Source organism: Eumetopias jubatus, unplaced genomic scaffold, assembly GCF_037043125.1.
Source record: "Eumetopias jubatus isolate StellerSeaLion01/CBP00866 unplaced genomic scaffold, mEumJub1_p1.0 scaffold_7, whole genome shotgun sequence".
In the NCBI taxonomy this organism is placed as follows: Eukaryota; Metazoa; Chordata; class Mammalia; order Carnivora; family Otariidae; genus Eumetopias; species Eumetopias jubatus.
Window position 1 is genome coordinate 102,243,713 of NW_028274813.1, and position 288,358 is coordinate 102,532,070.

Here is a 288,358-nt window from a genome sequence, read left to right on the forward strand (position 1 = left end):
AATAAAATACCTGGCCCACTCCTTGTCTCGGGGGTCTGTTTCCGGGGAAGCCTACTAAGGCAACGCCCTACTTCAGTTCTCTTCCCCGAGCCAAATATTCCCGGTGCCCTTCTCCTATTCCTCCTGCAGCACTGTTTCCAGACCTGTCACCAGGCCTGGCCATGTTCTCACTGGTCATCTCGCTTGCAAAGGTCTCTCCCACGGGTGGTGCCCGGGCCAGGACACAATGCTCCCAGCAACACGCTTCCTGTCCCGGGTTTCTCTTGACCTGGGCACCACACGTCTCTTCTTAGCCTTAAAACGGCATTTGCTTTTTTCCTGCTATTGTATCTTGAAATCTCCTTGTTAATGCAAAATTCCTAGTCTTCTGACTTCAACTGCTAATGCACCAGACTTCTTTTACTCTGGACTGGGCAAACATGCTCTCTGTGTCTTCATCCAAATACTTAATGTAATCGTGAGATAGGGCAGGCTCCGAGACATGGCCCCGCCGCATATTATATATTACCAGGGGCCTTAGATTGGCCGCAAGTCATTAATCCCATCCTGTGGGAACAGTTGACCAGCCCATGACACATGCATCTAATTGATACCATCAGACTCACATTTTCTGTATTAGATCCATGACTATCACAAGACACTTTGCAAAGCCTCTACTGAGAGCTGGGCCTATTGTCTAAAAGACTAGACTAGATCCCAGAATCTTTCATCCTGCCTCCTTGTCCTGTCGCCTTCCCGTGCCACATGGTGTCATCTCACTCAAGCTGGGCCAACATGAAAAACATTTCTCATCTTTTGGGTTCCCAGGTTCTGATGTTTCCATAGATGCTCTCTGGCAGGACAGTTGCTGCTAACACAGGAGCTACCCCAGAGGCTGGAGAGCAGGGCTCAGCAAACTTTTTCAGCAAAGGGACAGAGAGGAAATATTTCAGCCACTGCAGGTCACACAATCTCTGTCACAACTATTTGACTCTGCTGTTCTCATACAAAAGCAGTCATAGAGGATAGACCAAGGGCATGGCTGTGTCCCAATACAACTTTATCTTTGGGCACTGAAATTTGAATTTCATATCATGCTCACATGTTGAAAAATATAATCCCATTTTTGTTGGGTTTTTCTCCCCCCCAACCATTTAAAAAATCCATTTTTAGCTCGCAGAACATACAAAAAGAGCTGGAGGGCCAGATTCAGCCTGTGACCATAGTTTGCTGCCCTGCTATAGAGAAGGAGAAAAGGCACGAACTCCACTAATGCTCAGAGTCCCATACTCGCACCTGTGGGATCTGGGGCAAGCCCCTTAGCCTCTGACTCTGCTCAGCTTCCAGAAGGGATACTGTAGGGACTGAGTGAAGGCAAGCCTGTGCTCAGGAGTGCAGATGCACAGGTGCGAAGCACATCTCCAACCTGCTACCCCAGGCTGGCTCTCCCCCTGCAAACCCTTCATTTCTAAATGCTCAGACCAGAGGCTTGTAATTTATTTTAGAAATTGGCTGGCAATTTATATCCAGTATGCTCCCTGTCTGAAAAGCTGAACCCTGGCTTGCAACCCTCCGATTCCCTCTGGCTCCCCGTGAGCGCTCTTAAAATCCTGACAGGAGTCCAGCGTCTCCAGGAAGTTCCAGCACCCTGAGCTGAACTGGTCTCCACTTCCAGTCTTGTCCACTGAAAGGTGCTTGGGTCTCTTCTTGTCTCCAGTCTCTTATACACTCAAGTTTTATCTACTGCAAGTTGGAGAGATTTCTCCTTGGTAAAGAAACAAGACAAGTGTGAGCTCTGCTCTACTCACTCTGTGCCCCTTCTGCCTGCTGCACACTAGTTGTCACTCTGTCCCCACCATGGTCTTTAGATGGCTCTACAGCCATTGCCCACCTTAGCGTTCCTGGGATTCATCCTACAGCATAGCGTGGCAGTGCAGTGTGCTCAGATTTGCCCTTGGCCATATGCTCCCTGGATGGTTACTTATATTTCAACTTGGCTAAGCTACGGGGGCCCAGTTGTTTGGTCAAATACCAGTCGTGATGTCACCAGGAAGGTGGGTTTTTTTTTTTTTTTTTAGATGAAATTAACATTTAGGTCAGTAGACTTTGAGTAAAGCAGGTTTGCTTCTGTAATGTATATGGGCCTCGTCTAATCAGTTGAAGGCCTTAAGGACAAAGACTGAGCTTCCCCAAAGTAGAAGGAATTCTCAAGACTGCAGCCTAAGAACCCAGCCTGAGTTTCCAACCTGCAGCCCTGCAGGATTTGGACTCAAGACAGCAAAATCAACTCTTACCTGAACCTCTAATCTGCTAGCTTGCTTTTGGATTTCAGGACTTTCATGTGAGCCGATTCCTTAAAAAAAAAAAAAAGTGTATGTGTGTGTGTCCATCCCATTGGTTCTGTTTCTTTGGAGAAAGCTGACTAACACACTCCTCCCCTCTTTGGTATGGTTGGAGTAGTTTCTTTATGAGCCTTTTCCACCTTTTTCTTTTGGGCCACTTCTAATCACATAGACAGAATGGCATTGGGAGCCTCCTGTCCCTGTAACAAATGTTATCTTTCAAGGCCTTCAGGGGCTAAAAATCAGCCCTCCACTCTCTGACCCTTTTGGGGTCATGTGGAGATGATGTTACCCATTCCACTCTCAGCTTCTCTTCTCTTGTAGACAGATTCCAGATTCCACGACAAGGGCCACACCCTTTGGGGGACTTGTCCTCTCCTACCCCGGATAGATTTCCTTTCCCAATTAACCAGTTTTCCTCTTTGCTTTCTCTCCCTTTGGAGATGAAATTGTCAGCAAGGCAAGACAAGACGTTATCTGTTTTTAGCTGCCTGAGACTCAGGCTGATGGCCAGATGGTTGAAGTCTTCCTTCACTCCTGGATCCTGCGTTCATGCCAGCTTTGTGTTAGGTCTGTAAAAAGTACTCTCCATACACTCCTAAAATAGGACTCCTGTTGCCCTCTCTACCAGCACCCTCCCTCCCTGTTGGGATTTGCACTCCAGTGAAAACTTGCTATACTCCCATTCCCCTTCTATGATTTCTAGTTCTACTACTATCAAACATATTATATGATATTCCTTCCCATTAAGATGTTCCATTGCTAAATCCCAGAATCAGAGAATCTCAGGGTGAGAAGTGGGCTTACAGGTCACTAGAACCTAGGACCACATTTTCTCTCTAAAAACTCCATCAAGAGGTTTAAACACCTTCAGTGGCTAGAAACTCACTTTCTGTCACCATGGATGGCCCTGTCCATCTTTTTCTTTCTTTCTTTCTTTCTTTTTTTTTTTTTACAGCTTTATCTGGCCAGGGCATGGCAGTGATAGAACAGCTACAGAAGCCTGTGGGAGGGCAAGCAGGGTGCTCAAAACTAGAACCATTAAGCCAGGTTTTCCAAAATGAGTGTTTTCAAACCCAAAAATGAATAGAGAAGGGGAGAAAAGAATGGAGGGTTTTCTTATGTATGCTTCCCCCATAGCAAAATCTGGCCAGGTTTCTACCTGGCAACATCTATGAAATTTATGTTCCATCTTTGTGACATATTTTTCCACTCTGTCACTCAGTCCCTATTTACTGATATCTCTGAGGTCCTACAGATTTTTCCTGGCCCTTTGCACCATTTATTTAAAAGTAAGAATATGGGAGAAGAATTTAGCAAGGATGGTACCATCACATAAAGTCTAACGAAGGGAGAGAAAACTGCAATGAATGAACAGATTTTATCAAATCAAAATTAAAACGTTGTTTGAAAAACGAAAACTATAATAAGATAAGATATAGTGCTCAAAGTGTTTGTATGTCTTACACAAAAAGATCTGTAATACATTTATAAGAAAAACATAAGCACTTTAGAGGATATGAACAGAAGAGGAAATTTTAAATGGCCAATGAACAAATGAGGAGATGCTTAGATTCCGATCAAAAAGATGATCAGCGAAATGCATGTTCAGGAAAATATCACTTCCCACTCATAGATCTGGCAAATGGTTTTTTGAAAATGATAACATCCAGTAATGGTATGGTTGTAGAGAAGTGGAGCTGGAAATATAAACTGGTAATTTTGGATTTTTTTCAGATGTTAATTTTGTAATACTTATGAAGATCAGAATGTAGATGAATTCTGATCCAGACACCACCCCCCACTCAGAAGACTGTATTCAACAGAAAGATTTGTACACATATGTAAAAAGATGTAAAAATGCTTAATTGTGGCATTGTAACTGTAATGATTATATTAGTGATACCTGAAAAAATTAAATTACCAGGAAGGGAGAGGTAGAAAAATTATGCCATATTCATACACTGGATGCTATGCAGAAGTAAAAAGAACAAAGAAGATCAATATCCAATGATCTGGAAAGAAGGTTGTCTATATATACTAAAAACAAAACAAAAACAGCTGCAGACTAAATGTTTCAGACCAGCTGATTCCACTTGTAAAGATATGCCTGCCCAGACACAGACATAGATAGATATATGTGTTCAAAGAGAGTTAGCTATTATTTTGATAATTATTATGTACTGTGCCTAGTACAGTGTCATTCTTCTGTACCATTCGTGTAGCCAAAGGTTGTTTTCCAGACATCCCTCTCTTCTCAGAAGCAGGGGTAAGTATCCCATCTGTCTCTGAAGACTCTCAGCCTCTGACTTAAGCTGTTGTTTCCCCTTCTCCCTCCCCCATCACCCATATAGTTGGAATAATTTCTTTTCCAGCGTGAGAAGAAATGGGAAGTGATGGGTGGGATCAGTGACCTTGGCAGGGTCTTCATGCCAGGCCAGAGACATCATTTAGGAAGACAGCTACCCCCCAGACAGGGTATGCCAACACTATCTAAGACAGCTTTGAAGCCTTAGGACAGCCAACCACTCACCAGTTTGGAGTCTTGCTTCTGAGGTGTCACTGGCACTAAGGTGATCAACACGCTCCAGCTTGCCAAGACTCTCTCCATTTTAGCACGAGAAGTTCCACATTCTGGGCATCCCTTTAGTCTCCTGCAAACTGGGGTAGTGGGTCCCATCCTTTTGGACACCTATTATGTCTGGCTCTGTGTTAAGCACTGGGGTTGGGTACAAAGGTGAACAAGATCCCCTCTCAAACTGCCAGGCAGCCTTACGGTGTTAATGAGGACACACTGGGGAACAACCAGCCCTATCCTGATGGGATTCAACTAGTGGAGGCATGGGCAGCGTGCCCTGGGAGAGAAGCCACAGGGAGACGAACTGCCTTCTGAGATCTGGACCCAATGTTCTCCACGCTATGGGAGGATTCTCAGGCTGGTGGCACAGTTCCAAAAGTTCTGATTCTCTTTCCCTGGTCTGCCCTATGCCATCGTCTTGCCCCCTTCCAGGGCCCTCCTCAGTGGCACCTCCGGACTTTTGGAGAATGGCTCCTCCAGTCAAGCCAGCCACTGCCAGGGGGTGAAGAAAAACAAAGGTCAGGCCCTGAGGGCTACTGGAATAGTCCCACATTTCTGGGTCTCTCTCTGAACTAGATACCTTTGAGGGCTACCCTAATGATACTGCCTTAGTAAATTGGTTCCTGAGCTCCGGAATCTCAGCTGGTCCAGCCACCCCGTACCCTTTCTTCCCTGGGAGCACAGTTAATTCATTTGCTCTACTTCCCAGGACTTAGGATTGTATTTCTCTCAGTAAGCACGGTCATAGCCTTCACCCAGTCCTTGGAGAAACTCTTGCCCTGTGTTTGTTGCCCCTCTCTCTGGCCTTCCAGATTAGCAGGGCTTCTCAGTTCTGCTTTCTCATTGCAGTCACATGGAGAGTGTTTTAAATTCACCAATGCTGCTTCCCCCCCCCCGACCAGACCAATTAAATTTGAATCTCAGGAGAGGGGCCCAGTCATTGGTATGGTTTAAAAGACCCTCCCCACCAAATGACTCTGATATTCAGCCAGGGCTGAGCCTACTGAGCCTAAACAGTAAGCCATCCCACTTGTGGTACATTTAATGCCATAGGGTAATGGTTAGGCACCTTAGCCCTTCCTACCTATTAACTAGATATCTTTGAATCAATTAAATAGAGCTCGTCTCTCAGTTAATTTAGCCATACCATCTGGAGGTAGAAAATATCACACATTTACAACATATATAGAGAGAGAAACATACATAAACCTACAGACAGACACAAACAGAGATGTTACAGATTCCATTCTAAAATTCTAGTGATGAATCAGGTAAAATAATACAAAGAACACTGATTATAAAAGAAGTTAGATCCAAATTGTGCTTCTGGCAGATGGAATAAGTTAAGGTGGCCTGGTCAGTGGCTACAGGTTTTTAGTAGTATTTGTGGAGAAGACAGTTAAGTTTTTGCATTCACCAAAGTTCCAAATCACATTTTCCCCTTTTGTTTTCCTTCCCATAAGAATTTCCTCCGTGAAATTCACATTTCAAAGAGGTGACCCAGATAGGAGTTACCAGAGAAGACCAGCTGGAGGACTTACATCTCAAAGGCATGGGGAAAGAATGCAAGTTGCTGGGGCGCCTGGGTGGCTCAGTCATTCAGTGTCTGCCTTCGGCTCAGGTCATGATCCCAGGGTCCTGGGATTGAGCCCTGCATCGGGCTCCCTGCTCGGCAGGAAGCCTGCTTCTCCCTCTCCCACTCCCCCAGCTTGCGTTCCCTCTCTCGCTGTCTCTCTCTCTGTCAAATAAATAAATAAAATCTTAAAAAAATAATAATGAAAGAATGCAAGTTGCTTCAGGAAGGAATTTTGTTTCTTAAGGCCAGAATTCTTACAATACTTACAAGCCTTTTGAGATAAATAGGGGAATTTTTGCAATTGGCACAAAAGGTAGGTGGACTTCACATTGTTCTAGAGCTGCATTTCTGGTTTTGCCAAGATTTGTAAGATAAGGACAGTTGCTCAAAGAATTGGGTTGAAGCTTAAATTATGTCAAGGAGCTGATCAGCCTATCAAACCACATTATTTCTATGTTCTGGATTTAGAGCTGTGTGTCTTTGGAATGTCTTAGTAAATCCTTTCAAAAAGGCTTCAGAGGTGTCCTCCCTCACCCCCTGGATACATTTAGCTTAGGGGAGAAAAATATTTCTACCAGGCTCTGAATATCAGCTTCCCATTTGGTTGACTTCTGACCACAGAGGTACTTAAAAAAATCCTTTCTCAGGCGGAAACCCGAGACAAAGAGTAAATGTTCCCGGAAATATTAAATAACCTGCCCTGGATATAAGAGGCAAAGCCCAAAGAGGGTATAGACATTACCCTCCCAAGATCCAGAGCCATTCCCAAAGATAACCAGAAGAAAGCAAGACTTTGACAATTCCCCTGAGGTCTGGCAACAGTTTGGTAGGACCCCAGCCACAAACGGAGCTCTGTCCACACATAGATTGTCACAAATGGGGTGCAAACCACATTTCTGTCTGGTCATATTTTGGGGCCCCCAACCTCACCAAAGCCAAATTATCAGTACACAAAACAAGACGAACAAGAAGGTAATGGCTGTCCCTATAGCCAATGGGTCTGGATTTGAAAAGGAAGGAATCACTTGAAAATTTTATTTTCCTCTGTTGACTGGGCACTACAGGTAGAAATTCTGGTAAGACCTCGCACCCTTCACTGGCAAAGGATCCCATCTGTAGGCTCTATTAGCAGCCAGAACTTGGTAAGTTTGCCCATTAATTTTAATTTTAGCTTCCCTTAGCTGTTTAAGGGAACAACATAGAAGTTTACCAGAAAACCCCTCAGAGTCCCCTCCATCCTAGATGGGTCCATATGGGAGTACTCCTTCAAAGGTGAATATGGCGGGCATCTCTAAGGTCATTAACTTGGTAGATTTTTGTTTATGGTTGTGTAGTCTCTTCAGAATGGAAAGACAATTTAGACAGAGGATAACTGGAATGAGTATGCAGGTAAAAGAGGCCAGAGAGGAACGGCAAGAGTCATGACAGCCTTATAGTTTTTTGTTTTAGATACCTCTTGTGTCTTTAATTTTTCATTAGTTTTTGCAATGAATCTTTCAAAAAAAGCTATTTTGAAATCTTAAAACCTTTGGGAAGCTTATGAATACCAATTAAAATAGGTATCCTATTCTGTCTGTTTAACTCAGGAACCCTTGCTTTCAAGTGCATGTCTTAAATGAATGATCTTGTCTAATTGGAACATTCCCCATGATGGTCATTGTATTTTAGGTTGTTTTAAGATTTTGTCTTTTTGCAGAAGCTTTCAGTTTCCAGGACCACAGTTCTTAGACATAAAATAAGCAGGTATGACAGAAAAAGGCATACTCAACTCTTTAGGTTTCAAGGATGACATTTCTTTCACCAAGCCTTGGGTAACTTGGAACCAAATAATACCTAAGAGGGCTGTACCATGGGGTTGGGGATTGTGTGTTGTTTTACAGTTTACCTTGTACCATGGACATTTTCATGAGGTTGGTGGGTGACCTAGAGTCATTCTAACCCAACCCATGACCAAATTTTATAGGCAGAAGAGAGTGGGACAAGGAAGTTTTACCAGCAGAGAGTAGATTGGTTGTGGCAAGGTTACTTTCCTTTGGGGAGCTTCAGGAGACTCTCAGGAAGAATACCTCACAAGTGCAGACCAGGTAATTCTAGACTGACTGGTTTCAGATTCCATCCCTCCATTTGGGGCCTATCATCTCTTTTTAAACATTCTTTAGTTGGAATGAGAATGTAATCATTTCCTGGCAGGTGGTCTTGAGGAGGGCAAGGGAGAATGAGGAGCCCACCTGTCTTAGGGAGGGAGCATCCAAACCAGGGGAAAGGGGAGGGAAGGACTGAAGCCCAGCTTCGCTGATGTCATAGATTTGGCTCAAAGATGTTGTTCACACTGATTAGCTTTGCTACATTTTTGGGTCACCTTCCCTCCCTGGATCTTTCATTCTTGAAGGTAACCATATCACTGTCCCCTCTTTAACCTAAGGCAGGGAAAATGATGAGAATTAATGCCCTTTTTAAGGAGAATTATCAGCAGGGCTATGTTGGTGGGGGCTTCTCTTTCCTGACTTGTTGAGGTCATTCCTGTGGACAAGTAGAAGACGCCAGAACTTGGCCTGCCAGACCCGGAGGCACCAGGCCAGTTCTGAGCTCAGTTTAATTTTACCCACCATGAATCTTTTTCAGTGTCATCCAGCACATTGCAGGCCTTTGATGAATATAAAACAATAACAATAACAAATCATTGTCTTCAACCTGCAAAACCTTCTTTCAGCACCAAAGTCACAGCTGGGCCGGGCATTTTTGGAAGGAAGTCCCACTTAGCTCCTTGTCCTCCAAGCGCCCCACCCTGGGTTAGAGAGACCCCAGACCATAGTGAGTAGGGACCATAGCCTCAGCCCACACTGAATGGGATTTATGCCCCTGCCAAACGGAGTTGGGGGTCCAGGGAGGAGTCAGGAGAAAAAGGCACAGCCGTGGCCCGAGGGGCTACTGTTCATGATTGGAGCCTCTTATTCCCGCACTCAGTCTGCGAAACCCACCACCATCAGCCAGGATGCCTCCTTCTGCCCAGCTGCCATTTTGCCCCGGTTCCCCTGCCATCCAGGAATACCTTGTTCTATTAGCAAAATCAGCCACCACTGGGGATGGGGGGTGGAGGGGGTGGGGGTGGAGCATGAGTACAGGTATTTGCTGGCTTTTATTTTCTTCTTAAAGGTTAACCTGAAAAAAGTCCTGTTTGGCTACTGATGGCAACACATTTTACCTTAGATTCCATTCCCCTGTGTGTCAATTTTCAAATCAAGAAAAACCATCACCCATCGCCAATGAAAGTACCCCACCACTGTGCTGTGTTTCTGTTTCTTCCTCTGTGCTCTGGAGGATAAAGGATAGAAGAAATAATCCAAGAAGGGAGATTAAAAAATAAAAGTTTCAGAAGAGGCAGTGAGAGAAACCAATGTTCAGAAGATGAAAAATGGAAGAACATGTCACAAAAAGCAGACAGAAAAAAAAAAAAGCCCAGTGCCCTAAGGCATCCATGGTATGTAGTGGATTTGCTTCTCTCCTCTGCATCCAGAGTGGTCCTGGTTACAAACGATCCTTGGCAGAGTTGAGAAAATTGTCACTCAGATCATTTTTCTGTGTTCTGGGGTTCCCATGAGGACCGCTGGTGGAGAAGGGCTGCACGAACACATCGAAATAAGCAAATGGGGCTCATGAACAGAAGACAAACCCAGAACTTCCCACAAAGTAGCAGCACCCTTGCATGCCACAGGACAGAAGCGAGGATAACAATTATGTAATTATTGCCCCTTTAATACATATAATAATTTATGTAGTTTTAGGCTTCCTCTGTTTCTCCACTAGACCAGAAGCTCCACGGAGAAAACAGCCTTGTTCACTGCAAATCCCCCCAGCACCCAGGCCAGTACTGGGAATGTAGGAAGTGCTCAGCAGATGCTTGTCAATGGGGACACATGACGGCCTGGCATCAGTGGATCTGAGGAACACCCAGGATGGTTGGGTGTTGCTCAACTGAGGGACCCAGCTAAACCCATTTTACAGATGCAAGAATGAGGCCAGATCTAAAGCCTGTCTGTCGCCCCCAACCAGCCTACGAGCCCCTTGTCAATGGTGACATAGCTTAGTCATGCTGCGAACCCCAAACCCTACCAGACCTGGGAGCAGGAACCTGTCCACGTCCCTTGTCCCCCTGACCTGCAAGGGGACAAGCAGTATGGGTGCCGAGGGCATGGGGGTGTGGGGAGGAGTCCAGAGAGAGGGGGTGCTGTAGGTGTCCTCACCACAAGCTCAAATGGGGGTGAAGGAGGGGAAAGCACAACAGCAAAGCCGACACCAGGGCAAAGCCTCCCGAATGGTTTGAAGGGTAAGAGGAATTTCTGGCCCCTTTGGCCCTGTCATGAGACCCTAATAGTTTTCTTTATGCAAACCTTAAGTTTGAGGCACTGCCGAGACAGTGCTGTGGGTAGGCGTGGGAGCTGCGGGGGGAGAGGGGGGTGTTACGGTGTTACCACCATGATGCCCATATTGCCCAGTCCTCTGGACAGCCAGTCCTAGAAACTGAGAAACCTGGGGTTTGGTTGAAGGAAAGGGTGTTGGCAAAGGTGAGGTGTCCCACAGACACCCCAGTGCGAGGGAGCACAACACGGGTGGGAGAGACAGTGAGGGAGGGAGAAGTTCGGTGAGGTCAGAGCCTCATGACTTCAAAACTAACCTGGCCCTGGCCCTGGAAAGGGCGTGTGTTAGCCCTGTGCTGAGGACGGATGGGCTGTGGACACTGGCACGCACCTCACCTGAGAGGCAGAGCTAGAGACAGGGGACACCTCACGAATGCCAGTCCCCAAGGAGAAGCCCCTCTTCGAGGACCACAGCTGCCTGCACCCACCAGCCGGACTCACTGACATTGGTCCAGCCCAGTGAGGGAGGCAACAGCATCTCTTCTTCCCTGTTCTACAGATTTGAAAACTGAGGCCCCACAGGGTGAAAGAGTCTACTCAAGGTCACCAGGCTAACAAAGAATCTCAGATCTCTAGTGTCACCCCCCCACACGGTATCTCTTTGCCCCACTGGGGCCTGGTGTGGGGCCCTGGTGCTCACTCTTGCGCTCTCTCCATCTCCCTCCCAGCAAACACTTACAGAGCCCCCGCCCCCTTTCTGGCACCAAGCTACCGCAAGACCAACCCCTGGCCCATTAGCCGCCACAGTCCTGGGGTGAGGGCAGCATGAGGTCCCTAGTGGATCTCAGCTCACAGTCTTTTGGAGCCTTCCTGACAGGAGCTGGTCCAACGTCCTCTGAGAGCTTGGGGTCGGTCACTCATTCTCAACCCAGGGAACTCAAGGCTTGGGGAATGAAGCAGATGGTTCCTCTCCACACACTTTCAGCGTGAAGTTGGAAGAACTTGGGTGAGGCATGGCTCTGGGTGTAAAATGTGCAGACACTAACTTGTCAGGGGCATCTTGTCTCAGGGGCACCAGCATGACTTGACCACCGAGTCCTAAAAGGTGACACAGGGGCTCCATGACCTGGGGATCCCTCAGAAACCAGACCTTAGACTGACTCTAAAGGCGATTCCCTGATGCCCTAGACTCCTCCTGACTGAAGAAGAGTCCTTCTTTGTTTCTGAGGAGCTTATTCTCCTTAAGGAATTGCAGTTGCTGAAAAGCCTTGGAAGTGATGCCTCAGGAGGATGGTGGCTCCCAGGCAGGCAACCTGCTCAGAGTCAGGGGCCACAGCAGCTGTCCCTCGTCTTCACCCCATGCCCAACTGGCCAGAACGATGGGCTCATTTCTGAGGTCATCGTGTCACAACCTACCCCTTCCCCGGTGGCCACGATGACATGCCTCCCCAGCTGTCCCCAGCTTCCGGAACAGAAACAGCTGTGTCCAGTTCACCTTCGGTCTTCATGTTAGCTGGTCCATAAGAACAGGCGAGATCTCTGTTAAAAGAGGACCGTGGGAAGCTTTAGTTCACAAAGAAAAAGGAAGAAGAGTAATGGCTCTGTATGTATCGGGTTCTTCCCACGTGCATGGTGCAAAGCCCTCCGTATTCATTCATTTGCCCCTGATAGCAATGCAGTGACGTGGGTGCTACTATTACCCACATATTTGGATGAGGAACGTAAGTGAATGATGCACAGAGAGGAAGAGCCCGGGCCAGGATGCCCACCCAGGCATCAGCCCCAAGCCCACATCCTCAGCCACAGGGCTCCGGCACCGCTTTTTCCCTACCCAATAAAGGATAGATTCCCTGGGGTCCGCCTTTTTCCAAAAATAAGCATGACTCTGATTCATTTTAATTTGCCTGGCACACAGTAGGTGTTCTTTGACGATCTATAAAATATTAATAAATGAATGGCATAACTGTTGATGCGAAAGTGCACCCAGAAGGAGGAAAGAAGCTGTTACATCCAGCCTCTGTCTTGAAACGTGAGCAGCAACGCCTCCCCGCACCGTGGCGCGTGCGTGTTACGTGTGCGTGTGTCTGATCCATAAACACAGGCAAGCACGCGTGCACACACGACCACAGCCTCAAATGTGAGAAAATGAATATTAATCACTGCTACGGAAAAACGTTGCAGGCTGCTCCATCCCTCAAGATGTGCGTGGAAACTGGTCCCACATTGAAATTCAACATTGCTTCTGCTAATCTTGCTAAGAAGACTAGAGCTAATGACACTGAACCTCTGCTGTCTTTAGACAGCGGCATCCGGAGCCTGGCAGGGCTGCAGGAGGTGAAAGCCCAGAGTCTCCGTGTGGGCAGCAGTGGGATCCGTGGGGCTCCTGCCCGCTCGCCCTGCTGCGGGAGCCTACTAAGGCGCTCAGCGTCCCGACAGCGGCTCACACCGCAGCACATGCGCTGAGTAGGCACGCAGTAAACGCTCCTTCAAGTCTAGATGCATCTATGCTCCCGCCGTGCGTGTGTGTGCACGCGGTGCCTGTAAACCCAGAGTCCAAATCAGTCCCTCATTTAAATATTTCCTCCCCTTCCCCAAACTATAGCCACTCATGTCAGATATATATGTCTAAATTTGAGGTTCAGAAATGGATTGGTAGCCCGTTGGACTGTGCATTATCTCTCTCCCCCCGTTTTTCTACAGCACTTAAACCATCCCTTTAAGAAAGAATAAGTAAAAACTGGGGACAAGACATCTCTAAAAGCAGAGCCCCAGGAAAGAAAGTTCAGAGAGAGAAGGGGGGAAGGCAGTAGTTTGGGAATGCCCAAAGTTGGCTTCTGCAGGACGGAGCCCACGCAACACCTGCCAGGGAACAGGGCCCCGGGTGCCTTTGGCCCCTCCACCCCGAGAGACCTCAGAAGCCAGCATCCCCTCTCCTCACTACCTCCCATCACTGACATTCTGGAAACAGAGCTCTTTCCGCTCCCTTTTTAAGAGGTTATAAACGTGAAGTCCATGCCACTCTGAACACGCTCCTAGTTGCTCCATTTTGCTCATTTTCACTAGAGCTTTGCTTTCTGTCCTCAGACTGAAAGGCTAGAAAGAAGCTTAAGGTCACTCCGCCACCCTGTGGCCATGGGGAGAACTGCATTCTTCACGCGGGACAGCCGCCCAGCTCCCGAACAATGAGGTCTTGGGCCAAATAGAATTTTTTAATCTATTACCGAGATGAGCACTTCCTAAAAGACTCCACGGTAGTTATTAATTAGCCTGGAAATAGCTTGTTTTCATACAATTATCCACAGATGTTCTTGTGGTAAAAGGGACCGATTTGTCTATTTCTGGGGGCTTTGTTCTACAGAACAGAATGGTTAGAAGCCACCTCCAGGGCTCGTCCAGTTCATCCTCCTGCCTTAAGGAAGGATGCCCTTCAACCAGTCCAGGAAAAATACATGCTGCCATTTTCTGAAGAGTGTCCGGAGGGGATGTCATAATGTCCCGGTAACACACACCCATGTGAAGTTCAAGGAGTCCTAAGGTTTTCCCTGGAGTCAAACCCAAATAAATTCTTACTGCTGCCAACACCTGAAAAAAAAAAAAAAAATACAAGCACTCCCTGTTGAATCAGATTATGTGAGTTCAAGTCCTGGGGCCAGCACTTACTCGTTAATGGGCCTTGTTTTTCTCATCTGTGAGGTGGGAAGGGTAAGAGTCATGCCTTATGGTTGTGGAAGTAGCCAAAGGCATAATATGTGCAAAAGTACGTTGTAAGACACAGAATGCAGTGGAAATGTGGCTCCCGGTTATTCTCAGTAAATGCTACCAAGTGGCAGAAGTAATTTATACAGGGGCAGGTCGCTCAAAATTAGGTCCTCAAACACAGAACCAGCAGAAACAAAGAATGGGGCAAGCGGGGCAGGATTGGGAGACATTCATCATATCCTGCGGCTTACGGAGCATGCGGAGAGGGAGCCCACTTAGGGCACCATGAACCACTGACCTGTTCCTGAGAATGTGAAGTCAGGAGTAATCCCCCTCACTCATAACAGTGCCAACGCAGGAGCAACACTGGCCGGGGGCAGGGAGGCCCAGGGGCTCTGGGACGCAGAGCCTGCCTTTTTCAGGGAAAACATCTGTTCTGGATTTTCTGGAGTTCTGGTTTCAAATATTCCAGTCTGGTGCTCCCAGAAGGACATATGTATTTGGAGGGGTCTGGCGACTGGGGTTCAGGAAATATAGTCCCCAGAGCCCTGGGATCCAACAGAATTCATCCCTGCAGTGCCCTTTTGAAACAAAGGGAGATCAAAAATCAAAAAACCCTCACTGGGGTTTCTGAAATCTCAGTCCTGAAGTGTAGGGCTCTCACAGTCCCTACCCTCTCCAGGGAGTCAAAGGGTCACCTCTTGAGGGAACCCTGAACCCCAGACTGGACCCAGACTCCTCCGGAGTCTCTGCAGCAGGCCCCAACTGTCTCCTGGGACCAGGATCAGTAAAGACCCGGACGTGGAGCGCCGGCACAGCTGGTAGCTGGCTCCCTCTAGTGGAAATCGGGGGAAAGACAGTCTGGAGAGATGCAAAGTGAGACTAGGCGAGCCAAGTGAGTTTTTCTTCCAGATTTTCTTTCCTCCGCTTCGGGATCGCCAGCACACATCTGCTTCCACGTTGACTGGCGGGCAGACTCTGGTGCCTCCTACGAATCCAGTCCAGGGAACGACCTTCAATTCATAACAACTCCCAGAAACCTTGCAAAGTTTTCTGAACAGCCGCTCTCTCCACCTCCAAGAAAAACAATGAAGTTGGATTTTTGGGAAGGCTTACTCCCTTGATGGGTTTCGCACATGGTTCTCCTGGTTCAGGGAACCTTCAAGTCTGGGCATCCAAGCCGGGCACAGCCCTTTCAAACAGAAGGTCTGAAAACCGAGACAAATAGTGGCTGTTCTTTTTAAATCGCATCACTTCATTTGCAAAACATTTTGGTCTTTTCTTAGTCCCTTTAAAGTATAAAGTCCATTCTGCAGTGCCCACGCATTCGCAGGAACTCAACTCCAGTAATACTTCAAGCAGATGCATTCTGCCCTACTTTGTGGGCATGTACGGAGGTGGGCCTACATTCTCACCTGAATTAAAAACTGTCATCAAAACAGAATTACTTAAGCACTAAATAAGGGTCATTAATATCTGCTTATCAATATAGTTTTGCACAGTTAATTTTTGTGTGGTTTCGGATACTGATGCAACCTACCGAATGTGATAACAGGGTGCGAATGTAGATATTTAACAGGAATATTGGGTCAAAACGACAAAATGAAAGACCACTCGGATTTAATTATTAGCTATCTTTTACTCGGTTCCTCTGAGCAGCGAGCATCCTGCCAGATGGTTTAAATATATGATCTTGTGCAATCTCCCCAACACCTCCACGAGACAAGTATTATTATTTCCATGTTATTGCTGAGGAACCTAACAGAGCCTCTCGGCCACTGTGCAGAGGTTCACACCATCTGCTGGAAAAGCCCCTGCTCTCTCCTTTGGCTTTCCTGCCTCCCCTATACGCGCTGTACACACTGGCAGCCGTAACCCGCTTCTCCAGCACCCGCGCCCACAGGATGCTGACTGGGTGGAAAAAAGAGAATTTAAAACACTAGAATTTCAAATCAGAAAGGTCAAATTAAAGGAAATGCTTAAAAGGAAGAGAATGTGGGACATCCAGCGAAAGGTTTTCATGCCAAGAGGTCTTTAGAAAAGTGGTCCGAAATAGTGTATCCGATCCAATGACACGAATCCACTCAGAACCACGAAAATCAGAATCAAACTGCGCACAAAATGGTGGTAAGTACTCCTGGAAAGGCATAATATCCAAATTTACCAAAAACACGGCTTTTGAATAACAGATTTGAAAACATAAAAAGATGCTCCCTGCAAAAAGACGACTTTGGTTGTTCTTTGGAGCACTTAACTAAAACATTATAAATAATAGAAAAAAATAACTTAAAATGATTAATTAATCTTAAACTTCACCTTTCCTAAATTAAATGCCTCCAAGTCTAAGGGACCTGGCGGCTGCTTGGTCTGAAAGGAATTTAGTTAGCATTTATAACCTGTCAGTGTAAATATCTTTTCAAGAGACACATATGATTATTTTAATTCAAGAAGCCAATTCAGCGTTTATAAAAGGTAACTAAATCCGTCAGCATGCCCATCCATTTTCTTTCTGCATTAATAAGACTGTGCTTCATAATTTAATTCTGAAGTGTACCATTCAAGTGTGCTTAGATTAATAATAATTATGCACATATTAATATATAAGTTTACTTTATCACAAGAGAATTAACAGAAGGAAATTTTATTCTCAAATTTCAAGAACAATGAAAATTATAAAGCTGTGTTAGACCCAGTTGTTTCTTCCTTACCTCAATGCCTCCCTAGGCCAAATGGCCCCGATAAGCAGAGACCTAAATGTCTGTGCCCCCAGCTAGTGCAGTGCTTGGCACATGGTAGGTGCTCACTAAATGTTTCTTTAATTGACCTGTGCTAACAACTGGGTTGCAGGTTGGATTCCGAGAAAGGTTTCTAAATTTCACCAAGGACAAACGTACCTGCCATTCTTTAAAAGAATGTCAAGCCCATTACAACCAGAGCTTTTTACTCATGGTTCAAACTACTCGGCCCACTAAAGGACTAGAAGGGCTTTCAGAACCAGCGTGTTCCATTCCCATCAAGGAGACAGGTGAGAGGTGAGGGCATCCCTGAGACCCCTGCCTAGGCCTTCCCACTACAGACTAGTGCTCCTCTCTTATCCTGTGCAGCTGGGGCCCAGGGGTTGCCTACATCACAGAAAAGCAGCATCGTCAAGATAAATAAGAGTATCTCTTCTCTGCCCACGATGGCCACCCCAGCTGTCACAGTCTCAGAGTTGGGCAGTCCAGGAACATGACAAGCCGCACAATGGGCTCTGCCTGATACCAACAGAGGTGAGGTCAGAGTCTCTCCTCCGCAGCAGCTGAGAACTAGGAAAGGGGGCAGATTTAAAAAAAAAAAAAAAAAAAAAGGAATTTGGGGAAAAGAAGGAAAAATCATAAAGTGGAATCAAATGCAGACATCCCGGATTTGTCTGAGTCACTCCTTAACTTGTACACTCCATCCCCGCCCTGTGCTCTATGGGACCTCCTGCTTAGATTATCAGCCCCCTGAAGACAAGAGCCATTCTGGAAGTAGATACAGTGTTTCTTTATGAAAAGGCACTCCATAGGTTTCTGACACAAGGAGAAAAGATTCGGCAAGCTTCCTTAGAGAGCAAATGAGTGGAACATTATCTTTCTCTAGGAGGCCACCTTGTCCCTGTCTGTTTTGACAAAGATGTTGATTCAAAATCAAATGTTTCTAGAAGCAACGAACTGCCCAGAGCTCTGGTCTTCAAATTAATTAATCAAATCAGCCCTAAAATATGTTTAAGTATGTGTGTTGTGCTTTATAAGAGGGAGATTTCTGATGGAAGTGTTTAGTGTGTGTTCAACAAGGTACATGTAGGGCTGGGCTGCCATATGGAAATGTAAAGCAAGTGCCATCCAAGGTCAAGAGCTTCCTAAACCCGAATCAGATTCCTGTCAGGCCAGACTAGATCCAGAAACATTTCTTTACCCAGAAAACCTCATTACTTTGGATTGCTGAAGTAATTCAAGCCAGGCCTCTGCTCTGTCAATGAAATAAAAAAGTTAGGTAGAGCTAATTAATAGTGTAAAGTGTCACTTAAATTACTCTCAAGCATTCTCAATTACCTTAGAAGCAGCAATTGACAATCATTTAGTATATGAGATATGAATCAACTTTATCTAATTCATTAAAGTGGGTCCCCCAGAGCCCTGGCCAGACCATACTTTGATAGCCTAGTTTAACTTAGAAAACCATTTGTACCTGAAAATAATAAAATTGACTCTCCTTAGAAATTCCCTTCCACCGAGTCTGACTTTGTATCTTTTTACTATACTTTATTGCATTTCTATCTTTAAGGAAAAGACGCCTGCATTGTATAAAGTAGCGTGGAGTCTGACTTGCTTTCACTGCGCAGGCCCCTGCCCTCCCTAACACTCAGTTCACGGTTCTCTAAAACAAGGGCCTTGTCTCCCGGCTTCCTTCTCGCTCTGAGAGCCCATGCTTCGCCTTGTTGCAGCCGCCATCATGTGGCACAATCAAACCCAGCTATTTTGTTGGGAGACCATCAAACGTCAGAAATCTCTAATGTCAAAATCTCAAAATGTCAAAAATCTCCTGGGCAAATTAGCTCTCTAGAGGGGAGAATAGATCCATTTTCCCGCCTTGGAGTCTGAGCCTGCGTGCTCAGTGTTTTGGGAGTGTGAGGGGAGAAGGGGAGGCTGGGGCTGGGGGAGGGGGTGGTCTGCTTCATCAAAATATTAATTTTTCCTTAACTGCTCCCCATTTTCACTGTAGCACCCCAAACTGCCCCCACCGGGTCTGGTACCTCAGAATGGCAGAAGCTCTGTCAATTTCCCCAGGGTACTAACCGCCCCACCCGTCACACCCCTGCACACGTCTCCTTCCTCCCACCTGCGTCCTTCAAAGTTCAGAAAAGGGATGTTAGCTGGTTGTGGGAGACTGGAGAGATGTGCGGATCTAATTACTCATTTAGGACTTTCAGTGAATCCTCCTCTTTTCAATTCCACACCCAAAACATGGCCTCCTTTACTTTTAAGTCTCCCCCAGAGTTCTTCAGCAAGATTCCTACCCCCACCCCGTCCCCACCAAACCTTGGGTCAGCTGTATCGTTTGTTCAGTCAGATACAGTCAAATTTGTGGACATCTCTTATAGGCTGTCCTCCCCTTGGAGGTCCGTGTCCGTCTCACTGCTGGCATCTGGAGGGAGTGTGGGGAGAAAGCAGATGCATGCGCGGGTTCGGCTTTGTTTACGCGGACATCCTCAGAGCCGGATTCGTTCTGTATTTGACCTGGCCCCCTCTCTCCTGTTTTCCCTCCTTGCCTTTTGCCTAGACCCTGAATTATTCAACATCTGCCTCCTTCCCCGCAGCAGGAGGCCCCCTTGTTTGGGAAGTGTCCATAGAGAATGCTCTGTAGCTCTGGTCTGAAAGCCCTTGTGCATTCTGGGTGCAACTCATCCAGGGGCGGGGGCGGGGGTGCGTGGGGGAGTCCAACGTGCCTAGCTGTGCTAACGTACTTCTTCAGTTCAGATATTACCATGAGCACAAGGCCGTGATCTTTCTTTTTGTTTTTCTTTCAATTATGAAATGTTTTGTATATATACAGTGTGAAAAATAATCTTATATAAACACTCAAGCACTTACCACCTGGATTTAACAGATGTCAACATTTTGCCATTTTTGCTCTCCATCCCTTTCACTGTTCACAAGTCGCTGTAGACATACCGGAAGCCACCCTTCTCCCATCCCATTCCTTTTCTCACCCACCCTTCCTAGAAAAATAATCAGTGTCCTGGAGTTGGCATGTGTGATTTTCATGTGCCTGAAATGTCTAACTTGTTCTTTTCACTCCACGTTTTTTTAGCTTATGTATGCATGTGTGCGTGCACGCACACACGAGTTCATTTCTTACAACTGCCATTTTAGTATTCTTTTTATGTTTTTTTTTATCCACTACTGATAGACAGTTGTTTCCATATTTTTGTTTTTACTTAAAGTGTTGCAGTAAACATCCTTGTATATTTACTTATTTCCTCTTTGCTTGTTTGAGAGTTTCTCTAGGTTGGATGTTGAGAGTGGAACTGTTTTGTACGTCTGTTCAGCTGTGTGGGTAATGCCAAATTGCTCTCTAAAGCGATTTTATATCCCATCAGCAATGTTTTACTGGGCCCACATTTCCGCATCCCATGAAACATCAGCTGTGCTCAAAGTTGGATTTTCTGTCAATCTGACAGATGCAAAAGGGCATGTCATTTCAATTTGCATGTTCCTGATTACTTTTCAGATTTCCTTTTCAGCAAATTGTCTGTTCATTGCCTTGGCCCATTTTTCTATTGGGTTGTCTTTTTTCTTACTGCGGTGAGGGAGTTCATCATATATTCTCAATTAATAACCCTTTGTCAGGTATCCTGGCTGCAAATATTCCTTCCTAGTTCGTGGTTTGTCCCTTCGCTTTCTAATGGTCCTTTCTCTTGCAGAAAATCCTAGCTTTTCAAGACCATATTCTCTTAATATCAAGTATATGTGTTGTGCTTTATAAGAGGGAGATTTCTGATGGAAGTGTTTAGTGTGTGTTCAACAAGGTACGTGTAAGTTTTAAAGTATTACTTGAATCTGGGGCTTTAATATAACTGGTATTTATCTTAGTGTATCGTACAAAAAAGAAATCTTTATAATTTTCCATATGAAGAAATCAATTTCCCAAGCATCCTTTATTGAATAGTCTATTCTTGATGACGGAAATTTTTTTGAGGTGAAATTCACATTAACAATGAACCATTTTAAAGTGTACAATTCAATGGCTTCTAGTGCACTCACAATGTTGTGTGGCCATGATCACTCTCTTGTTAGACAACTTTTTCATCACCCCTAGAAGAACATCCCATATTCTTCAAGTAATCACTCTCCATTTCTCCTTTCCCCAGCCCCCAGCAACCACTACTTTGCTTCCTGTCTCTGTGGATTTGCCTATTCTGGATAGTTAATATAAAAGGAATCATACAAAATGGGACCTTCTGTGTCTGGCTTCTTTGACCTATCAGAGTGCTATGGGGGCACATCTATTTTGTAGCATGTTTCAATACTTCATTCCTTTTCGTGGCTGTTCATTGTATATGTATACCATGATTTGTTTATCCATCCATTCATGACTATTATGAGCAATGTTGCTGTGCTTGACTGAAATTTAATGCACCTCTGAGGATAAAGGAGTCTGAATATGTAAAGCGCTGGGGCTCCTGTCTGGTCACTTGGTTGAATTTGGCTCAGGTCATGATCTCAGGTCATGATCTCACCCCACGTGGGGCTCCATGATCAATGTGGAATCTGCTTGAGATTCTCTCTTCCTGACCCTCCCCCTGCTCGCTCGCTCTCCCTAAAATAAATCAGTAAATCTTTTTAAAAAAAGACTACATAAAGCACTTACAATTGTGCCTGAAACTTATACAGTAAAAATGTTTTATTTACTATCATTATTCTTATTATATTACATATTTCCATATATATGTATTAGTCTATTTTGTTACATATACCTATTTCTCCAAAAATATTACATCATTTTCATTAAAACTACAGGTTGTGTAGTAAGCTTTGAAATATGAGAGAAAAAAAACACACCTTCCACTTGATCTTGTTCCTCAAATTGATTTGACAGTTCTTGGCCTTCCAATTTCCATGGGAATGTTTGGAACAATCTTTCAAGCTCCACAAAAAAAAAATACTTCATGGAGGGGCGCCTGGGTGGCTCAGATGGTTAAGCGTCTGCCTTCAGCTCAGGTCATGATCCCAGGGTCCTGGAATCCAGCCCCATGTCCAGCTCCTGGCTCAGCAGGGAACCTGCTTCTCCCTCTCCCTCTGCCTCTCTCCCAGCTCATGCTCTGTGTGTGTGTTTGTGTGTGTGTGTGTGTGTGTGTGTGTGTGTGTGTGTACCTCTGTGTCTCAAATGAATAAATAAAATCTTTAAAAAAAAATACTTCATGGAATGTTGATTAGAATTGCATGGGACTTATACATGAGTTTGAACATGATTACTCTTTAATGAGTCTTACCCCTCATGAACATTGTATAACTTCCCATCTAAGAAAATGGAACCTTTATTTCAATACGATTTTATAATTTTCTCCATGTCTTGCAAAGTTCTGATAAACTTCTTATGCACCTTTGTTGCTATTTAAAGCAGTATTTTAAAGTTTATCTATTCTTTGTTACCATTACTTTATATTTTATTCCTTCCTTCTGAGTTAAACTTCCTCTTTCCTAAAGGTCATCCTTTAGTAATTTTTTTAAAAAAAAGATCTGAAAGTAGAAATACTTTTTTCTTTTCTGAAAAGGGTTATTTAACCCATACTCTTCAGTGATAATTTTGCTGGTTAAACACAACTCGGCAGACAGTTGGTTTTCTCTCAAAAATGTGCAAATATTCCATTGTCTCCTAGGTGCTATTATGTTGAGAATTCTGTTGTCAGTCTAATTGTTGATTCTTTGTCACTAATCTGTTTTTTTCGCTTTTCTCTTTGTGTTTGTACTGCTACCGTTTCAAACCAATGTAAGTTACATCTGGATTTTTTTTTTAATACTACTCTGGGCTCACTTCGTTTCCTGTATCTATCATATATTTCATAAATTCTGGAATATATCAACAATTTCTTTATTCTCTCCTTCTAGGACTTGGATTAGAAGTATGTTGGATTTCTCTTTGTATTCTCTATGTCGCTTATTTATATTTTCCATCTCTTGATTTCTACTGTGTTCCAGGATATGTGCTGAGTCAATTCAATTTTCCAGTTCACTAATTCTTACCTCAGCTATGTTTAATTTACTGTTGTGGTTGTTCATTAACTTTTTATTTCAATGATATTTTCCATCTCTAGAAGATCCACTTAGTTCTTATTCAAATTTGCCTCTTCTGTTTGTATAGTATCTCATTTTAAATACTTTTTAAGTATATCTAACATTTTTTATTGGATATTTCTTAATTTTTTGGCAGTCTAATCCTAGCAGTGACCTACCCTCTTTCTGATTTGGCAAATTAACCCACAGGGCTAACCTTTATAATCCTCTATCTAAAGCAAGGTCTCCAACAATATTTCAGGTGGTAGGGCTAGCCAGCAGGAGAATCTTCCTAGGGGAAGATTGTCTTAGTCTATTTTGGCCAGCTATAACAAAAATTCCATAAATTGGGTGGCTTATAAGCAACAAACATTTCTCACATTTCTGGAGTCTGGGAAGTCCAAGATCATGATGCTAGATTTGGTGTCTGGTGAGAACCTATTTCTTTTTCTTTTTTAAATTTTTTTATTGTTATGTTAATCACCATACATCATTAGTTTTTGATGTAGTGTTCCATGATTCATTGTTTGTGCATAACACCTAGTGCTCCATGCAGAACGTGCCCTCTTTAATACCCATCACCAGGCTAACCCATCCCCCCACCCTCCTCCCCTCTAGAACCCTCAGTTTGTTTTTCAGAGTCCATCATCTCTCATGGTTCGTCTCCCCCTCCGACTTACTCCCCTTCATTCTTCCCCTCCTGCTAACTTCTTCTTTTCCTTTTTTCTTAACATATGTTGCACTATTTGTTTCAGAAGTACAGATCTGTGATTCAACAGTCTTGCACAATTCACAGCGCTCACCATAGCACATACCCTCCCCAATGTCTATCACCCAGCCACCCCATCCCTCCCACCCCCCACCACTCCAGCAACCCTCAGTTTGTTTCCTGAGATTAAGAATTCCTCATATCAGTGAGGTCATATGATACGTCTTTCTCTGATTGACTTATTTCACTCAGGATAACACCCTCCAGTTCCATCCACGTCGTTGCAAATGGCAAGATCTCATTCCTTTTGATGGCTGCATAATAGTCCATTGTGTATATATACCACATCTTCTTTATCTATTCATCTGTCGATGGACATCTTGGCTCTTTCCACGGTTTGGCTATTGTGGACATTGCTGCTATAAACACTGGGGTGCACATACCCCTTCGGATCCCTATATTTGTATCTTTGGGGTAAATACCCAGTAGTGTAATTGCTGGATCGTATGGTAGCTCTATTTTCAACTGTTTGAGGAACCTCCATACTGTTTTTCAGAGGGGTTGCACCAGCTTGCATTCCCACCAACAGTGTAGGAGGGTTCCCCTTTCTCCGCATCCCTGCCAACATCTGTCATTTCCTGACTTGTTAATTTTAGCCATTCTGACTGGCGTGAGGTGGTATCTCATGGAGGTTTTGATTTGGATTTCCCTGATGCCGAGCGATGTGGAGCACTTTTTCATGTGTCTGTTGGGCCATTTGGATGTCTTCTTTGGAAAAATGTCTGTTCGTGTCTTCTGCCCATTTCTTGATTGGATTATTTGTTCTTTGGGTGTTGAGTTTGATAAGTTCTTTATAGATTTTGGATACTAGCCCTTTATCTGATATATCATTTGCAAATATTTTCTCCCATTCTGTCGGTTGTCTTTTGGTTTTGTGGACTGTTTCTTTAGCTGTGCAAAAGCTTTTTATCTTGATGAAATCCCAATAGGAGAACCTATTTCTTCATAGACAAAATGGTGCCTACTCTGTCCTTAAATGGTGGATGGGTATGAGGGCTCTCTCAGGTTGTCTTTTTTTTAAATCAACTCTTTAAAAAAAAAATATTTAAGCAATCTCTACAGCCAACGTGGGGATTGAACTCACAACCCTGAGATCAAGAGTCACATCTTCTTCCAACTGAGCCAGCCAGGCATTTCAGGGTCTCTTTTATAAAGGCATCAATTTCCTTCATGAGGGCCCCATCCTCATAACTTAATCACTTCCTAAAGGCCCCACCCCCTAATGATCACCTTGGGGGTTACAATGTTGACATATGAATTTTGGGGGAACATAAACACTCAGTCCACTGTAGTGATATCTTACAGAGAGCCTAGGTTGGTCTGGTGTGGCATGATGTGAGCTATGACTCCATCAAATATTGCCTGGATCCTCGGACAACTAAAGGGCTCTGCTGAGGGTGTGTCTCTGAGGAAGAAAAGCAGGATTCTATCTTCAGAGCAATAGCCTGGCTCCAGACGTGGTCATTCCTCCTCACAGGTCAAATAAAGGCCCTCTTTTGGCACCGAGTTACCCGCACTCTCCACCCATCCAGACTATGCTCACATGCAAGGACTAGCAACAGTATCTCAAACTTCTTCTTTTTCTGTTAAAGCCTTTGTGGTTTAAAACAAAACAAAACAAAACAAACACCTTACTGATCATTCAAAATATATATTTAATATCTATGGGGATTTTGTGAGAAAGAGGGAATAAAAACTTTAACACAACGCACACTTCAAAATAACAATTATAAACTTACTGTTTTATCAATAACTAAAATTTGTAACAGTCACAAAAAGGTAGATGTGGTCCAAAGATCTTGTTTTCAAATGAAGAAACTGAGGCTGAGGGAGGCAAAAGGATTTTTGGGGGGGGGTCTTTTGATTTCTAAATTTATAGTACCACACAAATTCACTCTTGCTTTTAGTAAGTGATCAAAGGGATAATTCAACCATTTTTTTGTGTAAGTAAAAGTTATAAGTTGAATAAAGTAGAATAATGGGGACAAGTATTACAACAATGGGGTAATTTTATTTAAGTAGTTAATAGGTTGGGATACTTATTACTAGCAGGAAAGGAGAAGAAAATATGGAATTGTCCAAGTTTCACTCTGCCTTATTTGGTTCCTGCAGTGTACCATATCTGGTTCAGCTCAGAGTTACCGACTGAGCAGGACATGGGTAAACTGTTTGTTGATGACTTGAAGTTATGTCTAATCAGGGATCGTAGACAGAAAAAGATGAGAACTTGAAGACTTACATGCTTTATTGAATGAACGGTAGGACATGAGACCAACCCTAATACCATTATGCAAAGCTCCCATATATAGGCTTCCATATATAGAAAAAGCCATTCTTACTCTGATGGACCCAAGTATTTGGGACTGAGTTCAATAGGTGGAAGCCACAGGAAAACAGCTTCATGCTGAATATAAGGACCTTCCAACCAGGGACTATTATAATTCTATAATTCTATAACTACTATAGAATTCTATGAATTCTATAATTCTATGAATTACTAGCAAAGCTATCTTTGCTAGTAAACTGCTACAATAATTTAAGTACAATTAAAACAAAGGCCTCTGAATGTTTTCTCCTAAAAAAATGATATTAAAATTAATCAATTTGACATAAAAATAAGCACTATTGGTGCTTCTAAAAGAGCTGCATTATAATTCAACACCGATTGAGTCATTAATTTTAGGTAGAATGGGCAATATATTCTTATTCGCCAGTATAAGTCATGGGTAATCGCTCTTTATGGCCCTTACAAAACAGTGTTTTCAATAGTATCCATTCACCATCTGGATTGTAATAATAGTCATGCAAGATTTCCACTCTATTCATTTGGGGTCAACTCAAAAGAAGCATTTTCTAGATCTCTAAACTTTAACCATAGGAATCTTTAACATGGGCAAGCAACTGTTTCCTGCAATGTATTTGTGGTCAATAATTCCACATGTATTAAAATGTCACAAAGATCTTACAACTATTTCAGAATCTCTCAGAAGTATGACTCTCTTATCTTAAAGAAAAAAAAATCTACTACTGACATAACAGTTACTAATATTCAAATGACTTCAGAGTCTAGGAAATCTTTAAAAAAATTAAGAATTCTGCTAATCCTCTATTCATGACACACACACCCTTTTTCTTAAACTATTTTTGAAAGTGTAAATCAACCTGAATTGAATGAAATAGGGAATATTTGATCAGAAGTGTCACAGTAGGTTAAGAATCTTTAACAGCACTCCATAGGGAAGGGAAGTGGGCCCTGTTCAAATGTGGCTTAATTTAAACCATCAATAAGTGCTTGCTTAACTGATTTGCAGCAGAATCCTCTGATGAAGCTAAAATGTTGTAGCTTCCATTCAAATCGCAATCTTCAAACACCTGCTCATTTGTTACATTACTACTCTATCATACGATGTACTGTGCTTAAAAATATCATTTCTTCCTTGGTAAGCCCCTATCTAGTTGTGATAAAGTATGTATCTTGGGCATTTTTCTTTGCTTCTGATATCAGTAGAACTCTCTAATGGTTTGAATATGGCCGAACACCCTGCATTTGATTCTTCGTTCCAGCTGTATGTTAGAAAAGAGGCACGTTTTATGTCTTATACCCAAAGTTTTTATTTCCTAATTTTTATACCTCAAAAGCTATCTTTGCTAGTAAACTGCTACAATAATATTAGACCACACATAACAAGTCTCTAGGAAAAAATAAATTTAGACAAAGGGCCAGTTTAGATTTTGAATGTTACTATGGGAAATAGTTGTGTCACTGTTAGACCTAAAACACAGATGAGGAGAAAATACATAAATAATTTTGGGATAAGGCTATGAGGTTCTAAAAGAAACCCAAGAAGCTAACATTGGCCATGTTCATTCAAAAGTGACCCAAGTATCCTTGTTTCTAGGAAGAGGTGGAGATAAAAAAGGGAGGTTGGTAGGTGTTAGATCCTAATTTTAGCTCCTATCTCACCATAAGATCTTGGGTAAATCATCTAGTGTCTTGTTTCTGTTCTATCTGTAAGATTCATTATATAGTATAATATCAAGATCGTTGGACTTGTTCTGTAAAGGGTCAGATAGTAACTATTTTAGGATATGTCAGCCATATTTGTTCCGTCACAGCTATCCAACTCTGCCACTGTAGAGTGGGAACTACCACAACCAGGACAAATGAATGGGTGTTGTGTTTATTTACAAAAACAGATTTTTTTGACCCCTGAGTTATAGGATGCCAAATGCCAGTATAAAATCTACTTAAGAGAATTTAATAATGGAAATGTACTGTAAAAAGAAATAAAATGATATATAAGAAAGGAAAAAAAGATGTATAAAGCTTAAATGATGACAAAGGAGGAAAGTGGTTTGAGAAAAAAAAATGGAAGTATAAGATAAATATTTTTTTAAAAGATTTTATTTATTAGAAAGGGAGAGAGAGAGATTGCACACAAGTGCGGGGGGGGGGGGGCAGGGGAAGAGGGGCAGAAGAAGAGGAAGAAACCGACTCCCTTGTGAACAGGGAGCCGGACATGGGATGAAGGCAGACACTTAACTGACTGATCCATCCAGGCACCCAAGGTAAATGTTTTCTACAAAAACAAACAAATCCAAAGACCAAGATCTGAAATCTATTTTTAATGAAAATTATTTGTCATGGAATTTAAACTACCCCTGGGAAACTTTAAGCACTACAGTCAATCTCTGGGGAAACCATTTGGTTCTTCAAGTTAAAAAAAAATACTGAGAGCTGAATCCTCTTTGTGAAGTGTTCACTATTATCCTAGTGGATACTATCAATGCAGAGGATCATGTTAGCTTATTTCATTACTATTCAAATTATTTTCCCACTAGAGGTCAATTCTAAAAACTTTTCATCCACCAGATAATTAATATACAAGGGGGGCAGAAATCATGACTTTGTTCTAATTTGTATTTTTTTCTCCAGAGTTTTCACAAATCTTTATGATGCATCATCCTATGGTAATATTTCAGTCTCCTGTATGTCAACATCAGTGACTCTGAATATTTTATCAGAACAATTTTCCAGTATAACTGTAAAATGGAACATTGGCATGGTCCGAAGTAGAAGAAAATTCAGTTGCTCCTCCTGTAGTTTACGTTTTTTTCTAAAATTTGGGAAGCAACTTTAATAAATTGATAATTTTGAGGGTGTACAGATCTACAATCTCTTATCTGAAACCCTTTGACCAGATGTGATTCAGAATACAAAGCTTTTTAAATTTTAGAAAGGCAATATGCTTCATACACCACATAGCTTCTACACCTCCAAAGAAGTCTGGAGCAGTACCCCATAACTGAACATATTAATTTTGCTACAGCCCAACTCATTTATATCAAAAATAATAAATGCCAAAATTAGCCAAATGTCATTTCAGGTTTTTCCATCAAATGTGTTTACTTCAAATTTATGAAAAACTTTTTAGTTTTCAGGGCTTTTTTGAATTTGGTAAGCGATGGTGGGTCTGTTGTATGTAAAAACAAAACAAAACAAACCCAAAAGGCCTTTCTAAAGGCTTTTTCAGATCTAAGAGACCCATTATGTTGACTATTTGAATGATACAGCCTTGTAACTCAAGATACTTTCAAGCATGAATTCAAGAATAAGCCTAAATTCTTCCACTGTAGGCACAATTACCAAGAGAAATGTGCTCCCCCCTCTGCTCCGGTGAGTTTCCCTTTCTTTTCAGAACCAACACATAGCGCAGTGAACCCACTTTCATCAGTATTAGTGGACCTTCTGGCAGTAATTCTCAACCAAAAGGACTTGTGCCTCGAAGAAGACAGTTTTCTCCCCAGTAAAAAGATGGTTCTTGTAGCTCTGGTACTAATTGCATCTCTATATTTTAACTGGCATAGATATTTGTAGAACTCTTCTTTAATTATTTTAAGACCAGAGCATTAATCTTTAGTCCTGGCTGTGTGCCTTAGAAATGCAGGTTGAACACTTAAAAATACAGGTAGAGGTAACACCAGATCAACACACTTAGAGGCCTTAAAGCACAAAACAAAACAAACCAAACAAACAAAAACCCCAAAAAATAAATAAAACAAAAAACTGAAAAGATAGTGTCCTCCCTCAAACATAATTCAAAATCATGAAACACACGTAAGTAAATCCATCTCAGATCAGATTTTTCATATGAAACTTTGGTCTATGCATCTTCCAATATTTTGTTTGTTCTTATTTCGATGCCCCCGCTTTGCTACAGTCCACATCATGCACCTTTTCTTCTTATTGCATAATCCAGTACTGGGAGCGCCTTCAGATCTGTAGTCTGATCTCCCAGCAAAGGGACTGGGGGAAGAAAGGGAGAGAAACAGACTTGGTGGAAGCCTCCCAGACTACCATGCAGTCTAAGAAAGGTTCTGCAAGGCCACTGAAGAGTCTTCAAGCCAGTCAGCTATCAGAGGAATTCCTGTCTCCAGGAATGGGCCTGCCCTAGTATCCTTGCCATACACCCACCATCAATGAGAGAGAGAAACCATGGAAAACATAACCCAGTGCAAAAGCAGCCAAGGATTTCAAAGTGTGGGAGCAGGGCCCTTGTCAAATACATCCCCTTGCACTGGAGACCTCAGTACCCTCCAGCAAAGCCTTTCCCTAACTAGCATTTTTTAAGCGCTCCATTACTATTAATTTAAGTCCCCACTATTACAGGATTAGGAAAGGAAAAGGGAAAGACATAGAAAGGAAAGGTAAGTGTTATATGAATATTTAACACAAACTCACAAAGTCTTCACACTTGTAAACAATGCACCAAATATTTTATTTCTCTCAGTAGTTCATAAGCAAGTAGTTAACTCTCAAAGCATTTTTAAAAACACAAAAGACATTATACTTTACCAATGAATTATTTCTGTCCCAGGGGATTAAATCAAATTAAAATGTTACAAACATTTGAAAGTTTATTTTTAAGCCAACTGAGATGATGAAATTTATATATTTCTATAAAAAATTTTTAGTTCAATGTTTTGTACATGCCATCAGTACAATATGGTTTCCTAAATATTTAGAACATCATCAATAGCTGTGATTCCTATGAAATATATAACCAGATACCTCAAATTCCTGATTAAGTCAGCTTTAAAGACACAAAAAACTAACACATTTGCTATGAAATTCTGTTTATGATACTCCCTGTAATAAGTTGCGATTAATGAATGATACAGAAATTCTGTTTAAGGCTAGAAGTTTTATATATGACATGTCCCTTCACAGAAAAATAAATGATGTTGAAAAGGCAAAGCCCACCATAACTATATCATAGATCAAATATCAGTTATTAAGTTTTATATCCTCCTTTTGGAGTCTACAGTAATTATTAACTAGGAAAAATTTAAAAAGTTTTAAGGCTGGTCTTAAAAAACATCAATAAACATAGTAGAAGCCTGACCACCTATCAACAAAAACAGAGCAAACCAGGTATGTCCACATCTTCATTTCATCATTAATTCAGTGATTTGAAATAAATGTCATGTTAAAATCATGAGTGAATGTAAAGATTCGTTCAAGGTATATACTTCTGAGCATTTTACAAATCTCTGATCAGCATAAGTGAGATGTGGAAAGGACAAAAATAATGCTGCATTGAACTGATTCTCATAAGTTTGTTCCCTCAAAGGACATGCTTACCAGGTATTTTCCACAGTGTTGTTATATATGCCTTATTTTATTTATACATAAAATAACTAGAGATTTTTCATTCTTCCTAATAAGTATTTAAAATATATTTCTAGGTATGCAATAGGATTAAGTATTAGTTTATGATGCGCTTAAAAATCTTTCAACTTACAAAAAAACAATTTCTAGAAATATAAAAATATTGAGCTTTTCATATCTCTGAGTCTTGAAAAACATAAAGTACAATATTTCCATGTATCAGCAAGTTAAAATTGTGCCACTTAAGTTCATCTCAAAGGAGCATGTAAATAATTTCAGAAGTTTTATGAAGGCTACATTACAGAGCACAGACCACAGATACTTTCAGATTTGATTCTCCATATGTTTTTATATTCTAATGCAAGGAAGAAAAATAAGCAGCAAAGTAAAACATGTTTTTATTAGGAGAAAAATAATGTTTTCATGAAAAGAAAATAGAAAACATGTCATCTCTCCCTTTAGTGGCTTTTCTTCAGTTATCTGATTTACCAAAAATAGGATCTCAGTTCAGTTACCGAACAAATTACCTTTAAATAAAATATCCAACACCTGTCCAAAGGTTTGTCCAAACCTTCTATAGCTCTTTTCTTATTCTTCAGCAAAAACTTTAATTAAAAACAGGTCCATTGCCCTTTGTTTCATAACTTTAACATTAATGGAAACTTCACTCTGAGTTTCAAGTGATATTTCTTTGAGGGCCTGACCCATTTAGGTGGCAGTGTAGAAGTGAGTTGCTGACATACAGATGGTTACAAAATTAGAGTCAAGCCTAAAGGGGAAAACATGGAAAATCCAATACCTGCAATCCTAGAAAAAAAATTCTAAAACTAAAGGAGTGCTTGAAAAATTCTCTTTAACAAGATAAAGAAGAGTGATTTATAGACAAGACTGATTGGTTGGTTTTTCTCCCAGTAGCAGCCCCCTGGGATCTGTGATTAAAATGGTATTTGGGGCCTGAGAAGTTTCAGTGAAGATTGCTTCATCAATTTTTGCTGGTGTCTCATTGACTGTGCGTCATCAATGGCATTATATACTTTCTGTAAAATAAAATATTTACTATGAATGGTAAAGACAAGTACAGGCTCATGTGGAGGAGAAAGGCATGAAAATAAGAGCTGAATGAAGCTCTCAACACAGGTCCAACAGCGAAGGACAAGAATACACGGTCTATACGGGTTGTGCAAAATAAGACCCTTCCACCCGTAAGCCCACAGTATATTATTTTAAGCTCACCTATCCATCCAGAGTTAAAACTGGAAAATCTTTCAGGAGAAATAATGGGTATTACTATAATAGATTTTTAAAAAAATCTTGCAGCTCAAAAAAACTAAAGGGGCATTCTTTAAATTGTTTACCTCTGCTGTGGTGGTGTCCCGAAAGTAAATGTTCCGACAGCCATGACTGACACTGTCTTTTTTGTGGAACAGACCCTGCTCCTGTTTCAGAAGAAACAAAGACAGAAAAGAAATTATTCTGGGGAAGGAAAAAAAAAAACATATCCTTTAATTGGATGCTTAAATGTCAATTCTATTTTATAACCTACAGACTAACCAAATATCCATATTCAGGTATGATAAGAACTAAATCATTTTGGTACAAGGATAGTGGTTCCATATGTGAGCTGTTAGAATTTATGAAATTGGATGAGTACATATCTATCTGGATAAAATAATGGCTTTCTACAGGCTATGATAAATAGCCTACAGAAACACCACTTGATAACTCACCACATCTGACAAATCAAAAAACCCTTCCTTCATTTCCTTGGCTGATAGATAAAATTCTTATATAATGTAAAACACATTGAGTCAGTTCTCACCACTGATGTGAAAGAAAAGTGATAACTGAATATATATGCAGAGTGACAGAATCTTCTCTGTTTTGAAAACCAGGTTTCATATATCAAGGGGCTCTTTCAATTTTGACGTTCTACACAATGAGATAAGGCTGAAATGCAAAAATGGTATTGTTTCACAGTTTCTTTTATTTGTAAACTTCTATGAAAAGAAAACATAAATTAAAGGGTAATAGTACCTGCATCTCTATTAAATTTTATGATAAATGTTTTTCAGATAGTTTCAGTAATAGAGATAATATCATTATTGTTTAGGAGAAAATACATACTCCAGGAATTACCATCCTCAGAATGACAATTTGTAGTTTTTTTAAAGGGGTGAAAATAAATTTATAATATATATGAGAAAAATGATACATTTCAGAGTAAAGTGGGCCTGAGAACTAAGCAAAGGGTTGGGGTATCATTTCTGCTAATTACTTGCTATGTAATTAAAAGTTCTTCTTTAGAAAATGATGGGAAGGAAGAGTATTATCATATACTTAAATTGTATTAGTATCCTGTAAGTGCCAAATATGATAAAACATGAGTGTTTTAGATATAATATTTATAATAATCTCCTAAAAGCCTAAAAAAGGGCATGTTCCAAAAAGCATCTAAGATTACAGCAAAATATTCCTATGAAGTAAAAAAACAAACAAAAAAACTGTATTTACTAATGCTTTATTCTACCAAAAAAGAAAGCATCAACATCCTAATTTTTTCACTGGACACTCAACACAATCAAGGACTGTAAAAAAAATACAGTACAGAAATAAATTGATTATACATCTTTCCTTACATTTCACCATATTATAGTAACAGTAATATAATCATCATCATAGTGATGATCCTTCAAACACTCTGTGTAATTAACTGTAAGGCAGCCAGAAAGCACTGGTTTCCACTCGTTTAACAAAGTCTTGGCTCTAAACATGTGATTCATGTTTTCTTACCTTGACTGAAATTTTTAGCAGGTTTCCATGGACACTGGGAGGAAGTACAAAATCTTCAAATGGACACTGCCAGTCTATGGACATATGGCCGAGGATTTCAACTTCATTTATACACAACACTCGCCTATTTTGCAAAAGAAAACAAAAACACTCAGGTAGTCATAAAGATATTAATTATTCTAATATTTCACTCTGTGGATGTCATAGGCAGTACTCACTCAGTAAACAATATAACCTGGCACTAAAAAAAAAAAAAATCAGTATGCTTCACAATTTTAACACTTCACATTAAAAAATAAAAAATCTAGGTAACTGTCAAAAAGCAAATACAGTACCTACCAACTAACACGGCAGACTTTCAAAAATTCCCCTTCTGCAAATCTTGCAAAATTCAGAAAAGTGTCCTTTTTTTTAACTGACCGAAAAACTGAAATCATCTTCGAAACATGTAAGGAACAGGCTGTACTCTCATCTGGGAAGCAATAAAGGCAGAAGCCCCTGAAAATGTTTTACTTGGAAAATTATTAATTGCTCTTTACTGTCAATCATTTATGCCTCCCAGTCAAGAAAGAACGTGCAGGAAATGTCACAAACCTCAAATGTCAGCAAAGATTCATTTTAGGCCTACTAATAAATATCAGGTTTGAACACTTTAATAGTGACGTACTGTATCACAGAGTAGGTATCCCATTTTACTCAATAGCAAAAAAACATGGAGGAGGAGGGGAAGAAGAAGAAGAAAGAAAAGGAAAGAAAAGAAAAATCGTCCTTAAAAAAAGGAAAAAGAATCCTTAAAAGACAACCACATTGATTTCCCAGTGTGTGATTCAGATTAATTACTGATATAACCATACTTGATTCTGAAGTTTCTATTACAGAAAGCATAACTAGGAAAGTAGAGGAACTGATAATTCTACAAATATCCAGGGTGCTGGAGAAACAAAGAAGGTAGGATTTCTGCTTGAGAGGCACTCCTAGGTTAGAAGGGAAATAAACATGTGAATATATCCGACAGCACAGTGAGATGAGTGCAGAAGCACAGTGTGAGAAAAATTCTTCAGGAGCACCAGAAAGAGGGACTGATTATGTGGGTAAAGTATGTGGTATAAGAGTGGACTCTTGAAAGAAAGTTCTCCAGGTGGGAAAGGGCAGAGACAGTCCAGACAAAGGGAGCAGAGCATTGACATAAAGAGGAGTATAAGGGAAGGTTTATTTGATGAATGTAGAGGTCTGTAGTTGGAATACTAGATCTACACAGAGGTGAGAAAATTAGCTTAGTGTCAGATCGTGAAGTTTTTTTGTGGGTATTTTTGTTGTTGTTGTTGTTGTTGTTGCAATTTTAGCAAATTTTGACTTAAATCTATAGGCAATGGGAAATTTCATGATCAAGTTTCCTATTTTAGAGTCATGGCCCTAGGAAGGAGAGGTGGGATAGACAATCAAGGTAGAAAGTTACTATGATAGTCCAACCAGGAAACAGTGAGAACCTCAGTTAAGGCAGCAGCTCTGACAAGGGGGGAGAGCAAGCTAGGTTCTAGACGCTTAGAAGTAGAGCTGAATGAACTTGGTGACTGATGGAGGGTGGGGATGGAAATAAACCCCCGGCACTGTATTTCTCAACAGAGGAACAACAGGAATTTAGGGCTGACTTGGGACTGCTGTGTACTGTAGGAAGTTCAGCATCCCTAGCCCCAGCCTACAAATACCAGTAGTGCCCTCTCATCCTTGTGACATCCTTCAACACCACACCATATTCCGAACAGTCTCAAGGAAGCAGATTCCATTCCCTCTGCCTCCTGTTCCAGAAGAGAAAGAATCCCAAGAGCTAAGAGTTACAGATAACTATTACAAATCACTGTGTCAAATGCAAATTCACCATTCCCACTGTCGTTAAATTCTCTCTTCTCCTGACCATGCCAATAATAATATTGTTCTCCTACCACCCTAAATCTCTGTCATTCTCTTCCTCCTGTTCCATGTTTACCATCTTGGTCTTCTATTTGACACACTCTCTCAGAAAATCTCCAAGATCTCAACTCCAATCCTTATCCGAACTCCAATGACCTACACCTACATTTATAATCTACATCTGTATCTGTCCCCTGACTACTGAGACACCTCTACTTTGACACCTCAAATCTATGTCAAACTCACTAAATTCAAAAACAAATAAAAATAATCTTTTTCTTTAAATTACTGTAAATAGTAATACCAATCCTCTTGGTACTTGAGCCCCAAACCAGAAAGTCATCTCATATTCCCTTCTCTTCCACATTCAATCAGTTGCCAGGCCCTGGTCTCTCAAGGCTGCCCCCTTATTATCTGTCTTCATTATTTTAGTGTAAGCCTCACTGCTTCCTATTGGGATAATTGCCACAGTCCGTGTGGCAGACAGACTTCTATGATGGTCCCAAAGATTCTCCATCCTCTGGTATATAGGCCTATATAATCCCCATGACTATGAATATAATGGATTTCTCCCCCAAGATTAGATTTTATTATAAGGCACAGGTGATTTTTTATTTAATTTTATTATGTTATGTCACCATACATCATTAATTTTTGATGTAGTGATCCATGATTCATTGTTTTTGTGTAACACCCAGTGTTCCATGCAGTACGTGCCCTCCTTAATACCCATCACCAGGCTAACCCATCCCCCCACCCCTTTCCCCTCTCAAACCCTCAGTTTGTTTCTGAGTCCATAGTCTCTCATGGTTTGTCTCCCCCTCTGATCCCCACCCTCCGCTTCAATTTTCCCTTCCTTCTCCTAATGTCCTCCGTGCTATTCCTTATGTTCTACAAATAAGTGAAACCATATGATAATTGACTTTCTCTGCTTGACTTATTTCCCTTAGCATAATCTCCTCCAGTCCCATCCATGTTGATGTAAAAGTTGGGTATTCATCCTTTCTAATGGCTGAGTAATATTCCATTGTATATATGGATCACATCTTCCTTATTCATTCATCTGTTGAAGGGCATCTCGGCTCTTTCCACAGTTTGCTATTGCGGACATTGCTGCTATGAACATTGGGATGCATATGGCCCTTCTTTTCACCACATCTGTGTCTTTGGGGTAAATACCCAGTAGTGCAATTGCTCGGTCATAGGATAGCTGTTTTTAATGTGAAGAACTTCCACACTGTTTTCCAAAGTGGCTGTACCAACTGGCATTTCTACCAGCAGCGTAAGAGGGTTCCCCTTTCTCCACAACCTCTCGGTGGTGGTTTCTTTGTTTCTTGCCTTGTCAATTTTTGCCATTCTAACTGGTGTAAGATGATATCTCTGGTTTTGATTTGAATTTCCCTGATGGCTAATGATGATGAACATTTTTTCATGTGTTTGTTAGCCATTTGTATGTCATCTTTGGAGAAGTGTCTGTTCATGTTTTCTGCTCGTTTTTTGACTTGTTTTTTGGGCGTTGAGTCTAAGAAGTTCTCTACAGATCTTGGAAATCAGTGCTTTGCCTATAGTGTCATTTGCAAATATCTTCTCCCTTTCTGTGGGGTGCCTCTTTGTTTTGTTGACTGTTTCCTTTGCTGTGCAGAAGCTTTTTATCTTGATGAAGTCCCAAAAGTTCATTTTTGCTTTTATTTCACTAGCCTTTGGAGATGTATCTTGAAAAGAAGTTGCTGTGGTCGATGTCAAAGAGGTTACTGCCTATGTTCTCCTCTAGGATTTTGATGGATTCCTGTCTCACATTGAGGTCTTTCATCCATTTTCAGTTTATCTTTGTGTATGGTGTTAGACAATGGTTGAGTTTCGTTCTTCTGTCTATAGCTCTCCAATTTTCCCAGCACCATTTATTGAAGAGACTGTCTTTTTTCCACTGCATATTTTTTCCTGCTTTGTCAAAGATTATTTGACCACAGAGTTGAGGGTCCATATCTGGGCTCTCTATTCTGTTTCATTGGTCTATATGTCTGTTTTTGAAGGCACAGGTGATTTTAAGAAAAAGTTTATCTGCATGGGGGTCACATAACTACAGGGGCCCTTTAAGTCTGGGCTGGAGACTGAGAATCCAGAGTGTGGTTGCTGGGATGAAGATGCAGAAAGCCACATGGCAAAAATGAGGGTAGGTTCCAGATGCTGAGAGCAGGTGCCCAGCTGACAGAGATCCAGGAAACTAGGATATCAGTCTTACAACTGCAAGGAACTGAATTCTGCCAACAACATTTAAATGAGCTTAGAAGTGAATTCTTTCCCAGAGCCTTCAGAAAGGAAGTTTACACCTTGATTTAAGCCTCTGAAAGACCCTGAGCAGAGTGCCCCGCCATGCCATAGCCTACTCCAGAACCAGGGAAACTGTGAGACAGTAAGTCTGTGTTGTTTTAAGCTGCTAATTTTATGTTAATTTTCTGTGCAACAATAGAAAACTAACCTGGTCTCTAACTGGTTCCCGACTCCATTGTGATCCTCCTCCAATCCAGCAGCCAAACTGCTGCCAGAGATCTTTCTAAACTGCAAACCTCATCATATTAGTCCTTGTGTATAAGCCTTCAGTGGGAGTGAGAAAAAGAGGGACTTATGTGTGAACTATATGTACATACATCTATGTGAAAGGCTGCAATCATGAGCAATAAACTGTTTATACTTTTAAAGAAATTAGTGATCTTCCATCACATTAATGATAAAATCTATACCCTTCAGATGTCATGAGCAGACACCTATAACTTATTTCACCTCCCAATGCTTCCCCACCAATACTCTGTCCAGCCATTTCAAATGATCTTGCCGTTCAAAGTGCCATACTGTTTTATCCCTGTCTGCCATTTACATGTATGAAGACCCAGCTCAAGTACCTCCTCCCTAACACCTTAACCCTGACACCTTGGTTCCCACCTTACTGGACCAAGAGATTTTCCCGTCTTCAGAGTCTCTGTATATCACTTTATCTTAGCACCCAGCACACTGTGATGTCACTAATAATGTACAGGTCCCCCTTTAGATGAGGAGGGAACAGAAGATATCACTATTATCTGTGTCCCTATTTCTGTCAGACATTGATAGTGCAATGGTTGGAATGTTTATATCTTCCCCCAAGTCATACATCAAATCCCAACCCTGATGTGATGGTATCAGAGGTGGAGACTTTGGGGGTGATTAGATCATGAGGTTGGAGCCCTCAGGAATGGGAACAGTGCCCTTATAAAAGACAGCTGAGAACACTCCCTCACCACTTTTGCCATGTGAGGATAGAGCAAGAAGACAGCCGTCTATGAACCGGGAAGTGAGCCCTCACCAGACACAGAAACTGCTGGCACACTGATCTTGGACTTCCCAGCCTCCAGAACTGTGTGAAATAAATGTTTGTTGTTTAAGATGCCTGTCCATAGAATTTTTGTTACAGTAGCCCATACAGACTAACACAGATGGTTAAAAAAAAAAATGTCTATTCAGAGAACAATTTCCTAATGAAGATTACTAAAATAAAATACTAAGCAGGAGTTAGGACCAACTAGGGGAGATATGGCCAAATAAATTGGGTCATGAGAACGCGTATTTTCTTTCTAAAAACTGATAAGAAAAAAAAATTCAGACCAAATTTTGGATGAATTTCAATATGGAAAAATTAAAAGCCCTATATATATTGGAAAACTCAAAAAGTAATCATAATATTAATAATACATTGGGTAAAAAGGGCTAATATTAATTTATAAAATGTTACTTAAATTCAGTAAGAAAAAGACCAACATAATAAAAAATGAACAAAGGATATGAAAAAACAATTCATGGAACAGAAAATATACATCGATGATGAATGTATAAAATGCTCATATTCATTAGCAATCAAATAAATGCTAATTAAAACAAAGAACTATTTTCTGCCCATTAAGTTAGCAAAAACAAAGTTTAAATAACACTAGTCTTAGCAAAACTCACAGGATAAAGGGCATTCCCTTACACTGTTAGTTGTATGTAAAAAAAAAATCAATATAATTGTTCTGATAAAACAAGTTGGCAATATATAAAAGGGTCTCAAAAATCTTCAGTTTCTAAATCAGCAATCTCACTGATAAGAACTCATCCTAAGGAAATAATTATAGAAAAAAAGACTTAGCTGCAAAGACGTGTTTATAATATTGGGAAGAAAACACTAAGTATCAAATAGGAAGGCAGCATCTGAATAAGTCAGAATATATCCATAAATACAACAGTACAGTCATTAAAAACCATGTTGTCTAAGAACATCTAATGGTCTGGGAAGATGATCATAATACATTGTTTGGTGAAAAACCTAGGTTAGTTAAATATACATAATATATTTTTTGTAGTTTTTACAAAATACATATACTGCAGCTGGCTGAAGAAATACATAGTTTTTACAAAATACATATATAGCCAACTGGTAGGATTGCTGGTAAAGGCTATTTTTAGGGGTTATCATAATTTATGATTCAAATGAGGACATTTTTAAGAATGAAAGGGGTGGCTACTAATAATTTCACTGGGACAAAAAGTGCAAACCAGCTCTGTCCTAGACAAACCACAATGTATGGTTACTTTATTTTCATCCTTTAAATTATTGTCTTTATCAGGGGTGGGCAAACTACAGCCTGTGAGCCAAATCCAGCCCATGGCCTGTGTTAGTAAATAAGATCTTACAGGAACACAGCCATCCCCCATTCATTTACAAATTGTCCATGAGTGTTTTCCCACCACAAGGACAGAGCTGAATAGCTGGGAAACACAGTATGGCCGTCGAAGCCTAAATATTTACAATCTGGCCCTTTAAAGAAATTTTGTTGACTCTTGATCTGTATTATCTACAATGCAAATAAGCATAAGTCTAGCAATGAAAGAGTCATTTTTTTTAAACACCAAAAAGCTGTGTGATTAGATTTAAAATTACTATGATTTTTCATTTTACTTGAGGAAAAACCAGATATATAATGTATACAGTAATATTCCCACAAAATACCTAAATCAAACAAGTTCTAAAGTATTATTACCAGAAACAACCCCCCACCAAAAAACCCCTGATTTCCATTACCTAGTGTTGAATTATATAAAAGGTATACAATTTTAAAATGAATTAACACATTGTCATTCCAGCTAAGTACAACATATAATACAAATAAACATTGTTTTTGGCCTAATCTAATGGATAAAATACAAAATTATGGGGATAAAAAAATAAATGATTACTTGTCCAATCAGTAAAAAACACTTTTTAGATTGTTTGGTGAATATTTTTACTTAATGGACAAATCATATGACTGGTTGGTTAACTCCTTGAAAAAGCTCATGGTTTAAATCAGAATCCTGTCATTTTAGTTCTCCTTTTTCTTCTTCCCATCCGAATGTATTTCAATGCAGTAGTAAGGAATCTAACACAGATTTCTGTCTACTGTAAGTACTCTTAGTCCTATGAAATACATAACTTAGAAGGTTTTGAAAATTATTAACATATAATAGTCATTTTGAAATACGTGATATAGGAAAAATCTCAGGAAAATAAAACTTAGTAGTTTAAGTTCTTTTATTTGGAAAAATTACCTACCACTCCCAAAACACTTAGAAAAAAATTAGAAAAACACACAGAAGTAATACCATCCTTAAAAAAGGTAGGCTAATCATCTAAAATAAAACCTAGTAAGAAAAGGTGACTCATGAATTCAGTCTCCATAGCTGGATTTACAATTCACACGTAACAGTATGACTATTACACCTACAAAGTCCATTCTAGACTCCACTCAGTAGCTGTGTAACTGGGATAACACTCTAAGTCATACTAAGTCTCAGTTTCAGCATCTCCAAAACGAGAGGGTTGGAACGGGTAACCTTAAAGGACCCATCTAGACTGTATTTTTTTGATTTAATGACAATGAACATTTTATAATTTAAGTGTAGTTCTCCAAATCCTCTGCCATTTTAGTTTTCAAAAGTCTTATCATCTATGTAGTTTGCATTTGAAAAAATGTCACTTGAAGTTAATACCTATTTGTAACCATAAGGATTGTCTTCTTTCTTCCAGAAATAGCACAGTGGTATCGATAAGTCTCTCCTTCTAACTTTTTGATATGATTCTGAAAAGAAAACAAGACTCAAGATTTGCATAGTACAAGCATCCAAATAGTATTTCCAATACTATGTATTAGTTAATTATAGTAACAGTGCTAGTTAGGGAAAAAATTATTAGAAACAAAGGCACAATATTGGCATGTGAAGCTAGAAAAATATTCACAGCATGTTTATAAATTAACTTCCACTGTGCCTTAAACGACAAATCTGTATTAAATGCTTACTAAGTGATCTTCTGATAAAATATATCCTCATTCTGTGATAACTCAGAGGTTTAAAAATATTTAGCAGAAATAATCACACATTTTCATTAATGGGTGTGACATTAACATTACAGGGGTTCTTAATCTCGGGTCCATGGAAGAACTCTGGGAGGTCTATGAACCACCTAAAATAGCATGTATCATTTTGAAAATGTGGTTCTGCAACTTTTTTCAGAGGATGGTTCGTATTTTTCATCAGATTTTTTAAGTGGTCTGTGATCCTTCTCAGAGGTTAAGAACCACTGATTTACACAGAGATAGATATACACATAATAAAATTCCAAGATAACCGATATTTACTGTTTTTGAGAATTTGGTCTTATAGATTAAACATGCATGAAAAGTACATGTATGTAACAAATTATATTCTTGATAGAAAAGAAAATATAATGTCAATATTAACACAAAGAATTTCTAAGATTTCAAATAGCTGGCACAATTTATTGCTAAAGTCAATAAACAAGCATTAAGTAATTCAAGTATAAATGGTAGCACATTAAAATACATTTATTTTCATTTCAACTATCTCCAAACTATTGTGATTTAAATTAGCACACATTAAAAAATGAAGTTATTTTTTATAATCAGTGCTAGTGAAACATTATTGACATTATCTATAATGCATGATTAAAGATCAGATGATATAATGTATATGAAACTACAGAACAAAAACATACCTAATAAGACTGTGACATTTGTAACCCAGAATACAACATCAATATTATCAAAAGGAAAACATAATCAATAATAATCACAAGCAAACACATCTGTTGTTATTTTAATGCTTACATACACATTTTTTCAAAAATCCTCAGTTCAGTCATTCCTTGACAATTATGAAAAGCCAGGAACACAGAAGATGAATCCCCAAAGAAGTGGGATCTCATCTTCAGAATGAGTCTCAGAAACAAGTGGGATTTAAAGTCACTTGTTTCACATCTTGCCTGTGTGAATTAGCTAAAATCTTTTAACATTTATACCTTAAGTTCTTTAATAAAGAGAAAATGGGAAATGAATAGAACAATTCAGTACATTTATTTTCAGCTTTGAAATTTAAGTGTTAAAATATTTAGATCTGAGATGCAATGTGAAAGAAGTACTACCCACTCTCCATCTTGTATGCATTTTCATTAGTTATCAGGCTGTTGTGCTTTGAACCACTGAAAGCTTTTAAAGTATAATTTATCGTCACACTACACTTATAGAAATTGTTTTCAGCTCAACTAAAATCCACTACACTCTGAGATCAGATTAAGATATTCAGTCACTGATGGCAGCAGGAAACCAGATTAGCTGATAAAATACTCACTCTCCCTTCCCAAAATGCAACTTGAAGAATTTACAATATTTTAGCAAAAGCACTCAATATTTTCAAGTAAATTCTAAGGAAATAACACACGAAAAAGCAATATGCGTAATGATGTTTATCACAGAATTATTACTATTAGTAAAATAACAGAAGCATCTTCAATGCCAACAACTTGGAACGGTCAAATACACACTGTAAGGTTACTTCAAGAGACGGTAATGCAAGAATTAAGAATGAAGCATTTCTATGAACATGGAAAAACATAATTAAAATAAAAAAGCAACAAACACCATTTTAAATATTATATAGTCGTAAGTATGTGAGCCAAAAGAATATTAAATAAAAACTGTCTATATATATGTGTATGTGTATGTGTGTGTGTATGTGTGTATATATGTGTGTGTATGTGTACATGTATGTGTGTGTATATGTGTATGTGTGTATGTATGGGTGTGTGTGTGTATGTGTGTGTGTGTGTGTGTGCGCGCATGTGTGCGTGCATATATGCATGTGTAAACAGTAATTATCTTAGGAGAATAAAGGATAAGCAGGAAAGCATATCCTATGAAAACAAAGTATATGATTTAGTAACTTTCAAAGCTAAGTAAAGAATACAGAGCAATACTCAAGGGAAAAAGAAAATGGGGTAAATGAAAAGATTCCCAAATAAATTATTTAGAATGTACCCATGTTACAGTAAGGGCTGGGAGGACAGAGTTTTACACTATAGTGCTCTTTACTATTTACACATTTTGTTATATTTGGTCCCTTAAGGACTGAAGTCTTATTTTTTTTGTATATCCAGCACAGTTCAGATAATCAATAAATACTTCATACCAAAGTGATTACAGCAAGATAGGCAAGGAATGAAATAACCTGAATTTAACTATCCATGCCTATCCTTGTCATCCATGGAAAAAAATTACCACGTCCTCTCATTAATGTACAACCATTCTATTTCTTCTGGTAACTATAATAATATATTAAAGTTTAAAAGGCTGTCTGATATCACAACAAAAACTAATAAATCAGACAAGATATATTTAGCTAAAATAATAAAAAGTTACTTGAATTTTGTGTTTATAGACATGCAATTGTAAAAAGGGAAATCACAAGGTTAATAACATAGAGCTAAACAAACAAAAAGTAAACAATAAGAAAAAAATTTAAACAGTTATACAATTTCCCAAAAGTCAAGTCTCATTAAAATTTCAATATATCCAGGAAAATTAAAAACCGTTACTTTTACCTAAGAAGGAAGGCTAATTATTAGTGATGATTTAAGACAGCATCTTGAATTAGTTATGTGCTTGGTTCTCAGAGAAACTGTACATGCGGTGACATTTTTGCCAACCCTCAATTATCTAGGCACAAGAAAAGTTTGTCAGCTATGGTTTCCGGCTGATCTTTGGCTGTCATTCTTTCTTCTTTAAAGTGCTTGTTTTAAATAAGAAGCATTCAACTTATTCTTTCGGTAACTGCAGTTTAAACAGTATAGAGTCCAACTGAACAGTTATATGTCAGCAGTTTCACTCTCTTTAAATGGATGGCACATTAAATATAAGTGTACACTTTGGTTTCAATTTTGGGGAGAAGAATGAAAGCTGCCAGATAAGATGCTGCTAAATCAAATCAAACATCTCTATCATTTATAATAAGGAGAGAAATCAAAACACAATTTATTTTCAGAACTAACTACAAGGGTACTAATTTCAAAATAATAGTTTAGAATTATTTTTGTTCTAAGATAACAAATCCTCTTTAAGAACTTAAAAGCTAAAAGGGTTGGTTTTTTAAAAATACAGATATCTATACAAAATAAAGATATTTATAAATTCAGGGGACACTTAAATAATTTGCCAAATTATATGTTCAACTTCTTTTTATGTTAATTAAAAACACTAATTGTGAAATAAGCATAACTAACAAGGAGATTCAAGTTCTGAAAAGCAAAAATGCTAAAGGCTGAGAATGTATATAACATAATTATAAAATGATTGGCATTTGACTAGCAAGAGTACTGAGAGGTAAAAAAAGAAAAAAGAGATTAAGGAAAATCTCAAAATTCATGTCTCAACTCTTATCTGAGGTCTAAGGACGGATCAATAGCAACTTATATTTCAATTATTAAAACATATGCCCCAGTTAACAGCCCCATAATTTGAGTCAATCTTGGGTGAAGGGTGACACATAGTTATGTAATTCCATCATCAGGACTCACAAATGTAAAGAACACATAATAGATTGGACACGAGAATTGTCCTTGTTTTTCGACTTTACCTGAAAGTACATGAATACCATAAGAAAAGATAAAATTTTCCAAATGATAGTAAAATTGTCTGCTTCTGGACACAAGAAAGTCTTTCACCAACTAAAAAAAGAGGAGAGTTAATTTCCTACACCCTTTAATCTTTTATACTGATCCCTTATTCCTGTGCAGTATTACCAGGAATACCACCACCTTTGTGTGTAGTCAAGCCACTACCATAAAAAGTTGAGAGAGAGGGGAGAGTTGTAAAGAAGACTTCACTGAAATGAACACTCAATCTAAATAAATCAAAGACAGTCAATTAATACCACAGTTTGTTTTGATTTTTAAGGATGAAATCAAGTAGTAGGATAGGAAACATTTACTCCTGTATTTCCGGTTCTTGCTGTGTAGGCAGAAAAAGAAAGAAAATAAAGTTAGAAGCATGCAGAAAGATAAAATGTAATCACATACAATAAAAACCAAAGACTAAGAACAATGAAGAGTTGTATTATTTTGAAGTCAAAGTAGGAAAATATTAATAAATTTTGGGGGAGAGGGGATTCCAGTCAAGGGAGAAAAGGAATTTACGTATGTATATATTATTTAAATGTAGTAAAGTTTAAACTAAAATAAAAGCCAAAAAAATGCACCTTAAAATATTTTTAAGGTTTAAAAAGACTGTAATTGTGCATAATCTTTTTTTTCTCTCCTCCAGCTTCTGTTTACCTGAATAAATCTAGATTTACAGAGTAATCCAAATAAATTAATTTGGCTGGGAGCAAAGGAAGCAGTGGAATTCCTATAATTGGCTATAAAGTAGGAGACCAAAGTTAACCGTTAACTAAATGAGCTACCACACCAACAGTAATAAAGCCTATGACTTCTTTTAACATTATCTTTTCTGCACAAAAAAGGCTTTGTTCCTGTGCAGAGAAAAATTACCATTCTCATTTAACACATTATGCAAAAATAAAAAATAGATAATAAATTCTACTCTACAAATGACGTTCCCTGTGTAATCCTTAAAGTTCATGAATCAGAACTTTAAGAACCGCCCATGAAATCCTCGTCCTAGAAATCTTTAATATTAAATTTTACCCGTGACCATGAAGAAGAAAATTTATACCTCAAATAAATCATAGCCCTCGGATTCCTGTCTTTCATATGGGCGAATGATGCCATCCTCATGGATGAAACGAGGGGGACGGAGCCTGGACACTTCCTCGGTTGATTCTGCTGCTCTGTATAAGGCAACAGAGTCAATATAAGAAAATACATAAGAATCTTTCAAAATAATACATACAAATATATGTGTGGATTAAATACTGTACTACATTCCATATTATATCAATATTTGATAAAAACAGAGTAATTTTAAATAATATGCCCATTATAATGCACCAAGTATTAAAACAAAGTCTACTGGACTCCAGGTTCCCCCCACCTTTCCTTAAAGAAAAGAAAATAACAAAATAACAAAGGCACAGATGAGGCTGTCTACTCCCTGTGCAAGCAGCTAGCACAGGGCCTGGCATACAGTAGGTACCAATCAACATTTGTTGAAAAAAAGAGAAAGTGAACCGTAGAAACTGTCTCTTCTTACTCCTCTCTGGTGGCACCCCACCTTGTGAACCTGTCATAGCTTTCACTTAGACGTCAACATCCTGAAGAGCAGGCCAAGTGTTTAACCTGTTGATGTATGTCTAGGAGCCATTAGCACACAGACCCAAACCTTGCACACAGTACGTGTACCTAATTACCTCTGAATTCCTTGGAAGGTGCTGCTGGCCATATCTATGATTCCACCGGTTGGACGAGCCACAGCGCCCACAAGCCCCTTTCCAATTCCTTTAAAGAATCCAGCAGCTCCTTCCTTTTTGGCACCTTCATAGAACCAAGGACAGTGAATGTATAAGATATTTTAAAATAAACAAGTTTGAACTCAACAAAAGCCTGAGCCAAATACAGAAATGTTTTACCCAGGAGGCTTCTAGATTTTGTTTTCTAAAGAAGTTAAATTTAATACTAACACGTAAAAAACACTGGTTTTCAAAGTGTGTTAAAAACACAAATTATTAGGCCCTGCCCCAGACCTACCGAATCTGAAACTCTGGAAGTAGGGCCCAGCAACCTGTGTTTGAACATGTCCTCCAGGTCATCTTGAATCATGTGCAAGTTTTACCACCACCACTGATTCTTAGGCCTAAGAGTCTAAGGTTTCAGAAATGACCAGAAATTTTTCTCTTTATGTCTACCATCAGATTTTTCAAGCTGTGTACTTTTTTTTTTAAGTATAAGCACTTTATTGAATTATAATTCACATACCATATAATTCACCCACTGAAATGTACAAATTAAATGTTTTTGGTACATTAACGTGTGCCACCATCACAATCAATTTTAGAAAATTTGTATCATCTCAAAAAGAAACCGCATGACTGTTAGCATCATTCTCCACTTCCCCCAACCCATCTTCACCTGATCCTGAGCAATTTAGCTCCTTCCTCCCTCTAGAAAGTAGAAAGAAATCTACTTTCTATCTCTGTGGATTGGCCTATTCTGGATATTTCCTACAAAAGGAATCAAACAATATGTGGTCTTCGTGACTGGCTGTTTTCACCTAGCAACGTGTTTTCAAGGTTCATTCGTCTTGTACTTGTATCAGCACTTGATTTCTTTTCAGAGCTGGATACTATCCCATTGTAAGGTATACCACCTTTTGTTTAATTATGCATTAGTTGATAGTCCTTTAGGTTGCTACCACATTCTGGCTACTATGTTCTGTGAACATTTATATGTAAGTCTTTGAGGGAACTATATGTTCTCCATTCTCTTGGGTATATACCTAGAAGTGGAGTTGTTGCCAGACACATAAATTCTATGTTTACATCCAGGTGTCCCAGCACCATTTGTTGAAAAGGCTATTCTTCATGGAATTACCTTGGCACCCTTGCTGAAGATCAACTGACCACAAATGTAAGGGTTTATTTCTGGAATCTCAAGTCTATTCCATTGATCTGTATGTCTATCCATATGCCAGTAACACACTGTCTTGGCTACTATACCTTCATGGTAAGTTTTTAAATTGGATAGTGTAAGTCCTCCAACGTGGTTCTTTTTCAAGATTGGTGTAGCTATTTGGGGCCACTTGAATCCCCATATACATTTTAGAATCAGCTCGTCAATCTCTACAAAGAAGCCAACTGGGGTTTTGATCGAATAAAGTACTTTTTTAACAGGATAAAAAAAAAGTGAATCAATTGCTATTGAGGACCTAAAGGAACCTAGTTTAACTATTATCCTGCTGAAAATAACATTCAAAGTCTGGGTGAGAGTCTATTACTTAATAGATTCTTTCAACTTTCTGAAGAAAGTACATTGATTAAAAAACGACTTAAGACTATGAACATGAAATCAGAAATTCTCTCAAATAACTCGTAGCAATAACATCTATTATGTTTATTATATATCATCTCTTCAGACTTTACACTGGAAGGAAACATTCTCAGCTTACCTTCCACAGGTTTTGTTATTATCCCAGTCACTCCTCCAACAACTCCCTGAAAGAGAGATCAATCATAAACCTGAATGGAAGGTGCTTAATTTTAAGCCAACCACTAGAGGTCTCTACATACATACTAGAAATAACTTTTTTTAAAGAATGAGAACTTAACCTGATAATGTGAACATGTACCTAAGTGAGCACTATGATTTTTAAAATATTATACAATAGCAAATTTTAAACAAAAGCACTTTGTAGAAGTAACATTTTATAACAGAAAGAAACAGAAAGCAGATGAAAATATTCTACATCTGGCTCTGGCACCAATTAGCTATGCAACCATGGGCAATTGATGTAATCTCTTTAAGCCTCAGTTTCTGTACCAGTAAAATGAATGAGTTGACCCAAATAATCCCTAAGATCTAATTATAAATTTTAATGAAATTTCTTCGTAATTTAGTGGAAGTGTGGAAAACTGAAAATGAAGGGAACTGTGAAGGATCACAAATAGCCTGACAAGTAAGGCACTTTCAATTAGACAACATACAACACTGGTACAAACACAGAAGTTACAGTTCCTGAAATTATTTCCAAAATTAAAACAGTAATACGCTTATACATTCTTAACACTTGCCAAATAATGGTAGTAAATTAAGACTACCTGTACATTATACAAATGCACAGAAAGAGAACTGAAGTATGTACACTGTTGAGAAGATTAGGTATTTCTGGGAAGAGGCGAGGGTGATCAAATAGTACTGTATAGCTTTACCTCTAATATTTCCATTACTTATTAAAAGGAGAACTTACATCTTATAATTACTTATACAGACACTATTCATGTATTACCTGTATAATTAAACAATATTCATATATTACCTGTATAATTTTTAAAGTACTGAAAAACAGTGAAAGGCAGTTCCTGGTTTACAAACACTTTGCTTGTACACCTCCCCTCCACAGAAATGGTCAACTGATAACGACCCGAACAACTCCTCCTCCCTCTAGTTACCATAATGTACCACATTTCTCTCTGCTTTGTTTCTTTGCCTTCCAGAAGAGTGCTCTCACTCCAGCCCAAGTGCCAAACTAAGTCTGGGATTTGGGGATAGATGTGATAGTGATATCGGGGAAGGAGAGCCCAGAGGGAAACAGAAAAGTCCACAATTTATCACTACTGCCATTGTGACAGACCTTGACCCACAAGTAATATTCCAAGTTTCAAAAAAACCAGCTAAAGTACATTTGTAAAGTGTATATCAAAGTTCAGGGCTTCTTGAAGATTCAGTAAGAGACTTACACGCAGGAAGCCCTTTCCTCCTCTGGCCAGGCTGTCTCCAAAATCTTTAGGCTGTCGACCCATCTCTTCTCTTCTTTTTTGCTGATATTCCTTGTCCATTGTAATTGCTGCCAAACCTTTTCCAACAGAACCGGTGATGCGAGATACAACTCCTGCTGCACCACCTATCGGAAGACCCAGAGAAGTTAGTCACATTGTTTTCTTTAAAGACCATTACCATTGCTTTAAACAGGTGCTTCAGCTTCTGTCTCAAAGACAAACATACAGAAATGTATTTTTATCATTTCCCATTTATCAAGAAGAAGAATAAAACTATTTAAAGTACACTGATTCTCCAAAATTTTTCTGTAAACCTAAAACTGTTCTAAAAAGTATTGTATAAAAAAAAAGCACATTGATACAACACTACAAAGACATATAAACAAACCCAGCAAGTCAGTGTCATTTTCCATTTAAGAACAAGGGAACACATCTTTTAAAAGGGATTATTAGAAAACTGATCCTCTTTATTTTTTATAAACAATGCATTTTAGAATAATTATAATAAAAAATACATATATTTATATACACAAATAGGTGATACATACCTACAGTGTGTCCAAAGAGACTTCTTACTCCAATCACTAACCCCTCAGCAAATTCTTCAGGGCCTTGAACAGCACCCTGACCAAAAAAAAAGAGAAAAGTTTGCTATTTAAAATTTAAATAAGCTTAAGACTTTTGATCTAGTATCAGGGTTTCCATGAAGATAGAGAATCTGTAAAGATCCACAAACACTGTGATATCAATTTTCACCCTCTAACTCAAATACTGACGGCACACCTATTGTGTCTGAAGATACCTTCAACCCACATGGTCTCGGCAAACTCTTCTGAGATGACAAAATCTGGATAGGAATAAATCATGGTTTCAGTCACAATCTGAAGCCGGCCTCCCAGTGCCAATCCCATCAGACTGCTGCAGCAAGCTGCACTGATAACGAGACTAAGCCCCCACATGGTCTTCTGCGCCCATGTGTTCTCTCTGGGTTGTCCTGCTAAAACCCTCACTACTTTGGGTTCCTGGATTCCTCCACCCAATGGAGGTGAACTGGTCAGAGGAAAGCTTGAATACAAAACAAAGTCAGCTTTTCTTACCCCCTGAGTCCTTTCCATAGTGGTGAAACAGGTGTGAAATGGTGTTAACCTACCTAGCATTCTTCTTTACAACCACGTGAAATCCTGGAAAATGTGGGCACGTTTTATCGCCCAGACACTGGAAGTGCTCAATTAATTCTACAACAATCTTTTAATGTCATCTCACACAATTTTAGACAGAACATGACGGTGATGTACTTTTGTTATCTGAACATTATTCAATTCCCAGATACAATTAAAATATGAATTATTTGTCATTAAAAAAACAGAGTTAACATTTTCTGTACCTATACTTAAATAAAAGAGCGATACCTGGAAGGGTTCGTAGAACAAAGCTTCAACTCCTTCAGACAGACCTCTAATTAATCCAAATGGGTTTCCAAGCACATCTAGGCCCAACACAAGGACATACATCTGTTTCAAGAACTAAAGGGGCAAAAAGGATAGGAAGTCCTTTAGTCTGTTGTAAGCAGCAGTACCATGATGCCTTCGGAAGAAGGGAGGATGCTGAGTACATGGGGTTGTTAAAGGGAAAAAATGCAGAATAACCAGGACTACAGCCACTAACTGATCTTTCACTATGTGCCAGGCATTATGCTCGTACAGGTCCGGGGCAGCTCACTCTCTCTCTCTGACAAATAAATAAAATAAAAATCTTTAAAAAAAAAAAAAAAGCGAGAGGTGGATCACACTTACCTTGCCAGGCTGAGTATACATATTAAATGAATCTATAACTCAACAATACTTACTTTTATTATTTTTTAAATTTTTTTACTTATTATTATGTTACTATTGTTATTACTACGAAACTAGATGGGGAAATAATTAATAACCAAAACAAAACACAAAGGAAAATATATCTTTATTTAAACACAATGTAATAGCCATAATGTCTATATACACCATAGGAGAAAAGACCCTGCAGCAGAGGAGGGAAAGGGCAATGTCGCCCTGGAGTTCCACGGTGCAGGGATGCGCCCCGACTACCCTGAAACAACTACTACGCCTCTGCATCCAATTCAAGCCATGGAGTAACCGAGGCGTGGGAAGGGCCTGGCTTAGAACTCCTCTCCTGACTCTACTAGACTGTGCTTAGAAACTGGAGACATTTATGAAGTAAGTGTGATGCCTCCTACATCAGTGTTCTTTGCCAAAGTGGTAAATGTATAAAACTCAAAAACTTTTATACAGAAGGGAAGAAACGAAAGACATAGAAATTAATCACTCAAGAAAACCACGAAGTAATGAGACTGCAAACTGAGGTAAATTAGATAAACAATTTCTGCACAGTGCGCCATCACATACAAATGTTTTGTTGGATACCTTACGATGTATATTCCTTGTGAGCTACTATGATAGGAAATTACCTGTTCACTGTAATGTCTAACAACACTCCACATGAGCTGATCTCTCTTGTAAAACTGATACCGAAGTTCATAATAAGCAAGTCTGGGAGGAGAAAGAAAGATTCAAAGGCACGATGATTACATTCTGAAAGAAAGGGACTTAAAATTTCAATGATAAATTTATCATCATTAATTCCTTCACAGTTTGATTTGTACATCTGCCACATATAATTTATGTTTGAGATCTTCATACAACGGTAACAAAATTACTGTAAAAATAGCGCATTCTCATACAAGTCTTTCATAAATAAAGAGTAAAAAGGTTGAAAAACTCAACCATAATCCCATCATACAGTGGATTTTTTAGGTTTTTTTTCTTGTCATTTCCCGCTTTGAATTCTTTCTTTTCTATCCATATTCAAAAATATTTAAAACATTTTGTATGCATTTTTACACTCAGTATTGTGAATAAGGATTTCTCTAGGTTATTCAAAATTCTATACAACTATTTTTAACGGAGGCAGAGCCTTCCATCATGTGTGTCATAAGAAAACAATTCTCCCACCGTCAGACATTTCCAAATCTTGACAATAATAATTAGGATTGCCATATGTAAATTTTGAATATAACTCTTTGATTGCATTTCACGATTATTTTTTGGAATGAATTCCCAAGAAAAGATTTACTGAGTGAAAAACTACGAAAAAACATTTGAGGCTTTGATATATATATATATATATATATATATATATATATATCTTTCCACTCATACAAATAGTTAAAAAAAAAAGTTCCCATTTGTTAGACCCAACCCTCTCTAGTACTAGGATTATTCATGTTTTGAAATCTTTGATAATTTGCTTTAATTTGCATATATTATATGAGAAATGATATTATATGAGAAATGATAAAGCTGAGCATTTCAAATATCTATCAGCCGCTGTATCTTCCCTTTTGCAAATTATCTCTTATTGTCCACTGGCAATTACGGCACAGGAATCTTTAGGTTTGTCTTATCTGTGTTTAATATTAAGACTATCGATCTTCTGTCATACTCATCATTATATTTTCCCAGTTCATTTTCTAATTGTTTCCATTGATTTTGTTTTGTAAAGTGTTTAATTGTTAGGTAGTCAAATCTATCTAGTATTTTCCACTGCAGGTTTTCCCATTGCTTTTAAACTGAGAAGACTGCCTTTACTCAGAGATTTGACAACAATTAACCCTGATATTTTCTTCAGTCTTTTTCATTTGAATTTTATATTTAATCCTTCCATTCCTATGAAATTTGATGTATACAAGTAAGGTGGAAATAATACAAATGGTTTTTCTTTTCTCCAAGGTAACTACTTGTTCCAATATCATTGCTGAATATTCAATTCAATAAACATTCATTGAATTTATTTATGTCCAGCACATGTAAGTATTCTCAGATTAAATGTTACAAAGAGTTATTGCCTATGCTTTTCCATATGATTACACTGAAATCTCACCATACCGCTACATATTTCTGAATATAAGTCTGTTTTAAAACATGGTCAATTTATAAGCTACTACTAAATAATTCCATTTTTATTCTACATTCATGTATTAACATATGAATAACTGAATAAAATATAAAACTCTTTAAGAGTAAAATAAGCATATCTAAAAAGAATAATTAGAAAGGGGCCAAACTTCAAGTATAGCGAGAATTATCATTTTCTAAGCTAACATTCTAGCCCAAGTGGGAAGAATTAATATCCAGAAACATAACCTTGGTACAAAACCCTCCCCATCTACTTTAACATAAATCTTACTTGAATATTAGGTCATCCACATCAGTCAGAGTAGCACCTATGCTTTTCAACAGCAGATTGACAGAATGAATTGCAATCATTTCCTGTTTTTCTTTGTCTGACTCTTCACCTCCACTACCCAAGGAGAGACTCAAATGCAACTAAAAGAAAAATAAATAAAAACTAAAAACAAAACCAAAAAAATTACATACATAGGAATCAGATCTTCCAGATACAAACAGATGTTGTATCTTTCAGAATCCTAAACAAAGTTGTTATTTGTTACTCTACTCACCACACAGGATAACTCACTAATACCTGATTCTCATATTTGCTTTTTGATAAAATACAAATCAGTCTGTTCCAAAGAGCTGAAATTTTATCTAAAGTGTATAAATACCATTGTGTTTACATGTAGGGGCTCAAAATACTTTATAAAAACAGTATGATCATTTAAGAAGAAAAATATGTCAACTGGCACACAAAACATGTCTACCAGTCAAAATAATAAATCATCATTTATTTTCATCCAACTGAGGTAAATAATTTATGGCAATAATTAACAATTACAATTATATATTATATATAATATGTATATTTTTATACAATATAATCAACAATAACAATTATAATTATACCATAATAATAACAACAACATGACAATTATGGCAACAATTAGCAAGTTGCTAAATAAATTTTTAAAAGAGTAATAAAGTTTTCAGCCTTCACAGACTCCTTCAACTCAGTTATTTAAACATGAGATTTTCATATTCCCATTTAGCTTCTTCTACTTTGTGCTGTTATCATCAATGGTGCAATAGTGGCAAAAGGCACAGGCAAAAGGTAATTCTATCTGGGCAAATAAAGCAGATGACTCCTTTCTTATTCTCCATTTTACCTAACCAATGTAGAGCTCAATAAAAGAGAGTTGGGATAAAATCAGGAAAGCCTGGTTTTGGGTTTGGTTTTGTTTGTTTGTTTGTTTGTTGATTTGATGTGGACATCTGCAGAGTCAGAGAGTATCCAGATCCAGGAAATGTAAGCTTAGGTGGACAGATGTCTAGCCTTTCCCTAAGGCAAAGTCATCATGGAATAAGAAAACAACTTATTATGATCTTAATTATTCAACTTCATAATTCCTAATGTGCATAAAATCATGAATCAATAAATTAACAATCTTTGGCACTCCCCTAAGATTGTAAGCTCCATGAAGTCATTTTATAACTTTCAGAGCAACTTTGATAGTAGGCATTCAGCAAATATTTGTTGAAGGTATTGTTCAATCTCATAAGTGATTTTCACTTAATAATGAAAAAGAAATTTGTGTATAACCTACACCTAAAATGATATAAATTTCAAACCTAACACTATAAATATGTCTAATATTACCAAACTAGTACATCAATTTAAAATAGTAACTCAAGTCCATTTTATAAATTAATTTACTTAGCTGAAAGGAATGGTGTATGCAATGGAAAATAATGTGCTGTAAACAGTTTTTGAGAATGTAAAGGATCATCAGTATTTTAGAGTTACTTAATTGTAAATCCGGCCCATTACACAAGTTTAGAGAGTTATGGTTGGTGGCATTTGTGAATTTACTAAGCAGTCACCTCTTCCTATAAAACCTAAAAAGAACAAAAGGAGAAAAGGAAATGGGTTCATAAAGTACAAAATCAGGCAAGTGAAAGGTATCCAATTTTCTACTCCCTTAGTTACAATCAAATTTTGGAAGGGTGAAAAACACCACATCAACAGTATAATACCTACTTCAGCGTTTTCACATTCTGGTTAGGGCACACATTATAGCTCTCTGTTTAGACAGTGATAGTAGTTACAAAGTACAACTAAAACATTAAATGTTGGTGAGCACTTCTTCGCTTAATTAAGAAATGCTTTTGTCAGCTCCTTCCTTGAATAAAAGGGTTATTAATTCAAGACTCGAGAACATGCTCTGATGGTTTCTCTGTGGGAATTATGGTTGTACATATGTTACAGAGAATTATCTTAATTATTTCAATTAATCAAACAAAATTCCCACCAAATATTTGATACAAATTAAAACACATTTATACACAGAGCTTTTAAAAATCCTACAACAATTCTGCACAATTTTCAAAATAATAATTGCAACAAACCTTAACAGGGGAAATATGGAAATGTTCAAAGAAACTAAGAACTGACATATCAGTCATCGAAGTCTCCATTAATTCTGTATTTAGAGCATCAATATCTTGTTGGATTAACTTTGTCTGAAAAAAATGAAATGAAGAATTAGTACTTTAATTTTTTTTCTCTAATTAGTTCAAAGAATGGCTGATTTATTTTTTTTGGTTTATAATTTTCCCAAGAAATAAAAATTGTTACCCGTTTTCTTTCAGCTTCAGGGTCAGTTGTTGGGGTAAACAGTGCAATAATAGCTCCTAGAAACCCCTGATCAACTTTCAAGGCCATTTCCTGAATGAGGACCATAAAATACCTGAGGAAAAAAATTTTTTAAAAGACAGAAAAGGGTTTCTATCAAACCTTGTAATTTTCAACGTTAAACTTTGATTTTGGCCAGAAGTCACAATAAGATTTTACTCCTTCATCTCTTAAAAAAAAGTGTTACGTTAACAAGATCAAAGTATCCTTAACTGAGCTGTTTTTTTTTTTCCCCTACGTAAGTTAAGGTTTCACTGAGGTAATATTGCTGTATTGATACTTATCATTTAAAGTCCCAAATCCCATATTTATCATGTTACAGAAGAGACAAATACAATTAGATGATATAGCATGTATTATTCCATTTTTAAGGGCCATAGCAATTGCTTCCAAGAGCACATTTCACAAATACATACATCATTCATATTTCACTGGCTATTTTATATTCTAATTGGAATTACAAAGAGGAAAAGTGGTTAAGGAATTTTACACTTTAAAATATAGAGGGACAATTATTAAGTTTCAACACAGAAAATTACTTGACTAAAAGTGGATTCGTATGTTCAGGCGGAAAATAAGTTTTATATGGAAGTCAGCCTCACAAGAGTGAAATTTATTTTCAAAGTAGATTCTCATTTTAAATTCCTTTAGATAAATAGGGGAATCTTTACTTACTTGAACTGTAATACTTTACTGTATTCATTAAATCTTGTGATGACACTCACATCAATGAAAGGTTTGGGCTCTTAGAGGAAGAAAGAAAAAAAAAACACAGGAAAATACAATCAAGCTTTATACTAGATCAAAATAATGTCTACTTAATTTTTAAAATAGGATGTCTCAATTTTTTTGTTTCTTTCTTTTTTTTTTTTTTTTACCTGAATCCAAAGCAATAGATTTTGGAGGGGCCACAGGATGAAATACAACAGGAAACACTGTACCTGGTAACTGACTATCAACCTTAAAAAAAAAAAAAAAAGGAAGAAAGAAAAGAAAATATATCAGCAGGATTTGAAATAATGTAATAACTTTTAGTTTTAGAGACAAGAGGTTGCTAATTTTATCAGAATTAAATATCTGCATTGTATATGTGGTGCCTAATATTAGAAGTTTCACTTTAAATCTAAAATTCGTATATATGCCAGCAAGGGCAACCTTTTACATAAAGGAATATTTAATATCCTCATCAGTGCATTAACACTGTGCAACGTACACACTATTAATCAAAATATTTGTGCCTATGGATCATGGCAGATTTTGACAGCTTATAATTTAGGTAAACTGTAAGTGGAGACTGGGTATAAAATTAGAAAGAAGAAAAAGAATAAAAATGTCCTAAGTAGTATTTTAGTAGTTAAAAGGAAGAGAGGAAGGGAAGCAAGAAGGGAGCAAGCAAGCAGACAAAAACATTCTCTGATGTTCACTCCTGTGTAGAATGACGAAAGAAAATCTTATTTGGGGATCCCATGAGAAATTCAAAGGAATATGTAAAAATAACAATTTCAGTGCAGGAAAATGGTCTTGCAGGCTAACTGGTCAAATTAAATAGTTTCAACAGTCACAAGGTCTTTGGACTTGGTTGCTAAGTATAAAGAATCCACAGGATACATGGGAGAAGGGGAATAAATATAGAAACGAGAAGAAAAATACTGTTTACAACGTATGCTAGAGTCTTGTAGAAAAAATTTCATACCCAAGTTTCCCAAAGTGATTAGATATACTTACTGAACTGAAAACGACAATGTTACCTGAAGCCAGTACAATCTGGCTCTTAAACTTCTCTGGTGAGGAGACTGCTTAAATTCAATCTGAATCCCTGATAAAAAATCTCGCTTTATCGGGCAATGAACAGGGAGGCGCATTTCCATGGGAACTTTATCAAAATTGACCTGGGAAAAAAATACATATGTTTTTGATGACTTGGTATTAGCAGGATAGCTCATTTTAAATATCCATTTACTCACAAATTGAAAGGAGAAAACGTTTTAATCTCTAAGTCTCACCAAAATATCTGCCTTAAGGTGATCTACAGTTGAGATCTTTGAAGCAGAATCATCACTTTTCCACCCAAATTATGAGGAAAATAAGAAAACAACTGAGGAAATTTTCAATTATATAAACTACAGTGAAAGAAAATAAACCATGCTTTATATTTTTTAAAAACCTCAATAGTAATGAGTAATTTTGGTAACTCTTAAATTTTGTCTTAACAAAGTTAAACAATGAATAGTTAATAGCTTATTTATGTCTGACGTTTGTTTTCATTTGAGCATGGCCAACATTTATAGGGATGAGGGTCGGGGTGGGGAGCATATCTGGTGACCAAGGCAAACCCTACCATTAGATATCAAAGACAAACAATAACTAAAGCTGTGTGACTGAACCAGAGCAAATGAGAAACTGCAGTCAAGTTTCTGGGGTCTTCTTAGGGCAAAAGTGACCTTCAGCTGCAACACTGTAAGGGCCTGAAGAGAGTACACCTGTATTTGTGACATCTACCCAAGTCCAACAATCATTCACATTTAATGAACTTAATTGAACAGGTTTTCTACAGGTTTTTCATTACTGCCCAATACATAATTTTGCACAGACTTTATTTACCAAAATATATTGGTATCAATTCAAAACAGAACAAAAGTTTCAATAAGCAATATTAATTTCTGCATAATCTTACTGAAAACAAGTTCCATGAAACTGTCTTGTAAACAGAAGAAATTACAAAAATGCAAAAGAGAAACATATTTAAATCATGTTTTATAGTATGATTTAATAACATATTTTAATTTAAAATGTACTAATGAGTATCAGTAATGTCAATCCTACTAACAAACAAAAGTTTATTTGCTAATAAATAAATTAGTTTCTGCACACACGTTTTTACTTGGACAGTAAATTTTCCTTACTTATTATCCACCAACAAAATAAATATATAAAAACCAAAACAAAAAAAATTTGGTATACCTCAAAATTATTATCTAGTTTAATCCATCCGTGGTCTTTTGATACTTGGTATTTTTTATAGGACTGCTCCAGCAACATTATCTGCTTTTGACTAAAAGGCTTCCATTTCTGTTTTGGTTTCATCTCCCAAACAACACCAGAACTAAAACAATCCATAAAGAAAATTAAATTAGGAGTATATATTAGGCTTGCTGGAATTGTCATTCAACTTCAAATTATTACAACTATAAATCTCTTATGAAAATTATACAAGATTTTTTTTTAAACAGCAAAATTATAAATGTACATAAGGAAAAGGGACAGGGGAAATGTTCTTCTATCACACATTGACATCAATCAATCAAGGAACTCGCAAACTTTTTATAAAAAGCCATATAGTAAATATTTTAGGTTTTGTGGCTGAGACAAAACTGAGGTTATTACATAAGTGCTATTTAAATAACAAGAGAGGGGTGCCTGGGTGGCTCAGTCGTTAAGTGTCTGCCTTCGGCTCAGGTCATGATCCCAGGGTCCTGGGATCAAGCCCTGCATCCAGCTCCCTGCTCCGCGGGAGGCCTGCTTCTCCCTCTCCCACTCCCCCTGCTTATGTTCCCTCTCTCGCTGTGTCTCTCTCTGTTAAATAAATAAATAAAATCTTTAAAAATAAATAAATAACAAGAGGAAAAAACTGCACAAATTTTTCTAATTGATGAAATTCAAAATATAAAAACAATTGAGTATGAATTTTAAAAATGCAAGTCTATTAATGAAAAAATATATTTTTTATTTTTTATTTAGGTATAATATGTAACATTAATTTCAGGTATAGAAAATAATGATTTAATATTTGGATATATTGTGAAATGATCATCACAATAAATCTAGTTAACATCTGTCACCATACATACTTACAAAAAAATATTTTCAACAAATTAGGAAGAGAGGGGAACTTCCTCAACCTGAAAAAGTACATCTACAAAAAACCTACAGTTAACATCATACTTAATGGTGAGAAACTAGATGTTTTCTTACTAAGATCAGGAACAAAGCAAGGATGTCTACTCTGACCACTCCTATTCAACAGCGGGAAATCCTAGATAATGCATTAAGTCAAGAAGATAAAAGGTACACAGATTAGGAAAGAAATAAAGCTGTCTTTGTTCTCAGATGACATGACTGTCTATGTGGAAAATCCCAAAGAATCAATCAACAAAATCCCTGCAACTAACGTTTCAAGATACAAAATTAATATACAAAAATCAATTGCGTTCTTATGTATCAGCAATGAACAACTGAAATTTGAAATTAAAAAAATATTTATATTAGCACCAGACAAATTAAATACTTAGGTATAAACAAAATCTAACAAATTTGTGCAGAATCTACATGAGGAAAACTACAGAAGTTTGATGAAAGAGATCAAAGATCTGAATACAAGGATCTGTGTACATGCATATGAAGACTGAATAATGTCAAATATCAGTTCTTTCCAAGTTGATCTATAGCTTCAATGCAATCCCAACCAATATCCCAACTAACTGATAAACTAATTCTAAAGTTTATATGGAAAGGCAAAAGACTCAAAATAGTTGGGGTGCCTGAGTGGCTCAGTCGTTAAGCGTCTGCCTTCGGCTCAGGTCATGATCTCAAGGTCCTGGGATCGAGGCCCACATCAGGCTCCCTGCTCTGCAGGAAGCCTGCTTCTCCCTCTCCCACTCCCCCTGTTTGTGTCTGTCCCCTCTCTCTCTGTGTCTCTCTCTGTCAAATAAATAAATAAAGTCTTAAAAAAAAAAAGATTCAAATTAGTCAAAATATTGAAGAAGAAAAAAGTTGGAGGACTGACACTACATGACTTTAAGATTACCACAAAACTACAGAAATCAAGACAGTGTGGTATGGGTGAAAGAACTGACAAGCAAATAAAGGGTCCAGAAATAGACCCAAATAAATATAGGCAACTGATTTTGAAAAGGAGCAAAGGCAATTCAATGGAAAAAGGACAATCTTTTCAACAAATGGTGACAGAACTGAATATGCAAAAAAAAAAAAAAATCAATCTAGACATAGAGCTTACACATTTCACAAAAACTAACTCAAAATGTATAATTATAGACCTAAATATCAAACACTAAACTATAAAACCCAGCAGGTAACACATGAGAAGATGTAAGTAACTTTGCATTTTTGTGACTTCTAAAATACAACTCGTAAAGCATAACTCATGAAAGAAAGAATCCACACTGGGCCTCATTAAAATTAAAAATCTCTTCTGTGTGAAAGACACTGTTAAAAGAATGAAAAGACAGCCAGAGACTGGGAGAAAATATTTGCAGAACACATATCTGATAAAATACTGTACCTCAAATATACAAAGAATGCTTAAAATTTAATAAGAAAATGAAAAATTAAAAAATGTGCAAAAGACCTGAATCTCACCAGAGAAGATATTCTGATAGCAAATAAGCATTTGAAAAGATACTCAATAGCATACATAATTAGGGAATTGCAAATTAAAACAATAATGACATATCACTACATCCCTGTTGGAGTGGCCAAAATCTGAAACACTGACAACAGCAAATGCTGACAAGGACATCGGGCAATGAATGCTCATTCATTCATTCCTGGTGTAAATGCAAAATGGTGCAGCTGCTTTGAAAGACAATTTGGCAGTTGCTTACAAAACTAAACATAATCCTACCATAAAAATCCTACAATCACACTCATATTTACCCAAATGAGTTAAAAACTTATGTGTACACAAAAACCTGCCTACGAATGTTTATAGCAGCTTTATTCATAAATGCCAAAACTTAGAAGCAACCAAGATGTCTTTCAATAGGTGAATAAACTGTGGTACATCCATCCAGACATGGGATATTATTAAGTGATTTATAAAAATGAGTTATCAAGCCACAGAAAGAACATGACGAAACTTAAAAAAATAGTGCTAAGTGAAAGAAGCTTATCTGAAAAGGCTACATATGTATGATTCCAGTGATATGACATTCTGGAAAAGGCAAAACTTTAGAGACAGTAAAAAGATCAGTGGTTTCCAGAGGTTCAGGGGGAGGGAGAAAGGGATGACCAGGTGGCACACAGGTGATTTTTATGATATTGAAACTATTCTATAGGACACTGTAATGACAGATGTTACTCATTTCTCAAAACCCATAGAATTTACAACACTAAGAGTAAACTCTAACTCAAACAACATCAACACTGGACTTTAGATAATAATAATGTATCAACATTAGTTCATCAATAGTAAAAAGTGTACCACGCTATTTCAAGATGTTAATAATAGGGGAAAGATGCAGGGCGTATGGGAACTTTGTACTTTACGGCCAATTTTTCTGTAAACCTAAAACTGCTCAAAAAATAAGTCTAATTTTAAAAATTCTGTAACTGATTTATTTTTCCTCAGTACACATCCCCACTGAATGTGTATTAAATGTGTACTGTCATCAGAAAAAAGATAATCAAGTTCTTTTAGATGAATTTTTAAAAGTTCTTACAAGACCAGTATGACAAAACGTAATAACATATGTAATATTAAAGTAAAAATAAGTTATATCAAAGAACAGCAGAGTGAAGAAACTGAATTTATAGGACTTAAAAATGATTTTCATATTTAGGTTAAAAATACTATAATACACTCAAGTGTATAACCAAGAGAATATATTACTCAAATATATACAAATATATTAATATTATATCAATGGATGTATACCCTTTTTAGAACTCTTAATCTGTCAGGTGTTGTGTAAAGCGTGTTACATACGTGATATTTTTATTGACTTAATTTTTTACTTTTACACTAAACATGATTATTGATAGATGATACATGGTAACATGTTAACCATTCCACCCATCAGCCTCCAAGAAACAAACGAGTCTTTTACCAAAGTTAGTGAGATTTAAAAAGTCAAAATAAATAAATTCAAATATTTTTCTTATACAGATACAAGCAGAATCAGAGAAAATAACTGGTTCCATCACTATTTAAAAGTTTTAAATAACTGCCCATTAAAGACTATGTACCTATGTCAAATACTGCCTCCTCCATGAATGTTTTCTCCAATTTATCTGACCCACTCTTGCTGGCTTCCTCTAATCCAGGCCAGTTTCTTCAGCCTCCACTGCACAAAACAACTTACTTGCCTCTATCTCGGTACTGCCATTGCACATATATATACTTCTTTCTGTTACTATAATTCATCAAAAAAATACATACCAAAAACAAAGAAGCAAATCTCTTTTTTCCCCCACCAACTGCTGATGAGTACAGTAAGTGCAGAGGCATTATCTTACTCATCTTTCTATCTTAGGAGGCTTTTCAACTAGCAGTGAAAAAAACTGTTCATAAGTTATGCTGAAAGAATACACAGTACATCAAAATTCAGAAAAGCTGTTTACTGTCATTAAACTTGGTATTATGAACTCAATGCTTTTTAAAGATTTCTGATGCCTTATCTTTCTTCTTCCATACCTGGTTATCCCAATATATGAAACTTCCTGCTTGTTTTCATTATTAACCAGGGAAAGCCCAAGACTGTGGAGAGAAAAGGTTATTTCATAATCAGCCTGCTCCATTTCTTCTGCCTGAAGTGCTTTGGAAACCAAGGCAACATCATCAGTGAAAAGCAACACTCTCTGGCGTCCATCTAGGAATGATACCCAGTGTATCTGAGTATTTGCATCATAGGGAAACTGGCCACATTCATCCTGGGGAAAAGAAAGACTTTATATTAAACCCATAAGCGGTTAAGTTTTTATTATATAAAGTTAAACTACAGTAACTGAGAACATGCAGAAAAGTTTAAAAAGCATGACTATAAATTGAAAAACTAACCATCAAAATGACATAAATTAACTAAAGTCATAATCTATTTTAAAACATAACTCACCGATGTTTTCAAACAATAACAAACACTAATAGTGCTTAATTTTTTTGTACCCTGGGTTTGACCGCTCAAAGGGCGCGCAGCAGGAAGAAGAGTATCCTGCAAGGGTGCCAGTGTCCTAAGATGCTTACTTGTCTCCAAGATGGAGAGGTTCCTAAGTTTATTAGAACAGTAACCTCACGTAAAACTAACCTAGTTTATTTTTATGTTTTAATAACTTACAATACTGCAAATATTTATATAAGTCACACTATATAAAACTATGGTTTGTACTTAGTGTGCACAGTTTTGTAAAGCCTTTTTGGCTGAAGGTCTCAGCACTAAAAATATGACTTGATTTGGTCAGTGTTCTCAGAGACTGAAATAATGATTTTCTCCTCATTCTGGGCTTAACATAAATATAAGAGTTCATTTCAACAAGCAGTACAAGTACCTACTATGTGCTTTTCATTTCATGCTTTCTTGGGGAAAAAAGCAAATAAAGGGTTTATCAAGAGCATAGGAATAGCTGCGTTTTGTTGCTGTTTAACATCTATTGCTTTTTTTTTTATTGACGTATGGTAGACACACGATGTTTCATTCATTTCAGGAGTACAACATAATGATTCAACAACTCTATATGTTATCCTATGCTCACCACAAGCACAGCTACCATCCGTCACCATTCAATGCTATTACTGTACCATTGACTATATTCCCTATGCTGTACGTGTCAGCCCCGTGACTTACTCATTCCACAACTGGAAGCCTGTACCTTCCACTCCCTTTCACCCATTTTGCCCACCCCCCCACCTCAATCTCTGGCAACCACAAGTTTGTTCTCTGTATTGATGGGTCTGTTTCTGGGGTTTTTTTGTTTGGTTTTTGTTTTTAGATTCCAATGTTTAAGTGAAATCATATGGTATTTTTCTTTCTCTTATTTCCCTTAGCATAGTACCCTCAAGGTCCATCCATGTTGTCACAAATGACACGAACACATCATTTTTAAGACTGAGAATGATGAATTCACGCCTTCTTTTCATATCATATTCTATTTAAAGGTTTTTGCTTTGAATTATTGTTGTTCAGAAATTAAAATCAACAACTTTGCTTTCTTTTTACTTGTTTGCCTCCTAAATCCTTAATGCCTCTTCATGCTTATAAAGTTCTGTGTTAGTTTGGTTAAGACATACCTTTGGTAAGTAGCATATAGTTAGATACTGTTTTCTAACTTAATCTGAGTTTTGTCTTTAATAGGAGAATTTAAACCATTTTCATTTACTGATATAATTGATGGCAAGCATGGTTTAGTGGAAAAAGTCCATGGACTATTAAGTCAGATAGACCTGGTTTTGAATTTTAACCAGAATTCTGAATTCCAATCATAAGAATCAGTGATAATATGCAGGAAGCATTAACACAGGAGACAGATTCAATAAAAGGTATTTGCCACTTGTTACATACTTCCTTAGGTCTCCTTCCTTTACTCTAAGGGCAAGATTGTCTTTATTTTCATTTTCTCAATTGTTTTAAAATTCTCTTACCAATGATTTTAGTTCTACTCAATAGGTTTTTAACAAAAACGAAAACTTTAATCTGTACTTCTGTAATTAAAATTTAAGATTAAATGGTATATTTATGGTATGAACAGAATATATTGTTTCCCTACTCCACTTTTACTTCATTTGCTTGTGTCTTTCTATTTCACCATGCATTCTTCTATTTCATAGCTGTTACAGCTTTATAACTTAGTTGAGGAGGTGAGACATTAATTTGGAAAATTTCTTGTGGTCCTCCTGTAGTAAAAAAAATTTCAGGGGTATAATCACCTTCTGATTCTACAGGATAATGCTACATTTTTCTCCTGAACTATTTTTTTCATAAACCCCATGTTGCTGTTGTTTTTGTTTTTTTTTTTCCCTGTTCATTCACACTTAATAAGGAAAGATCTGTTCAGACCTAGTGTTTGCCAATAATGTGTGGATTTTCTTTGAACTCCCTCACCATGTCCACCTGCCTGAGTGGAACTCCCTTCTCAAATCAACTTAGCAGACAAGGGAATGGGCAACAGCCTTGCTTCTAGCTCAGTTTCCAGAATGTGGCAGATTATGTGCTGACTGAGGCACAGTTATCTACTTTTCCTACTGCCTGGTGCTCTAACACCAAATAGAAGAGAAACATTAAAAACCACAATCCCCACATACACTATTCCCAGATTCTTCCTGAATCTGCCTCAATATACAGATCTGAACATCCTCCTCCAGGAGGTCCTTCCCACTTTCTCTCTAGTGTCTATATACTACCACTGGGCATTGTAGTTACTGAGCAGCGTTAACTGTGAGGAGAGGGGAAACAATACCAGCACAGTCAGAGACCTCTGCTAGAGCTCCCATGTCACTGAGCCAAGAGGCTAAGAGGATCAGGGAATTTAAGCCTCTGCACCATTTACAAACCTTGAGTTTCTGTCTTGTAAAAAGTAAAGCACAAGCAAGCTAGTATAGTATAGTTCCATCAAATTGTCATGGTGAAAATTATTCCAAGAATCTCGTAACGGAGGAACTATCTGTCTGATTTTTCAAAAGTAGCTAAGATTTTATCTCTTTTATGGGCATTTCAAAGGGAATACAGGAGAAGATAATTCAGCCACTGTTGGCCAATTACCATTTTAAAGCAAAAGTCAATAAAGCTTTTTTAACAACTGGCATTATCAGACAGTGGAACAGGACACTGTATGAACTTTTCATAATAGGATATATTTCTACAGAAACAAATGATCTATATTGCTAACACAGGAACAATTCCTACACTAGAGAAAGGCTGGTAGGTGAATCCTTAAGACCTTCCCAAAGTTTAAAAGTCTAAGAATAACATATTTGATTAAATTAGCTACCTAAATATTGTTTTAATAAATATTTCATTAAATTTCTTATATGGGACAATTTGTATACTATCAGGTTCCTTTAATTAAAATCCATGGTCTTCATTGGGAAAATATGCCTAAAAACCTCACAGCCAACAGTGGCAACCATATGTTCAAAATAAAGTTGTTTTCACTTACTTTTAAAATTCCTTTCTTTAAAAAAAAGGGGCATATAAAAGATACTTTACTGGGCTTTACTTGGGCAAGATAAAGCAGGCCTATTTTTTAAACTGTAAATAAATGATTTTGTCTAATCTAAAATACAGGTATGAACTACTTGCAATCTAAACTCCAAAACCAACTTATTTTGAAAATACTTCCATTTCATTTTTAGTTCAGTAAGGATAAAGATGACTGTGTGAAGCTGGCTTGTATGCTTCCTTCACCACCAGGCAACTCATATAGCACTCATTCACATCACGATACCTTTAACAGACTGTGTTCTCCAGTATTTGCTGCGTATGTCCAGGTAAGTTTTCTGGTACCAGTAGGATCTGCCCAGGCAAAAAGTCGAGCTTCTCCTGGCACCAAGTACACTTCCTCCTGTGACCCACTGAAACACAACCACCAGAGGGAAGATGAAAACAGCCAGGCCTTGAGAAATCCAGACCTGTGGTTTACAGGGGAGGGGACAGGCACAAAAATCTTCTAAAGTAGCCTTTGTTAATAAACAGAACTCTGCCTAAAAATAAGTACCCTAAAATGTCCAATAAACTAATGGTTTAAAGCTTGAGGGAAGGGAATATTGCCTTTCTGAAGTTGCAGTATACTCCAAATTGATGCAGGCAATGGAATTCATTAAAGTAAACAAACTGGTACGTCAGAGCTCACCTGCAGAAAAAACTATAAACAATAAATCCTTTAGCAGCAGAATGTCACTCAGTGCTTAAATTTAAGTTTATTAATCAAATGCAACAGATAAGAAACATGAGTCTCAAAAAAAGCAAAAATTATGTCCACACTGTTGCTACTCAAAGTGTGATCTATGGAGAAGCAGCAACATCACCTGGAGCTTGCTGAAAGTACAAAATCCTGGGCCCCGCCTAAAACCTACTAAATCAGAATCTCCATTTTAACAAGATTTCTGGGAGATCTTCCAAATTTATCATTAAAATTTAAGAAGTATTAGTCCATATTACAAAAAACTTTCCAGGGAAAAACAACAACAAAAGGAACCCAATTAGGTTTCAATCCCATTCTGTACTTTTAAATCTTCCAGTGGATTCAAGCCAGGAGAGTTAAGAACAGGTAAATCTACAAGGCATTATTTTATATAAAATAATTCTATATGTAAAAATAACCTTAGGCATATATAAAATTTTATACATATGTAAAATAATGCCCTGCAGATTTATAATAATAATTCTTGGCAGATATATAATATATATTCTAAGGGTTTAAAACTGTTATGTCATTAAATAATGGTATCACCCAAGCCAAATGACAGCACAAGCAAGAACAACAAAATTTCTATCATTCCATACTTATATTCAACACCACTACCTTATTCATTGTCCTCTCATTTAATCTTCTACCACCTCTACTGGGGGAAAAAAAAACTTGATAGAGATTTATAGGGAGAGGTTCACTATTTCCAGATTACAAAAGAATAATAATGCTTAAACAGGTAAATAGGTTCACAGTTCCTTATATGCAATTCCGAAATTTTAAAGCTCCATACGTCCAAAGATTTTTCTATTAGTGTGGTATCAAAAATCATTTGGCTAAAATACGTAATCTGAACCAAGGTGAGATTATTAATAATTTTGATTTATCCCACTTGATATGAATATTTATAAGTTTCACTGCAGGAATGTTAATGTACTGGACTCTGGAAACTGTCCCAAAACCTGCTGAGGGTATTATAATAAACAGCATGTGTTCCATGTTACCTTTCTAAAATCAGAAAACATGTAGAATGTAAAACAAATCTACCACCCCAAGTGTTTCCTAGAAAGGACTGTGGGCCAGTAAAAAGCAAATGAGATTTCCCATGAATCTTTTTTTTCATACCTCTGTTTGTACATGACAACATCCTGTGATGTGTGGTTTATCACTAGTGCAGGTGCAGATCCCTCGTGGTAATCAGAAAAGGTTATGACAGTTGAATGTTCAGCAGTGTTTACATCCACCAAGATACCCCCATTCTATTGTAGAAAAAAAAATTCTGTTTGAGGTATTGGTTTAGCTTGCAGTGACATCTGGAATTTCAATCAGTTATCTAGACATAAAAAGTCTATTTTCTTAAGTTCTTAACTGAAAAGCACACTGGTTCTTATCTCTTACAAATATATGTATAGGACCTCACAAATAGATATATTAGCACCTTTAAATGATTACCAGATTTTTTTTCCAGTTGAATTCTGTTTTTTTTAATTTAAATTCAATTAGATTTTATAGCATGTTTTAATAAAATATTTTATAGCAAATTTTAAAAATCAAGGACACTGTATTTTAAAACAGTATTTGAAAATATGATGTACTGTATGGTGACTAACATAATAAAAATAAATAAATAAATAAATAAATAAACCATGAAAACATAATAAAAAAATAAAATAAAATAAACCATGAAAACATACCAGCTCTTCTAAGCTCAATAAAGTGCCATTATCCTGTCGGTTATAAAAAAATGGTTTGGAGGATCCTTCACAGCCCACCACTCTCACACAAAGTTTGCCTGACAAATTTTCAGGCCAAAACGGAAGGCACTAAAAATACAAAAGTTAAGATCAGTCTTAAAACAAGACTGGGGTATAAATAAGACAATGGCTAATTAAGTTTTCAATTCTAAATCTAATCATGATACAATTATTACAAGTTTCTTAAAATATTTCCTCCACATCTCATGTTAAAATTATTAATAATATAAGGCCTATTTATGAAACCAAAGAAGCTCCATCCGAAGAACATAGATCTAATAGTCTGTATGCACTTATAGAGTAATTATAATATGAGAAACTAAAGAGCTTACTGATTAAGAATGCCTCAAATATCTTGAATATTTAAAACCTATAATCTTAAAACATCTGCTTTTGTGCATATCCCATTATAATTCCTTAATGCACTATGAATTCTTTCAGTGTTATCTTATCCTAGATAAACTAGAAAGACAATTGAAGGCGGAGAAGAGAACGCCACAGACCTTGCTGGAAGTCCTAACATTACCTTCCTAACTGTTTGATCTTAATCAAAGCATACACCTCTCTGAGCCTTATCTGTAAAACTGAGGTTGTAGTTCCTAATACAAAATGTCCCTCTGTTATACAATACTAGGTAAATTCTATTTCTGAATAAAAATGCTACTATTATCAAACCCACATCAATGGTAATGAGCATTTATTTGTTGCCAAGTCTACAGAGATCATTCCCAGAGCCCTGGAAAGCCCATGCCTCTCAGAGCTCTAAATCTGTGTAACTGGAATCTCTCCTCTTAAGCTTCTTGCTAAGTTTTTAAATATATATACAATTTTGTTTTTGAGATGTACAGAAGAATGGTTCTTTCTTTAAGGTCAGCTGGTTTGGCTGAAAACTCAGGCAAATTCAAGCAGTAATACTCATCTGTGCACCTGTCCTCTCCCTCACGCCTTCCCTCACTCTCTTCACTCCTAAAATCTTATTGAACCTGCAACGTTTAGTTCAAATCCCACCTCTTCTATGAAACACTCCCTTTTGATCTTGGCCACAACGATGGTGACTTCCAATGACTGTACTGACTTTAGAAAAGTACGAGATTCATACTTTTCCTTCTCGGTAAAGTGAGGGGGTTGAATTTTAGGAAATTTTCAAGGAAACTTTCGGATAATCTATTCAGAAATTCTAAAGCCACCTATAACTTAGCATATATTTTCTTCCATGTGTTAATTTATATGAGTCTTCAGCTCGCCAACAAGATTATATACTTCTTGAAGGCAGAGACATTATCCTATTGAGATAATTCATAGTACAGTATCTTCATCTTCTTTTCACAATACATCCATATGTTCTATACATATAGGAAGAACTAGAGGCTGGGTGTTAGCCCTCTAGACTGGCTAGTGATAAATATTACCAGTACTTTTATTCTTCTTTTTTTAACATGTGTTTACAGTGCAAAAGAAAAGTCAAAGTTGGCTATCATATTTTAATACACAAATATTGTAGCAAAATGGGTATAACAAAGAAGGATATGCAATTCTTATTTATATATCATATTTATTTGTACATTTTAGGAGCCAGTTATAGTAAAGGAAAATTTTACCTCTGAAGAAGCAATATAGTTCCACTTATTAGTTGGCATTGAGCCATCAAATGCAATTTCGCCAACTTCTAGTTCTAATGATGACTTGTTTGCAATGGTACAAAAGGGAGTCAGAGTAACTATTCGTGTAAGATTAAAACTACTCATTTTGATGCTAACACCAACCTGTGTAAAGGAACAAACAAGTTTATAATTTCCCAGTACTTTATATAGATTCTTTGAAATGTATACACACATATCCCATTCATACACAGATTTCTTAAAATACTTTAAAATAATGCTTGTTAAATAAAGTAACTAATATAAGCCATATTCAACTACTGATTATCTTCTAAGAAAAATTTTTGGTTCCTTAATTTAGCTCCATCAGAAATCAATTCAAGAAATATCAAGTGGTAATCTAACTAATGATGACTCGTAATATTTAATTTGTATTCTTTATTTTTTAACATTCCAAACATAAATTGTTTTATAATTAGTGGAGAGGCTCAAGTTTTGCTGTTTTATCATCACTCTGTTAATGAACTAAGATGAAAATTTCAAAGTGGCAATAAAACAGGTCCACTGGCATCATATTACTCAAATTTTCGTAATCAAATTTAATATTTAAGAAACATTTGGCAGAGAACAGTATGGAATGAGGTTTCAACTTACTGTCTTAAACTTTTTATAAATTCAGGTTTTGTCCTGATACTAGTGGCCACAGAAATTTATAGAGATAACAGTCCTTTACATAATACTTAGAATTCAAATTTCTGTACCCCTTAGAATCTAGCTGGTTTACTGAACTGAAGAAAATGTGAATGAAGTCAGAGGTAAGTAAGCAAGTGGAATCTTACCAGGTACTCCATATTGTTGGCAGGACACTTCACACACCCATAACTTCCCACTGTATCCAACGAAAAACCACTGGACCAGGCACTAGTTGAAATTTTTAATTGTACCTACACCAGAGAACACATAACCATCTTATAAGAAACCTAAAAGACTATATTAATATTTTATTTGAGGTAAAGTTGTTAGACCACTAGAAATTTATTTAGTATCATGGGACACAGAAAAAAAATAATCAAAGCCATACTGCCAATGGGTCACAGAACCACAGATATTCTAGAGGCCAATAAAATAAAAGCAGAGCTCTGATCTTCCCATTCACCCGTGCAATGAGTTTAGTGAATTTAAAGATGTATACCAATGAGACCCTTCATTGTTTAAAAAAAAAAACTATAATATAAACTGACATTTTTCCAGTGTTACACTTAAGATATTGAGCTAACAAATTCTTAAAAGTTTTAAAACATAGAGAATTTATGTCTTTAACATTATTCAGCAAATGTTAAATGAAAGGCATCATGACCAGCAGAATGGAAGACAATAGGACACAGTTCCTGTCTTTAATGAGCTCCAACTAAACAAGGAGGTGGGAGACACATACTAATAATTATGATGTAAGACTCAAGGTGATTAATGGCTACATGTTCAAAATGCTATCAAGGTGAGAAGGTAAAAAGTTTACTTCTAGCTAAGAGATTTAGATAAAGTTTTATAGAAGAGATCTAATTGTGCTCCTCCATCTACCCAACTAGATTATAAAAAGCCTGAGGACAACCAGAGGTAAGAGACATAAACAGGTAATTACAACGCTATGGATTAATCGATACTTTAAGATAGTGGTTTTCGAAATGTGGTCCCTGGACCAGCACCATCAACACCACCTGGGAATCTGTTAGAAATGCAATATTCAGACCCTACCCAAACCTACTGACTCAAATAGGGGCACAACCCAGAAATGTGTACGAAAAGTCCTCTAGGTGATTCTAATCTGAAATTTGAGAACCACTGCTCTAAGAGGACATGGATGTAATACCTAGCTCCACTTTAGACAGTTAGAAATCCTTCACACATGTCAGGCCTAAGCACAATGATAGCCAAAGAATGAAAAGCAGGTAACCAGAAAAGATGTGGCAGACAGGGAAAGAAGGGAAGAGGCATTCTAGCAGAGGGTGCAGCACAGACAAAGGCCTAGCAGTGACTTGGGACAGTGTGTGATAAGCAATTCCAAGATAGGAATCTACAAAGGAAAGAAGGGACCAGAGCACAAAAGACCAGGCTTAGGCACTAGGTTCTCTCTCAGAGGCCTGGCTTAGTGCTTCATACCTAGGTGGGCTCGGTTAACAGAAGCCAAATCCAACTCTTCCACCTTCTGAAATGCTATTTCATCACTGGTAAACTAACTAAAATCAAGATTTCTACCTGACACTACTAAAAGAACAGAAGTAATTCTAAAGACCATGGAGAAAAGGGCAATTCAGCTTTGGGAAACTCTTGCTAGTCCTAACATCTCACTTGATGTATTCCTGAAAAGTCTCCTTGGACCTACTTCATGCCAGTGGCACTTCGCAAACTGGTAAGAATGGATTTAAGGAAGGCTTAAATGACTCACGAGTTTCCAGATTAGGAATTTATCTGTTTTAAATTGTTATATCAACCAAAACACACCTTATTTTTACTAAAAATGTTCTTCTTCTTAAAAGAGAATAAAATAATATCCCTGAAATCAGCTGGATGTTTCACGTGAATGTCTTCCGAACGATACTGGAGAACCCGAGAAGTCTTGTTGATCAGCCAGTAGGGACTAAAGATAGATAGCACCGTCCGGCTGCCAATTCGTTTGACATGTACTGACAAGTCAATTGACATCATTTCTGTGGAGTCAGAGGAAAAACATACAAGAAAGAATTCGGGAAGTGTATCACATAGACGGAAATGTCCATTCCAGTTTCTGCCCTGATATTTCATCAGAACCAACTCCATTATTTCTCCACTGATTTTTGAATGTAGAACATCAGCAGCACTGCCTTCTGTGAGCTCATGAGTTTCTGCTGTTCCCTAAAAGCAAACAAACGAAAACTAAATTTGCTTACTGATTTTTTAAAAACCTCTTCAATAGCAACATCCATATTTTATAAAAATGCTAATAACCTACCAGATTCAGATTAACTGACAAGTCTTCAATGAAGTATGTTTACAAATTATGAATGTCCAATAACCACTAACAACTAAAAAGAAAACACTGTATCATAGCCAAAAGCAGAAATTGTCTTTTGGCCATGAGTAGGCCAATGGCCGTAAGTTTTAAAAAAAAAAGTCAGGTCTATGCCGAGAATAAAAGGAATGCTGGCTGTTGTCTATGTCATTAGATGAGCCACTTAACTGCCTGGGCTTCAGCTTCATCTGCTATTCACACACTACGCCTAGTGGTTCCCACATAAAAACAAGGAAAGTGATATCAAACTATTCTGACAAGCTATCTAAGTAAGGTAGAATTATTTTTGAAATGAATAATAGCCACATAATAAATCAGGCTTTCTTTTTGAAAGCTTCTCTTGCATAAGTACTATTTAGTTCATTTAATTCATTTTAGTCTTCACACCTCAGGGATGACTCATTGTCAGATGAAGAAAAGAAATAATTTAGGTTCCAACACTTTCCAGACTTTTGTATTTTAAAATGTTGTGGCATGAAAATCTAAAAATATTTATCATACATCATCACTAAAAAATGTTCCCCGTTATTTCTTAGACAAATTATTTTAAGTTCAACAGAAATCTGGATCAAATAATCATACTATTAACTTTAAAATAAAAACTTTAAAATTAATTTTAGAATAAAGTAAGATGAGGTATTTCCCCACTGGCGTTTTTCTATCCCTTAGCTAATGGAATTTTACTTAATAGAGATTATTATGGTTCTTAACTCATAGCAGATGCAACAGAGTTCAGTGGAAGGGAGCAAAAGAGACAAATTGCCTAGGTTCAAATCCCAGCTCTACAACTTACTAGCTGTGGGTTCTTGGGCCTGTTACTTAAACCTTCTGTGACTCAGTTTCTTCATCTGTAAAATGGGCCTAATAATAATAATAGTACCTACTTCAGAAGGTTATTGTAAGGATTAAATGTGTTAATACATGTAAAGCACATGGCACAGTGATTGTCATATACTAAATGCTGTATCAGTTTTTCCTGTTATTAATATTAAAGTATGCTATGGAAAATACTGACCTCAACTAAAAGCACAGTAAAAAAACAAAACAAAACAGAATTCACTCTGCAATAATAAAGGTCAAACAAAATACAAGAGACATACTTCGAGTAAGTATCTTAGAGAATATGGGAGAAGGTTCCGCAAAGTGAGGGTAGGATAAAGATGAATAATGTAAGCCGGATCCCAGTCTTCCTCATGGGTACATATATAGCTTAATTCATCAGGCAGAGCAACTGTACTGACAATGAGAGGTAAGAAGTTGACTTCTACTGATGGACACTGCAGCATGCATCTGACTTCCCTGCTCCTGTGAAGTTCTTCCTTCCAAGAAATATAAGTGGTGGATTCTTTGTACTGATTCTCTAAGATACCGGCTGGCTGAATAAACAACTGACATCTAGAGAAAAAAGAGAACGGAGTGGGGGAAAAAAGTTTTTATCAAAAACTTAAGAAAAAGAATATCATTAAATCTTCTTGGTAACACTACAAGGTAAATACTATTATTCCAATTTTTACGGATGAGGGAAACAAGGCTACGAAAGGTTAAACTTGCCCCAAGTCATATAGCTAACCCATGGACGAACTTTCTGGAAAAAAAAATCCGTAGACAGTGACAAGTCAGAAAAAATAGTCATTTCAAATATAAAGGCAATCTAATAAAGACAGATTTCACAAAATTCTAAAACATTGAATATACAGTAAGAAATTTTCATCTGGTAAATTCAGTGATTAAATAAATGTATTTCTCTATATATGTCTTAAAACTGGCTTTTATATATTTTAGATAATGAAAATAGAAGGTTTTTCTAGAATATAGATCCCAATTCACAGAATTAAAAATATGTATTGTGAACCTTTTAAAACTTAGTATATTCAAAGAAGTATGTACCTATATGAATCTAAAGGAACATGGAACTCCTCTTCAGGTCTGGCTACTCCAATGCGCTCCAATAGCTTAACATTCTTAACAGATTTATAGATGATGAATGCAATAGAGAAATGGTTTTTAATCTGTTAGATAAAAAGACATACAAGTTGTTTAAAAAGATATAGATGCTTGAAAGAAAAGTGTGAGCTGCACATAGTGACTTTTTGATCTAAAAAGTTTCAAACCCAGTATTGGAAGATATTTTTAGGGATAATTGAAGCATTTTGGGATATTTAAAAGCTATATATGAGAAACTTGGATGTTTAAGGGGCAGTTGAAAATTTCTAGGATATTCACATGCTCTATTCTCTATGTTCCTTGTTAGTGTATAATATACATCAATTTTGAAGAGTTCAGCCATAATACTTTCCCTATGACAAACTTTTGTCAATGCACCATGTGAAAACAGGAAAGAATAGCAAAGGAAACATGAGGAAAAGTACTACAACTCTCTTTTCTTAACTACAATATAGGTTAGAGCTAAGAGCAAACTGAGAGATAACAACGGCCAAAAATGGAAATCCTTTCATTTTGTATCTGATGTTATAAGTAGGAAGAAATGTTCTTTTGATGACCATATAATGAAACCTGTAATAATGCAGAGAAGAAAAATGGATAAAGGCTTAAAGGTAGAAAAGATTAAGATATTAAAATTTTTTTCTGTGGCGATCATTCCAATATTCCTTCACACATACTCGAAAAATACAGTCCCAAGTGATATACAAAGAGAATGGAATGTTATCCTATTTGACAACCAGCTATAATTATTAATACTCCCAGTTCTAAATCTTTAAAGAAATAGACAAAAAGTTTCATTAATTTTAAACCTAGACAACAAAAATGGGCTTTCAAATAACAAGACTGTTTAATCAGACATTTAAAATGAAGACTATTACAAAAGTAGGTTGGATTGGAAATAGCAGCCAGTTTAATCTATAATTTATTTCTGAATAATCAGTATTGACATAATGTTTTACCATTTTCCTATATTCAGCTAAATGACTGAATACTTCTTGTTTTACTTGAAGGGACACAATTCACTTTAGTGCATTACCTGCAGAGGAGAGCGAAGGGTAATTACTTTACTCCCTTCAGTTGCATCAATTTGTACCAAGACTGAGTCAGAACGACTGGCATTGGGATTCCGTACATTATACAATCGCCTTCCGGATCTGGCAACAGGAACTTTTGCAACTTCTGTATACCCATGAGGTACTAAGGCAGAACGTAAGTGAGAAGCATTCCAAATGTTAATTTACCTGTATTTCTCTAAGACAGAGTACTTCCCAGCAACTTAAAATAATGACAAGGTATTCTTCTTTATGACTAAAACTGATGACTACACAAAATGCTTTTTTAAGACATAGGAACTAACAAAGAAAGGAAACTAAAGAAACTAAAATTAAAAAAAAAAAGAAACGAAACTAGTTATAAAATTTTTTGACCCAAAACAATTTCTCTTGGGGTTTTAAGTTGTATTAAAACCAAGAAACAGGGGCGCCTGGGTGGCTCAGTCAGTTAAGCATCTGACTCTTGATTTCAGCTCAGGTCATGATCTTGGGGACCTAGGATTAAGCCCTACGTCAGGCTCCATCTTCAGCGGGGATTCCCTCTCCCTCTGCCCCTCCCCCCACACACACTCTCTCTCTCAAAATAAATAAATAAATCTTTAAAAAACAAACAAACAAACAAAGAAACAGGTTCTTAACCCTAGAGAACAAACTGATGGTTACCAGTGGGGAGAGGAGTGGGGGGGGATGGGTGAAACGGATGATGGGGATTAAGGAGTGCACTTGTTGTGATGAGTACCAGTATATGGAAGTGCTGAATCACTATACTGCACACCTGAAACTAGTATTACCCTGTATGTTAACTAATTAGAATTAAAATAAAAACTTTTAAGAAATGTATTAAAACAAACAAAATCCAACCCGTTCCTTATTCTTTCAACTATATAGCAATAACAACCTTTTCTTTGTATTGCTGATAATTACTGTCAATATTTTAGGACTTCTGCATATAGTTAATTTTCCTCTCCTCATTGAACACACATTCTTTTTGAAGCACACTACAAATTGTATAATTTAAGGGCACAGAAATAATCTAGTTTTCTAAGGTAAATCTTTTTTTTAAAGATTTATTTTAGAGAGAGAGAGCATATGTGCACATGCATGTGTTTAATCAGACATTTAAAATGAAGACTATTACAAAAGCAAGTTGGATGTGTATTAGTGGGGGGAGGAGCAGAGGGAGAGAAAGCATCTCAAGCAGACTCTGAGCCGAGTGCTGAGCTGGACGCAGGGCTCAATCCCACAACCCCAAGATCATGATCGAAGGTAATTCTTTATTTTAATTTTTTGAAACTTTTTAAAGATTTTTATTTATTTATTTGAGAGTGAGTGGGAGAGAGAGACAGAGAGAATGAGCAAGAGCAAGAGCTAGCACGAAGGCGGAGGGGCACAGGGAGAGGGAGAAGCAGCCTCCCCGCTGAGCAGGGAGCCCGACACGGGGCTCCATCCCAGGACCCCGGGATCATGACCTGACCCAAAGGCAGACACTTAAGTGCCTGAGCCACCCAGGTGCCCCTCTAAGGTAATTCTTAATCAAATTTAATTTTCTCAAGTTTAGAGGAAGAAAACGAGACAAGAGTTTATCAATTATTTGTTTCAAGCCTTTAGAAATGTTGTTTCCCATGGTATCTGCAGCAATAACTTCTTATTTTATCAAAAATAAGCCCCACACCTCAATTCCAAATATGCCCTTAAAATAAAGTAAATATAGCATACCAAAGGTTAGAGTGAAGAAGGAGCTTTCTTGACGGCTCAATATAGATAATTTTCCTTGACGTGAAGGTTCCATGCTAGCATATTCCAACTCCAAATTCTGACCAGCATCAACATCATAAACACCACGTTTCTCAAGGGAGCCTATTACTCTAAGATTATGATTGGGCTGCACCTTAATGGGAACACCTACAGCATTTTTTACTGTAAAAGGAGCCCTATCTTTTAAAGAGTAGTCAAAAGTAGAAGCAGTGCCCTCTGAAAAACCCTGAAAAGGAACATAACATCACAATAAAATTTTTGCAAAAATGCAATTTTTTTCCAAAATTAAACAAGACTATACATTTTTAAGAAATTAATTTTGATGACAAACATCAATAATCCATATATGTTTCAATTTAACATCCCATTTGAAAGATTCCAAGCAAAAACCAAACATACTTTGGCTAAATTGTTGAAAACATTAAGGCAACTTTTGGATATTGTTATATTCATTGTATCTCCTGAAGAAATACAAACTGCTGTTTGTGGCTCAGGAAGAAAAATAAAATCATCTCCTGGCATTAAACTTCTATCCTGGACTGGATTCTTCTTTACCTATGATGATAAATAACATAACACATTTAAGTTATTAGTCAGTTAATAATAAAATTTAAAAACTCTCAAAGAGTTAAATTCTCCTAAACTGGTCTCTCTGTATTAAAACACATCAAATGTTTCATTTTCAAAAGTAATCAGTTCTTCACTTAGATTTAGCACAGATCAGCAATCTTTCTTTCAGAGTATAGTCAGTAATGGGGTAATGTTTAGAACTATGCCACGAAAGCACTCAAAGTCAGCTACGATATTTGTCTCTTGTGCATTCCCCAGAACAAGCTACTGACCCAATGACACCTGACTAGTCAGTCCTTCTGTGTTGATGAGGACTCTACAACGACCCTGAAATCTAAACTGATCCTTACTGAAGTAATGCGGAATTACTTCTACTTTTTACTGTTAACACCTATAAATAATATGATGAGCTTTCAACCAGCCATCAGATTCCATCATAGTTTTCATTCTAATAGAGCTCAAAAACCTTATAAAAAATTACCTGTTAGCCTATCTGGGCCAGAGACAAGTACATCAGAAATATTACTACTTCACTGAGAGGAAACTGGGACACAGGTTAACTGACTTCTCATCTTTAAAATAAGAATCTGCTGAGTCGATTTCAGTGCCTCACACTTCAGTCAGGCTACCTCAGAGAGTTGTGTTGTGATCATTTGTTAAGGGTATATAACTCATGTTCCTTTTAGTCTAGAAAAATGTGCTTTGGTGTCTAGGATTCTGAAGTGCTCTCAAGAAATACCATAAAGAGATAACACAAAAAAATCATGAACTAGAATTCAAGTTTTCTCAAATTTTTTGGTCTCTTAAAACCAAGGAGGATCTCAAAAAGCTTCATTTATATGGATTATACCTATCATGTGAACTCTATTAGAAACTAAAACCGAGAAAACTTTATTCATTTAAAAATAATTATATGTTGAATATTTATTCATATTCAATATAAATGTTGAATATTTTGAATATTTTAATATTATATTATATATTATGTTATATATTAAAATAACAATTTTAATATTATTTTTAATTATAAAATTATAAAAATTAATATTTTTAATGAAAGATAACTATTAAAGTTATCTTTAATAGTAAAAAGAGGGGCACTTACAAATCTCTCTAGTGCCTGCCTTAAGAGAAGACAGGTGGATTCTCATTTCTGCCTCAGTATTCATTCTGTTGCAATATAACATAGTCTCTGGAAAATTCCATTGTATACTCATGAGAGAATGAGAATAAAAATGACATATAATGTCTGAGTATTATTATGAAAATAGTTCTGATCCCGTGAACGTCCTGAAAGGGACTCCAGAATCCTACCACATCTTGAGAATCACTGAACTAAAAAATATAAGTGAATGCCCTTAGTGCAGTTCAACATAAAGATATTTTATGGTTTCCTTACATCAAGCCTTAAATTCCATTGTCTCTTCCCCTCCACTCTCTCAATCAGTGGCTCCCAAACAGCATGGGTCTCATTGTAATAGTGAACCTGGAAAGGCACAGAATTATAATAACAGAGTCTTTCAACTTTAACCACATATTTCTATAACCAGTAGGAAAAAATATTATGTAATTAATGTTATATGTCAATCATCATTTTACCACGCCTAAAGACACAAAGAATATCTCTAAAGAGGGTGCATTTTCCTTTTCTTTCTTACTTTACTGCCATAAACAAATTGTTTAACAGAAAAAAATCTTTAAAAAATAATGATCAACTAAATAATACTACACATCAACAAGTTAAATGTTAGAATGTATTATCTATTCATATATATACATATATATATATATATATATATATATATATATATATATACACTTGCTGTGGCCATGCACAAACAAGAAAAGCTCACATCTTAATTCTGCAATTGTACTTTTGAGAAGCTGGCTCTGGAAGTACTAAATGCTGTGGTCATACCTCTAATGTCATGTCAGCAGTAGCAGCCATTAGGGAAGTCCAATTTTTAATTTTTCCTGAAAACTTAGACTCTGCCAGTAATAAAGGTACAGTTCGATGCCCGAGGCCACATTCTAAGGTAACTTGAACCGACTCTACAACAACAGCACAATTTTCCTCTACTGATGGATGTTGAAAGTCTTTGAAATTTTCTGTTATTTCTCTTGCCATGTCAACACCAAGAAACCAAGAGTTATAATCACTAATAGGTTTGACACCCCAAAGGTTTTCTGTTTCCTTAGATGTATCTTTGGATTCATCTTCTTTTGTCTTTGGAGACATAGCAGCCATGATTGTCATCACAGTATTGAGAATTATGGGCGAAATCTTTAAAAAAGAAAGCAGAAAAATTTTAAGAATAAATTATTTCCCAGATGAGAACACATAACACGAAAGTTTAAAAATGAATTAAATATAGGCAAATATCAAATATATTACATTCATACCTAAGGAAAACCAAAGTGAATACACAAAATCATATGTCAAGACAACTAACCTCATAACAATGATTTCTGCCCAGGCTATTCTGGAATTAAGTAATTAACATTATATGTCAACTGTCAAAACCTGAAGTTAAATTGATCAACTGAGAGTAAAATAGTGTTAGGCAAACAGAAAAATGTAGAAGTATAACTGAATTTTTCATTTTTCAAACTGCTGCATTAACTAAGCCAAAGTGTATGGTCCTCATCCAGGTATACACATGCATGGTTTTCATTTGTCTTACTGAAACAAAAAGCCTACGAATCACCACAGACCCCTACCACTTAGCCCAAGATCTGCAAATTCTACCTCTTCCCCTTCGTGTAGAGTACCTCTGCTCACCTCCTCATTCCTATCACTGTGCCTTAGTTCTACACTGATGATGCCCTGTAGGTCCAGTCAGCACCCTCAGGGCCCACCCTCCACACTTCCACCAGCATTATTTTTCTAAAACCCAAACTTGGGCATGCCATTCCTATGCCTAAAATCTTCAACTTCCCCTAACTTTAAGGATAAAGTTCAAACTTCTCTTTAGCTTAGGACACAAAGGCCTTTGTGATCTGATGCCTAATCAATTAGCTAGCAAGGGTTTCCCAAAGTTTGAGCAATACTGGGTTAAATAAGTGGATTCCTATATTGTTCAGTTCTCACAACCTCTACTTGTTTAATATGCTAAAAAGATACGATTACACAACAAAAGAAGGATCTGGTATGTACCTCTTCCCAAACTTACCTGTCAACTAAGTCACTTTTTGTTCTTGCCTTATTAATGTCACCTATAATTAGTGCTCTCAATCTTACAACTCCACCACACCTTTCTCTCCAGCCATGTGGGATCACCCCTCTCAGCCTGTCAAGGGTTTTTTTATACCTCTGCTTTTGTGCATATTGTCGGTACTGTCTTGATAATCCTCATCCTCCCTCTCCATCTAACCTTCATCAGATTTTCAAAACTTAGTTCAAGTAGCACCACTTCAAGGCAGCTTACCCTTGATATCCTGGTCTGAGTTAGAGGCCCCCTGTCTGTGCTCCCAACAGCATATTGTGCATGCCTCTACCTCTGAAAGCTGGACTCACTGATGTACTAATATGTCCTTAAGTTTTTTGAAGGTAGGGACTATGTATCCCCAGTGCCTTGAACAGGACATTTTTCATTCATAGTAAGAGCTCAAAAAATGTTGGCTGAATAAACAAATAAACTGATATGCAAAGAAAGACAATCCTCCCATACTTTAAGTTTTTAAAAAAGTAAATCTGTTAACAAAATACAATCTAAAACTACCTAGTACCTTAAAATATTGAGAAAAAACTACATTGTTATTTTTATGGTAACTCAAATGACATTAGTTTGAGCCTTGGTTTAATCACTATTGGCTATTTTATAGTAAAGCTACTATCAGAACCTCAATTTTGTGTCCTTTGGACAGAGAGAGAAATAGATTTTGGAAAGTATTCTAAATCTTCCATTTCTAACCAATCATGAGGTCATATTTAAACAATACAAATGCCACTGGGGAAGAGAGATTTTTTTTTCAATACTTCAAATGTAAGAGATTTTAAAAAAGCAAATCCTAATAACTTACTTCTAGCATTCATCTGTCATAAATATAAGACAAATAAAACATTTAATTATATAATTATTAAATTCAAATTATATCTCAAATAAAAGCCTAAAAATGACTTATGACAAATAATAGCAACTTCATTTTTCCATCCCTCCTTCCCCTTCTCTTCCCACCCTATCTCTGTTGTCCCCCAATCTCCTCAACACACATACATGCAAATATAATAGACAAAAACTATACTGATCACTTGTAGATATTTAAAAGTACTCTTTTAAAAAAGAAATAAACATTTGCTTTAAAGAAAAATGCATATTAATGTCAGTGGTATTTACTGTTTGAGTATGTGAGGTGACTAGCATAATGCTGTAGTTACAAGAGAGATCAAAAGATACTGTTAGAAAAATAAGAATTTTTACCCAAATAACATGATAGGCACTAACCTTAATTATAAATTCTTCAACCATAATACTTATATTTTGTTTTCCTGAGGCCCACATACATTTTTCCATAAATAAAGAACAGGGCTGTAAGACCTAGAAACAAACAAATGAAATTCACATTTCCTTAGTAATAGATCTGTTTTCTATACACACACACACACACACACACACACACACACACACACACACACACACACATAAAATGCACCCAAGAATATGTCTTACTTAACTGGAGATCTTTAACTATAGCCTACTACTAAAAGCAAAAGGTAAACTAAGCTAGCTGAGAATTTCTTGTGAGGGCTCTTCTGAATATGACAAATCTGTTAATATTGTAAAAGGACTTTAAGCAGTTCTGATCAATTCCTCTATGTCAAAATTCTTAAGTAATGATGCACACTTACTAATAGAAGTTTAAAATGTTTCCTTTCACTAAAATACCTTTTAATGATGCCCTCTGTAAAACATGCATTTAAAGTATCTGTAAAAATGAGGTAAAGACTATGTTAAAGTATTATACTCACAAAGAAGTATATGAGGAAATTAAACTATTATTTCATTGTAATTTTTATGACTACCAAATCACCTGAAACTTATTTTAAACAAGGAGTCCTGTTAACACCTTAAAAAAAGACTGTGGTAAGATAGGTAATGAACAGTTTCCATATGATCAACAAGAGGTCAGTCTTGAATATCAGCTAAGGTCCTCATAAGAACAAATTTGAAATCTTCAAATCCAACTATGTATTAAAACTATGAAGCTTATATTTACATACATATATCATCAAGGAAATAAACTAACCTTGCACCTGAATTGAATGAGGGAATTAGTGTTGCATAACTTCATTTAAAAAAAATTAGGATGAGCTTTTAATGGAGTGATTAATACAAGCTTTCTGTGACAGGCCAAAAGATGATCCTGCTAAGAATGCTTCATGATAAAGTACTGACTAAGCCTAGCATTGTATTTCTTTCTGTAAGCCATTTTGCCCACAGATTTTAATTCAAATAATACTGTAGGGGTGCCTGGGTGGCTCAGTCGTTAAGTGTCTACCTTCGGCTCAGGTCATGATCCCAGGGTCCTGGGATCAAGCCCCGCATCGGGCTCCCTGCTTCATGGGAAGCCTGCTTCTCCCTCTCCCACTCCCCCTGCTTGTTTTCCCTCTCTCGCTGTGTCGCTCTCTGTTGAATAAATAAATAAATAATCTTAAAAAAAAGAAAATAACACTGCAAATGAGTCGTATAACGATCCTCTTTAATGTTAAATCCTCAATTTAACATTTAAAAATTATTGGTATGGCAATTAAGTTAATTAAAATCATATTTTTCAACAATAATGCGAACACATAATTGAAGTTAACTTTTATTTTATTTTGTTTTATTTTTTGAAGTTAACTTTTAAAACAGCAAAACACTATCTCTTTTGGTCTCATGACTCCAACTGAATTTTTTTCATTCTAAGCTTAAAGATTTTAATAATCGTTCATGCATTCATTCAGTCATTCACTGGGTATACTGTGGTAAACAACAGAAACAGCTGAAAAGGAATGTTGATTTGTACTAAAATTCAAATACTGCTCAACAAAAGATGGCACAATGAAAAGAAAATGAGTCTAAAGGTAGTTCCCAGTTCTGTCACTAGCAGCTATGGCTGAATCATTTAACATCTTTGGAACTCAACATCCTTATCTGTAAAACCTCAGGTTTGTAGTAAATAATCTCTGAAGTCTTATAGAGCTCTCACGTTCTCAGATTCTATGAATCCACCATTTCTGCCATTCTCAATCCAAGCTTAGAATAAACTAATTCTTACTGTGGTAATGTTTCTTCCTCTTTTTTCTCTGAGAAAAGGGCAAGCAAGGACTTTAAGATCTCTCACAGAAGCTTCCATCATCTGTTCAAGTTTGGATGTTGACAAAGACAGGTTACACTGGAATGAGGCTGTCAGAGCAGGAGCATCAGCCTTCGTCAGACTGGCAACAAATACCACTTCTGGATCTGTGATCTTGGCCTTTAAAGTCATGTTTGGTCTTACAGAGTCATCTGAAGAAAAAAAAAATAGGAACCAAAAAAAGTTGTAGTAAAATATCTCTTGTTCCTTGAGTATATGTTGTCTATAAGTCACTAAGCTGTTTCTAATATCTTGCCATAATAAATATGGTAGAATTAACACTATTAATATTTGATTAATACCAATGATAAATGATTATTAACAAATGCTGATTGTGTGGGATAATGCAATCTGATTTCTGTCATAAGAAGATCATTTCCACTTTGACCTAGCAAGAATAATCCTGTTTTGAAGTTATTTTTGTCAGAATTAAGGTGTGTACATTATGTACATGAGCGTGTATTACGCTATGTTGCAGGGACAAGGACGGAAAAACAGGAGAGGGCAATATCAGGAAGAGGGTAAGAGACTCTTTATATCAAAGTTCGCTTTGACTTTACCATAAAGTACACAGTGTCCTACAATCTATAGTATAAATACATTAAATATGTGTATGAATATAGAGATATCATATGTGATGACTGTTTAGGAAAGATCAATGGAAAAATCAAATTCTGATCTTGCCAATAAATGGCATTTTCCAGTCTTGCTGAGTTATACATTAGAAAGATAAATGCCTCACCTTAGAGAGTCATAATTTAACAAAGAAAATCACTTGGTCTACTTGGTAATGCTGGAATAAACAATTTATTGAACAGGGAAGTGACTTCAATGTACATCAAGACCAGACATCCACAAACACTCCACTGAGTTTAAGGTGTTTATAGTGATGTCCAGGGGCATCATGCTGGGTGCTCCAATACGCCCACCCTCTGCCTCTATTTGTTCAATTGTTCTTCAATGTGCTATAATTCTTCCATATATTTTCTTTAAATAAAAGATTGCCCTTCTATAAAACAGGCTGCCAACCAAAGACCCAGATTAACGCCCTCAATTTTTGGATAAGTAAGGAAATGTTAATGGCAGAGTTGGAACCAGAGCAGATGTTTCCTAGCCACTAATCCAATAAATATTTCTACTCTACCTCTCTGAAAAATTTATGCTTACTAAAGTTTTTCCACAGAATATATTTAAATTGGAAAGAGCAATTTTACTTTCTTAAATTGTCCATTCATCTTTTTTCTTGTCTGTAATCTTTGTTAACAAGTTGTCATCTACAACAGATAAATTCTGCTAACCTTTCTCCATCTTGATTTTTGCTGTGGCTGTCTGCCGTAGTGGAATCTGTGCTTCTTTTGCCATATTTTCTGGATTCTGAGACACAGCTTTGATAAAGAAATCTGCCACAGTCATCAAAAACTCCACACTGGCACATACGTATAGCTTGTCAAGAACAGCATCAATGTGACTTCCAGTTTTACTTTGTTTGTAACTTATATCAATCATAGAACTGTTGTCATCTTGGTCATTCTTTTTATCAATCATTCTAAAAAATATATACATTCATTATTTTATTTCTGCAAAAATAATTTAAAAGATGAAAAATTTCCTAAACATCTTAATAATCTTTCTTTCACCTTCGAGTTTTTAATCTGAATAGAAAACAGATCAGTGTTAACCAGAGTCTAATTAGCTAATAAGCAACCAAGGCGTAGTCTCCTATGATTCATTTTATTAAGTAATTACAGAATATTTTATAATTATAATGCAATAGCAGAAAAATAAATGAATGACTACTGAAAGGGATTTCAGCAATTAACAAAACACATTAATGTGGTCCCACAAAACTTAAAAGACAACCTCTTTATATTATTTTACAAAATAAAACCTCCCTGAACGAATTTATCTCCAAACATCCTCTATAATTTGAGTCCAAAAGTATTCAATCCAATTCATATCAGCCAGTGTTTATCAAGGGTCTGCAATGACTGTTCCCACACATTCTCACATGTGCTGGGACAAGCAGGTTACCAAACAGAGGAGGGCCTTTATCATTCTTGCCTACGCAACAGTGGACAGCCACCCCAAACACGAAATTTGCAAACTAGAAAAGCTGGTTGCATGCTAGCACTCTTTCCTCATTTATTCATCTCTAGGAAAAACAAACGGCTCAGAAGTATCCAGTATGTATTCAGTGGAGTCCCAGTTTAGGGAGCAGCATAGTTTTTCTCCAAAGAACATCAAGCACAAAAATAATATGTCTCATTATTTGATGGAAGAATAAAAATATAATTTGACTATTAAATTTACATTATTTCCCACTTTATTGAAGGCTGATATAAGTTAATGTTTTAACTTATAAAACTTATAAAACTGGGTTGATAAGGTGAAAATGCTAGGGATTCCATTTCTAGTAAAACTTTGAAAGAAATTTCAGAACACTGTTTTAAAATATATAGACAAAATTGGGGCACCCGGAAGGCTCAGTCAGTTAAGTGTCTGCCTTCAGCTCAGGTCATGATCCTGGAGACCCGGGATCGAGCCCCATATCAGGCTCCCTGCTCAGCGGAGAGTCTACTTCTCCCTCTCTCTCTCTACACCTCACCCCACTTGAGTCTGCTTCTCCTGCTCCTTACCCCACTTGTGCTCTCTCTCTCAAATAAATAAATCTTTTAAAAATATATGTATAAAGACAAAATAAATAAGACAAAAATTTAAAACTTTCAGACATTAAAAAAAAAAATCCTGCCTACTGGAGACAATTTAGAAAAATATTACCAACAAACCACCCCATGTGGATTTCATTGTTAAAATCCTAACATTCTCTTAGTTTCCGCTTTTAAGATGGTACTCCATTTTATTATTAAATGTCCCTTTAAATCAAACTTCAAAGCAATTGAATCTAATATTAGCACTACTTCTTGATGCACTTCAAACTGAAGTACGACCAAAGACCTCTTTTGATAATCCCAAGCCTAGCAATCAATGCCTGGCAGCAATGCAAGGTATAATGTCAACCTTACATAATGTACAGCAAGTTCAGAGATGACAAACCTTGATGTTGCTCTCTCAATGCCTTCTCTGAGATCATCAAGAGTGCATGTCTTAAGTTTAAGGCTGACATTCATTGAGCCATCCTTAAACATCTTCCCTACAGAGGCCATAAGATGTAGTCTGAGTTCACCAAGCCGGAAACTGTCATTGTGAAATGAAAGTTTGGATTCCTGTGGCATGTTTTCAAGCAAAAGAATCAATTATCTTTAAATAGTAGGCAACTACTTTTAAACACATTTCTTAACTCAGAGACAAAAGGCAAATCAATAAAATTTAAAAACATGGGTGTTAAAACACAGGAATAAAACAATAATATGTATGTTTGTGAGTGTATAGGTATATACAAAAAAATACACATGTGCATGCTGATATTCAACAATGGTTAATATATAAACATTTACATCGCAGTTTAATGGAAATAAAAATAATCAGGAAATATTTTTATTAATCAGTCTAATAAATATTTAAAGAGCTCTTCTGTAAAAAAAACACTGTGATAGGAACTATGTGTTTATGAGAAAGAACAAGACATAGTAGGTGATCTCAGTGAGCTTACAACCTAACAAATATAGAAAATAGAAATACATTACAAGAACCATCACAAGGAGATGCCAGAAGTTGTAACTGATCAAAGACTGACATGTAGTCATTTATTTATTCACATTTAATCCTCCCATATTCCACAAAGAATATTAAGTGATTAGGTAAAGAACACAAACAGCAAAAGCTCAGAGGGTCAAAGAGATCACTGTGGGCTGAGAAAAATTTATGAAAGTGAGAAGTGAATTGAGCCTCAGAGACTGGGTGAGATTATACGGGCTAAGAGGAAGTAGAAGATATTCTAGATGGGGGAAAAAAACATGAGTAAATAGTTCAGAGATGCTCCAAGGGCACAAGGTACAAGCTGCTTAGGCTTGAATATTCCAATTAAAGAATGGTAGGATATGTAAGTTATGAATCACTAAATTCTACTCCTGAAACCAATATTACACCATATGTTAACTAACTAGAATTTAAATAAAAACTTAAAAAAAAAAGAATGGTAGGGAATGAGGGCTGGAAATACAGGGGCCTAACCGAGGTCTCAAATCTCCAACTAAAGATTTAAACTTTCATTTACAGGAAAAAGGAACTCAATCTTTATTTAATCATAACACATAGCTCCAAATTCTGTACATAAAGTCTGTATGCCCAGACTAAAAAAACAACTGCCCCCCCCAAAAAGAAAACAACAACAACAAACCACCCAACAAAATTCTCTTCAGGGAAGTAAACCACCTCAGGTATATTGCTCACTATAGACGATGGCATTGATATAAAGGGCACGCTGAGTGCCATTCCTGGCACACTGGTTCTAACTCTGCATCTGTCACAACACATGCAGACAGTACATTGCATGCATATGGGGTCAGGCATTACCGACATTATTGGCAAATTTGGAATGTAAGTTTTAAAAATGTAAATAATTCACAAACTTTTGATCTGTAATTATTAATAGAAATGACCTGTGACACATCTGCTGATCACAGTATAGTTACTGATGTAAACAACTTGGAGCCACTGAATCTTTTTAATAAGGTAAAATTCAGGTAACATAATACTGAGTGGTTTTTAGTGGAATGGGAAGTTGAAATGGCTACATGAGATTCATTTAGGAAACTGAACTTGTGCCACTGTCTAGTGTGGATGAAAGGAAAAAGAGCAACAAACAAGGAAGCCATTGCAGTAGGGTGAATGAAGAAGTTTCCAATAAAGTAGTAGTGAGAAGTGACAGGAAAGAACAAAGAAAAAAATGACAATACTCAGTGTCTAATGAATAAAGGTCAACAAAGAAAGAAGTAAAAAAGATACCAACATTCTAAGGCTGGGAAACCAGTAGAATGATGATACCTTAAGTGAAATGAAGAATACATTTAACTGTTCATTTTCCAATAGGTCATTTTCTGTTCTTTTCATTAACATTAAACATTAGAAATGAAAGTACTTCATTGCATAAATGGCAGATACTAGCTCAAGGCTCAACATTAATAATATATGAATATTGTGTAACTGAGAAAACAATATAAAACATAAGATAACATAAACATTAACAACAGATATAATCAATGCAGATTATGGTTATTATCATATGATGTATTTATTATGAGTATTATGACAACTGATCTAATAAAAATATTTATTGAAGATACTATCTACATAACAAAAAATAACTTTCTAAAATACCACTGGTACATTAATTACTTCAAATCATGGCACTAGATCTTGGTTCTTCAATCCACTAATAAGTATCTTTCATACATATCTATTACATATATTTATTCAACAGAAACATAATGCAAAAAAAAGAAACATAATTAATGCTTATATATCCTGGATAATCATTAATTTTAAAAGAATCTTTTAATGTTCTAAAGCTACTACTAAATTATTCTCCTTAAATAGTTATATATGTATCCATATACAGCTATGTAATAAAATTACACATATAATTAATTATTCACATATAAAATTCCTCTACTAGAGATGAATCTAAGTGGTTTCAGAGCTGATGTTACTTGGAAAGAAGTGAAAACTTTTCCTTAGCTGAATAAGATTAGAAATACTAACAAAGTGAAGAAAGAGCAAGACCAATGTATATTCTGTAGGCCAAATAGAATTTAAGAGACACATTAATTTTTTAACTAGTCAAATCAAAAAATGCCAATATTCTAAAAGTAAATATCAAGAGCTAAAGATTTTTTCTAAATAAAGACATTTACTACATACCTGGTTGGTATCATTGTTATAAAGGACAATGGAAAGAGATTCAAAGTGAAAGTCAAATTGAAGAGCGACACTTTGGTCCATAGAAAGTTTTGAGTCTGGCAAATCTTGTTCTGACGGATCAAACATAAGTATGAAAATTAAAAAGCTTTAAGTAGGTATATTATTTTATACTTATTTAAAAAGCTAAGATAATAACTTATTCTAAATATGTATCATACTTTCTAAGATTCTTTAAACCATATTATAAGACAATTAATTAAAATGGCAATGATTTATTCTATATGTTTAGTACAGGGCAAAATGACAGGGGCAGGCCATCTACATTTTTTAAAAAGCAACAAAAAGAGGGGGTCTTGTAGAGTATAAAGACAACTTTTTTTTTTAAAAGCCCCCCCAGAGTGAGACTGCTCATCAAGAGTAGTTTACAATTATCAAAGCATTTAACTTAAATGGTTATAAGCCAATGTCAAGAGATTATGAAACTGGAGGCACAGAAAAATAAAATACTTTGTCCTTGAACAGACAACTAGATAGTAAGAGGTCCTCTGCCAGCACAGTGCAATTCTCACTATCTTTCATTACCTACACCACCCAACTCATTACCCTTGACAAGAAGAGAATATAATTCATAGCAGAGTCAAACAGAGGTCAAATACAATATGGGGCAGGGAGCCTTTGGAATTCTGAAGTAAAAGAGATTTCAAGAAGTAATTTTGTCCATTCCCTCATTATTAAAAAAACTTTTTAGACGGTATGATTAAGAATAGATATTGCTTTTCAATCACTCTTACAAAGTCAATTTATCATCTCTTTTGGAGATTGATTCTATTCTTTGATCATTTACAGGGAAGTGCTCTCAACAAGATACTGGAAGAGCAAACATTGCCTAACTTTAACCACATAAAGGCTTCTCCAAGTTGGGAAACACTAGGATTTTTTTCCTTCACTTTTCCTGAAAGTAATTCATATTCCAATCTTCACTGTCACCTGCTTTCATCTGAATTCACAAGTTCTCCCACGGACCACATTAACCATATAGCCAGAACCAGAAACACAAATTGACCACAGCTGAACATAATGAGATCATTAATCACATAAAGCCAGCCTGCTATTTTTATTCATCTGTACATAGTTCCTGCCTAACCATAGCAAGAGCCTGCTTATCTAGCATTTATCCGTACCGTAGCATAAACCCAGGCTGGGGAGGGATGCTGGCCTCACCAAGCTCATGTAGCACTCATTACTATCCACCTAAAACAAAAAACTTTTGTGCACACTGCTCTAGTAATTTATGTTGTGATACTTCAAAACACACTGGGCCCAACTATAGGAGAAGCAATATTAATGGTATTATTAACTGGCAGTTTTATCTCTATTACTTTCTGAAGTAATAGCTGATAATCTGAGCATTATAAAAGCAGAGCAGTCTGGGGACATTTATTAGAAGGACAAGGGGTACTTCAAATCTTTTCAGCCATGTAAATTTTAATCTAATATTTACAAGTCTAATAAAACATGATGTTCACGTCAATGACTTTAAATGATGAAAAAAGAGTAAAAGTATATTTTATATAACTGAGCAAGAAGGACACTTTTATAAGTTATTTTCTTTAAAATTTTTTATTGTTATGTTAATCACCATACATTACATCATTAGTTTTTGATGTAGTGTTCCATGATTCATTGTTTGTGCATAACACCCAGTGCTCCACGCAGAACATGCCCTCTTTAATACCCATCACCAGGCTTACCCATCCCCCACCCCCCTCCCCTCTAGAACCCGCAGTTTGTTTTTCAGAGTCCATCGTCTCTCATGGTTCATCTAAAAATTATCTTTTTTAAAATGACTGAATTTAAAAGGCTCAGTGCTTTCAAAAGATTCCATTCTAATAATCTGGAAAATTCTCTTATGTATATGACTACATCATTCACTAATAAAACCAGATAAGTAAAGCTGTTTTTATACAGCTTTGTTATGGGCCAGTCATCTGAGTAGGATACCAAGACCCTTTTCTCTCTATTATTTTGGGACCTTATTTCACTGCGTGCCTAATTTGCTCTCTTGCAAGGTCTACCACCTCGGTGGCTCTTGAATTCAGCAAATTCACATTTTACAAGTAAAGGGCAAACATGTATCCTGCAGACAAGAGATGGCCTCTCCCCTTATAGAAGACAATGAGCATACCTCCTTTCCTTGGGAGCTCCAAGGCAGCCCCAGACCCTGTACCAGTCAATTTTCCACAGTAAATACTACAATATTGAATCAGTTCATACCACATTAGGCTGGACAACTAAAAAGACCACTAAACATAAATACAGCGTTAACACTAATTTTTCTCCATGATCAAAGCAAAAACCTTCATCAATGTGTACCTTTGAGGTGGTCCGGCCCACCCAGAACATCTTTTCTTACTCTTACAGCCTCCTGGGTAGACTGTGTAGGGCTTGGCTGTGAAGAAGCTTCTCCGAGATTTTCCAGCAAAATTTTCATTAAAACTGTTAAGTCGTCTTCACTGAGAGCAACCTAGAAAGCAACAATAAGTTGTTGTTAATATAAAGGAATAAAAACGCAGAATATCATATCCATGTCTTAATTTACAGTTCCTCAAATTCAATGTCCATCTGAACAACAACAACAACAACAAAAAAGAGTTGGGGCAGTAAATACAGGAGAGAGGTATTTCATCTTGTATAGTATGGGACACTCCTCGTGTGTGCAGACACCCTTCTGCCTGCACCCACGCCCAAGCCCCTGCATCCATCACTCTTCTTGCCTTGTCTGTTCCTATCTTTCTTGTATGTTCCTGGACCTGTGCTTCTCTCCCCTCTGTCTCCTCATCTCTGCTCTGCCTCTCTCTCTTCTGGCCCAGAACCAGCTCCACTTCACTTCCATCCAAACCCAGTACATGAGGAGCGCTGTTCAGTTTCTAACCCCCACCAAGAAGTAAAAAGATTCTCTCCTTCAATGTAGCTCTTATTCCCTGTACATATGCATCTGGACATACCTATCAAGAATAATGTCACTTAGAACAATAACTAATGCATCTAACAAGAAATTTTAAAAACCAAAGCGCAGAGCAGGAAAGGAATATCTTATTCATCTCCTACCTTTATGAAAGGGGATATGTGACAAGAAAAAAGAAAAGAGAGAAAGATAGGAAGGATGGAAGAAAGAGAGGGAGGGAGGGAGGAAGATCAAGAGCTTTTGAATCAGGGAGCTCTGTATCAACTGTACCACTTTCAGGCTATGCTGTTTGCCAAGTTTCTTAGCCTCCTTAACTCAGGTTTCTCAATCTTTAAGAGAAATATGGGGCACCTGGGTGGCTCAGTTGGTTGAGCATTCAACGCTTGATTTCAGCTCAGGTTGTGCTCTCAGAGTCCTGAGATCAAGCAAGCCCTGCATTGTTACCCAAAGTAGGCCCCTATTGAGCTGCCTGATTCCCAGCCTAAATGAAAATGGGGAGATATTTTAGCATGAGATAATGACCAAGGATTTCTTGTTTGCCCCAAGCCCCAGTCCTAGGAGAACAGATGTCAATTTAACTCCCCAGAAATTCCTTGTATATTCATTCCTGAGTGTGATACCAACCAAGATATTACAACGGCCTGAAAAGGAGCTAACTTCACCACCTCCTCTGGTTTCCTGTGGTTGAAAAGAGCACCTGTATCATGTACTTCAATTCACCCTTCAATAAGTCTGAAGGACAATTTGAGAGATGGCCCCACAGTTGTTTAAGAACTGTCAAGCTGACCTACCCAAAACAACTTACTGATGTTACCTACCTGATATCCTTTCTTAGCTGCACTCCAGACCCAGGAAAAGTACACAGACTCATACCAATGAGGGGGTGTTCTGAGAGGCCTGGATTGCTGACACATTAGGCAGTGGAAACTATACCCACTACGGATACATTCTTGATTTAACAGGGGTCCTTTTAGTTAAACTGATGATCACACTTTGATGTTAAACTGATGGATTTGTTACTGTTTTTCTTGTTTCTTTTGAAATACTTCCAGCATAAAGGAAAGCAGAGAGAATACAATAATCCTCCCCAGTGTACCTATCATCTAGCTTTGTCAAATCTTACAAGTCGCTATATTTCCTTCAGATCTTGTTTCCCGATTACAGATATTGTAGAAGCCCCATGTTTACTTCTTTGAGACCCCATCCCCTCCATTCTCCTCTTCAGAGAAAGACACTATGCTGAATTAGAGAATTATTCTTCCCATGAATGCTTTCTTACACTTACCACTATTGCATTCCCTGTAAACAATATATAGCACTGTCCATTGTCTTGCCTGTTGTAAAATTTGAAATAATATAGAATTGTACTATCATTTTACAACTCAATTTTTTCCATTTTTATGTTTAGGATATACCCATTTCATTTCATATAGTTTTAGCTCACTCATGTTATCTGCTTTATAATGCCCACTGTATGAATATACCATCGTTTGGTCCACATTCTTCTACTGATAGACATATAGGTTTTACTTTTGCTTTCAGCAAACCTATAACCACACAATCTTTGAAAGCAAGGGGAAAAGGTCCAATATTAACCCTGGAATCTAATCTCTTAACAGCAAGGCAGAAGTTAAAAGAAGAGTCACATACTCTGAAAGAGAGAAGTCTTTATGACTACCCTAAATAGACACTCGTCCCATATACTGCATCCACTCATAACCACACACAGGACCTTTGATCCCTAAAATAAACTTCAGTTTTAACTTCTTCCCTAGTAGAACTCCACTCCTTTGACCCTTTCTGTTTTATCAAGAACTAACTCTCAAGTAATCACAGGTATTAAAAATAAATTTTTATTTGTTTTTCACACACTCTGTTTAGTCACTTTCTCTCCTCCCCTACCCCCTACTGTTTGGCTTCATGGGTTTCACACACAGGTATAAAAGAACCACAGGATTCCTATACTTCCATAAGCATCTTTGACCAGTATCATCTCTCCCTGTGAGCCAACACATGACCTGCTGACTACACTATTATAAATATTTCTATATTTATATGCTTACCAAATATACATATTCACCTATTTAAAATGTCCACTTTTCTAATTAAAAGAGGGGGGGTGGCAGGGTGCCTGGGTGGCTCAGTCAGTTAAGTGACTCTCAATTTTGGCTTAGGTCATGACCTCAGGGTCACAGGATTGAGCCCCGAGTCAGACTCCATGCTCAGCGTGGAGTCTGCTTGTCCCTCTCCCTCTCCCCACTTGCGTACTCTCTCTCTCAAATAAATTAAAAATCTTTAAAAAAAAATACTCCTAAGGTGCTTTGAATGTGGTATCTAAATATTACTTTATACTGTCTTAGCATTCAACTGCCTAAAACTTTAATAGAACTTTCCAAAATTATTAATAATATTTTCAGTAGACTCCAATGGGTTTCATCTCAGACTTCTTGCTGGGTTTACCAGATATGTGACTAAAGTGAAATAAAGAAAAGTGTGAGAATTAGGATGACCTCACTTTCAGTTAACAAAGTATTACTTTTTAATGCTTTCTCACTTTTTTTTTTAAGATTTATTTATTTATTTGAAAGAGAGAGAGAGAGACAGAGCACAAGCAGGAGGGGCAGAGAGAAAGTCAAGCAGATTCCACAACTGCACCAAGTGTGGCGCCCAATGCAGGGCTCGATTTCACAACCCTGAGATCACGACCTGAGCCAAAACCAACGATTGGATGCCCAACCAAGTGTACCACCCAGGCACCCCTGCTTCATCATTTCTGATGTACGCTAGAATGGCACTGTAATCAATGATAAAAGCCTACCTAGAAATTTTCATACACTGTATACATACACTTACCAACATAGGTTTTAGTTTTCCTTTTATCTCCATCCCTGGAATTTGCACATACCATGCTGCTGCTAAATTTCGCTGTATGGACAAAAGCATGTTGACTGGTTTTAAAATTTCAATGTCATGTTGTGGCAAGACAGCCTGCAAAATAGTTCTGAAAGATAAATAAGAATTTATTTTATATTTTTGAAATCTACATCTTAAAATGAAGACTATCATACTGTGTAACAGTTTCCACAGTTTTCCTAGATACTGAAGGCTACTATCCTAATTCTTTATAAACGTGCTTCTTAAAAAAAATAAAAAAAATAAAACACGCTTCTTTTCACGGATCAATCCAAATCAGATTAAATCAAGAGCTTCTAAAACAAAACCTATGTCATGCTGATTTCAAGGACAGAAAGTATGACTATTACACTATTTACTACTTTCACAAAGACTGTTCAAATATTAGCAACTAGTGCAGTGTCATACAAACAAATGTTAACATCCTCCAAAACTTGGAGGACAAAGAAAGTCTACTTAATCCTTAGTTTTGTGTTATAGGTACTTCTCCAAACTCAAAGGGAAAAACTCACCAAACCTACACGTTAAACAAACATATGGTAACAGTCATTTCGAGCATGACTGCCAACAACCATTTGTACAACAAAATGAGTATTCTTGTCATTCAACAGACCCAACACTTTCCCATTTGGATTCAATAATCCTTTAGATAACACACTGAGAATTCCCAAATGTGACAAGGTTTGGAAATGAGAAAAAAAATCTTAACTTTTATTACATTTTAAGAAGTTTTTTCCCATCTACAGAAAATAGCTATTATGCAAAGTGAAAAAAATAAATCCAAATTAAGTGCTATTGAGTAAATTTTAATAGGAAATTTTTATAAAATGGACAAAATCACATTATAAATGTAGTAAGACAAAACAGAGATTCTATGAAGTGCACTAGTATTACCACTGACCAAAAACCAATGGTCATGGTTTTGTAATTACAAAAAATAAGAAATGAGAACCACAAATCACGAGAGTATTTTATCCCTAGCAAAGATTTTATGAGAATTCTACTTCTAGCAGTAATACACAACTGAATTATATATTTATACCTGGACAACTTCAACTGAGTTAGTTGAATGTTCATCTTGTCAATGACTGGAGGAAGAGAATAATGTTCCATAGGAACTAAGCTAAATTTGTTCTCAACTCTGATTAAACCCAGATCTGCTACAACAGCATTTGGCGATACTGAAGACTGAGGAATGATAATAACTGGTGCTTTCAAGTTAATATCCATCAAAAGGCGGAAACTCTTTTGAGCCAAGTCTTTCATGCTGGAAGCAGCTCTTTCTGCAGCCTGGACTGTGGCTGAGCTCAAAGCTTCTTTGGCAGTTTGGAAATTGTTGAGGAAGTTCTGTTGGAAGAGACTGATATTTAGATTTCCTAAAAAAAAAACAGGACTAACTTTAAAAAGCATTTGCTTTAAAAACTAAATAAAAGAGTTAAAAGAGATGCTATTTATGATTGTATATATGGAGAGTGTTAAGTCTAGAAAGACATACTCTGAGATAATAACAACTGTCACCTCTCATGGTTTAGGTAGAAATCCATGACTTATAAGCCTTGAATAACAGCCCTGCTAAAAGGCACGAACAGTTTAAAACTCTTCAGCCCATGACATTTACATGGAAATAATTAAAAGAAAATAATTTTATGGCCTTGTTGATCACAATTATAATCAAAAGTTGTAAATTCCTTCATAAAAAAAAATCTTTTAGCTAAATACCTTTAAGGGTATTTCATAAAACAACACTGAAAATACCTAAATTAAACATCAAAAAAGTACTTTTAAATTATATAACTATGGAAATGTGAAAGAATGGTAACAATAATAACAAAAATTCATTTGGTTATCCATCATGTAAAGGATTTCCTTCACTATAATATTCTGTTCAGCATCTGGGTATTTATTACACAGCCCTATTAGTAAATATTTTGACTATCTAGGTTCAAATGTATAGGCAAAAATATTTAGGTCTCCATGAGAAACAAATACATTTAAAAATAAACTTACCAAAAGAGACATGAAGAATTTATGAACATAAACAATCTGGATACAACCCACTTTGAGACTAAGTTTCCCATCTACTTTAGACATATCAGCATAGGCCTTTCCTTCTGTAGCATCTGGATAAAGAGTCATTTGGAACCTAAAGACTTCATCTCCCAAAATAGAGACAGCCTAAAAGTATTAAATTAACTGGTTATTACAGGAAAAGAGCTATATCAAAAGAGCTGTATTATAAAAAAGTTCCCTTATTAAAAAATCCTTGATATATGAAGCACCATTTAAATTCAACCTTCAATAAAGTGTTAAAAGATTATACTTAATAAAACTTTTTCCTATTTCTACAAAAATTGTTTTGATCAATGAAAGTATCAATCACTTAATTGGTCAGACATAACTTATAAATCACATAGTCTATACACCATGTGAAAGCACAGAATAACCATATTCATGGCCAATCCCTAACAAACTACCTGACACATAACAATTAATGAATATATAATGAACAAATGAATAAAGGCATTTTAAACACAAAAATCAAAACTAAATTTCTTTTTTTTTTTAAGATTTTATTTTTTTGTCAGAAAGAGAGAGAGAGACAGCATGCACAAGCAGGAGGGAGGGGCAGAGGGAGAGGGAGAAGCAGGCTCCCCACTGAGCAAGGAGCCTGATATGGGACTGGAACCCAGGACCCTGGGACCATGACCTGAGCTGAATGCAGACACTTAACCATCTGAGCCACCCAGGCGTCCCAAAAGTAAATTTCAATACAGAAATTACTTTTCATTAAAAAGCATTTTTTCCTGTTTGTTTTTTTGGTTTCTATTAATCTGTACATTCTAATTTTTTGTGAAATAATTATTCTTAAATTAACTTTTTAAGGTATAGTTTGCATATAATAAAATGCATTCATTTCCTAAGTATAAACGTTGAGAAATTTTGACAAATTTATACCACCCATGTAAATACCACCAAAACAAGATATAGAATATCCCATCACCCCAAAAAGTTCCTTTGAGCCCCTCCCCTTCAGCTAATCCCTGACCCTCCCCCAAACCCAGATCCAAACAACTACTGATCTGCTTTCACTTACTAAATTAGTCTTTTCTAGAGCTTCATGTAAGTGGAATCAAAGGATATGTTCTCTTCTGTGTCTGCCTTCTCTCATTAAGCATGTTGAGATTCACCCCATTACATAAATAGTATCACTATTTTTTTTCCCTTTTTATAGCTGAGTAGTATTCTACTGTTTGGATATGCCACAGTTTGTTTACCCATTCCTCTCTGGATGGGCATTTGGATTGTTTCCAGTTTGGGGTTATGATTACAAACTTGTTATGAATGTTCATGTTCAAAGATTTCCGTGGACATGTGTCTTCATTTCTCTTGGGGAAATGCACAGGACTGGAATTGCTGAGTTATATGGTAATATTGGGTTCTCTAAGAAACTCTGAAACTATTTTCCAAAGTGATTATATAATTACACAGTCCCACCAGCAACATAAGTTCCAGTTGCTACAATCCTTGCCAATAGGTGATATTGTCATTTTTTTTTCTCATTAAGGGTTTATCTTGTATTGTCATTTTTTTTTAATGTAGCCCCTGAAATGGGTATGTATCTCCTTGTGGCTTTAATTTACATTTACCTGATAACTAGTGTTGTTGAACATCCTTAATATTCTTTATGACCATTCATAATCTTTCTGTGTGAAGTATCTTCTAATATTTAACCCAAATTTTCATGGGGATAATGGCATCTTATTTTGGAGTGTAACTGGTTTTCCTTTTTCTTTTTTTTTTAAGTGAAGTATAACTGACATAAAATACTGTATTTGTTTCACGTGTACAACATAGTGATTTGACATTGGTATACATTGCAAATTACTCACCAGAGTGTCTAGTTACCACCTGTCACCATACAAAGTTCATACAATATTACTGACTGTATGCCCCATGCTATACTTTGTCTCTATGACATATTTATTTTATAACTGGAAGTTTGTACCTTTTGATCCCCTTCACTTATTTCATCTCCCCAGTACCTTTCCTTCTGACAACCACTACTCTATTTGCTAGTAGTCTAAGGTTTTTGTTTTGGTTTTTAGTTTCTGCTTGTAAGTGAAATCATACCATATTTGTCCTGCTCTGTCTGACTTATATCATTTAACATAATAACCTCAAGCTCTATCCATATTGTCACAAATGGCAAGACTTCATTCTTTTTTATGGCTGAGTAATATTCTATTGTATATATACACCACATCTTTTTTATCCATTCATCTATTGATGGACACTTGGGGTTGTTTCCACACCTGGGTTATTGTAAATAATGCTGCAATAAACACAGAGGTGATGTATCTTTTCAAATTAGTGTTTTTGTTTTCTTCAGACAGATACTCAGAAGTGGAATTGCTGGATCATATGAAAGTTCTTTCGTTAATTTTTTGAGGCACCTCCATATTGTTTTCCATAGTGGCTGTACCAATTTTCATTCCCACCAATTGGGCATGAGAGTTCCCTTTTCTCCACATCCTCACCAACCCTTGTTATTTCATATCTATTTGATAAAAGCCATTCTGACAGATGTAAGGTGGTATTTCATTGTGCTTTTGATTTTCATTTCCCTAGTGATTAGTGATGCGGAGCATCTTTTCATGTGCCTGTTGGCAACCTATATGTCTTCTTTGCAAAAATGCCTATTCAGGTCCTTTGCTCATTTTTTAACCAGATTGTTTGGTTTTTTGGATATTCAGTTGTATGAGTTCTTTATATATTTTAGATATTAACTGTTTGTCAGATACATGATTTGCAAAATCTTCTCCCATTCAGTAGGCTGCTTTTTTGATATACTGATGGCTTCCTCTGCTATACAGCTTTTTAGTGTCATGTAGTCACATTTTAAAATTTTTGCTTTTGTTGCTCCTGCCTTTGGAGTCAGATCTAAGAAAACATCTTAGCTAAGACCAATGTCAGGGACCTTGCCATGTATGTTTTCTTCTAGGAGTATTAGATTTGGGTCTTATATTCAAGTCTTTCATCCATTTTGAATTAAATTTGTTATATGGTGTAAAGACAGCGGTCCAGTTTCATGCTTTTATATGTAGCTGTCCCATTTAATTGACAATTACATTCTTTTGCATGTAGCTGTCCAACACATTTACTAAAAAGACTGCCCTTTCCCCACTGTATATTCCTGCCTCCTTTGTTGAAAATTAATTGACCATATGTACATGGGTCTATTTTTGGGCTTTCTAGTCTGTTCCATTGATCTATGTCTGTTTTAATGCCAATACCATACTCTTGATTACCATAGCCTTGTAGAATAGTTTGAATCAGGGAGCATGAGATCTCTGGCTTTGTTCTTTCTGAAGATCATTTTGGTTGTTTGGGGTCTTTTGTGTTTTCATACAAATTTTAGAATTGTTCTATTTCTGTGAAAGATGCCACTGGAATTTTGATATGAATTGCACACAGTCTGTAGAATGCTTTTAGTATGGACAATTTAACAATATTAATTATTTCAATCCATGAGCATGAAATATGTTTCCATTTATCTGTGTCTTCTTCAATTTCTTTCAACAATGTTTCACAGTTTTCGGTGTACAGGTCTTTCACCTACTTGGTTAAATTTATTCCTAGGTATTTTTTTCCAAGATATTTTATTCTTTATGATGCACCTGTAAATGGGATTGTTTTCCTAAATTCTCTGATAGTTCATTATTACTGTATAGAAATGCAACAGATTTTTGTATGCTAATTTTGTATCCTGCAACTTTACTGAATTCATTTATTAGCTCTAACAGCTTTTTGATGGAGTCTCACTTCCCTTGTGGTTTGATGATTTCCTTTAGTGTTTTATTTACATTCCTTCCTTATTTTCTTTTGTGCATTTACTGTAAGTTTTGCTGGGTGGTTACCTTGGAAGTTCACATAAAACATCCTATGTGGATAACAGCCTGTTTGGTTGACAGAAACTTAAATTTGAATACATTCCAAAACTCCACATTTTTACTGTCTCCCCCCCATTTTATATTTTTTTATGTCACATTTTATACCTTTTTATCCTTTGTATCCATAAACTAATTATAACCATAGCTATTTTTACTTTTGTCTGTTAACTTTCATTCTAGCTTTAAGAAGTTGTTAATCCACCCTTTACTATATATTTTTTTCCAGTAAGATTTTTATTTTCATATGCTTGTTATTAATTAGTGCCATTTCTTTTCAGCTAGAAAAAGTCCCTTTAACATTCTTGTAAGTCCAGTTAATCGTTACAAGTTCTTTGGCTTTTGTTTGTCTGAAAAATTCTTTCTCTCTCCTTCTATTCTAAATGATAGCCTTACCAGGTGGAGTATTCTTGGTTGAAAGTTTTTTCCTTTCAGTTCTTTGAACATGTCATGCCATTTTCTGGTTTGGCAAAGTTTCTGCTGAAAATCTGCTGACTGCCTTATGTGGTTTTCTTGGTACACTAACAAGTTCTTTTTCTCTTGCTGCTTTTAAAATTCTCTTTAATTTTTGACAGTTTAATTAAAATGTGTCTTGGTGTTCATCTTATTTGGAACTTTCGGGGATAGTCCCTTTCCCAGTTTAGGGAAGTTTTCAACCATTATTTCTTCAAATAGATTTTCTGTCCCTTTCTCTCTTCTCCTTTGGGGATTCCTATAAGGTGGATATTATTCTACTTCATGTTGCCTCATAGGTCCTTTCAGTTATCATCTTTTTTTCTTAATTTTCTTTTTTTGCTCTGCTGCTCTGTGTGGGTAAATTCCATTGTTTTGTGTTCCAGCCCACTGATCTGTTCTGCTTCACCCAGTCTGTTGCTGAGCCCCGCTGGGGGGGTATTTTTTAATTCAGCTATTGTATTCTTAGGCTCTATGACTTCTGTTTGGTCCTTTCATGTATTTTGTATCTCTTTGTTGAAGTTCCCATTCTATTCATCCCCTCTTCTCCTGAGTTTGGTGAGCATCACTATGACCGTTACTTTGAACACTTTATCAGGAAAACTATCACCGATTCATTAAGGGTTTTTTTGAGGTTTGCCTTTGTCTTCATTTGGACACATTCCTCTGCCTCCTCATTTTGCTTGATTCTCTGTGTTTGTTTCTATGTATTAGGTGAAAGACCTACCTTTCCCACTGAAGGGGTGGCCTTGAACAGAACAGGACATGACCAATAGGGCCCGGAAGCACAATCCCACCTGGACACCAGAGCCAGGCACTCCTGGGGCATCGCCTGTGTATGCTATGGGTGCCTGCAAGCTATGGCAGCAAGAGTATATCTCTGCCTCTCCCACACATCTTGATGTGGCCCTTTTATCTTTTGTTGTGAAGGTGCTGTTCATCTAGTTTTCAAGACTTTTTCAGAGAAAATTATCTCATTTGTAGCTATAGAACTGTTACGGCTGTAGGGGAGGTGAGTTCAGGATCTTCCTTCCCTGACATCTTGAACAGCCTCCTTTCCCTGAAACCTATTTTTTAATTACCTTTTTGTGAATGGACAGCAAATCAACATTCGTAATTACTATATCCTTAAGTCTGGCAAACATGTCAGTCTTCTTTGGCTTCACAGAAAGAGAGGCATCCATTCCTACGGGAAACATAACATTTACAAACTTTTCACCCAATCCAAGTGAACCGATTCAGTGGTATTTAATCAAGTTAAAAAATATACTACCAAGATAGAGAATGAATATAATTACTATTACACATAGTAAAGGTATCAACTTCTATGTATGAGATGCCTAATAAGGATTACAATATCTTTAAGTGCTACAGGTATTTCATACATAAAAGTGGAAATTTTAAAGACAAAAGAAACTGAATTTCAAAGAGAATCAATCACAGGTCTCCAAACAAATATCCTGTGCATTGGCAAGATCATAAGTGGTCATAGAGGAAGACACACACTATTTCTTAAACAGCTATCTCACAAGCATTTATTATGAAAATTAATGCTCTGATAATGGAGCATAAATGAATATAATTTGATGAATAAATAGTCATTCTACAAAAAACTACATATAAAATAGAATCTTTCTATCCAAAAAAATTTTGGTTATTCTCATAATCTCTAAAGCCATAATGATTTCTAAAACAGCTCCTCAGTAAAAGAGAATGCCTACAGCTAAGAACAAGTAATAAGCTCAATCTAATACCATGCCACTGATGAAATACTTAGTAATATTTGTTGAACAGTACTTATTTTTAATCTTTTCTCAAGTGCTTACTATGTACCACTTTTCTAAATATATGTAAATGCATATATAATCCTACAAATAATTGTCATAAGTATCACAACAATCCCATGAATAATTATTACAACTACCTCCATAGGGAACTAAGATTCAGAAAGGTTAATTAATTTTCTCAAGGTCAGCTAATAGGTGTTAGAGCCAAACCTTGAATCTTGGCAGATTGGTTCAAGAACCCATGGTATAATATGAACCTATCTTTTTACCAAGCTGATGATGAGTAACACAAAATTTCTTTTAGGTACTTCTAGTCTGACGCTATGTATGTACAAAAGACAAGGAAAATAAACATAGTAACATTTTCTTTATTTAGTGAGGTGCTGTGATATTAATTTCTCAGTTTCTCTTTTGTATTTTATTCTGAAAATACAAAAGGAACATAAGCAATTAAGCCTTAGATTTATTCTAAAATTTGAAAAATACATAAGAAATGTTTCATGTCAGCTGTGAATCATAACAAATTCATGTCTACCATTTCAAAGTACATCTTTGAAAAGTTTCTGCAAGTCTTCAATATAAGTAAACAAAACAATGACTCATAAGAAATCTACCATACACAAGCTCACTCTTCCTGGAGGTCTATGTAAACAAACAGAAATACCTACACCAAGGAATATCATTACTTACCACGTATTCTAATATCTGCAATGTTACACTTCTGATCACAGACAAAGATATTAAATGCATTTAATTCAGCTATGACCTTTAAATCAAACACATCATCTTCAGAAGTACTGCTGGATACTGAAAAATAATAGAAAGCTTGTGATTAGCGAAGTGCAAAGATGCTATTAACAGACTAAACAATGTAAAATTCACAAAAAGTACATTATGAACTAAGAATCAAAAAGGCTTCCATTAAGATAACATATAATTCATATGGATTTTGACTCAATTTTCAAATGCCAATCAGAAACTAGCATATTCCTCTCCAACTTAAGAATAAAGGCAACCTTTAATAGCACCTTGAAAACACAATTTGCTAGATGGAAACTTTCCTATAATTTTTCTTCTGGGAAAAAAGATTTAGATCTATGAGACATAAACATAAAGGGCTGAGTTAAAAAAAATACAAAAAAATTTATAGTGCGTGTGTGTGTATGTGCGTGTGTGTGTGTGTGTGTGTGTGTGTGTGTATGTATAAGAATCACAATCAAATCGATTCCCTTAATCTACATTGGTCCAAGTCTTAACTGATAAATTTAGGACATATTTTTCTAGAGATCTGTCTTGCCTGAGGGAAACAGACCTTTTCCTATAATACTGTAAAAGCACAGGACATTAGTCCTTAATCACCAAGGTGATAACAGGGATTTTTTTTTCCCTTAAGATGTAAATCAAACCAGGGCGCCTGGGTGGCTCAGTTGGTTGAGCGACTGCCTTCGGCTCAGGTCATGATCCTGGAGTCCCGGGATCGAGTCCCGCACCGGGCTCCCCGCTCAGCGGGGAGTCTGCTTCTCCCTCTGACCCTTCCCCCTCTCATGCGCACTCTCTCTCATTCTCTCTCTCAAATAAATAAAAAATCTTAAAAAAAAAAAAAGATGTAAATCAAACCATAAAAACTCTAATCAAACCATTAAAATCAACTACACAGCATAACTGGAAAACTGTTTCTTTGGATTAGTAATTTTTGTAGTTTACTGTGAACTTAAACATTGCTCTTTCATTTATTCAACTGTGTGTGCACATGTATGTATATATGCATGTTACATAAAGAGGCATTTCCACAGATATTAATACAGCAAGTACATTAAAGACAACAATAAAACTCTTTAACTCTAGTTTACAGGAAAAGTATCGCTCTGATCCCTGGTCAAAAAAAAATCTGATCTTTATATCAGATCTAATACTACTAAGAGTTTTACGCTTTAAAGATGTCAGTAATACAAATCACTCAAACAGGTAATGGTCTGAAAATTAAATTACTAGATGTTAGATATTCATACCATGTAATATGAAAGAAAAATAATTTAAATGACATTTGGCTTAAAAATAGGTGCATGTTCACTCAGGATAACATCATATCTAATTCATAGCACAAGCCATATGCTTGAGGAACATCCCGTATGTGTGTGTGATTTAAACTCAGTTTTGGTTAGAAACCAAAGTGAGTCTTTATCTTCCATGATCTTCTTCCTTTTGTGACCCGCAAAGCATTTAAAATTGTTGAGCACCCGGTGGGTTTATGTGACTGACAGAAATGGGCCTTTGTACTATGCATGACTTTATTCATATTTTAATTTCTTCTGTTCTCACTTGCACTGAAGTGAAGGCTGCAGACATATCAATGCAAAGTCCATACAACTTTATTTTCCATAAAAGGTTGACAGTGAAATCAAATACAAATACATGATTAATATTAAAAATTTATTTTAAATCCCTCACAAAATTATCCTGTCCCTACCACAGGGATAAAATTTGCTCTCTTTTGAAAAATAACAATCTGTCAGAGCAGCTGTGATATTAAGGTGCTAAATATTTGTCTTAGTTTGAAAATATAAGTTATCATATGATTATTAAAAGTTCAGACAAAGTATTAGACCACGACTCAAAAGTTAATACCAGCTTTGACAACGATACTTCTGGACTCCCCCGCAAGTAGTTTCAGCTGAGATTCCTTCTCAGAAGAGGAAGGTTCAGAGGATGGAACAGCAGATGATAAAAAATCCATGAAGGACAGTAAAGCTTCCAAATGAAGTACTAAGTCTAAGGATGAAAATGAAACCTAAGATAATGAACAATTAGAAAGACAGATTTCAGCTATGGTGACATTTTTGTGTTAAGATTCAAACACAAACAAGTAAGTATATGTTGAAGAATAATTCGTTTAAGAAAAGATCAATTAAGGTCTTTTTTTTTAAATTTATTTTATTATGTTAATGACCATACATCATTAGTTCTTGATGTAGTGTTCCATGATTCATTGTTTGTGCATAACACCCAGTGCTCCACGCAGAGCGTGCCCTCTTTAATACCCATCACCAGGCTAACCCATCCCCCCACCCCCCTCCCCTCTAGAACCCTCAGTTTGTTTCTCAGAGTCCATCGTCTCTCATGGTTCGTCTCCCCTTCTGATTTCCCCCCCTTCATTTTCCCTACTTTTTTTTTTTAATATATAATGTACTATGCAGCCATCAAAAATAACGAAATCTTGCCATTTGCAACGACATGGATGGAACCAGAGGGTATTATGCTAAGTGAAATAAGTCCATCAGAGAAAGACATGTGTCATATGATCTCACTGATATGAGGAATTCTAAATCTCAGGAAACAAAATGAGGGCTGCTGGAGTGGTGGGGGGTGGGAGGGATGGGGTGGCTGGATGACAGACATCGGGGAGGGTATGTGCTATGGTGAGCGCTGTGAATTGTGTAAGACTGATGAATCACAGACTTGGTCCTTTTTTTTTTTTTAAAGAAAGAACTCATTCTTACAGTGTTAATCTCAACCAGACAATAAACAAACACTCTGCCCCCCTCATGCCTAACTCTAATTCTGACCTTAATTGGTGGGTTTTAAGAAAAGATATGGGAAGTATTAGGAGGCCTTAGGTCAATCACATTTCAGATGGGTCCAAGACAGACTATATAAGCTCAAATGTATTGTAAGCAATATCTGTACTGAGCCATGCTATTAGCTTCATCGTTAATTTTATTCTATTCCTAAAGCCAATATATAATTCAAATGTTTAATACATCCATCAACAGTAGGCCAAATAACCATGTATAAAATTCCCTTAAATAGTATATTATTTGTTGGTGAGGATGCGGAGACAGAGGATGGCTATAAAGCTAGATTTTATCATTAATACAACATTGTCTTATAGTGAATTAGAAAATATTTACCTTCAGTCTCTGTTTGGTATTGTCATGAATGGTTTTAAATTCTGGTCCATCGCTGTCTGCCTAGAAATAGTTAAAGATTAAACCACTGGGTTGAAAACACCAAGAATTCACACATTGAAAAAAATATATATATATATACACTTACATACATAGGTATATATACACGTACATACATATATATGCATATATATATTCTCTACTTTTCAAAGTATGCTATGAAAACATTATAAGCATATAATGTTCTATATCCTATAGAAGCAAAAACTCAAATTCCTTATCCTACTTAGTATTAAATGCCAAAGGTAGGGAAAAATGCTAGCATATCTAGATTATAACAAATTCGGATTACCAAAGAACTTTGTACACCCACTTATTCAACAATATAAGGGTAATTCACAAGGTTATTGTTGGGTGCTTGCATAATTCACTACAATCCATGAGCTTTAGAATGAAAAATTTTGGGGGGGGAAAATTGAAATACTAAATATAGGAGAATTATATAACTTTATATATTCAAATATTAAAGAATCCTAGAAGGAAACCAGGTACCTTTGTCAGTGACATTTTCAGCAGGGGCTCCTCAGTTACATTAGAAGAGTTAATAATGTGAAGTGGCTCTCCTGCAGAGTCGAAAAGTAAAAAACACAGGGCAGCTCCAGTAAGTCTTTCAAACATTTCAAATGTACTTTAAAACAGAATTTTACCGTATACTAATCATACCTCGATAAAAGTGGCTTTGGAAAAAAAAAACTCCATTAAAAAATTGAAAAAAAAAAACCAGCACCAGTCAATTATAACTTTTGTAACATTTGTACTACTGGTATTATTCATTTGAATAAATCAGAAAGAATATATTGAAGAACAAAGCTATAAAATACATAAGCTAGGGATTATTCTCAATATGTTTGCTTTACTTAAAGTTACCCCATAGAGTTCCTATAAACTTTAAACATCCATAGCAACTTTAAAAGTTGGCTTAATGCATGTTAAAAAATGGATTTGAATATATTCTACTTTATGCTAAATATAGATATATATAGAGATATATTCTTACTTTATGGCAACTACGTAGATAATAAATTTTTAAATATCAAATTCCTTTTTATCAAGGTAATAAATTAAATTAACTAATTATGATGACATTAATAAATGTGCTTACTATTGACAAAAAGGTAGGGACCACTGCCTATAACATGAATAATTTACACAGACTATAATTCACACTTACCAGGGAACTCAAAGCATCGCATACTAATTTTTTTTAGATAAGCTTTAGCAGTCAGGTCATAGGGTTTAACTTTAGCTTTCATCCCAAGCTGCAGGACATTAAGTTCATATAAAGGCCTTCCTTCCTTTTCTGCTTTTTTCATCAAAGTAATCACAACCTAGAAAAGGCCCAGTATTACCACAAACAATTCCACTTATATACAATGAAGGTAAGTCAACAATTTCATAACCATCCAGAGTGATGTAATAAAAATATTCATACAATGTAAAGATGTGTACCACTATTTGTGCCTGGAAAATTGCCTAGTGTTATTTACTTTGGAAGGTACATTTATTTGAATTATTTTTTTTAAAGATTTTATTTATTTATTTATTTAACAGAGAGATAGAGAGAGAGAGAGCACAAGCAGGGGGAGCGGGAGAGGGAGAAGCAGGCTCCCTGCCGAGCAGGTACATTTACTTGTTCACATTTTTGAAACACCACCACTATAATCTAGTGATTGTCAAGGCAAAATTAAAAAAAAAAAAAAGTAGTTCTGCCTAATTCCCAGAAGTTCTAGTCTGATGGACAGCCTTTCATCTGGAAGCCTATACAATAAACGGTCAACTTTTATACTAATCCTAAGGCAAGATTTCTCAAGCTTGACACCACTGACATTTTGGGCTGGATAATTTTTTGCAGTGAGGAAGCAGACCTGTGCACTGTAGGATGTTTAGTGGTAATGCTGGCCTCTCACGCTGGTTGTCAGCAGCTCCCTCTCCCCAGATAGTGAAAACCAAAAATGTCTTCAGTGTCAAGTATTGGCTTGGGGAATGCAAATTGCCTCCCCTATTTCCCTAGTCCTCAGGGAATGGAACTGTAATAATATTTATTACAAATGATATGAAAAACAGCTTATGGGTTTTCTATGCACATATGTTAATGAAGCCCATTTGCAAATAGAATGATACATCAATGCTTCAATTATTAAAGCTTATGTATCTTCAATAACTAATATTAACCAGAAAAACAGTAAAGTTTTAAGATGAAAGAAATTAGTTGCAAAGCATGTTTCAGATAAGAAAAGTAGAACCCATTTGTTTTCAAGTTTGTTATTTTTAACTCAGAGGAAGAACATAACCTCTACTATTAATGACAAAGGGATTTTGCAGGAAGTTCTTGCAAGTCCCTTTATCTACTACATTTTGTCCTATACTCACACCTTAACACTGCCCCAGCCCCTTTCCTGATCCCCTTTTCTCAGAACTTACTCTTCCTTAAAAGCTCATCTCAAATGTCACTTCCTCCAGAAAATCTTCCCTGACAGTCTCAGCCTGCTTAGATGCCCCCTCCTTACTATCACAGCCACAAGCTCCTCAGGCACATTTTTAATGGGAGCACTTACAAAATTTTAATTGTTTGTTTTCTTGTTAAGAGTTCAGAGTCTCTGCCTTTTAACTCTGTATCCTCAGCACTTAGCACATGCAATGAATATTAATGTGTGAATACAGAAGAGGAAAATCCATTTAATCTTTCCTCAAAGATCTGCAGATGGAAAGCAGACAGTAGTAATATAATATTTAAAACATGTAGACATACTGTGTTTTATTCTATTAAGGGTTTCTAAAATTTGCAAAGGATTACTCTGTCACTACTTCCCTTTCCTGACTTTCATGAAATCCAAAGCAAGCTACACCCCAAGTGTCCTAAAATCATTTGGGAAAAGCATGTTACAGGACACATGCTACCATGTTCTCTCTGAAATATCGTATACCCCAAATATAACTCATCTTTCATAAACTCTCAAATTTACTACAAACTGCACTGCTACTACATACAAATTATAAATAGCCTACATTAAGATTTTTTCATCGATATCAATAATCTATGAGTTTTAGTAGAGGTAATTCCAAATATCTTTTATTTATTCACTTTACAGAAACAGATGAAAATTACACACCTCTTTGATTTCAAAATTCAGCAGCACATTAATGATGTCTGCAGATCTCATTTCTTCCATTCCAGCTGTTAAAGTACCTTGGGAAGCATGTACATCTTGTTTTGCTGTAGAGGTTTCAAGTGGCCCTTTAATTTCACCTAAAGATGTTTAAAAGAAATTCTTTCACTTCTATCCACACATTTTTTTCCATAAATACTCACTGAGGACATGTATGAGTACTCTGGACCTGTGAAAGCACTGAAAATCTACAAATCAGTAATACATAGATCCAGCCCTTAGAAAGCTTATGGTTTAGTAGAAGAGACATATACATTTAAAATACAAACAAACAGGGCGCCTGGGTGGCTCAGTTAGTTGAGCGTCTGCCCTGGGCTCAGGTCATGATCCCAGGGTCCTGGGATGGAGTCCCGCATCAGGCTCCTTGCCCAGTGGGGAGTCTGCTTCTCCCTCTCCCTCTGCCTGCCACTCTGCCTACTTCTGCTCTCTCTGTGTCAAATAAATAAAATCTTTAAAAAGAATAAAATTAAATACAAACAAAAGAAGCAGGCTATGCCTGGTCACATTAAGTAGACAAATGTTAACAGACTATAGAAAATACAGAACATGAGGGGCGGGGGCAGAGCAAGATGGCAGAGGAGCAGGAGACCTGGATTTCATCTGGTCTCAGGAATTCAGCTGGATAGGGATCAAACCATTCTGAACACCTACGAACTCAACAGGAGATCGAAAAGAATAGCAACAACTCTCTGAACAGAAAAGCAACCACTTTCTGGAAGGTAGGACATGTGGTGAAGTGAATCCGAGGCGATATTCAGGAGGATAGATGGTGGGGGAGGGGTCCTCCGTCAGCCGCTTCTGGCAAGTGATAGAGCCGCGGGGCACAAAACTGGAACTTTTAGAAGTCGGCTCCGCTAAACGACGTCGCTCCAGTGGCTGAGCTGGGGGTGGAACCCTGACAGGACAGTGTGGACTCAGGACCCTTGGGGTCACAGAAAGACTGAGGATGCCTGAGTGCGGCAGAACTCCCAGGTATCAGAGCGGGGAAGCCGGCTGCAGAGACGGAGCCGAGGCGCGGGCTCTCCGGTCGGGGTTGCCAGAAACTGAGATCTGCAGCACAGTCGGGCCACTGCTCCTCCAGCAGGTACCCAACAGCAGCAGATCCAAGGAGACTCTCCTTCCTCCCCGGGGAGGAGTGCCGCGGGAGCGCACCGCAGGGATCTGCTGGGTTTGGAGACCCCACACAGGGTCGGGTGCCAGAGAGAAATGCTCGGTCACAGGCCGGGTGAGCACGGAGTGCGGCCAGAGACCGGGGAGCCGGGAGTGACAGACTGCTTTTCTTTGGGGGCGCAATGAGGAGCGGGGCCCTGAGTTCTCAGCTCCTCCGGGGCGGAGATTGGGAGGCCACCATTTTCACCGTCATCCTCCAACACTGTACGGAAAGCTTCCAGGGAACAAAAGCTCCCGAGAGCAAACCAGAGCAGATTGCTTAGCCCAGACCAGCAAGGACGGGGCAATTCCGCCTCCGGCAAAGACATTTGGGGACCACGGCAACAGGCCCATCCCCCAGAAGATCAGCATGAACAGGCAGCAAGCCAAAACCAAGTTTACCGATCAAGGAGAACGGGAGAACTCCACCATTAGGGGAATACTGCACATAGAATTCATGGCTTTTGTACCATGATTCATTAGTCTTTCAAAGTTAATTTTTTTTAACTGTTTTTTTTTTGAGTTTTTCTTTTTCCCTTTTTCAACCAACATCTTATCAATCCCTTTTTTTAAAAAAACATTTTTATTTTTCATTTTTAGAGTCATATTCTATCCCTTCATAGTACTTACCCTTATTTTTGGCAGATATATATATAAGTTGTTCTCTTTTTAAAATTTTGAGATACAGTTTCTTCTAACATATCAAAATATACCCTAAATCTCTAGTGTATGGCTTTGTTCTCGTCTCCTGCCTGATCACATTCTCTCCCCCCCTTTTTTTTCTTTCATCCTTTCCTTTTTTTTAATCCTCTTCTTTTTTGAAACATCAATTCCTTAAAATTTTTTATAATTTTCATCTTTACAGTCATATTCCATCCCTTCATCGTATCAACCCTTATTTTGTACATATATAAATCTTTCTTTCTTTAAAATTTTAGGAGGCACTTTCTTCTAACAGACTAATATACACCAAAAATCTAGTGTGTGGCACTGATCTATGCACCAGCCTGATCATATTTGATCATATTCTGTTTTTGTTTTGTTTTGTTCTGTTTTTGTTTTTATCTTTTTTTTTTCCTCTTTCTTTTTTCTTTCTTTCCCTTTCTTTTCCCCTGGTTGCAGGTCTTTTCTGATTAGATTACAGTATATTTTCTGGGGACGTTGTTAACCTGTTAGCATTTTGTTCTCTCATTCATCTATTCTCCTCTGGACAAAATGACAAGATGAAAAAAATCACCTCAACAAAAAGAACAAGAGGTAGTACCGTTGGCCAGGGACCTACTCAATACGGACATTAGTGCGATGTCGGACCTAGAGTTCAGAATAATGACTTTAAAGATACTAGCTGGGCTTGAAAAAAGCATGGAAGTTATTAGAGAAACCCTTTCTGGAGAAATAAGAGAACTAAAATCTAACCAAGTTGAAATCAAAAAGGCTATTAATGAGGTGCAATCAAAAATGGGGGCACTAACTGCTAGGATAAATGAGGCAGAAGAGAGAATCAGCGATATAGAAGAGCAAATGATGGAAAATAAAGAAGCTGAGAAAAAGAGAGATAAACAACTACAGGATCACGAGGGCAGAATTCGAGAGATAAGCGATACGGTAAGACGAAACAACATTAGAAAAATTGGGATCCCAGAAGAAGAAGAAAGAGAGAGAGGGGCAGAAGGTATATTGGAGCAAATTATAGCAGAGAACTTCCCTAATGTGGGGAAGGAAACAGGCATCAAAATCCAGAAGGCACAGAGAACCCCTCTCAAAATCAATAAAAATAGGTCAACACCCCGACATCTAATAGTAAAACTTACGCGTCCCAGAGACAAAGAGAAAATCCTGAAAGCAGATCGGGATAAGAGATATGTAACCTACAATGGTAGAAACATTAGACTGGCAACAGACCTATCCACAGAGACCTGGCAGGCCAGAAAGGACTGGCATGAGATCTTCAGAGCACTAAACGAGAAAAATATGCAGCCAAGAATACTATATCCAGCTAGGCTGTCATTGAAAATAGGAGAGATAAAAAGCTTCCAGGACAAACAAAAACTAAAGGAATTTGCAAACACGAAACCAATCCTCCAAGAAATATTGAAAGGGGTCCTCTAAGCAAAGAGAGAGCCTAAAAGCAGCATGGACCAGGAAGGAATACAGACAATATACAGTAACAGTCACTTTACAGGCAATACAATGGCACTAAATTCATATCTTTCCATAGTTACCCTGAATGTAAATGGGCTAAATGCCCCAATCAAAAGACACACGCCATCAGACTGGATTAAAACACAAGACCCATCGATATGCTGTCTGCAAGAGACTCATTTTAGACCCAAAGACACCCCCACATTGAAAGTGAGGGGGTGGAAAACCATTTACCATGCTAATGGACACCAAAAGAAAGCTGGGGTGGCAATCCTCATATCAGACAAATTAGATTTTAAACCAAAGACGGTAATAAGAGATGAGGAAGGACACTATATCCTACCTAAAGGGTCTATCCAACAAGAAGATCTAACGATTGTAAATATCTATACCCCTAACATGGGAGCAGCCAATTATATAAGGCAATTAATAACAAAAGCAAAGAAACACATTGACAACAATACAATAATAGTGGGGGACTTTAAAACCCCCCTCACTGAAATGGACAGATCATCTAAGCAAAAGATCAACAAGGAAATAAAGACTTTAAATGACACACTGGACCAAATGGACTTCACAGACATATTCAGAACATTCCATCCCAAAGCAACAGAATACACATTCTTCTCTAGTGCCCATGGAACATTCTCCAGAATTGATCACATCCTAGGTCACAAATCAGGTCTCAACCGGTACCAAAAGATTGGGATCATTCCCTGCATATTTTCAGACCACAATGCTTTGAAACTAGAACTCAATCACAAGAGGAAAGTTGGAAAGAACTCAAATACATGGAGGCTAAAGAGCTTCCTACTAAAGAATGAATGGGTCAACCAGGAAATTAAAGAAGAATTAAAAAAATTCATGGAAACCAATGAAAATGAAAACGCAACTCTTCAAAATCTTTGGGATGCAGCAAAGGCAGTCCTGAGAGGAAAGTATATAGCAATACAGGGCTTTCTCAAGAAACAAGAAAGGTCTCAAATATACAACCTAACCCTACACCTAAAGGAGCTGGAGAAAAAAACAGCAAATAAAGCCTAAACCCGGCAGGAGAAGAGAAATAATAAAGATCAGAGCAGAAATCAATGAAATAGAAACCAAAGAACAGTAGAACAGATCAACGAAACTAGGAGCTGGTTCTTTGAAAGAATTAACAAGACTGATAAACCCCTGGCCAGACTTATCAAAAAGAAAAGAGAAATGACCCAAATCAACAAAATCATGAATGAAAGAGAGATCACAACCAACACCAAAGATATACAAACAATTATAAAAACATATTATGAGCAACTCTATGCCAGCAAATTAGATAACCTGGAAGATATGGATGCATTCCTAGAGATGTATCAACTACCAAAATTGAACCAGGAAGAAATAGAAAACCTGAACAGACCTACAACCACTAAGGAGATTAAAGCAGTCATCAAAAATCTCCCAACAAACAAAAGCCCAGGGACTGATGGCTTCCCAGGGGAATTCTACCAGACATTTCAAGAATTAATACCTATTCTCCTGAAACTGTTCCAAAAAATAGAAATGGAAGGAAAACTTCCAAACTCATTTTATGGGCCAGCATTACCTTAATCCCAAAACCAGACAAAGACCCCATCAAAAAGGAGAATTACAGACCAATATCCTTGATGAACATGGAAGCAAAACTTCTCACCAAAATACTAGCCAATAGGATCCAACAGTACATTAAAAGGATTATTCACCATGACCGAGTGGGATTTATCCCTGGGCTGCAAGGCTGGTTCAACCTCCGCAAATCAATCAACGTGATACAATATATTAACAAAAGAAAGGACAAGAAACATATGATCCTCTCAATGGATGCAGGGAAAGCATTTGACAAAGTACAGCATCCTTTCTTGATCAAAACTCTACAGAGTATAGGGATACAGGGTACATACTTCAATATCATAAAAGCCATCTATGAAAAATCTACAGTGAATATCATTCTCAATGGGGAAAAACTGAGAGCTTTCCCCCTAAGGTCAGGAACGTGGCAGGGATGTCCACTATCACCACTGCTATTCAACATAGTATTAGAAGTCCTAGCCACAGCAATCAGACAACAAAAAGAAATCAAAGGTATCCAAATCGGCAAGGAGGAAGTCAAACTCTCACTCTTTGCAGATGATATGATACTGCATGTGGAAAACCCAAAAGACTCCACCCCAAAACGCCTAGAACTCATACAGGAATTGAGTAAAGTGGCAGGATATAAAATCAATGCACAGAAATCAGTGGCATTCCTATACACCAACAACAAGACAGGAGAGAGACAAATCAAGGAGTTGATCCCATTTACAATTGCACCCAAAACCATAAGATACCTAGGAATAAATCTAACCAAAGAGGCAAAGGATCTGTACTAAGAAAACTATAAAATACTTATGAAAGAAATTGAGGAAGACACAAAGAAATGGAAAAACGTTCCATACTCATGGATTGGAAGAACAAACATTGTGAAGATGTCAATGCTACCTAGAGCAATCTACACATTCAATGCAATCCCCATCAAAATACCATCCACTTTTTTCAAAGAAATGGAACAAATCATCCTAAAATTTGTATGGAACCAGAAGAGACCCCGAAAAGCCAGAGGAATGTTGAAAAAGAAAAGCAAAGCTGGTGGCATCAGAATTCCGGACTTCCAGCTCTATTACAAAGCTGTCATCATCAAGACAGTATGGTACTGGCACAAAAACAGACACATAGATCAATGGAACAGAACAGAGAGCCCAGAAATGGACCCTCAACTCTATGGTCAACTCATCTTTGACAAAGCAGGAAAGAATGTCCAGTGGAAAAAAGACAGTCTCTTCAACAAATGGTGTTGGGAAAATTGGACAGCCACATGCAGAAGAATGAAACTGGACCACTTCCTTACACCACACACAGAAATAGACTCCAAATGGTTGAAAGACCTAAACGTGAGACAGGAGTCCATTAAAATCCTAAAGGAGAACATAGGCAGCAACCTCTTCCACCTCAGCCGCAGCAACTTCTTCCTAGAAACATTGCCAAAGGAAAGGAAGCAAGGGCAAAAATGAACTCTTGGGATTTCATCGAGATAAAAAGCTTTTGCACAGCTAAAGAAACAGTCCACAAAACCAAAAGACAACCAACAGAATGAGAGAAAATATTTGCAAATGACATATCAGATAAAGGGCTAGTATCCAAAATCTATAAAGAACTTATCAAACTCAACACCCAAAGAACAAATGATCCAATCAAGAAATGGGCAGAAGACATGAGCAGACATTTTTCCAAAGAAGACATCCAAATGGCCAACAGACACATGAAAAAGTACTCAACATTGCTCGGCATCAGGGAAATCCAAATCAAAACCTCAGTGAGATACCACTTCATGCCAGTCAGAATGGCTAAAATTAACAAGTCAGTAAATGACTTGTTGGCAGGGATGTGGAGAAAGGGGAATCCTCCTACACTGTTGGTGGGAATGCAAGCTGGTGCAACCCCTCTGGCAAACAGTATGGAGGTTCCTCAAAAAGTTGAAAATAGAGCTACCGTACGATCCAGCAACTGCACTACTGGGTATTTACCCCAAAGATACAAATGTAGGGATCCGAAGGGGTATGTGCACCCCAGTGTTTATAGCAGCAATGTCCACAATAGCCAAACTGTGGAAAGAGCCAAGATGTCCATCGACAGACGAATGGATAAAGAAGAGGTGGTATATATACACAATGGAATATTATGCAGCCATCAAAAGGAATGAGATCTTGCCATTTGCAACGACGTGGCTGGAACTGGAGGGTGTTATGCTGAGCGAAATAAGTCAATCAGAGAAAGACATGTATCATATGACCTCACTGATATGAGGAATTCTTAATCTCAGGAAACAAACTGAGGGTTGCTGGAGTGGTGGTGGGGTGGGAGGGATGGGGTGGCTGGGCGATAGACACTGGGGAGGGTATGTGCTATGGTGAGCACTGTGAATTGTGCAAGACTGTTGAATCACAGATCTGTACCTCTGAAACAAATAATGCAGTATATGTTAAGAAAAAAAAAGAAGAAGATAGCAGGAGGGGAAGAATGAAGGGGGGGAAATCGGAGGGGGAGATGAACCATGAGAGATGATGGACTCTGAAAAACAAACTGAGGGTTCTAGAGGGGAGGGGGTTAGGGGATGGGTTAGCCTGGTGATGGGTATTAAAAGAGGGCACATTCGCATGGAGCACTGGGTATTATGCACAAACAATGAATCATGGAACACTACATTAAAAACTAATGATGTAATGTATGGTGATTAACATAACAATAAAAAATTAAAAAATAATAATAATAAAAAAAGAAAATACAGAACATGAAATAGTTATGGGGAGGTCAAGAAAGGTTTAATAAGGGAGTTATCATTCAGGTAGAGCTTAAGGACCTCCTCATACAGAGAAGACACCCAAGAATAAGATTAGAGATTGTGCAAAATTGTAGATAGCACATCATGATAGGTTTTGGAAACAGAGTTTGATATGATTAAATCATGAGGCGGATAACAAGAGTTAAAGCTAGAAAAGAAAAAAAAGAGGAGGGATGGTTACAACCTCTTATACCATACAGAAAACCAAAAGTAAAGCTATATGAAACTGATACCGTTGTGCTGAAAATCACATACTCACAAATGCAATACTTTGTTGCTTTCTAACTGTAATACACAACTGTAATACACAACTGTAATACACAAAACTAGTAATAGCTATCACTTGCTTACCTCTGTGCTGGTCACTATGCTAAGGGCTGTACATGGATTGTCTCACTTCATTTTTATATCAACCCTTCAAGATAAAAACTTTATTGTCTTCATTTCACAGATGAGCAGATTGAGGTTCAGATAGATTCAGGACGTTACCCAACTTCATACAGATGGCAAATGGTAGAGTCCTAACTCATCAGTCTCACAGTAGCCATTACTCTCAACTAACCCACAATAACATTACATTAGTCACTAATATTATTGGAGTTAACATTATCTATGATCACCAACACAAGAATCCTGTACCATAAACCATACCAGAAAACCATTGCTGTCAATTATTAACTCTGAGAAAGAAACACATAGGGTAAGGTTTCTTAATAGCACCTTATTCCAGTGCTGTTCCAGAGTGTGATCCAGGGGAAATGATTCTAGCAAATATTTTGCTTTTATAAAATAATTACTGGAATAGGCAGAGATTTCTTAAGAAATAAAAGGCACTAATCACTTTCAAAAATGATATATTGGAGTTAATTACAACTAAATAATTCTTTTCATAAAGGACCCAATTAAGAATGAAAAGCAAATCACAGATAGGGATATTTCTATGCCTATATCAACACATACACATATAACACACACAACCAACAAAGGGCTCATATCCAGAATGAACAAAGAACTCCAATATAACACTAAGAAAAAAAAAAAACTCAATAAAAATAATGGTCAATAGATTTGAATAGTCATGTCATGGAAAAAGATATCCAAATGGCCAGTAAGCATATGAAAAGGTATCAGTTTCATTAGTAATCAGGGAACAAATAAGAACCATAGAAATACCACTGCATATCAGCCAGGATGGCTAAATTTAAAAATATTGACAATACCAAGGGCCAGTGAGAATGTGAAACAACTAGTACCCTCACATACATTGCTGGTAAATTAGTACAACCATTCAGAAAATCGTTTGGTATAATATGGCATAAGTTACTGAAGCTAAAAGTAAACCTAACAAATGAGCCTAACATGTGAAGCCTAGCTATACAACCAAAAGAAGACAGTATATAAGTATAACAAAAGACATGTATAACAACATTCATAGCAACTTTATTCAAGACAGTCAAAAAATGGAAACAACCCAAATGTTTGCAATCAAAGGTAGAATGGATAAAATAAATATTAAAGCATTCATATGATAAATATGCACAGGATTAAAAAGAACAACTACCACTACACGCAACAACATGGAGGAATCTCCCAAACAAAATAATGACTGAAAGAAGCGAAAAACCAAAGAGTCAATTCTGTATGACTCCATTTATATGAAATTCAAAAACAGGCAAAACTAATCTATCTGTGGTATTACAAATAAGGATGGCAGTTAATTCTGGGTGGATTTGAGGGCAGGGTGGGTGTTTGGTACTGATTGGGAAGGGGCAGAGGGAGGCCTTCTGGGGCGAGCTGGAAATGTTCTATATATTAACCATGGTGATTAAGAGCTATATGGTATAGCTATACATAGAAAATTCACTGAACTGTACACTTAAGATTTGTGTTCTTTACTACTATTTGTGCTCTGTAATATAGTAAAAAAAAGTTTTTTTAAATAATAAAAATATAGTGAGATACCATTTTTCACTTAGCAATTTAGCAAAAATTTTAATACAGAAAAACAAGCTGGTGGGAGTGCAAAATTAGTACAAGTTCTAAGGGGAGCAACTGGCAAGAGGTGTCAAAAATGTTCAATTAAATTAATTAAATTCATTAACTTAACATATATTAAGTTAATAAAAATTAAATACCCTTTAATCAAGAAGTCCTGGTATTTCCCCTGCAGATATATGTGCACTCGTAAAAGTGTATGGACAAGGATATTCAATGTAATGGATAAGAGTGAAAGACTGAAAACAATATGAAATGTCCATCAACACAGACTTGCTAAATAAATTATAATACTTCAAGAGAATTTAATACGAAGCAGCCATTAGAAAGATGAGACAGAACTATACACAGTATATTTACAGATATAGAATAAACACCAAGATAAACTGTTATTTGAAATAAAAAAAGCAAAGTGCAGAAATACACACACATATACACATTTATAGGATAGTGCCATTTGTTTGAAACAAATGACTATATGTGCATGTCATATACATATATAAACAGTTTTAAAAATCAGGTCTGCTAGTTACTTTGCCTTTAAGTCAAAAGGCCATTGCAACTAATAATTTAAATTCTCTGAGTTTTTACTGCAGTACAATTTTTCAGTATTTTCTTTGCTGAGGTGTAATTTATCAAATGTTTTCATTCTTAAAGATATTTTACCACAAAACCTAATTTAAAAATCAGATTAACTGTGGTACCATAGCCTACTGCCAACTTTGAATGTTTTTATTTGCATACAGTAATTATTCCAGGAATCCACCAGATTTAAAATGCTTCTTTATGGTTCCTCCTAATTTAATGCAACTTAGAAATAAGTTCGGAACCTATAACCAACTGTTGCCGTAACTAAAGAGAGTCCATCAGCTCTAACTACAGGTTTATGCAATATTTACTCAACAAATAAACATCTTCTTTCTTTTAATGGTAATACAAATCACAATTTGTAAATATATATTTGTTTATGTCATTTTTATTGTCTGTTTCCCCTACTAAATTGTAAAATAAATAGATACGTGTATTATGCCACCTACTGTCAGTCTCTTACCTGTCTTTTGTACTCCTGGTTTCATTTTATTCAAGTCTTCAGTAGCCTCGCCAAGATTTTCTGCTAGTATTCTAAATAAAAGATTAAGATCTTCTTGATTGAGATTAACCTGTGAAATATCATTAAAAGAAAAGATAAAGATGTTTCATTTTAAAATGAAAAATTTTAGGGGCATCTGGGTGGCTCAGTTGGTTAAGCATCTGCCGTTGGCTCAGGTCATGATCCCAGGGTCCTGACATTGAGTCCCGCATTGGGCTTCCTGCTCAGCAGGGAGTCTGCTTCTCCCTCTCCCTCTCCCCCTCCCTCCTGCTTGTTCTCTCTCTCTCTCTCTCAAATAAATAAATTTTTTTAAAATTCCTTTAAAAAATAGCTAAATAAAATGAAACAATTCTAATATAGATAATAAATTACTATTTATAAGACACTGAAGAAAGAATAACCTTAACACTGAAAAATTATATATTCATTATGCACTCAAGTATTTCACTACTTATTTCATTTTATATTTTTGGTTTCAAAGATAATAAAATGTTTGGAGAAAAAAAGGTGATTTATAAATCAGTATTAGTTCCATCTACTTAACTTATATAAACTATAGGGAAAGATAATAATGATTAAAGAAATCAGATCATTTAAAAAAAGTGACAAACTCAGAAAAAACAAAAATTCTACATTTTTAAAAATAACAATTCCAATGAAATAAAAAGACTACCTTCAATATAAAAAATAAGCTTTGCCCTCAATGCTATAGGGGTACTGAGATACCCCTAAAATTAAAAGTATGGGGGTATATAACATATAAAATGAGATATAATATACTAATAATTTACACACAGATCTCTGCTATTGTGTACATACAGCAAATTTAAAAATTAAATAATGAAGAGGGGTCCAAGATGGTGGCATAGGAAGACCCTGAACTCACCTCCTACGTACACACTAAATCTACAACTACATATGGATCATTTTCCTCTGAGAAAGACCTGAAGCCTGATGAACTGCTCTTCAAAGCAAAAGATAAAAGGACCACACTGAGATAAGCTGGAGAGGCAGAGAGACATGGTCTCCCAAAAAAGCCTACCCCCAGTGTGGTGTCACACAAAAGGGAAGTATCTCACCAGACAGCTGCTTCTCATGGAGGAGTGAGGAGTTGGTGCTCCCCATGCGTACCCGCGCCCCTGGGATGTGCACCAAAGCGAGAAGCCCCTAGAATGTCTGGCTTGGAAAACCAACAGGACTGACCTCCAGGTGTCCCAAACTGAGACTCCTCTCTTAAAGGGCTTGTCCCAAGATCCAGTGAAAAACCAGCAGTTTGAAAAGCACCTAGACCGCATATGAGGGAAATTCACTTGCTGATCTGGGGGCACTGGCTGAAGGAGCAGGAGACATCTGAAATACTGCTGGGAGACTGACAACACTAGCAGATGCCACAGTTGCACTCTCCACATGGCCTGCTAGCAGAGACAGGAGAGCTCAGACACGGCACCCTCCCAGAGCCTTGCTGGGATGAGTGGGCGAGCAGTCATGACACCTGCTGAGGCTGGGGTGCACTGGCAATGGCAGTGATGTCTCACAACCTGGCTGGGCCAGAGAACAAAACTGTGGTGGAGTTCTCCCACTTGCCAGCTAAAGTTTGCATGCGCAGGAAGTTGCAACACACCCATGGCTGGAGCGGGTGAGTGGTCCCGGCATTTTCCCACTCCCAGCCTAAAGTCAGTGCACAGACGCACAAGGCACTAGCCTGTTTTGCTGCTGAAGCTCATGGGCACACACAGTCAAGACATTTTTCCCACTGCCTTTCTGAAGCCAGGGAGCATGCTCTGCCCCCTACACTCACAAGGTGTCTTCCTAAAGCCAGCAGGCATGTGCAATCCACAAAGTGAACACCCTTGATCTCCTGGCCCTGCTAGCCAAGAGCGTTGGTGTTCCAGAGCTCCACAGGACCGTAACTATCAGAAAGACAGTTCTTGGCAAGTTATCACCCCCAGGGCAATGCACAGACAGCAGACTGAAGCACATCCTCAGTCTATGAAAAAGACCTATTCACTCAAACTTGAGCATCAGCCTAAGGGACAGACTTCAGGTTTCCCACACATCTAGAGACTAAGGAGGAGCTTTCAGGGTATGAAAACAGGGAGACACTAGCCTTGCCCATCCTCTTGGCCTCATTACAGCTAGACAAGACTTCCCAGAAAGGAGTTCATATACTCATTTATACACCAATGCAATACACTAATTTTTTCAGTTGTTGCTCAGTGGACACCTCCAGATCTCCGAGTCTGGAGCCCAGCAGGGATTATGACTGCAGTCCCATAGGACTGTATATATTTGCATATTTTAAAAGCTGTTGCCTGAGGGTCTGGCTTCCAATCCGCTTAAAACTAGGTGCTAAATTGGGCACGTGGGTGGCTCAGTTGGTTAAGTGACTGCCTTCAGCTCAGGTCATGATCCTGTAGTCCTGGGATCAAGTCCCGCATCGGGCTCCCTGCTCAGCAGGGAGTCTGCTTCTCCCTCTGACCCCCCCCCCATGCTCTATCTCATTCTTTCTCTCAAATAAATAAATAAAATCTTTAAAAAAAAAACTAGGTGCTAAATAATATTCCTCCACTTGGATCCACTGACAAATCTTTTTTTTTTTTTAAGATTATTTATTTGAGAGAGAGAGAGAGAGAGCTAGAGAGGGAACCTTCAATATAAAAGGGGGAGTGAGAGCAGGAGAAGCAAGCTTCCCGCTGAGCAGGGAGCCCAATGCAGGGCTCGATCCCAGGACTCTGGAATCATAACCTGAGCCGAAGGCAGACACTTAGTGACTGAGCCACCCAGGCGCCCCTCCACTGACAGATCTTGATACACTCTAAATAATGAGGGCGTACCAATAATAAATCAGGTGGTTTCAACAACCACAAAAGTTCAAGAGACAACCATAAGCTATGGCAAGATTGAGAGAGAAGGATCATCACCTAAACAAGGCCATTCATTCAAGACTGAAAAAAGCAGCTGTTTCACCTAATAAATAAGAACACAGAAAGTCAAGCAAAATGAGGAAACAAATATTTTCAAATTAGAGAATAATACAAAACCTCAGAAAAACACCTTAATAATATGGAGATAAGCAATCTACCTTTGATAAAGAATTAAAGTTATGATCATAAAGGTACTCACTGAACTCAGGAGAAGAAGGGATGAACACAGTGGAAACTTCAACAAGGAGATATAAAATATAAGAAAGTACCAAACAGAAGTCAGAGAACTAAAGATAAAAAACTGAACTGAAAAATACCCTAGAAGGGTTCAGCAGCAGACTGGATGAATGAGAACAGATCAGTGAACAGGAAGATAAAGCAACAGAACTCACCAACACAGAGTAACAACAACATTTAAAAATTTTTAAAAATGAAGTTATCTTAAGGGACTTTTGGGACAATGAACAGAAGAATATTAACATTATAGAAGTCTCAGAGGAGAAGAGAGAGGAAAGGAGCAGAAAACTTTTTGAAGAAATACTGCCTGAAAACTTCCCTAACCTAGGGAAGGAAACAGATATCCAGATCCAGGAAGCCCAGAGAGTACCAAAAAAGATGAACCCAAGGAGCACTACACCAAGATACATTATAATTAAAATGTCAAAAGTAAAAGATAAGGAGAGAATCTTAAAAGCAGCAAGACAAAAACAACTTGTTATGTTCAAGGGAAACCCCATAAGGCTATTGGCAAATTTCTTAGAAGAAACTTTACAAGCCAAAGGAGTAGCATGACATATTCAAAGTACTAAAAAAACTTTCCAACCAAGAATACTCTACCTAGCAAGTTTATCATTCAAATAGAAGGAGAGATAAAGTGTTTCTCAGATAAGCAAAAGCTAAAGGAGTTCAGAACCACTAAACCAGCCTTTTAAGAATGTTAAAAAAGACTTACGATGAAAAGAAATGGCACTAATTAATAAAGAGAAAACATATGAAAGTAAAAATCTCACTGGAAAAGATGAATATATAGTAAAGGTAGTAGATTAATCACTTATAAAACTACTAAAAATGTTAAAAAAAAACAAAAGTAGTAAAAATAAAAGATGTAAAAAGGGACATCAAAAACAAATTCTGTGGGAGGGGAAGAGTTTTGGATGTGTTCAAATTTAAGTGTTACACGTAAAAGAATGAAACTGGACCACTTTCTTACACTATATATAAAAATTAACTCAAATGGATCAAACTCTTGAATGTGAGACCTGAAACCATAAAGCTCCTAACAAAAAAAAAAAAAAAATTGGTGTTAAGCTCCTTAACATCGATCTTAAAGATTTTTCCTTAGATCTGACTCTAAAGACAAGGGCAACAGAAGGAAAAATAACCAACTGGAACTATATCAACTAAAAAGTTTCTGCACAGAAAAAGAAACCATTATTAAAACGAAAAGGCAACCAACTGAATGGGAAAAGATATTTGCAAGTCATGTATCTGATAAGCAGTTAATATCCAAAATATATAAAGAACTCATACAACTCAGTAATAAAAAAAACAATCTGGTTAGGGGCGACTAGGTGGCTCAGCCGTTAAGCATCTGCCTTCAGCTCAGGTCATGATCCCAGGTCCTGGGATCGAGCCCCGCATCAGGCTCCCTACTCAGCGGGAAGCCTGCTTCTCCCTCTCACATTCCCCTCGCTTGTGTTCCCTCTCTCGCTGTCTCTCTCAGTCAAATAAATAAATAAATAAAATCTTAAAAAAACAAAACAAAACAAAAAACCAATCTGGTTAAAAAATGAGCAAAGGATCTGAATAGACATTCTTCCAAGAGACACAGAAATGACCAACAAGTACATGAAAAGATGCTCGACATCACTATTCATCAGGGAAATTAAATCAAAACCACAATTAGATAATACCGCACACCTCTCAGAATGGCTATTACCCAAAAGACAAGAAACAACTAGTACTGGCAAGGATGTGGAGAAAAGGGAACCCACAGGTCCTGTTGATAGGAATGTAAACTGGTACAGCCACTATGGAAAACAGTATGGAGGTTCCTAAAAAAAAAAAAATAGAACTACCATGTGATCCAGCCATTCCACTACTGCTTATCTATCCAAAGAAAACAAAAACACTTATGCCTAATGATGTAAGTCAGAGAAAGACAAATACAGCATGATTTTACTTATATGTGAAATCTAAAAAACAAAACAAAACAAAAACCAGGCTCATAGACACAGAGAACAGACTAGTGGTTGGTTTCCAGAGGGGAAGGGGGGTTAGGGGTACGAAATGGGTGAAAGGGATTAATAAGAGCAAATTTCCAGTTATAATATAAATAAGTCATGAGGATGTAATATACAGTATGGAAAATATAGTCAATAATACAATATTAACTTTGTAAGATGATAGATGATAAAAGACATTATGGTGACTATTTTGCAATGTATATAAATGTTGAATCACTATGTTATACACCCAAAACTAATATTGTATATCAACTGTACATATATACATACATACACAAATGTTAAGTTACACTTAACTGAAGATTAAATTCTGCTAAATAATAAACATCTTTTTGGACAACATCTCATTGAAATTTTCTGTACGCCAATCAGTAAACAATTTCATGTATCATATGGATTTATACTAAGAAAGTCTTCAGAATCTAAAATTTCAGTAATGAGTTTTTTTCACTCATATACTTACATTCATTGACTCAAGATGTCCTTTAATTTCTACAACAGGCACTTTGTGATACCAAGATGCAGCTAGATTCCGATTTACAGAAAATTCCAAGTTAATTGGGTGCAAGAGCTGAATATCAGAATGGGAGATGCCTGGCTGGATCACTGTCCTAATTAAAAATATAATTGAAATCTATGCATAAACACTGATTTGAAACAGTGCTAGTTAAGTATTTTCTAATTTCAATCAATAATTCACTTTAAGACAGATTAAAATACATGATATACAATCAGCCATTAAAAAAACCTTCTTCAAACAGTAGGTCACACATGGATTAAATTTTTAAAAAGAAATTCATATAGTTGAATATATGGGGGAATCATCAAATACATCTGTACAAGGACTGATATGCATTTATACAGAGATTTTTTAAAAATGGCAAGATGAACAGTTAGCATTTTCTAAAGAGTTTGACAAAGCTCTTCTCCAGAATTATTTTCTGAACTTGCCTTATAATTTTCCTTTTTTATTCAGGATAATTAAATCTCCTTGGATGGCGTAGAAAATGATTTTAAAATGTATGATATAGAGACTTTCATGTTCATCTGGTGGGAGTTCTACAGATACATCATTATTTACACAGATATTTACAAAAATATACAAGCTCAATTAAATCATGAGGAATCACTCAGACAAAACCAAACTGAGAGACATTCCATGAAATAACTAGACTGTACTCTTCAAAACTGTCATCATCATGAAAGACTAAGAAAGGCTGAAGAACTATTCCAGAGCAAGTACCCATCAGTATAGAAATCCCCCTCAGTAGTATGGGATACAATTAAATGCCATACGTGATCCTGGATCAAGGGGAAAATTACTGTAATGGACACTACTGGGACAACTGGTAAAATTTGAATATTGACTGCATATTGGATATTATTGTTGGATCAGTGTTAAATTTCCAGAATTTGAAATTGCATTTTGGTTATATAAGAGGATCTTTGCTCTTGTTCTTAGGAGACACATGCTAAAGCATTTAGAGCAAAGGGTTAAGACGTCTATACTCAAAAGGTTCAGCAAAAAATGTTTTAACTTCCAGTTATAAAATAAATTAAGTCCTGGGGATGTAATGTACAGCATGATGACTAGCTAATAATACTGTATTGGATTTTTAAAAGTTTCTAAGAGAGTAGATCTTAAAAGATCATCACCAGAAAAAGAACTGTAATTATGTGTAGTGATGAATGTTAACTAGACTTGTGGTGATCGTTTCACAATATATACAAATATCAAATCATGTTATACATCTGAAACTAAGATAATAAGTCAATTTCATCTCACCTGGAAAAATTAAATTAAAAAGATGTTTTGAATGATAATAATATGCATACTCTTAGAGTTAAAGCAAATGTAAACAATTGGTGAACCAGGTGAAGGATTGTAAGTGTGTCCATGGTAATATTTTTGGAATTTTTCTGTTAAGTTTGAAATTTTTCAAAATAAAAAGTTGATTAAAAAAAAAACTATTCAGGGGCGCCTGGGTGGCCAGTCGGTTAAGTATCTGCCTTCGGCTCAGGTCATGTTCTTGGGGTCCTGGGATCAAGCCCCACGTCGTCCTTGAGCTCCCTGCTGAGCAAGGAGCCTGCTTCTCCCTCTCCCCACCCCACCCCTGCTCATGCTTTCTCTTGCTATCTCTCTCTCTCTAATAAATAAAATCTTTTCAAAAAATGAATTAATAAGTGAATATTCTGTGCAACAGAAGCACTGTGGGTATAAATTTCAATGTACACAAAATTTCATGGAAAACATTAAATAATATTTAAATCCATAATTATTGAAAGAAAGTATACCTAGAGAGCTTGAGCTTTGTTAGCTGCACATCCATTCTATCAATTACTGGAGGGTTTAAATGGTCTTCCCCAGACACCAGACTAAACTGATTTTGAACTCTGATTAGCCCAAGATCGACCACTACTGCATTAGTGGAAATGGAAGACTGTGGGATGACTATAACTGGTGCTTTCAGATCAATATTGAGAGAAACACGAAAACTCCTCTGGGCAAGATCTTTCACACTCATGGCAGCCTTTTCTGCAGCCTGAGCAGTGGCAGCACTTAGAGCTTCTTTGGCTGTCTGGAAATTGTTCAGGAAGTTCTGTAGACACAAAGTATAAAAGAAGATAAACACATGACAAGCACATCATTAATAATGCAATCTTTTTTATCTATACACTATTTTTTTCCTGTACATAACTTTCAATTGAGTCTTATTTATCTAAAATTCGGAAGGAATCACCGATCATCCATCTGTATTTATGAGCTACCTGATAAGGGCTAAGGGTTTTGGCTGAGGAACAGAAGGGGGAAAAAAGCATTTTCAGTATTTCTTTACTTGAAAATTTGGTTGCACTATGTTCTGGCAAAAAAATAATTCCAGTTCTAGACAAAAATCATTAAGTGACTCAGATTTCAGCTGTTAAAATGAGGTTTTGACCTCTACATTAATGCATCAATACCATCTATAATCAAAACAATGCACGTCCTAAAATCCAAAGTTTGTAAGATCTGCAATCATAACTACCAGACTTACGTATTTCTAAGTTGAAAAATCAATATATAAATAGAGATTTTACCAGAAGTGACATGAGGAATTTATGAAGATAGACAATCTGAATACAGCCAACACTCAGTGATACCACACCATCCACTTTGGACATGTCAGTATAGGACTCTCCTTCAGTAGCATCTGGATACAAATCCAAGTTAAAATGAAAAACTTCATTTCCCATTATTGAGACAGCCTGAAAAGCAGAGATTTGAATGTACTCTTTCCAAGAGGATAATGACAAAATAAACTCTCACTGAAAAGGGACTTATATTTTTAATCATTATTGAAACAAAGATTTGTGTATCAAAACATATTTCATTAATATTTCTTAAAGTATATTTAAAAATAAAATCTCATATTCAATTATCAAAACATATTAGCTATCTATTTACTACACCTACTTTTTTATGGACTGTCTTAGGATCAACATCTGTGACAATAATATTTTCCAGTCTGGCAAATAGTGACTGTTTTCTTGACTGAAGAGAAAGAGAAGAATCAAGACCTGAAAAAAAATTATATTATTACAATTTCTAAAGACCTACCATAATAAGATCTTAAGATATTTCTTTTCATTGTGTAATTTTATTTGGGGGTGAAAATTTAGCTATATTTGAACTCCCAACTGATAAATAAGCGGCAATATTATATATTTTTAGTGTTATAAACAATGAAACCTATAAATTCATTATAATTACCTGAATTTTCAACCTTCTGAAAAAACTACACCTAATACAAATTGATTATCATGGGGTTTTAGGAAACCCTTTATATCTTATATCCAGTCATTACACAGAAGCTCTAAGTTTCATGAATCAAATTCACTACAGATACACTGCCAGCTTGGAAAGAACAACAACAAAAACACACATAATTTGAGGGGGTTTTTAGTTATTCAAGAATTTCATTAAGTATATTCTTTACATTTATCGGATCACAATGAGCTGGTAAAGACAGAATCAGATTAGTCGTAGCAGCTTTTGCCTAAAAGAACATAATGGGCTCATAGGCTTTCCTCTTCATTATAAGGTTGTTTTGCATTTGTACCAATAGAAAGCATATTCATAGACTTTAACCTGAATTCTGGATTGACATCTATACCAGCTAATCAACAGCATCCCCATGTGGACGTCAGTATCTCTTTTCACCTCCAAGACAACTCTCAGAAAGATTCAAAATACTAGTATGTGTGCTTCAATTTGATGGTCAGATTCTGACCAGCAGCTACAGCCCAAAGAGCAAAGAAAACATGCAGTTCAATTATGTCATGAAAAGAATTATCCAGTTTTCACAGCTCAGAGCCCTCCATTTATATATTTTTTAAAATTTTTTTAAAAAGCTATCTTTTAAACAATTTTTAACAGTGTGAAAACTTTTACCTTGAATCTTGATTTCAGCAATATTGTTCTTCTCATCGCAAACAGTGACACAGAAAGCATTCAATTTGGCAAACAGCCTGAAGTCAATAACATCCCTATCTTTAGAGGATACAATCACTAAAAATAAAACAAAGCATTCTATCACATGGAATTCTAGTAATTCAAACTATTAAGGTTTCTTCCTTAGATTAAGTGACCCATAGTTCTGTTTTAAAAAATTATAAAATTCTCAAGTTCTTAAAGATTTCAAAATTTTTTTGCTTTATATATTCTGTACAGTTTGCATTTTTCATATTGAGATATGTTACTTTTATAATTTAAAAGCAAGAAAAAAACACAAAATAAATAACATAAGGACACTGAAACTCAGAGAAGTTAAATAATGTGCCTACAGTCACTTAATTTAAGTAGCAGAAGCAGGATTTAAACTGAATTCTTCCTGATCTGAAATCTGGGCTCTTGTTCAACTAGACGCTATCCCTGCACTGCTATCCTCATGTTTCTGGGTCTTACTTCCTTATTTGTAAAATGGAAGGGAAGACCAACCCTCTGTGGAGCCTCTTCAGGAGCCACAGATAAGGGAGGAAGAACTCAATGTAAATATAGGTTTTCTTCCCTATTATCCACCGAAAGCATTCCCCACCACCATCAAAGAACAAAAACAGGTATTTTTTTTTTAAAGCAACAGTATTAGTTACCTTTGCCTTATATAGCAGTTACCCACATATGATTTTGTTTGAAAAAAAGGACAGAAGTGGGGAAAATGGCACACAAAAGACTGAACTAAATGATCTCTAAGATTCCTTGTTTTCCTCTAGATTCTAACATGCTTGTTAACAAGAAATGAAGTGTTTTTCATACCTTTCTGCAGAGCTGAATTTTTTTGTTGCTTCTCATCTGAAATTTGCACTTCTTTGGAATCACTTCTTTGGTCATTGGATGGAATTATGGTTGTCAGGTAATTAATAGAAGACAGAAGAGCTTGTGTTTGCAGCAACAGATTTAAAGATGAAAAAGCCACCTAGAAATTTTTTAAAAAGAAAATTTATTTTTCAGGCCAATTATACCCATAATCTCCACGATGGACCTGAAAGGCTTCTAGCTAGGCCTACATCACTGCTTTCACAGCTTGGAAGGAAGAGAGAGATCAAGATTCATAGCCTAGACTCCTTAAACAGGAAATATATAGAGAGTAAATCACACACACATTGAGAGTTCCTATGAATATCAAAGTAACCTAATTATTCCATTTCCCAAGCATAATTAACATGGAGCCTATAATCTGCTTGTCATGACCATCCCAATATCCATCATGTTTTTGGATCTTCAATGGACTCTTTATTATGATTACATAAAACATATAAGTCAGATCATAAAACTCCAAAATCACCATGTGTTAATAGTAGGTCAAGAAATAATTTCAAATGTGATATTCATGAGATTTAAATACAAAAAGTACAATTATAAGTGAATTCTCAGTTACTAAATGATTGTCTAAAACCGTAATAATAGTCTTATCATTTAAATAGATAGATAGATAGATAGATAATAAATCTTTTAGAAAAATAAGTTACATTTTTTAAAACAGTGACCCAAGAAAGCTAAGACACCAACAAAAATTGCTTTCAGGAATATGTGATTTTCTAATAGCAAATGAAAATTTTTAAAAAAAATCTTTGCTTCTATAAAAGAATTTCCTTTTGGGCTCCCTGCTCAGTGGGGAGTCTGCTTCTCCCTCTGACCCTCTCTCCTCTCATGCTCTCTCTCACTCTGTCTCTCTAATAAATAAAATCTAAAAAAAAAAAAAAAAAAAGAATTTCCTTTTATTGCCTCAAAGCACTAAGTGGATATAAAAAACTATAAAAAGGAGGGTTCACAATATTCAACAGATTCTCCCATCTCTCAAAAGTGTAACCTAAAATTCCTATCTCTGATTATCTTTTTAATGTAACCCACAACTACTTTTTGTTTCCTCTTCCTCCGTGTGACTACCTTAATGTGGCTCCAGAAATATTCAACATCTCTCCTTGTATTTCACACTTTCTCAGCCCTGCATTAAACAGCAGTATATTGTATGATTTGTTTAAAATCCTGCTGTTTCTTTGTAAATCAAAGTTCTGTCATCTATAGCATTCCCTTTATAAGAAATAATTAGGATGTGCTACAGTAGGTTAAAACACCAGCTCTATGATACTAAATGATATAGAGCATGGTTGGTATCTATGAGATTAATTTATAACTTTTATTGGTTCTTGATAATTTCATCAAATTACCCAGTCATTATTCCTCAAAGGACTGGAGACTTCCACAGTAAGTTATTTTCAAATAAGATACATTCTTTAAACTAAATTTCTTACCTTAAGTGTTTGTTCAGTTTTTTCAAATGTGGTTTGAAAACTAGGTCCATTCTTATCAGCCTAAAAAAAAGAACAAAAGTTCTAAAGAAGGATTTAAGACCAAAGTAAATAAATCACTTATTATGATCTTTAGCTTATTTTTTATATTATTCAGAACTGTAATTTTATGTATATTATATAATTAATTTTATTCTCATTATTTTAAATGTATAGCCAAATTATTTATTTATTACAGTCGTGCAAATTTGTTCTCCTCTCCAAATATGGAAGACTATGTAGGTGGAAACTACAGCTAGAGACCAGAATTATAAACTCTGAAGGCTGGAAGGCTTAAAGGTCATCTAGCCCATCCATCACCCAATCCTTGAATCCCTTTATATCTTTGGGAAGTCTATTTTAGGTTCACTCCAGTGAAAGAAATCTCATTTTCTTACAAATTTAATCTTTAGAGAAATTTGATTTAATTAGGTCTTCATACTAAGTCAAAAATCTATCTCCCATCATAATTATCTATTGGTTCAAGTTCTGTCTCTTGGGAACATCCACAGTAAATTCAGTTTTACCTCTTGTGAGAAGCCTTCTGGCTAGGCCAGTTTCTCTGCCTCTTTTTTTTTTTTAAGATTATATTTATTTGAGGGCGCCTGGGTGGCTCAGATAGTTAAGTGTCTGCCTTCGGCTCAGGTCATGATCCCAGGGTCCTGGGATCGAATCTCGCATTGGGCTCCCTGCTCCTTGGGAGCCTACTTCTCCCTCTGCCTCTCTCTCTCACTCTCTCTCTCTCTCTCTCTCTGTCTCTCATGAATAGATAAACAAAATCTTTAAAAAAAAAGATTATATTTATTTGAGAGAGAGAGAGCATGAGCAGGGGGAGGGGAAGCAGAGGGTGAGGGAGAAGCAGACTACCCGCTGAGCAGGGAGCCAGATGCGGGGCTCAATCCTAGGACCCTGAGATCATGACCTGAGCCGAAGACAGATGCTTAGCCAACTGAGCCACCCAGACTCCCCATCTCTGCCTCTTTAATGCAATAAAACTTTATACTCTTCTTTGTGAGAGAATCAACCACATATTTTAATTTTTATCTACTTGTCTATCTTCCTACAAGTCCATAATTTCCTTGAAAACAGGGAATGTTTTTCATCTCTGTATCCCAAGTGCCTAATAGAACCCGACAAAGACATTCAATAAATAGTTGTTGAATGATTAAACAAATCAACTAATCCTGAATGAAGCTAAATACCATTACTTCCTTCAGCATTTCTCATATGATATCTTTTTAAGTCCCTTCCCAATCCTGGCAGTTCTCTTCTGCACCCAATCAAATCTGACTTTATTCCTTTAGATGAAGGATACTCAGCCAAATATCATCTACACATACAATGAATATAGGCAGGTGAATATGCCCCAACAGATAGGAGTGCATTCTATGTCATCCGAAGCTTCCATCTTTGGGGACAGAGGGCTTGTGGCTTCTTAATGGTCCTAGTCTTGTACTTAAGTGAAAGAGAAAGTGTAACATGAAAATGGAAAAAGAAACAGTGGATATCCCTGTGATTAAAACCTATGACAAACATCTGGAGCATTTACTAATCTGCTTTTTCTACTAATCATCTTTTTCCTTCCAGATGACAGTTTAGAGTATACAATAAATTTGTAAACATTTTATGGCCCTTACCTTAACATATTCTACTTTTAAGAGATCTAATCCAGGTTTATCAGAAGAGCTAATCAAGTGAAGGGGCTTCTTTCTGGATCCTAGATTAAAGAAGAAGAAAAAAGTGTTTCAAATAAATTGCTCTTTTTTTAAGATTGGAATTTTCTGTATGTCTTTTTCTTTTTAAAAAAAATGTTGCTAATTAAGCTTTAAAAAGACTGCACATATTTTCACGCACTGGTGAATAAATAAACCAATCTAAATATTGATCTTACCTTTAGCATCCAACTTACTTAAAAACATGCATATTTATTTTCATTTGATTTTACATCTGTGTTCAAAAATAATCAATACTTCCCTAGATATTTTTAAGGACATATGTGCATTTATACGGCAGGAGAAAGACAAGTTAATTAAGAATTAAGCAAAATTAACTCTAGTTCATCTCTACCCTTACTAGGAGATACTCAACTTTAGTTTTCTCAACTATATAACAAGACTGAACCAGAAAAATATGTAATACCAGGGCCCATATTGAACTCGAGTTGGAAGAGGTGAGTCCGGTCTCAAAATGGAGGTAAAACCACCGCCCGGTCGCCCCCAGCCCGACTCCGGCCGTTGCCGCCACCGGGGGGAGGAGGGCTATGATCCAAAGGAAACAGAGCAGTTAAGAAAACTGTTTATTGGTGGTTTGAGCTTTGAAACTACAGATGATAGTTTAAGAGAACATTTTCAAAAATGGGGTACACTTACAGATTGTATGGTGATGAGAGACCCCCAAACAAAATGTTCCAGGGGTTTTGGTTCTGTGACTTACTCTTGTGTTGAAGAGGTGGATGCAGCAATGTGCACCCAACCACACAGGGTTGATGGGCATGTAGTGGAACCAAAGCTGTTTCTAGAGAGGATTCTGTAAAGCCTGGTGCCCACCTAACAGTGAAGAACATTTTTGTTGGTGGTACTAAAGAAGATACAGAAGAATATAATTTGAGAGACTACTTTGAAAAGTATGGCAAGATTGAAACCATAGAAGTTATGGAAGACAGGCAGAGTAGAAAAAAGAGAGGATTTGCTTTTGTAACTTTTGATGATCATGATACAGTTGATAAAACTGTTGTTCAGAAATACCACACTATTAATGGGCATAACTGTGAAGTGAAAAAAGCCCTTTCTAAACAAGAAATGCAGTCTGCTGGATCACAAAGAGGTCGTGGAGGTGGATCTGGCAACTTCATGGGTCATGGAGGAAACTTTGGAGGTGGTGGTAACTTTGGCCGTGGTGGAAACTTTGGTGGAAGAGGCGGCTATGGTGGTGGAGGTGGTGGCAGCAGAGGTAGTTATGGAGGGGCTCAGGGTGGATATAATGGATTTGGAGGTGATGGTGGCAACTACGGTGGTGGTCCTGGATATAGTAGTAGAGGAGGCGATGGTGGTGGTGGACCAGGATATGGAAACCAAGGAGGCGGATATGGAGGTGGTGGTGGAGGATACGATGGTTACAATGAAGGAGGAAATTTTGGAGGTAACTACGGTGGTGGTGGGAACTATAATGATTTTGGAAATTATAGTGGACAACAGCAATCAAATTATGGACCCACGAAGGGGGGCAGTTTTGGTGGAAGCAGCTCGGGCAGTCCCTATGGTGGTGGTTATGGATCTGGTGGTGGAAGTGGTGGATATGGTAGCAGATGGTTCTAAAAAAAATTCAGAAGAAAAGGGCTACAGTTCTTGGCAGGAGAGACAGCAAGGAGTGGTCAGGAAAGCTGCAGGTTACTTTGAGACAGTGGTTCCAACTGCATTAGAGGAACTGTAAAAATCTGCCACAGAAGGAACGATGATCCATAGTCAGAAAAGTTACTGCAGCTTAAACAGGAAACCCTTCTTGTTCAGGACTGTCATAGCCACAGTGTGCAAAAAGTGCAGCTACTGATTAATGCAGTGTAGTATCAGTTACATGTACATTCCTGAGGTCTTTCATCTGTTGGAGCTTTGTCTTTGTCTTTTCATTACATCAGCTATATTGCCCTGTAAATTGTGGTAGTGGTAAAATAAAAAATTACGGAATTAAAAAAAAAAAAGAAAGAAAAATATGTAATACCTTATTAAGCTATAAAATTCTAAGAATATTTCATTCATATTAAAGAAATTTACATAATTTTCCTTTGTTTAGGCTGAGAGAAGGCTTATTAGAAAATATTTTCTAAGGGAGGGGAATTGCTAAATTTCTTTTAGTTTAAAAACTACAGGTACACTACTAGATATCCTCTATATCCTTCACATAGACATACCAAGGAACTGCCTCAAAAAGCTGTGGAAGAAGATATTTACACACCATTTTATTATTTGCAGTTCTATAACTCCTGCTCCTGAGAAATCTCAGAATTTTCACTTCAGCGTCAAGGTCATAACCTTCCCTAAAGGAAAAAACAGCCTAGCAAATTTTTTACATTTTCCCCTCAAGACAGTAATGTAAACTCCATCCAAACATAGTGCTTATAGAAACTGACTAACATATAAAACATTTTTCTTCTAAACTGAGATGTGTTTTAGTTTCAACTATTAAAAAATAACAAAAATAGGACTTTGTATTTGATGAAAATATTAGGCAAATATTAAGTAATTACTGTAGATTCGCCCATTACATCATTCCTCAAATACTTAATTAGCACACAAGATGTACACCGAAATAAACCATAAGAGCTTCTAAAATAATGAATTTTATCCCCCATCCTAAGTTTTTATAACCTGGTGCTGCTTCTGATATATAAACACAATCAACTAATGGTTGGCTAGTGTTTACTATTCTATTTAATAGAAAGAACAAAGACTTTAATATTACAAGATCAGAGATAAATACTAGGTTTTGCCATTCCTAAGATGCATGGTCTTGAATAAGCCACTTAATCCCTCCTTATTTAACCTTTCTTGTAAAATGGGAATAATATTCCCTATATAAAGGAGATTTATATGGACTCTCTAAGACAGTAGATCACAGTAGTTAAGAATACAAACCCAGACTTCCAGGGTTTTAATCGGTTTTAATCATGGTTTAGCCACTAACCAGCAGTATGACCCTGGATAAATTATATTAAATTTATGCCTTAGTTTCTTCATATGTAAATTGGAGATAATAACATTGTCATAAGGGTTAAATGAGTTATTATTTATAAAATTCTTAAAACAGGTGCTAGCTATTATTTATTATATTATTATATACATAGGTGTTTTAGATACTCAAAGTGATATTATATTTATTAACGATTATTTCTATATTTACGACTATTACCTTGAATTTCATGGTAATCCAAGCTGATTTTCTTTAAATAAGATACCACAGTTATATCAAATGTTCTCATTGTAGCCTCTGTTCCTAAATGAGTAACATTAAATACCAGAATTGTATCTTCTTCTTTCTGTTGTTCGGTAAATTCCAAAACCACCTAAAAGATCAGGACAGACAATAAAGGCTTGATGAATTTTAGAATCATGCTTAAAAACAAAATTTTTCTTCATACATATCATCATGAGAATAAAAGAAACTTTGCTCATACTTTCTTACTACCATAAAGTTATTTACTATGACTGGAAATTATCACCTTAAATTCTATTATTCAGAATACATCTATATAAAAATCATGATATAATTTTACATCAATTATTGATTTACTTTTTTAATTTAGTAGAAACAGGAATGTATGGATTCTTACTTAATATGTTTTTCTTAAACCTATCATGTTTAGATGTTTAACTCTATCATGTTTAAACCTATCATCATGTTTAAATCGTGTGTTGATAAAAAAAAAAGCAGCATTCCCCCCATTAAAGTAAAAAGTAAGACAGGCTATTCACTATTACAGTATTATTTAAATTTATTCTGGATATGACAACCAGTATATTTAGTCAATCAAATACAAAATATTTATGTGGCAATTTTTTTTTAAGATTTTATTTATTTGGCAGAGAGAGACACAGCGAGAGAGGGAACACAAGCAGGGGAGTGGGAGAGGGAGAAGCAGGCTTCCCGCTGAGCAGGAAGCCCGATGCTGGGCTCGATCCCAGCACCCTGGCATCATGACCTGAGCCGAAGGCAGACGCTTAATGACTGAGCCACCCAGGCGCCCCATGTGGCAATTTTTAAAACATGAAAGTTCTTTGATATTCCATCAAGAGATAGAGATCTTTGTCTACCATCTTTGAATTTCAACAGGCTTGTGACTACTTCATTCAACAGGCTACAGAGGAAGCAACACAATAATAACTTCCAATGATAAAAAAGACCCATAAAATTTCCACCTGGGAATGCATACTGAGGGAAAGCTAGCTGCCATGTAAAAAGTTCAACTGCCCAGAGACTGCCATGTTCAGGAGGCCATGAGTAAGCATTTCAAACAGTCCCAGCTGAGGTCCCAGCCAACAGCCAGTATTAAGTGCCAGCCTCATGAGACAGACACTTCTGAGGCCCTCTGAAGCTTCAGGTCACTGTAGCTCCAGCAAATCAGACTGCAACCACATGAAAAACTATACACAACAATTACTAAGCTGGGAGGCACCTGGGTGGCCCAGTGGGTTAAGCCTTTGGCTCAGGTCATGATCTCAGGGTCCTGGGAGCAAGTCCTGTGTTGGGCTCCCTGCTCAGCGGGGAGTCAGCTTCTCCCTCCCCTATGCCCCTCTGGCCCCCACAAGTGCTCACTCTCTCTCTCTCCCTCTCTCAAATAAATAAATATCTTTAAAAAAAATTGCTAAGCTGGGCCCTTCCACAATTCCTAACCCATAATACTCTGAGCAAAATAAAACAGTTGTTTTGAGCTATCATGTTTTGGAATAACCTGTTAGGTAGCAATAATAACCAGAACAATGTAAATACTGAAAAAAAGCAAAAATAACATTGTTGGCAGTGATATATACTTAAGAAAAACTAGGAGTGTCAACTGAAAAATAGAAACAATAAGATAGTATAACAAGATATTCAGTACAGAGTTGTTATACAAAAGTAAATTTCAGATAAATCAATGATTTAAGTGAAAGCAATGAAATCATAAAATAATATATTAAAGTGTGGGTAAATATTTTTGTAATCAAGGAGAATTTTCTAAACATACACTAAGATATAAAGAAAAAATTTAATATATTTCACTATAGCAACATTTAAAACCTCAAAATGGCAAAAGAAGTCAAGTTGGGAAAAACAATACTATTTTTTCTTAGATGATTCTGATTATCATTGTTTATCATTTTAGTTTATTCATTCAATATTCAATAAAATATTTATTGGGCATCATCTACCATGTACAAGGCCATGCCAGCCGCTAGGAACATCAAAGTGACCAGGACAGACAAGGTCCTTGTCCTGATGGAGCTTATATTCTAAGAAGAGTGGGGAAAAGTGAAGGTTCCCTTTATTGGGTGGTCAGGACTTTCCAGTAAGATGGCACTTGAGCAAGTATCTAATAGAAGTAAAGAATCAAGTCATACAGAAAAAGAGTGTTCCAGGCAAAAAAAAGTCAACAAAAAAAAAAATACCCCAGCAAGCACAAAGAATGTGCTTTGGTATATATAAGGAAGAACAAAAGGCAAGTGTAAGCTCCATAAGGCAAGAACTTTGTGCTCGCTGCTATAAGGTCAGTACCTAAAACAATGCACTCCATGTTGACACTTGATGAATATTTACTGAAGGGATAATGAAATATGACTGGAGCAGAGTGAGCAAGGCAGAAGAGAACTGAAGATGAATCTAAAGAAGTCATATGGGGTGACCTGTATGCCATGTAAGGCCTAGCAGGCCATGGGAAGGACTTAACCCTTTACTCTAATCAAGATGGAGGCCAACAGACGGTTGTGAGCAGAGAAATGACATGATCTTTTACTTTAAAAGAATCACTGAATGCTATATCAAAAACTAATGATGTACTATACAGTGGCTAATTGAACATAATAAAAAAATAAAAAATAAAAGGATTACTCTGAGGGCGCCTGGGTGGCTCAGTCAGTTAAGTGTCCAACTCTTGATTTTGGCTCAAGGTCATGGTCTCAGAGTCGTGAGATCAAGCCCTGCCTCAGGCTTGGTTCTCTCTCTCTCTCTTCTCCCTCCCCACCCCGACAAACCCCGCTGGCATGCTCTCTCTAAAAAAAAAAACCACTCTATGTATCTTGAGCTTTTCCAGAATAGATTAGATACAGTATAGATCACTCTCATATCAGTTTTTACAAAATAACATTTCATTTTCTTGGAACTGTGTATGTGTGTTAGGAAGTAGGGAAGAAAGAGTATATTTTTAATATACTTAATATTTGAATCTAGCATGAGATAGTTTACAAGGATAGTGATGACAACAATATATTTACTTATGGACAAAACAAAAATACATACCTCTTTAATTTCAAACTTTAGTAAAAGATTAATGAGCTCCTCATTTGGGGCCTCTGCAACTTTTTTTAGTACTGAACTTCTCACACTTTTACCAGTCTGTGTATCTCCATCTTCAGCATCAAAATATTCATCATCAGACTCTAAAGAACACATTCATTTGACTTGAATGTCCACTGAAAACTGCATGAAACACTCAAATCTCTCAAAAGTAAAATTCATTTATTAGATATAATCTTCATATTTAGAATCAGAATACAGTTATGTTTTTCGAAACCCACCAAGTAACTCAACCTGGCATGTGATAATGATATATAAAGACCAAACTACCCTATTATTTTTTTCTTCAATAGTTCTGTTTTTCACTTCAGTTCACTAATTCAATATTCAATATAAATAACTGTTGGGCATCATCCATCATCATATATCAGTCTGTACCAGACATTAAGGATACTAAAGTAAACAGGGCAGACATGATCCTTGTCCTCATGAAGCTTACACTCTACTTCAAAATTAAACACGATCAGTTAGGCTAGAGCTAGAAAAAAAGATCAGATCAGGTAGAAATTGGGGCAAAAAAGAAAAAGTAGCTTGTTTAGACTCTTATGCACTGGCAATCACAAAAATTCTTTCGGGGCACCTGGGTGGCTAAGTCAGTTAAGCGTCTGCCTTCAGGTCAGCTTGTGATGCTGGGGTCCTGGGATTGAGCCCCATGTTGGGCTCCTTGCTCAGTAGGGGAGTCTGCTTCTCCCTCTCCCTCCCCCAGCTTGTGCTCTCTCTCTCTCTCTCTCTCTCAAACAAATAAAATCTTTAAAAAGAAAAAAAAATCCTTTCATTCAAATGAAGAAACTGGGCTTAAAAAAAATGTGACTCCATTTCTGCGTTCTCTATTCTGTTCCATTGATCTATATTATCTGTTTTTGTGCCAGTACCATACTGTCTTGATGAATCACTAAATTCTACCCCAAATTAATAATACACTCTATGTTAACTAACTTGAATTTAAACAAAACCAAAAAAAAGTGACTCAAAATGACACAGTTGGTTAGAATAACTAGAACATGTGTTCTAGAACAACTAGAACTAAAACCAGTGAATTGCTTTAATACTTTCAAAATTCCTTTATTTTCTGAAAATTTTATCTCTATATACAAATATATACAGGCTTGGCTTAATAAAGAACATTTACTTTCCTTACCTGATTCTACTCCATCTAGCAACAGTGAAGTATCAAGTAGGTCCCTTGTCCTATCTGAAATAATAGGAATTGAGGATACCTAGAAAAGAATACAAGAAGTTTTCTTAACATACTGATTTAGCAGGATCAAATGTACTTAAATGAGAAAAATACTGAAAAAGTAATAGAGGCTAGAGAGAGATGGAAAGACACACACACCCACAATACACAAATCTTCCAAAAAAGGACTTTATGCAATCAACTAATGGTTGGCTAGTGTTTACTAACTATTAAGACTACCACCTGTATTTATAAGGGCAGACTGTGTACTACTCTAGTAGACAAGTTTACTTATCATTTAGTTGTGTGTCAATTAGTTGGTGTCTCTGACAATACTAACTGTATCACAGGTGCCTGGAAAATGGTATCAGCATTGGTGGGCTCTCTCAAATTTCATTTCAAAGTAAGTGGAAATTCAGCACCTTTTTTATGTTGTAAAGATCAATTCCAATTAAAGTTATCTACAACTTTTAAGTCTAATGTGTAAGAAAATTACATACAAATTATTCTATTTTGTAACATTTTAAGGAGGTTTTTGTATCTAATTTACTTAAACACATTTCATAAATTTGTAAAACATTTTTTTCCTTTGTCTTTTTGTTCCCTTTGTTCTCTAAAAGCTGACTTCCTACCACCACTCTAAAGAGTAGTGAAAACAGGCTTCAAAATTTCCCTATTCAATGCCATATGCACTTTTGTATAGAATCAACAACATTAAACTTCAGAAGTGTATCAAATAAATGAAACTGGCCCTAAAAAATATTCAAAAACAAATTAGCTCATAGAAAGATGAAAAAAACTCACCATATACACATATGTAAAAATGCAGCATTTTTATTAGATCTATTTACCTGTCTCTCTGGAGACTGTGCAGAGGATTTCTGTGGCAAGGGTATACTGTTAATCAAACATAGCACATTTTTCATCTTCTGGTCAGAAATTCTCACATGCACCAATGGAAGTCCTCCAGATACTTTCAATCTAAAAATACAATTCAACTGTAAGGTTTTAAGGTCCAGCTTCTCTCTATTATGGCGGGGGGAGGGGAATGGATTTGAGACTACACTGTGGAGTCAAAGTGACTCTGGACATGTTTTAATCTAACTAATGCCTCATTCAGTCAACATTGTCAGAGAATGAAAGGTTCTACGTAAGCCAAGTTTCCAGATAATTTTAATGTATCCCTCTTCAGCAGCCAAACCTTTTAAAGTTAACTAATTTTTATGAACATATTTTCAAACACAATGTCTAATTTTTAAAACCACTATACATGCTTTAACTATTTCCTGGCATCAAAGATTTTATATTAAACATATCTGAGAGTATCTACTCCATCACTCTCTATCCCCTTGCCTTGCACTTTATTTCCTTTTCTAGTACTTGTCAGCACCTGACATATCATATATGTTTGCTTATTTTATGTCTCCTGATTAAAATATAAGCACCCTAAGGACATCTGTTTTACCCACTACTGAATCATTGTTGTGCTCTCATTAGTTGCTTACTTTTGGACCCCTGCTTCTACTCGGCTTCCCTACTCAGCATAACTGCCTTGGCTTATCTGTCTCAATAGCTTTGTGGCAGCTGTTTGCTGCTCAGGAAGTTCTTTCCAGTTACTGCTTACCTTTGACTTGCCAACATGAGCAGCTCAAGTTGACAGCTGCCTAACCATTATATGAAGAGTGATATTCTGTATAAGGCACACACGAAAAGAGGCCGGTGGTTGGCTATTCCTGTCTCAAAATATTGAACTTTCTACAAAAGTACTCTGTAAGTTGAAAGCACCATAAATATGTAAAGATGCTTCTTTATTATTTGTGAAACTAAAGGCATCTCAAATAGAGGGACTGGATGAACCCTCCCACCCAAAATAACTACAAAGTTGGACAAAATACATGAAACAATGGTTGAAAAGACATTGGACATTAGTCAACAAAAGACAGATGAAAAACGGAAAACAAATGAGGGAAGACCTAGAAATACCCCAGCTTACTGACTTAAGAATTTCAAAATATGAGGGGTACAGTAAAGGAGTATTTCAAGAGAAATATACAACATTCAATGCCTATAGTAGAAAAGAAGAAAGTTCTTAAATCAGTGTTTTCAACTTCCACCTTAAAGGTGAGGGAAAAAAAAAAAAAAAACCTAGGAAAATAAAGCAAATGAAACCCAAAGGAAGCAGAAGGGGAAAAAAGCAATAACAAACATGAGAGTGGAAATCAATGAAATAAAAAACAGAAGGCGAATAGAGAAAATAATTGAAGCCAAAAGCTGATTCTTTCAGAAGATGATCAACAAAACTGATAAACTGATCAGGAAAAAAAGAGAAAAGGTACAAACTACTAACATCAGCAGAGAGAGAGACATAGCATCACTACAAATTCTCTATGTATTAAAAAGGCAATATAATAATATATGAACAATCTTATTACAATAAACTCAAAAACTAAGATGGACAGATTCCTTCCTTAAAAGACAAACTACCAAAGATCACTCAAAAAAATCTGAATTGCCCTCTATCTATGAAATATATTGAATTTGCAGTTAAAAACTCTCCCCCAAAAAACAAAACTCAAGTCCAGATGGCTTCACTAAATGAACTCCACCAAACATATAGAGAAGAAATAATTCTTCTACACAACTTCCTCCAAAAAACTCACTCCATGAGGCCAACATCACCCTGATAACGCTGATACAAAAACAATGAAAGCACAAATATCCCTCACAAATAGAGATGTGACCCTTGAACAACTTGGATTTGATCTCCATGGGTCTACTTAAATGCAGATTTTTTTTCAATAAATACGATGAAGTACTGTAATTGTATTTTCTCTCCCTTATGATTTTCTTAATAATATTTTCTTTTCTCTAGCTTTATTGTAAAAACAGAGGATATAACACATACACAAAACATGTGTTAATCACTGCTAATATTATCGGTAAGGCTTCCAGTTAAAGGTAGGCTTTTAGTAGTTAAGTTTAGGGGAAATCAAAAGTTATACATGGATTTTCAAAAGAGCGAGTGTGGGACTGGGGTGGGGGCTAGTGCCTCTAACCCTTGCATTGTTCAAGGGCCAACTCTATAAAAGGACACAAGGACTCTGAAGGGATGATGGATGTGTTCACTATCTTGACTATAGTGATGGTTTCATAGATATATACATACGTCAAAACTTATTAAATTGTACGCTTTAATTAGATGTAGCTTACTGATATACATATGTCAAAACTTATCAAATTGTACGCTTTAATTAGATATAGCTTGCTGAATGTCAATAATATTTCAGTAAGGCTGTTTTTAAGAAGGCAGCATAAATATTTCATAATTATCTCCTTAAATTCAAAATTCAGTTCCTACTTTTCATTCCCTTGAATTATTCTCAAGATTTTATGTGGTTTCATTATCAAAAGAGCCTCTATTCTTTTCCCTAGTTTCAAGTTTTTATTTAAATTCCAGTTAGTTAACATACAGTGTAATATTAGTTTCAGGAGTAGAATTTAGTGATTATCACTTACATACAACATCCAGTGCTCTTCACAAGTGCCCTCCTTAATATCCGTCACCCATTTAACCCACCTCCCCCACCTACCTCCAACTCCAGCATCTCTCAGTTCTCTATAGTTGAGGCTGTTTTCTTCTTTGCCTCTCTTTTTCTTCCCCCTACATTCATCTGTTCTGTTTCTTAAATTCCACATATGAGAGAAATCATATGGTATTTGTCTTTCTCTGACTTATTTTGCTTAGCATAACAATCTCTAGCTCCATCCACATCGCTGATTTTTGAAGATTTTATTTTATTGATATTGAATTGATGGATTTGATCCATTCAAAAACACAGATAACCAACTATTACACAATATAAAATTCCAAATACTTCTGAAATAAGAGAGGGGATACATAATTCAAATAAACATTTTCTTAAAAATGTGTTTCTGCTATAAGATCATTTTTTCTGTCCTTCACAAATCTAGTTCTTTAATTGGAGGGTGAGACGAACCATGAGAGACTATGGACTCTGAGAAACAAACCGAGGGTTCTAGAGGAGAGGGCGGTGGGGGGTGGGTTAGCCTGGTGATGGGTATTAAAGAGGGCGCATACTGAATGGAGCACTGGGTGTTATGCACAAACAATGAATCATGGAACACTACATCAAAAACTAATGATGTAATGTATGGTGATTAACATAATATAAATAAATAAATAAATAAATAAATAATAAATAAATAAATAAATAGAATCCAGTAACTGATACAGATACATTTCGCCTTGTTAATTTTATAATATAAAAGAAATACATTACCTGGCCATTCTAATGTCTTTTTCTACCATTGCCTTGGCCAACTCAACATGAATATCCATGGGTTGCAATATATGCATAGTTGATGGATGCTGAAATCGACACTTTTTCCAGTCTTCCTCTTTAAAAAAATTTTTAAATTAGTTTTTCAGACATTCTGTGAAAAATTACTCTAATAGAAGACAGCAAACATATTCAATAAATACTAATTTTTATTTCTTTCAGCATATGTAAATGACCTTTATTTTTTAAAATAAGATTGACAAAAAAATAAGATTGACGGTTAATATCGTAACTGTTTATTTTAAAATGTTTTCTAGTTAGCACTAACAGTTCATAATAAGTGGGCACTTTTCCCCACTTAATTACTAAACAATTCCCATTGGATTATTACTGCTCTATGAATACTAAAATAATTTGCTATAATAAATTATACAGTCCACATCAGAGAAAAAAATTAAAATTCACCCATGCTCTAAAAATGAGGGTTATTAATGACAAGGAATTTCAGTGTCTATTTTTTCCCATGTCTACTCTAACCCCATTTGACATTCTTTAGCCTCATCCTGGGTCCATCACGTCTAGGCTATCAATCTGGCTTACGTCTCTAAAGACTATGAAGTGATTCACAAGTACTGACAAAGGATAGTCTATAGTAGGGAATAAAAACATAAAGGAAAAAAATCAGTGGGAAAGAAATAGTTTTATATACAAACATGTTTATAAGCATTAGTGCATATGTGATGGGGGGACAGAACAATCAAAACGGCCTACAACAGATTAAAATAAACAATGATACAAAAACAAAAAATTAATAAAATAAGACCAACAGGAGTCAAAAAATGTGATATAAAAATAATTGTAAATATTTATTTGGAGGATGTTTATATAACATCTTGCATTTTAAAGCCAATAGGAAAAAAAAAATAGAGGACTTTATTGCCCTGATTCTGGAATCAGTGATCAAGGTAGGTGGTTGCAGTAAAAAAAGGGAAAAAAAAATAGAAAATGACAGAGGACAAAAAGAGGTTTCTGGGGTTCCTTAGAGAAATTACACTAGTTTAGCACATAATTCTAAAACAAAAATGAGTTTTATTAAGATTTTATCATAAAAAAGTATAATAATCACTTTCCTCCAAAAAAAAAAAAGTTCCAAAGTCAGACTTTCCAACAGAATCCTACACAGACCTTAAGTGATGGCAATCACTGAACATCTTTTATCACTTATAACTCAAACAATTATTATTAAGTACATATGAAAGAAAAGGCCGTTTTAATGGTCTGTGTAAAATGGTCTGTGTAAAAGTACTTCCCTCCAAGGAATTAATACATAAAGCATTATGTATTTACATTTTAATAAATCTCTTCATTCCTACTAGAGTATATACTCTGTGCATAGAGTTACTTTCTTTCTTCCAATGACCTACCACAAAGTGCTAAATTCAAGGATATTTAGCAAATAATTATTGCTTTTAGAAACTAAACAAGTATAGAGAACCAGCGTTCTTTACTTAAGCAAACACCATAACTTTTGGAAAATAATTAATTACCTTTAGGGTTTTAAGACTATATCCATACTTGTCAGATATCTACAAAAGTAGGTTATAATACTACTGAAATAATGACTAGGCTAATACAGTCAAAATATTTAAAAATAAAGTAACAAGGGAAGACAACACTGAGACATCCCAAAAGCACCGAGACAGAAAAACTTAAGCCAATAGCAACTCCTATTTTTGTGTTCTGGGCAGTTTCATAGTCACATCACAACAAAATAGGTAATGACTGGACCTAGATTCAAACGGTGCTAAGTACCTGAAGATGAATAGGCATATTTCTATCTCTATTTCTACCTGTGGCAATGATTTGCACTGATGGGCTCCAATTTGGTTTTCTTAAGTGACCAACAGGATATGTGTTCAAAACATTGTCAGGGTTGATATACATGCACACATATTTACCTAAGCTATTCAACATAATTTCAAGATCCTAAAAATTGAGCAAAAGCTTACCTGCTCTTGCAAAGAGTAACTGCACACTTTTTATTTCAACATCAAACTTGTCATATGCTTTATCCATTATTTCTTCCAGAGATGAATTATTAGTCTTCTGCAAACCTTGATCTTTACTGTTAAGCTAAAATGGACAAAAACTTCAATTTTCTTAACAGAAAAATATATTAATATTTTTGTTGTGTTTTCTTAAAACCTAACTAAAATGAAAACACTGTCCTTAGTGAGTTCACGTTCTGCTTAATTTTCTGACAATTTTTTCAAGTATTTTATTAGGAATATAATATTTCAGTATACATCTTTAATATGTTTGGGTACTAGGTGCTCAGCATATTTGTATTAATTAGAAGATCAGTTACACAGCTGTCTACCTCAACGAATCTGTCTAGACATGCAACTCTTCCTAGCTCTCAGCAGTTATTGCAACTCATGGCTCAGCACCCCTACAACCTAACCTCTTCACCATGAAATCACAGGTTTTGTTCCTTCTTCTTCTCATTACATCACCTGAATAAACAGGCCATTAGAATTCAGCTTCAACCTCCACTTCCTTTTCCCTCTTCCCAAAGGAAGCAAGGATCCATTCGGGACTATATTTTTTGAAATCTTCACTTTTTCTCAGATGCTTGGATTTCTAATGGGTTCAACACCCAAAACCTTAGCATTCTCTTACTCAATTTAATTGCTGACAGTGGTATAACAAGTATATTAATATGTGTATAATTTCCTATCGTCAAAATAAGTAAATTAACAAATAACACTGTGCAATTAAACTCTGGACATCTAGGAGTACTTCTCTACAACTAGAAAAATACAGCAGTAATCCAGTCCTCAATATCAAATCATCTACCATTCCAGAAAATTTTAGGGGTTTTCCATGTTTTTTTTAATAGCCATAAAATATAGATAAAATACTCAATCTAAGCTAGTCTTGACAAAATACTAAGAAGAAATAAGTCTAAGTTTAATTTAAGTAAACTCTGAGGGAAAAACAGCAAACTGTCAGATAGCTAGCTTCCAACCTGAGCAAAAATGGGCAGGAAGAAATGGATATACACCTACCTGAAATGTACCAAAGTCTAAAATGAGAAGATCTGACTTTTCATGGTGGAAACCTGTCTGTGGAAGTATTAGATAAGAAGGCTTCAGATTTATCCTTAAATCAAGGACTTTTCGAGTTTCAATAATGTGTGTAAGTCCTAAAAGAAATAATAAAAGATTAGATGGTCAAGTTGACATATGTAAATATATTATTAACAATAAGAATATGAGTATCACTTGAAAAGTATTATGGAGGAGCATCAGTTCTCACAGACTATCCTCAAAATTAAGCATCTAAGGTGAAACCGCATATGGTCAATGGGAGACAATCGTATCATTACAGTACAGTAAACCCAACATAGCTAGTATTTTATCCAGAGAGAGAAAAATTCATTTCTTTTTTTGAACACTTTTTTTAAATTATTTATTTGACAGAGAGAGACACAGCCAGAGAGGGAACACAAGCAGGGGGAGTGGGAGAGGGAGAAGCAGGCTTCCTGCCGAGCAGGGAGCCCAATGCGGGGCTTGATCCCAGTACCCTGGGATCATGACCCCAGCCGAAGGCAGACGCTTAAAGACTGAACCACCCAGGCGCCCCAAAATTCATCATTTCTTTAGTTAAGCAACCACATAAAGTACTTGGCTTGAGTTTAGAGACCATGCTGTATAAAAGTATGTTTCTTTAGAACCAGATTTACACACAAAGTTTTCATTAGAATAGATAAAATTTTGAATTTCATTGATGTTTATGCAGATAAGTTCTTTACCTGTAGTTGTTCTCTCTTTAATTTCTTCCAGCTTCATTAATGTAGCTGATGTTATTTGTTCAAGATCTAATCCTTTATTTGATTGAAAGAATTCAACCACTGCATTGATGGTTTTCTGTAAAGTAATTTAAAATATAAGCACGCTATACACAGTACTTTCCATATTATAAATTTTAAAGTTTCAGTTTAATTCTAAACAACTGTGGCTCCAAACTTAGGAGATACCTCCAAAGATACTCTGCCCTATTGCATCTCTCTCTGGTGGAAAAAAAAAATCTAAAAAAAGGAATAGCCCAAGTAAGCTTACTAGAGAGGCAACAAATGTGTGCATGTCATTAAGGTGACTTTGTATGTTCTAAGGTGTCATGTTGATATAGCAATGGACATTACTACTAAACTATACACTTAAAAATTGCCAAGATGGTAAAGTACATGTATTTTACCACAATTTAAATTTTTTTTAATTTAAAAAATTAAATTAAACCCTGCCTGTGACTACACTTCTAAACTGTAAAGTAAAAAAAAAGTCACGGTTCTCAACAACAGAGTAGGACGAACTTACAAGGGATGCAATGACTAGCGATCCTGTTGGCTAGCCTGAGATAAGTTAAGAGCATTTGAATAAAAGATGGAACCACAGATACAGAACTTGAGCCAGCATTTTCAATGACATCTAAAGTTAATGCTTTTTTTATATGAACAATATTTAAAATTCTTTTATTACTCGTAAAGCAATTTGAATTGGTCCAGATATTTAGGGGAAAGGGAAAATAAGCAAAACTGAACTGGAACAAGAAGTCAGTGTATAACTATTTGGGAGTAGTTGGTACAATAAACAGACTTTTTTTTTTAAAAGGTTTTATTTATTTGAGAGAAAGTAAGTGCACACAGGTGCACACACAAGTGGGGGTGGTAGGCAGACTGAACCACCCAGGCACTCCAACACAGACTTTTTGAATAGTATATTAGATTTTTTTTTTTTACTTTAACATAAGCATAGACAAGTACAATAGAAAAAAAATGACAGCATATGAAAAAGTAAAATTAACTGGTAAGCATGTACTGCTTTTAAAACAAGAAAAAAGTGTTAGTAAACTTAGTTGCTAAGTAAATAAATGTTAGGTATAAAAGGAAAAATAAGAACACCATATGTCAGAAGTATAAGATAGGTTTAATCAAGATTGACTTTCTCCTTGCACTTACAGCATCGTAGATGACCTCCACAGGCTGAGACTGAACAATCAGAGTCTGGTCAGCCGTGCTATTCTCTGGATTGGTTTCAAACTCGATTTTAAGCAAGGATGAGGTAGTATCACCAATGGAAGCCACGAGTGACGGTACAACACCCTGCTGTTTCAGACCTGTTATATACCAATGTTCTAATTTTGCTTCCACCCTACAATCCAGTGAGTAAATAAATAATATAATTAACATGCTGTGTAACATAATGGGTTAAAATATAAATTTTCCTTTTAAAAAAATTCCTTTGAGAGCCAGTACTATACCTACTACCCAAGGTAAAGTCCAAACTCCTTGGCCGGGCATTTAATTACCCATACAATCTGGGGTTTTGTTTTGGTTTTTGGCTCTTCTCATCTGCATGAGAAACCCGCTTTGGCCAACTCCTGAACACTACAGAAGTTCTGATGATCACTGTTACATGAATGTAAGCTACACTTCACTCAGGGAACTCAACCCTCTATTTCATGTCACCTGAAAACACCCTCATCCCTGCTTTTTCTTTCTACTCAGCTACCCTAAATCCCAATTCTTCTAACCCAAGTTATTCTCCTCTGCAGCTGAGCTTGTGTAGCATTAACCTCAAGGATTTCACTTTACACCATCTTCTCACCTACAGCTCTCTAATATGTTACATAATTCTTATATTATTAACTTTTTGGTTATCCTCTCTTAACATCTACAGCATAAACTTCTTAAAAACAGAAACTTAATGTTCCTATGCTAGCCTTCATAGTATCAAACTGATAAATTTAACAGTATCCAATAAATTTTTTAAAGGAAAGAACAGAGGGTAGAATAAATGATGAACTCCTCATACAGCTTTGTAACAAAACAAATTCAAATATAAAAAGACCATCTGACACACAAAAGGAAAAGAAACTAAAGAAGTTGTTTAATGCTAAATAACACTATTTTTTGGCCAAGTCATATCTAGAAATAAAAACTGAAATAATAAGCTTTTTAAAACTTACTTAAGTGCTTGTGCTCCTGGTCGCTGAGATATTTGGGTGCCCAGGTCAATTATCTGAATTTTCAATACTTCTGGGATATTTTTGTTTTCTCTTAATGTGACAGACGTGCTGACTAGTCTCAGTGTCATTATATGGGCAACATACTAAACAAAAAGATTGAATGAAAATAGTTATAGTTTAATTATTAGTTTCTTTAATAATTTCTTATTTAAATTTGTTGAATTATAAGGTGATCTAAATGTTCAAAAAGAACATTAGCAACTTCAATACAAAATTACAAAATTGTTCAAAAAGGACAACTACAAGAGATCCAAAATTCATTTCCCCTAGTTTTAGAGATAATAAAAATGAAACTTGATAAAATATTTTGTCACATAAAGACTCAATTCACCAACTTTCACTGAAGCAAACTAATTCAGACCAATCCTCTGGCTCAAAAACTGGACAAAATATAGAGAACATCTGCTTGATGTCTTCGAAGGGTTAAAAAAACACTGAGGAAAAAAAAAATCCTGACGAAAAAATAGGTCAAAACGAGGTAGAACAGAGAAGCAGGGAGTTGATTCTCATCAAAACGTAAAGGAAGACATTAAGAGAGGAAGATTCATAAAACAGAAAATTAACAAAATGGCAACAGTAAGTCCTTACCTAAATAATTACTTTAAAAGTAGGGAGATTAAATTTTCCAATAAAAAGATAAAGAATGGCAAAATGGATTTAAAAAAAAATAAGATCCAATGATATGCTGCCTACAAGAAAGACACTCACTTTAGCTTTAAGGACACACATAGACTAAAAGTGAAGGAATGGAAAAAGATACTTCAAGCAAATAGTAACTCTCCTCAAAAAGGGTAGCTATATTTAAATCAGAAGAAAATAAACTTTAAGTTAAATGTTGTCAAAAGAGACAAGAAGGTCATTATATAATGATAAAGAGATCAGTCAATCAAGAAAACATAAGATTTGTCAATACTTATGCACCCAACATTACAGTACCTAAATACATAAAGCAAATACTAACAGAACTAAAAAGAGAAATAAATGGCAATAGCTGGGGACTTCAATAACCCACTCTCAACAACAGATAGCTCATCCTAACAGAGAATCATAAAGAAACAGTGGATTTAAACACTGTAAGCCAAAGGGATCTAAGAGACATGCACAAAACATTCCACTCAACAGCAGCAGAATAAACATTCTTCTCAAGCCCACAGGAACATTTCCTAGGATAGATCATATATTAGGCAATGAAACAAGTCTCAAAAAATTCAAGAAGGTATCAATTATATCAAGTATCTTTCCCAACCACAATGGAATAAGATTTTAATAAGAGGAAAGCTACATAATTCACTAATATGTGGAAATTAAACAACACACACCCCTGAACAACCACTGTATCAAGAGTAGATCAAAAGGAAAATAAAAAAACAGCATGAGATAAACAAAAATGGAAACTCAATACATCAAAACTTATGGGATGCAGCAGAAGCATCTTCCTTCTAATAGGGAAGTTTATAGTGATAAATTCATACAAGAAAAAAGAAGGATCTCAAATAAACAACTTTACACCTCAAGGAACTAGAAAAAGAAGAACAAACTAAGCCCAAAGTTAAGGATTTTACTTATTTACTTTTCAGAGAGAGGAAGAGCACAAGCAGGGGAGTGGCAGGCAGAGGGAGAAGCAGGCTCCCCGCCGAGCAAGGAGCCCAATGCGGGACTCGATCCCAGGACCTGAGCCAAAGGCAGAAGCTTAACCAACTGAGCCTCCCAGGCATTCCAAAGCCCAAAGTTAGAAGAAGAAAGGACATTATAAAAATTAGAGAAGAACTAAATGAAATAGAGAATAAAAAACAATAGAAAAGATTAATAAAACCAAAAGTTGATTCTTTTAAAAACAAAACTGTCAAACCTTTAGCTAGACTAAGAAAAAAAGATGACACATGTGAATAAAATTATAAGTAAAAGAGGAGATATTACACCTGATACCACAGAAGTACAAAGGATCATAAGAGACTACTATGAACACCTATATACCAATAAATTAGACAACCTAGAAAAAAATGGATAAATTTCTAGAAATGGACAATCCACCAAGACTGAATCATGAAGAAATACAAAATCCGAACAGACCAATAACGAGTAGGTGATCGAGTCAGTAATCAGAAACCTCCCGACAAAGAAAACCTCAGGACCAGATAATGTCACTGGTAAATTCTATCAAACATTTAAAAAAGAATTTACTCCAATTCTTCTCACACATTCTTGTGAGAAAAAACAAATGATAACATTTTTATAAAAATCAATAACTCATTTAACCCAATTCAAGATAATACAGTAAAATGAAATAAAATATTTCTTAAACCACCTAAAAAATAATTACCTGCTTGGGTAAAGCTAAGTTGTGGGTGCTCTCACTATAACCAATAGCAGTGAAGAGCTTATCTTTTTCCTCTGGAGTCATAATGTCATCAATAGCTACAAAGCAAGGACAGTATTTTAAGAAATCAATTGCTTCAGTTTTACAGATACAATAAAAACAATCAAACCAAACTAACAAGTGCCCTAAAATCAATGCTAAAGCAAAAGCAGTAAGATATATATACTGTGTATACTAATATACTACTGTGCCTACTTAAAACAAACATCATGCATTTGCTTGCTTATGTCAAGAAAAGGCAAAGAGACACCATTAAGGGAATTCTGGTCTCACATAAGGATTTTAGAATTCCCTAAGTACGTTAAAAATTAAGTGAAACTTCTGATATCCATGTAAAAAGTAACAATAAGAAATGTCAGATGTTGACATTTCTGAATTCAAACTTATAAAATTTCACACAAATAATTTCCTCAGAAATATCAAAGTTTTAATTTAGTTAGATAAACCCAGACATGTTCCACCCTGAAATATTTGCTTATACCTTTACACTAATTTGCTTATAATAAACGTAAAAGTCCACTAACTGGCTAAAATAGAATTTATATATTTTTTACTTATCAGTGTACAATAAATTATCCGACTTGGAACTTACTTTCAGGAATCAAAGATTCTTCATCTTTTTTCTTAGACTCCTTCTTACCCCAAAACCCACTAAACCAGCCTCCACGTTTCTCGCCTGTGTCAGTAGACTTTTTCCTTAATTTTTGCCCAGATCGAATCACCTGAAAAGTAAACATTTTTAAATTTAATTGAAGAGTAAATGCCCTCTTCATTTTCAGGTATAGCCAGGTAAAAACAATGGTTAATTATTTTAACACTACGTTAACGCTAACGTTAAAAACGGTCAAGAAAGCCTTCTGAAATGGGGTTCAACATGATTTGGTTAATATAGTTCCACCATTAATTTACTTTACACACCTACTGATCAAATTTTGATGATGCTGCATTTTAACAGAAATACAGTAAAGGCTTTAAGTGAATTTTTTTGAGCAATATGTCTTCCAAATATTTAAGTTAACAGCCACTAAGACTGCAGATTTATAAAATGAAAAGTTCTCTATAAAGGAGATGCTTCCACACTCAGAAGTATTAGTTTAAAACAATCATATTTCAGAATTCATATACATTACTGGTTTGCTAACAATGGACATGGGAGAGGGGTCAAATATAAATAAAAACAGATAGTCCTTGAATCTCATTTCATTCTCTTCTCAATAAATCCTGGCTTGATTTTCTGCAACTCCTTGAAATACTAAAATATAGATGAATAACTAAAAAGCAGAAAACAGAGAATAAATAGAAGAAAGGTGATAAATAATTTGGATTCTATCTTCTCACTCCCTAAGTAAACTTTAATAATTTTCCCACTTAAATATTATAATATTTAAATTAGTAGTACCTTGGTAACCTATTGCAAGCCTCCCTGTGTAACAAAAGGTGAAATACTCCAAAAGAGAAGTTGAAAAAAAAGTTGAATTAGTAAAGAGAAGTTTAAACTAAGTTAAGTAAGTTCTCTTTATCTTTATTTATTTATTTTTAAAGATTTTATTTATTTGAGAGAGAGAGTACAAAAGAGAGCATAAGCAGGGGTTGGGGGGGAGGGACAGAGGGAGAAGCAGACTCCCCGCTGAGCAGGGAGCCCCACACAGGACTCGATCCCAGGACCCTGGGATCATGACCTGAGCCGAAGGCAGATGCTTAACCAACTGAGCCACCCAGGCGCCCAAGTAAGTTCTCTTCTTTAACAACGAGATGTTAAAAAGGGGAATAGGTATACATCTGTGAACAAAACTATCGAAGTTTTATCATTTATACTTTAGCCATAACTATCTTTTGTCAAGCTTACCAATCCATTTTCAGCAGTCAGAAATGTAATAAGAACTATATATCTGATCACTTTATATTCTATATGAAATAATATTTAAATAATATTTAACTTCTTTATTCTCTTGGCATAGAAGATTAGTGTACTTTTGTATATTTTTCAGAAGTAGAACTTAGACAATTTAACCTCTCTGTCTTACTTTGCTGATATAAGCTGAAGAAAATAGTACTTTCCTCAGAATTGACGGTACCCAGCAAATTAGATCAAGAAAATGTTAGCTACCAATTTCATTCCTGTTACTAAACTTTTTACTTTAAAATGTTCATGAACACAAAGCCTCAGCAAAAGCAAATCAATTCTTAGTCACCAATATCTTGAATTCTTGTCAGACATAGGCATAATATTGTTAATCCAAGCGCTTACTGTGTTTCTCTTTTGCTTTGAGATATTTTTTGAGTGGAACTAACCCCATCGTGTCCATTAACAACAGAAGTTGTAAGGGCTGAAATGTTAATGAGAAGAGGCACTTGAAATAAGAAACAAAATAAAAAATAATAAAATCTGAAAGTAGCTTCAAAAAATTTCAAATGTATCATTTAGATACAGTCTACATAATTCAAGAGTAGGTATGAATCTTTAGGACAAAGAAATCATGCAACATATGAAAAGGGCTCTTCCTTTCAAAAATAAAAGTAGTGATGAAAGAGCACTATTACACCATTGACAATTGAGCAGGAGACTAGAGTAGTGCCTGAGAATGTAAAGAATAAGCATGGGGAAAATGTGCTATTTTTGTCACAAGCCAGAGATAAGTGCATATGTTCAGGCCCTGTTTGAATTTGCAAACTGAAAGTGAATGACAAATCAGTTACTGTGGATATCATAGCTCAGTGGTGTTCAATCCTTAATGCACTTAAGAATCATCAGGAAGCTTTAACAAAAACAAAAACGAAAAACAACAGCAATGCCCAAGCCCCACCACATACAATTAATCAAATCCTAAGAAGTGGACTCTAGGCATCATTTTTTTAAAAAATTCCCTATGGATCCTAATGTGCAGCAGGATTCAGAACCAACGAGGTAACTACCTAAGAGTTTCCTCAACAACAGCAGAGATCATCAAGCAGGGAGCAGATGAAACTGAGCTATTTCAGAAAAGGCACCCAATTAAATGTATATCATCTGGGTTTTTAAGCTTTAAAGAGTCTATCAACAATCTTTTAGGGAAAATGCAACCAGAGCCTGCAAGCTTAAACTTGTCTTATATACTGGACTTAATAAATAGATGGATTTATGAACAGTTCCCTATAAATCTAAATACAGGAACAGCTGTACAGTGTTTGATATTTTATTAAAATCTTTTTAACTGAGCCCCAGCCCTGGACGTAGCAGCTGCTGAAACGCTGATGCTCAAGAAGAACCAAATTGCCATTTATGAACTCCTTTTCAAGGAGAGAGTGATGGTGGCCAAGAAGGATGTCCACATGCCCAAACACCCTGAGCTGGCAGACAAGAATGTGCCCAACCTTCATGTCATGAAGGCCATACAGTCTCTCAAAGCATGAGGCTACGTAAAGGAACAGTTTGCCTGGAGACATTCTACTGGTACCTTACCAATGAGGGCATCCAGTATCTCCGTGATTACCTCCACCTGCCCCCTGAGATTGTGCCTGCCGCTCTGTGCCACAGCTGCCCTGAGACTGGCCGACCACGGCCCAAAGGTCTGGAGGGAGAGTGACCTGCAAGACTCACATGAGTGGAAGCTGACAGAGACACCTACATGCGAAGCGCTGTGCCCCCTGGTGCCAACAAGAAAGCTGAGGCCGGGTCTGGGTCAGCAACTGAGTTCCAGTTTAGAGGCGGATTTGGTCGTGGACGTGGTCAGCCACCTCAGTAAAGTTGGAGATGTTTTGTGTTGAATAAATTTGTAGCCAGAAAAAAATTTAAAAAAAAAAATCTTTTTAACTAAACCGGGGTGCCTGGATGGCTCAATGGGTAGAACATGTGACTCTTGATGTCAGGGTCGTGAGTTTAAGCCCCACATTGGGCACAGAGATTACTTAAAACAAAAACTGTTGGGGCACCCTGGTGGCTCAGTTGGTTAAGCATTGGATCTTGATATCAGCCCAGGTCTTGCTCTCAGGGTTGTGAGTTCAAGCCCCACGCAGTGATCCACGCTGGGCATGGAGCCTACTTTTAAAAAGAGAATTCTAGGTTTAGTTAAGAGGTTTTTTAAACATTTTAAAAATTAAAAGAATTTTTTTTTAATTTTTTAAGTAGGCTCCACCCCCTGCGTGGAGCACACACAGCCTGGGGCCTGAACTCACAACCCTGAGAGCAAGATCCAACGGTTAACCAACTGAGCCACAGGGGGTGCCCCTAAACATGATTTTTAAAAGAGCAAGCACGAAATTTTTTTGTTACCATCTTTTTTACCAAATATAAAAAATTTACTTTTTGGTAATATACAACATACATTTTTAAACTTTAAGGGAAACATTTTTACTTTGAAAAATAAATTAAGTTAATCATTGAGGAACTTAAAAAATAATGTTGATAAGAGACATTAAGATAACGTAGTTGACCAATGCAACATTCAACTTTCCCCCTCCCAAAGATCTATTTAAATCCCTAAAAAGTGTTATATGCAAACAATGAATCATGGAACACTACATCAAAAACTAATTATGTACTATATGGTAACTAACATAACATAATAAAAAATAAAATTTTTTTAATATTTAAAAAGATAAAGCCACTATTAGCACTGTAATCTTTGTAAAGCTTTGTAAATCTTTGACCAGCATGTCACAGACTTTGAGGGATTTTAAAATAAACTGAAAAATTTAAAAAGACTTAAAGAGACAAGACAGAGTGAATTAATTAGAAAGCACACAAATAAAAATACTAATTTCAGTGATAATAACTATGAATAGAGCAACAAAATAAAAAATACTGGGAAAAAAACTTTCCTATATGTTGACAATTATCACTTAAAAAATACATTTAAAAATGAGAGGTGATCTACAACTATACACACACAATGTACCAGCATCTAATCCTTGGTTTTAATATTATAATTATGTCGGATATAACCATTAGGGGAAACTGAGGGGAGGGTACACAAGGACCTCTGTGAGTTATCTCGGCTTTACTGCCTATGAATCTATAATTATTTCAAAGTAAAATATATCTATATAAGACCAAAAATAAATTTTAAAATATATATGACCTAATATAAAGAGAGATACAGAATCATTTCACGTTAATACCATCTCTGTTGTCTTCACTTCCTTCCCAGTTCAGCTAAGAGTATATGGCAAATAACTTCAGCCAATTCCTGCCTGTCTTTTAAATTCTGTGACCCTGTGGATTTTCCTTTACAATAAAAAAACTTCAGCCTTGGAGGAATCTAAGTATCTTTTCTTCATGTATATCCATCCCTTTGTCTATAGCATCCAATAATAAATCCTCTTTTGTCAATTTTTAAGCAACTGGTAACTGGTATTAAGAACACCCAATTAGGGGCATCAGTTAAGTGTCCAACTCTTGCTTTCAGCTCAGGTCATGATCTCAGTGTCCTGAGACTGAGCCCCATGTTGGGCTCCACACTGGGCATGGAGCCTGCTTAAGATTCTGTCTCTCTCTCTCTCTCCCTCTGCCTCTCCCCCGCCCCGTCCCCCACTTGTACTTTCTCTTTCAAAAAAAATTTTTTAAAAGAACATCCAATGGAAGTCAAGCAACTTAATTTAGAAAGGATTGAAATGATCTGTTCCTCTGGCATATCATTCCTTTAATTCATAGAAACAAGCCCCAGCAGTAGCTAATACCTTCTAAAATACTCATACACCCTGATCCAAAAACTGCACCTTGAGGAACTTGCCCTTAAGAAAACAAGAGATGTGGGGCACCTGGGTGGCCGAGTTGTTAAGCATTTGCCTTCGGTTCAGGTCATGATCCCAGGGTCCTGGGATGGAGCCCCACTGCTTCTCCCTCTCCCCCTTCCCCCTGCTGTGTTCCCTCTCTCACTGTGTCTCTCTCTGTCAAATTAAAAAAAAAAAAAAAGAGATGTTTGAGAAAGCATGTAGACAAGGCTGTTCATTGCAGTGTCATTTATAATTAAATATAACCAGTGGGAAATAGGGAAGCAAATTCTGATATATGCACAGAATGGAATACCAATTCAGCTATTTAAAATGTTGGATAAATTATTCTATTGGCATAAAAATGAAACACTAATAAATTTTTAAAAGAAATAAAAAGCAAGTTATAAAACCTTTTCTTGACTCCACATTCCCCACCATTTACCACTCCATCTACCTGTTCTCCCCTTACATCCACTCTCTCTCACTCCTATCAAGTTTCTACCCACATTCTTCTATAAACATTGCTTTTTAAATGATTTCCTGATTGCTAAATCCAACAATGAACTTTCAGTTCCATGGTGACATAAGCCCTCTATAGCCCATCCTTCATGCTGATGACTAAAAATTCTGAAAATATAAAAATCATCTACAACAGGGACGCCTGGGTGGCTCAGTTGGTTAAGCGTCTGCCTTCGGCTCAGGTCATGATCCCACGGCCCTGGGATCGAGTCCCTCATCAGGTTCCTTGCTCAGCGAGGAGTCTGCTTCTCCCTCAGCCTGCTGCTCCCCCTACTTGTGCTCTCTCTCTGACAAATAAACAGATAAAATCTTAAAAAAAAAAAAAAAAAACCATCTACAACAGACTCTGAAAAGCAAAGTGGGCAAATGCAGGAAAGGAGTCAAAACTTGGAGAAGTGACCTTCACCAGAGTGAGTTTCCCATGTTTTTTTTTCCCCCACATGTTCTCCCTACCCTCTTACACCCCATAACTTTTCCCTCCTATTCTTGCCCTTGAGCAGTCTCCTTCCTTTTAGCATGGACATGACCTATGGCCTGTTTCTAACCAACAGAATATGGCAAAAGTGACGAGATGTATGTGATTATGTGCATGAAAACTGTACCAGCTGTCTTGCTGCAGTCTCTCTCTCCCTTTGAAAAACCAAGCTGCCATGTTGTGGGCTGTCTATGTCTGGAGGCCCATCTGGCAAGGAAATGAAATGAAATTTAGGAGCTAAGCACAGCCTCTGGCCAAAAGCCAGCAGGAAACTGTTGTTCTCCATCCCACAGGCACAAGGAGCTAAAATCTGCCAACAAAAGTAGATCCTTCATCAGTGACACTCCAGATGAAACCACAGTCCCAGCCAACATCTTGATGGTAATATTTTGAGACCTTAAGCAGAGAACTCATGTAAGCCATACCTGGACTTCTGACCCACAGAAACTCTGAGATAATAAATATGTATTGCTTTAAGCCACTGAGTTTATCATGCAGCTAGAGAAATCTACTTCACATGGCTGTACCCTGAGGCAGGCCTCAGTCATGGAACATTGCAGAGGCACAAGCAGCTGAACCCCTGAAAGAAACTCCAGTCTGGCCAAGGAATGAGAAAAATGGAGTCTGTGAAAACCAGCGGGGATGAAGGAAATGCTAGAGGGAGAAGAGTCAGAGAATGGGTTATCTCTTAATTCTGTGTATGAACCTGCATGAATTTCAGTCTAATACAAGCTTCCCATGTATAAAAGTAACCTAAATGAAAGTAGCAAAGGTTTAGAGACCTGAACTTAGATATGAACCCACCTGCACAAGTCTCCAACAAACTCCTGTATTACTCATGTGCAAAATGGACCTAAACCAACATACCAAAGGCAGAAAACATGGAATTGAGATTTGAACCATGATCCACAGAATGCAAAACATAACTAAAGATCAGAGCCTCACTAGGTTGTGTGCTAAGACAAAATAGCAACATTTTCCAGAAGATAAGAAGGACCCAGAGACTACATAATATTCACAATGCCTAGGATATAATCCAAGTTTACTTGACATGCAGTAAAAAAAAAAAAAAAAAAAAAAAAAAAAAGGATATGTGGTCCATTTTTAAGGGAAAAGACAATTAACAGATGTCAACAGTCAGATTACCTACATGGTGAAACCAGCAGAAAACCAATGTTATCTTTGTTCCATGATAGAAAGGGAAATACACTTGAAATTATTAAACAGATTGAATTTTCAGCAGAGAAACAGAAACTATAAAAAGGAACTCGATAGGAGTTTTTGACCTGAAAAACATTATCTGAAATAAAAACTAGGATGGGCTTGAAAATAAAATGGAGATGGAAAAGTATAAACTTGAAGGCATATCAACAGAAATTATCCAATTTAAAGAACAGAGAGTAAAAAGACTGATGAAGAAAATGAAACAAAGCCTCAGGAACTTGTGGTATGTCAAAAGGTCTCAAGTTTAAGTATATACGCATATATACGTATGTATAGACGTACACATTTGTGTGTATGTGTATGAAATTGGAGTCCGAGAAGGAAAGAAGAAAGAAATCTAGACCAGAAATTATTTGAACACAGGTTTGAATTACATAGGTGTACTTACACATGGACTTTTTTCAATAAATATATGTATAGTACTGTCAATATATTTTCTCTTCCTTATGATTTTAATAACATTTTTTTACTAGCTTACTTTATTATAAGAATATAGTATATAATACATATAACATAAAAGTATGTATTAATCAACTATTTAGAAGTACAGCTTCTGGTAAACAGTAGGCTGTTAGTGGTTAAGTTCTGGGGGAGTCTAAAGTTATATGCAGGTTTTTTACTATGCAGGGGCTCCCTAACCCCTACATTGTTCAAGGGTCAACTGTGTGTGTGTGGGGGGGGGTTACAAAATCAGAGTCCAAAAAAGAAAGAAGAAAGAAATTTGATCAAACATTATTTGAAGAGGGGTGCCTGGTTCAGTGAGTTAAGTGTCCAACTGTTGATTTCAGCTCAGGTCTTGATCTCAGGGTCCTGAGTTCAAGACCAGTGTTGGGCTCCATGCTGGAAATGGAGTCTACTTAGAAAAAAATTATTTGAAAAAATAATGGCTGAAACACCCCATATTTTGGTAAATCTAATAGCCAATTTTCAGTCCCCAGCTCAGCTGACCAATCATGTATCTGTCACAGTTGATCACTCCCTCTTGCTTGCAATTCTTTCTTCACTTGACTAAGGATATTACATTCACAGAGCTTCCCAACTACACCTCTGGCAACTCCTCCATGGTCACCTTTGTTCTCATCTCTCTGACCTCTAACAGAATACTTTGGGTCTTTGGAACACTTCTCCAGCTACTCTAATTTCTTAGGTGATCTCATTCCATGTCATGGGTTTAAATACCATCGATGTACTGATCCCTCCCAAGTTTATATATCTAGCACAGATTTTTCTTCTAAGCCATACATTCATGTATCTAACAACCTACGCCGTAGCTCCACATCATTGTCTAAAAGATAGCTAAAACTTAGTAAGTCCCAAACTGGATTCCTGATATCTCCATCTCACTCAAGCTTGTTCTATCCAGACTTCCCCATCTCATTTCATGAAAATTGCATCCTTCCAACTGCAACAGGCCAAAATCTTTAAAGTCATCTCCAACTCCTCTCTCTTACAACCCATATCTAATAAGTTGGGAAATACTAGCTCCATGTTCAAAAAACATCCAGAATATGACCCTTTCTCATCACCTCCATTGCAACTACTCTCAGCCAAGCTACCATTATCTCTACCTCAAATATTTTAGTAGCATCCTAACTGATCTCCCTATTTTCACCCTTGTTCTCCCTCTTAGAGTCTGTTTTCAAAAGAGCAGCCAGAGTGCATTTTAAAACTTAAGTGGATTATATCATTCCATTCTCAAAATGGCTTCCCAAAATCAGAGTAAAAGCCAAATTCACATAATTATAAGACCCTACAATCTGGCACCCTTCCCAACTCCCACAAGCACCCCTCCCGCTCCTCCACTATGTTACTGCTCTGACCTCATTAACCACCACTCTCTTCTCTCACCACTCTGTTAGTTCTGTGAATGAACCAGATATGCCCCCATCTCAAAACCTTTCAACTTGCTATATTCTTTCTGCCTGGTACATTTTTCCCTCAGATAGTTTTCTGGTGACTCCCTCACCTTCTTTAGGTGTTTGCTCAAATGTTTCCTTCTTCGTGAGGCTTTCCCTGACCATCCAATTTAAAACTGCAATCCTCACCATCCTCAATGCTAACCAGTGACATATTCCTTCTCTATATTCCTTTCTACTTTATTTTTATTTATGTTTTTCTTATCCTTTCTACTAGAATGTAAATAAGGAATTTTTGTCTGTTTGTTCACTTCCGTTTGCTAATGCAAACGATGATGATGATGATGAAGAAAATCACTTATTTAGTAATTATTATGTACCATGTACTCAATAGTCTAACTGTTTTACATGGATCATCATGCCCTCCTCACAGTAACCCTATGATGTTGGTACTATGAATCAATCCTATTATACAAATGAGGAAACTGAGAAACAGAGAGGTTAAATAGCCAGCCCAAGATCACACAAGTAGGCAAAGCTGATTCCAGAGTCCACACTCCTCACCATCATGCTAGTAAAATAGGCACTCAATGAGTACTTCCTAAGTAAATGAATGAACAGGTATGTGCTTTAACCCCATTTAAAAACATGAGCATGTGTTTGGATATCTATGAATATAAAAAAGACTAAAAGAACATACAAAAAGTATTAACAGTAGGTATCTTTAGTGTGAGATAATAGGTGTTTCTATTTTCTTTCTTTGTGTATCTCTCTTTCCTAACTTTTCTATCGTGAGTTGTACTGCACTTGTAATTGATTTTTTTAATTACCAAAAAAGTCTTGTTACAGAATAATAGGATTGACATGGAACAATGTGGACAAGGTAGGATATGCCAAGTGGCATAAATCAGCAAAAATTATGAAATATAAACTGATTCCAATTATGGGAAAAAAGAAGAGAAGGGAGAGAGGAGGAAGGGAAAGAGGAAGGAAGAGAAGGAAAAGGAAGCAAAGCAAAGAAAAAGTGAAAGGATGGGGGATAAAAAGCAAGTATCAGTTGGTACATATGCATGGGAGAAAAACTGGAAGACCGTATATCAAAATGTTAAGCGCAGCATTCTATGTTGCTACGATTACAGACAACTTTTATTTACTTTCTTTTTTGGGGGAGGTTCAGATTTTTTATAAAATTAAAAATTTTTTCCCTTCCATATTAGTGGGTTTTCTTTCCCTGATGTTCCAAGTTTTCTCCTGAGACTAAATGAAGGCATGGAAAATCAACCTTTATTGTTACTTGAACAACTCCCATGAAGCTTAAGATTTTTTGATCTCAAGTTTAAAGGAGTAGTATTAACATGCTTAAAACATAAAATCAGCTCATAAAAATAATTACCTCAACTTGTGCTTGTTGCCTTGCTAAAATTATGTTAAAAACATCTAGAGTCTTCTCCAAATCCTATAAAACAAAGAGATACTTGTAAACAAGAAAAATGGCATTAGATTAAAAAATATTTTATTCTAGAATTTCTAGGCTGATCCAGTCCATAAACAAACAGTAACTGTGATCTAATGAAAGGATAAGTATAAATGTGAATGTACACTTGGCTTTTATACTTTTAGTTTTTGCAATAAGGGAAATAAGTTTTCTAAGAAAGAAAATCCTCAATAAATACAATATAAAAATAAGAATTTAATGACACCATTATAGAAACAAGAATATTTAGGAGGGGGCCTTGTTTTAGGTATTATCCTTATGGTTCATACTGACTCACTCTTTTTCATACTATTTTATAACCACTGTACTAAAGGCACCATTATAAAACACAGAATTTAAAAATGCAAAATTCTACAAATCAACAACTAAGTTAAAGTAGAAACTGATCTGGGGAATTTATATAAAAATATGTAAGAATCTAACATGTATTGGGTGACCTGTGTATGAGGTAATTTATCTGCTATTTCATGCAATTCTCACAACTCTGTAAAACAGATACTGTTTCCATTTTATACATGAGAACATTAGACCTGAGATGCTGAGAAACTTGATGCTTTTTCTAATATATAATATTAGTGATTCTCATATATTTCAGAATAGGAATGCAATTAATTCTTTATATTATGAATTTGTGGCAGAAATGATTATATAATCAAGACCAGATGACATTAAGCAACTTATATATTGTGTGGTATTTTTCTATATTTCAAAAGGGGTTCCTATTTTGAGGAATAAGAGCTGTTTTTTATATATAATACTTTGAGCTCGTAAAAAAAGCCACTAACAAAATTAATAACAGACATCTAGCTAATAATAAACACATATATGAATAGCTCTGATATTGATTTTCAAAATATTATTATAAAAACCAACACATTTCTCCAAATAGTTACTAGTATTCTACTTTTATCTGATATTAGGATGGGAGGGAAAGATTTGTTTAAAGAAAAAACTGGAAAAAAAAAACTCTGTATTTTCCCATAAATTATCTCAAAAAGAGATCAGTTCTATTCTTTCTAAAATTATGTTTTAATTCAAATTAAATTTAGGAAAACTTAAAGGATGACTTAACAAAGAATAGTTTTCACCAACATATAGGAGATATACCTGAATTTGTTTCTGTATTTCTTCTGGGACTTTAGTCAGGGTTAGCTTGCTTTTGTAGGCACTTTTATAACACTTGAGCAACTCCCTGTGTTTTTTTATGTTACTCCATGACCACATCTGTGTATACCTTCTTATATGAACTTCAAGAACAGAATCAATTGCATATTTCCACCTGCAAATCAAATTTTGTTAATGCACATTTGAATACAAAGGTTTAAGAAGCAGCAGGAAAATGGCTTTTACTTTTTAGATCTACACTGTTACATTTCTTGTTCTTATTAACTGTTCTCCTGTAAGAGCCCAGTAATTAGGATTTCAATTCATTCCCCAGTACAATTCTCTGACTTAAACAGATTACAAAATGAGCAAATTACTCCAGTAAGAGGGTATGTCAAAGCAAAATAAAAAAGACACAAAATGACATGTTATGCAAAATTAATACTATCCCAATATGGTTTTAACATTGAGCCCACGTGGTGACTAAAGGGTACTAAGACCAAAAAATGATTAAAGTCTTAATGCTAAGTTGAGAATTCAGGAAAAAGCAAGATCACAAGAGAATGTGTTTATAAAAAGTAACAAAGACCTAATACAAAAGATATCCCTCTCATGTCTATAAAGGAAAAAAAAAAAGGCGCCTGAGTGGCTCAGTTGGTTAAGCAACTGCCTTCGGCTCAGGTCATGATCCTGGAGTCCCTGGATGAGTCCTGCATCGGGCTCCCTGCTCGGCAGGGAGTCTGCTTCTCCCTCTGACCCTCCCCCTTCTCATGTGCGCTCTCTCTCTCTCTCTGTCTCAAATAAATAAATAAAATGTTTTAAAAAAAAAAAAAGAAAGAAAAAAAAAGTGGCTTCATTACATGGCTTTAAAGGTCTCCTAAATCTGAGAGTTCCTAACTATATATTTCTCATTTAAAAAAAAAAAAGATTCTAACTTACCATCTTCGACCATTGGTATGAAGTGGTAAATAAGGCTTATATTTCCTGTAAGGGGCATTTCTAACCATATAATCCACTGATTCCAAAAGGTCAATCATACTTAAGTACTATTAAAACAAAAATACAGTTATATTTATTATATTGCACACACATGGGTAAACACCAAATTTTGTTATATTTTCAGTCTAGTAGAATTCTAACTTCCATGCACAATGAATATCATGGTTGCCTGTTAATATTATATTTCATCAAATTTAAGACGCCATCAATTACAAGTTGTAACATAATTTTTAAGTTCTACTACAAAAAGAAAAAAAAGTGCTGCCAAATAAACTGTCATACCATCAATAGTAATATACATCCTATTTTCAAATATGTTACAGTGTGCAATAAATGAACATCTTAGAAACAACAAAATACACTATCTGTAACTAGTGACTGGAACACGGTTGTTCCTAAAACTACATAGTTTCCACTGGACCATCATTTCAACATATGAACTGATTTGCAAACTGCTCCAGAAAATCATTACATAACCAAGCAAGATAAAGCTATTTAATTGCCCATCTTACCATCAAGTATAACTCTGCATGTACCTGGTAAATAGCTCAAACTGAGGGAAACAGACAGACAGACAGACACACACACACACACACACACACACACACACACACACACAACTCTGCATGTACCTGGTAAATAGCTCAAACTGAGGGAGACACACACACACACACACACACACACACACACACACACACACACACACACAGGACTGTAGATAAGATAAAGAAAGGGGCAAATCTAGCTTCTTCCTTTTGGTTTTTCTTAATGCACTTCTACCTAATGGTTACCATGTGGCTATTCACCACTTAAAATATGGGTAGTCTGAACTTAAATGTATTTTAAGTTTAAAATATACCCCAGATTTCAGAGATTCTGGAAAAAGAAAAGGATGTAAAATATCTTAACAATTTTTTACATTGATTACATACTAAAATAATATTTTGGGAACGTTAGCTTACATAAAATGTTATTTTATTAATTAATTTCATCTTTTCTTTTTACTTTGCTAATGTAGCTACTAGAAAATTTAAAATTACATATACAACCGGCATTATAGTAGTCCCCCCTAATCCACAGGGAATATGTTCTAAGACCCCCAGTGGATGCCTGAAACCATGGATAGTACTGAACCCTACATATGATATGTTTTTCCTATACATATATACTGATGATAAAACTTAATTTATAAACTAGGCACAGTAAGAGATTAACAACAATAACTAGTAATAAAATAAAACTATTCTAACAATATACTGTAATAAAAGTTATGTGAATGTGGTGTGTGTTTCTCTCTCAAAATATCCTATTGTACTGCACTCACCCTTCTTCTTGTGATAAAATGCCTAACAGTGAAATGAAGTGAGGTGAATGATGTAGGCACTGTGACATAGTGTTAGGCCACTACTGATTTCTGACCATACAACAGAAGGAAGATCATTTGCTTCCAGACCACAGTTGACCCATGTAACCAAAACCAAGGAAAAGGAAACCATCGAGAAGGGGAACTACTGTATATTTTTATTGGACTGCACTGAGCTAAAAGCTCATTTAGCTAAATCCCTTGTCCTCCTTTTAGTTCCAGTTCTCCAGGTCAGTTAGCCAAACTCTTGGGGCATATACTCAAAATGAGAAACAAATGGTGAAGGAAAAAAGCTGCCAACATAGTTGGTCTAAAAATTAAGTAGACAATATTTAATATAAAAGTCTTTATTAAAATCTGAGGAAGAAAAAAACACATTAAAATCTTCCATCAATTGGGAATTAAATGGAAATAATGTCATTTGCTATAATTTGGTAAGATTCTCCACCAAAAAGGAAAAGACCAGATAAAATGAAGGAATTTATTTCTTAAATTTGGTACTTATTTTCTTAAAAAATATATACATATACATATATATATAGAGGGAGAAATAGAAGTATAAAAAGAACCACTAGAGCACTGGAGAAGGAATAATCACAAAGGACAAAAGCAGCTGAGATTCAAAGCTAATCAAAACTAGAAATGACCACCTGAATCTTACCTGAGGTTTGGTCAATTCAATGGCAATATTCTGTACTTCTATGTTCCAATCAAGTTTGGGTGTTTTGAGCTCTGTTTCCGCATAAGGATTCATGTAGAGCTTTGCAGAAGCTGATATTGGCTGGAAAACTTACATCACATGGGAAGACATAAGATATGTTTATATGCCCTTACATATGAACAACTGTAAATAATTATGAGAACACTGTTACTCTGAAAATATAGAAAAATCATAAAAAATGTGCAAAAAATGTAAAAAATCACTACCAAAAAATGTGCAAGCATCTACTTATTTACATAATACCAATTGCAAGTTAAAGTGGAATCTCCAACAAGGAAATTGGAGTCCTATGCCTCTAAGTAAAAATGTACAAGAGTAATAGACAATCTACTCTTAGTTATTATTCAGTCTGTGTAAAATTAGGCTTCTCTTCCTTACTACATTTAATGATTTTATTATTCATTAAAAATACTAACACAAGGTAGGAAACAAAATTTGATTAATCTGTCTTATTTAATCACTGGCAGAACTTAGGAACAGAATCACAAATTCATATTACCAAGAAAAAAATGCTTACTACTTCACAATTTTCAAAATGATCATTACATACATTATCTTAGAATCAAGTCAGAAAATATTCTTGAAGTTAAGAACTAGCATGAAAAGGTGTTATTAGGGAAGGTGACAGAGAAAAGTAATATAATAAATTTCACTGTGAATAGCATTAAAATTAGATAAATTGTGATATCTTATATTATTTACAATTGCATAAGATTGTATAAAAATTTTAACTTATTTAGAGGTTTTTATAAGTGGAGGATACCACTTATAAATGAAGTCGTAGATTTTTCTGAACTAGCTCTTTCACAAATGAAAATAAACACTTTCACCTGAAAACATCACTAAATAGATGAACATAAAGAGAAAGTGCCAACTCATATAATGGCAGTCAGCTATAAAAGAATATGAAGAAAACAACAGTGAACCAGAGTAATATGGAATATGGAAGAAGATGGGCATGAAAGCTGAAATAAACATAAAGGGGTATACTCAATTAAAAAAAAAATAGCCTCTTTGGAATGAAACTAAAATGGAGAAAACAGATGGCATAAATAAATAGTCTGCTTTGTGAGCAGTCTATTTAAAAAAGAAGTAAAGGTGAGGATGCCAAGAATTAGAAAAGCCACTTGGAAAAATCTCTAGACTGGTTGCTTTGTCATAACACCGTAATAGTGACATGGCAAGGTTGACATGGATACCAAGATCTCAGAGATTTAGTTATTAAACAAAGAAATGAAAACCTAATTCCTAAAACAAAGGAGATAACAAGAAGGAAACATGAAGGCCAAGGGTGTTTAGCTGTTAGAAGTAAACTACAGTCCTCCTGCTCTCTTCTCTCTTAACTCTCCAGTGGTGTATGTGTCATAACCTATTCCTAAGCAATTTGTTATAAGCCAAATATACTGCATTATAAAACTAAAATATAAAATCCTTTCTATTTGTCAAAGTAACTTTACCAGAAAAAGTATATTAAGACAGAGTATTTAATCCTATGCTTCCTATTACATGAAGTAAACTTTCACCCCTACTTACTATATTGATGATTTGCAGGTATATTGTTACTTGTAAGAATTTCACTTTTCAGCTGATCCTAAACAAAAATTTGAAGATGAGAATGAAAAAAAATGCACACATATTCAGCTACACACATGGTTCTTAAATCAATATCTTTATTCTCTTCTTTGTAATTAGTAGTCCATAAGAAAAATACAGTGAGAATTACTTATGGATATATTTCTTTAGAATATGGAAGTAGATCATTTTTAAAAATTCTAAAAATATGATACATTGTGTTCCCCTCTGACTTAAAACAAAAACAAAAACGAGCACTTGGGTGGCTCAGTTGGTTAAGTGACCAACTCTTGATTTTGGCTCACGTCATGAATCTTGGGGTCAGGCTCTGGGCTCAGCGGGAAGTCTGCTTTCAGGATTCTCTCTCCCTCTGGCCCTCTCCCCACTCACTCGTGTGAGCTCTCTTCCCCTCTCTCTCAAATACATAAGTAAATCTTGAAAAATAAAAAACTAAACACCCATGAATTAGGATCTCAAACACCTTCTAGACAAAGGGAAATTATTTGTTACAATATCTTTCTGAGTAATAAGAGATAGAAGCTTGGAATTAATTCAAGTTCAGAACATTCAACTCTTCTTCCTTTTTCCTCTAAGTTACCTAAAAATGACTAAGACTAACTTAGCACACTGAAGTTTTGAATTAACCTTTCACTGTTGAGGAAATCATCATCACAAATGCGTAAAACATTTGCTAAGGTCAACTATACTTCAATTTAAAAGAAAATTTGCTAAGGATATATTCTTTAGGTCTGAAAAGTACCCTCTTTCTTTACAATACTCTTTAAGTAATCATTCTTTTATGAAACACAATGTAATGCCATCAAAATGAGAGTGTTAAAAAACCATAAATGCAGTTTTAATTTAATAGTATAGGTTATTATCTCACTATGTAGTGAGTGATTTCACAAAGATCTTCAAAAACATAAGTGCTTTTTAAAAAGAGTGGATTCTGGGGCACCTGGGGGTGGCTCAGTCAATTAAGCGTCTGCCTTCCTCGGCCTTCAGCTCATCCCTCTATCTCTGGTACTCCTCCCTGCTCGTGCTCGTGCTCTCACACTCTCTCTTAAATGAATAAATAAAAAATCTGAAAAAAAATTTTTTTTAATAAAAAGGAGTGGCGGGGTGCCTGGGTGACTCAGTCATTAAGCATCTGCCTTCGGCTCAGGTCATGATCCCAGGGTCCTGGGATCGAGCCCCGCATCGGGCTCCCTGCTCAGTGGGAAGCCTGCTTCTCCCTCTCCCACTCCCCTTGCTTGTGTTCCCTCTCTCGCTGTGTCTCTCTCTGTCAAATTAATAAATAAAATCTTTAATAAATACATACATACATACATAAAAAGGAGTGGATTCCAGAAACTGTTTCACAATTCTGATTTGGTTAAATACAACTTAAACAAAAGACTATACCCTGTCCTCATTAAAGACCTCTTAAGTTAAAAAAATTTAGGGAGTGGAGTTAGCTCTTCCAGGTAGAAACTGAAATTACCAAGATCTGTTCCTTTGATCCCTGGTAAGACATGTTGCAGTTTACATTCCAGTAGGCACTAAGACTATCAAGTCGTATAAGCTGTAAAAGAAAAATGAAAGAGGTCAAGCAACTAACACATGAAAATTAAGAATCAGTATTAAAAGATCATTCTCATGTTCACCCTAGAATTATCCAATTGCCATTTTGAACTTTTAAGGAAAAAAATAAAGCAAAAATGGGGAAAATACACACACGTTATTCATAGACTTTATTAATCGTAGCATTTGGTAAACTGTGTTTCCAGCACCACTCTTTCCAAGGAGATTCATTCATTCAATTATCAAATATTAACTGAGAATTTACTCTTTATCAGACTTGTACATGTTTTGCTGAATTAGAAAGACATGGTTCCTCCGGTGGAGATGAATGACTGTTTAGGAGGAGGGGTGAGGGGAGAGGATTCTAGAACAGCAAGGGGGGGAAAGCAACATACTAGAAACCCCTCTTGAAAATTCACAATGCTTATTAGCATATTTAAAGTACTGTGAAGTCCTGTGGTTTAAAACAAAGTGAAACATACAGTTTAACTATGTACAGCTTAGTACTTTAGTCAGTAATCTTGACCAGAGAATATTTTTTTCTACAAAGCTAACATCTCAATTTCCTAATGCTCCATAAAATACAATTGGGGAAATATTAATTTTATCTGATTTCTTTTGCTAGGTGAAGAACCTAAACCTCAGAAAAGGTAAGTGATTATAGAAGGTCACATAGTAAGTAGCAGGGCCAAAACCAGACCTTACAATTTTAACTTATACTCCAGTGGCACATTGGGCTCCACCAAGGTTTCAAAAAACTACATTAAGTGTTTGTACCTAGAAAAATAACAAGAAATTCTTAATCCAGTCTAATACCTTGTATATAATTTTTTCTGCTTCATTTAATATGCATGGAGTCCAGTGTTCATTTGCAGTCTAAAAGAAAAAAATAACTGTGAAACAAAGTATATATCATAAAACAGTACTCTAATATTTATAAACTGTAACAAAATAACTTAGATAAAAGAAAAGACATCTAGCTAACCATGGCTACTGTGAGCTGTTTCCTTACATATCTATAGGACAAACTCAAAGAAACCGTGAAAATAGAATTGAGGAGGTTCTAATTTAACTGAGTTCATTCGTCCAGAAAATAACTGCTGATCTAATTTGTGTCTGTGTGGAAGGAACTGGGTATGAATAAAAAGAAAGAGAGCTAGCCTATAAGATAGTGAAGGTCCACATTCTTTTAAAAAAAGTCAAATAAATAATTATTGCAACGAAAACCACGAGAATATGGAAATAACAGCATGACCATGTTTCTAGAAAGTCAGCATGATCAACAATGTCAAATCAGATAAACTTAGTTTATTGAGCAGCCAGGATGCTACTAACGGACTTAAGAAAAATTTCAGAGAAGTAGCAGAGTAACAGAGGTGAGGAAACAAAGATAGTAAAGGCAGAGAATTCTCTCAAAAAGTTCAGTTAGAAAGAAAAGATAGAGAAGGCAGCAGTTAGATGGGACCTAGGTAGAGTGGGAGAAGGTTCAGGAGGGCCTTTTTAATTTTGTTGTCAAAGACAGACTTGAATGTGTTTAAATTTAGCTTACAGGAAGGAGTGGGAGGAGGGAAAAGTGGGAGGGAAGGGAGTTGAGGATGTAGGAAAGAGAAGGAAAGTGATGGAAAGAAAGAATGAAGGGAGGAAAAGAGGCAGAGAGAAAGGGAGGAAAAAAGGCTCCCAGGACATGGAGAGGATGGGATCCAGATCAGAGGTGGGAAGATTACCCTAGATAGAAGAGTTAAGATTATAATTGGAAAGATGTAAAAAAGGAATGATATGGATACAGAAAGAGGTAAGTTTGGGGTTACTGTTGTTATTATAGTCAATGTAGTAGCTGAAGCAGGAAATAACTGAGCCACACATGTGCCAAATGCTTTACACAAACCATCTCATTTAATCATCGCAAAAATTCTAAAATAAAGGTACTACTTTATCAGTGAAAGAATGAAGGTTAGACAGAAGATCACCATGGTAACCAGTATAATAATATGTTACAGGTGCTATAATAAAATATAATGGGGAGCATAAAAAAAAGAATAATAAATTCTAAGAGGAAAGTGAAGAAGGAATGAGAAAGACAAGGTAATATCTAACATAAGAATTAAAACCTGAACAGAATCACCAGGGAGACAAAGGGAAGAAAGTAATACAGGGCAAAGAAAACAGTATGAAGAGTCTGAGAAAAGATACAGAGAAACAACAATACACACTAAGGAAACTACACATCGTTTGTATGCACTAGGATGCCTCTATCAGTCAATGAGAGGTACATAACTATTTTGTAATTTTTTATTTTGTTGGCTAGAAGCTCAACATAAAATATTGTGCTCATTTATAGCTAATATTGTTAGTCTGGTTTTTCTGGAGGAATTATCTCTAGTTTCTGTTATTGTATTATTTCTTTTTTATCAAAAGCCACTTAAAATTCATTTTGGAAAGAAGCAGAGGATAAACAGTATAATAAACACTAGCTTCCCTGACTCCCTTAACTTTGTTTCTCCAGGGGTTTTTTTTTTTTTTTTTTTTCAATGTTCCTTCTTCGGTCTTCAATCTGATGGATATCTCTATTTATCTGTATGGAAATATCATTCTGAAGGCCTCTATGTAACCATGTCCTTTTTCTGTTCCTCTGGAACTCCACTTCTCTTTCATTTCTCTTCCTCTTCTTTCCCTACTAAGGCCCTCTCTATATAACCATCATTAAGACAAACACATACCCAGCATGATTTACTGTTCACTGTTCTTAACTTCAAAACATTTTCCTACCACTTAGTTGTCCACAGAAAATAGAGGGGGAAATGTCCAACCTAAATGTACACACTATCTATCCTTAAAGATCTTTAGGAGAAAAACCAAACTACATAATAAAATACATAACCAAAATAAATGACCTTATATACATCTCAATGTAATACATACACACACACACACACACACACACATGTACATATACACATTTACAAGCTATTTGGAAATTCTATCTGCCTATACCAAGAATGAGAACATGATCTATAAAAATTTACCTTTCCCTATTTTCCCTACAGCTTTTAATTCTTTAAAAACATTTGATATTGGTATTTTGATATTTCTTAAGTTCCAAGACAAATCAAAATAATTAGAGAATGTAATAACAGCATCACTATAAATTCTAAATTTCTAGAAAAACTGTAAAAAAATTGTACATAAAAATAAAATAGCGGGCACCTGGGTGGCTCAGTTGGTTAAGCGACTGCCTTCGGCTCAGACCATGATCCTGGAGTCCCTGGATCGAGTCCCGCATCGGGCTCCCTGCTAGGCAGGGAGCCTGCTTCTCCCTCTGACCCTCCCCCCATCTCATGTGCTTTCTCTCTCTCTCTCTCTCAAATAAATAAATAAAAATCTTTAAAAAAAATAAATAAAAAATAAAATAAAATAGCTATTTGTATCGATAGTTGATTTTAGGCAATTCACCCTGTGACTTGGAAATATTTTACAGGTTTCACAAAAATTGCAAATAAGGCCAACATTACCAACAGACTAAGTTCTCCCAGTGTGACACCAAATGAAAGAGGCTGCTGTGGATCAGTGACCTAGCAAAAAAGAAAAGGTGACACTAAAATACACTGATGGTGAGAGAAAATCCATGTTCCACTCTGTACAATGGGCAACACAGGGCAATTAGTTTACAAGTCACACAACCCACATGGATTTGTGGGGAAAAAAAGAGGAGAAAAGGCGAATAACAAGGCTAGGATTATCCGTATTTTGTAGGCAGGACCCTGAAATGACATTTCCCCAGTGGAACTCTTTTCTTATGAAGTGAACTCTTTTCTCACTAACTAGATTCTTGTTTAAATAGAGAAAAAGAAACGGTTTTCTTTACGTCTATCATTAAAGATGTTCTTCCTATAGATAAATAAAACAAGATGTCACAGATAACACTGCAACTAAATTACTTTTCAAACATTTACAATTTTCACACTTAGAAATGTGAACTGTCTCTTATTTAAGTCTTTAATACCCTTAACTTTTCAAAAATACTTTGTTAGGAAATGCCCAAGATTCTTAACATTTAATATCCTCAGTCTCTTAACCTATAAAACTTTTGTTCTATTCCTGATCTTCGATTCCTAAGTTATATTGATACACCATGGTTACAGGGCACCACAATGTACACAATGTCATTGCTGTAGACGCCATAAGGATGTCCAAGTCTTACAGAGTTTTTGTGGACCATGACAGAAACCAGGGAAACTCAAGAGAGAGGGAAAAAACATCATGTTCTAAATCATCCAGAGTACAGTTACACAGACTCCAGAGCATAGTCACATAGACCCCTGTCAGATGTAGGAAAAAATGCATGCTCTGGAATACCTGGAAAAACACAAATAGCACTGTGAGCTCAGTTTTTAATATCCCCTTTACTCTCACACTCAACTTTTTATACCCACAGACAACTAGCTCAAGATAACTTGCACCGATTTCAGAAGGAAATTTACTCACACACAAGCTCACGTGCTAAGGCACTACCTACTAACTATTACTACCATTCAGTGAACATCTTCGTGATAAATTATTACACTTTCCCCACCCCCCACTTCCTAAACTCTATTTTTCATTATTCTACGTACAATAATTAAGGTAATCACATTGAAAAAGGAATGATACAAGAAAGATCCCTCTGCACTTTTTACTTCTTTCCTTTTAGATTATTTTAATATATTTTGTCAATGATACCAACTTAATTGAGGTACTTAGCCCATTCCTGTGCTTCTCTGTATTTTTTTATTAAAGAGAGAGAAATGATGTACCTTTCTAATTGTACTTGCTCAGTAAAAAGCTTAGTTTAAGTTCAAACTGAGGTACTCATTCATCAATATGCCATTAGTTTTAAGAATAATTCTTTCACTTCCATGATGTGTTGAGTTGATTTATTTTGCTAAGTGTGTTTAAACAGGGCATTGATGAGTTAGGTTTTTTGACATTTATTTGTTGACAAAGTTCAGCTTAATAACTACATAAAACCAAAAGGTAAAGTCAATATAAGATGGAGATAGTATATCTTAAAAAACTACAAATGTGTCTCACTGAAATTTAAGTTCTATGAGGAACTTATCAGGGAAAGAAAATAAACTCTATGTATGTCAGTATGGCTTTAATTAAATCCAAATTTTAGAAAAGATGGAATAATATTTCCATCATCTTAGGTAAATGAAAAATTTCAAGGTTATTTTACATATTTTTTAAAACTTTAAAACAAAGAAATGTATATTTAGTTTAGCTAAAATTAATCAGCAGTTTTTTAATCAACTAACGTTAAACTCTGGTTATAAGTGAAGTATGGTTTCTAAATACACTTTTGCACATGTATGTAAGCTGTGCATGTTCAATCCAATCTGAAGGAATGTAAAGAGAATGAGACTAGCAGTCTACTGACCTGGGGTTTAGTCCCCTCTCTACCAACTACCACTGTAATTGACTGTTTCCATCACCACTTGGAACAATATTTTTGTCAGTATAGTTCCTTAAAGTTATAATAGTATACATCTTATAGCATTAAAATTCAAAATAAATAATAGAGGACAACTGGAAAATCTGTCATATTACCTTTAGAAAGGAACATATGGTGGTTTTACATTTATATATAAATACCTGGCGAAAAAGGTGTAACACAGGAAAGAAGACATGGTAGTGTATTCATCAGAAAACAATAACAACAACAATAAAAAAACAACCTTGGATTTAAAATCTAGTACAGGTAACTCATATCTAGACAAATCAATACTATTATCATAAAATACACATTTAATTACTAACTTAAACTAAATAAATTGAAATTACTTACATCATCTTCATATTTAATGTGAATATCTGTGATTTTTACTTGCACATTTTTAATTACTTGGGTTGCCAACTTTTCCAAAAACGTATCCTTTTTGGCTTCTTTTGGCTTATCTATAAAAAATAGAAAAATACAAGGTCAAGAGTTGAAATTCTCACATACTTCATAATCAAATGACCAAAGGATAGCTAAGGCACTACTCAATAGAAAGGACAACCTATTCTGGTGTCCTTGTTTTATTTTAGATTTATTTTATTTTAATATGCATTTCCAACTTAAAGCTTATTTTTGAAGTTACATTGTATCTAACATTCATTTTACCTTTGAAGACAGAAATCAAGTGGCGATGTGTATAAATAACACATGGCAGAAAAACTACTTTTACCTACCTTTTGAGCGATCAAGACCTTTAAAAGGTTTCTTAAAATGTTTTTTGTGCTTTTTACGTTTACGTCCTTCTCAGTGGAAGCATTTTAGTGAGAAAAGGATAAAATTCAAGTTAGCAGACTAGAGGACAGAAAAGAAAACAAGAGAATTCTTCCTGACAGCAAATTTTGGTACAATTCACTTTACTTTATTCTAAACTGACCTCTGCTATTTCAATACAAACAGAAATTCACAAACCTTCTTTAGAATAATCTCCTTTAATCTAGCAAATAACTTGACAAATACAATTATACAAAAGTTGGGCAAAATATCCATATGCAAAGCCCTTTATAATATTTATGACTTTTCACAATACAAAGTTTAATTTTAATTTCAATGTTATCAAAATATTGGAAATGTAATAATGACAATATAAAACTTTCAGGGAAAGGTTTTCATAAGTATATGGTAGGGACACAGGAACACAAATGAAATGAATGGGCAGGCTGCCGACAGATGACTTCCTCTGGATGATACACCTCACACACAAAATCTTTTAATGAGTTAAGGATACAAAGAACACCAAAAGGGCAAAAAATGTACACTGAACTGTACTGGAAATTGGCTTAATAATTAATTCCTTTAAAACCTCATCCTCTTTTATTTGGCACTACCTCACTTTCATGGCACTAAACAATACCCATCTTACCCAAGTTACAAACCTTTACATTTAACTTCCTACTAGACGTCATCTCTAGCCTGCACACCAGGTGGTCTCTGTATGGTTTCCCCTGCCTCCAGTCTCCACTTTACCTCCTACTAAATATCCTTCTGTAGTGCCACCAGACTGATACCTTCTAAAATACCATTCACAGCCTGTTAATCCCCTGCTTGAAATTCTTTTAAAGGCTCTCTGCAGCCTGGCAGATAAAATGAAAAAGTGTTTGCATGACACAAAGGTCTTTTCATGACCTAACCCCTAACTCCCTGTACTGTTCTATCCCCTCTACTCATCTTTGCACTGGACACTTCAGAAACACTATCCATAATTTCCACAACAAGCCTAACTTTCTAATGGCTAAGGCTTCTCTCTATATATATAGATCATTCTCTGAACTTCAGCTGCCTTCCCTGAAGTTCTTCACCAGGCAAATTCCTAGGAGGCTCCCAAATCTCAGGTCTGCAAGGGCCTGTCTGAAGCTTTCTTCAACTATTTCAAGCAGCTCCAGGGCCATCTACCTCTGCACTTTATATAGACTTCCACTAAGCAGTGATTATACTGAAACTGAAATGTTTGTACAACTGTCTTGTCACCAGGCAGGCTTCATTAGGACAAGAATTATCCAGTATCTGGGCACAAAGCACATGATATGCATCTGTTCAAATGAATCAAAAAATCCACATCTGAACATTATAATAAAATATATAAGTTCAGTTCATGTTATATATATAGTATTTGATAGAATATACATAAAATTTGGCTTGAAATTTTAAAATTGTTCTCCCTTGTTATTTTAAAGCGAATTGTCCTGCCACTATAAAAACTAAGAACCAAACCCTGGATTTCAAGAATAAAACCCTGAGTTTCAAGAAGAAAATATTTAATAAATACATAAAGAATCTGGACTTTGCTAGTACCAGTATTTCTTGCCATAATGATGGTCTTTTTCATTCATAAATTAAACATTTAGAGAAAGACTGAGTTTTCAAAGAAGTATCACTTGAAAAGAAACAAGAAAGCCAGAGTAGCCCTGAAAACCATCCCAGTTGGCTAGAACGGCTTTCAGAAACAGGTTCAGCTGCCTGGGTTTAGGTTGTACCATAACTCACTCTTCTTACCTGACCTTCTATTATCTTTCTGGCTTCACAACTGTTTTAGCCCCTTGTTCCATCTTCGATCTCAATGTTACATGTACCATGTTTTAAAAATAGTTTCAAAATCTGACTGCCACACAGTTCTTTAGAGAAAGTTTCTATTTAACCTGATGAATACTAAGTTTATGATTCTGTATCATTCTCTAAATTAGTCCTCAAATATTTTGGTCTCATGACACCTTTAACACACTTACTTGAGAACCCTAAAAAGTTTTTTATTGGTGTGGGTTACAATTATTGATATTTACCATATTGGAAATCAAAATGGAGAAATTTAAAAAATATTTATTAATTCCTATTTTAAAAAACATTATGTAAAAAAATAAAAAACATGTGACAGCACTGATAACCCATATTTATGAAAATAACCATATTTTCCAAAAGTAGAAAGAGTAGCATTGTTTTACATTCTTACAAATATCTTTAATGTCTGGCTTGGCAGAAGACAGCTAGATTCACCTATCTCCTTCTGCCTTTGGTCTGTTGAAATGTTGTTTAGATTAAAGCACAAGAAGAAAATTTGACCTAACTACAGATATGTAATAAAAAAGGGAGGAACATCCTCATGGTCTTTTCATGTAATTATGGATACTACACCTAAACTCAACAAGTGGTAATTTCTTAAAGGTTAATTGCATTTTGGAATCTGAAATTCTATCAACAATTTTTCATCTGAATTAAAATCAACTGGCCTACCTTACACTTTAAGGACCTTTGACACATACCTGATTTTTTATCATGCATTGGTAATATGGAAATATCACTTCATTGAATTATGCAGATCTTCTCAATGTTGAGTGATTTCATTATTTAATATCAAAAATCACATTTGTATCACCACTAATCTCATCATGAAAGTCTTTAAGTACTAGGAAGCTGCCAAGCTCCAGGTGGCAAATAAAAGTTTTCCAAAATTCTAATTTTTGCTCAAAAGCTAAAAAATCTTATCACTGGCAACAAACATCATCAGTTGTTTTTTCTTGAAGTTGTTTTGTTGAAGTATCTACCAAACACCTAAATCTGAATAATAGTCTGTCGATCACTCTTCCATGTAAAATGGTTTTCCAGAAGAAAAAAAAAAAAAGCAACTAGTTCAGCTGACAATTCAAATTATGCACAGGTATTTTTCCTTGAGACAATTATCCTACTTAAGTGTTTAATACCTATTTCCTCCTTTGTCACACAAAATATTAAAGACATACTCAAGAGCTTAAGTTTATTAAAATTAAATTTTTCCTATTCCATCAAGAACATTCTTAAGTAAAATTGGTGCTCTTTTTCTTTTGTTTCATCTTATTTTTTACTGTGAGTACACAGTAGCGAACAATGCAATGGCTGGCTGCCAGTAAAGTCTGGTGCCACTGCCCTGATTCATGCTAAGGCAGCCACAATTTTACCCAACATTGCTTTTGCACCAGCAGCACTAGTGGTGGCACAGTGAAAAATCACATATTATTTTAGTATTATTATGAAAATAGTTTTGACATTTTGAGAAACATGCTCTGGAAAAATTTTTTAACTGACATCAAATAAGGAAGGAATACACATTCAGAAAGTAAAAAGATGAAATGATCATGAGTCTACATTAAGTCCTAGCCAAATGAATAAAGATATCAAAATTAACTGTTCTCATTTCAGAATCACCAAATTCTAGGCCCAGATTTTTATCCAGGTTAATGCAGTGTTTTTAAAGAAGTAAACTCTGAATTAATTAGGTTTTCCTTTATAGTGACCACTGTCTGTTTTGGTTTTTTTTGGGGGGGGGTGTTTGCTTTTACCACCAGTGTTACCCACTGATTTTTGTTATGACTTGAATGGGCCACTGGAATTCATTTGTACCTTGGAGGCAGATTACTCCTTGGAATATCAGAAAATACTGCCCTGGCAGACTGCAGAAAGTTGGTCTAATTATAACAAAATTAAACATTGAGCCATGAGTATTTCCAGACTATTTTTTATATTAAATAATAATTGTAAGACAAATTAACATAGTCAGTTACACTTGCTAAAGGGGCAGATTTTATTAAAAGAGAAACGCCTTTCAGGGTAATTTCACTCATTGCTGTGAAATTTGCCATGCAAATTCTTCTTCCATTTGTCAAATGAACCTAAATATTAAAGAAGCTTCTAGTTGCAGAAGTAATTCTAACATAATGCTTATTGTTTACATTTCTAGTACAGACCCCACTTGCCACTTAATCAAAACAAATTTTAAGTGTGACTAAGTTAATATAATAAACTCCTATAAAGTTATGGAAAATATAATCAAATACATCAAATTATTTTATATAATATCAGAATTATTATTTTAATGTACTTGTATGTATTAAATTCCCTACCATATAAAAAAAAATCCTATTATAAATCCTAAAGCAGTCAGCCTTCAAATCTGCCTTTTGTGAAGCCTCATATTTCAATACGCTGTATAAGACAATAGTCTACATGTGCCTCTGGAGCTCCTACAGAGATAAAGCAAATCAGGAAGGATATGAAGAACCCCAAAGGAACACTTCTTATCAAGGCTCTAAATAAAGTCTCACTCACTAAAAAAAGGTTCCCTTTTACTGCTTTTTACAAGTGTGAAAACCACTGCTATAGAAAGGAATTGACTAATTGAGAAACTACTACACTATAGAACCAAAGTCAGAAAGATAGTCTAGATGGGGTGCCTGGGTGGCTCAGTTGGTTAAGCGACTGCCTTCGGCTCAGGTCATGATATCAGGGTCCTGGGATCGAACCCCGCATCGGGCTCCCTGCTAGGCAGGAAGCCTGCTTCTCCCTCTCCCACTCCCCCTGCTTGTGTTCCCTCTCTCGCTGTCTCTCTCTCTCTGTCAAATAAATAAAAAAAAAAAACTTAAAAAAAAAGATAGTCTAGATTTGAAAGTTATCTATATATCAAACTGTAAGCTTCACAAGGGCAGTAGATCATATTTGCTTCACCCCATGAACATTCAGCATCCAGCACAGTGCTTTCCACAAGAAGACACTAAATATTACAGTGAATGCACAAATGGCTACAGAAGGTTGGGAAACAGAAATAATGGTAAAAGAGAAAAACATGAATTACATTTCCATATTTTCTAAAAAAAATGGCATATCATCAAATGGGCTCCATTAAAAGCTCAAAAGTGGATAAGAATATAATTTTTATATAGCTAAATATAATGAACCATGCATACCCACCAGGCTTGATGTCCTTGTAAACAAAGCTTTCCAAGCCATATATGAACTCCCCTGAATGTGCGCCTGCATCCGCATGGCAGCAATAACCAGAATGCAAAGCATTTAAGAGACCTTAATTTCACATGTAAAACATGTCTAAACTTAATTCAAAGACTTAGAAATCATGTAACAGACAAGTAAAATGTGACAACACCAGAACAATCTATTTCTAGGGAACTATTTCCATTAGTTCAACATACAAACTTTATTATCATAATATTATAACAAAATTTTCGAGTAATTAAAATTATAACAATTAATAATTTCAAATTAAGCAAGGCGGACAAATATCAATTATGGCTAATGTCTCAACGAATTATTTGAAATTTTCAAAAAGAGCAAAAGTCCACTATTTTGGTTCTCTTTTTGCCCACTGTTTTGCCCATTTGCAGAATGAAATATTGCTGTGATATTTACACTAACTTCAGAGTTAGCTTTAGTCTGATCTGTTCCCTTTAGATACACTTTCTGAATCCTTTCTATCCATTCTTGTTAGTGATGGCTACATAGCACTGTCCTCCATTTCCCTCCTCACATACCACCCAGACACGAAGGTAAGTTTAACCTTCCGAAAACACAGCTTTGATGACATCACTCCTGGATTTTTAAAGAAAGAAAAAAGAAAACTTACTATTGACTCTCTCACTGGTTACAGATGAAAGTCCACTATAACAGAACTAAAAATATAGGATCTAGATAGAGCCAGAGTAGGTTCAAATTATAGCTCTATCATTTTCTAGCTGTGTGACTTAGGACAAGTTATTTAACTTGCAGCTTTCTCAACTGTAAAATGGGAACGATAATAGCCTTATATCATAGAATTATGACTATTAAATGAGTCGATATATCTGAAGCATTTTGAAGAGTGACTGACAAATAATAAATGCTCAATAAATGTTAGTTGCTATCATTGTCATAACAATCACCATTATCACCATCATGGCATTCAAATCTTAAAATTGACCTAAACTCAGCTTTTCAACCTACATCTAATTACATTCCATCAAACTCCCAAATTCTTAGCTATTCCCTGTACCTGTTCTATACTTCCCTCTCTTTACTGTCCCCTCTACATAGAAGACCCTCTCTCCTTTTCTGCAAAGTCATCTTTTAGACATAGCTGAAATATTTATCTTCATAGTGTCTGCCCTGATCTCTTTGGCTTAATGTATGTTCACTCCCTTACCACTCTTATGTGTACCACTTTGATGAGACTCAACACTTTTTCCTGTTTAAGACTGATTATGTACATTTCTTATTTCTCCTCTAAAATGTAAGGTTTTTGACAGCAGGATTCACAGGTTTTCTGATTTTTATGTTTCCAACAATGTGTTGAGCAGATTGGCATCAGACTTCTCAAAAGTACCTGGTAACTAAGCAATACTGGCTTCAAAAATCTAATTTTAAACCTGGCATTCTATCTCCAGCCAAATAAAACAAGTGCTTAAGTAAACAAAGACTTTCAGACTTGAAAGGATTTTAACAATCATATCCAATGTATCCTTTCTTAAAAGCTACTAGATAGGCTTTAGCAAAGCAAAGTAACAAAGAACAAAAGGCAAAGGACCCAGAAAACAGTGAATTTAACACAGAAGAGGGATGTAGACCAATCCTAGGATGACAACTGTGCAGCCGGACTGAAAAAACAACCATTTCAATGGTCGATCTCCAAGAGAAAAATGGGTCCAGGGAGGGGACCAATAGGTGGATAGGGGCAATTGGGAAGTAACACTGATAGTCATTTAACAGATTTCACATAGCAATGGAAAAGAATTAAGGGTAAATTTACACAGAAAACAAAGCAAATGAAAAAGAAGCATTTACAAATTCAAGAAAAACAAAAGGTTGCATAAGAAAGGCAATATAATGTAGTACACTTGACCTACACAGTGAACAATTACACTGTCATAGTAATGTAAATTTTGACTAGTAATTGGCCAAAAATTATGATATAACCATATTATGAGGAGAGAGAGGGGAATTTAGAGTGAAAAGAGATGGTAAGAGAAGTAAACTCCTTGACTACCATAACAGGAAATCCTAGATAATACCTTACACTAATAGATTAGATAATGACAGAACATTAATATATCTAAAACCATGGTTCCCTTCAAGGAATGGGTCTAAAGGGTAAAGAAGAGTGGAACAGGAGACTGGCATGTTTCATCAGAAGTCTTTTTGGCAAAGCTATTTGATTTTAAAATGTGTGTATATATCACTTAGATAAATACAAAATATATAGGATTTGGGAATCTTTGGCCTCACTAGGAATTTCATCTTTCCCTTTACTTTATAATAGCCTTTCCAGGAAAATAAACTCACTACAATAAGATAAAAGAAGAAAAACATCAAGAAGTTTATTTTTACAGTTGAGCAAACTGTTTAGAAATGAACTCATTTATATTTCAATTTTATTTTTTCCCACGATTGTGGGCAGCACTGTATTTTACCAAATGAAACAAATTAAGTAAAAATACTTTTTTAAAGCAGATTAGCATGATGATTTTGTTTTCAATTTTATCATCTGCTGCTTGGGGCTGAATCACTTTCTCTCCTTCTCTGAGTCTCTATACATGTGCCATGGTACCTTTGTGCTTTTAAAACCAAGAAATAATTGGGAAAAAAATAAGCCTCAAAAATAAAGTATGGTATTAAGTAATAATTATTAATAATGATGAAATGCAAAGCATCTAAAGACCAGGGTGTCTTTTATCATTCATATGAATAATAATACATGAAAATGTGACCGATATTCATAGAAACTAGAAAAATAATTATATGCAGTCAAGATAATTAAATTTATTGCAATTAAAAAAAATCAACATATATCCCAATTATCCCATATATCCCAATTCATTTCTTTTATTTTTTTAAGATATTATTTTTAAGTAATCTCTACATCCAACATGGGGCTTGAATCCACAACCCCAAGATCAAGAGTCACATGTTCTACCAACTGAGCCAGCCAGGCACCCAGAATTCATCTCTTTTATACTCAAAACATTTTTCTGAAAAATCTAAGATAATAATGTTAAAACTGAGTATCACTTTCTGAATTTTAGTTCTATCCCAGCAAAACCTAAATTTTATCATCCACGAAGCTACAATGTAATTATTATATATTATACAAGCCTAATAGTCCTAGTTACACAAACTTAGTGCCACAGATGTTCAGCTCTTATAAATATATCAAGTCATCCTTAAGAGCCTCTCTGCCAGGCCTAAACATATAAATTTCCTAAGCATTAAAGACCCAGGAGTCAAAATTTCATAGGTACTCAATATAAAACGTATAGCATGTTATCATTTGCCAATTAAGCTGTAAACTACTAGGAGAGACTATACATGCTTTTTCTTACAGTTCACTGTTAACACGAAAATATTTTTAAATAATCAGTTATTTCCATCCAAAAATAAAAAAAAGAGGAATTTGGGGTTTCTGAAAAGGAAAAATATAACTTAATTTTATATGTACATAATAAATTATGTGTGTATAATTATGCTATACTATACATATATTATGATACATTTTATTGTATGTATCAGTTTATCTAATTATATGTCAATATGCCTACTGATGAATATGTATCATTAAATACACTGTGCTGGGGCGCCTGGGTGGCTCAGTCGTTAAGCATCTGCCTTCAGCTCAGGTCATGGTCCCAGCGTCCTGGGATCGAGCCCCGCATCAGGCTCCCTGCTCAGCGGGAAGCCTGCTTCTCCTCCCACTCCCCCTGCTTGTGTTCCTGCTCTCGCTCGCTCTAATAAATAAATAAAATCTTTAAAAAATAAATAAATAAATACAGTGTGTTAAAAAATATGCTTAATCTGACCTGTATCAAGAAAGAAATGAAATTCTAGTGCTCTCCAAGTCTTCCTCCTCATTTTATGGTATTATTTCCACATATACTAATTAACCAAAAGGGAATAAAAGTAAATAATCACACTGAATTGTCATAAAACAAAACCATTTTCATCTTGCTTTATTTAGCACACAAAAGTAATAGAAAAAAGAATACTGTTTTCATAAAAATACAGATTCTTAAACTGCATATCTCAATATTTTGAGATATGATTTTAAAAGAATATTCTTTCTTTGGAACTACAACTTACGGAGGCTTATGAAAGCCTCCTCTCTACAGTGCATTAAATATATCTAAAATACAGCTATACGTAAGTTTATCTAAAACATAAACATATTGTATCACTTCTTGGTCTTTTGGCTAAGATCATGTGTAAAACATAAATATATTGTACCTTTCTCCGCTGCTTTTTGGAGGGCTTCTTCAATTCGGGATAGCTCTTTCTGTTTAGTATCTTGCAAGGATTTTTCTTCTTTTTCAGCATCATATTTAATACCTAAGAATATATAGTGAGCTCACACACTAGGAAATGCAATTATTAAATAAAGAAGAAAAGTTCAACCTCATGATGATTGTGTGTTTATACTGTAAGTCTTATAAGCCATTTTTTTGTAACTCAAAAGAGCTGCATTCTTAAATTAGTTTTACAAAAAGTTTAAACATAAATAAATGATTCCTATTTACTTACAAAACTTTTATCAAAACAGAAAGGAACGAAAGAAAGGAATTAAAGCAAGAGAGGAAGAAAGGAAAAAGGTTAAGAGGGGGAAAGAGTGAGCAGAAAGGCGAAAGGGAGAAACAGAAGGAAGGCAGAAAATATAACAGATAATTTCCAGTTATTTTGTCTGAAGGGTAAAATTTTGAGTAACTATAAAAAATATGTAACATCCAGTACTAGCTGGTATCAATATAGATTAATAAAAAGACTTTCAGAAAGTAATTTAAGAATATGTATCAACAATCAGAAAATATATATTTCCTTTTTATCTAGAAATCTCATTTTTGATAGCGTATCCTAAGGAAATAACACAAAAGAACAAAAAAAGATATCTATAAGAATGAGGTGTTTATAATGTTCAATCTAAGAGTCCAAAAGAGTAGGCAGCTCACAGCCTTTCAAAATTACCACTATCACATATCAAAAATATATACATTAAGTAAAAAAACAGATCCATATAATGTGACAAATGCTGTATCAAATCAAATATGTATACAGTAAAGAATGAAAAGCAAAATATAAAAATAGAAGTTTTGTTTGCTTTATAGTTGGGAAAACAAGTAATTCTTCCCTAAAATATCCAAACTTTTCTTAACATTATATTGTTCTTATAACTGAAAAACCGGTTATAACAAAATATATTGCCTAAATAAACACTACTGCTTTACATACAACATTCATTAAAAATTAAAACACTTTCATTTACTATTTCACACACATTTTTGAATGCACATACTCTCAAAATCAGAAGCAACAAAATAGAGAAAAAAAAAATTTCCACACTTTAAATCTGTAGATTAGCACATCAGTAGATTAGCACTTTTTAAACTTACTTCATTTCATTCTCCAAAAGTAAATTATTTAATGCATCTCAAACTTAAAATGAAGACTTAGTTGCAAAATAATTATTCACAGAGAAGAGAATAAATTTAACAAATGGTTGGAATTATTCTTTCCAACATCATAAAAATATTTTACGTACAATTGTGGCAATATATATGTGTATACAGGTAAAAAAGTATCTATATTTGTGCATGTATATGATTAGTTTATTTAAAGTATCTTCTATTTTATTAAACATATTAAAATATTTAACCAAGGTAACAACTTAATTTCACTATGCTGTTGCTGAATGGTTATAACCTAAAACAACATACTTGCTCCAGGGACAACGAGCAGGTATAGTCCCTCTAGGGTCGCAATAACTGCTTCTCCATAAAGGTTCTTCCAAGGAATCTTCAAAGTTAATTTATCTAAAGAAATATAATTTCAACCTTTAATTCTTATTTGGGCTGCTCCAGAAGATACACATTTCCCACTTTCCATTTAGAGAAAAAGTATAACAAAACCCTTCACACATATGGTATGTATATCACTCAGAAAAAAATGAAAAAACTCCCAACACTGAAGTTTGCAAAGATCTCTTCCATATTAATTACTATTAGAAGTAACTATTCATACTGTGCTTTATACTTTTCCAACTTTCTGGTATCACTTCATTTGATATTCCCAACATATATAATGATATAAGCTATCATTTCAATTTTGAAAATAGTAAACTTATTTCCAGAGAACTTAAATAAATTACATAAGTCTACCTAAGTCATCAGTGTGGATGCCAGAGTGACTCAACTACTTATATCACCAGAATCACTGGCACCTTTAAATAAAAATGCCCAAAGTTCAAAGAACTGTTTAACAGCATAATAAGCAGAAGAGGAAATAAAATAACGCAATGTAAGAGAGCATATTCTGATTCACCAGCATGGCTTATGTAGGTAAACTAGTTTTACCTGGGAATCTATTCCCAGGGTTAAAATCGCAAATTATTTCTCCATTTAAATTTTACTTTTCTTCTGTTTATCAACCTGTTGAGTTTCCAAAATAGCTCCCATGTCAGGGGAGTCTAGAGGTAATGCCATTTCTAAGTCTAATGACTTTATAGTGAGAACCACCTATATTTATAACAGATACTGTTACATATGTAGCTAACTCATAAACTCCTAAAAAGTTGATTTGAGGGGTGCCTGGTGGCTCAGTCCGTTGAATATCTAACTCCTGATTTCCACTCAGGTCATGATCTCCGAGTCCTGAGATCAAGCTCTGCAATAGGCTCCATGCTGGGCATGGAGTCTGCTCAAGATTCTCTCTCCCCTACCTCCTTTTGCCCCTCCCCCTGCTCACATGCACACTGTCTCTCTCTAATAATAAAATCTTAAAAAAAAAAGTTGATTTGATTGCCTTTATGGTATGAGACTGAAAAAGTCGGAAATGCCCCTTTAACTGTAGCATACCAAAAAAGGGATTGTCTGTCCCTTATACCTTTTCTTCTCTCCATTTACCCTAATTCATTATCCTCCCATCCTTCATTATCCTGAATTCCACTGGAATTAAGTTAGTTATATCACTGCCTCCCATTTATAGAATAGGAAATTTTTAAATCTTTAAGTAAAAGGATAACCAAGAAGCACCCACAAATATGTCTAGCTCTTAGAAAACCAAAACATTCTTGAGCTTACTTAGCCACACTGACTTTACAGGTTAGGTGTAATATCTTAACCTAAGAGAAATTTAACTAATATAAATGCTCCATAAACCAAAAAAGGGATAAATATTTTAAACAATATGCTTTTCATCCTTATATGTAAAGGGTCAGTGAGTAACCCTGAAGGGAGTCATTAAATTCTTAAAATACTTTAAAAGAAAAAAGAACAAATTCTGAAACATTAGCAAACCTTTTCTAAAATATAAACCTAGTTCTAATAACATAATGAATAATGTAAAAGTTCTTTAGTTAAATATGACTCATCCAGTACCCTAGAAACTCAATTTTAATACTATGTCCTAAAATTGGATCTAACTTCTCTGAAGACAAACATATATTCATCCTTGCCTCTCCCACAGCTACCTACGTCGTCTCACACATAACAATGTATGCATAAATATCTCAAATGTAAAAGGATGAATGAATGGCCTTAACTTTACTCTAGGATTTCAATTAAGCATGCAGGACCACAACACTTCTAGATATCACCACAGCTAAATATCACCACTTCACACAGCATAAGGCTTTGTATCACAGACAAACAAAAAAGATAATGCATGCCCTAGGGATGCTTTCAATCTAAGGGAGTGTCTCCTGTTTCAAGAGACAGAAACATAAAAACGTTACTTTACACGTATAGGTGATATAAAGTAGACTCAAACAGAAGTTTTCAAGTAATCACTAAGGGATGCTAGAACAGTGAAAGACAACGCCTTCCTTGAATACAAAATAAATGAAGCAGGAAAGCCACGTGGTGAAGTAGCAGGGTGATGGAAGTGGAAGGAATGATGGTGGCATAAGTGAAAATTCTAAAGTAACAGCAAATTGTCTAGGGCTGTAAATTACATTTTAAAAAAGTAAAAATCAGGTAATATGGAGCAGCTGAGAGGACTTCACGGGTTAACATTCTATTAAAAAATTTCTTCAACAAAGATGAAGGTTTAGCTATGGATGATCTTAGTGTTAGAGTTTAGCTGCAAAGACTTTCTACTTACCAAGACATATCCTCTATACCACGCTGCTGCATAATACAGCAAGTGAAATGATTGAACAAAACATGAGGGAAATAAGCTACACTTAAATTTTATTCACTAGAGCTTTGCAAATTAAATTATACTACTTTCACATATAAAGAAAAAGCATACAGAACTTAGATATCAATTTTGAAAATCAAGATATATTTTATGTAGTAAAACCAAAGCCTAAAAAGTATCATTGCAGTTCAAACATCCTTCCATTTTAGAGGGTAATTTTCTACCCTTTCGTCAGAAAGTTTGAAGTATTTATGTATTACATACAACATATATTAGGCCCAGAGTTCCAAAAGCTCTAACCAACATAAGCCAAAACCTCTCACATTTTTGTTCAAGCTAAAAAATCTTTTAGACTAAATAACATCAGAAAAATAAAAAACTAAAAGGATTAAGAATAATTCAAGTGAAGAGTACTTACCAATTTGGCCAGCTTTGACTTTAAAAGGAACATCGAACTCACTCTTCGAAAGAAAGAAAAAAATTTAAAAGACATCTTAAATTATTAAGCTCCCCCAAAATCACCTTTATATCATCATTTAAATACACAATCATCTTGAAGGAAAAACATGAAACAAATTTTCTGTATCTGAGTAACTCAGGGCATCCTGAAAAAAAAAAAAGTTTCTATGGACTTAAATTTGACTTTGGGGAAAGAATTCACAAGAGAAACAAAACTATAAATAGGAATGATAGGAAAAGAGTTTGTAGCTAAAGAAAGTAATTGGATAAACTGAATATTGTTTTAATAAACCAAACCAAGACAGATGGAAATGCCATGAACTTTTAAAATAATGATGGACACTGCTTATCTAAAATACTAGAATAGGAAAAGGAAGAGTCCTTTCACAAAAATTAGTTGAAAACAATAACTGAACAACTATTTTCACTCAAATAAAACACTTGGTAAATAAACAAAAGAATTTTAAAAGGAAAGGGAGAGTCTCCACTTATTATTTACCAAATTAGCATTTACTTTAGATTAAGTTACTACTGACAGGTACCAATCATTAATAAAAATGAACTTTCACTTATTTGGATTCCAAACCACTAGAAAGTACAAATAGCTTTTTTATTCACAGAGTACTAAACAATAACTGATATTCACAATGATCACTTGAGTTTTTAGAATTATTAAAAATTAAACCAATCAGAATGGCCTTTTTTGTTAGATGTACCTTAGTACATACTAATACTATCAACGTGGTGACTGAAATATAGTACTTCAGGTAACAATTAACTAAAGTAATCAATTTACCCAATCATCTGATCACTCAAGCATTCTAGGTGAACAGGAATTAAACATAATACTGATCTTTTCGTAGACCAAAAAACAAAATTCCTCTCTGGTGGTAAGAGAGCATCTCTATACACAAGGTAGCAGTGGCAAGTGCGGGAGGGGGGGATGCATTCAAGGGCATTCATATTATATTTTATGTTATGCAGGATATACAAACTCTAAACTATACACTTCAAAAAGTTTGGGCTCATGCTCACTTTGATCCTCATGAAATAATTTTTCACAAAAAATAAATGTAAAGAACCCATATTCAAAGTAAAACCTCACCAATCTAATTTAATCGGGGAAAGGAGGTTAGTTTGAATTAATGGAGAATGTTAATTACAAAATGATTTATTATATTTAACTATAACCCAAATTCAAACTAGGCCAACACAGAGTTCAATTTGTCTCTTAAGTATGTTAGATATATAACCTCCCACCGTAATTCTATTTATACTTCTTTCCTTCAAAATATTTTCCTAAAAAGGGAAAAAATAACCCTTACTCCAATCTCCAGCAAAAGAGTCTTAAGTTCTAAATTTTGGGGTAAAATTTAAAAAGTTGTAGCATCCTATATAAACAAAGGAAGGGAAAGAAAATTTAAATATTTTGAGGGCCCACTACTTGTCAGGCTCTACTTTTAATCTTATTCAAGCCACAAAAGCACAGACATGCTATATTATTTTGTATTATTAACTCCAATTTAAAAACGATTAAACTGATACTCACAGAAACTAAGAAACTTGCCAAAAGTCACATAGCTAGAAAAGGGCAGAGCTAGCACTGAAACCCAGGTCTGCCTCACTCCAAGATCCATGCCCTTTCCACCATGCCTGCCAAGTTGTTTTGAGTAGAACAAAATCAACTGTTATTCCTCATGACAAAGTTCTATTCTGGGGATCTTCCATATCCAAAACTGGCTTCCATGAGACCAATCATGTGAGCACTTTGGGTTTAAGACTCTCCTTAATTACACAGTTCATCATCATGTAGAAATCCAACCAGAAGTCAATGCTAGGATTATAAAACATACTGTAGCTTTTAGAAATCTGACCTATTAATTAAAGAATAAACTCATTCTAAGGCACCTGCGTGGCTCAGTGAGTTAAGAGTCTGACTCTTGATTTTGGCTCAGGTCATGGTCTCAGGGTTCTGAGACTATCAGGCTCCATGCTCAGCACACAGTCGGCTTGGGATTCACCTTCTCCCTCTACCTCTGCTCCTCCCACTCCTCACATGCGTGCACTCTCGCTCACTCTCTCTCTCTCTCTAAAATAAATAAATAAAATCTAAAAAAAAGAATAAATTCATTTGTAAGTGACTTCATAAAATCAAATTAAGTCCAATAGGCTAAAGCCTAACAGGGAGGGAGGGGAAGTAGGGGATGGAGCATGAGAATCCAAAAAAATCTACTTGACCTGTTAATATTACCATAATATTATAAGGCTGGACTGTCAAGGTATTTCCAAAATACAATTATTCATTTGATAAATTGTTAAAATCAAATTCTTATCTACCAAAAAATATGTAAAGATAATTCTGGAGAAAATTATTTAAAGTAAGACAAATGTCTACTACAAAGCTATTCAGTCAAATTAAGTCAAGGAAAAACATTCCACTTTCCAAGAAATACCATTTTGATCAACAGGGAAAAAAAAATCTAAATTTTTAATCTCAGATTTTCCTATAGCAAACAGTTCAACAAGTAATCCTTCTCCAAGTGACTCAAACACTATCTGGTACCTGGTACCAGATACCAAGTAACCAAGAATTTCTGAGAGCTTACCAAATTAACTGAGTAATCAACATAGTTTGAAAACTTACCAGAGCATTTTCTTTTATCTGTAGGTTATCTAAAGCCACATTACCTTTAAAAAAAATGAGGAAAAATATGAAGTTAAAACACCAACTAGTGTAACCTGTCATAATGCAGTACCAAACACTATGACATTATGCTAAGTGCTAAGAAGACAATAGGTAAGCAAAGCAAACTTCAAGAAATTAAGCAGCTACTAACACAAAGAGGTGCTATATATGTAAGCGATAGTGTATATGTGTGTATATATCTATACACATACACACACACATATACAGGTTAGCCCAATACAAAAGAAATTATAAAATACTTAAACTGGCTAACATTCAAGTAGACAATGAATAAGAATTTGGAGACTCTCAGACTAAAGAACTCTAGAACAAAAGAAAATATCTATCATTTTGAATGATTAAGCTAAAAACCTCAAAAAAAAAAAAACAGAGAAAGATGACTATTAGAACAGATCAATTATATTGCAACCCAGGATTCTCTCCTTAATTAAGGTATCAATGAACATTTTCTACAGGAATATAATGTTGGTCTTTCGAAACTCCAAACATGCTACCTTTCCAATGATTACTGTTTATGGTTCTAAAGTTACCTTTTTTTAAAGTAAACTCTACACCCCAATGTGGGGCTCGAACTCATGACCCCAGGATCAAGAGTCACATGCTCTACCAACTGAGCCAGCCAGGTGCCCCTATGGTTCTAATGTTAACTAGTCCAATCCTTCTTAAATCTATTTAAAGCCATCATGATACTATTACATGACTCCAGTTTTAAACACTGTACTTATATTTGTTGATACATTATACTTAAATATTCTTGCTTACATAAAAACCTAACCAAAAGAAAAAGTTTCCATTTCACTTAAATTCTCTAAAGGTTAATAAAACTACCATTTCAATATTAAATGCAAGCATTGAGTTATTCAGTTATATATTTACGACATTTATATTTTTAAAAATACTATACTTTCTATTCTATCCATAAATACTTTTCAATCAAGTAATTTTTCCCTCACAGTATTTTGGAATGAATTAAAAAGAATATTTAATTCTATTATGCCATTGTTAGGATGTACTTTTCCCCAGATCTCAGATTTTTTTCAAACAAAAAGCCCCTACTATGAGTTAGATGCTGAAAAGAGAAATGATAAGAACAACATCCCTGCTATTACAGAGCTTCCAGCCTAGCAAAGGAGACCAAATTTCTGAAATTTTGGAAATATTCTAGTGGCATTCCAGGAGATGAGTGCACAGATGCAAAGAAGGAGACACTTAACTGCCTACGGAGATCAAGAACTTCCCACCAAAGTGTAGGCTAGAAGGCCAAAGAAATATTTACCAGGTGGATAAGAAAAGAGGGCAAACACACGTGCATGAGTAAAACACATTTTAGAAACAACATGTGGTTTAGTGTAGCTAAAGGGTGTGAGAAAAGGATAGGAGATAAAGTCAGAAAGGTTGGCAGGAGCCAGACTAACAGAGCTTTTAGCATGAAAAGTTCAGACTGGTCACAACACAGAGATGAAATACGTATAATAGGGATGACAAATAGAACCATTACTCTGCTCTTCTAAGAAATAACCACGGATCTGTCCAAACAATTTAGCTACAAGGATATTGCAGTACTTGTTATAAGGGCAGAAAGAATGAATAGAAAGAAAGGAGGGAGGGAGGGTGGAGGGAGGGAGAACCTAAAGAACTAAACGTCCAAGAAAAAGGCATAAATCATAATACATCTATAATATAGAGCAAAAAATTAGATGTGGGAAAATATTCACAGAATATTAAGTTTTTTTAAAAAAGGGCAAAGAATGCCCAGATTGATCCAATCTGATATAATTTAAAGAGTATATATGCACACAAAGAAAACAACTGGAAGACTGACACCATAATGATCAGAGTGGTTATTTCCATATAATAAAGTTCATTTGCTATACATATATTTTAAATTTTCTAAAATAAACTGTTGAAAGCTGCAAAAAATGAGAGGAGGTAAGAAGTCTCACAAAAGGGAAGAAAATACTATCAGCATTATAATAGGAAGAAATGGAAAGAATATAGGCAGTCAAGCAGCTTCTACAATACACTAAAGAGAAAGGGGGGTCTGGGTGGCTCAGCCCATTAAGCATCTGACTCTTGATTTCTGCTCATGTCATGATCTCAGGGTCCTGAGATCAAGCCCATGTCACCAGGTGTCGCTCCATGTTGCCCAGGAGTCTGCTTAAGATTCTCCCTCCCTCTCCCTCTGCCCCTCTTCCTGCTCACGCATGCTCTTTCTCTATAAAAAAAAAAAAAGCAACCAAGAAAGAAAGAAGGAGAAAGAAAGAAAGAAAGAAAGAAAGAAAGAAAGAAAGAAAGAAAGGAAGAAAGAAAGAAAGAAAGAAAGAAAATATATACTAAAGAGAAATTAAAACCTGAAATAGTAACTTCAGGGTCAAAGAGGCAGAGTCAGAGTAAGAAGTTATTTTACAGGTAGAACTGACAAGATGATATTACAGACCAAATGCAGGGATAATAAAAACAGCTGTGGAAAACAGACATGTGTTCTGGAATTGGAAAAAAAAATCCTTAACAAGTATTATGTGTAAAAATTACATAAAAAGGAAAAATATTCCTGGATTTAATTCCATCAGATGATGAATTACAAATAATTACAACTGGGAACTCGATTCAAGCCAAAAGAAGTGAACTGCACAAATGTTAGTACATATTTGAAGCAATCCAAACTAGTTTAACAAGATCTAAGGCCCATACAAGAGACTTGCAAACTTGCTCATGAATTTGGATTGCTCGACCCAGTGATCCTCACTCATGGGTCAAGTGTCACCAAGAGTGCTCATAAATAATCTGCATTAGATATGAAGTAATTTTTTAACAATTATTAAGACACTAACATAATGTGTGTAAAAATATGAATGCGCTTATAAAAAGTGGACTATTTCTAGCACAGTGGCACTTTGATTCTTTAACAAATAGATGGTATTTAAAGGTGAAATACTGAAAACTACCAATACGGCTAACAGATTTAAACAACTATACTTAGAAAGTCAGACAAAGAGATAATAGTGATTCCTGCTAACAGGATTAAGGATCTTTTTAATTAATATGTTTCAGTATTTTCTAGTTTTTATAAAAATTTTTATAAATTAAAAAAAATTTTTTTTATAAAAAATCAAATATTATGTTAAAATTATACAAATTTTAGTAAGAACGGAAAACAAAACAAAGGTAAATTCTAATGTCAATAGAACCTCAACATATTTTATATACATTCCTCTTACATCTAATATCTACCTTACTTACAAGACACATTAAAAAAAAAATCTTATTTCTGCTTAGAGTCTAGCAAACAAATGCATACTTCCTCTCTGAAAAACGTGAAAGCTATCTAACAAACAGTAAATATAACAATGAACTAAGAATGACACATTCTATAAGTTATTTGCCCTGAAAGAGGAGCCACTAGCCCTAATACAAAGAAAAGGGGAGCAACAGCAGCATATTACAGATTAACACCAGGGTAAAAGTACATTCATTCAACCAGTAGCTGAGTACTTTATCTAGGTAAGGCACTGTGCTAACAGGTACTCTTCCACTAAACTGCATGCCTTTCTGTAGATATACATGCAGGAATTGAATGATCTATATCCTTAGAATACCAGAAATTGTTTATGTAAAAAATAATTTATAAGACTAAGAATAAAGCAGACCCCCTCCTAAATATCAACCATTTTATATTTAACTGAATACTAAGGAAAAAGGTAATATTTAATCTCTTGTTTCTAGTTCAAGATAACATAATAATTCCATATATAAGCAAATAACTTTATTGCTATAGCCAGATCACAGGACTAAGAACAGAGGCCACAGAAAGTTCCTGAAAATCCGGAGGAAGGGTAAATATTTCTGTCAAAACTTAAAAAAACAAACAAGAAAAAGAATGAATAATAATTGGAGATAGATAAACTAGATAAACTTAACACTGCCAGCAAGGAGGGTACTAAAGCCAATCCCACAATCTGGTGTCTCTAATCCCATGGAGAAGCTCCGTGGAGACCATGGTTATAGACAAGTAAGGAAGTTTATGAAGTGATTTCCTTTTATGATGGACCGAGAGGCCTAAAGGATGAGAGTAAGCAGTAAGTGCAGTCTGTTTCAGAAGAGGTTTCTCATTCTCACCTTGTGATTCTCAGTAATAAACTAGAAACATTTTGATGAGCATACATAGGGAGTCACACATAAAGTTTCAAAGTTAATCTTAAAAATTGATTTTTTTTCAAGAGAGAGAGCACACACACAAGCAAGGGGAGGGGCAGAGGGAGACGCAGAATCCCCAACTGAGCAGGGAGCAAGAAGCGGGACTCCATCCCAGGACCCCGGGATCATGACCAGAGTCGATTGCAGACGCCCAACCGACTGAGCCACCCAGGCGCCCCAAAGTTAATCTTAAAGGGTATTTTCAGAAGTACCTTAAAGGGTAAATCCTGGATCAAAATTTATCCAATAATCTTTACTAATGAACCAGAAGATGAAAATGATGGTAAATCCATTAAATTAGCAAATGACACCAAAGTAAGCAGAGTTGGAGTCATCTCAAAAAAACACAATAGAAAAAGAAATGGTTGCTAAATTACAGAAAACAACCAAGTCAGTACATTTATGAATACGAATGAAATGGTACTGGCATAATATGGAACAAGCCTAAATCCAAGAATGGCTTCTAAAACACAATAGCCTACAAAATAAAGAAAGATAGTACTCATGTTAAATACCTCCAGTCAGAAATAATCTATCTGAACTTTCACAGAAGTTTAGCTATACCTTTCTCATGGTACATAACTATATAAATCCCCAACCTGATTATAAACTCCTTACTGATTCTCCTCATAGTAGGTGCTCAATAAACACTGACATAACTGACTTAGAATGCATATTATACTGGAGTAGGATGACTACAATAAGATAAAATCATTCTATTTTAGAAAACACTCTCTGAGCTATAACCTTTCTTGATCCTCACCAGCCTTCTAATGAAGGAGACAGGACACAGACATCAAGCAAAAGAAACTCAGGCACAGGGGAGGCTAAATGACTGGCCTAAGGACACTATGTCAACCTAGTAAGTGGTAGAGCCAGGGCTCAAATTTACTGATGCCCAATGTTTTGCTCAGAACATCACACTGGCTCCAAAGAGCAGAGCAGTTTTACTTCTTGAAGATAATTCTGTCTCCCTTGTGGAGAAAAAAAATGCCATACATTGAGAGCCCTGTGTAGTTGGTGGATCCACTTTTGGTCTTTGCATTTTAAGAGTGTGAAAAAAATTCAAACCAAAAGGGAAACTAAAACCAGTAAAACTGACAAGGACAAAGCCAGTAAGTAAAGATAGAGTCAAGGTTTATGTTAGGAGGATTATCAGAAGAAAGACAGTGCCACAGTGGAAACCACAGACGCAGGGGATGATATCGCAAAATGACCATCTTCGTACTTTTCAAAAATCTATGTTTTTCCAAAAACAAAAGACAGAAATTCTTAAGTTATAACTACTCAGAACCATAAAGATCTTTAAACCTACTTCCCTCTCACTTTACATATGAAAAAAAAATGAAGCCTAAAGAGAGCAGGTGGTTTATCTAAGATCATAAAATTAATGTGTAGAGGAGCTAATAAAACCTATGTCTCCTGACTCCTGGTCAATGTTCTTAACGTAAAACAGAGATTAATTCAAAACTGTGTTTAAAAACAAAACAAAACAAAAAGCCCAACAAACAAAAATGCCATACCTTACTCCATGAAACTAGTTTTACATATTGTAAAATAAAAAAAGAATATGTAGTGCTATGTATTTGTTTTGGTTCCTTTATGTATTACAGACTCATTATTTATTTGAAAGTATATCAAAATATTGAGACATACTCATTCTCTAAAAAAGTGAGCTAAAGTAAATGACTGGTTTTTTAAAGAATAAATCAAATTATTTTAATAACCATTGCTTTAGTAAGGAATACTGAAGAAACTATTGTAGCAATTCATTTCAATTGAACCTTTCCATTCAACCCAAATTAACTAATTCAATTAACGCAGACTCCTTTTTCTTTTAAGTTTTATTTAAGTAATCCCTACACCTCACATGGCCCTTGAAATCTCAACCTCAAATCAAGAGTAACACAGGCTCCTCCACGGCTCCCTCCTCCAACTGAGCCAGGGAGGTGCCTCCCACAGACTCCCTTTAATAGTTCACAGAGACTTTGTCTTGGGAGACATCAGGAGAAGAAACAATTGACTCTTACTCTTTCCACTTCCCTATTGAAACAGGAAGTCTTGGCAAAGAAAGGTGGAAAGCTGCCCAATTACCAACGAACTTTCTCCCTTTCAGGAACATTTCGGGGATCTCATAATAGTGAGGAGTGTGGCAGAGCTTCCTAGCAAAATGGTTATCAAACCACCAACTTTAAGTTTTATTTCGGGAAAAGGGGTGGATTTTTAATTTATGATGCCTTTAAAAGTGTGGTAAGTAAGGTATTTTCAATTTAAGTTTTTAAGCATTGCTTTGATAATAACTGGGCCTAAAAATATATTACAATATTAAACTTGTTATTTCTTTTACATGCTATATAGGACAAGCTACTGACAAATGTGGCCTTCACTACACCAAGGGGGGCTGGGAGGAAAGGACTAAAATAATTCCTCTACAAGTTTAGAAATATCTAGACACTGCTATGTTTTATTTGTCAAGGTTAAAAAGAAGCAAAGAGGCCTGCTTTTTCTTGTATTTTCAAGCTACTCTACAGCTACCTGTTAAGACAATGTAAAATATTAGATGTGGATTTGCAAACATCAGTATGAGACTGGAACTTCATTTAACTTGTCACATTTCATGACTGTGACTCTTTGCTCACCATTCTGAGTGAAGAACGAAGAGGAAAGATGCAGTGATTACGATTTCCCATTATGAAAGAAGAGCAAGTGGCACCAAGACTTACCTAATGAAGGAGATCACTCTGCTCTGGCCTTATTCAAATCACAAAGGTTAAAAGCCAGAAGAAATGACCTTGTCTAACCCTCTCGTTTACAGATAAGAAACTAGCGGTCACTGGTCAATGACTCGCCAAAAGTCACATAACTAGGCAGTATCAAAGATGGAATTAGATCCCTCCTTCCTTATGCGGCTCTACTCCAACAGTATCTGGCAGCTGGTGGAAAAGTGTCAGGCTTGAGGTGAAGGACAGTAATCAGCACGGGCTCAGCCTGGTTTGCAGAGCTACAGACTCTGTAGGCACTCCACCTGGCTTCTACTCCTGATCGCTGTAGCCACTTCTTGCATCCAACACATCACAGCCTCTATGTATACTCTACCTGTCAAATGGAAGTGAGAATTCGGAATGAAGGATTCTCCTGCTGACTTTCCACAGTAAATTCCTTTGAAAAATCAAACTGACAAAGGTTCTACATCGCAACAATACTACTTAAACCAAGTTGCAAAAGAGATGGCCTTTCAACATACCTTTTCAGAAACATGTTACTCTTAAAACAATTATATCCTGGACACAGCTCAAATAGCTAAGGGCTGTACAATTTATCTTTAGGTACCAGTTTCTGAAGAACAAAAACCTTCCTACCTGCATAGGCAAGCAACATGCCCACCACACACTTTTCTGAGCCTTTGAAAACCTGACTTACAAACTAGCTGGCATATAAGTATATAAGTGTAACTATAAGTATTTTAAGTGTAAATTCAAATGCAAATGAGTTTTTTTTTCTTTTAAGAAGTTTGGAAAATAAGAAATGTTTAGATGTGTTGTGTTAGTGCTATACCAAACTGTCACACTACAGAATATGAAAACCCTAAGTTTGAAGCCTAGAAGAAACATACTCCTGAAAATAAAACAAAGCAGGCTGTTTTCCATAAACTCAGCTAGGTTTGGTTATCATCACTATTACTATCAGTATTAACAATTTAACAATCATAATTACAAAGGATTTTCACACCATTTAGTCACAAACACAGTGCTATTTCCCCATTTTACAGATAAGGAAACTAAGGCTTAAAGAATTAAAATGTTTTGCTATGGGTCCCACAGCTAGTAAATAATCAGGGCCTCATTTTCCTACAACAGCAAGACTTTTTTAAAAGATCATTCTGCTTAAATCACTGTTAAAAAACACAGGAATTGGGAACCCTGGTTGGCTTATTCGGTTAAGTGTCTGCCTTTGGCTCAGATCATGATCCCGGGGTCCTGGGATCGAGTCCTGAATCAGGCTCCTTGCTCAGTGGGAAGCCTGCTTCTCCCTCTGCCTGTCGCTCCCCCTGCTTGTGCTCTCTCTCTCTCTGACAAATAAATAAATAAAGTGTTAAAAAAACACACACACAAGAATTGTTTGGCATTTTAAAAAAATCTCTGAAAGAATAAAAACAGGGGTGCCTGGGTGGCTCAGTCAGTTAAGGATCTGCCTTGGGCTCAGGTCATGATCCCAGGGTCCTGGGATGGAGCCCCACATCGGGCTCCCTGCTCAGAGAGAGCCTGCTTCTCCTTCTCCCTCTGCTGCTTCCCCTGCTTGTGCTCTCTCTGTATCAAATAAATAAAATCTTTAAAAAAAATAAATTAAATAAAAAATGAAAGAATAAAAAGAGAAAAAAGAAAAGACAGCTTTTTTTTTTTTGGCTTCTCCAATTTAAAGGCGATATCCATAGTACACTTCCTGTTTCTAGACTTTCAAATAAAATTTCCCCATCCTCTTTGTTCTACAACTTTTTGTCTATTGTGAATTTCACTGTGTATGTCTATGTATGTATGAATATATGCACACCACAATCCTTTTCAAATTGTTTACACAATATTTTGACTTTTAAAACTACTTCTGATATCATTTTCCATTTTTACCAACATGATACCTTTCAATCACTTAAGACATGTTTCTCTTAAATTGTAAGTTTCATGAGGCATATACATCCTCTAAATCCTTTTTCATTTCTTACTATAACGTGTTCAGCACCCAGAAGTTCTCTTAAAAATGCAGAAGACAATCTCAATATTCTCCTTAGAATAGAGTTTCTCAACAAACATTTTCAGCTGGATAATTCTTTGCTGTGGGGGGCTGTCCTGTGCATTGCAGGATGTAGCAGTATGCCCAAGTTCTACCCATTAGATCCCAGTAGCACACCTCTACTACTCAGTGTGACAACCAAAAATGTCTCAGACATTGCCAAATACTCCTTTGGGGCAAAGTCATTTCCAGTCGAAAACCAATGCTTTAGCCTAGTCAAATATTCCAGTTAAGAAGTATCAATTTAGTTTTCCATTTGTTTCTAAAAAATAGTAAGATCAGCCCTGTGAAATTTTTACAGGTTGAATTTTTTTCTCAGGGTGTGAAAAAAGTTTTTTAAAGATTTTATTTATTTGTCAGAGAGAGAGAGAGAGTGAGTGCACAAGCAGGGGAAGTGGCAGGCAGAGAGAGAGAGAGAGAGAGAGAGAGAGAGAGAGAAGCAGGCTCCCCGCTGAGCAAGGAGCCTGCTGTGTCCTGGGATCATGACCTGAGCCCAAGGCAGAGGCTTAACCAACTGAACTACCCAGGCATCCCAGGATGTGAAAATTTAACAACCAAAAAAAATGGAAACAGCCAAACTCTATGACACATAAACCTTACTTACTAAAACAAATAGTTTTCAAATAAGAATATATAAAATTTTCAATTCTTTATAAAATCTGTCAATATCATGGATGTCATAAATATCAGCTATTTCATTAATATACCCACTTTTTTACCATAAAAAGTTAAAGATACATTTCTTCAGGAATATTTTCAGAGAAGAAAAATAGTTCACATATCTTGCCTTTCTTTTTTAATGGGAGAATCCGTGTCATAAAGATAATATATTGAATAATATCTATAGAACCTTCCTTTATAACCACCACCAAAAAAAAAGGTGGCAAAACTTCATAGAAGCAGAGAGGTGGGCTGATAAAGCTGAGGGAATCCCAGATTAGACTTCTAATGGATACAGTTCCTGAAAGAAAGGAGTTTATTTTCCAAGGCCTATTATAAAATTGATGTTTGCCACTGGCAGCATACCTCATTCTAAAAGAAAGAAAATGAGATGAAAGAAAATAAAGTTTCTTTTCCTACAGTCCACCAAAAAAGAGAGGAATAAATGACATAATATTGTGGCATTTTAATTTCAGATGTGAAAAGTTCAAAATCCCCAGACAGCATACTTTACAATTTCATAGTAAAAACACCTCCAACTAAAATCACAGAGTACTGGCACTGGAAGGACCTTCAGATGGTACATATTCCAACTCCCAATTTTAAAGAAAAAGGAAAGTAAGATTTGGTAGAGAAGAAATCTTTGAATATATCCATAAACTTCCTTTAAAACAAAAATCTGACATAAATAGGGCACAGTGTTTTAACTTGGTAGGTGATTCTGACTAGTGACTGTGTAGGAATATTATATTATTGCTATGATTTTTTTTTCTTTTAAAGTTTAAATCAAGATGAAGAAACTAACAAGGAGGAAGGTCAGTGGTTTGTCCAACACAACAACCTAGAACCCACGTTTCCTAAATCCTACCCCACTGCTTTTTCAGATTTCAAACAATGTTTACAGACTAGAGGGGCGCCTGGGTGGCTCAGTCGGTTAAGTGGCTGCCTTTGGATCAGGTCAGGATCCCGGATTCCCAGGATCTAGCCACGCATGGGGCTCCTTGCTCAGCGCAGAGCCTGCTTCTCCCTCTGCCCCTCACCCTGCTTGTGCTCTCTCTATCTCAAATAAATAAAAATCTTAAAAAATGTTTACAGACTAGAAGGAATAATTTGTATTCAACAGTATTCTGAAGAAAGAGCTGACTCCTGCAGAAGGTACTGGATTTTTAATTCCTTAAATGTCTCCTCCTTTACTTCCCTTTCTCTTGCATTCTATTAGCGTTGGAGGAGGGCATGTAAACAAAGGATGTGGTGTTGGGCAAAACAGAACCAATCAAATGATCAGCAACCTATTCAAAAAGGCTCCTCCCCAACCAGGGCAGTACTCCTGGTTCTGTGACAACATTGCTCAATATAAATATGTGGTTCACATATGTAATTATAAATTTCAGGAACCAAGTTTTTTTAAAAAAGGAAAAAGAACCGAGGGAATGAATGTTAATAATTATACTGTACTTAACCCAATATAATCAAGTATTATTTCAAGATATAATCAACATAAAAGACTGAGATATTATACTCTTTCTCCCACTATTTTCAAAACTCCACGTTATTTTAGACTCAACAGCAAGTCTCAATTCGCTCTAACTACATTTCGAGTGCCTAATAGGCGCAGGGGCTGGTGGCTACCCTATCCGACAGCGCTTTGCACAGGTCTATAATCGCTGACTAAATTAAAAGCAGTTCCATCCACTTGGGTAGTTCTTTGGATTTCTTTCCAAAGCTAACAAAATTCCCAAAAGTCTTTTGTAGAGTGAAATGGTATCCCCAAGATCCCCAAAGCTTAATACGCATAATCAGTGCAAATAATCAATCTTTCTGAACTGTGTGTAAGCATACTACTTGCTGCCTACTTCTACACACTCAAGGTTGAGGACAGAAACGTTTGTGTTTTGGGCATGCACCTAATTAATGATGCCTGTTGTGGTTTGAATTATTTTTTTCTATCATCCAAAACAAAACTGAAAGTCATCTTCTTACCGAGGTGAGGTAAATGTTAAGAAATCGTTTTCTCAAAAGGTGAAAGTATTGTAAGAAGCCGTACTAAACAGGCCTTTAGTAATGATATCCCAGGGCCAACAGATCCCTTCCCAAATCCTCCAATTCTAGAGAAGGAAGCCAGTTCCTGCTCGCCATAAAATGCCAAGAGAAGGGAACTGCGAAATCCCATTTCTTTTTTCTTCTTCCTTGGTGCCACTTTATTAGGCGTGTGTGATCACGCAGCCACCCCCCCTCCCCCCGCACGCGGTGCAGGAGGAGAAAGCTTTTTTAAATGCTGTGGAGCGAACGGGGCCAGACTGAGGGCAGCGAGAGGACCCTCCAAGGAGGGCAGGGAGGGACAGAGCAGGGAGTCCGCCTCCGGGACGGGAAAGGTGGGAACTCGGAAAGCGCGAGCGCGACCCTGCTGCATCTCCCCACCCTGGGCGGGTACCCGGGGACCCCGTGGCGGCGGAGGCGGGCACAGGCCTGCCGGCACCCCGCACCTGCCGCCCGGCGAGGGAGCCCAGCTAAGGGCCCCCTCCCCGGAGGCGGAGTCTCGGGCGGCGGAGGGAGCCGGGCCCGGGCGGGAAGAGCCCGTGGCGTAGGCCCCTCCGCCAGCGCGGGCAGTCCGCCGCCCGCGCCCTCTCGCTTACCGCCCCAGATCCCCAGCTTCAGCTGGGACTTGTTCAGGTTCTCCACATAGTCCCCCAGGAAGCGGTTCAGGAGGTCCGCGACCACCGACTCCAGCACCATGGTGGGACTGAGGCGCCGGGAGAGGGAGGAGTCGAAACCGCTGGGCGCAGCTGAGGGCGGCGATCCGCGCCGCGAATGACAGCCCCGCAGGCGCCGGCCCGCCCCCGCGCCGCGCGCGTGGCCTGGGATGTGCGCAGGCGCGCCGCCGCCGCCACCGCCGCCGCCCTCGCCCCCGCCCCCGCCCCGGCCAATCTCCGCATGCGGCCGCTGTGCAGCAAGCTCGCCTTCCCTCGACGTCTGCGGCCCCAGCCACCCGAGAGCGGGCGGAGGAACGACGGGGAGCCGCGCCCGAGGCACCAAACGGAAAAGGAAGGGCAGGAGTTACTGAGCACAGTGACATCCATGTGGCCGCTCTGTTTGCCTGTCGTCGCCTCCTGTCGACCTTGGGTCCTCAGAGCTCATCGTCCAGGGCAAAAGTGGCTCCCCAGCGCCTCGCCTTGCCCCGCGCGGACCCGACCCGACCGGTCCGGAGCCTCCCAGGCCCCAAGTCCATCCTCAGCACCTCGCAGGCAACTACCCTTTCAACCGTGGGTCAGGTGGGAAAAAGGAGACCCTGCACCCTTGTCCTTCTACATTAACCCCGCCGGCGGCAACATCTTCAGTTTCTTTTTGCTTCTTGAAAATTTTAATTATTTAAAAGTGAGAGGGAACAGAACGGTATCATAGGATGAAAAGATAAAATGGCAACGGAATGTGCATTTGGTTCTTACCCTTCTCCTGTGCTTGATTCACTTTTAGTTTGCTCAGGAGGCATTTCTTAGTTACTTACCTCATTAAGGAAATGAAGAACAAACGTAGTACTTCCTTTATTTTAAGTATGGGTTAGCTGTTATTTATATGTCACTTTCTTCCATACTATCATTGAACTGCTCTGGTGTGGCAAGACATTGAAAAGTGGGGCTTTTATAGTGCAAGAACTCTCTACCTTAATAAAATTTAGCCACCCATTAACCAATTCTCTTTAGAGAACTGGACTTTTTTTCTAAAATATATTTTAGAAAGCTGTTGAGATACAGTGTACAGAAATAAACCTAAGAAATGCAAAGATTATTTGTAGTCAGACGCATTTATTAACTGCTTTGCTACATTACGTATGATGTCTGAAAAACTGAAATGCTCCTAAACAACTGCTCTCAACCAAATATTTGTGTCCCCCCCAAAATTCATATGTTGAAACACTAATCCTCAATGTGTTGTTATTGGGAAATGGGGCCCTAAGGTGGTACTTAGGTAATTAGGTAATTAAGCAAAGTCCTCATGAATGGAACTAGTACCCTTTTAAAAAAGAACCCCCCTCGCCTCCCAAAATAGACCCCAGAGAGCTCCCTCACTGCTTTTGCCATGTGAGAACACAGCAAGAAGACAGCCATCTGTGAACCAGGAGGTGGGTCCTCACCAGATTCTGAATTGCCTGGCACCTTGATATTGGACTCCCAATCTTCAGAATTGTGAGGAATAAATTTTCATTGTTTTTAAACCACACGGTCTATGGCATTTTGTTATAGCAGTCTGAATGGACTAAGACAGTATCAAAAAGAAAAATCATTTCTTAAATTCAAAATCCACTGGAGAAGAAAAAAAAAAGTCGAAATGTCTGCAGTTGGTGTTATGTAAAATGGACGTAAAAGAAAAACCAATACTAATCAGTACTATCGCTATCCACCTCCATCCTCCACTCCTACGCACAGGAAATAAATCCTTAACCATTTGTTTTTCCTTGCTCAGTCACCCTGACAAAATACCTAGCAGGCACTTTGCACTTCTTTCCTTCACCATCTGCGACCTGGGATCGAGCCCGGCCCCGCATCGGGCTCCCTGCTGGGCGGGAAGCCTGCTTCTCCCTCTCCCACGCCCCCTGCTTGTGTTCCCTCTCTCGCTGTGTCTCTGTCAAATAAATAAAATCTAAATAAATAAATAATAAATAAATAAAGCCAAGCCTGTCTATTCCACTTTTGACATTTCCTAAATTCTTACGTCTCACCTGGAGCACACAATCACCTTCTAACTGGCCTCCAGTTTTTCCCTTCTCCATCCATCTGCATGCTGCCATGGGAGCTAGTTTCTAAAGCACAGGCGAACTCAAGTTGGTCACCTGTTCAAAAACACCCAGTAACTTTCCAGGGTTCTGAACGCCCTCCTCGGTCTGCCCCCAAGGTGTTCCTAGTCCAGCCATCCTCCTCCAATAATTCCTCTCCCCTTGTACACTCACACCAACTGTGCACTGAAGGGAAAGAAAAAATATATATATACATAATGATCTGGTTGGGATAGGCATGCACCATAAAACAGTTAAGCAAACAATGCAAGCATGTGTGAACAGTGCAAGATCAGATGGAATATGCCATAGGCAGAATAGCATGGTCAAGCAAATGAAACAGAAGGCATCATCTGCTGGGAGAAGTGGACAATACTAACCCTTGTATAATAATAATTCCTTGCACTTCTATGGTACTTTACACTTTTGAAAGAATAATGTATGTGCTTTTTATATGCATTATTCCATTTTATTAATATTCAGTTATAACTCATGAGCTATCATACCATTATTATGCCAAGGTATGAATTTTCATGTAATCCTCACAAAAAAATCTGTGAGATAAGTCATGCAGGTAGTAATACTGTCCCATTTTACAGAAAAATAAGTCAGGAATATTAAGCAATTTACCCAAAATTACACAGCAGGCATTAATTTCCTCTAGTTCCCTGAACATTGCCACCTTTTTCTCTTTCAATAATTGTAGTTATTAAATCACTGCTAAGCTGGTAGTAATTCTCAGAGATCTTACTTTGGAAGGTTAATCAAAGAATAGAAAATCTCAGGATGCAAAATTCAGCTTAATATTGGCAGTATAAATAATGCTATTACCACATAGTAGAAAAAGCTTATAAATTTTAATATTTTCCTTTTTAAATGTGTTTTGAGGGTTTGATAAGGTGCATACAGTAATGCTGCAAATCCTGCATACTTCTTGAAGAAATCAGATATTTACAGTCCTAATCCAAAACAAACTAATGTAAAGAAACACCATTAACACTCTGATGTATAGCACTATACCCAAAGGAATTTGGATAGGAAAGTGAACATTGTAGTAATTATAGTTCTTACATTCAATCTGGCTTAAGAATAATGCGACAACAAAGGCAATTGCAAAAGTAAATTGCAATGTGGGACTGAGCAATAAAAACAGGTGAGCAAAATATAATTTCTGTTTTAAAAACAAAAGTCAAAATTAGGAACACTTACTAAAAATTAACAACTCTTGGGGCACCTGAGTGGCTCAGTCAGTTAAGTGTCTAACTCTTGATTTCAGCTCAGGTCATGATCTCAGGGTGGTGAGATTGAGCCTCATATCAGGCTCTGTGCTGTGGCGGAGTCTGTTTAAGTTTCTCTCTCTCTCTCTCTCCCTCTCTCTCTCTGTCCCTCCCCCCAACTCGCACGTGTGTGCTTGCTTGCTCTCTCTCTCTCTCTCAAAAAAAAAAAAAAAATTAACAACTCTTGCTTAAAAACTGAAAAATAAGAAATTCTAACTTTGCACTACCTCACATCCACATGCCATTTTCTTACGTTTTGTTAAGAAAAGCAAAAGGCATTTGGGGGGAAAAGAAAGAAATGGAGGAGAAAGCTAGAGAATAATCATAACACCATGGACCGTCAGAAAAGTTAGGAAGATTAGCTGGCCGAAAGCACTGGATCGGATTGTAGAATTTGAGAGCCAGAGGAAAACAAATCTGGCTAATCCAACCCCCCTCACTTGACAGGTGGAAACAGTGAGCATGAAAGAGAATTAAGGGACTTGCTAATGTTCCACAACAAGTTAGTGACTGTCAGAGCTAAAACTCAATGTCCTGACTCCCTGGTCTGTGTTTTTTCCATTGCTCCATACTCTACTTCCTTGAATGAGAAAATGGATAATCCAGAACACTGGTGTTTTTTACCTGGTTATAAACTCTCTTTTTCTTGCTTTCTGTGACACCCAACCTCCAAGTCATTATTTTTTTAAGTCTACTTTATATTGTTCAGTTTCCTCCTACTGCCAGAACACCTCTGGCCTGGATGGTATGTGATCTATTCATGCTTATTTCACCAAATTATTTTAGAGCTCCATTACTGGATGTTCCCATGGTTCCAGCTGTGAGCCCTAAAGGGCCACAGCCTTCCTCTGAGTAGATCTGTGTGTTCCAGGCGTAGGGCTTGACCCAGTTACACCATCCTCCTAAGAGCTCCATGGCTCATGCTTCTGAGGTAAGGAAAACTTAAGGCTTAATGCGGCCTCAGGGCACCAGCCATTCAAAGACAGGCCTGCTGTTTTCAAGAAACCTTACACAGGAAATGCTTCTAAAGTGTCACTGAAGAAGGTGAATTGTTAATAAAAACAAAGCAAATCTGCCTTGCTTAGCCACAAATAAAAATGTTTTTAGAGGACTTCATGTGTGAATCAGCTAATCCCTGACTAAGCAAACCTGTATAATAATAACAGCTAATAGTTCACCAGCACTTACTGTGTGCCAGACATTTCATGTATTTTTAACACAATAGTCTTGTGTGATAGAAATTATTACCCTCATTTTACAACTTAGACTCAAAGAGGTTAATTAACTTGCCCACAGTCCCATAGCTAAAATGTTGCATAAAAAAGATTCAACCTAGGACAGATTTACTCCAAAGTCTGTTATTTCTTCACCCGTAAATCATTTCTCATGCTCTGGTGCTTTCTTCCTTTCTCCCACCACAACATAGCTTTGCTTAACAACTTCTCAGATTGTGAGCCTCACCATTTTAACCAAGGTCTCTCTAGGCTCTCACTTGCAGAGCTAACAGCCTCTTGTCTCCTGACAAAAGGTGAGTCAAAACACCTGCACATCACCCTCAAGTATATAATTCAGCAATCATTCTCCCATAGATTTAGCACCGCCCCAAGAATTTTGGCCAGGCATGGAGATGATATAAAGACAAAGAAATAGCTAGTCAAGGGCATGGCAAGCCCAGGGACCTGTCAACCCTGCCTCCCTACCAAGACTAAGTATATATAAATCCTGTTCAATAGTTCCTTCTCCTCCTGCCTCTGCTAGACAGAATTCAAATAGTGCATCCTCATCATTGCTCCTCTGATGGATGAATATAGCTGATGTGATCTTGCACAGCCTGGATCCACATGCCTAACATGGTGGCTGAAACCCAGGAAGCAGTCAGTAAATATTGCTTTGAATGAATAAATGAACTAATGAGCATTTGTTCTCTTCTATAATAACAACAAATATCATATCAGACATTGTGTATATTAGGCTGTGTATGCTAAACTCTTTATTTGCATCATCTTATTATATATTTATGACAACCCTATAGGTACATACTATTATTATCAAAAGGGGTGAGGGAGCTCTCCTGGGTCTCTTTTATACCATCATTAATTTAATTACCTCTCAAAGGTCCCAACTACTATTGTACGTCTGATACAGTGGCTTAGAAAGGTTTAGTAACCTGCTCATGTCACATAGTAAGGAGCCATTCTACAATCAAAACCAGATCTGAGGGTCAGCTGGGTGGCTCAGTTGGTTAAGCGTCTGCCTTCGGCTCAGGTCATGATCCCAGAGTCCTGGGATTGAGCCCCGCGTCAGGCTCCCTGCTCAGCGGGGAGCCTGCTTCTCCCTCTCCTCCCCACTCATACTCTCTGTCATTATTTCTGTCTCTCTCTCTCAAATAAATAGAATTTAAAAACACCAGATCTGATTTCAGACCCAGTTTTCTTAACCACAGCACTCAACAGCGTCTCTTCTATTTTTATTATCATTAATAATAATCACTACTTCTGTGTATTTAGCACTTACCATGTTCCAGGCACAATGCTAAGTATTTTACATTATTAGATTCATTTAATTCCCAAAGCAACTCAATTATGACCACTAATGTGTATTATTTCCTCCATTTCCCATCACTGTGAACATGGGAAGTTACTAGGAATAATCATAATTTGCAAGTTTATGTGACAATTCTAGAGACTATTATGTAAATCATCGAGCACAGTGCCTCTGTATGTATACCCTGAAAGCAAAATGCACATGCCCCATCCTAAAACCACCTTTGGATAAATGATTCACTGAACATTAGTTTGTTTAATTACTAAACGTTATTTGGAGAAGCAATTAACTTACAAGGCAGTATTTTAAGCAGAAATAGCATACACTCAAATTCTCAACAAAATGCCTCAGATCTCTTTTAACCTGAGCTAGCTGGAACCAGTTCTCTTACAGAATGAACATGGGTCAGTTTTCAAAAGGAAGAAAAACCGGTGTTCCAGGTGGGTACAGCCTGGAAAGGCCAGAGGTTATCCGGGTGCCTTCAACGGATGGTTCCAACAGCACAGTTGTATGCAGGAGTGTATTTTCCCAATCAAAAATCAGCACACGTGGCTTAAGAAGTGGGTTGTGATTTCTTTTAAGGTATGAGATACACACAATCCGATACGTAATTTTAAGTGTATGCTAACTGATTTTTTAGCATATGGAAACACCTCTGTAACCCCACCCAGATCAAGATACGGAATATTTTCAGCATTCCATAAGGTTCCTGTACCGAGTAACTTATAATCAACAAAGAAAATACATTTAACATCAGGACTGAAAACCAGAAAGCAGGTAAGAAACTTCAAAGGCTGGCTTTTAGGGGACAGGGACGGTCTTAAGTAAGAATAAGACAAACCCAACTTTTTAATCTTCTTTTAGTGGTGGGCTTAAGAGTTCTTCCGTGGATTCACACTCATACGTGCGGCGATCCCCCCAACGACTCTCGATATAGTTGAGATTTAACCCTTTTTCGCACGTGAGAATATAGAAATTTGTTTAGGATTTCTGAGAATAACTGACCCACCACACGCAAGGGAGAGAAGGAACTGGATGTTTCGAATTTGCGCAGTCGACCTAGCCACGTGGCAGAGCGGAAGGCCTGGCGTCAGGTTACCAAGCAGCGCCTCTCGAGCCCGCCCATTGGCCAGCTGTCGGGGCCCCAGGTATAAAGGCTCAGGCCGGCTGTCCTTGAACAGCGGTGCTGAATCCCGCCGCGCGCGCTTTGAACTCCCCAGAAGCTGCGCGCCTCCCTGGCACGGTGCCTCACGCAGAACCGTGCAGACACCCATCTGACACCGGACCCCAGGTACGCTAGGAGGGATTCACATCCTTGTTTAACTCGTCTGGGGGCAAACCGTGAGTCCTAGAGGGGATAATTATTATTTTAATTCTCGCCGAGGACTAGAGTGCAATAATCCAAGGATTCGGGAAACGATTGCACAAGCAAAGCGCCTCTTGGCATTGAGGACGGCACGACCAAAGTTAAAGGCCAACGTTGTGAGAATCTCCGCCTTAAGCCAGCGGAGGACCGAGATTAAATCAACAAGCCCCGAACTGTACAGGACTACTAGAGACAAGAGAAGAACGATTGTTCTTCAATCCCTGAAACATAGCTTGCAATAGCAGCGTGAAGGGCAGCTTGCACTGTCCAGGGGAGGAAGGAGAAAGCGCCCCTCAAGTAGAAGAAAAGACACGGGAATTGCTACGCCTTGCAGAGCTCCCTCTGGTGACTGGTGTACCCTTGCAAAGTGCAAGCCCAGCAGCACCAGCAGAGGGTCACTCGCATCCGGCACCCGCCGCCTTATGTGGTGCCTGGAGAGGCTCCGCTTGGGTCCCGAGCGCCTCCTGAGGAGCAGGAACGGGATTCTTCAGGGTCGGGGCCGCCGAGTCCCGGCCCTCATGCCCGCCGCGTGGGAAAACGTGCTCACCCCGGACCGCATCCCCGAGTTCTGCATCCCCCCGCGACTAGCGCCCTGCACGGCCCTGGCTGCACTCCGGGTTTCCTGGCTCGAAGCGGCAGAAATAGACGACGCCGCCGGGCACACGGACTGGGACCCGCGCTCGCAGGCCGCGCTCTCGCTGCCGCACCTGCCGCGCGCGCGCACCGCCTACGGCTTCTGCGCGCTGCTCGAGAGCCCGCACACTCGCCGCAAGGAGTCGCTCTTCCTCGGGGGCCCCGGGGCCGCCCCGCTCCTGCCCCCGGGCGCAGCCCCTGCCCCCGCCCCCGCGCTCCCCGCCGGCCCCCGCCCGATGCCCGACGCGCCCGCCCCGCCGCCCGGCGCCCACCGCCTCCTGCGCGCCCCCGAAGGACTGCTGAGCCGCGCGCTGCGGGCCCGCAGGAGCCGCGGCCTGGCGCGCGCCCGTTGCGCGTCCAGTCGGGACGAGGACGAGCAGCGCGGCGCCGGCTCGCGGTCCCCGGCCCGGGCCCCTTCCGCGTCCCCGCCGCCGCCGCCTGCCTCCGACCCGGGGCCCGAGTGCCTGGAGGCCGAGGGCACCGTGGCCCTGGGCGGCGCCGGGGGGGCCCTGCGCCTGGCCGCCCAGTACAGTCGGGCCAGCGGGCGGCTCCGCGTCCGGCTGCTGGGCGCCCAGGGCCTGGCCGCGGGAACCGCCGAGCCCCGCGCCGTCGGCTGCCGCGTCAGCTTCGTCCTGCGGCCGCCGGGCAAGACGCGGCCGCAGCGCAGCGCCGTGGTGCGGCCGAGCCGCAAGGCCGCCTTCGACCAGGACGTGTGCCTGGACGGGCTCTCGGAGGACCAGGTGCGCCGCCTGGCCGTGCGCGTCAAGGCGGAGAAGCGGGGCCGCGGCCGGGAGCGGGGCCGCCTGCTGGGCCAGGGCGAGCTGCTGCTGGGCTCCCTGCTGCTCCCCTGAGGGCGCCCGGGCCTCGGGCCGTCTGTCCCCTCGGGGCGCTCTCCGCCCGCTGGGAACTCGGACACGGACAGCCTCTCCGTACAAAATAAATGCTATTTATTTATTCTTCTACCCATGACTTTGTTCAGTTCAATACTGGCACATATGTTGCTAGATTAATTATCACAATAAAGGACGTAATATTTTGTGTAATACCTTCAAAATGCGTTTCAGAAAATGGTATGGTGTTCTGCAGTAGTGGTTCCCAGCATAGACAATTGCACTTCATGTTCCTCACAGCCCCTGTTGGGAGATAATGGATCACAGGAAGTGTTAAAACTAGAGGGTGTCCTGGTGATCGATTTGCCTCAACCTCCTCATATTGAAGTTTGTTTATTCCACAACATCCACTGAGACCATCTTAGAGCGGGTATTACCTTTGAAGCATTGTTTAAGACCCCAGGTGAGAAAATGAGGCCAAGAGAGGTGAAGTAACTTGTTCAAGGTCAACAGTGAATTATTAATAGAAACTCAAACCTGATACTTTTAGTTACATCTTGCTGGAAAAGCAGTGGAAAAATTGAAGCCATTTTAATATTCTAAGTTAAAATAATAACAGTTTTACATGTATTAACTAGTTTAATTTTTTAAACAAACCTGAAAGACAGGCACAGTTGTCCTCATTTTAGGGCTGAGGATACTGAGGCACAGAATATAGAGCAGAGTCAGGCTTTGCATGTAAGCAACCAGTATTTTACTCGTTACATTCTAGAAATAATACCAAGCTTCGGTTCATCTCATTACTGTTGTGGGATGGCAACTTATATATGAAACTGTTTATTTCTGAGTTGGGGGTCTCTTCACATCCCCACACCCTAGTGGAAAAGCAAATTGGCTCAAATGAGTAACTTACTATCTCACGCTAATGTCTAAGGTTCCGAGAAGATGCTAACTAGTCTCAGAGTCATAGAAAAAAAGGGTGCTAGCCTAATTGGCCCCAGCTGAGCTAATGTGCAAGGGCAGGGAGTCTAGAACATAATTATAATATTGTTCTACCTCTGGCTTCTGATAGTGATAATAAGTGTATTATGTTTTAAGAGATGATTTTCCTTCCTTGGTCACATTCACTGCCAAATAAGCATATTTCTCCCTTTCTTATGCATATAGGAGGAAAATGTGTCCTTAAATGAGGGTTGAAAATATTTGAATATGTGGTGTGGTGTGGTATTAAATACGACTACATTAGCAGTCTGGATTCAGAAACCTTTTCTGCTTTCACTAAACCGTTAGAGTTTTATCCACTGGTGCTCATGAAAAAATGCTGTTTAGAACAGGGTTTCAGTATTAGTCACAACTCAGGCATAAGCTGAAAATGGGTTATTGTGTGGGTGCTTACAATGACCAGCATTGAACAAATGTGAAGAATAACTGTGAATTCACTGTCAAAATCAGCCACATCCAGAAGCTCCATGTGGTTGACCAAGTGAATGGTGACATAACAGTAGTTCAGACCTTTCATGTGCTCTTCAGTCTAAGTCACCATATCCCTTGCCTTCAAGCCAACAACTTTTTAAAAAATGTTTAACTTTCTTCACGATTTCAGAGTTTTGGTAGAATAACCAATACTGAATTCACATATGTAGTACTTTAAAAGGAAAATAAATGGAAAGTGAAAACAACTTGGCTACATACAATATATCAGGTTGGGATTTTATTTTGTTGCTTTTTTAAAAAATAAAAACAGATTGCACTGATGGTTTAAATATCAAAACCTATTCGGAAAACATTGCAATCACTATTGTCACTAGATTATATACAAGTAATAGTTTGGGGGCAGAAGTATCATTTTATTAAGGTAACATCAACATATTTCAGGGACCTAAGTTTTCCATGAAATAATGGTGGGTATTTCCAAACAGAATCTCTACTAATATCAAGTTATCGTTGATCAAACAATTGTAAGAGCCTAATCAGCAAGACTTAAATGACTAAAATATAATCATAAATCATAAGACCTTGGGATTTTAGAGTTGAAAAGAACTTTAAGAATTATTTTGTACAAACCGATGTAACATAGAAAAGGACCAAAAAGACAAACTGTAGATTGCCCCAAATCACACAATTAGTATAAGAGGTGGGGCTAGGACCAATTCTATTCTCATTTTGCTCTTCAACCTAATAAGTCTTTGGATCACTACTTCCAAGAAAGAGAAACATTTGTATGTAAGTTCCTTTACATTACTGAACTAATTTGAATGTTTTGCATTTAAGAAATCTTTGCAATACAAATTTTTTCATGAAAGCATCAGCCTTGCCTAGGGCAAATTTAAATTTGGTTTGCACTTTGCTGCCTTCTAGTGGATCCCTCATAAGTTTTGTCAGTGTTTTTACTCCTTGGTATTAGACCATCTCAACTAAACACTAAAGACCAATGTAAGGTCAGAACCCAATGACCTTGAAGATGTGTGCTAATATCAGATTATGGTGAAGATTCACACTGCAAAATAACTAAATACAGCTATCTGGATGTAGAAGACATCAAAAAAATTTTCAGATTAAAAATGAAAACAAAAGAAAACCTTCCCAGTAATTACGAAGCTGGGAGTATGTGTCAATGGCATGTTGGTTGCAGAAAACTGTTTTTAGAGTTCTCATGTTTCTCAATCGGGTTTAGATATGCATATCTTTGCACAAATGATATTACACAATCTTGCTTCTTTGTGGTTTAAATATATGAACATATTCAAAGAAAAATCCCACACAACCGACCACAACATGTCAGTTTAAAAAGCTTTAGTTAAAAAAAAAAAAAAAAAAGCTTTAGTTAAGTGCAAACTTAAAAATTAAATCAATAGCTTGGTTACTTTGTTTTACAAAGGTAATGCATTCTATGCCTAAAATACTAGCTTTAATATGGCTAGAACATGCCTCGAAGATTATTTCTTTAGAATCTAATTTTCTTTTACACACACTACAATTCACAAAACTTTCCCCCATATCCATTCCCAGTCAGGATACTATTTTTGGTAAAGATATTTGAAAGACAGGGCAAAAAGTAGGTACCATGATATTAAAGTAACAATATATGGTTAAAGGGTACAAACTTTCAGCTATACGATGAATAAGGTTTAAGGATCTAATGTATAATATGATTAAAGTGGATAACTTTGTATTCTATAATGATATTTATAAAGAGTGTAGAACTTAAATGTTCTCACAAAGAAGAAGAAAAATATGTGAGGTGATGAGAGTTAATAACTAGATGGGGGAGCAATAAATATATATAAGTGGATAAAAGGTCATTCAAAAGGTTTATTTAGAGGGGCACCTGGGTGGCTCAGTCGGTTAAGCGTCTGCCTTCAGCTCAGGTCATGATCCCAGGGTCCTGGGATTGAGTCCTGCATTGAGTCCCTCAGTGGGCTCTCAGTGGGGAGCCTGCTTCTCCCTTTCCCTCTGCCCCGCCTCCTCTTCTGCCCTGCTCCCTTTGCCTCCCCCTCTGCCCCTCCCTGCTCATGCTCTCTCTCCCAAAGAAATAAATAAAATCTTTAAAAATTAAAAAAAATAAAAATAAACAAAAGGTTTATCTAGAATATCTATCATGGGTCGAATACTTTTCAAAAATCTAGATTTATACCTGTGAATAAGATACAAAATGTCCTCGCTCTTATGGAATCAAGTTTTCAAAGTTGGGGAAGGAGACAGAAAATAAACAAATAATTTCAGTAGCACTTCAGAAAATAAAATGTGATAATGAACAAAGGCACGACTATGGTCAAAAAGGCACCTCAGATTGGGTGGTTAAGAAAGGCCTGTGTGAAGACCTGACATTGAGCCTTTTCTCTAGGTTCACATATACAGAGTTTAATCTAGTTTGCTGATGTGGGGACTCCTGGCCTCCTAGGGTGCCCTGACAAGGGCTTTCCTAGAAAATCCGCTAATACCTTATTACCACTTCCCCTGTGGTTCAACTCTATGTATAGAAGCTCGTCTGCCTCCAGGCTTATGAGTCTAACGGACAGAATAAACCTGAGGCAGCCCATGGTGTTTACAAACACAATTTTTACTATTTTTGCATTTTATCATTTGCATATTATCATACCATTAGCTAAGAATTTTGTTAACAGCATTATAACGGCACTTGCATTAATTTGAGAGGATGACAAATTCTGGTCAGATTAGGCCTTCTGGGACATTTAGGAAGCAAATAACAACATGACTTTTCTTGTTGGTATTTTATGGTTTTCACAGCTAATTTTTATCCTTTATGCTCTTGAAACTTCTCAACAACTATTTGTGGTAGGTACTCTTATTATACCTGGGGTGGATGCTGTAGGTTGGCCCCTTCAATGCCCACCCCAGCCCCTTACTGCTTTCCCTTATGTGCTATAGAGTCTAGAGAACAAACATTTGCCTTCCCAGACACTTTTTCAGCTATGGATAGCTAAGTGACTCAGTTATGGCCAGTGAAACACAGGAAGAGGTCAGCTAATGGTGCCTTTTCCCTTTCCTCCCTCATCCTGCTGGAATATACAAGTTGGGAGAAACAGCAGCCATTACTAAGGAAGCTAAAGGATACTGGTTTCTCACTGATGTCACTGACCCTCCATGCTGGCTCTGGACAGCCTCCCCCCAAAGTTCTTGCCCATAAGACAAATACATTCCTAACTTGTTTCGGCCATTGTCCAGTTTTCAGAAATATATGAACACAATCTTAACTACTATAATATCCATTTTACAGAGAAGGACACTTTGATTCAGAGGACTTAAATAAGTTGCCTAAGACCATGCATCAAGTAAATGATTCATTTAATTGCAGACCTCCCAGACCTCCATGCTCATTACTTTTTTTATTTCGTACTGTCTTTCCTCATGTAAGCTATTGTTCTAAACTTTTTTTTTGAGATACAATTGGCATACAATAAATTGCACTTACTTAAAGCATACAAGTTCATGAGTTTTGACATACATATATGCCCATGAAACTCAGTTCAGTCAAGATAATGAACATATCCATCACTCCTAATAGTTTCTTCATGCTCCTTTATAATCCCTCTCTCCTGAACTTCTCTCGCCTCCTCCCTCTGGTCCCCAGGGAGCTACTCATCTGCTTTCTGTCACTATAGATCAGTTTATATTTTATAGAAGTTCATATAAATGGAAAAATATATATATATTCTTTGGGGGGAGGGCGGTCTGGCTTCTTTCACTCAGCATCATTATTCTGAGATGCATCCATGTTGTTGTCTCTATCAATATTTTGTTCCTTTATATTTGTGAATGAATGTTGAATTGATAAATCACAATTCTTTTATCCATTCACTAGTTTGTCACTGTTTTCTATTCCTTGCACTAGCTATTTGATTCTTGTTTTCTTTTTCTCTTCCTTTTTGGCCTTGTATGGTTTTAATTGAACATTTTACAGAATTTCATTTCCTCTTTTCTCTTAGCATATCAGTTATACTTCTTTAGAATATTTCCTTAGTGGTTGCCCTAATGCTTGCAGTATACGTTTACAACTAATCTAAATTCACTTTCAAATAACACTATTATTTCATGGGTAGTGCAGGTATATTATAAAACAGTATTTCCAATTCCTCTGTCTCATCTCTTATAATGTTTTCATTTTACTTACCTATATACTATAATTATTACTATGCTATATGTATTACCAATATATTACTATTGTTACTTTGAGCAGTTTTTTTAAAGATTTTATTTATTTATTTGACAGAGAAAGTGAGAGAGCACAAGCAGGGGAAGCAGCAGAGGGAGATGGACAAGCAGACTCCCTGCTGAGTAAGAAGCCTGACACGGGGCTCTATCCCAGAACCTGAGCCAAAGGCAGATGCTTAACAGACTGAGTCACCCAGGCATCCCTGTTATTTTGAACAGTTATCCATCAAATCAGATAAGAATAAGGAAAATAAAATATTTCATTTAGCTTATATTTATTCCTTCTCTGACATGTAAAGCTGAGTTTCTGATCTATGTCATTTTGCTTCTCCCTCAAGAACTTATTTTAACATTTCTTGCAGAGCAGATTTTGTAGCATTGAATTCTCTTAGTTTTTCTTTGCCTGAGAAGTCTTTATTTCTTCTTCACTTTTGAAGGATAATTTCACTGGATATAGAATTCTATTATCATGGTTTCTTCCTTTCAATACTTTAAATACTTCACTCTCTTCCTCCTTGTGTGATTCCTGACAAGTCCAATATAATTAATTCTTTTTTTTATTCTTTTTTAAAGACTTTATTTTTCTTGGGGCACCTGGTGGCTCAGTTGGTTAGGCATCCGACTCTTGGTTTTGGCTGGGGTCATGATCTCAGGCTCATGGGATCGAGCCCTAGACAGGCTCTGTGTGCTCAGCAGGAAGCCTGCTTCCCTCCCTCTCTCCAGCCCCTCTCCATGCTCATGCTCTCTCTCCCTCTCTCAAATAAATAAATAAATAAATCTTTAAAAAAAGGATTTTATTTTTCTCAAGTAATCTTGACACCCAATGTGGGGCGTGAACTCACAACTCTGAGATCAAGAGTCACATGCCCTACTGACTGAGCCAGACAGACAGAATTATACTGAGAATTCCAGTATAATTCTTTTCCTTGTTTCTCTATAGGTAAGGTATTTTCCCCCTTGGCTTCTTATAAGATTTTCTCCTTGTTTTTGGTTTTCTGCAGTTTGAATGTGGTATTTTTGCGTGTGTAGATGTGTGTGTGTATTTGTGTGTGTGTGTGTGTGTATTTTTCCTCCTTGTTCATCTGAATTTCCTGGATCTGTTCTTTGGTATCTGTCATCTATTTTGGAAAATTCTCATCCATTTCTACTTCCAGTATTACATTTGTCTCATCCTCTCTTTCTTCTCCTCCTGGTATTAAGCATATGTTATACCTTTTGAAACAGTCCCATAGTTCATGGGTAGTCTGCTCTGGGTTTTTTTCTTCATTGTTCTTTCTCCTTGCATTTCAATTTGGGAAGTTTCTATGGACATATCATGAAAATCATTGATTCTTTTCTGGGCTGTACCCAGTCTGCCCATCAGAAGCTTCCATTATTTTGGGGCACCTGGGTGGCTCAGTTGGTTAAGTGACTGCCTTCAGCTCAGGTCATGATCCTGGAGTCCCAGGATCGAGTCCCACATCGGGCTCCCTGCTCGGCAGGGAGTCTGCTTCTCCCTCTGACCCTCCCCCCTCTCGTGTGCTCTCTCTCTTTCTCATTCTCGAGCTCTCAAATGAATAAATAAATAAATAAAATCTTTAAAAAAAAGTTTAAAAAAAAAAGAAGCTTCCATTATTTCTGTTACAGTGTTTTAATTTCTAGCATTTCCTTTTGACTTTTTTTCAAATTTCCATCTCTCCGCTTACCTGGTCCATCTGTTTTTGCATGTTGTCTACTTTTTCCATTAGAGCCCTTAACATATTAATCATAGTTATTATTAAGAAACCTACAAAAGTACGCCACCCACAACCCTACCCCCCAAGACCTTGGGTATCAGGAATACCTCACCTTCACATTAGTGCACACTCAGGGCCCAGCAGTTTGTCAAAATTACCATTTAAGTATTCCTATCAGCTTATGACTTGCCTGGCTTCTGTTTCAGATAGGCTGCTCCTGGCTGGGATTCTCCATATTCTCCTCAGATTCCAGAGTGCTGGTTTGTTCTGCTACCTCAGCTCTCTGATGAAAAGTCATTACGTCAATAATTTTCAGTTTGTTCAGCTTTTTTCTTGTCGTAAGAATGAGAGTGACAACTTCCAAGCTCTTTACATATTGGAACTCATTCTAAGCTAAAGAAAAGAAGCTAAGCCCATTTAGGAAACTACATTTGTATCCATTCACCTATTGATGGATATTTCGATTGTTTCTGTTTTTTTACTGTTATGACTACTCATGTATAAGACTTTGTGTAGGTATATGCTTTCTCTTCTCTTGGCTAAATAACTAGAGTGGAATGGATAAATCATCATGTGATAGGTGTAGATTTAGCTTCTTAAAAAAACTGAAGACTTCTTTTCCAAAGTCGTTACCATTTTACTTTCCAACTGAGAGCATATGAAAACTCTGCTCTACATCCTTGCCAACACTGAGTTACTGAGTTTGTTTCCCAAAGCTATAAATTTAGCATTTAAAACTAATACAGATAGCATCACCTGGGTGGCTCAGTTGGTTAGGTGGCTGCCTTCCACTGAAGTCATGATCTCAGGGTTCTGGGATGGAGCCCTGTGGGCTCCCTGCTCAGCAAGGAGCCTGCTTCTCCTTCTTCCTCTCCCTCTGCCCCCCCTCACCCCTGCTCGTGCGCACGAGCCCTTGCTCTTTCTCTCTCAAATAAATAAATAAAATCTTTAAAAATAAATAAATAAATAAAGCCAATATATATAAAGAGATCTATCATAAACCAGGTTCAAATGTTGTGAGAGAAAGGAAATAGTGACTGTATCATTAAAGAAAAGTTTGAATAGGGGCACCTGGGTGGTGCAGTTGGTTAAGCCTCTGACTCTTGGTTTCAGCTCAGGGTCATGAAATCGAGCCCTGTGTCAGGCTTCAGGCTCAGCGGGGAGTCTGCTAGGATTCTCTTTCCCTCTCTCTCTGCCCCCCACCCCACCCCCTGGCTCTTTCTCTCTCTCTAAAATAAGTAAATCAATCAGAAAGGAAGGAAGGAAGGAAGGAAGGAAGGAAGGAAGGAAGGAAGGAAGGAAGAAAGAAAGAAAGAAAGAGAAAGAAAGAAGGAAAGAAGAAAGAAAAAAGAAAAAAAAGGAAAAGGAAGGAAGGAGGGAAAGAAGAAAAAGAAAGAAAGAACTAAAGAAAGGAAGAAAGAAAAGTCTGAATAGAGATGGGGGTTAGAGACACTCTTGCTTTTCTTCTAGGCATAGTAGAGATCTCCTTTGCCGAGGAGTCTACAATCTTTCCTTTCCTTTCTGTATCACCCTGCAGCTGGAGGAGCAGAAATATGAACTTTTTAGTGACATCAGAGCAAGAACACTGCTGTGGAACCAGTTTCCAACAATCTCTTGGCAAAAGCACCACACCATCTACAGATCTGGGGTTGGGTGATGGCTGTGGGTACTCTGTAGAAACTCTACAAGTTGTTGATAGTAAATTCATTTTTTAAGAGTTTATATTCAAAATCAGAAAGATGTGGATTCTAGATCTCAGCTGTTGTTCACTATCTGTGTTTCTTGGTCACACCCATTAGCTTTTTTAAATGTCATGTTTTCATTAGTAGAGATGCAGTAAAATTACCTACCACCTGGGATTTTTTTTTTTTTAAGAATTAAAATAGCTAATGTATTCAAAGTCCACACATAGTGCCTGGTATGTAGAACAACCTAATAAATATTAGTTCTAGCCCTCAGAACAGTCCTTGTTTCTTTTTACGGTTTTACCACCTATGAATATGTCCCTTACAAATATAGTTTAGGATTTATTCTGTCCTTAAAAAAAACATATTAGTTCTATTTTTGGTTTCTTCATAATAGATGATGTTACTGCACTTTCCCCAAGCTTCTATCATGTTCAATATGTGCTTATCCTGTAACTGAGACCCTCCATCTAAGAGATTGAATGGAGAAGCTATACCCATAGGAGTCATTTGAAAAACAATACAAAGTACCAAATTAAATGTTACAAACAATAGTGCTACAGACAAGGATTCTTAACAGAGGGAATTGGGAAATGAGAAAGGTTCTGACATTTATTTAACAGTCATCATGTACCAGACAATGTACTAGAGACACATTAAGTAGTAGATCTCTTGGGCCCCAGATGCGTGAAGAAGGACATGATAACTAGTTCCTGATGCTCAGAGAAGATCCATGGTCATACAGCCAGGAAAGAGGAAGGCCAGTGATTGGGAGCCGTGTGCATATGACCACAAAACTTCTGCTAGGCCTTGGGTACTCAAGAGGTGAGCTGAATTTGGGTATAAAGAGAAAAGAGAGAAGGTAAGCTTTGGAAAAGGAACTAAGTTTGAGATCCAAGAGAAGTAAAATGTGTTTTGGAAACACTGCTTCTTAGGTTCCCAATGGCCCCTGGGGGGAAGCTTCAGTGATCATATTGCTACCTCCTGAGAACTTTGCGTTGCTGACACCTTAGCACATGAAAAGCTAAAAGTAGCTCACTGTGCCTGCAACAATTAGAAAAGAACAGCCCATCCTATGTTAGCAGTCAGGATTTATTCACTCATAAAACACACTGCCCTTGGATAACCCTATTTATCCATCTTTCAAAGACATTTTACTGCATGATTAACTGTGTAATCATCAGCAGGTTGGAAGTATGAGCTGTTCTGAAAAGTGGATAAATCCAAGCTTTAAGCTTAAGAAAAACCACCAGATTTGAGCCAAGACAGATTACTTTTTATTTTATGCAGCCCATTTCTCTAAGCTTGAGATTTAGGCTTGAGTTTCTTCACTGGACTAAGGCCTTGAAACTCTTCCCAATTTATTATTATTTTTCTTCTTTTGATTCTTTTTCTTAGAATAAGTTCCAAGTGAAGAGATTTCAGGATCAAATATAGGAACATTGTTATGGCTCCTAATGCATGTTGATAAATTGCCCTTTCTGGTTGGTTATACTTTCTTTTACAAAGTAAAATGGGGAAAGAAAGGACTCTTGGGGGAGGAAGAGAAAAATCCTAAATTAAATAGGGTTGCGACTAAAGAGCTAAACCTGTCTGTGGAAGGCACAGTGTTCCTAGAAATAACACACCAAGTGAAAGGCAGTGAGGATGGTTTGCTTACCCTGGTAAGTGCAACTATTATTGTTAGGTATTAATCGCAATTTGGGAGTCTTTCTGAAAGGGTTTGCTGATCTGGGCACTTTCTGAGCAAGGGCCCCCTTCCTGTCCAATCTTCTCTTCCATGTCAGAGTCTAATTCACAACAACAGCCTCCAAAAAGCAAAAATGTCATTTGTGCATTGGAGTTCAAAAGAACCTAGTGCATTTAACTACTGTTGTGTTAAGTGCCCATTTTAAGTGCCTGGAGAAAGAACCAGAAAGAAGAATTTTAGCTTAGAAGTATAAAATTCAGTCTTAAATAATTTGCCTGAGAATATATTAATCTCACTTTTAGACTTATGCTTTTTAAATCTACTTTTCATTATGAAGGTTATTGATATATTTTTCCATTGCCATGTTTAACTAGGAAGGTTTCCTGCAATTACTAATTCTTTCCATTTGTATTACTGGTGTAGACTTGGGCAAGTGGGGAGGGAGGGTATGTACTTTAAGAGATTTGGGAGATCCTCTGTGGAACTTGTTATAGAAGGAAGAGAGGATGAAAACTACAAACTGAACTGAAATGTCAGATGATTCACAAGCATGAATTAAGCTGCCACCTCGGGAAGACCCAGCAGTATTAAATTACAGTGTCAACAGTAATTGTGGAAAAGCTCTGCTTTCCAAATACCTGAGTCAACTCAGCCATGAGAAACGTGGTTACAGGTGTTTGTTGGGTGCCCAGTATGAGCTCTGCAACTGTGGCAGGCACCCTTGGGGATATTAACAATGCAGCATTGTAGTGACCCTGAAGCAAGAATGATAACAAGGATGAGAAGACACAGGTGCTAGTTCTGGCTCTGTATTCTGTAAGCAAGGTCCTCCTTCTCAGGGCTTTAATCTCATCACTTGACAAAATGAGAAATTTGGAGTAGATTCAGGCTAGCAAGGAAGCGTTATCTCAGGTGTAAGATCCATTGAACTTACAGAGGATGCCCTGAGTGCTATGCTGAAAAGAATTCTAAGACAGCATGTGATACTCTTCAATGTTAATGAAGACAAGATTCTTGCCTTCAGTAGCTTTGAATCTGTTTGGAGGAGTAAGACCTACAATCAGAAATTACAGTGAATAAATCAAGATGGTATGATTTGTATGCTACAGATAATAAATGTGAAAATCCAGAGAAGAGGAAGATCAGTGAACACTTGGGTAGTCAAAACTATATTCTTGAAGAAAAGAACACTTGAGCTGGGTCTTGAAGAACAGGGCATGATAATAGTAATTTTTTTTTTATTATGTTAGTTTTTTGAGAGAGAGAGAGAGAGAGCACGCATGTGCACATGCATGCATGTGCAGGAGTTAGGGGCAGAGGGAGAGAGAGAGAAAGAATCTTAAGAATGCTCAGCACAGAGCCCAATGCAGGGCTCAATCTCAGGACCCTGAGGTCATGACCTGAGCCAAAATCAAGAGTCAGATGCTTAACCAACTGAGACACCCAAGTGCCCCTGATAATAATAATTTAAATACTAAGAATGTTCATATAAATATTTATGATTATAAAGTGCTTTAGAATTTAAACACCACTTTGGCATATATTATCACAATTTGAGAGGATTTCAAGTGTTTTATATTTTCAGGATGTTTTATAATTTACAATTTTCATGATCATTGTAACATTAATCTTTACAATAATCCTAATGGTAGGCATCATTAGCCATGTCTTACAAATGAGGAGTCTAAAGTTCAGCAAAGTAACTTTTTCAAGAAATACACAAAGTTAATAAAGGGCATAGTGGGAAATAGACCCAGAGTCCAGACCTAAACTAAGGGAGATGTATCAGTTAGGTCGAACATAAAAAGAAAGTTCCCATTAATTTAGGAAAAGACTGATTGTCACGTAACCATGGTAATGAGAAGGCACCAAAATGGTTTTAAACGTGTTTAATCAATCAATAACTTGCTCCAGGGAACATGTTTTTGCAAGCCAACCAGTCAGTGTCAACCCTCACTTCTGAAGGTAGGCCAGTCGGGGATGGACTCACTTCCGTAACTGTGCCTCTGAATGACAGCCAACCAACAGCAGCCTCAGATAAGTAACCAAGCATCTGCAGATAAGGCCAACACATTTTCCCTCTGAAGATCCTCCAAACCCTGAATTCCATGCTTCCCTAAACCCCTATATCATATTAGCAGACTTCTGTATTCAGAGAGACTGTGCTGATCAACGTAACTCTCTCTTACTATAGTAAGCAATAAATTAAACTTTTTTTTTAACATATAGAGTGGTGGCTCTTATGATCCTTTAACACTTCTGGAGATTCCACTAGGATTGATTTGAAAACTGGTTTGGCAGCATTCCAGGGAATATTGGACCAACACTTTTACTCACTGGGCCGCCTGTGCTCAAACTCCATTCGTCTTTCAAAATCTCCTGCCAGATGAGTCAGCCTCAGCAACAATCACCCACTGTTTTTCTACTAAGTACTTAGCTAATTATGAATTATTATTACTTTCTCTTTCTTATATTAGCATCCACTGGTGTAACATTCTTAATCCAACAACACTATATCCTATAGTCAATAAAGAGGTTTTCCACGATTATGTTTCTATAATTCCAGAAGTGTTCATGTCCAGAAAAATACTTCTGTGCACTTGGATTTTTTTTACCAACTGGGTGGTAGCCTACACCATTGCTAGCACCTTATGTTGTACCTGGATGAATGCTATGGGTGAATAAAGCAATCTATGTCAAACCTAAAAGAAGTAATTATACGTGACTATCTGAGATAGATACAGGGAGATGTTTGGACTTGCTTTCTTACTTGGGCCTAGAAAATCCTGGTCATAGTTCTGTATTGTGTTCTCATTACCATTTTGTTTTATTTTGTTTAGTTTTTTGTTTTTCATGCAGAAAGCTTATTTATTTTTATTTATTTATTTATTTATTTATTTATTTATTTATGTTGTTAGCCAACATAGTACATCTTTCGTTTTTGTTGTAGTGTTCAACGATTCATTAGTTGCATATAACACCCAGTGCTCATCACAACACGTGCCCTCCTTAATACCCATCACCCATCTACCTCATCCTGCCACCCACCTCCCTTTCCAAACCCTCAGTTTGTTTCCCAGAGTCCAGAGTCTCTCATAGTTCATCTCTCCCTCTGATTTCTTCCCATTCAGTTTTCCCTCCCTTCCCCTATGGTCCTCCATGCTATTCCTTACTTTGCACATGTGAGTGAAACCATATCGTAATTGTCTTTCCCTACTTGACTTATTTCACTTAGCATAATCCCCCCAGTTCCATCCATGTCGGTGCAAATGGTAGGTATTCATCCCTTCTGATGGCTGAGTAATCTTCCATTGTGTATATGGACCATATCTTCTTTATCCATTCATCTGTTGAAGGGCATTTTGGCTCCTTCCATGGTTCAGCTATTGTGGACACTGCCGCTTATGAACATAGGGGGCAAGTGCCCCTTCTTTTCACTACGTCTATTATCTTTGTGGTAAATGCCCAGGAGTGCAATTGCTGGGTGGAACCTCCATACTGTTTTTCAGAGTGGCTGTACCAGCTTGCATTCCCACCAACAGTGTAGGAGGGTTCCCCTTTCTCCACATCCTCGTTAACATTTATTGTTCCCAGGCGGAGCAAGATGGCAGAAGAGTAGGAGACCTGGATTTCGTCTGGTCTCAGGAATTCCGCTGAATAGGGATCAAACCATTCTGAACACCTACGAACTCCACAGGAGATCGAAGGTAAGAATAGTAACAACACTCTGAACAGAAAAGCGACCACTTACTGGAAGGTAGGACGTGCGGAGAAGTGAATCCGAGGCAATATTTGGGAGGATAGACGGTGGGGGAGGAGGCCTCTGTCGGCCGCTTCTGGCAAGTGCTAGAGCCGCGGAGCACAAAATCGGACCTTTTAGAAGTCGGCTCCGCTGAGGGACGTCGCTCCAGTGGCTACGCTGGGGGTGGAACCCTCGCGGGACAGTGTGGTCTCAGGACCCTCAGGGTCCCAGAAAGACCGGGGGTGCCTGAGTGCGGCAGAGCTCCCAGGTATCAGAGCGGGGAAGCTGGCTGCAGAGACGGAGCCGAGGAGCGGGCTCTCACCTCAGGGTTGCCATAAACTGTGATCCGCGGCCCAGTCGGGCCACTGCTCCTCCAGCAGGGACCCAACAAGCGGCAGAGCCGGGAAGACTCCCCTTCCTCCCCCCGGGGGGAGTGGCGCGGGAGCGCACCACAGGGATCTGCTGGGTTTGGAGACTCCACACGGGCCGGGAGCCAGAGATAGAAATGCTCGGTCACAGGCCGGGTGAGCACGGAGTGCGGCGGAGACCGGGGAGACGGGAGTGACTGCTTTTCTCTGGGGGCACACTGAGGAGTGGGGCCCCGAGTTCTCGGCTCCTCCGGGCAGAGATTGGGAGGCCACCATTTTCGCCCTGGTCCTCCAAAGCTGTACCGAGAGCTTGCAGGGAACAAAAGCTCCTGAGAGCAAACCCGAGCAGCTTCCTTAGCCTGGACTCACAAGGGCGGGGCAATTCCGATTCCGGAAAAGACATTTGGAAATCTCAGCACGAACAGCCAGCAAGCCAAGACCAAGTTTACCGATCAAGGAGAACGGGAGAACTCCAGTGCTAGGGGACTACTGCACATAGAATTCATGGCTTTTTTACCATGATTCATTAGTCTTTCAAAGTTAATTTTTTTAACTGTTTTTTTTTTTAATTTTTCTTTTTCCCTTTTTCAGCCAACATCTTATCAATCCCTTTTTTAAAAAAAAAACATTTTTATTTTTCATTTTTAGAGTCATATTCTATCCCTTCATAGTAGTTACTCTTAGTTTGGGCATATATATATAAGTTGTTCTCTCTTTAAAATTTTGAGATACAGTTTCTTCTAACAGATCAAAATATACCCTAAATCACTAGTGTATGGCTTTGTTCTAGTCTCCTGCCTGATCACATTCTCTCCCTTATTTTTTCCTTTTTCTTTTTCTTTTTAAATCTTGTTCTTTCTTTTTTCAAACAACTTCTTATCAAGTCCTTTTATAAAATCTTTTATACTTTTCATCTTTACAGTCATCTTCCATCCCTTCATTGTATCAACCCTTATTTTGTACATATATGTCTTTCTTTCTTTAAAATTTTAGGAGGCACTTTCTTCTAACAGACCAAAATCACCCAAAATCTAGCGTGTGGCACTGATCTATGCACTAGTCTGATCATATTTGATCATATTCTGTTTTTGTTTGTTTTTATCTTTTTCTTTTTCTTTTTTATTTTCTCTTTCTTTTTTCTTTCTCTCCCTTTCTTTTCCCCTGGTTTCAGGTCTTTTCTGATTTGTTTAGAGTATATTTTTTGGGGACGTTGTTAACCTGTTAGCATTTTGTTTTCTCATTCATCTATTCTCCTCCGGACAAAATGACAAGATGAAAAAAATCACCTCAGCAAAAAGAACAAGAGGTAGTACCGTCTGCCAGGGACCTACTCAATATGGACATTACTACGATGTCGGACCTGGAGTTCAGAATCATGCTTTTAAAGATACTAGCTGGGCTTGAAAAAAGCATGGAAGTTATTAGAGACACCCTTCCTGGAGAAATAAAAGTACTAAAATCTAACCAAGTCGAAATCAAAAAGGCTATTAATGAGGTGCAATCAAAAATGGGGGCACGAACTGCTAGGATAAATGAGGCAGAAGAAAGAATCAGCGATATAGAAGACCAAATGATGGAAAATAAAGAGGCTGAGAAAAAGAGAGAGAAACAACTACAGGATCACGAGGGCAGAATTCGAGAGATAAGCGATACGATAAGACGAAACAACATTAGAATAATGGAGATCCCAGAAGAAGAAGAAAGAGAGAGAGGGGCAGAAGGTATATTGGAGCAAATAATAGCAGAGAACTTCCCTAATGTGGGGAAGGAAACAGGCATCAAAGTCCAGGAGGCACGGAGAACCCCTCTCAAAATCAATAAAATAGGTCAACACCCCGACATCTAATAGTAAAACTTACGCGTCTCAGAGACAAAGAGAAAATCCTGAAAGCAGCTCGGGAGAAGAGATATGTAACCTACAATGGTAGAAACATTAGACTGGCAACAGACTTATCCACAGAGACCTGGCAGGCCAGAAAGGACTGGCAGGATATCTTCAGAGCACTAAACGAGAAAAATATGCAGCCAAGAATACTATATCCAGCTAGGCTATCATTGAAAATAGAAGGAGAGATAAAAAGCTTCCAGGACAAACAAAAACTAAAGGAATTTGCAAACACGAAACCAGCCCTACAAGAAATATTGAAAGGGGTCCTCTAAGCAAAGAGAGAGCCTAAAAGCAGCACAGACCAGAAAGGAACACAGACAATACACAGTAACAGTCACCTTACAGGCAATACAATGGCATTAAATTCATACCTTTCAATAGTTACCCTGAATGTAAATGGGCTAAATGCCCCAATCAAAAGACACACGCCATCAGATTGGATTAAAAAACAAGACCCATCAATATGCTGTCTGCAAGAGACGCATTTTAGACCCAAAGACACCCCCAGATTGAAAGTGAGGGGGTGGAAAACCATTTACCATGCTAATGGACACCAAAGGAAAGCTGGGGTGGCAATCCTCATATCAGACAAATTAGATTTTAAACCAAAGACGGTAATAAGAGATGAGGAAGGACACTATATCCTACTTAAAGGGTCTATCCACCAAGAAGATCTCACAATTGTAAATATCTATGCCCCTAACGTGGGAGCAGCCAATTATATAAGGCAATTAATAACAAAAGCAAAGAAACACATTGACAACAATACAATAATAGTGGGGGACTTTAACGCCTCCCTCACTGAAGTGGACAGATCATCTAAACAAAAGATCAACAAGGAAATAAAGACTTTAAATAACACACTGGACCAAATGGACTTCACAGACATATTCAGAACATTCCATCCCAAAGCAACGGAATACACGTTCTTCTCTAGTGCCCATGGAACATTCTCCAGAATTGATCACATCCTAGGTCACAAATCAGGTCTCAACCGGTACCAAAAGATTGGGATCATTCCCTGCATATTTTCAGACCACAATGCTTTGAAACTAGAACTCAATCACAAGAGGAAAGTCGGAAAGAACTCAAATGCATGGAGGCTAAAGAGCATCCTACCAACGAATGAATGGGTCAACCAGGAAATTAAAGAAGAATTAAAAAAATTCATGGAAACCAATGAAAATGAAAACACAACTGTTCAAAATCTTTGGGACACAGCAAAGGCAGTCCTGAGAGGAAAGTATGTAGCAATACAAGCCTTTCTCAAGAAAAAAGAAAGGTCTCAAATACACAACCTAACCCTACGCCTAAAGGAGCTGGAGAAAGAACAGCAAATAAAGCCTAAGCCCAGCAGGAGAAGAGAAATAAAAAAGATCAGAGCAGAAATCAATGAAATAGAAACCAAAAGAACAGTGGAACGGATCAACGAAACTAGGAGCTTGTTCTTTGAAAGAATTAACAAGATTGATAAACCCCTGGCCAGACTTATCAAAAAGAAAAGAGAAATGACCCCAATCAACAAAATCATGAATGAAAGAGGAGCGATCACAACCAACACCAAAGAAATACAAACAATTATAAGAACATATTATGAGCAACTCTATGCCAGCAAATTAGATAACCTGGAAGATATGGATGCATTCCTAGAGATGTATCAACTACCAAAATTGAACGAGGAAGCAATAGAAAACCTGAACAGACCTATAACCACTAAGGAAATTGAAGCAGTCATCAAAAATCTCCCAACAAACAAAAGCCCAGGGCCAGATGGCTTCCCAGGGGAATTCTACCAAACATTTAAAGAAGAATTAATACCTAGTCTCCTGAAACTGTTCCAAAAAATAGAAATGGAAGGAAAACTTCCAAACTCACTTTATGAGGCCACCATTACCTTGATCCCAAAACCAGACAAAGACCCCATCAAAAAGGAGAATTACAGACCAATATCCTTGATGAACATGGACGCAAAAATTCTCACCAAAGTACTAGCCAATAGGATCCAACAGTACATTAAAAGGATTATTCACCACGCCCAAGTGGGATTTATCCTTGGGCTGCAAGGCTGGTTCAACATCCGCAAATCAATCAACGTGATACAATACATTAACAAAAGAAAGAACAAGAATCATATGATCCTCTCAATAGATGCAGAAAAAGCATTTGACAAAGTACAGCATCCTTTCTTGACCAAAACTCTTCAGAGTATAGGGATAGAGAGTACATACCTCAATATCATAAAAGCCATCTATGAAAAACCTACAGCGAATATCATTCTCAATGGGGAAAAGCTGAGAGCTTTTCCCCTACGGTCAGGAACGCGGCAGGGATGTCCACTCTCACCACTGCTATTCAACATAGTATTAGAAGTCCTAGCCACAGCAATCAGACAACAAAAAGAAATCAAAGGCATCCAAATTGGCAAAGAGGAAGTCAAACTCTCACTCTTTGCAGATGATATGATACTGTATGTGGAAAACCCAAAAGACTCCACCCCAAAACTGCTAGAACTCATACAGGAATTCAGTAAAGTGTCAGGATATAAAATCAATGCACAGAAATCAGTGGCATTCCTATACACCAACAACAAGACAGAAGAGACACAAATTAAGGAGTCGATCCCATTTACAATTTTACCCAAAACCATAAGATACCTAGGAATAAATCTAACCAAAGAGGCAAAGGATCTGTACTCAGAAAACCATAAAATACTCATGAAAGAAATTGAGGAAGACACAAAGAAATGGAAAAATGTTCCATGCTCATGGATTGGAAGAACAAACATTGTGAAGATGTCAATGCTACCTAGAGCAATCTACACATTCAATGCAATCCCCATCAAAATACCATCCACTTTTTTCAAGGAAATGGAACAAATCATCCTAAAATTTGTATGGAACCAGAAGAGACCCCGAATAGCCAGAGGAATGTTGAAAAAGAAAAGCAAAGATGGCGGCATCACAATTCCGGACTTCCAGCTCTATTACAAAGCTGTCATCGTCAGGACAGTATGGTACTGGCACAAAAACAAACACATAGATCAATGGAACAGAATAGAGAGCCCAGAAATGGACCCTCAACTCTATGGTCAACTAATCTTTGACAAAGCATGTCCAATGGAAAAAAGACAGTCTCTTCAACAAATGGTGTTGGGAAAATTGGACAGCCACATGCAGAAGAATGAAAGAAAGAAGAATGAAACTGGACCATTTCCTTACACCAATAATTTTAAAATTATTTAAAAAAAAATTTGTTGTTCCCTGCCTTGTTTTATTTTCTTTAAATTATTTTATTGTGCCCTCTTTATTGACCTAGTGTTCCATGATTTATTGTTTGTGCGTAACACCAAGTGCTCCACGCAGAACGTGCCCTCTTTAATACCCATCACCAGGCTAACCCATCCCTCCACCCCCCTCCCCTCTAGAACCCTCAGTTTGTTTTTCACAGTCCCTCGTCCTCATGGTTCGTCTCCCCCTCCGACTTACTCCCCTTCATTCTTCCCCTCCTGCTATCTTCTTCTTTCTTTTTTCTTAACATACATTGCATTATTTGTTTCAGAGGTACAGATCCGTGATTCAACAGTCTTGTACAATTCACAGCGCTCACCATAGCACATACCCTACCCAGTGTCTATCACCCAGCCACCCCATCCTTCCCACCCCCCACCACTCCAGCAACCCTCAGTTTGTTTCCTGAGATTAAGAATTCCTCATATCAGTGAGGTCATATGATACATGTCTTTCTCTGATTGACTTATTTCACTCAGCCTAACACCCTCCAGTTCCATCCACGTCGTTGCAAATGGCAAGATGTCATTCCTTTTGATGGCTGCATAATATTCCATTGTGTATATATACCACTTCTTTATCCATTCATCTGTCGATGGACATCTTGGCTCTTTCCACAGTTTGGCTATAGTGGACATTGCTGCTATAAACATTGGGGTGCACGTACCCCTTCGGATCCCTACATTTGTATCTTTGTGATAAATACCCAGTAGTGCAATTGCTGGATTGTACGGTAGCTCTATTTTCAACTTTTTGAGGAACCTCCATACTGTTTCCAGAGTGGTTGCACCAGCTTGCATTCCCACCAACAGTGTAGGAGGGTTCCCCTTTCTCCACATCCCTGCCAACATCTGTCGTTTCCTGACGTGTTAATTTTAGCCATTCTGACGGGTGTGAGGTGGTATGTCATTGAGGTTTTGATTTGGATTTCCCTGATGCCGAGGGATGTTGAGCACTTTTTCATGTGTCTGTTGGCCATTTGGATGTCTTCTTTGGAAAAATGTCTGTTCGTGTCTTCTGCCCATTTCTTGATTGGATCATTTGTTCTTTGGGTGTTGAGTTTGATACGTTCTTTATAGATTTTGGATACTAGCCCTTTATCTGATATGTCATTTGCAAATATTTTCTCCCATTCTGTCGGTTGTCTTTTGGTTTTGTGGACTGTTTCTTTTGCTGTGCAAAAGCTTTTTATCTTGATGAAATCCCAAGAGTTCATTTTTGCCCTGGCTTTCCTTGCCTTTGGCGATGGTTCTAGGAAGAAGTTCCTGTGGCTGTGGTCGAAGAGGTTGCTGCCTGTGTTCTCCTTTAGGATTTTGATGGACTCCTGTCTCACGTTTAGGTCTTTCAACCCTTTGGAGTCTATTTTTGTGTGTGGTGTAAGGAAATGGTCCAGTTTCATTCTTCTTTCTTTCATTCTTCTGCATGTGGCTGTCCAATTTTCCCAACACCATTTGTTGAAGAGACTGTCTTTTTTCCATTGGACATGCTTTGTCAAAGATTAGTTGACCATAGAGTTGAGGGTCCATTTCTGGGCTCTCTATTCTGTTCCATTGATCTATGTGTTTGTTTTTGTGCCAGTACCATACTGTCCTGACGATGACAGCTTTGTAATAGAGCTGGAAGTCCGGAATTGTGATGCCGCCATCTTTGCTTTTCTTTTTCAACATTCCTCTGGCTATTCGGGGTCTCTTCTGGTTCCATACAAATTTTAGGATGATTTGTTCCATTTCCTTGAAAAAAGTGGATGGTATTTTGATGGGGATTGCATTGAATGTGTAGATTGCTCTAGGTAGCATTGACATCTTCACAATGTTTGTTCTTCCAATCCATGAGCATGGAACATTTTTCCATTTCTTTGTGTCTTCCTCAATTTCTTTCATGAGTATTTTATGGTTTTCTGAGTACAGATCCTTTGCCTCTTTGGTTAGATTTATTCCTAGGTATCTTATGGTTTTGGGTAAAATTGTAAATGGGATCGACTCCTTAATTTGTGTCTCTTCTGTCTTGTTGTTGGTGTATAGGAATGCCACTGATTTCTGTGCATTGATTTTATATCCTGACACTTTACTGAATTCCTGTATGAGTTCTAGCAGTTTTGGGGTGGAGTCTTTTGGGTTTTCCACATACAGTATCATATCATCTGCAAAGAGTGAGAGTTTGACTTCCTCTTTGCCAATTTGGATGCCTTTGATTTCTTTTTGTTGTCTGATTGCTGTGGCTAGGACTTCTAATACTATGTTGAATAGCAGTGGTGAGAGTGGACATCCCTGCCGCGTTCCTGACCGTAGGGGAAAAGCTCTCAGCTTTTCCCCATTGAGAATGATATTCGCTATAGGTTTTTCATAGATGGCTTTTATGATATTGAGGTATGTACTCTCTATCCCTATACTCTGAAGAGTTTTGGTCAAGAAAGGATGCTGTACTTTGTCAAATGCTTTTTCTGCATCTATTGAGAGGATCATATGATTCTTGTTCTTTCTTTTGTTAATGTATTGTATCACGTTGATTGATTTGCGGATGTTGAACCAGCCTTGCAGCCCAGGGATAAATCCCACTTGGGCGTGGTGAATAATCCTTTTAATGTACTGTTGGATCCTATTGGCTAGTACTTTGGTGAGAATTTTTGCGTCCATGTTCATCAAGGATATTGGTCTGTAATTCTCCTTTTTGATGGGGTCTTTGTCTGGTTTTGGGATCAAGGTAATGGTGGCCTCATAAAGTGAGTTTGGAAGTTTTCCTTCCATTTCTATTTTTTGGAACAGTTTCAGGAGACTAGGTATTAATTCTTCTTTAAATGTTTGGTAGAATTCCCCTGGGAAGCCATCTGGCCTTGGGCTTTTGTTTGTTGGGAGATTTTTGATGACTGCTTCAATTTCCTTAGTGGTTATAGGTCTGTTCAGGTTTTCTATTGCTTCCTCGTTCAATTTTGGTAGTTGATACATCTCTAGGAATGCATCCATATCTTCCAGGTTATCTAATTTGCTGGCATAGAGTTGCTCATAATATGTTCTTATAATTGTTTGTATTTCTTTGGTGTTGGTTGTGATCGCTCCTCTTTCATTCATGATTTTGTTGATTGGGGTCATTTCTCTTTTCTTTTTGATAAGTCTGGCCAGGGGTTTATCAATCTTGTTAATTCTTTCAAAGAACAAGCTCCTAGTTTCGTTGATCCGTTCCACTGTTCTTTTGGTTTCTATTTCATTGATTTCTGCTCTGATCTTTTTTATTTCTCTTCTCCTGCTGGGCTTAGGCTTTATTTGCTGTTCTTTCTCCAGCTCCTTTAGGCGTAGGGTTAGGTTGTGTATTTGAGACCTTTCTTTTTTCTTGAGAAAGGCTTGTATTGCTACATACTTTCCTCTCAGGACTGCCTTTGCTGTGTCCCAAAGATTTTGAACAGTTGTGTTTTCATTTTCATTGGTTTCCATGAATTTTTTTAATTCTTCTTTAATTTCCTGGTTGACCCATTCATTCGTTGGTAGGATGCTCTTTAGCCTCCATGCATTTGAGTTCTTTCCGACTTTCCTCTTGTGATTGAGTTCTAGTTTCAAAGCATTGTGGTCTGAAAATATGCAGGGAATGATCCCAATCTTTTGGTACCGGTTGAGACCTGATTTGTGACCTAGGATGTGATCAATTCTGGAGAATGTTCCATGGGCACTAGAGAAGAACGTGTATTCCGTTGCTTTGGGATGGAATGTTCTGAATATGTCTGTGAAGTCCATTTGGTCCAGTGTGTTATTTAAAGTCTTTATTTCCTTGTTGATCTTTTGTTTAGATGATCTGTCCACTTCAGTGAGGGAGGCGTTAAAGTCCCCCACTATTATTGTATTGTTGTCAATGTGTTTCTTTGCTTTTGTTATTAATTGCCTTATATAATTGGCTGCTCCCACGTTAGGGGCATAGATATTTACAATTGTGAGATCTTCTTGGTGGATAGACCCTTTAAGTAGGATATAGTGTCCTTCCTCATCTCTTATTACCGTCTTTGGTTTAAAATCTAATTTGTCTGATATGAGGATTGCCACCCCAGCTTTCCTTTGGTGTCCATTAGCATGGTAAATGGTTTTCCACCCCCTCACTTTCAATCTGGGGGTGTCTTTGGGTCTAAAATGCGTCTCTTGCAGACAGCATATTGATGGGTCTTGTTTTTTAATCCAATCTGATGGCGTGTGTCTTTTGATTGGGGCATTTAGCCCATTTACATTCAGGGTAACTATTGAAAGGTATGAATTTAATGCCATTGTATTGCCTGTAAGGTGACTGTTACTGTGTATTGTCTGTGTTCCTTTCTGGTCTGTGCTGCTTTTAGGCTCTCTCTTTGCTTAGAGGACCCCTTTCAATATTTCTTGTAGGGCTGGTTTCGTGTTTGCAAATTCCTTTAGTTTTTGTTTGTCCTGGAAGCTTTTTATCTCTCCTTCTATTTTCAATGATAGCCTAGCTGGATATAGTATTCTTGGCTGCATATTTTTCTCGTTTAGTGCTCTGAAGATATCCTGCCAGTCCTTTCTGGCCTGCCAGGTCTCTGTGGATAAGTCTGTTGCCAGTCTAATGTTTCTACCATTGTAGGTTACATATCTCTTCTCCCGAGCTGCTTTCAGGATTTTCTCTTTGTCTCTGAGACGCGTAAGTTTTACTATTAGATGTCGGGGTGTTGACCTATTTTATTGATTTTGAGAGGGGTTCTCCGTGCCTCCTGGACTTTGATGCCTGTTTCCTTCCCCACATTAGGGAAGTTCTCTGCTATTATTTGCTCCAATATACCTTCTGCCCCTCTCTCTCTTTCTTCTTCTTCTGGGATCTCCATTATTCTAATGTTGTTTCGTCTTATCGTATCGCTTATCTCTCGAATTCTGCCCTCGTGATCCTGTAGTTGTTTCTCTCTCTTTTTCTCAGCCTCTTTATTTTCCATCATTTGGTCTTCTATATCGCTGATTCTTTCTTCTGCCTCATTTATCCTAGCAGTTCGTGCCCCCATTTTTGATTGCACCTCATTAATAGCCTTTTTGATTTCGACTTGGTTAGATTTTAGTACTTTTATTTCTCCAGGAAGGGTGTCTCTAATAACTTCCATGCTTTTTTCAAGCCCAGCTAGTATCTTTAAAAGCATGATTCTGAACTCCAGGTCCGACATCGTAGTAATGTCCATATTGAGTAGGTCCCTGGCAGACGGTACTACCTCTTGTTCTTTTTGCTGAGGTGATTTTTTTCATCTTGTCATTTTGTCCGGAGGAGAATAGATGAATGAGAAAACAAAATGCTAACAGGTTAACAACGTCCCCAAAAAATATACTCTAAACAAATCAGAAAAGACCTGAAACCAGGGGAAAAGAAAGGGAGAGAAAGAAAAAAGAAAGAGAAAATAAAAAAGAAAAAGAAAAAGATAAAAACAAACAAAAACAGAATATGATCAAATATGATCAGACTAGTGCATAGATCAGTGCCACACGCTAGATTTTGGGTGATTTTGGTCTGTTAGAAGAAAGTGCCTCCTAAAATTTTAAAGAAAGAAAGACATATATGTACAAAATAAGGGTTGATACAATGAAGGGATGGAAGATGACTGTAAAGATGAAAAGTATAAAAGATTTTATAAAAGGACTTGATAAGAAGTTGTTTGAAAAAAGAAAGAACAAGATTTAAAAAGAAAAAGAAAAAGGAAAAAATAAGGGAGAGAATGTGATCAGGCAGGAGATTAGAACAAAGCCATACACTAGTGATTTAGGGTATATTTTGATCTGTTAGAAGAAACTGTATCTCAAAATTTTAAAGAGAGAACAACTTATATATATATGCCCAAACTAAGAGTAACTACTATGAAGGGATAGAATATGACTCTAAAAATGAAAAATAAAAATGTTTTTTTTTTAAAAAAGGGATTGATAAGATGTTGGCTGAAAAAGGGAAAAAGAAAAATTAAAAAAAAAACAGTTAAAAAAATTAACTTTGAAAGACTAATGAATCATGGTAAAAAAGCCATGAATTCTATGTGCAGTAGTCCCCTAGCACTGGAGTTCTCCCGTTCTCCTTGATCGGTAAACTTGGTCTTGGCTTGCTGGCTGTTCGTGCTGATCTTCTGGGGGAGGGGCCTGTTGCTGTGGTTGCCAAATGTCTTTTCCGGAGTCGGAAATGCCTCGCCCTTGTTGGTCCAGGCTAAGCAATCTGCTCGGGTTTGCTCTCGGGAGATTTTGTTCCCTGTATGCTTTCCATACAGCTTTGGAGGATGAAAGTGAAAATGGCGGTCTCTCAGTCTCCACCCAGAGGAACCGAGAACTCGGGGCCCCGCTCCTCAGTGCGCCCCCAGAGAAAAGCAGTCAGTCACTCCTGTCTCCCTGGTCTCCGCCGCACTCCGTGCTCACCTAGCCTGTGACCAAGTGTTTCTATCTCTGGCACCCGACCCCATGTGGAGTCTCCAAACCCAGCCCAGCAGATCCCTGCGGCGCGCTCCCGCGCCGCTCCTCCCAGGGGAGGAAGGGGAGTCTCCCTGGCTCTGCTGCTTGTTGGGTCCCTGTTGGAGGAGCAGTGGCCCGGCTGTCACTGATCACAGTTTATGGCAACCCTGAGCTGAGAGCCTGTGCCTTGGCTCCATGTCTGCAGCCAGCTTCCCTGCTCCAATACCCAGGAGCTCTGCTGTACTCAGGCACCCCCGGTGTTTCTGTGACCCCGAGGGTCCTGAGACCACACTGTCCCGCGAGGATTCCACCCCCAGCTTAGCCACTGGAGTGATGTCCTTCAGTGGAGCAAACTTCTAAAAGTTCCGATTTTGTGCTCCGCGGCTCTATCACTTGCCAGATGCGGCCGACGGGGCCCCCTCCTCTGCCATCTCTCCTCCCGAATATCGCCTCGGATTCACTTCTCCGCACGTCCCACCTTCCAGAAAGTGGTTGCTTTTCTGTTCAGAGAGTTGTTGCTATTCTTTTCTTTGATCTCCTGTTGGGTTCATAGGTATTCAGAATGGTTTGATCCCTATTCAGCTGAATTCCTGAGACCAGACCTAATCCAGGTCTCCTCCTCCTCCGCCATCTTGCTCCGCCCCCTCATTACCATTTTATATCATCTTTCTAGTTATACTCATTTGTCTTATAGTTGTTCAGTGTTTGTTTTCCAGAGTCTTAAATGCTACTGAGAAGCCATTGTTCTGACAGATCATTCAGCAAATCATTTCATGATGAAAACAGAGGGAATCACACTGATCAGTGTGCAACCTGAAAACCAGAAGTCTACAAATGAAACCACATCTTTTAGGAAAATCAGTGATAGTGACAAAAATCTGGACATACCTTGATACTCTCTCTTGTAGCTTTGGCTAATGAGGACCAAAAGGGAGAAACTGAGAATAAAAATATTCCCACAATTAAAGACCTAAATGTGAGACATGAAACCATAAACTACTAGAAGAGAGCATAGGCAGCAATTTCTCTGACATTGGCCATAGCAATGTTTTTCTAGACATGTCTCCTCAGGCAAGGGAAATAAACTATAAGCAAAAATAAATTATTGGGATTATACCAAAATAAAAAGCTTTTACACTATAAAAGAAACCATCAACAAAACAGAAAGGCAACCTACGGAATGGGAGACAATATTTGCAAATGATATATATAATAAGGAGTTAATATCCAAGATATATAAAGAACTTATACAACTCAACACCAAAAAATCAAATAATCCAATTAAAAAATGGGCAGAAGACATGAACAGACATTTCTCCAAAGAAGACATCCAGATGGCCAACAAACACATTAAAAGATGCTCAACATCACTAATCATTAGGGAAATATAAATCAAAACCACAATGAGATATCATCTTACATCTGTCAGAATGGCTAAAATCAAAAACACAAGAAACAAGAAGTGTTGATAAGGATGTGGAAAGAAAAGAACCCTCATGCACTGTTGGTGGGAATGCAAACTGGTACACCCACTGTGGAAAACAGCATGGAAGTTCCTCAAAAAATTAAAAATAGAATTACCATATGATCCAGTATTTCCACTACTGGGTATTTACCCAAAGAATATGAAAACACTAATTCAAAAAGATATATGTGCCCTAATATTTATTGCAGCATTATTTACAATGGCCAAGATGTGGAAACAACCTAAGCGTCCATCAACAGACAAATGGATAAAGAAGATGTGGGGTATATATATATAAATATACATACGTGTATATATATATATTATTACTCAGCCATAAAAAAGAATGAAATCTTTACCATTTACAACATGGATGGCTCTAGAGGGTATAATGTTAAGTGAAACAAGTCAGTCAGAGAAAGACAAATACCATATGATTTCACTCATATGTGGAATTTAAGAAACAAAACAAAATACAAAAGGCAAAACAAACAAACAAATAAATAGACTCTTAAATATAGAGAACAAACTGGTGGTTTCCAGAGGGAAAGTGGATGGAGGATGGGTAAAATGGGTGAAGGGGATTAAGAGTACACTTATTGTAATGAGCACTGAGTAATAGATAGAATTGTTGAATCACAATATTATACACCTGAGGCTAATATAACACTGTATGTGAACTACACTGGAATTAAAAAATAATAGTAATAAAAAAATTTAAGTTAAAGAAAATATTTCCACAAACTTGAGAAAGGATTGACTGTTCTCAGGCCCGGTAACAAGAAGGCACCCAAACTGGTTTCAAACCTGGTTAGTTGATCAACAGCTTGCCTCATTGAACAGGCTTCTGCAAGCCAACCAATTAGTGTCAACCCTCACTTCTAAAGGTCAGCCAGTCAGAGATGGACTCACCTCCATCAACACGACTCTGAGTTAGCCAGTCAGCCAAGTAACCAAACTTCTGCAGATCATGTCAACAAAAGTTTTGCCTCTGAAAATCCTCCCATTCCTGAACTCCATGCTTCCCCAAACTCCTATATAATATCAGTAGCTTTCTCTGCTTAAAGAGAACGTGCCTGCCTGACATATATGTCCTCCCTTACTATAGGATACAATAAATTCAGCTTTGTTTTTTCATTTCAGATATCGAGTGGTGGTCACCTCGCCACTGACCAATCCAGTCATGAAATCAGAAACCTCTCTAGGTATTTCAAACAAAGGTAAGATAATATGGGGAATTGCTTACAAAGGGTGGGAAGGACTGTGAGAACAAAAAAAGGATGGTGAAGTAGGCCAGGGATAAGTAACTCTAGATGAGGTAAAGTTTCTGAACTATTGGTTAAGTGAAAGTATGTACTTAACTCATGGCAATCCCTCTTCCAGGCCCTGGGATGCAGCAAGGAACAAGACAGATGAGATCCCAGCTTTCAAGGGGTCTACATTCCAGATGGAGCTGGAGACAGTGAATGAGTTTAAAGGAATAGATAAACGAGGTACAGGAAGGGAAGTAAGGTAAAGATGATAGAACAGAGATGTGATAGATTGGGAAGGTCTGTCTTAGATGATGGTGATGATGCTGAGGCAGCTCAGGCCAACCCAGCCGGGCGTGGCAGGCAAAGCATCCCAGACAGAGAGGGAACAGCCACTGCTAGAGGCCTTGACCACTTGTCCTAGAATGACCACCATTACAATGCTGTGTCCCCAGCATTACTAGCTAAGCCTTTGGGGAATTTTCTTCTTTTTTTCCTTTAAGTTGGAAACAGGGGCACCTGGGGGCTCAGTCAGTTAAGTGCCTGACTCTTGATTTCAGCTCAGGTCATGGTCTCAGGGTCGTGAGATCAAGCCCCACGTTGGGCTCCACACTGGGGATGGAGCCTGCTTAAGATTCTCTCTCCCTCTCCCTCTGCCCTCCCCCACCGGGTCCCGTGCTCTCTCTCTCTCTCTCAAAACTAAAGATAAAAAAATAAATAAAAAATAAAGTTGGAAACAAGACAAAGTCCATAAAATATATCTATGACTCTTGCTGGATGACTGGTCAACTGTTGCCCTGCTAAGATACCATAAAGGAAAAAAGAAGAGAGGGGTAAACACCTTCTGTGGAGGAAAATACAGAACAGATGGTGATTACTTCATTCACCTTTGCATATGTGAGAAATGCTTGCAAAATTTCTAGGAAGTGGGTGTTGCCAGAAGAAAAAAATATATCTAAAAGCTAATTGCTAGCAATAACAGCATTAATAAGCCTAATCACACCTGGGGTGGTTGAGCTGGAATAGAAAACCCAGCTTATCACATACTTAACAAACCTGTCACTTGCAGTAATCAGGGCTTGAAAAAGGGAGAGGGGCTGTTCAGAGCACGGCTCCTGCTACTTTTTCTTAGTGGTCAAACTCCTGACTAGACTATTTTTTTTTTTAAGGATTTGTTTATTTATTTGAGAGAAGAGAGCAAGTAGGGGGAAGGGGCAGAGGAAGAGTGAGAGGGAAACTCAAGCCGACTCACACCGAGTGCAGAGCCCAACTCGGTGCTCGATCTCAGGACCCTAAGATCATGACCTGAGCAAAAACCAAGAATCGTTGCTACCCAGGCACCCTGGGAAATGCTGCTTCGTTTAAAAGCAGATGTAAAGATTGAAGGCAAGAGTAGGGAGGGCATTTAGGTGGGAATGATGAGTGAACTAGACCGAAGAGGCGGAGAGGTGGGTCATCCTCTGGTTCTGCTTTAACCAGGTGTGTGACTCCTGTGGGCCCAGGCTCCTCCATCTTTATAAAGGGAGCATTGGATCAGAGTTGGTGTCTACATGGACTTTTTAGCTGCTGAATCTTTTCTTTGAATGGAATCTTATGCAGAATCCTAACATCAGAGAAAAATTTAAAGAGGAAATTGCTGTGGTTGATGAAGATGTGATGGATCTGGAAACCCATTCATGTATTTGCTCACTCCCTCACTCATTTATTAATTTATACACTAACTGAAATCCTATTTTTGAAATGTTGTTTATTTGTTTGTTTGTTTATTTATTTATTTATTTAGAGAGGGGGCGAGAGAGAGGTGGGGGAGGGGCAGAGGGTAGGGGAAACAGAGACTCTTTTTTTAAATTTTTTATTGTTATGTTAATCACCATACATTACATCATTAGTTTTTGATATAGTGTTCCATGATTCATTGTTTGTGCATAACACCCAGTGCTCCATGCAGAACGTGCCCTCTTTAATACCCATCACCAGGCTAACCCATCTCCCACCCCCTCCCCTCTAGAACCCTCAGTTTGTTTTTCAGAGTCCATCATCTCTCATGGTTGGTCTCCCCCTCCGATTTACCCGCCTTCATTCTCCCCCTCCTGCTATTTTCTTCTTCTTTTTTTTTCCTAACATATATTGCATTATTTGTTTCAGAGGTACAGATCTGTGATTCAACAGTCTGGCACAATTCACAGCACTCACCATAGCACATACCCTCCCCAATGTCTATCACCCAGCCACCCCATCCCTCCCACCCCCCACCACTCCAGCAACCCTCAGTTTGTTTTCTGAGATTAAGAATTCCTCATATCAGTGAGGTCATATGATACATGTCTTTCTCTGATTGACTTATTGCACTCAGCATAACACCCTCCAGTTCCATCCACGTCGTTGCAAATGGCAAGATGTCATTCCTTTTGATGGCTGCATAATATTCCATTGTGTATATATACCACCTCTTCTTTATCCATTCATCTGTCGATGGACATCTTGGCTCTTTCCACAGTTTGGCTATAGTGGACATTGCTGCTATAAACATTGGGGTGCATGTACCCCTTCAGGTCCCTACATTTGTATCTTTGGGGTAAATACCCAGTAGTGCAATTGCTAGATCGTATAGTAGCTCTATTTTCAACTTTTTGAGGAACCTCCATACTGTTTTCCAGAGTGGTTGCACCAGCTTGCTTTCCCACCAACAGTGTAGGAGGGTTCCCCTTGGAAAGAGAGACTCTTAAACAAGCTCCAAGCCCAGGGTGGAGCCCAACATGGGACTCGGTCTCATGACCCTGAGATCATGACCTGAGCTGAAATCAGGAGTTGGACACTTCACCGACTGAGCCAGCCAGGTGCCTTGAAATCCTATTTTTGAAATCCTATTATGGGCCAGCCAATGTCCTAACTGCCTGGGAAACATTAGTGAACAAAACAGACAAATATCCCTGCTAGAAAATTTAATTTTCTAGCAAGGAGAGGCAGACAATAAACAATAAACATAGTAAATCAACAAACTACAGGATATGTTAGAAGGTGATACCTATAACAGAAAGAAGTAAAGTAAGCCGCAGGAAGGGGAGTCCAGAGAGCCCGATTGTTGTGGGGAAAACCGTAAGAGACAAGGAAGCCGGGAAAAGCCTCATGGAGAAACTAAGGTTTCAGCAAAGATTTGAAAAAAGAGGAAACAGCCAAATAGATGTCTGGGAGAAGAGCATCCCAGGTAGGGGGGCAGCCTGAGCGAAGACCCTACGTGGAGACACACTTGCATGTCAGAGGAACAGCAAAGAGAGTGCAGCGGCAGGCGTGCGTGCACGGGGAGGGGAACAGTGGGAGAAGAGACTGCAGGCGTAACGGGGCTGGACTGTGCAAGCCACAGTCTGAGTCTGGGCACAGGAATTTGGCTTGCACGCTGAGGGAAATGGGGAGCCACTGCAGGGTTTTGAGTCAAGGAGTAGCCTGATGTGACTTCTGTTTTAACAGGCTCACTCTAGCTGCTGTCTTGAGAATAGACTAGATGGTGAGGAGGACGGAGGCGAAGAGCCCAATAGGGGGCTGTTGCCTCATTCACAGCGGAAATGAGGTGACTCAGACCAGCGCGGTAGCAGCGGAGGGGTGAGAAATATGTCTTAGGGTGCGGACATGATTTCAAGGCCCCACCCCCTCAACCTCCTAGCTGCTTCCAGAGTACCTCCTGGAATCCCTTGGTCTTCTGGGACCACAGTTTGCACATCCATGGGCATTTTGACTTGCAAGTCTCCCTCCTGGCTCCCTCCTGGTCCCCATCTCCAAGGGATCTAGAGCACCAGTGTTTAGGGAGCTGCCTAGGGGATGGTGAGACCTGCTGAACCTGATTTTTTCCCAGCCCGAACATTTAAATTTTGGATAATGAGAACTATTTAGGCTGGCAAGTCATTACTAGAGTCTAGTCCAAGCCAACCTCCACGCCAGCAATTCCGGCTCTGAGGGCAGCCTCCTGTGCCTCACCGTAGGGAAGAACTCCTGTGAAGGCTTCAAACATGTGGTCCCTGGTGGGCATGTTCCATCCCTCCTCCTCCAGGTGACAGAAAGGAACCAGCATCCATTTGGCACCTCACCTCTCAGACCCCTCCACAGATTGCCTCTGTGCTTTCTGCACTGTCCTATTTGTGAGAACTCCGTGGGTTACATATAGGAAGTTCTCAAAGGAAACAGTTTGTGTCGATTTAAATTCATGCTGATAGCGCCACATAAAAACAATATCAGAAGCAGCAAACTTTCAAAGAGCTGCAGGCGAATGGATGTTTGTTTCTGTTCACTTTAGTTAGATTTTATTGGCAGCTTCTTGTTATATGATCTGAGGGGCACAGAAGGCTTACCTTGCCAAAATTACCTACCCTATAGGTTTCTACTATTCCCGGAATTATCCAAATGTAAGCCAGGATGCCAAATAATAATAAGCCAGGATTGATCTGAAATCCCAAATGTGCTCAATTAGTAAAGGCTGTCTGGAGCAGTGTTGAGAAGAATAGAGAAGCCAGTCAGCTTCAACAACAAGAACTGTAATTGGTAAGTAATGACTGTCATGGGCACATGGTAAGGAGGTATTGCCCCATATTTTATCCCTGCTTTAAGCCTTTCTTTTACATGAAAAGGCCCCGTATTCAAGACACCAGCTAAAATACAAACACGAACAGAAGAAGTTACCAGGAATGAAGCCAGTTGAACATTCATTCCGATATTACCTATGTTTTGAGGGGTAAGCGCCATTTCTCAACTATGTATCTTAATTCTTAAATTGAATATATCCCGCCTCAAATCTCTTTGGTTAGGAAATAATTGTTAAATGTAAAGCTGGTAACATTCAACCTAACCGTTTTGTTCATTGCCTATGGTATCATACCTTTCAGGAAAGTTACTTTTTGAGCACCCAGGACTCACAAGGCGCAGTTTAGGTGCTTTCCATTTATTATCTCAAATCCTCACCTCAGTCCAGCAGAGCAGTTGTGATTTATTTCCATTTTACATAGAAGACTCCGGAATGTCACACAGCTATGGATGGCAAATAAAGGTTCTGAACCCGGTTCTGTCCACTTGCAACACTTTGCCCTTTCTCTCTTTTAAAAATTTGGAATCAGCCCTGTAAGCTCCTGCACAGCCTCATGCAGAGGAAAATTACTCACTAATGGATATCTCCAGCTGCCAAATGATGAAGCTGTTCTTCTCAAAGATGATTCCAGTAGCTTAAGCCTGGTGATCTTTGTGATTTCACTAAGTAAAGCCCCAAGGGCAATTAACACTGATTCAATAAAGGCTGAAACCCTTACCAAATCATTTGTTTGCATCTCTTCAATAAAATGGAAATGTCAGCTGGACGTGACGCACCTCATTCTGCTGGTGATATTTTGAAAGAGATGACTGTTTTCTCAGAGCTCACATTTCCTTTCCAGTCCCCTCCCTTGCTCACTCCTCTCCAGGCCACCTCCCGTTGGCACAGTTGCTGGGAAACGTCAGGTTTCCAAAGGCTGAGCCATGAGTGGGAAGTTTCCCAGAAAGTGTGCCTGTTTTCAGGTGTGCATTCTGATTTTTAAAGGACAGCGACATTTAATTGAAGGCCGCTACTGACACAGATAATATGAATTTAGGTCATAAAAAGCAAAATTCCAAATGAGCATTCATGTCTTATGCATCTTTAATAATGCTTACAGGAGGGGACACAGAGTCAAAATATGGCAGGCTTCACCCATGAGAATTCAACCCATAAATGCCTACCGTGTGATCCCTACCACACCAGCCTCTTTAGAGGATGCCAGAGGAACCAAGGGACCCAACGTTCATAGAGCTTAAACTCTACCTGGGGAGGCAATGTGGAGAACATGGGGTTGATAATAGCTAACACATAGCAGTTTTTCACATGAGACATCCTGCTCTAAATGCCTTACATAAATCAACATGTTTAATACTTCAAACAACATCAGGAGCTAAGTACTGTTTTTTTTTTTTTAAGATTTTATTTATTTGAGAGAGAGAGCACAAGCAGGGCAGAGGAAGAGGGAGAAGCAGACTCCCCGCTGAGAAGGAACCCCGACATGGGGCTCCATCTCAGGACCCCGGGATCATGACCCGAGGAGAAGGTAGGTGCTTAACCAACTGAGCCACCCAGGTGCCCCGCTAAAGTACTGTTTTTAGTCCCATTTTACAATGAGTAAAGGGAGGCTGGGGTCACACTGCTAGTAGGAGGCCAAGCTAGAATATGAACCCAGACTCTTAATCACAACTCTGTACTACCTCTCATGTTAACCACTTGGTGAAGTGGCCACAAGCATAAATAAGGCTAGGACCTAGGGAATTCAGTGTAGCATGTGTAACGCAGGAAGGCTTCAAAGAGGAGGCATGAATTCCTGTGTCTGCATCTCTCTCACACTGGAAGCCTAGAAACCTGACTGAGGCTCTGAGGTCTGACTTCCTCAGCTTAAATCCCACCTCTCCTTCTTACTAGCTTCATGAACTTGGACACATTTCTTAACCTCTCTGTGCCTGTTTCCTCAACTGGTAAGTAGAGGTAGGGATTGAACCTGTAAAATTCTAGTGGGGTTGTGAGAATAAAACATGACGGGGGTGGGGAGGAGGCAAAGGCTTAACACATCATACAAGCTCAGTGAGTGTTCGCCATTATTGTGAGTCTTATTGTTTACAATTGATAAGAGGGCATAGATAACTGACACCGGACACTGGCAAGGAGTATGCACACGGGTACTGTCAGGCAGGGCAAGGACATGGGTCTTCAACAATGCCGGGCCGCAGCAACCGCCATCTATGGTTCTGTTTCTCTCTCCATCTCTCCCTCTCCTACTGTGATAGGCTTCTTGCAAGGAATGGAGAGAATAGTGGGTGGAGGCAGTGACACCTAACAATTTCCAGCACGTGTCAGACTGGCCTGGTGACCCCAGAAAAAGGAAGAGCAACACAATTCCTAGGAAAGCTTCCGATGGGCCGGGATTAGTCATGTGACCCTCCCTGAGCCAATCACCACGGTGAAGGTTGGGCGGCTGGAAGGGGTGCCAAGAACCTAGAGCTCCGGCGAGCTGTCCCAGAGAGAGAGCACAGGGATGCAGAACAAGAACAACAGATGTTAGTCCTCCAACACCCACCCTTAGTATATAAAAATAAGTTTGCTTTGTCACACATGGGTACATAACTTTATTAATAACCAAATAACAGGGGCGCCTGGGTGGCTCAGTCGTTAAGTGTCTGCCTTCGGCTCCGGTCATGATCCCAGGGTCCTGGAATCGAGCCCTATATCGGGCTGCGAGCTCCTTGGGAGCCTGCTTCTCCCTCTTCCTCTGTCTGCTGCTCTGCCTATTTGTGCTCTCTCTCTAGCTCTGTTAAATAAATAAATAAAAATCTTTAAATAAAAAGAAAAATAACCAAATAACATAACTTCTTCGTGATGAAAGAAAAGTTACCATGTATATCAACCTAGAACCTCAAAATCAAAAGCAACAAAAAGCAAAGAGGATATTCTCTCAATAAACAACAACAAAAAACAAATTTTAGGAGCGCCTGGGTGGCTCAGTGGTTAAGCGTCTGCCTTCGGCTCAGGTCATGATCCCAGGGTCCTGGGATCGAGCCCCACATCCGGCTCCCTGCTTCACGGGAAGACTGCTTCTCCCTCTCCCACTCCCCCTGCTTGTGTTCCCTCTCTCACCATGTCTCTCTGTCAAATAAATAAATAAAATCTTAAAAAATATAATATAATATAATATAATAAATATAATATAATATAATATAATAATCTTGGGGGGGGCGCCTGGGTGGCTCAGTCGGTTAAATGTCTGACTTCGACTCAGATCATGATCGCAGGGTCCTGGGATTGAGCCCCGCAATGGGCTTCCGGCTCAGCCAGAAGTCTGCTTCTCTCCCTCTCCTTCTGCCCTCCCTATTCATGCTCTCTCTCTCATTCTCTCACTCGCTCACTCTCTCTCAAATAAATAAATAAAAATCTTAAAAGATACATATATAATCTTGGGCACCTGGGTAGCTCAGTCGGTTGAGCGTCCTACTCTTGGTTTCGGCTTAGGTCATGATCTCTGGGTCTTGGGATTGAGCCCCACGTCGGGCTCCCCACTCAGCAGGGAACTGCTTGAGATTCTCTCCCTCTCCCTCTGACAATTCCCCCTCTTGTGTGCACGCACTCTCTCTTTCTCTAAAATAAACTGATAAATCTTTCGTGCTCGTTTGGCAGCACATATACTAAAATAAACTAATAAATCTTTATATATATATATATATATATACATATATATATATATATATATATATATGGTATAATCTTATCTCTTCAGTGGGAGGAAGGGTAGTCCCTGGGAGGAGAAACCAGGAGGGCTCTAGGGTGCTTGCCCTGTTCCAGTTCTTGTCTTTTAATATTTAAAGTAATCTTACAGTAAAAATGACTATTTTTTCTTTTGGTGTACAGTTCTATGAATTTTAACACATGTGTAGATTTGTGTAACCATCACCAAAGCCAGGATTTGGGGGTTCTATCACCCAAAAGGCACCCTCGTGCTAGCCTTTTACAGTTACCTCCTCCCCAACCCCTTTACCCCTGGCAATCACTGATCTGTTCTCCATCACTTCTAGTTTTGTCTGTTTAAGAATATCACCTACAGGGGACACCTGGGTGGCTCAGTTGGTTAAGTGTCTGCCTTTGGCTCAGGTCATGATCCTAGGGTCCTGGGATGGAGCCCTGCATCAGGCTCCCTGCTCAGCGGGGAGCCTGCTTCTCCCTCTCCCTCTGCCTGCAGCTCCCCCTGCTTGTGCTCTCTCTCTCTCTCTCTCTCAAATAAATAAATAAATAAATAAATAAATAAATAAGTAAAATCTAAAAAAAAAAAGAATATCACGTACATTGAATCATACAGCATGTAACCTTTTGAGACTGGCTTCTTTTACTTCTCATCATGCCTTTGAGATTCATCCAAGTTGTTGCATGTATTAATAGTTCTGTTTCATTACTGAGTAGTATTCCATTATGTGGATATACCACAGCTTGTTTATTCATTCACTCATTGAAGGACATTTATGTTGTTTCCAATTTTTGGTGATAACAAAAAAAGCTGCAATAAATAGTTGTGCACATTACATGTTTTCATGTAAGCATGTTTCATTTCTTGACCTGGGTGGTGGGTTCACAAGTACTTACTTTTTGACTAATCCTTGAGCTGTACCTTTTTGTTCTCTTGCTCATTTCTCTATGATGATATATTTTACAGTAAAGGGGCTTTAAAATATCAGTCTGCTAAGTATAAGAGAAGGGACATTACCTGTTGGAGGAAATGGTTGATAAATAAATGTCCATTTGGCCTGTACGTTTATAATATTATATGATTCTAACAAAGACCTTCCCATTCTCTTGACTCAAAAGAGGTCAGGTATTGAAGAGCTATCATCATGACAGTTCTTTATCTTTGCTGATTGTGACAAAGGCTTTTGAGGCCTCTACCTGAAAGGCTGACAAAGTTCAAAGCTCTTCACAGATGCTCTGGACTTATGTGTGAAATGGATGCATGATCTCTTGGAGCATTATAATAACCCAGGTGGGTTATACTCTATCCCAATAACCTAAGGAGTAACTAATGAAAGAGGGGCAGCTTTTGGCAGAAGTAGAGGAAATCTGAATTATACAGGGTAATTCACTGATCCACGTCCATATTAACTTTTTAGTCAGTGCTATATAATTTGGCCTTACAACTGCTCAGCCAGTTAGGAATTAGGAAGGAAGGATTTAGGTTATTGTGCAACTGATGGATAATTGATTACCCAGAGGTCATTAGAGTAGAACATAGATGTGCTTTGACAGTTATGCTGTTTTCCTCCTGTGTTGTCACGGAAGAACAAAGCCAAATCAAAATGTGTACAGCAGGACCATAATGCTGTGGCCAGATTTGAAAGAAAATCTAGCTACAGTTGGTATCCATTCAAGTACAATTTTGTTTCAGGACTAATATAATTAATTATATACTCATTTTAATGTACAGTCACCAATTTGATGGCTATGATTTATACAGTTGAAACATTCGTATCACATTGACCTTCCCTGGCCCACAGACTGAAGTCCACACATTGGCTGCGTTAGCCTGGGGACGATTCTGTGGCCAGCTTTCTGTGGGCGATATACAGAGGAAAGCTACCAGAGAGTTCCATACCATGAAGGAGTCAGCTCTTTAGCATCTGAAAACTAGTTTAATGGGGCAAGAGTCTCTGACAGATTGCTCAACAAGTTTCCATTCATCTGGGGATGGGGTAGCCTACTAGAACTGAGCGCTCACTGTCAAGAAATGAGAGTGGGGACGCACTGTTGGTGGACAATAGAGAATCACTTTAGGTTCTTGATCAGGGAATGAAATGATGAAAGCCATAGGCTGGCAATAGGAAACCTGGTGCCTCAAGTATTGTCTTGGTTTTTTTGAGTTAAGATATACTTGACATAGAACGCTAACACTATTAATTTTAGGTGTACAAAATAATGATTTGATATATATATATATATATATATATATATTGCAAAATGATTACCACAATAAGTTTAGTTAACATCCATCACCATATATAATACACAATTTTAATTTTTTGTAATGAGAATTTCTAAGATCTAGTCTCTTAGCAACTTTCAAACATACAATACAGTTGTATGTATTATTAACTATAGTCACCTTACATCCCAAGGACATATTGACTTATTTATCTTGTGACTGGAGGTTTGCTCCCCACCCCCTGCTGCCCGGTGCCTCCTCCTCACTTCTAGCAACCTCCAATCTATTCTGTTTCTATGAGTTTATTTTTTTTTCCAGATTCCACATATGAGTGAGGTCATACATTATTTGTCTTTCTCTGTCTGACTTATTTCACTTAGCATAATGCCCTCAAATTCCATTTCTGTTGTCCCAAATGCCAGGACTTCCTTCCTTTTATGGGTGAATAATATTCCATTATGTAGCTATTTCACATTTTCATTATCTGTTGATTCGTCGATGGACACTTAGGCTGTTTCCATGTCTTGGAATGTGGGTGCAGAAATATCTTCAATGAAATGTTTTAGTTTCCTTTCGGTATATACCAACAAGTGGAATTACTAGATCATATGATAGTTCTGTTTGAAATTTTCTGAGAAAGCCTCACACTGTTTTCCATAGTGGCTGCACCGATTTACATTCCCAGGTTTTGGCTTCTTAAGCAAGGAAAAAGGCATTTATTTACAAACATAAGCTCTTGGCAAGCATAGCCGAAGTGCTACTTTGGATGTTTTACATTTTTTTAATTTTAGAAAAAAAAGGGATACTGATTTTAAAAGTGATGAAGATAATCAGTTGAGTAAGACAAAACACATTCCTGTTCCAATTATTCTCCTTAGTCATTCCATGAGGGAAAGGAATGTTTGTCTGACTTTATGGCCTAGCGTCTGAACCATCCTCCTATGTTTCATAATTCCCTTGAATTTGATGTTTGGTAAGATGCAGAGCCCAGCTGTCACCAGAGGCTGAAAAGGCCAGACTCATTTTCCCAGCCCTCTTTGTAACTAGAGCAGGAGTCCCTCACCTGGGCGTAGCCAGTCAGATGCCTCCAGATATGCACTCAGAGAAGCAGGGCCAGGGTTGCCCACAGCACCTGCTCTCCAAGGCAGTGGGGGGCAGTGGCAGCATTCGGGCTTATGGTGGCTGCATCAGACTCTTTGTGAGACTGACTGAATGGTGGATGTGGCCTTGGCTCCTGTTCTGACTATATAGATCCTCTCCTTCACCCCCTGCCACTCCATTTTCCAAGTCTGGTTCTCTAGCCTTCCTAATCCCATAAAAATATTCCATTAATGGGGTGCCTGTGTGGCTCAGTTGGTTAAGCGACTGCCTTCGGCTCAGGTCATGATCCCAGGGTCCTGGGATGGAGCCCTGCATTGGGGAGCCTGTTTCTCCCTCTGCCTCTGCCTGCCGCTCCCCCTGCTTGTGCTCTCTCTCTTTCTGTCAAATAAATAAATAAAATCTTTTTAAAAAGATTCTATCAATAAATTCCTTTCCTGCTTAAAGGACTACAGTCGGTTTCAGTTGCTTGCAACCAAGAACCTGACTAGTACAGTGAAGCATCCCCTGCCAGTGTTCCTAAGGACTTGTGCATGGCTTGCTCATCTTTCTATGATGGGGACAACTTTATTAGTGCACTTGAATCATGTTGAAGAGTGTTGAAGAGCTCCTAAAGGAAAATATGATTGTTGTATTTTTGTATTATTTCAGACTAATTAAAGCCATCCATTTTTTTCTTATTACAAGTTTGTAATTTTCCCTGAGAAGGGCACATCCTATGTGCATTATCAGCTAAAAAGCAAAAGGAGCTCACCAGGAAATTGCTAGAAGAAAATTCTCAGTGGACACTCTAAAAAGTGCTATATCTTCCAAATGGCCTCACGACAAAATTGAGTCTCTTAAAAGGCAAGATTTTACATGTTCCCAGCACGACTCGGGTTCCAAAGTTGCTATGTTTATGTAGAAGAAAGTCATGTTAGCCCCTACTTTTAAAATGTCTAAGTTAGGGGCACCTGGGTGGCTCTGTCAGTTGGGCGTCTGCCTCCAGCTCAGGTCATGATCCCGGGGTCCTGGGATTGAGTCCCGAGTCGGGCTCCCTGCTCGACGGGGAGCCTGCTTCCCCCTCTCTCTCTGCCTCTGCCCCTGCTCGTGCCCTCCCTCTTTTCCTCTCTCTCTGACAAATGAATGAATAAAATCTTAAAAAAAAATGTTCAAGGTACCTGTATTTTTTTTTTCCAAATCATCATTTCTCAAACAATTACTATGACATTGGTAGGAGAATCTGTGTTGTAAAACCATCTGCTGTCAGGTGAATCAAATGATCTAACATGAAGTTGCTGACCCAAGCAGGAGCCGGGGCAATATACAGCACACTATCTTTTCACAAACTCAAGTGGTAAGTTTCTTCAGGGGCCATGTCTTGATGCCTTCTAGATTTCCCTCTCGGTGTTGAGCACAGAGCCTTACACATAGTAGGTGATCAATAGGTACTTACTAATTTAATTCAGAATCAGAATGATTACAAACAGCAACCTGAGCAAAACCAGGAGGTAGCAGTGGCCTGAGTTGTACAGAAGAAAAGGTTGGGCAGATTGTGCACTGGGAGTGGGGGAAAGGGAACAGTCACGTTGTAGACAGTACAGATCTATACATTTATTATGACAAAATCAGTGCATTAAGGCATTTTTCTACAGAAGTGTCCAGGATGGGTGCCTTGTAGGATCTATAGGAAGGCATCATCACGACCACCGTATGGGCTAGCAACAGCCTGGGCGGCGCCTGGGTAGACGAACTGATGGACAGGCATTTAGATAAGACATCTAGTAATCACATTAAGCATTTATTTTAGGGTTCTGTTTTTTTCATCGTATTCTAATAGTGACCCTGAATTCTACCTCTGAATGACTGTTCTTTTTCCAGTCCACCCTTTATTCTCCATCACCTACTGAAGTATATGGTCCCTGAAGTGTCTTTCATGTGCTAGAGATGGAATTTAAAAAGAAAATAGTCAATGCGTGGCAGGATTTCGATATAGGAAGTATGCTTTCCATGAAACTGTCACTCAGTCCTATCTCATTATAAAGGCAATAATTGATACTATGCTTATAAATAAGTCCCAGCTCATTAAAAGACTGTCATACTTCCTCGTTTTCTCTGATATGTCCGTATGTCATTCGTCTTGCCATGTTAGCCCTACTTCAATTAAGGCTATTTCCTGCTTTTGCTTACCACAGCTAAAAAACTCTGGTCTGCTATTATGTGTCCTAACACTCACTCCTACTTTGGTGTCCTCCACAGGACCACTGCTCTTTTACTCTCCCTTACAGCTTGTGTACTGAATGGCATCTTATCTGCTTCCTTTTCTTAAAGCTCGACTCATGTATTATGCATGGGTGCAACCAATTCATGGCTTCTTGTGGAATCAGACCTCACCATTTACATGAAATAAATGTTATTATTATATTTATTTTATTTCTCCATTATATTATGGTTGTATTATATTGCTTTTTGTTAAAGTAACTAAATGTAGGTAAGCTTTATTATCTTTGAATTTTGTTTCTAGATATATTTCATTTGTTATAAAAGCAAAAGAGACAAATGAACTGCCAAGGCCAGGGGAAGAATATACCTTGGCTGGAAACCCCAGGGTATCCTAGGTTCTTGTCCTTTTCACAACCAGGTAAGACCTTTACTTGGCCCACAGTCACTGGACAGGATTAAGTATGGGGCAGTGGGGATGATGGTGGAACCCTTCCTTCCTTCCTTCCTTCCTTCCTTCCTTCCTTCCTTCCTTCCTTCCTTCCCTCCCTCCTTCCTTCCTTCCTTCCTTCCTTCCTTCCTTCCTTCCCTCCCTCCCTCCCTCCCTCCCTCCTTCCTTCCTTCCTTCCTTCCTTCCTTCTTCCTTCCCTCCCTCCCTCCCTCCCTTCCTCCCTTCCTCCCTTCCTCCCTTCCCCATTCTTAGCAAGATCCAGCTAGCCCTGGGCTCCAACAGTGATGCCTGTCCACTGCATAGAGTCAGACCCGGGGAGCAGTCATGATGCTGCTTGCAGAAATAGGTCATCCAAGATCCAGAGCCTGCATCTGCCACATCATATACACGTCAGTAGGTTCTCAGACACTTTATTGATTATTTACCCACTCACACGGCCATAATTATTTGTCTTCAGATAAATAAGTAGCAAAGAGTTCCAGCTGAACCTAACTGGGGTTCAGAGAATGGCTCTGGGCCAGTGCCCCACCCACCCCACTGTATCAGTCAGGGTCCAAACAAGAAAATAGAAATAACCCCAGATATTTCAAACTATGGGATTTTAATGCAGGGAACAAATTACACAGGCATTGGAAAAGCAAGGAGCCAGTGGAGTGTGATAAGGCAGCTCCAAGATTAGCAATAACAGGCAACCACTATGCTATGACCTCTGGACCGGGGACAAACAGGAGAAACTGGAATTATGGTGGGCCCGTCCACCTGGACCTGGAGCCACAGAGGAAATGTGGAGTTGCTGGAGATGCCCCCTGAATTAGAGGAAGATAAAGAAAATACTCCGCATTCTCCCTCCCACGTACAAGTCTTCTGCCACCAGCACCTCCTATTGGTAGAAGCCCATTTAAGAGCCTTTGATACACAAACTGCAGGAGTCAGCTACCTTTCCTAGACCCCCTACTCTGCTCCTTAGGACCCTCCTCCCCAACGGGGGAGAGAACAAGGAAATCTCTGAAGAGCAAGCGAGCCCAGGATAGGCAAACCCACCCTGGTATCTCTGCGTGTGTTGAAAAGCATTGGGAGGGAGAGAAAGAGAAGAGATTAGAGCTAGAGACGGCAATGTATCCACCCTCTAGATTAAGGAATGTATGAGCCAGGGAGAGGGGAGGCTGCTAGAACTTTCCATGACATAGAGCTGTGAATTGGCCCTGGGTGACTATATATGACAGAAATGCCTCCAAGCCTGAAATAGAGAGGACACTTTTCTCCGGTTTCAGAGTTGATGCAGAATGCCTCCTACTTTTATCTTCCTTAGATCATTTGAGTCAGTGGCTAGGAGGTGTGGGCCCCTGTGCATTAATCCTTCACCTCTGTCTTCCCCAGCATTCTCCCAGTAGATCCAGACCTTTATGTGTGTGGGGCAAATTCCCAAACAACCAAGTCCAAACAGTTCCGATCTTCTCCAAACCTAAATCAAATAGATTTTAAGAGCATCTTAATTATCCTTTCATTAAATGCTGCACTAATTTTTTTCATTAAAAAGTTGTGCATAAGGAAAAGAAGGCAGGCTTAGAGGGAGATATTTGCAAGTGGTATGATGTTAGACATACCAACAAACAGTTTTAAACCCTGGACTCCTCAATGCTGAAATAAGGATATTTTTCCTTACCTTGAAATTAAGTTATGTGAGTCACCTTGCATACTATCAGGGATGTAGTGGGTATACAACAAATACTAGGTATTATTACCAAAAATAAGCTGTGACTGTATTCGATTTTCACTGAAATTTGTGGCAATAGATGAAGAGAAACATTTGGTAAAACCATCTTAACAACAGGAGTCCTCAAACCCAGTGGCTTTTCTGTTTCTTTGGTTTTCTTTCTTAAAATGATCCACAGTAAGTAATACATTTCTATCATAATGCATTTCATGTATGAAATGAAAACAAATGTTGCAGGGGACATCCCTTACTCTTACTACATGTGATGGACGCTGATGTTTTCTATGCTCCACATGAATGGAAAATTCTAATTCACTAGATCCTTTTTTAAAAATGTGTTTAGAAGGAAGTCTGGCTAATTCATTGACGTCAGAGGAAGTCAGGCAGCTGTGGACAACTTAAAAAGAAGTGATTGCTCCCTAGGAGGTGAACATGAAGGTAAATCCCAGCCTTGGCTACACTCCGTGGGGTTGGCCACCAGAACACAAATTCTAAATCATGCTTTACAACTGCTTGTCATGTAACATTTGGCCAAATGTGGAGGAGTCCCATTGACATGGACTTGTCTCTGCCTGAGTCACTAAAAATGGCATATGTCCCAACATCTCTATTTGCGTCCTCCTGGAGAGCATTAGTGATTTTTCTATTTTAAGCAGTGAAAGATGTGCCTTTGCATTCTGAGGCAATTTCTGTGCCCTCTAATTGCCAATGGGTTTGGTGCAATAGGTAGGCACTTAGTGAAATCACATTATAAAATGAGTTGCTCAAATATTTAATCAGCTGTGCCTAGCAGCCCAGCCACATGGTTTCCTCTGTAGAGCATTCTATCTACCAGGGCTAGGAGTTGCTCTGGGTTATAGCTTTCCTGTCAAATATGAAAAAGCTAGATTTGAGAGATGAGTTCCAGAAATGTCTTCCTCTTGACCAAAGAAAGATTGGCACATAAACCTCTTGGGCCAACGGTCCAAAAGTCATGGATTTTTGTCATACCTGTTTTTAATAGTTTACTGGCAAATCAACTTCTTCCTCCATTTCATTTATTCAGAAGAAATAGCATATATTCTGCACCAAGCATGTGCTGAGAGCTTTCATAAAGGTTAAAATAATTTGTTCAAGGATATCTATCTAGTGAAAGAACTAAGATTCCAAACCTAAATCTGCCTAGCTTGTTTTGAGTGCCCATTCTATGCCAGGCTTTTTTGGGGAAAATATAATATAAGCAAGATCTTTGGAAGGAGCTAAAATCTAGTGGGGAAGATAGATCCATAATCATCCCACATAGACTGAGAAAAAGGCTATCATGATCGGAATGTGTCTTAGGCTTTCATGATCTCTATGTAGAGATGGGGATGTGCATTGTCTTGTTTTGAGAAAGAAGATTAATAAAATTACACATCAGACTCCCTTGAACATGCAACTTATTTTTAGTAATGAAATCCTACTATTTTCCAAACCTTGTCTTTTAAGAAGAACCCTTCCAACTCAAGTGTTCTAGGCATTAAGTGCGACTTAAAATATATGGGCCACTGGTTAATGTTTATAAACCTTTCTGGCTATGGAGATACTGGATTGTTTTGCCCTTGGCTGGGCCCATCATTTACTCTTAAAGGTCAAGGGGCTAAATGTCTCCCTTTTCTAAGAAAATCAAATTCCCTTTTTTGTTCATCTTCCTCAGTTCCCTTTTTGGTGTCTTCTCTCCTTTGGTAGTAACCTGATATCTGTCAACCTAACAACAAAACATGGATTCCCTTTTCCCAAATATTAGACAGGTAAATTTAGCCCATTTTCTCCCTCTCTCCAAACTGGCTCACACAGCCCTGAAATTCCCTGGACACTTTTAATACTTTATCAAACCTCACACCTTCTCAGGAGAGAGTAAGCATCTCTTGCCCAAAAGTTTCAACAAAAGACTAATTGAATATCATGGACTCTGACTGAGTCTCATGCCTATCCCAGAGTCAAAGGTGGTGGCCAAGAGGAATGTAATGTATTTCTAGCCTTCGATATTGGATATGTGCTCCAACCCAAATTTTGGAGGTGGGTCCCATTTAACTATAGAGATTCAGAGTAGGGGAGGGGAGGAAAGACCAAAAATACTGTTGCTAGAAATACAGTGAATAAATGCTGAACTACCCAAAAATGACTACCATAAGTATATGATACACTACCCAGGGATTGCAAAAATCATGGGGAAACCACTTTATTTTTTATAAAGCCTGGATTAGGAATTTGAGCCAAGGTCTTACTTAGAGTTTAAGAGACAGGGAGGCATCATCTCGTATGTTTATGTCAGGGAAAGGAGTGAGGTAAGAGGTAGATCTATCATGAAGCTAATGAAGGTTATGCTTTCTATATTTGACCGCAATCCTAAAAATGTTAGGTGACATTACCAATAATGAGTTAGGATACTGAAATAAACCTTTCTTTTTTTTTTAAATTTTATTTACTTGTCAGAGAGAGAGAGCACACAAGCAGGGAGAGTGGCAGGCAGAGAGAGAACCAGGCTCTCCCCTGAGCAGGGAGCCTGATGTGGGACTCAACCCCAGGACCCTGGGATCATGACCTGAGCCGAAGGCAGATGCTTAACCGACTGAGCCACCCAGGTGTCCCTGAAATAAATCTTTCTAAAGTATCAATAGCAAAATATTTTAATCATCCATATTAAAAGAAAGACCATCTTTTTATCCTCTCTATAAAAAATGGTATTACTAAATCATAATATAAAGAGGTGATTAAATAGTCTGCAGCCAAAATCATGGAAAAGTACTTTAGAGGTGTGTCAGATATTAATTAATAAGAATGTACTGTTTACCTCGCTTTTGTGTTGTTTGTGGTGTGGGTCTCTGAAATTTGTAATTTGTTAGGAAGTCTTCCCTCATTCTAGTTAAATAATAATGTTTATACTTACTTATGTATCTGTAATTATGTATTCATTTTCTTAAAGAGATCACCCAAACCATACTAGCTACACACCTCACAGAACCTGCATGCATTCCTGGATTCCCTTTTGGCAGGACACAGAGGATGGCCCGGAGCTCCCAGGTCATTTCCAGTATCCCAGCAGCTCCTGGCCACACCTGCCCACACCACAAACCCAAGGAGGAAGATGTATGCGTGGTCCTGAATTCCCAGCATAAGTTTCCAGTTTCTTTTTCTTCCATGAGTTTTACTACCCATCCCTTTGAACCAACCACCCTGTGGGGAAGGGTATGTTGACTTGTTTAAGCCAACCATGGCCCATTCCTGGGCTGGGGGTGGGATCAATCCCACTGGAAGTACCCAGCAGAGAATAAGAGACAGAGGGGATTGTTTTCAAAGGAGACTTGGCATACTGGTAGAAAGAAGGAGGAGACCAAATGCTGGGCAGAAGCACTAAGTATTCCAGTCGGGGGGACTCCCCTCGGGTGTGAAATTTAAGGAAGCAGCAAAAAACCAACCACAGGGTAAATAATATTTTAATACAATATTGTTAACTGGCCAACTATTGCCTGCAGGCCAGCCGGCTATTTTTATAAGTGCACTTTTATTACAGTGGCTGAGTTACCTCTTTGGGGAGATAGGCCCTGCCCCATCACTGCCTCCAACATTATTGATGTCTTAAAAGAAAATGTCTGAGCCTGGTGGCCTCTTTTAATCCAATAATTGTGAGATTTTCTTATCCTATGACTCAGCTCGAAATTGGCCTTCTGATTCTGAGCGGTGCAGGAAGGCAGAGAATGCCCCATTTCACTAACAGCTAAGATCATCCCCATATTTTTTTAAAACAGCTTTCTTGAGATATAATTCACACACCATACATCTCACCTATTTCAAGCGTACAATCCAGCGGTTTCTAGTATAGTCACAGATACCATCATCACCATCATCAATTTGCCCGCTACATTTTATGGATAACTCCATCCCAAAGAGGCGAAGTGATGAGCCCTCATCCCCATATTAATCGCACAAGCCATTCATTAACAAATGATTTTGAAGAAATAGGAAGCATATGGAGGGCTCAGACTCAAGCCAAGCTTCTGCTTAAAGTCCCTGGCCCCACACCCATGCTGACGAGGGCAGGCTCAGCCAGCTTGCTGTGCGAGCACATGAGGTCTGCTGGAGACACACGGATGGAGAGGCGGGCCCGAGGCAGGTTTTGTTACTCTGCGTGGGTGTGTTGTGGCTTTGGTTACCAAGCCAGGCTTTAACCTGCGTGACAGCTCATACATCATCAGCCCACTCTTACACTGTCAGAAGCTGTGCCTACAAACAGCCCCAAGCATTGATGAAAGGGAGAATGGCCTCTCTCCTTCTGGTCACATGTGTGACCCAAAAAACCAGTATTTCATTCACAGGAGCAGAGATAACCAGTAGAAGAGACTAGTAACTCATAGGTAATCCAAACGTGTTCCTTTAAATAACCATCTCTGTTTCCTTCCAAGAAAGGCCTTCCTGGAATTGCCAAGAAGAGCCATCTGTCAGCTCTGTGACACTGAGTGAGTCAACTGGACGATTACATCTGGGTGCTCAGTCTCCCCAGGTGTGAGGTGAGGGGCAGGACTTGAGTGCTTCTCTCTGGGATCCTTGCCAGCTCTGGCATGTTGTAATTCTATCGTGGGGAGGGGGGGTCATTTCCCTCCTTCCTCTTTCCCACAGAGGTGGGCATCCCCACAGCAGCTGTAGCACCCAGAGGGCTGGGGCAGGAAGCATGGTCACAGCAGAAAAACTGTCTATCCTGGCACGCGGGACTTACTGCCAAATAAATTTGGGCTTACTTTTTTTTTAAATCTGTCATCTAGTATAATAACTTAATTTTAAATAATCTCAGGAATATATTGCATTCCAAATAATTTTTTTTTCATCACGTTTGTTATAGTTTGAGTCCTTCAAGAAACATACCAAGATGGGCTTAGATATGCAAGAGATTTGTTGAGGGAAGCAGCCGTGAGGGAGAAGGAGCAGGAGTGCCCAAGGAAGTAGAGAAAGCTGTTAGGCTGCATTGCAGGCCAGGGGTATGGGAGAACGGCGGAGGAAGAGTCTCAGAAGGTAGCACAGTTCTAAGAACATTTCAGTTAAAGGTAGTTTCCTAGGGCTGCCATACGCAGGACTATGGACTGGGTGGCTTAACAGAAATTTTCTCACGGTTGGGACTTTGACATATGAATTTCAGGGGGACATAATTCAGCCTATCACAGCGTAGGGTATCCGGAAGCCAAAGCTGCCCATCAGAGGAGACTTGTATCTCACAGCAGTGGGACTCGAGTATCCCCACCGTGTTCTGTTATTGGCAGGAAGCAGCCCACGGGAAGCATGGCTTTGTGTGAACACAGTGGCAGATCCAAAGGTGGATGCAGCTGGGGCCATCAGTTAATGAACTCCAGTCCGCGGGAGATCTGAGTGGCACATTTCCATGGTCACCACAACATTCAATCTTCATTTACTAAATTGCTCAAGAAAAATAAATTGACCACCTATTAGGTAAACTTCGGGAGTAGCAAACTGGTTATATTACAACAAAATTACCGGGGGAGATTTTGATTTTCAGTTCGCTTTTCTGGGCCCCATCTCTCCCAGGGGAAGCCATACTTGAGAACAGGTGTGCCAGATGCTGGGGGCGGGTAGGGCCCTGAACACGACAGCCTCTGCCCACCCACCCACCAGGATGGAAGTGACTTCTTCAAAAGCCTCACACACGGAACAGCAACCACATAACCTTACCACACCCTGGTTAAATCAGTAACTAGAATCAGCTGGATGCAAGGAAGCGTTGTTATGACTGTCAGTAATCAGTAACACATAGAAAGTTTGAGGACTCAGAGACTCAGACACATCCTGCTTTCTCCCTCAGTCTTCCTTGCCAGGAACTTAATTTACATGTCTTCAGGCTAAAGCCAGATGTGACTCAGCTCAGACTGCTGGGTGATGCCCTGCAAAGGCCAAACCTAAGTAGTAACGAGTTCAGGAACTTGCTGTCCGCATTTCACCCGGTGGCTCTCTGCCCTGTCTGTGTGCATAGACCTCGAGTATCACGCAAGCACAATCCGCATCCAGTGTTAAAGGCGCTGTCCTCCGCCTAAAGATGGAATGTGAAGGCAAGACCCGGCTATCAGTGCCAATTTGCCTTTTTTCCAGGCAGATCACTTAGGACAAATCGTTTAATCTCTCGACATCTCAATTTCCTCATCTGTAACTTGGAAATAACCTTGCAAAGTTGTTATGAGGATTAGGAGATCACACAGGTGAGAATGTCTCCTACTATGGTGAGTTCATTGTTGGTATTCTATGGCTCCTCTCTCCAATTACCGGAGAATTATTTTTTCTAGCGTTAGAGCAAAAATTTTGTGGTCAGAACCACTGAGGAAATAAGGAAACTCCAGTTTCCTTTGTCTTTGTTCTCCATTTCTTTTTTTTTTAAGATTTTATTTATTTATTTATTATTTATTTTTTTAAAGATTTTATTTATTTATTTATTATAACAGAGAGAGAGAGAGCACAAGCAGGGGGAGCGGCAGAGAGAGGCTCCCCACTGAGCAGGGAGCCCGATGAGGGACTCAATCCCAGGACAGGGCGATCATGACCCGAGCCAAAGGCAGACGCTTAACCGACCGGGCCACACAGGCAGGCACCCCTTGTTCTCCATTTCTACTCCATTTATGTACCCAGAGCCTTCAGAGCAGCCAAAACCTACTCTCTGGGAAGGTTCTAATGTCAATCTTTCCCACCTCTTGTGATTAACTTCTTTGGACATTTCTTCCAGAAGCATGGCATGATAGCTATTCAGCCTCATCACGGAAAAGACTTTACATCTTGGTAAAGAAAATCACACCAACAGCAAAAACCCTTCCGGTAGCTCTGAATCGCACCATTTAGGTGTCCCCCTCTCGCAGGGGTGGCCTCTGCCGGAATGGCAGCGTAAGTAGGATTATCCTCCCAAAGGGACTGCAAACATTTTTGATAGGAAACATCTTTCTTCATTTAAACGAAATCTTACCTTGGATCCCGATGTTTACAAAACAAATACATACCATATTTTATTAATAGGAATTTATTTTACTTCTAATTTAAAATTTGCACATTATAACCTCAAAAATGTGAGCAAGAGACCATTTTGGAATTGGAACACTAGTTGCCAACTATACTGTCACCTTCAGTAACTTGTTTTGTCATTGTCGTTGTTCATTGTTTTTGCTCAATATAGAGAAAGCCTTGCCACACAGATAAGTAACTGTTCATGGTTCCAGTCTTTTAACAGCTCTTCTGTCAATCTCAGGAGACACTCGGTTCGATAAAACCACCATCAAAGCATGAAAGATTCTAGATACATAACATATAAAGTATATATTGTATACATGTTATGTAAGAATATATAGACCAGGCAATAAGCATCCAGCAATCACAAAATGGCTTGAATTATCTATAACATAATATTTTCACATTGCAACATGTTCAGCATTCACAAATTATTGCACAAATGAGAGTGAATCAGTAATGAGACTGTGTGCCAGATGCATGAAAGGCATAGCCTTTAATCCAGCGTGGTACACAGGAGCATTGCAATGCACGTATACAGCCCTGGTTTTAAGATAAGAGCAGTGAGGAGTGGCAGCCTTCCAGGCCAGTATGCATCTACAAGGCATTTAAATACTATATGTATGGGGCAGATGTCCAGACAAGACTTTTCCAAGGCCACAGAATAAGTTCACATGGAAATACAAATTAATGTGTTCAGATAGACCGTGGTTAAAATTAGAATCCAAAAGGGGTGCCTGCGTGGCTCAGTCGTTGAGCGTCTGCCTTCAGCTCAGGTCATGATCCCAGGGTCCTGGGATCCTGGGATCCCCTGCTCAGCGGGGAGCCTGCTTCTCCCTCTCCCACTCCCCCTACTTGTGTCCCCTCTCTCGCTGTGTCTCTCTCTGTCAAATAAATAAATAAAATCTTTAAAAAAATCTTTAAAAAATTAGAATCCAATGGATTTGATTATTCTTGCTGTCTTTCATTACTTTTAAAGACACTTTACTATTTTCATGAAATCTGACTTAAGAGTTTGCAGATCCCTCGAAGCATCTCTGTAGGACAATTTAAAAGCAGCGCTTTTACCCACTACTCCCAAGTGCCAGGAGGCTGCAGAGCCAGCCCCGCGGGGAGGGCAGTGGCAAACGTCAGCACATAGCCAAGCATGAGATCCTTTTCCCACGTGGGAGAGAAAAGTCCTGAAATGACCAGTGGCCTTTATTACTCAGCCTGCAGAGCATGGAAAAGGGTTGGTTTGGTTTGGTTTAGTTTTTGAGAAAGAGAGAAGCCAAGACACATCACACCAGGGTGTGGAGGTGCTGAGGCTGCGCTGGGAAGCCCTTCAGTAACTAAGAGGAAAGGATGATGCCCACTGTGGCCTACAGCCCGGGACGCAAGGTGGTGGGGTGGGCACCAGGTCTGCGTCTAGACCGACAGAAAACAGGGTGAGCTCCAGAGGCCTGTGGCAGCGATCTCTCCATCTGCCAGGCAGCTACAACAGCTATTTTAAGTGCTGGCCCCAGGCCAGACCTTTATTGATTTCAGCACTAAAATTATGTGTTCTAAAGCTCATCTGTTTTGGACCATAAATGACAAAGAGAGCTATTACAGAATGTCAGATTTGTCCCTCTGTTTGGGACAATGTCCTCTGTCTTAATACTTGTTTGGCCTCTATAAGTGATTCATGTGGGGCAGCAGAATTACTGAGTCCCCATCAGAATAATTCACTCACATTTCTCTCAGTGTTATCGTATGTTCTTCTCTGCGAGAGACAAACCCTATGTTTCCCTTTGTACGTGTTAATACTGATGTCATGGATGAGCTGTGTTTTCCCTCTGCTGAGCTGAGACATGGTAAACACGAGAATAAAAGACACAGCATTTCCAGTGATGGCGAAGCCCTGTTTTTAAAGGATGAGCCCACATTTCCTTACCATGGAACAAAGGGACAATTATTAAACTTTGAATTAACAAGTAAATTCCACTTCCATCCACGCCTCAACTACTTAAAAGGCCTTTCTAGTGCTGCCTCCATGAAGCTAATTCCCCCTTCCCGCCCACAGGCAACTTCTTGCTGCCCCAGGCCCAGGAAGCAACACTGCACCTTCCTTGGGGCTCAGACTCCCCTTCCTTCAGGCAAATAACTGTCATTTTATCCCTGTATAATGTGAGCATCTTAGCCAGGGAACAAAGAACAGAAACCCTCTCACACTAGCTCAACAAAAACAGGGACATTTTGCAGGAACCTGGGGTGTCTCTCAGGAAGCTGAGCTCTTGAGGAGATGGGGCATACCTGGGGGAGCACGGGGAGTGGCCACATTCCTTGGGCTCTTCTCTAAAGAGGTGCATTTTCAACCATTCAAGGGGACTTGTTGGTAGGAATGTCTTTCAGCTTCTCTTAGGTTAGAGGAAGAAGTATGATACAGGGTCGCTGGGTCTAACAACTTACACGCCAATGGTCAGATCTTGATGTAGAGAAGGTGGTCAGATGGTGGTACACAGTGTCCATAGATCTACTAGCCAGTATTTCAGAAGCAGTCCAGCCCCAAGCTCACCATGAGACACTAAGGCTCAGATCTATTGATGCGTTGGTGCCCCCCAGGGTTAGACTGTGGGTACACTCTCAGCTCGAGGAACCCCAAACTGCCTAGAATCCAGTCTCTGGGATGTTCTCCAGTCTGTCAAAGTCCCTTTAACTTGTAGCACCCCAGATGGAACCCAGTGCTCCAGATGTTGTCTGCCTTGCAAAATAAAGGATAGAATATTTTCCATCAAACACCACACTCCAATTTTTTTAAAATGTCATTAACTTATTTATTGGTTATTGGTTATTGAATACTATTACTTCCAACAATATTCTGAGGTTTAAATTTGCTTTTCTGGAAGCCAGAACATAGCTGACTCGCACAGATCTAGTTATCAGTTAAACCCCTACCTCACCAGTACGTGGACTACTCTCATGCCTTGTCTACTAGGACAGTTAATGTTGAAAATCTAAATGCAGAGATTTATTTACATTTATATCCGTGACATTCCACCTTGCTGAACTTATTTTGTGTCTTCCTTCTACATCAAATTCACTATCTCATTCATCTTTATGACCTCAAATTTGACAAGACATACAGTGTGCATCCAAGTCATTGATGGGAACATTGAACATGACTAAGGTCAAAACTTGACAGAATGCATCTAGAACTCTTCTTCCAATTCTGTCATATACTCTTTAATCAATAGTATTGTAAGTTCCATCTTTCAAAAAGTTAGACTACTTTCTCTCATAATTCAATGTCCTAATCTTGTCCCCAAATTATTATTGAAGAGTCTAATGCCTCCTTACAATCCAGGTATGCCATGCCTGTTGCATACCCCTGATCTGACCTGCCAACAGTCCTGTTTAAAAGGGTGTTAAAGATCACTGGGCATGATTTACAATGAATCACTGATGCTCTTGGTGGATTTCTACTCACTGCACTGAGAGTTCACAAAGAATCCATTTAACAGTTAGACTCTATCTTCTAGACTCCACCTTCTTTCCTTTATTGACAATTAGGATGGTGTTTTCCTATCTCCCAACTTTCACTGCTTTCCTGTTTTCCATGATTCTGACAGGCACGCTAGTCTATTTACATGTTATTTATCTGAACTACAAGATGAACTTATTCCAAACAATTAGGCATTTCTCCCCATTCCTTTCCCTTATCTTGGGCTTTAATTTCCTGGTCCCCATGTTTTTCATTCTGCAGATCATTAACCTAACAGAAAACAGTTGTGTTTTCTCTTTGTTTCCTATAAGCATTAGATCAACTGCCCTAAGCGATTGCCTTCGTGGCTCTTCCCACTCTGAACCAAATAAAAAGTCACTATGGTTCTTCAAGCCTAAGTTCATCCTGGACTTTAGTCATCCCAACTCTTTCTTCACAAATTTATTTATTCATTCATCAGTTGCACAAACTTATCTTAGGAAATCCACAATGGGGCAAGCCCTGACCTGGACATCCCGAGCTGGATGAATTATAGCCCTGTTCTCATAGAGCAAACACCTTATCGGCAGGGTGACACAGTCTTGTATTTAACTTGCTCATAGTTCAATCAACATTTCTCTATCATTTTCCAGTTAAGATAATTAAGTAATTACATCCTAGTGATGTATTCTCTTTTTGCCAAATTTGGGGATTTGCATATTTGCTACTACACACTTTCTTAGCAACCACAGAATAACAAATCATTTCTCTGGATATAATTAGGAAAAAACAAACAAACAAACAACAGTTTGCCCAAAGGAAAATATGTCAGGGCAGGAGTAAAGGTATTTACAAAGCATTCTGGGGAGAGATTGAAAATGACAAAGGAGAAGAAAACCATGGCATTATAACTGCATTCCCCCATTCATAAGAAGGAAGAGAGTGAAGGCATGCATTTAAGTGGGTTTCTGGGACAAGTTGGTGTTGATGACAAGAGTCACCGACTTCAAGTCATAAAATCAGACAAGGAAAACAAAACACCTCCAGGCACGCATATAAAGTAAATGCACAGACAAGCTTATCATTGAAACTGCAGTGGAGGCAGATTCTAAATCATTTCTAAGGAATTATTACTTAATAGGTACAAAAATAGTACTGATGGTTTAGAATGGTACAGTTCTTATTTTATTTTTAGTTAAACATAAAAATGAAAATAAGGATGTTTTTAGATCTGCGACCTCAGTGTCTCCAATTCTGTTTCTCATAGGCCTTAGGTAAGTTATTTAAGTGCAAAATCCTCCCCTCCCATCCCAGGGGTTCCCAGGCACCTAGTTCTTGGGCTTAAGGAATCCTTCCTGATGTGGGCATTATTGATGGAGGAACTAACGAGGATCAGGTGAGGGAAGAAGCTTCTGGGGGGCCTGCAGAATTTAAAATAGACCTTCACGGATGAGTGGGAGATGACGGCCTAAGGAAAGGGCACCCTGGGCGGAGGCCCCGGCTTGTGCTAAGGCATGTAGGGTAGTACTCACGGCACATGATGGGAAAGGCCAAGAGCCAACTAAGGGAAGAAGAGGAAGTGGGGGGAGGCCAGGCAGTGGAACTGGGCCAATCTCTGAAGGGCCTCAAACATCACACAGGGAGCCGGGAAGGAATTCTTTCCCAAAGGAGAGGGGAGCTTAACATGGTGAGCAGGGTAGTCAATCAGGAGAGGGCTTATGATTTCAAAAGACAGGGAAGGAGACAATTGGCAACGTGGGCTTTCTGGGGAGGTTCTCTGGGAGGCTCTGTCCTCTGCTTTTGTGCATCTCTCCCTCTTTTTTTTTATGTTATGTTAGTCACCATACATCCCTTTTGCATATTGTCTTTAAGACAACATCGACAGTTTATTAGGCTAGCCATAAAATAGGAATTTATTCAGTTCTGACTCTAAGAAGCCACAGATCACTCTTTCTGGCTGCAGTTTGTCTATCTGTTCAACCTGGCCATAATCCCTCCCCTAGCTACTTCAGAGCCCAGAAGAGCTACCGTAGTTTGGACATCTTACAGTGTGTGGACGGCGTAGGCATGCAGTATCTCATTCAATCCTCTCAACAACCTTACCAGGAATGAACTGTTAATATCCCCACTAGACAGAGGCAGAAACCGAGGTTCACGGAGGGGATGTGAGTGCCCTTAGGTCTTACAGATAGATGTATGTGGCATAGCCAGGAGAGCCCTTTGCTAAGTTTCCCCAGTCATTCCAGGGGTGATCATGGTGAGGATCCATACACCCCTTGGATTCTAGGTATTGCTGGGGTTGTAAGGAGCTGTGGGAAGACCCTTCCATCATCCCAACAAAAGTTTCACCTTCTTCACAAGGTGCTTCCCTTCTCTCTCCGATCCAGCTGGTATTGCCATGCTGTGTTTGGAATATGGGGTTACTGATTGTAATCACAACCCCTCTCAGGCCTTTCCAGAATTCCACAGTTTGGGAAACATAATTAAGCAATGCTGTGACCCCTCTTGCCCTCCATTAGTTGGGTGACTCAGAAATGTGTCGTTCTTATGGTAATTCACGCCTGCGCTATTGTGTGCAGGCCTTGGCCCCAACTTCCTGTTAGTGCACTGCTCTTACTTTTATCTGAACTGGGATTAAATGACTTAGCCTGTAGCAAACACAGAACCAAAAGTCCCTGGGAACCCTGGGGCAGAATTGGTCAAATGGGTTTGAACTTATGGTGTTTTCCTTTGATGGAAGATAAGGTAACATAATGATACAATTAGGAGGTGGCTGTGGTGCGATGGGAAGAACGTAACAGCTGAAATAAGAAAACTTCCCCTCTTTCTGCTGAATTTGGAGTTGTCTTGTTAATTGAGATATAATTCACATACCATAAAATCCCCCCTTTAAAGGGTATGATTCTGTGTTTCCTAGTATATTCAAAAAGTTGTGCCGCCATCACCTCTCTCGAACCCCAGGACATTTTCTCACTCCAAAAAGTAACTCCACACCCATTAGCAATCACTCCCCCTGGCCCTTCACTGGGCGCCAACACCCCCATCTAGACTTGTTCGCTCCCCCCCTGCACTTCCCTCTCCCTGAGTCCCCCCACTCATCACCAGCTAGGTGACTGATGGGAGATGAGGTCCCTTGGGGCGAGCACAAGGCCAGCATCCCTGTCATTTCATTAACCATGAGGATGACTCCCTGCCAGTGCCACGTCACCCCTGACAGCAAAGCCCCCGGACCTTGCTACCACTGACACCCAGAGGGAGTGGGTGTAGAAGCAGTCAGAGTGGGCCAGGGAGCCCTGAGTGGGAGCTGCCCCGCATGGCTCGCTTCTCTGTAGCCCAGCCATGCCCAGGAAACGGGCTCTCCAGGGTATGTAAGGTCAGCCTGAGGGAGGCGGAGTGCTGCTAGGCACCCCACCCAGAGTGGAAGTGTCACCCTCCGGTCCTGCAAACACTCCCTGCTTCCAGCATTGCTCCTGTTAAAAAGAACACTTATTCCCCAGCCCAAGGTTTCACGGAGGGGAAGGGGTTCATGCTCTAAGCCTAAGGAGGCACAGCATGCAAGGGACACGGCGCTCCGGCCTCTCACTGCCTCATTCCCAGGGGAGGAGGGACTTAATACCACCTTAAAAATGTGTTAATATAATATAATACAATATAATATAATACATATTGTAGTATGTATAATATATATCGTAACATGTATAACATGTATATAGTAGATATTTCTATCTGTAGTTGTTATTGTCTGTTCTTCCACTAAAACATAGTGTCCAATAAAGCTGAGAGTTGGTTTCTCCCCCTCACTGTTCCAAGCCTAGAATTGTGCTGGCGACAAAATAGATGCTGTATAAATGTGTTGAAGAAACAAAAGAAAGAAGGTCAGGATAGTGGAAGAGTGGCATGAAGTCCAAGGCCAAAACTTAACCCGGAAGTGCTTGTCACTGATTGAGAAGCTTTGAATGTCAAGGCTCACATTTCTTTACAAATTATATTTTTATCACATTTTCAGATTTTCTATTTCATGGACACTTAACAAGCCCAGTCCCACAGCCAGTGGCTGCTTCCATCTGTGGGCCACCCTCCTGGTCTCAGGATTTAGCTTTTGGCCCTGGCCACCCATCCTCAGGTGAACCCAAGGACCCCTCAGAGACTCCAAGCAGACTCCTAGCAGGGACTCCTGGCTTTTCCTCCCTGGCATTTCTGGTTCTTGTCTCAGCATGACAGGCATGGGCCAGTGAGTTGTTCCCCCTAGGGTAGGCCCCTATAAGGGTACTAAAACCCCACCAGAAATGCAATGCCTCATAGTTACTGCAATTCCGAACTGTCTGTAGTTATAAGCTGCTTGACGTAGGCTATAAAACCCTAACGGGTATGCTCTGGCAACAAAAGGTAATAAATACTTGAGCTCACTTCAGAGTTTTGCTTTGCCACGTGAGGCCTACAAGTTTGGATCCGGAGCTGAATTGCCCAAACCAGAGAGGAGGGTCACTTAGTGGTGGCAGACCTGCCTCATTGCTCTTCCTCAGGCAGGCCACTCCTCTAAATGAGGGCTCAACAACTCTTCGAAGGGGCTCTGCACGGTTATCCTGCCCAGGGTGCCCGTGTACCCCAGTTCAAACTTGCCCCCTCCCCTATACTGTATCCCTAAATGGGCCGTCCCTCTGAATCCATCTTAACTTCCAAACTTGCCCCCAGCCCCATGGTGGTCTCCAGCATGAAGAGCTACCACTGAGTAAGAATGACGTTTGTCTTAGGCAAATTTCCCCCAAATGGAAAAAGAATCCAATTTATGTGTGATACTATACAAGGGGCATCCCAGGTTCAGCCTCAAATTTCATTTCAAGGGTTCCTAATGGAGCATTTGGACAATTCACACCAAGTCTTTTATTCAATGGGACCTTTGTCTCTTAACATCTGCAGTGACCTAGGCAACCCAAATGTAAAAAGAGAAAGTAAAGGCCATGTGGAAGCTGGGTCACTGTCTCTTAATAGTGTTGATTCAGCATAGAATCTAGGTCAATGACATTTTGCCACAGTTGACAATTGGGGTAGAGCCATTCCTTAGACATGGAGCCCTAGGCACGGTTGATTTTCTTGACCTCTCTAAATGAACACATTTCCCCTCATCCCTGCTAAACAGAGTGGAAAAACACCTTTAGAAGTTGGTCTACCAAGCCTTAACAGGTTGGGTGACCTACTTAGCACTGGGTGTCATTGGCCACCGGTTGCCCAAGGGTATCTGGATGGTTGGTCCATGACCACCACCATGTGTTTGTTTATAACCCGGCATTTTCAGGATAAAGGCTCTTTACCTTTCCCCCTTACCTAAATAGAAGAACAATAACCAGAGTATGCTTAACAACAAAAGAATGAGGGTAAGTAAATTTGATTTTAAGGTCATGACGTCAAACAGGGTAAAGCATCTTGGTCTTGCAGGTGGTTACAAGCAGGTTTGAACCATACATGGTTCACCCAGTGTCAGACTGAACTCCCTGACATCAGCCCTGCAGATATACAAGGAGAGTCTTGTATTTTTGCCACTCAGGCACATGTACAAAAAAATCTGCTCCTGAAAATGTGATTGTAACAAACATTGCTTTGTGTCATCAGTCTTACAGCAGCCAGCAATGTTACTATAACCCTTCTTTAACAAAACCATTTGGGCTATTAAGAGCAATTTTTAATGAAGCAAGTCCAAGTGCACAAATATTGCATCACCCAAAAAATGCAACTTTTGGCTTTCCAGGAAAGGTTACTAACATTTTCCAGGCTGTCTTGTTATGAGGTTGCTTTTTTCCTTGATGATTCAGGTCAAGCAGACTTCCTGATTCCCACCCCCCTGGGTAGAACTGACTACTTTGTTCACGTGATAACCTGTACATACCTTTATTGAAGTGCACGCTGCTGATGCATCCAGTTTTATCCATGTCTGTCTCCCCTACTGTTGCTTGTACTGATTGAGAGTCAAGGTCATATTTTGATCATCTTTTCTTCTCAGTGCTTAGTATAGTGCCTGGTACAAAGCTGGCACCAAATATTTGTTTGTTGTATAAGTACATGAATAAAGCCTTGTGGAATGATGCAGCTTGTATGGTTTCTGCACTCAGCTAAATTTCTTACATTAACCAAACCATGACCAATAATCAGGATTAAGAAGAGGTAAAATACAGACAACTTTAACTCTCCAATTCCTGTTTGGCCCACACATTTTTCTTCCAAACCATTTTCCTTCAAAGAACATTAATTTTTTTAGATCCTTTGGAGTGTTTATATTCTTATAAAGCTGAAGTTATGCAGCAATGAGTATAATCAACAGCACAAGAAGAAACTATATTTTTGTTCAAGCTTTGAAACTAATAAATTCTGTCACATTAGGAAAGTCTACTTCCTCACCTGTTGAGTACAACTAGGGGTGGCACGTGGGTTTCATTTCAAGGATCAACTCCAATCAGTTGGTAGTGATCATATAAAACACCATGTTGAGTTCAGTGGGAAAGAAAGCTGGGATTGATTAGTGATGTCTGCCATGGGTACTGGTGGAAAGAATGTTGGAAAATAGGCTAGGTATTTGCCATCCTGGTGTAAATGATCTCAAGCATCCCTTTCCAGCTCTAAGCTTCTGATTTATAGTTTGGTAGTTCATAGACTACCCAGCATCATTTAACATTTATAGTATGCTTGTTGTATACGGCCAGGATGTGCTTAGGGTTTACTAGACCCTGGTACTGTGTAAAGTGCTTCACATGGATTGTCTCATTTCATCCTCAAAACAATGCTACAGGGCCCATGCTATCATTGTTCACACTATACAGGGTGAGGAACTTGAAACCAAAGAAGCTGAATGGCTTGCAAGGTCACGTGACTGTAATAGTGAAATCAGGATTCACACTCTAAGATCCTTTCTCAGAGTTTTTAATGAGTTTCTCAGAATTCTAAACCACTATGTTGAGGTAGCTGTTCCACTTTGGCTCCTTTCTAGACAAAAAGACTAAAAGTCTGCAAAAGAAAAAAGAAATAAGCATACTAAGGGGTTAGCAAACTGCTTGTATTTTACTGACAATGATTTGCAACCATAAGTAACACAGGGCAGTACAACTCTTGACCGTTCCTGAATCACTGATATTATGGGCTAGCTTTTGAAATGCATGGTTCCCTGGGAAAATTCAGACACATAATCATTTTTCAGTAGTATGAATGAGTTTATGAAGTTGGGATATTTTAGATAAAATGGAAAAGGAACTCACTCTTTATCTTTCTTTTATATATGGAGAGAATGGTTAAGAACTTTGTTTGGGGCCTTGATGCACACAGGTGGTTCTTTGAGGCAGTTGATCAGCAACTTCCATTACACATTATTTTTGCCCTCTCTCTGTTCCTCACTCCCTGACACTCAGCAGATGATCTCCTGTCTTATTGGTCCACTCTGTTCCTAGTCCTTTACTCCAAGTAGATTCACCTGTGCATTATGCTCCTGCCAGTCCGTAAAGGCCAGTCTAACCCACCAGCAGCTTTTCTAGGCTCAGATCAGAAGAGACTTCACAGAATTGACCATGATGAGTTTACCAGAGATGGCTATATAGGACCGTCCCCAAATTCAACTGACCAATAGGTAAGGCAAGGGATCTGGTCACACTTCCTTCCACTGAAGGCTGAAAAGCACCTTCCCCCAACCAGTAAAGGTTAGAAAAAGGCATTTCCCCTGATGCCCAGCAGGTGAAAGGATGTGCAAACCATTTCACAGAAAAAGGTAATACCTTTAGTTGTATTTGTACATGAATTTTCTTGTATCTTCACTCCATTCCCTCCTCCTTATCCAAGACTAACTTTTGTATCATCCATGCTCTGGACCTCATCTTTTGAAAGAACTTCTTCCCTTGTATGTTTTATGTTAATTTCCAATTACTCATTAACTACATGAGTGGATTCTCTGTGTAAGAAATTAAGATGCTGCAGATAAGTTGAAGTCAGGTAAGTTGTTGAAAAATACGTATCTTGAAGGAGGGGACTGGGAATAGCAGCTTGACTGGTAATTGAAGCTGTTGCCATTGGTGAGACTCTAGAGAGAATTTTCTCCTCGATCTTAAACCCTTTTAAAAATGGTATCTTCCCCCTGGCATAAATAGCTCTCAGTCACTCTCATCTTCAGAAACAAAGCCAACCAACAAAACCGAAATAACTCCCATTCCCCTAAATCCTCCCTCAGTTAGCACCTCTTTCCCCCTTAGCCTCCCATTCACTGCTTTTAGGGCTTTCCCTGTGTCTTCCAACTCCTGCAGTTCCACCACCATATGTCTTCCTATTGCTGGCGTTGGGTTAGACCCGATGACAAAGAGCACACACACCAAGAGCTGAGGTAAAAACCCAAGCATATCTTATTGCTGCCTTCCACTGACCCTTGACGCAGAGAGCTGGGAGTAGGGTTAGGGAAGCCAGAAGGCACATGGGCAGTTGTACCTCTGGGGCTGGTATTCTCAGCTAGACCAGCTGAGGGGCCCCTGAAGGTGAGGAATGGCTTCTTCCCTAGGAGACAGGGAATGTTTGCACCCCAGGTTGCCAGCATCGGAAGCACTTACCAAACTCAGAGCTGCTCATCGCTAGGGCACTTTCTTGGTCAAGAGCTTATCTGGTGTAACTGTGACACTAGCAGATGTGCCCAGCAAGCTTGCTTCTCTACACCACCCCAGTCAGTCAGTCACACGTCTGTGTTCATGCTAACATCATCATGTATCCTCTGAATTAAAGTGTTTCTATCTTTAAGCTTAAGATCCTTCTAATTTATTTGGGTGACCCTCTAAAAGCAGTCTCAAAGTAAGCGGTATTAAGCCAGCAAATCCCTGGACCAAAAGGAAAAGCCCAACATTTCCCAACTATATCATTCTATATGCACACAAACAAATCAGGAAGACATTCTCTTCATAAAAGGATTGCAATCCAGTTGTCTTGACACAATTTAATAAATGTTACTCATCCTCCCAAAGATGTAAAATGTTTCCTTTACCATAAACTTCATTTTCAAATCTGCAAGGCTCTGTTTTTGTTTTTGTTTTTGTTTTAGGTTCTTTGATCTCTAATCTAGTCCAGTGTCAATACCACAGTGTTTTACTTGCTATAATTTTTTATTTCATCTTGATATTTATTTGGTAGGGTAAGTCCCCCTTTATTGTTCTTTTTTGCAAAAATATTTTGGAGGGAGAAACGTCCACATGTTTTCTCTTCCATATGAATGAGAGAATTAGTTCATTGATTTCTATTAAGTATTCCTTTGGAATGAGCTAAAGGGACATACCAAATCAGTGAGAATGAGCGGGGCTTTCTAATATTCCAGTATTGGAGATAACTGGATAGTCATATGGAAAAAAGATTAAATTCTAAACCTTTTTCTGTTTATCAGGATACTTGCAACATGGATTAGAGTTTTAATGTAGAAGTAAAGAGACTCAGGCCCTGCCTTCAACCCCAGGGGGGCAGACAAATGCCACTGTGTGTGGATGCAGCAAGAGCTATAATGCAGGTTTGTACCAAGCCCCATGGGAACCCATGAGGGTGTGCCAGCCCCACCTGGGAGCACGGCGAAGGCTTCATAGCACCTCGGCGTCACCAGTAAGAAAGGCTTAGGAGAGGGGAAGGTCTGGCAAGCAGAGGCAAAGATGTGGAGATGTAAAGGACACCTGCAAGGTCAGGGAATGGCAGAGAGGGAAGAGCATGTGGTCGAGAGGACAGAGGCGAGGTGGAGAGAGGGTTAGGCTGGGCTAGCTCCCGAAGGGCTCTGAGCCCAGACTGAACTGAAGAGCTCATCAGCAAGCTGGGTCCAGAGTCTGTGTCTCAGCATTCACCCAGGAGGCCTTGGGAACATGGGAAAACCTTAGCTGTCCCCCTGATCAGCTGTTGCAGTTAGTTCAGTGCAGATCAGAGAGAGGAACGGGCTTCCACCCTGACACTCTCAGGGCTCCCCCTACCCGCCCCCTGTTTGGTCTCAGTAGAAACCCAACAGAAGTGACAGGGCCTCTGCAGCATCCCTACCACCTCCTCGAGTGGGTACAACCTGGCCTGAGCGCTTGTTCCCTCTGCAGACTTCAGCACTATACCGATAATCAGGAGACACTGGGGATTTTCCTCTGGGTTAAAAACACTTCAGTTTCACCTAGTACCAGCACTGGCCAGGTCTCAAAGTCTGGAGCCATTCACAAACAGGTCCATTCAGATAACTGCTCTGAGCTCCCTTCACCCCTTAAACTAACAAAAACACTCTTATCTTCCAGCCAAAAAAAACCCATCATCATCCAAATGCACCAACTTCCTATTTTTCCTGGCCGGCAGCCCCTTCTTCATCACCTCGTCCTGGCTTCCCAGCAGCAGTCAGCCGGCTCGCACCGGACGGCAGGTAGGCTCTACCCAGGTGAGCGCAGGACACAAAGCGCAGGCAGAGAGGCGCTGCGGGCAGAGCGGGGCCCCTCCGAGTTCTCGGAGAGCCAGAGGCATTTCTTTCAAACCTTGGCTGGAGTAATTGCGTGTCACCTGTGCTCAACACGTCAGAGCTGACAAAGCTGTTTTCGTATGTATGTATTACTTCTCTTCGTCCTTGCCACCGCCTTGGGAGGCAGGATCTGATTTTTGTTTCAAGGACGAGGAAACCGAAATTCAGAGAATTTGAATGGTTTTCTCCAGATCACTCGGCAGAGTCTGGAATTGAATTTATGACTTCTGACTAAATCCTGGGGTGCTGGCCCTATGCTGGGCATCCCAGAAAGGATAGATGGCTTTGAGAAGCCCCAGAAGATGTGTGTGATTGTACTCAGACATGCACGCACCTGCACGCGCACACACACGCACCCCCCCCATACACACACAACAATCGTGGGGCCTAATTCACTTTAAGAAACTCATCAAATAGCCAAAGCACTTAGCAATGTACCTGACACCATACAGTGCCTCCCCCTGGGAAGGAGACTACCTTAAGATCACCGTCCACTTTTGTGAATGAACTTGACAGCAATTTGTCACTCTGAATAGTAATAATTTGCTTGCAAGTTTGCTGCTCTCATCAGGCTGTGAGCTAGGCAGGTCTCCACAGTGCCTAGCATACAGTTGATCTTTAAAACACATTTTGGGGGCACCTGGGTGGCTCAGTCGTTAAGCGTCTGCCTTCGGCTCAGGTCATGATCTCAGGGTCCTGGGATCGAGCCCCACATCGGGCTCCTGGCTCAGCGGGA

At 37.8% G+C, this 288,358-nt stretch overlaps 3 protein-coding genes and 1 pseudogene across 6 annotated transcripts; 3 read left to right on the plus strand and 1 right to left on the minus strand.

Moving 5' to 3' along the window:
* Positions 1 to 30,846: 30,846 nt before the first annotated feature.
* Positions 30,847 to 212,953, minus strand: VPS13C (vacuolar protein sorting 13 homolog C). Of its 4 annotated transcripts, XM_028099926.2 has the most exons (83): positions 212,810 to 212,948; positions 200,475 to 200,518; positions 197,790 to 197,832; positions 194,950 to 195,045; positions 193,469 to 193,570; positions 183,752 to 183,861; positions 181,437 to 181,496; positions 178,744 to 178,803; positions 177,848 to 177,928; positions 176,326 to 176,383; positions 174,733 to 174,860; positions 172,649 to 172,755; positions 171,713 to 171,884; positions 170,504 to 170,566; positions 159,938 to 160,067; positions 159,289 to 159,383; positions 156,909 to 157,051; positions 155,899 to 156,091; positions 154,696 to 154,810; positions 153,950 to 154,086; positions 152,888 to 153,011; positions 150,879 to 150,996; positions 147,429 to 147,558; positions 146,539 to 146,617; positions 145,344 to 145,483; positions 142,263 to 142,416; positions 138,998 to 139,077; positions 137,325 to 137,384; positions 135,829 to 135,988; positions 134,968 to 135,084; positions 133,990 to 134,093; positions 133,614 to 133,781; positions 132,831 to 133,135; positions 130,999 to 131,146; positions 125,327 to 125,435; positions 114,543 to 114,679; positions 112,604 to 112,760; positions 111,925 to 111,995; positions 111,376 to 111,435; positions 110,093 to 110,255; positions 108,158 to 108,274; positions 106,763 to 106,866; positions 101,287 to 101,454; positions 100,322 to 100,626; positions 99,220 to 99,367; positions 95,775 to 95,925; positions 93,402 to 93,511; positions 90,636 to 90,805; positions 88,880 to 89,127; positions 87,504 to 87,733; positions 85,691 to 85,783; positions 83,164 to 83,529; positions 82,645 to 82,731; positions 81,075 to 81,230; positions 80,637 to 80,901; positions 78,905 to 79,065; positions 77,812 to 77,933; positions 77,025 to 77,319; positions 75,378 to 75,767; positions 73,718 to 73,822; positions 72,879 to 73,043; positions 71,221 to 71,349; positions 70,652 to 70,785; positions 69,065 to 69,191; positions 65,325 to 65,560; positions 60,854 to 60,995; positions 59,641 to 59,781; positions 58,771 to 58,852; positions 58,568 to 58,637; positions 57,836 to 57,947; positions 57,607 to 57,720; positions 55,490 to 55,629; positions 53,712 to 53,793; positions 52,657 to 52,770; positions 51,796 to 51,871; positions 51,209 to 51,372; positions 49,921 to 49,966; positions 48,167 to 48,290; positions 47,533 to 47,647; positions 42,500 to 42,588; positions 34,556 to 34,679; positions 33,121 to 33,201; positions 30,847 to 32,802 (listed from the first exon to the last, which is right to left on the minus strand). In XM_028099926.2, exons 1-83 carry the CDS (start codon positions 212,907 to 212,909, stop codon positions 32,701 to 32,703), a joined length of 11,121 nt encoding a protein of 3,706 aa, XP_027955727.1. In that variant the 5' UTR covers positions 212,910 to 212,948; the 3' UTR covers positions 30,847 to 32,700. The 4 variants fall into 4 exon arrangements, with proteins under 4 accessions (XP_027955727.1, XP_027955728.1, XP_027955729.1 ...); XM_028099927.2 differs by lacking the exons at positions 30,847 to 32,802; positions 33,121 to 33,201; positions 34,556 to 34,679; positions 42,500 to 42,588 and adding an exon at positions 45,295 to 45,519 and having other exon boundaries at positions 212,810 to 212,950; XM_028099928.2 differs by lacking the exons at positions 30,847 to 32,802; positions 33,121 to 33,201; positions 34,556 to 34,679; positions 42,500 to 42,588 and adding an exon at positions 46,078 to 46,809 and having other exon boundaries at positions 212,810 to 212,950.
* On the plus strand, positions 139,931 to 140,690 carry LOC114206281 (uncharacterized). Its single transcript, XM_088024820.1, has one exon. The coding sequence runs from the start codon at positions 140,012 to 140,014 to the stop codon at positions 140,672 to 140,674; it is 663 nt and encodes a 220-aa protein (XP_087880946.1). The 5' UTR covers positions 139,931 to 140,011; the 3' UTR covers positions 140,675 to 140,690.
* LOC114206282 (small ribosomal subunit protein eS10 pseudogene) lies at positions 162,577 to 163,126 on the plus strand (annotated as a pseudogene).
* A 7,561-nt stretch (positions 212,954 to 220,514) lies between the features above and the next one.
* On the plus strand, positions 220,515 to 221,615 carry C2CD4A (C2 calcium dependent domain containing 4A). The gene has a single exon (XM_028099949.2). It carries the CDS (start codon positions 220,554 to 220,556, stop codon positions 221,613 to 221,615), a length of 1,062 nt encoding a protein of 353 aa, XP_027955750.1. The 5' UTR covers positions 220,515 to 220,553.
* Positions 221,616 to 288,358: the final 66,743 nt, after the last annotated feature.

Bases quoted from the DNA above. Each gene is read 5' to 3' on its own strand.
- LOC114206281 (XM_088024820.1), top strand. From the start codon at position 140,012: ATGGAAGACAGGCAGAGTAGAAAAAAGAGAGGATTTGCTTTTGTAACT.
- C2CD4A (XM_028099949.2), top strand. From the start codon at position 220,554: ATGTGGTGCCTGGAGAGGCTCCGCTTGGGTCCCGAGCGCCTCCTGAGG.
- VPS13C (XM_028099926.2), bottom strand. From the start codon at position 212,909: ATGGTGCTGGAGTCGGTGGTCGCGGACCTCCTGAACCGCTTCCTGGGG. The intron at 112,761-114,542 runs GTGTGTAATTTT...GGCCTTTTCTAG, and splicing joins TGAATTTTGAAATCAAAGAG to GTTGTGATTACTTTGATGAA. The intron at 77,320-77,811 runs GTACATACTTCT...TTTTTTCTCTAG, and splicing joins GTTCCTTTAGATTCATATAG to ATGTCAGTTGTTTATTCAGC.